Consider the following 288358-nt stretch of genomic DNA (forward strand, 5'->3'; position numbering starts at 1 on the left):
GTGCCCTGAGAAATTCCTTCAGTGAAGTCATGGATTAACCTTCAACAAACTTCTGCCTTTGTGTGAGGTATGAATCTAGACAAGGGAATGTTTCATTTTGATGCCTATTGACTTCAGTTTTTCTAAGATGTCTTTTTGCTGTACTCAGTCGCATACTGCTTTGATCAAAGGTAGTCACTCATGTCACCTCCAATTTCTGCTCCTTGATCTGTGTTTGGCTGTGATGAGACCTGGAGCTGAGTGGTCTTGGCAAAACCCAAGATGTTCATCAGTGAGTAAATGCTACTTCATAGCATTGCCAATGTCAACTTTCTATTGAACTTAAACAGCAATCCCTCCAACCATTAAACAATGGTTGCACCTAACAGCCAATATACACAAGTCACAATTTCTGTCATTCTACTGTAAGAAACTAAGGTTAATTTTATATAGGCAATTCACATGTAACTATTTTGCATTTTTTTGGAATAATTGGCCTGCATTTTTTGTGAGAAACTACAGTAGCTTTTGCTTAAGCACTGAGTAAATTATAATTGCTGTGCAGTAATTTATTTGCCATAAGTTAAATGTGAATTCCACATGATAAACAAATGACTTGGATATTTCCAGTTAAATTCCATTGCCTACATTTCAGTTGGAAATGGCCTTTTTGACTAGTAAAAGCACATTAGAGCTCAGTTACAGGCAGTAACTCTGCCAATAAGAACAGGCACCTGCTATATTAACAGTTAATTGTTAACCACATTGGAATGGGTTGAATGTCATGTCGTTTCAGTCAGGTCCAAAAGTTTCTGTCCCTGTAGGGCACTGGTAAGTCATCAAGTTTAATGGCACTCTGACAAGTTCATTGCCACTTTTCCTGATACCATTCAATAAATGGCAGAGATATGCAGATTATTCTAACAAATCACAGTATAATTCCAGTAATATGCTTTCCAATTACAGTATTCTGAATCCTAATGCTTCGGCATCTGAGTCACCTTGAAACTCACTAGCACCTGATTTCCACGCTCTCTTGAAACTCACCAGAGCCCTTTTCTTGAATTTCCTTGAAACTTATTGGAACTCTGTTACTGTTGCACACTTAAAACTCACTGAGGCCCTTGTTCCCGCACACCCTTGAAACTTATCAGGTTCACTGGGACATTTATGGCAGTACTGTATAACACAGAAAATAAGGGTATTAATTGCCATTACACCCAGAGGTCTGGAAAATTCGCCAGTCCGTCTTCACCAAAATCATGAACTTGCTGAATTTTTGGAGTTTTCCTATCAAATTAGCATCATAGTAAGACCAACCCTAATATTTTATTATTCTAGTGTCTGGATTGCTAATCCAGTAACTGCATTATTAAGGGAAAATGTTCAATGGATTTCTACAAAGGTCTGCACTAACATGTATTATGTTATTTCTTGTGGAATTGTTTAAGAGCCCAAAATAGTTCCACATTTCAGTTCATATGCTCAACAAATATCAAAGTTCAAAGAACATTAACATAAGTTCAATGTACACAGAATGTGTATTCAGAATCAGGTTTAATATCATGGCTTATGTCCTGAAACATGCTCTGCTGCAAGTATTTTTAGTTTCTGGGACAAAAATCCATGTTACCAAGCAATGCTTTAACCTCTCAGTTGCTTTTGAAACAATTGTCCAAGGCCCTTTTATTTTCCTTATGGTATTTGGTGATATAGTCACTTTAATTACATTCAGTACAAACCTTAATGTGTCATTAAGATGTTTTGGGGCTCTGGTAGAAAGAAACCAACAATCCATCTTTTTAACAGAAAACTCGTTATCATTAGTTGCAATTCCTACTCTTCCATAGCTCAATCAAACTGTGCTGTGAAACAGAGACAACTCTTTCTCCCTTTTTAGGGAGAGAGAACCTGTGGTATGTCAAATACCAGGTGAATGAGTAGTCTTTGGAATACTGCAAGTCTGTGTCTTTGCTGTAGCTTTTACTGCATGCTTGAGTACTTGGTGGCGGGTGCCGATGCTATTTTTTGCTGGTGGGGGAAGGGGTGATTGTTGCTTGCTGCCACTTATCGTGGGGAGGGAGGGGAGCGTGGGGGGACTTAGGGGTTCTAACATTTAACTGTCATTCATTCTTTGGGGCACTGTTTTTGTAGATGGTTGTGAAGAAGAAGCATTTCAGGATATATATTGTATACATTTCTCTGACATTAAATGTACCTTTGAAACTAAATGTTAAATGCAGGCTTGGTGCACATTTGATATTCAGCTAAATAGTAAACCTCACTTGTTAATCATTAAAACTAGGCATTTTGGCCTGGAGTTGTTGATTTTTTTACCCAAAGGGTGAAAATGGGCTAAATGGGTAGAATTCAAATTAGACAACCCTTCCCCATATTGAATTGACTTTATTCAGATTCAGATTCAGATTCAGTTTATTGTCCTTTAGAAACCACAAATGCAATGCAGTTAAAAAATGTGACAACGTTCCCCCAGAATGATATCACACAAGCATATGACAAAACAGACTACACCAGAAAATCCACGTAATGTTTGACAATCCCCAATCCAGAGTCTGGAGAGGCTGCTGTGTATTAATATTGCGCTACCGTCTAGTGCATTCCCCGGAAAGGAGCTCAAAATCCACCAGACGAAAACAAGACCAAAAACTAAAGCTACAAGAACTGCACAAAACCACATAATTACAACATATAGTTACAACAGTGCAAACAATAGCATAATTAATAAAAATGATGTTAAAGATGTTAAAGGACTGTAAGTTCAAAAGAAATCTCCACAGTTTCCACAAGTCCCCAGGGTCTCGACAGACTCGTCATCCCATGCTGGCAGCAGAAGGAAATACCCCCGCTATGGACTTCCAAGATGCCACCCGACTCAGCCTCGCAGATGCAGCACACAATGAAAGCTCCGTCGAACCCAGCCTCGCAGACGTAGCACACACCGAAAGTGACCTGAGTCCATCGAAAGGACTTCGAGTCTGTCGAACCTCCGAGCCGACGACCATCCCCTCTGGCACAGCTTCTCCGCGCACCATCCTCTGCCGAGCGTATTAAGATGGCCCCACCAATGGCTGTTGGCAACGTGACCCCGAGGACTGGGGGCCTGTTCTTCCCAGCAGAGTCCCGGACCTTACAGCAGCAGCAACGAAGAAGGTCTTCCTGGAATTTCCCAATGTTTCTCCGTGCTTCCATGTCCGTTTTCAATCAATTATGATTGCGCATGGCAACCCACTTCACAAATAACAGATAATCAGTTCTGGAGTGGCCACTGCAAGCTGCGTCGCGCCACCATCTTGGAGTTCTTCCAACAGTTATTTGTTACATCCTTCACATACATGAGGAGTAAAAATCTTTTCATTACATCTCCGACTAGATGTGCAATGTGCAATCATAGTAACTTGTAATAAAAAGAACAGTCAATGTAACAGAAATACACTCAAATCAGCATGAGTTCATCAGTCTGATGGCCTAGTGGAAGAAGCTGTCCTGGAGCCTATTGGTGTTGGCTTTTATGCTGCGGTACCATTTCCTGGATTCCAGCAGCTAGAATAGATTGTGGTTGGGGGGACTCAGGGCCCCCAGTGATCCCATGGACCCTTTTTACACACCTGTCTTCGTAAATGTCCTGAATCATGAAAGTTCACAAGTACAGGTCTGCAACACTCTCTGCAGAATCGTGCAGTTAAGGCAGGTACAGTTCCCATACCAGTCAGGATGCTTTCAACTGTACCCCTGTGGAAAGTTCTTAGGATTTGGGGGCCCATATTAAACTTCCTCAACCATCTGAGCTTAAAGAGGTGCTGTTGTGTCTTTTTCACCACACAGCTGGTGTGTACAGACCACATCAGGTCCTCAGTGATGTGGATGCCGAGGAATTTAAACACGTACAAACAAGCTGGATGAACTCAACTGGTTGGGCAGCATCCATTGAAATGAGCAGTCAACGTTTCGGGCCAAGACCCTTCGTCAGGTCTTTAAAGGAATTTAAAGCTGTTTACCTTCTCAACCTCAGATCCATTGATGTCAATAGGGGTTAGCCCATCTCCGTTCTTCCTGAAATCCATAACCAGCTCTTTTGTTTTTGCGACAGGGAGAGATTGTTTACTTGACTTTTACTTCTTTGTTTACTTGACTTTTACAGGGAAGAAATTTCCCTGTAGGCCACTTCATTGGTGTTCGAGATTAGGCCAAACAATGTAGTGTCATCCGTAAATTTAATTAGCAGATTAGAGCTGTGGGTGGTGACACAGTCATAGGTATACAGAGAGTAAAGGAGGGGGCTTAGTACACAGGCCTGAGGGGCTCCTGTGTTGAGGGTTAGAGGGGTGAAGGTGAGGGAGCCCATTCTTACCACCTTCTGGCGATCTGACAGGAAGTCCAGGATCCAGCTGCACAAGGCAGGGTCAAGGCCAAGGTCCCTGAGCTTCTTGTCGAGCCTGGATTAGCCATATGGGGACATCATTCAATCAAAAAACTGTAGTCATTTTACTTAAATACTGAAAAGATGAGATATTTGTGGAGTATTCTGTATAGGCTCCTTGCACTGATGTTTGTAACATGCTGCCTGTCTTACATCAGCACCGTACTGCTCAGATCATGGCCTAAGGATGAGGATATAGATATCACACTGGAGGGCCAGAGGAGAATCAATGCCTGGAACTACTATGCAGAAGAAAACACCTTCATCCTCCTTGCTTTCCAAATATGATCATCTGAAGCAGCTGGTACAACTTTGTCTCGGCTCGAACTCTTTTCTCCTTTTGTCTTCCTGACAGGGGTGAACCCCCTAAAAGATATCCATGATCAAGTTCTCCCTTTCTTCTGTGACACCTATAAAGTTTACATTAAGATAGCATAACACATTGTTTTTTATGCAAAGAGCACAGAGAATTTCCAAAATAAATCTTATTCAAAGAGTTAATGGTCTAGATATAATATTCTGGTAATTCTATTAACATGTTTTTAAGTACATTTCTGAACTCCAGCAACAGTGGACTTAAGATGCTAAGTAGACTCCAAGTCAACATTAGTATGACATTTATTCCCAAACAACTGGTGAAAGTGTCCATTGAAGTAATGCAGCTCTTCAACACTGCCAGCAACTCTCTCCTTAAATTTCACAGTTTGTTTTATATAATAGGAAGGTTGTGAGGGCTTTAGAGAGGGTACAGAAGAGGTTTATCAGATGTTTAAATTGGACTCCACTAGCTATAAGAAAAATCTGGATAAACTTGGATTTTTTACTCTTCAGTGTCAGATCAGATAGAAGTTTATAAAGTTATGTGAGATATAAATAGAATAGATGGTCAGAGTCTTTTCCCCAGGATGGAAATGTTAAATACTACAGGATGCCTATATAAAATAGGAGAGGGGGAAGTTTAAAGGAGCAAGTAATTTTGTCTGGAATGCGCTGCCATGGGAGGTAATGTCCACGCTGGCCCCACTTGCCTGCATTTGGTCCATAGCTTTATATAGCTTAGTAATTCAAGTGCACAGCACTGTATTTCTTAATTCTTATGAGAATCTCTGCCTGCACCATCTTCTCAGACAATGCATTCTACATTGGAACCACCAGCCAGGTGAAAAAATTGTTTCTTATATCTACGCTAAATCTCTTACTTTGGTTTTAGACCCCCAGCACTGTGGAGGAAAAATTACCACCTATGCCCCTTATAATTTTATACATATTCCTCAGCCTCTGCTCCAAAGAATGTAAATCCAGTCTATCCAGTCTCTCTTTATAACTACAATGCTCCACCCAGGCAGCATCCTTGGCCTGACGCATCTCTTCTGCATCCTCTTAAGAGAATCATGCCCTTTCTCTACTGTGGCAAACAAAATTACACAGTTTTTGTGGTGTGGCCTTGTCAATGTTCAATAAAGGTGTACCATAGTTGCACTGCTCTTATATTTTCTGCTCCAGCTAATGAAGACTATTATCCTGTATCCTACCCAGTTTGCCTATGCTACCACTGTAAGGGATGTTTGGACATGTATAACAAAGTCTCTTTGTTTCTCAATACCCTTGTGTCCCTACCAGTCATGGTCTATGACCTATCTTTATTTGACCTCTCAAAATGCATCACTTTGCATTTATCAGGATTAAATTCCATCCGCCAGTGTCCAATTCACCAGCTGATCAGCAAACCTTAGTAATTATCCTCCTAATTATCCATGATACCAATATTTGTGTCATATTCAGACTTACTAATTATACCTCCTACATAAACATTTAAGTTATTAATTTATATTAAAATCTGTTAATGTCCCAATACTGATCTCTATGGTATACCGCTCATCACAGGCATCCACTCACTAAAGCAACCCAAACCTCTTTTGGATCCATTTTGTGATTTTCCATTCAGTCCTTTGGGTTCTAACCTTTTGGAAAAGTCCTTCAAGACTGTTTCACCATTCGGTTAGATTACAACTATATCCTACTCCATTTCATTTCCTTGGTTCCCTAATCTTTAATATTTTTATCTAATAAAATTGATCAATTTCAGTTTCCCCACTATTCCCCTCTCTGGCTCTTATCTCTTCTCAGCTGTGTATCACCTCCCCCGGCTCCCCTCCTACTTTTTCTGCTATGGTTCACTCTTCTCTTCTATCAGATTCCTTCCTACACACCTAGCTTCACCTATCACCTAATAGCTAACCTTGTTACCCTTCCCCTACCATTTTATTCTGGCGTCTTCCCCCTTCCTTTCCAGCCCTGAAGAAGGGTCTGGCCCAAAATGTTGACTGTTCATTCATTTCCATTGATGCTGCCTGACCTGCTGAGTTCCTCCAGCACTTTGTATGTATGCTTTGGATATCCAGCATCTGCAGAGTTTCTCGACTTTCAATTTCTAACTGATCTTTTTTAAGCTACCTTTGATAAAAGACTTTTCTACTTTATGTATCCTAAATCTGATCTCCTCCCAAAAGAACAATCATAGAGCAGTACAGCAAAGTGTACCACTTACCACTCTCTGCGTAAAGAAACCTAAGGTCTCCCCCAATCATCATAAAATTATGCCCTCTTGTTTTAGCCATTTCTGCTCTGGGAAAACGCTCTATTGGATGCCTATTTTCATCTTATACACTGCTAATAAGTCACCACTCATCCTCCTTCACTTGCTCAACATTTCCTCATAAAATATGTTCTCTAACCTAGTAAATCCTCTCTGCATTTTCTCTAAAGCTTTCACATCCTTCCTAAAATAAGGCAACCAGTACTGAACATAATACTCTAAACATGGTCTAACCAAAGTTTTATTGAGCTGCAATGCCACCTTGCAGCTCCAGAACTCAATTCCAGTGCACCTCCCGACTAATGAAGGCTAGCAAACCATACGCCCTCTTAATCACCCTATCAAATTGCAGAGCATCTATGTGGGATTGATAGACATGGACCCCAAGATCCCTCTGTTTCTCCATTGCTAAGAAGCTGCCATTAGCATTGCTTTGAAGTGTACCACTTCACACTTTTCCAAATTGAACTCCATCTGCCATTTAATAACTCAGCTCTGAATCATATCAATGTCCTAATGTAACCTACGACAACCCTCTACACAGTCCACCACATCGCCAAACTTCAAGTCACCTGCAAATTTACTAACCCACCCTTCCACTTCCTCATCCAAGTCATTTATAAAAACCACAAAGTAAAGAGAAAATGTTTTTCTATAATTTCCTTTAATTAATTATTGAGTTATGTGCAGTGAGTTTTCAGTTGTTGATTAATGTACAAGTTATCACAGCACACCCTGAAGTGTATATTAAGTACTGAAATTCTCAGTTGTTGAATTCTCTGTGCTGCTTGATGTGTAATGTTCCCTGGTGTTGAGTATATTCCCAGTGTATTGTAAATCTACATTAGCATACATTGTTGTTCAATGACATTTGCTGACCATTTTCTTACTCCATGGTGACTACTCTGTCATACGGATGGAAGTTTAAAAGTTTGCATAGCTCTGCCAAGTAAATCATTTGAAATTCACAGCTTTCCTAAGTTTATTTTTAACACATATCATATTTACTGTGGACTGTAAAGAAATATCCCACATTAATCTTAAATTATATCCGCTGGTAAAAGAATAGTTATTGAAACTGCAGAGATGAGGTTTCAAAACATTTATACAAAATAAGGAGTTGCTTTCATCTTTGGATCCTTGAGGTGCTGTTAATGTTAGCTTTATTTCATATGAGCTCAATCTCTAAGTGCAAATATTAGACACCGCTCCATGGCTGATCCCTTCCTGCCCTTTAATTTCACAACTGTCGGAAAACCAACTCCCCACGTTCTTAATTTCCTCTCCATAATATGCCAAAATTTTCACTCGATACAGATTTACATCTGTTGCCACCCTTTTTACCCCGGCTAACTAGCAATGCTAAATTTGTGAATGTATTAGTTAACCAATTTTTCTCAGCTAATCCCTGTCATAACTTAACCTAACATGAAGTTGTTGTCATGGGTCACAGGAGTCACACCACAGGGTTTTCACTAATGTGAATGTAACAGATTATCACAACACACAGTAGGATGTGAATCTAAATCCTGAAATTCTTCTTACTTTGGTGACACAGATTTCATGTTTAAAATTTTTTAATGGTATAAATATGATTATCTTCCTGCTGGCTCCATTGTTTCTATTTATCTATCTATCTAGCTATCCATTTATTTATTTACTTATTTATTTAGAGATGCAACATGCTAACAGGCCCTTCCAGGCCATGAGCCCATGCTGCGCCAATTACACCCATGTAACCAATTATCCTACGAATCCATACGTGGGAGAAGACCAGACCACCTGGAGAAAACAAAAACACAGTCAGTGGGAGAACATACAAACTCCTCACAGACAGAGGCAGGAATTGAACCCAAGTAACTGGGGCTGTAATAGAATTTCGCTGACTGCTACGCTACCGTGCCTTTCCCCCTGATTCTATAGATCATAAGAATTCACAGCAGAGACGGGAGCTATTTATCTGTATTCAATCTGAGCCAAAATGGAATAGCTTTGCTAGTGATTTTTGTTCCCTCAGCTTTTTAATCTAACCACTAATTAACATAAATCTAGCTATTATTAAGCTTGGTTTATTATTATGCACCAAGGTGCAGTGAAAATCTTAGATTGCATGTCACACAGACAGATCATTCCATACACATTAACTTGAGCTAGTGAAAACATGCAAAATATAGTATTAAAGTTACAGAGAAAGTGTAGTGCATGTAGACAAATAAAATGCAAGGGCCATGACAAGGTAGATCAGGAGACAAATTCCTCTTTAAGTGTATGAGAGGTTTGTTGTGTATTTTAACAGTGGGATAGAGCTGTCCTTCAGTCTGCTCGTTCATGTCTCAGTTTGTATCTTCTGCCTGATAGAGTGGAGAGAAGAGAGAATGATTGGGGTGGGAGAGATCTTTGATTATGTTAGCTACTTTCCCAATTCAGTGGGAGATCTAGGCAGTCGATGGAGGGGAAGTTAGTTTGTAAGATGGACTGGGTTGTGTTCAGAAATCTACATTTTTTGTGGTCTTAAACAAAGAAATAGGATGCTTTCTACAGTGTATCTATAAAAATTAGAAACATCAGGGACGTGTTAAATATTCTTAGCCTTCTGAGAAGCTAGAGGCATTGGTGGGGTTTTTTGTCCATAGCATCCACATTGGCTGGACCAGGACAAGTTGCTGGTGATATTTACACCTTGGAAATGGAAGCTCTCACCCACCTCCTTCTCAGCACCTTTGATACAGACTGGGCATGTGTTCCACCCCACTTCCTGGTCAGTAACTAATTCCTTTGTTTTGCTGACAATTTTGTTGAAGGTTTGTCTTGACTCCATGCCACTAGACTCTCTACCTCCTTCCTGTGTTTTGGCTCATTGTTTGAGATCAGTGCACTAGGGTGGTGTCATCTGCAAACTTATAAATAGAATTAGAGTGGAATTCGGCCACATAGCCATGAATGCATAAGGAGTATGTTAAGGCCAGAGGATGCAGCCTTGTGAGACACCAATATTAACAGTAATTGTGAAGGAATTGTTCCCTGTCTTTGCTAATTGTAGCCTGTTGGTCAGGAATTCATAAGGTTGGTGCAGAGTCCTCAGAATTTGTTTATTAGGAGTAATGTTGAAGCAGAGCTGTAGTCAAACAAACGTGAGTCTAACATAGGTGTCTCTGTTATCCAGATGTTCCAGACACGAGTGTAGGGCCAAGGAGATGGTGTCAGTCTTGGAAGGGGGCAAATTGCAGTGGGTCAAAGTTGTTTGGGAAGCTGGATTTGATATGTGCTATGATCAGATTCTTAAAGCACTTTGTGATGGTGGATGTCAGAGCCACTGAGTGGTAATCATAAAGGCATGTTCCCTAGTTTAATTACTGATCTGTCTAACAAGGGAAATATGTCCTTGTTTTTCACCGTTACTCAGCCTGCCTTCATGTTATATATTCCACAGTCTTTGTTATAAAGAAAATTCTGCAGCTTAATTAGTCTCTCAAAAATATAATTCTTCAGCCACCTCCTTTATAAATCTCCCTACACTCCCTCTAGCATGATCATATGCAGTGGGGAGGTATTTATTTATTTAGCAATACAACACAGTATAGGCCCTTCAAGCCACAAGGCTCAGCAACCTCTGACAATCCCAATTAACCCTAACCTAGTGTTCCCCACCCTTTTTTAGCCCAGTGTCCCCCGAAAGCACGTTTATATTTGCCAACGCCCCTCTCGGGCACAATATACTTTCCAGCGCCCCCAGTGTAAAAATATGTCCAACTTAGGCTAACATACGGTGTCTCAACCAGGGTTCTGCGAGAGACCGTGATTAAAGCAGTATCGCTTTCTGAACTTCGCGCAATGTGTGATGTTAGCACTCGCAGTGCTGGGCAGTGACCAAGTGGCTCCGTTAACAACCTTGTTGGAGGTGTCTTACACCAGTATGGCCGTACACAGTAGAACCGTATTTATTTGGTTAAGTCCATTCTCAGTTTTTGATGCCGGGGAGGCCGTTGATAATTGGGGAACCCTGTATTGTATGATAGGCTGATGAGGAGCATGAAGTGTGTTTTCTGAGCATTGGATGAACTTGCCCAACTTGGGCTGTGATGTTAGCCTCTCCCTCCCGAATTACTTCCTCCAAGTTCCCCTTAACACGCCACCAACTGACTTATGAGAGTGAACAAACTCTACCAGTGTAGTAGAAAATTGAAAGGAAATTTTCATTCTAAAGAAGGAATTTTTACATCCCGCGACTCAGCTGCTGGCCAGCCGCTTTGCTGTTGTTGCAAACATTGCTAAAGGTGCATTGTGTAGGTTAGAAGTGAATTGTATTGTGAAGTTTCCGTATATTTTGCGGTTTTCTCGTTGTTATTTATTGTGCCGTTCTTTATATTTTAGCAATTTGTGTTTTGCAGACATGTCTGATGGTGCAATACGGCGATATTCGAAGAGGTGTGAGAAGGAAGAGGATTCTAGGCCCAGGCCTATGGACAATTCTGATAAGGTTAATGATGAAGAATTACAATCTTCTGAGTCATTTCACTGCACTAGTGCAACAATGGACTCAAAAAAACCCATCTCTACAATGAAAGTTTCTTATCAATGAGTTTTACTTGGACTGATGATCGAAGTTGTCGTATTCCTTTGTGCCTAGTCTAGCAAACAACATAGTGATGCAGCAATGGCTCCAGCTAAATTGAAAAGGCACTTAACTACAAATCACAGCCATATGACATGTAAAAGTGACGATTATTTTAAACGGCCATTGGATTCGCAAAACAGAGTAAAGCTTTTGTTTATAAAGTCAGTCATTAAAACGATCCAGGAAGCAAGTTATTTAGTAGCAGAACTTGTCCCCCATAAAAGGAAAAGTCACACAGTTGGTGAGAACCTAATAATGTCAGTATGTAAATTTATAGTGGGCAAAATGCTAGGACAAGGTGCAGTAAGAGAGATTGAAAAGGTTTCACTCTCAAAACAGTATGATATTGATGACATGTCATATGATACAGAAGATGTTTTGTGTGATAAACTGATAAACATCAGCTTCTCCAGCCAAGTTGATGAGTCAACAAATCTCACCAATAAATGTCATTTGTAAGTGTTGTAAGTGATGGTAAAATTCAAGAAAACATTTTCTGTTGCAAACAGCTGCCTAAAACAAGCAAGAGCTAAGAGATATGTCTGACAAAGGGTCTCGGCCCGAAACATTGACTGTTCGTTTCCACGGATGCTGCCTGACCTGCTGAGTTCCTCCAGCGTGTCGTGCGTGTTGCTAAGGTAGACTTAATGTTTTGTCTTCATATTTGGAAACAAAAGGTTTGTCTTGGAGGAACTGTGTTGGCATCTGTACTGATGGTGCCCCATCAATGGTTGGCTTCATGAACAGTTTCATTTCTCTGTGAAAAGAGAAAATCCTGATGTCGTCACAACACAGAGAGGAGCTGATGTAAAAAACTTGGATATGAAATGAAAAACGTTCTGGATGATGCTACAAAAATGGTTAACTTTATTAAACAAAGACCAGTTTACTCTAGGATATTTAAAAAAGCTATGAAAGCCTGGACATGGGCACACCAATCTACTGCATACAGAAATCTGGTAGCTTAGCAAAGGAAGAGTTCTCAACAGGGTGTTTTGAGCTGAAAAGTGAATTGCAGGAGAACTTTCAAGAAAATTGTAGGCCAGATTTTGCTGAGTGACTTGAAAGTGAAGAACGTCTGCGGAAACTGGCCTACTTAGCAGACATTTTTCATCATATAAACAAGTGACAAGATTCTTGGATTTAAAAGGAAATTGAATCTTTGGAAAAATCATGTTGCAAAAGGAAATTTTTGGAATGTTTCCACTGCTGCTTGAGAGTGAGGAAAGATATCAGAAAGTCTTGAGTCTTATTGAAAATCACCCGGAAGAACTACAGAACAAAATTGACAGTATTTTTCCTTCCATTCAACACAAGTGTATGACTAGCAGAGGGATCCTTCCTCTGAATCACCTGCTCAGCCTGAGGACTTAACTTTGATAGAAGAGAAAGAACTTTGTGAGTTGCACACTAATCATGCACTCAAGATTTACTGATCAAGTTATGGATTTCTGTGAAAGAAGAGTATCCTGCTGTTCATAGGAAAGTAACCAACATTTTGCTTCAGTGCTAAACCTATATTTGAGCCTGATCATGTCACCTAGTAAGAAAATATTTTTTTGAAGTCACATATAAAATTGTGCCTTAAGCTATATTTTTATTCATATTGCCTTGGCTTATGGTTTATAGTAACTTTACTATTCAACATTATCAATAAATTTTCATGTTGTAAATAGCATTAATTAAAATCAATTTACAACATTTATTTAAATTACATCTTCTGAGCCTACCTTTAGAAAAATTAAATCCCATTTTGGCTTAAGCCAGTTACTTAACAGAATTTTTTTTTATTTTTGCCTTATGAGTTTTAAAAAATTATGAAAGGGAAAGAAAAAGATTAATTTCAAGAAAGCTTAACTACCTGTGTTTTTTTTTTCCAAAGAAAGATTGGCTAAAAATTCATTCTCTACTCAAAAGAGCATTGACAATTACTTTTGGATGATTATATCTATAACTTACTGATCATGCTAACATACTGTGAGCTGTAGATATAATTTTTATGCAGGGATTCCTTGAGACCTGAAAATTATTTCAAGGGTTTCTCCAGGGCAAAACAGTTGAGAAAGGCTGTGCTAATATGAGAAAAATTATTCTGCTTTTAATTTTTATTTGTCTTTAAACCTAGCTTACACTGTACAGCAGCTTCAATATCAATGTGGCTTTTAGCAAGAGTTGAAATATGTGATTCAAGTTGTGACAGCAAAAGCCTTGAGTCCCTGCGTGTAACAATGCCCAAGCGGTTTCTGTTTTTTGTGAGTATGGAGTTCACTGCACTGAAGCCTCTTTCAGCCAGGAAGAAGGATGGAAAGGCCACATACCACAAAACCAACTTTTTTGAAAAGTATTTTTGCTTCTTCATCAATCTGAATTTCGTTAATTACTTCTTGCAAGCTGTATTCCTGTTCTTCCACCTTGCAAAGAAATGTGTTAATTCCCCAGTTCAGAATTTCCACATCATTCAAATCCTTGAATCAATTCTGAAAATCCTCTTCAGTGACTGCAGGTGTAAACAGTACTCTTGCAAGTCACCCTCTGTGAAAGAGAGTGTCATTCTTTCTATCCAGGGAAACTCTGAGAACATTCTTCTCCCAGTGTTTTGCTTATATATTTCTAATTTTCTGATAAAAGTTGATACTGGACTTTTTGCCTGGATTAAGTTGAAATTCTCCCCCTACAGTTTCAAATTTAGAATGTTCGTTTTGTCATACAGGTTGGCTAGGTATGCCACATCTCTACGTAGACGTTCAGTCTTGTTTCCTAAATTCTAGTTGACTTTGAGCAAAAATTCAACCACAGTGTCAAAAAGTTCAAAGAAACATTTCAAGCAGCAGCCTTTTGACAGCCAACACACTTCAATGTGAAGAAGCAAGCGTTCAAAATCTTCATCATTATCATGCATAACTGGAGAAATATTCTGCTATTTAATGGAAGAGCTTTAATTTTGTTGATAGATAGTACTAGAGTCATGCTTGAAAAATGTTGCTGGCTGAGATTTTGTGGCTGCAAGATGTTGACAATAAATTGCAACCAGACTTGGAATTTCTTTTTTCATAAATGCCACTAAACCAGCATGTTACACGAGGCGGTGAACGAACTCAAGTGCAGAACACAGGTTCAGAGGCAGATTCAGGAGGTGTTCTTGAGATAGCGAGCGTGGAATCAGTATCCAGGAGCGATGCTAGACTTAGAACTGGCAGTCCTAAGAACCATGAAACGAGATTACTCACACTGGAATCAACCATTGAACTGGCAGCTCCTTGTTGTGATCACAGGGTCTTTATCCTGCATTTTCTGATGGAAAGCAGGTGTGTGTAGTTAGTGGAACCTGGGAATGATTGGAAACTAAACAAGGGGATTGAGGCCCAATTCCTGAGGTAAATAGCAAGGTGGAGGATTGCCAGAAGGGACCATGACAGTACCTCTCCCTCAACGGGAGCTTCTTGGTGATCCTCCAGGACTGTCTGGATGGTCCCAATGAAAATCCTGGATGAGGGAAGGGTCTAGGATGAAGGAGCGGGAGACCCAGGAGCGCTCTACTGGACCGTACCCTTCCCAGTCTACCAGGTATTGGAAACCTCTGCCCCTACGGCACACATCCAGTAGTCTTCGGACGGTGTATGCCGGATGGTAGTCGATGATATGAGTAGGTGGGGGAGTCTCAGCTGGAAGACACGAGGTGCTGATGGAAACTGGGTTTAACTGAGAAACATGAAAAGCTGGGTGGATGCGCATAGATCTTGGCAGTTTAGGTGGACCACTGCGGGATTGATAACACTTTCGACATTGAATGGTCCCAGGAAGCGAGGGGCGAGTTTCCTATGCTCGTCCTTGAGCGGGATGTCCTTGGATGCAAGCCACACCATCTGCCCCGGTTGCTACTCAGGCACCAGAGTCCGGTGTCGGTCAGCCGCCTTCTTACTGTGTTTTGCTGATCTGAGTAGGGCTGTATGTGTCTTCTCCCAAACCTTAAGGCACCGATCAATATGGTCCTGAACCGATGGTACCACAATCGCCTCTTCTTGCGTGGGGAACAGTGGGGGTTGGTACCTCAGGGAACACTCGAATGGAGACCTTCCAATGGCAGAGCTCACCGGAGAGTTGTGGGCATACTCAGCCCACGGGAGGTGGTCGCTCCAGGTAGATGGGTTGTTTGCCGTTACACAACTTAGCATCGCCTCCAGGTCTTGGTTGACCCGTTCCACCTGCCTGTTTGTCTGGGGGTGGAAGCCGGATGACAGATTGACGGATGCACCTAAGGCTTGACAGAAGGCCTTCCATACCTGTGAGACGAACTGGGGACCTCAACTGGAGATGATGTCTGTGGGATTCTGTGGAGTTGGAAGACATGGCGGATGAGCAGATCTGCAGATTCTTGAGAGGAAGGGAGTTTAGGGAGGGCTACGAAGTGCAGTGCCTTGGAGAACCGGTCTACCATGTTGAGTACGGTGGTGTTCCCATGTGAAGGGGGCAGACCAGTGACAAAGTCTACGGCGATGTGTGAGCAGGGGTGACCAGGGACAACCAGGGACAGGTAGAGGACGAAGTAAACCCGCAGGTGGCCGATGAGAGACTTTTCCCCGAGCACAGATGGAACATGCCAAGACATAGGAATGGGTATCCGCCTCCATCGACGGCCACCAAAAGTGTCTTTTCAGGAGACCTAGTGTCCAATCACTCCCAGGGTGGCAGGCGAACCGAGACGTGTGCCCCCATTGGAGAATCTGAGGCCTGACGGAAACGGGCACATATCGGCGATCGCCGGGTCCATTGCCGGGGTCGGGGTCATCCTGTTGGGCTTCTTTTACTTCGGACTTGATCTCCCAAGTGGGGGTGGCAACCACACAGGATGGTGGGAGGATAGTCCCTGGATTGGAAGTGTCCTCCTTGGAGTTGTATTGGCAGGAGACCGCGTCCAGCTTCCCGTTCTTGGACCCTGGACTGTATGTGAGGGAAAACTTGAACCGTCCAAAAAATAACACCCAACAGGCCTGGCAGTAGTTCAAACATTTGGCGGTCTGAAATATATCCCAGGTTTTTATGATCAGTCTGTACCACAAACAGTTGTTCTGCCCCCTCCAGCCAGTGCCTCCATTCTTCCAATGCTAGTTTGACTGTTGGGAGTTCCTGATTCCCCACGTCGTAATTCGGCTCAGCGGGAGACAATCGGTGAGAGTAGAAGACGCAGGGGTGAAGCTTTTCATCCAAACTTAATCATTGGGACAGGACTGCTCCTATCCCGGAGTCAGAGGCAACCACCTCGACAATGAATTGATGGGCTGGGTCCGGATGGACCAGGATGGGAGCGGTGGTGAAACGCCTCTTCAGGTCGGTGAACACTGAGTCAGCTTCTGAGTCCCAACAGAAGGGGGTAGTAAGTGAGGTAAGCCAGGTAAGGGGGGCCACCACTTGACTGTAGTCTCTTATAAATCGACGGTAGAAGTTTGCAAACCCCAGGAATCGTTGAAGTTGTTTGCGGGTCGTGGGCCTAGGCCATTCTTCCACTGCCCAGATCTTCTTGGGGTCTGCTGTCACCTGCCCGCTCTCAATGATATAACCCAGGAAGCTGACAGAAGAAACGTGGAACTCACATTTCTCCGCCTTCACAAATAATTGGTTTTCCCACAGTCTCTGGAGGACATGACGAAGATGGTGAACATGTTCTTGGGGGGTGCTAGAAAATAACAGAATATCATCGAGGTAAACAAATACAAACCAATTAATAAGCTCCCTCAGTACTTCATTCATGAGGGTTTGAAAAACAGCGGGAGCATTGGTGAGGCGAAACTGCATGACCAAATATTTGAAGTGACCCAGAGGTGTATTAAAGGCCAACTTCCACTCGTCCCCCTCCCTCACCCTGATTAGACGGTAGGCATTATGAAGGTCCAGCTTTGAGAAAATGGTGGCTCCATGCAGTGGTTCAAAAGCCGAACTAATGAGGGGTAAAGGGTACTTATTCTCAACTATTATACTGTTTAAGCCTCTGTAGTCAATACAAGGATGGAGTGACCCATCCTTCTTTCCTACAAAGAAGAAACCGGCGCCGACCGGGGAAGATGAAGGTCTGATAATGCTTGCTGCGAGTGACTCGCTGATGTACTTCTCCATGGCCTCTCTCTCTAGTCAGGAAAGGTTAAAAAGACGACTGGTGGGTAGTGAGGCCCCAGGGAGAAGGTCGATGGCACAATCATATGGGTGGTGTGGAGGCAGGGAAAGGGTTCGTTGTTTACTGAATACCAGTCCCAGGTCATGGTATTCGGTGGGGACTTGGGACAAATCGAGGGGTTCCGGGACAGGTGGAGTCACAGTAGCTTCCCTGGGAGATGGGGCTGACTGCAGACAGTTGGCATGGCAAGACTGGCTCCATTTGGCTATCCTCCCCGAAGACCAGTCAATGTGGGGATTGTGTTCGGTCAGCCATGGATACCCTAGAACTACTGGGGCTTGAGGTGAATGAATGAGACTGAATCGTATCTCCTCCCGATAGTTGCCGGATAGAATCAAAGTCAGGGCTGGTGTACAGTGGGTCACCTGAGCCAGCAGTTTTCTGTCCAGGGCCCGGGCCTCCAGGGGGGTAGTTAGCGGCTTGCGAGGTAGTGCAGCCTAGGAGGCAATGTCTTCGTTCAGCATGTTGCCCTCGGCATCAGAATCCACCAAAGCGGATAAGGACAGAGACTGTTGTTGGTAATTCGCCTTAGCCGCGATCTGCATCTGAGTCTGGGGTGCTGAAGGCAGTATTGACCAGCTCACCAGGACCCCCTTTTTCACTGGTGAGCCCTCCCTTTTGGCGGGTGAGGGCAGATATCCCGGAAATGTCCTGGCTGGCCACAAGAGAAACAATCCCCAGGTCTCCAACTCCCAAGTCGTTCGGCCGGGGAGAGCCGGTTCCATCTCAGCTGCATCGGTTCCTCTCCAAGGGTGGTGGGGACGGTTGGAGCAGGAGCTACACTTTGAGAGGCTGAGGAAAGGAGGCTGGCCGGGACATAAGGTGGACCGTGGACTTCCCCGAGGAGCAGGGCTACTAGTTCTTTCTCTCAGCCACTGTTAAAGTCGTTTATCTAATCTAGTGGCTAGTGAGATCAGAGAGTCCAGAAAGCCCAGGCCATCCCTCGCTGCCAGTTCATCCTTTATCTTGTCTGACAGGCCCTGTCGAAGCACCTCCCGTAGTGCCTCATCATTCCACCCTGAGTCTGTGGCTAAGGTTCGGAACTTGATGGAATACCTTGCTACTCTTCATGAACCCTGACAAAGAGTCAGCAAGTGTTTGGTGGCGTCCTTACTGCGAATGGGTTGTTCAAAGACCTTCCACATTTCAGCAAGAAAGGAGGGGAAAGAGGAAAAAACTTCTGGATCCCCTCCTAACAGCCCCATGATGTACGCCATCTTGGATTTATCTGAAGTGTAGATACGTGGCTGTAGCTCAAATACCAGAGAGCATTGTAACAGGAAGGCCCCAGGTCCCCAGCATAGGGTTCGGGCTCGGGCTCGGGCTCGGGTATGTATGGCTCTTGAGGGGGCTGTGTTGCTGATCCCAGAGGAGACGCCATCCCAAATGGTGTGGTTTGGGTATTCAGGATTCTTGGAGGGGACGGAGAAAGGGAAGTGGAAACTCAATCCACCTGCTAACTGACCTTCCGTCCATTCATGGACAATGTCCAAAGATTTTCCATGACCTCCCTAAGTAGTTGGTTGTGGGTGCCCAGTAGGCAGCCCTGACTGGCAAGGGCCTGTTGTATGGGATCTGTGTCCACTGGGTTCAATATGGCCAGTTTGTTCTGTTACACGAGCGAGGCGGAGGACGAATCCAAGTGCAGAACATGGGCGCAGAGGCAGAGTTGGAAGGCATTCTTGATGTAGTGAACGTGGAATCGGATGAATTCAATGTGCAGATAGTTATTAATGAATACTATATAGTTGGGATCACAGAGACTTGGCTCCAGGTAACCAAGGATGGGAGCTCAACATCCAGGGATATTCAATGTACAGGAGGAATAGACAGGAAAGAAAAGGGGGTGGGGTAGCATTGCTGGTTAGAGAGGAGATTAACGCAATAGAAAGGAAATACATTAGCCTGGAGGATCTGGAATCGATATGGGTAGAACTGCATAACACTAAGGGGCAGAAAATGCTGGTGGGAGTTGTGTACAGGCCACCTAACAGTAGTAGTGAGGTTGGGGATGGCATTAAACAGGAAGTTAAAAATGCGTGCAAAAAAGAAACAGTAGTTATAATGGGTGACTTCAATCTATATATAGATTGGGTAAACCAAATTGGTAAGGGTGCTGAGGAAGAGGATTTCTTGGAATGTATGCAGGATGGTTTTCTGACATGTCGAGGAACCAACTAGAGAGCAGGCCATTCTAAATTGGGTATTGAGCAATGAGGAAGGGTTAGTTAGCAATCTTGTCGTGCAAGGCCCCTTGGATAAGAGTGTCCATAATATGGTGGAATTCTTCATTAAGATGGAGAGTGACATAGTTAATTCAGAAACAAAGGTTCTGAACTTAAAGAAGGGTAACTTTGAAGGTATGAGATGTGAATTAGCTAAGATAGACTGGCAAATGATACTTAAAGAGTTGACGGTGGATATGCAATGGCAGGCATTTAACGATCACATGGATGAACTACAACAATTGTTCATCCCAGTTTGGCAAAAGACTAAACTAGGGAAGGTAGTGCACCTGTGGCTGACAAGGGAAATTAGGGATAGTATCAAGTCCAAAGAAGAAACATATAAATTAGCAAAAAAAAGCAGCACACCTGAGGACTGGGAGAAATTCAGAGACCAGCAGAGGAGGACAAAGGGCTTAATTAGGAAAGGGAAAAAAAGATTATGAGAAAAGCTGGCAGGGAACATAAAAACTGACTGTAAAAGCTTTTATAGATACGTGAAAAGAGAAAGATTGGTCAAGACAAATGCAGGTCCTTTAAAGTCAGAAACAGGTGAATTGATCATAGGGAACAAAGACATGGTAGACCAATTGAATAACTACTTTGGTTCTGTCTTCACTAAGGAGGACATAAATAATCTTCCGGAAATAGTAAGGGACCAAGGGTCTAGTAAGATGGAGGAACTGAGGGAAATGCATTTTAGTAGGGAAGTGGTGTTAGGTAAATTGAAGGGATTAAAGTTAGATAAATCCCCAGGGCCAGATGGTCTGCATCCCAGAGTGCTTCAGGAAGTAGCCCAAGAAATAGTGGATGTATTAGTGATAATTTTTCAAAACTCCTTAAATTCTGGATTAGTTCCTGAGGGTGGCTAATGTAACCCCACTTTTTAAAAAAGGAGGGAGAGAGAAATCGTGGAATTATAGACCGGTTAGTCTGACATTGGTGGTGGGGAAAATGCTAGAGATGGTTATCAAAGATGTGATAATAGCACATTTGGAAAGAGGTGAAATCATTGGACAAAGTCAGCATGGATTTGTGAAAGGAAAAATCATGTCTGACGAATCTTATAGAATTTTTTGAAGATGTTACTAGTAGAGTGGATGGGGAGAGCCAGTGGATGTGGTATACTTAGATTTTCAAAAGGCTTTTGACAAGGTCCCACACAGGAGATTAGTGTGCAAACTTAAAGCACACAGTATTGGGGGTATGGTATTGATGTGGATAGAGAATTGGTTGGCAGATAGGAACCAAAGAGTAGGAGTAAACGGGACCTTTTCAGGATGGCAGGCAGTGACAAGTGGGGTACAGCAATGCTCAGTGCTGGGACCCCAGTTGTTTACAATATATATTAATGATTTAGACGAGGGAATTAAATGCAGCATCTCCAAGTTTGTGGATGACACAAAGCTGGGCGGCGGTGTTAGCTGTGAGGAGAATGCTAAGAGGATGCCGGGTGACTTGGGTAGGTTAGGTGAGTGGGTAAATTCATGGCAGATGCAATTTAATGTGGATAAATGTGAGGTTATCCACTTTGGTTGCAAGAACAAGAAAACAGATCATTATCTGAACGGTGGCCGATTAGGAAAAGGGGAGGTGCAACGAGACCTGGGTGTCATTGTACACCAGTCATTGAAGGTGGGCATGCAGGTACAGCAGGCAGTGAAAAAGGCAAATGGTATGTTGGCATTCATAGCAAAAGGATTTGAGTACAGGAGTGGGAAGGTTCTACTGCAGTTGTACAAGGCCTTGGTGAGACCGCACCTAGAGTATTGTGTGCAGTTTTGGTCCCCTAATCTGAGGAAAGACATTCTTGCCATAGAGGGAGTACAAAGAAGGTTCACCAGATTGATTCCTGGGATGGCAGGACTTTCATATGAAGAAAGACTGGATCGACTAGGCTTATACTCACTGGAATTTAGAAGATTGAGGGGGGATCTTATTGAAACGTATAAAATTCTAAAGGGATTGGACAGGCTAGATGCAGGAAGATTGTTTCCGATGTTGGGGAAGTCCAGAATGAGGGGTCACAGTTTAAGGATAAAGGGGAAGCCTTTTAGGACCGAGATGAGGAAAAACTTCTTCACACGGAGAGTGGTGGATCTGTGGAATTCTCTACCACAGGAAACAGTTGAGGCCGGTTCATTGGCTATATTTAAGAGGAAGTTAGATATGGCCCTTCTGGCTAAAGGGATTGGGGGTATGGAGAGAAAGCAGGTACAGGGTTTTGAGTTGGATGATCAACCATGATCATACTGAATGGCGGTGCAGGCTCGAAGGGCCGAATGGCCTACTCCTGCACCTATTTTCTATGTTTCTATATCCAGGAGCAATGCTAGACTTAGCATTAGCAGTCCTAAGAACTATGAAACGAGGTTACTCACACTGGAATCAACCAATGAACTGGCAGTTTGTTATGTTCACAGGGTCTTTAGACAATAGACAATAGACAGTAGGTGCGGGAGTAGGCCATTCAGCACTTCTAGCCAGCAATGCCATTCACTGTGATCATGGCTGATCATACACAATCAGCACCCCGTTCCTGCCCTCTCTTCATATCCCTTGACCCCGCTATCTACAAGACCTCTATCTAACTCTCTTTTGAATGCATCCAGAGACTTGGCCTCCACTGCCTTCTGGGGCAGAGCATTCCACATATCCACCACTCTCTGGGTGACAAAAGTTTTTCCGCATCTCTGTTCTAAATGGCCTACCCCTTATTCTTAAACTGTGGCCTCTAGTTCTAGGCTCACCCATCAGTGGGAACATGCTTCCTGCCTCCAGTGTGTCCAATCCCTTAATAATCTTATATGTTTCAATCAGATCCCCTCTCATCCTTCTAAATTCCAGTGTATACAAGCCCAGTCACTCCAATCTTTCAACATATGACAGTCCCGCCATTCCAGGAATTAACCTTGTGAACCTACGCTGCACTCCCTCAACAGCAGAAATGTCCTTCCTCAAATTTGGAGACCAAACCTGCACACAATACTCCAGGTGGGGTCTCACCAGGGCCCTGTACAGCTGCAGAAGATACCTCTTTACTCAATTCCTCATGTTATAAAGAGGAATCCTGCATTTATCCTGCATTTTCTGATGGAAAGTAGGTGTGTGTAGTTAGTGGAACCTGGGAATGATTGGAAACTAAATGAGGGGATTGAGGCCCAATTCCTGACGTACATAGCAAGGTGGGGGATTGCCAGAAGGGACCATGACATAGCGTGGCGATTTGTCATATATGATCCACCTGCTACAAATGAAATCATGTTCCTAATCAGAATACTTTTATCCTCCATGTACATTTTTGTTGTAAATTGATTCACCATTGATTTTTGTTTTTAGCTTTGTAAATAGAGAATTTCTTCATAAACTTTTCCATTTTTGATAAACTTTGCATATGTCATTAGCAATGCCTCAGTGTCTTGCACAGTTGATTCAGTTGTATCCCAAATTTTGCTTTTTGTAGCTCTGTACATAATTGATACTCAATGTCTTCACTCATTTTGTCACTATGTCGAGCTACAGAGTTATTATTCAGTGGAATTGATCTTAAAATACTGGTATCCATTTTGAGCACAGTGGTGAGCACTTCTGATACAGCAGACATTATTAAACTTTCATGAATAGTATGAGATTTCCACACTTTGCTATCACTTTGGAAATGTTATAAGAAGCAATGAGATCTGACAGGAATGGAATAAAACTGTAGTCCAGGTATGTAACATTGCATTGATGCATTTTCTGTAGTTCCTCTTCCTTAGCAGGATTAGAATTCAAGACTTCACCTTCAAACTCAGAGATTGTGCCGTACGTATTTATCCATCATTAACGGAGCTAAATTAAAATAAAAAGTTACCACAAACTGGGAATGTCTATTGGATGTTGACGACAGCAGCAAGTTGACATGGATGAAACGATGATAATGGCACACAAAGGAAAGGCGGGTGATGATGAAGATGATTACACAGTGAGAATTATGTTGACAAGAAATCTGAATGTCAGGATAGAGCTGGTGTTTGGCAAGGTACATTTATACTATTCCAATTAGTGCAATAGACCAATCATGTAATGTCTCATAGAAACATAAAAACATAGAAAATAGGTGCAGGAGTAGGCCATTCGGCCCTTTGAGCCTGCACCACCATTTGGTATGATCATGGCTGATCATCCAACTCAGAACCCTGTACCTGCTTTCTCTCCATATCCCCTGATCCCTTTAGCCACAAGGGCCATATCTAACTTCCTCTTAACTATATCCAATGAACTGGCCTCAACTGTTTCCTGTGGCAGAGAATTCCACAGATTCACCACTGTCTGTGTGAAGAAGTTTTTCCTCATCTCGGTCCTAAAAGGCTTCCCCATTATCCTTAAACTGTGACGCCTCATTCTGGACTTCCCCAACATCGGAAGCAATCTTCCTGCATCTAGCCTGTTCAATCCCTTTTATACGTTTATACGAATTGTATACGTTTCAATAAGATCCCCCCTCAATCTTCTAAGTTCCAGTGAGTATAAGCCTAGTTGATCCAGTCTTTCTTCATATGAAAGTCCTGCCATCCCAATCAATCTGGTGAACCTTCTTTGTACTCCCTCTATGGCAAGAATGTCTTTCCTCAGATTAGGGGACCAAAACTGCAAACAATATTCTAGGTGCGGTCTCACCAAGGCCATGTACAACTGCAGTGGAACCTCCCTGTTCCTGTACTCAAATCCTTTTGCTGTGAATGCCAACATACCATTAATCATAATCCCCAAAGATCGTTTGTGACAGCATGTATGGAGCTGAGGTTGCTTTGAACACCTCAAGAGGAATCCTTGGGGTCGGCAGGTTCACTGATTGGCTCTATTTCATCATTTGGTTGTGGCCAGCTTTGTATCATTGCACAACCTCTTTTCCATAGATTTGCAGAAAAAGTTGAGAAGGAGTACTTGACATACCAGCTGTTAAATTGCATGAACTCGTTCCATACCGCAAGTCGAGAAAAACCGTTGAGCACCCTGGTTGTTAATTTATGCATCCCCAGTAATGTCTGTTTGGTTGGAAAGGTCAACAACCACTCCACTATTTGCTCTATCGCTCTGATTCCCATTCCCTTGCAACTGTAGTTCAACCCACCTCACGCCCCCCATGCATAACTAACAAATCTTCCTGCACCAATATTAGACCCCTTCCAGTTCAGGAGCAAATTATCCCTTCAGTACAGATCCCACCTTCCCTGGAAGAGAGTCCAATGATGAAAAACTCTGAAACCCTCCCACTTGCATCATCATTGAATCCATTGAATCCCCTATACTATAGTTCAGCTCTTCTCCCCCACCGCCATCTTCCCTTCTGAGCCACATGTTTTTCCCAGTACCCCAAAACCTTATCCTTAATAATGGACTCCACAACATCTTCCAAACCACTGAAGTCAGGCTAACTGGCCAATACCTCCCCGTCCTTTGCCTCCCTCACTTCTTAAAAAGCAGATGACATTTGCAATTTCCTAGTCCTCTGGAACTATTCTAGAATCTCGTGATTCTTGAAAGATCACTACTAGTGCCTCAGAGATACCTCTTTCAGAACCATGAGAATTATGAAGGGTATAGATAGGGTGAATGCAAGCAGGCTTTTTCCACTGAGGTTGGGTCAGACTAGAACGAGAAGTCATAGGCAAAGGGTGAGAGGTTATATATTTAAGGGGTACCTGAGGGGGAATTTCTTCACTCAGAAGGTGATGCAAAAGTGGAGTGAGCTGCCAGCGGAAGTGGTGAATGCTGAATTGACTGTAAAGGTTAAGAGAAATTTGGATGAGAGTGGCATAGAGGACTATGTTCCAGGTGCAGGCCAATGAACTAGGCAGAATAGTAGTTCAGCATGGAGTAGATGGGCTGAACGGCCTTTTCTGGGCTTTAGTGCTCTTTAATCTCCTTGGATTCATGATAATTTACTATAAGATGTTTATAACTATGAATGGTTTAGTTTCTGCTGGAAAAACTGATCTTTTAGTGTTGATAAACAGAAGGTGTTAATGTGAGTTAACACCAAAGACAGTGAGTTAATGTGAGTTAGAATGCAATGTCTGAAATCTCAGAAACTTTTCCTGTGCATTGTGCTGCACCCTCTCCCCACCCACCATAACGTCTGTTAAAGAATCAGAGATGAGTAGCTATTGACCAACCTTGACCATAAAATTGTAGTTGATTTTAGACAACAGCCAGCGAATTCCAAAGTTGTAAGGTAGTTACATTCTTAACCTTATAGTCAGGAGCATTCCAGGCTAGCTGTGATAAGATATGACGGCTCCGAGTGGAGTGGCGTGGCATGGAATCGAATGGTGGAATACAGGTTCATCGCCCTAGAACACAGAATTCCTAATCTCAGTTGTGCTGTTTTAGCTTCGATGCCAGAAAATATGTAAATCTAATTGTGTAAGGGGAGTCTGGAGGGAGGAGAATTTTCACAGACTTTCATATGATTTTAAATGTATGATTATCACTCCACTCTCCCAGCTGCATACTGCATAGTTGAGGAAGTGAAGGGAGACAAACAATAAAAATAGCATGAAACCAAAATGCAAAGAAATTATGTCATCTATTAGGTAGAGAAACATTTATACTTTCAGTGTCCAAATACAGGCACTAAAATACTAAAAGTAGGCCTAATAGATTTCATAAAGGTTTGGACATATCCAGGAGTGAGGCACACAACATTAGCAGATTTAGACACATTTGAAAGTAGAGGAATCAGTTAAAGAGAAGAAGCTTTAATTCACAAAAGACAAAAATTATAGCAAGATTCCTTAAGGAAAGAAATCTAGCCAAGAAAAACTGTAGGAGAAATGATCAGATAAGACAATGAGAAACAATGGGAAACATTCAAACAGGATATAGACTTGAAGGATTAAGGGGGCGTGTTACAAAAGCTAGAGCCGTTGGGATGTATAAAATATGTGAAATTATAATCAGACTTAAAATTAAGGCCAATTATACAAAGAAAACCTCTAAAAGAGGTTTCTAAACATAAATAGCAGTAAGATTCTTATAGAAGAGATCAAGGAAAATTTAAAGAGAAGAAAAGATCACCCATGTTGGTCAAAAAAGAGTACCTCAGCTTTCCAGTGCTAGGTTCATACCCATGCTGGTCAGATCTCTTGCACATTCAAGTAATTTGTATCCCAAATGAGCACTTCTGTCTCCCCCACCTTTCAATTGTATTCTTTTCCATGGATGCTGCCTGGCCTGCTGAGTTCCTCCAGCATTTTGTGTGTGTTGCTTGGATTTCCAGCATCAGCAGACTTTCTCGTGTTTGTGATTGGACTTTTATCTCTCCCACCATTTCACGCAAAGAGCTCCAGACTGTGACCTGGTGAAATTTGTTCCTCACTTCCATCTTACTGCTTTAACAATTTATCTTAAGTATATCCCTCATATCCTCACTGATCTTTGAACATTCTTCGAAGAGATGGAGATGCTTCATACTGCAGGTTTCTCATAAAACCAATCAGCCTCCTCTGTCCAATCTTCAAAGCTTAGATCTTCCACATCTAGAACCATTTTACAGCACACTTTGACCCCCATCACTAGCCACATTTTCTCTTCCCAGTCTTTACTATTTTCCTTAGAGACTGCACCCCCCCCCCCCCCCCACCGACCCTCTCCTCACACAACACTCCTTGACCTTCGGCAATTTCTCCTACAACCACAGGAGGTGCAACACTTATCCCCAAACCTCCTTTCTCACCACCATCCAGGGGCTTAAACAATTCTAGGTGAAGCAAAGATTCACATGCACTTCCTCCAGATTGGTTTGCCTTCAAGTTGCGCCCATTTCTGATTTGGAATTATACTGTACGGTCATTGATTCTAAATCCTGGAATTCCATTCCCAACAAAACTGGGAGTACTTTCACCAGAAGGACTGCAGGAGTTGTAGAAGGTCACTTACTATTGCTTTCTCAATTAGAATTAGAGATGGATAATAAATGAGGACCTTGACAATGTAGAATCAGGTTTAATATCACCGTTATACGTTGTGGGATTTGTTAACCTTGCGGCAGCATGAGATATATAGAAAAGAAACTGAATTACTGTAAGTTTATATATGTATATTAAATAGTTAAATTAAGATTAGTGTTAAAACAGAAATTTAAAAATGCAGCTCTGATCCTGGAAAGTGATTTAATAAAATAATAGTCATAGCACAGTGATTGCCCCTTGTTTTTCTCACAGCTGCAATAGTTGGTCAATTATTTATCCCCCACTCCTTCATCTCATCTGTAGATTCTGCTGCCAGATACCTAGTTGCATTTCCTGCCATGGTTTTATAAAAAAATTAGCTTTATTTGTCTCATGCTCATCCAAGTCACCTTTTTGTGGAGGATTGTGCTGGCCAGCCTCAAAGGGTTGCCATGCTTCCAGCATCAACATGGCACGCTCTCAACTTACTAACACTAAACAGTATGTCTTTGGACTGTGGGAGGAAATCGGAGCACCTGGAGGAAACACACATCCTCATGGGAGAATTACAAAGTTACACGGTCGGTGATGGCAGGCACCAGTTGGTGCATCACTACAGTGTCATCCTCTGTTTTAGTGACAGCAGTGCCCTCAGCTCATCTGCCTTATTCACTATACTTCATGCAATGAGCAATATACGTAACATCAAGCACCTCCAGCCTCTTTCTCGGTCTATTTTCCACTATTTGTTTGCTTGTGCGAACTTTAGCCAAGGTTTTAATTTGGAATAAGCAGGAAGTATTGGTGGAGAGTTTAGTATGAGATTAGAATCACTTGAATTGTATCATATTGGCTTTTGCCCAAAGCCAGCAGTAATGCATTCAAAGCCTGAAGATGGATTTTGGTAATTACACAAGGACTGGGAAGCACAGGAAGATCCCCAATAGACAAACTTAGGCTACAGAGTCTCAAAAGTACCTTGCAAAGCCCAGAGAATCCTGAAAACAATAACAAAAAATTACTCTAGCTCTTATAATCAATTAATCAGCCATAATCTCACCTGATCTGTTACTCCATGATGCTGAAGGCATTAATTGTCTGTGACTTTAAAAAGTTATGTAGATTCTCAGTTGCTTGATAAACAATTATTTTGAACTAAAAGGGTATTGTGTTGGAATGCATTAGGAACAGGCCATAAAACCCATGATTCTAATGTTTAAATGATCAGAATATGCGAGTTATGTCAAAACAGACATACAAATCTGAAATGAAGTAGAAATGGCTTATAATTCTACATCGTTTTTATGTGCACTAACCATCCACAAAGGAAATAAAACTCAGGAACCAAAAGGAAAAAAAATTATGCTCCACAAGCCCACTCCAATTCCCTTTCCTTTCTTGAGGGATATTCATGGAGATGAAATTTATCTTACTCGGTGATGCAAAAGGGAGTGATTTTTGCACTGGCTGCATCCCCTCAAGTCAAATTTGACCACAATGTCTATAAGGAAAATGCTGCAATGCATTCCATTGCGTGGATAAGCTGGGCAACTAACTGCCTTTATCGCTATAAGCAACATGCAAAGCAGCTTTGTTAGTGTGTGCCAGAGGGTCTATAATGCAGTTACTGTTTAATATATCTATGCTTTGATTTACATTGTGTCTGTGTACATAATCTGTACCTTATAAACTACTTCAAAAACGGCATAAAATGGTGTCAGGATACATTTGAAACATGGAAGTTCATGTAATAAATATTTTTACTGCTTCAAAAGCCATTGGAATGACTTTATGGAGGTCATTTGAACCTTTCTCAGCAGTTACAAGCATTAAGCAATGCAATAGAGCTAAGCAGACAAATGCAAGGACAAAACATTGGTAACAATGTTGATCAGCTTGGCTCCTGAGATAGCTGATTAGAAACGTTTGTTGGACCATCTTCATTCAGTCTGTGGGCTGCACGGTAGCATTGCGCTCAACACAATCAGCTGTAAGATCAGAGTTCTGTTTCTGACTCTACCTATAAGGAATGTGTACATTCTTGCCATGGCCACATGGTTTCCACCGAGTGCTCCAGTTTCCTCCCACATTTCAAAGATGTGCAATTTAGGGTTTATGAGTCGTGGGCTTGCTGTGTTGGTGCTAGAAGTGTGTCATCATTTGCAGGCTGCCCAGCACAATCTTTGCTGCTTTGATTTGATGCAAAATGACACATTTCACCGTATGTTTTGATATACATGTGAAAAATAAAGCTAATCTTTACCTTTCTCTTTTATCAAGAAATAGCTAGGTGCACAGTATACAGGGGTTGCAACACTGGTATGCACTTAACAATCTGGAAAATGGCCTAGTGTTGTCTTGTGTGTAAAAATATAGGAGAAATCCAATTAGTCTGATGTCAATCATCGACAAAGTGATGGAAGTTGTTGTCTACATCACTATCAAGTGGTAAATACAGAGCAATAGCTGAGTCACCGATGCTTAGTCTGCATTTTGCCAGACAGAAGAGATTGCAAATGCTGAATTCCTGTAGGGATTCAAAACAAAATTCCTATGGGGTTTCAATTTCAACAATTCTTTTGCTTCCACAGATGCTACTCGGTACACTGAGTTCCTCCAGCAGATTGTTGCCTGGGTTTTGCCGGAACCATTCAGCTCCAGCTGTCATCATTAAATTTGGATCAAAGAGCTTAATTCTAGTGATAAAATGGGAGTGACTTCTTTTGTTGACATCAAGGCAGCATTTGACTATTGATAGCATCAGGGCATCCTAATAAAACTGAAGATGATGGCCAGCGAGAGGAAAATACACCAGTGTTTGAAGTTATGCGTTACTTGTTGGAGGTCAATTACCTCAGTCTCAGGATTCTACCTCAGGAATTCCCTAGCCTAGGGATTCCTAACCTGGGGTGCATGAGCCCCCTGCTCAATGGTATTGCACCATGTTGTAAAAAAGGTTGGGAACCCCTGCTGTAGCCCAACCACCCTCAGCCACTTCATACTTTCATCCCTGAGGTCAGAAGTGGGGATTTTTAGTGATGTTTGCGCAATGTTCATTTCTATTTGCATCTCCTCAGATAACCTGAATGTTATCTAAATTTTGCCTTATGGAAATATGAAATAAGTCCATATTTCCATAAGGCAAAATTTAGATAACATTCAGGCTATGCTAGTAAGTGACACTGGATCATAAAAATGCCGGCCAGTAACCATTTACCATTTTCAACGTTATCAAATCTAACCACTTAACCTTGAATTCAAGTGCATTAACATTCTTAAATCTCTCATTATTAATGCCCTGCAGTCACCACTGACCAGCAAACAAATTATATCTGCCATAAAGATAGTAGCCACCAATGCAGGTGTGTTTCCTGCTGCAAAGGACTCACCTCCTGACACTTTGCAGCAAAGTAGGATCATGATGGAATACTGTGCACATAACCACATCAATGCAGCTGCAATAACTGTAATAGGTCTGATAGCTCCTCATCACATAGGCAGAGTAAACCTACCTGAATGATGCCCCATCCACCAACCTGAATATCATTCCCCACACTTTTTAAACATACTCCATTTTGCTTTTGCCCACCGTCATCCTATTTACTTACCTTTAACCTTCAAAACAGAGTTGAGCCCTCCAGCTAACATTCCATCCAAATACTGGCACCTTCCACAATGCAACATCACCTTTATTACTTTGTGTCATCTTGAGTTCTTAACATAAAAAATCTTCTAACTCCCAAGGGTCCTATGAATTCAAATGAAGACACAGAACAGAAAAGTTTCTTCATCAGCTTAGATGGTAGAATGCAGCATTAATATAAACAGAAAAGCATGTCCATTAATGTGTTGACCTAAAAAATCTTTTAGCTGTGCTGCAACTTCTAATCTGGGACAAACCATGACTGTATTTATGTAAACACGAGGAAATCTGCAGATATCTGGGGTTAGGCCTGACAAAGGATCTTGGCCCGAAACATCGACAGTGCTTCTTCCTGTAGATGCTGCCTGGTCTACTGCGTTCCACTAGCATTTTGTGTGTGTTGCCTGTATTTATGTAATTCTGTCCTTACTTTCTTCAGCTGAAAGCTCAAGTTGAAATTCTGTACCAGGAAACCATGTCTAATGCAATGGATGGGGATGTTCATTAAATTTTAATAAATAGCTTTTGATTATTTTTATAAAAGCAACTTCAAATCAGTTAATTATCATTTCACCACCTTTTAACCTAGCGTAAGTATATTAAAAAGCTCAGTTCTTCTCCTTTCAGTGAAAACATGGTTAGATGAAGACCACCCACAGCAATTCACAGGTAGTATTTCTGAAGTATAGCTACATAATACTGGTCTTCAGTTTCATCCAGCAAAGTCTCACTAATAAAATTGATATAGTTGGAATGCTGCGAGTTATAATCCATAAAGCATTATAGTCAAGTACAAGAAATTCTGTGCTCCAACTATCTGATTCTGAATACAATACATACACAGCATGTTAATCAGCAAAGCTGTCAAAATGGCTGTTGTCACATGTTTAGTTGCTCGTTGCTCTCACTTCCAGCTCCCACCACTGGCTAGCAATCTTGCAAAAAGGAGAGCTGAATGTGTAAGTCTATCTCTGCCCAGTATATAGCCTCTCCAAAGGCAAGCCTCATGTAGTGCCTCCTTGTGGGTGACACATGGAAACTTTTGGACTTATGGACTCAGGCTAAACTACAAAGGACAGGGAGGAGGTATCGTCCCTGCACATGAAGTACAGGAGCCCACCAATATGGACACACTCTGGTGCTCGTGAACCAGATCCCCAGCTATGGTTAAATAACCCCACTTCCTTGTGGGCAGCCTCAGAAGAGACAAAGACTATGGGAGTAAACCCAGACAAATCCAGAGCGGAGCCACTAAGGCAGCTGGATATCATTGAACATCCTTCTGGCAGCTCCTGCAGCCAAGCTGGTGACAAATGTATTGTTTCATAAGCTTTCCTTTTTGGACTACTCCGGTGAGACCAAGAGAGTGATCTTGACGATTGGGCAATTCAGGATCTCCATACTTCCCGCCCAGGCTTGTGATGATGATCTTCATCATCACCCATTGTCCTTTGAGACAGATGGATGCCAATCATTCGACCAATCAGCAAAGAAGCAAAAAAAGGTTAATTATAGAATCATTCAGCAAAGAGGCCACTGAGTGCATCATCATTGGTGTCTCATCCCATTCTTTTGGTTTTACTCAACGCTCTGCAAATCTTCTAGTTTTATGTACAAATTTTGCTTCCCTCTAAGTTAATATTGAACATGTATCTACACCCTTTCAGGCAGTACATTCCGAATAATAACAATTTGCTAGCATTATATTCTCTCAATATCTCCAACGCTTTAAATAAATTGATTTGTTGAGTTTCTTCAGGACTTCCTCCTTTACAAGTTGCCACAGGGATCAGAAATACTTATGTTCCCCACCCTAATGAATATGGAAAGGTCTGGCATGTAGGTGTAGGCTGGCATTATATTTATTTATTTTTAGGACGTATGCATTATCAGAAATGTCATCTCTGGAAGGTGGTGAATGGCAAATTTCTTCAAACTGCATCTCTTCTGGTGAAGGTGTTCCTGCTGTTGAGTATGGAGTTGCAGGATTGTGACCTAACTACAACTAAGGTACAGCAACATGGTTCTAGAAATGTGGCAACTTGGTGGGGATGCTCCAGCCCTTGGAGACAGGCATGACATTGGCAAAGTGCTCACACGATGTGGAGAATAAGAAACCCTTTGATTATTTCCTGAGAAGGTTACATACAACTACTTCGCAAATAAAATTTTTAGATTGGAACATGGCATTGAGATTACACAACAAAAAGATTTTAAAAAGATCAAGTCAGCTATCAGTAATCAGCAGCTTGCTTTAGAAGAACTTGTATGTTAATAGAACAGAGTCATAGATTTAATTTATGAAATAATTAGTGAGAAGCTGAGGAAAAAAGTCATTGTAAGATTGAAAACTAGGAAGTGGGTGTAACCAAGATAACTCAACCGTTGGCTGATGTGGACACAATGCGATTGAATGGCTTCCTGCCATGCATTAATTTCTGTGTTCCAATAATTCCTTGAAAATTAGTACATGTTTATTGATGAAATTTTGATCAATATCTTTAAACAAAAAAACTTCAATTGTCTATAAATGTGGTGGGTTGGATGAATGTTCTTAACTGAATTTATAGATTATAGATCTGTGGATATTAAACATCTGAAATGAAAACAGAGAGGACTTGTGGTGAACTACATATACCTGTCTGGACACGCCCCCTGCTGACTGCTCCTGTGGCTCCTCCCACAGACCCCTGTATAAAGGCGATCAAGGCCTGAGCCCGGCCTCTCAGTCTCCAGGATGTAGTATGGTGGTCACTCACTGCTTGTTCCTTCTTCCAGTTAATAAAAGCTGATATCTCGCCTTTACCTCTCAGAGTGAATTATTGATGGTGCATCAGGACTGAAAAAACTATTTTGTGGTGTCCTAATAATAATGGGGGCAGGGTGGTGGAAGGGGAGAGAGAGGAGGAGATAAAGTGAATAGAGTAAGAACCAAGTCAGTGACAGCAGCTTATAGTAGCTTTAAGACAAATCAGCTATTGTTTCATTGAAAAGGAATATATTTTGCTTTTTAAAAAAATTATATTTAGGTTTTTAAGGGGACACTGATGGCCACAATAGTCTATTAATGAGTTTATTTCCTGTTAAAAAATTTTGATGCATTTCCTTTAAAAGTCCTAAGAGAATAAGATTTGGGCAGAAATTGAGGTGGACAGAGGCTTATCTTTCTACTATTACTTATAAGACCTATGAGTGGGTTTTAAACAATATGCATAGTTACTAGTATAAAATTGTAGATCTGTCAGTATAGAAATGGCATCCATTATGAAAATAAAGTATTATGTCAGAACATAGAGTATAGAAAAGTACATCACAGAACAGACCCTTTAGTCCTTGATGTTGTGCCAACCTTGTAACCTACTCCAAGATCAACCTAACCCTAGTAGATGATAGTAGTAGTTGATAGTAGATGATCAGCCATGATCTCAGAATGGCAGTGCAGGCTTGAAGGGCCGAATGGTCTACTTCTGCACCTATTGTCTATTGTCTATAACCCTTCCCTCCTACAAAATCCTCCATTTATCTATCACCTGCAAGACTATCTAACAGTCTTTTAAATGTTTTTAATATATCTGTCTCTACCACCATTCTTGGCAGCACAATCAACACAACTACCACTCTCTGAGTAAAACAAAACCTACCTCTGACATCTTCCCTATACTTTCCTCCCAATCACCTTAAAATTATGCCCCCTTGTATTAGACATTTCAGGTAAAAAAAAGTCTCTGGCTGTCCACTCAATATATGCCTCTTATCTTGTACACCTCTATCCCTCCTCTTTTGCTCCAAAGAGAATAGCTCTAGCTCATTCAAGCTATCCTCATAAGATATGCTCTCTAATCCAGACAGCATCTTGGTAAATCACTTCTGTGTTCTCTCCAAAGTTTCCACATCCTTCCTATAATGAGGTGACCAGATCAGAACACAATATACCAAGATGTAGTCTAACCAGAGTTTGATAGAACTGTAACAATTACCTCATGGCTCTTGGACTCAGTCTCTCAACTAGTGAAGGCTAACACTCCATAAGTATTCTTAACCATCCTATCAACTTGCACGGCAACTTTGAGGGATCTACAGGCCTGAACTCCAAACTCCTCCTGTTCCTTCACACTGCGGAGATTCCTACCATTAACTTTGTAGTCAAGCCTTCAAGTTCAATCTTCCAAAGTGTAACACTTCACACTTTACTGGATTGAGTTCCACCTGCTGCTGCTCAGCCCAGCTGTACATCCTGTCAATGTCCCAATATAACCTACAGAGTGTTGTGTAAAAGAATGTTATGCACGTTTGCAATCAAGACATGGTATCAGTACCTTACATTATTTTATTTGTTTAGTTTGTTTCTTTGTGTAACACCGGCTCTAACATAATAAACCAAGATGACTCTGGTGATATATACGGCATTTTGTGGGCAGCTCACAGAACTAATATTCTATTAGATTGCCTACAACCCATAACCTTTAATTTCCCTTTAAGAAATTCACTTTTGAACTGTCTGCACAAACCATCAATTCTACGTCTCCTGAAAGATTGGGCAAAGTTGACTTTCAGGAATGCACACAAACTTGACTTTCTTGAAGCTATGAAGGTTATCCATTGCTGGGGTGGACTTCAAGCCAGATTAAAGCATCAAATTTAAGAGCAGAAGATGAACCATCTGCCTGCATTTGATCAGTTTCCCTCTCTTCTCACTACTACCATCTATCGGAAGGTGCAGGAGTCTTGGACCAATGGCATCAGGTTCATTACCCTACAAACTTTGGGCTCTTGGACCCCCATGGATGGCTTCCCTCACCTCTACACTGAATTGTCTACACAGCCCATAGAATCAATTTCAGGGACTCCTACTTTGTTATGTATAGTTTTTCATGGATTCTAATAGTTTTAATTTTCCTGTGGCTGCCTGCAAGAAAATAAATCTCAAGGTTGTATTTGGTATGCATACTATGATATTAAATTTACTTTGAACTTTGATAAATGTTAAGCATCTTACACCACTGATGGTATATAAAACATGAGTAGAAATCATGATAGGTATCTAAAGGAATCACAATTAAAGATATTTGCTACCAATTTTCCAAAACACTTGGTTCATGTTTCGAGTTCCAACCACGGAGCCACAGTATTTTGAAATAACCACTCTATGTAAAGCTTTGTGTCATTTTGAGGAGTGTGATAAAATATTGACAGAACAAGCGTTATTTGAGCGGTGCTGTATTGCAGAAAGTTCAAACATAATGCTGCAGAATTTGATCTACTTAACATAATAGGCTTTAACCATTATGTTTAATGTCCATGTTGTCTACATTTGGGAATGGTTGAACTATGGGCTTATTATAGCTTTGAGCTTTTAAGTGACAATTAAGGTCAAGGTATTCTGACCCAGAGATAAAACAAAATACAAATGTTGGGGAGGGGATACATTCCAGCCATTGTTTTCAGGACTGCTTGGTAGAAGGATCATTTATAAGGCATTCTGACATTCAAAGTAAATTTATTATCAAAGTGTATATATGTTACCATATACATCCTGAGATTCATTTTCTTGTGGGCATACTCAGCACACCCAAGAACCATAATAGAATCAAAGCAAGACTGCACCCGACAGGGCAGACAAACAATCAATGTGCAGAAAATGACAAACTGTGCAAATACAAAAAAAACAATAAAAATTGAGAATATGAGATGAATCCTTGAAAGTGAGTCCATAGATTGTGAGAACAGTTCAGTGATGGGGCGAATGAAGTTGAGTGAAGTGAACCTGGTGCTGAGTGTGCTGTGGCTCCTGTACCTTCTTCCTGATGGTAGCAGTGAGAAGAGAGCCTGACTTGGGTGGCGGGGGTTATTGATGAAGCCTGTTACATTCCTACGACAGTGCCTTGTTTAGAGATGCTCAATTAAGGGGAGGGCTTCACCTGTGATGAACCACGACTTTTTATAGAATTTTCCATTCAAGGGCATTGGTGCTTCCAGTATCAGGCTGTGATGCAACCAATCAATATACTCTATACTGTTATGAATGTACCACAGCTCTGAGGGGCCGAAGGGTGCAGGGTAGTCCCCTCCTTTGTGAGAGTCACAAGAGCATTATTGGGTTGGGTCAGAGGACCCAGGAAATGAGAGAGAGAGAGAGAGAGAGAGAGAGAGAGAGAGAGAGAGAGACATGGCCATTGTCTCCTGGAGACAACGTTTGTGGATTGGGGACTATGCTACGTGCAAGCCCTCGGGCAAAGTGAGCTGGTTGAGTGATTGCATCACCCCAACCTGATTGACATCGGAGACCCCGTGAGGAAGTATAAAAGAGGGTCTGGGGGAACAACCCCTTCAGACGCACCAGAAGAAACGATAGCGATCCCTTAATAGCGGGAAGCCATTTAAAGGAAGCCACATGCATTCGGTTCCCTTGCTTGGGGGCTGGTGGCTGGTACCACTGAAAATGACTTGGAACTAACAACGGGGAACCAACTCCCCCCAACTCAACTGGTTGGCCTCATAAAAGACCCGGGCAAGTTTCAAACCGTCTCTCTCTTAAACCCAAAGTGCTGCAGCTTGAAAGGACAGTGACTTTTATCTTTCCATCAGACAATATAATATCCCCTAGACGAACGATAGAGCTATTGCTTAATTGATGATTATTATTATGCCCACATTTTTAGATTGAGTATTGACGACGTATATTATCTGAATGTCTGTATTAATCTTATTTTGTGCCCCTTTATAAATAAAGACTTTTAAAAATAGTACCATCAGACTTCAACGGACCTCGCTATCTTTGCTGGTAAGTGATCCAGTTAAGGGAATTTCATAACAAAATTGGGGGCTCGTCCAGGATTTGAAACCAAATTGGGGAGCCAGTGAATCGGGCTTGTAAGTCCAAACTTGGATCTGGTACGTGGGTAGCCAGACGGGAAACCAGAAAAGATGGATGTGGATGAATTTATATAAAACCCGACTCTGGAGGCGCTAGAGGCGGCCACCAAATCAGACTTGGCAAATTTGGCGAAGGGGTTAAACCTCCCAGAGGTGAGGTCGTCAATGAAAAAGCGGGAGGTGTGAAGGACCATAACTCAGTATTACATCGAGAAGAATGTGTTTGTAGTTGAGGTATTGGAAAATATCCCTGAAGAGGTACCAGCTAGTGGGACGGCTCAGTTAGAGTTGGAGAAATTAAGGTTGGAACATGAAATTAAGTTAAAGCAGCTGGAAGCAGCCAAGAAAGAGAGAGAGAGCAAAAGCGCTGAGAAAGAGAGAGAGAGAGAGAGAAAGGTCCGACAAACAAAGGGAGCATGCGCTCCAGCTAAAGAAGTTAGAGGTGAAGCAGGATCAGGAGCTCCAGCTAAGGGCTTTAGAGGTGAAAAGGGAGCAGGATAGAGCTGAGAAGCAAAGAGAGCATGAACTTCAGTTAAAAAAGCTGGAAGCAGCTGAGAAGGAGAGGGAAGCAGAGAGACAGAGGAAACATGACTTGGAGATGGAGAAGTTAAAGCAAGAGCAACACGGTCAGGGGTCAGACTGAGAGGAGCGTCTCAATGTTAGTCGAGAATTGAGGCTAGTACCTCCGTTTGAGGAAACAGACGTCGATAGTTACTTCTTGCTTTTTGAAAAGGTGGCAGTGAATCAGAAGTGGCCCAAAGGTCAGTGGGTGGCGCCAGAGATTTCTGGGCTTGACCTGTTTTAATTGTGGAAAAGTGGAACATATTGCATCACGGTGCTTTGCTCCGAGGAAAGAAACAGGAAAGGGGAAAGCAGCAGTCCCTATCGGATGTGCCATGGTAATCAGTAGATTGACAAGAGAGCCCCAGGTAGACAGAGTACGAGAAGGGTTGGAGACTTGTCTGTCACACGGAACCGTGTCTGTGAGGGAGGGAGACACATCAGTTCCCGTACGGATCTGGAGAGACACGGGGGCTGAACTGTCGTTGATCAGCAGCAAGGTAATAGAGTTTGGTCAAAAGACGAGAATGGTAGCTGCAAAGGGAATAAGTAAAAAGATAGAAATGGTGCCCTTACATGAGGTCATTATGGATTGTGAGCTGGTGTCTGGACCCGTTGAAATAGGGGTGCCATCAGAATTCCCGAGAACTGACCGTTCATTCGACACTTTCATATGAATTAATTTGGCCTTTTCCAGACCTTCTTTCTGCTTATTCTTGTTCAGGTATGGAGTTCCGGAGTTTTTTGATGCTATCATATACTTGTAAACTATTATTATTGCCCATGTTAGTTTAGTTTAGTGTTTTTTTTTCTTAATATATATTTTTCACATATTTTCAAATTTTTTCTTCTTTTGACGATTATTTTTTTCATATATAATCATATGGACTTGATTGATTAAGGTATTTTCTTTTGTCGATGTTTAATAGGATATTGTTATCTTATTATTAATGCGACTTCAAGTCTATTGTATTCATAATTTATTCATTATTATGTTATGTTTTTTTATATGCATATATGAAACTCAATAAAAAGATTGAAAAAAAAAGAATTCCCGAGAACTGACGCGGACGTCCTTCTTGGTAACGATTTAGCAGGTGGTAAGGTTTGGGCAGCCATGACGAGGACCGGCCGGCCGGTGAGTGTTGAAGCTCCGCCCTTAGAGTCCCAGATCTATCTCGAATGCGTGGTCACTCGCAACATGTCGAGAAAGGCAGCTGAGAACAAGAGCAGTTTAAATCTGGCCAGTTTTGATTTGGCCGAGATGTTTCTACCGACCCTGTACCACAAGGGTTTAGAGGGTGGTATAACGAAGAGTACTGAAGTAAAAGAGGGTATGGGACCGGAGGTAAATCTGCCCTTAGTGAGGAGAAAGGTCCTAGAGGTAGGAAATAAAGATGAGGAACCGATAGAGTGGTTAAGATGTCCAGAGTTAGACAAGGAAGATCTGTCTGGTTTGGCAGAACTGTTTGAAGAAGTTGAAAATTCTAAAAGTGTTCTCAATAATGAAATGAGGGCAGTTCTAAAGGAAAAGGATGCCATTACCTTGAAGAAGTCTGCTGGGTTGGCAGATGAGGTTGTTTCAGCCCGCGGGGTTGAGGTTACTCCAGAAGGGAGTTGCCCAGAGAATACCTGGGAGAAACGGGGGAACTTAGAATTTGAAAAGGGTACGGGTATTGAAAGCCTGGAAGAGGCCAATGTCCTGTTTGAGTGTGTCCAAGATGGGGATGCACATAGTACTGAACCTAGTAACGGAGCTCAGAAAAAGTCAGAGGTATTTGATTCAGTGGAACGGGGCGGCCGTCCTTGTGGGTCAGATAGACTTGGTTCAGTGAAAAAAGGGTTAACCTTGGTAACAGTGGGAAGTGAGAGTTCCCAGGTGTTTGTGCTTGAAGGTGTGTTCAAAGTTGATGCAGAATTTAAGAATGGGGAGATAAAAATTATCATTGAAGGAAACGGGAAATCTGCAGTTCCCAAATCGAATGAAGAAATTTTAAACCCGGCAGATCGCTTACAGAGTAAGCCGGGAGATAGCGGGGCCCCCCACGCTATTGTTATGCCAGGATGTGGTGTGAAGAGGCCGAATTCGAAATGCTGCTTGAACAAAGAGTTCGAATTAAAAACCAATAGTCTGAAGGGGCCTGACGAGAGGGTTAGCCACCTGTGTAAAATTACAGAGGTGGGTGGAAATTCAGAAGATGGGCTAAGTTTGGGACACGGTGTTGATAAAATAATTCCTATGGAACAGGCGGGTGAGGGTTTATCTCGCCCCCTTACTCAAATTCCCCGGAACAGAGGTGACGGTTAAGGGGGATGCCATTTTTAAATAGCAAAGCCGGTTGTACGGGATTTCGACAAAGCCTGTGAATAATAAAGACAACCCTCTTGGAAGCCTGCTTGTTAAGTTGAAAACGACTGAAAAGATTAGTTTTCACATAAACTTTTGTGGATGCATGTAAGCTAAGATCACAACTCCTTAGTTTTTGTTGCTGAAGAAAAAAAATAGGTGGTTATTAAACTGAAGCCTGATGCTACAGGACTTTAGTAAGGTACAAGATATTAAGATATTAAAGGAAGTGATGCTGTAATCGTTAACTGTTTAGATGCTGAATTGAATGTATCACTTTATTACTCTGTAGAAAAAAAAACTTTTGTATTGTGTTAGATTCTAAAACCCTGTAAGACTTCGTACTACTTCGTTTCACCGCTGGTGAAAAAGCTTTGAAGAAAGGGGGTGTTATGAAAGTACCATAGCTCTGAGGGGCCGAAGGGTGCAGGGTAGTCCCCTCCTTTGTGAGAGTCACAAGAGCATTATTGGGTTGGGTCAGAGGACCCAGGAAATGAGAGAGAGAGAGACATGGCCATTGTCTCCTGGAGACAACATTTGTGGATTGGGGACTATGCTACATGCAAGCCCTTGGGCAAAGTGGGCTGGTTGAGAGAGAGATTGCATCACCTCAACCTGATTGACATCTGAGACCCCGTGAGGAAGTATAAAAGAGGGTCTGGGGGAACAACCCCTTCAGACGCACCAGAAGAAACGATAGCGATCCCGTAATAGCGGGAAGCCATTTGAAGGAAGCCACATGCATTCGGTTCCCTTGCTTGGGGGCTGGTGGCTGGTACCATGGAAAACGACTTGGAACTAACAACGGGGAGCCAACTCCCCCCAACTCAACGGATTGGCCTCATAAAAGACCCGGGCAAGTTTCAAACCGTCTCTCTCTTAAACCCAAAGTGCTGCAGCTTGAAAGGACAGTGACTTTTATCTTTCCATCGGACGATACAATATCCCCTAGACAAACGATAGAGCTATTGCTTAATTGATGATTATTATTATACCCGCGTTTTTAGATTGAGTATTGATGACGTATATTATCTGAATGTCTGTATTAATCTTATTTTGTGCCCCTTTATAAATAAAGACTTTAAAAAATAGTACCATGAGACTTCAACGGACCTCTCTATCTTTGCTGGTAAGTGATCCAGTTACGGGAATTTCGTAACAATACGTTGTGTCCGTACAACTACATATCAAATAAATAAAAGCATGCATGTGGGAGGTGAAGTTAACTGGTGTTTTCACATTGCAGCAAGCAAGAGAGAGAAAAGCACATAGGTAAGTTATCAGTCCATATGTAGTGCCAAGGGGAGTCATTGCTTTAAAAGAAATAGAGCCATACATTACAATTCCTCCCCCTTTAGATTAATGTACTGTAACATAGAACTGTATTTGTAACAAAACATTGAAAGTCCCTTCAACAAATAAACATACTTTTACAATTAACACTATACTAAAGATTCAGTCTTTTGGGTGGCACTCTGTTTCTTTCAGGATAGCATCTCTGGACATGTGGAGTGGCATCAGGTTTGGCAGGTGTCTTGTCTAAGACAACTTCCTCAGTTTCCCATGTCACGTTGCTGTTGATGACATGAACATCACTGAGAGGTAAGTCTTGTGACTGTAATATATCCGTCTTGTTGGATGCAGTCAACTGGGGTGTGTTCTTCAGCTGAGCATGACGTCTCCGTGTATGATCTCCAACATACACTGGGCACGTCATGGTCCTGTTCTTGTAGCTATCCTAGTGAGTGTCCACTTGTCTTCTCGGTAACCACGCACTAGGATTTGCTGTCCTCCTCGCTCCTTGCTGATCCACTTGGCCACTGACTAAAATATTGATTCTGCACTTCCCTCTGTTATTCTGGTTTCAGGAAGTCTATACACGATCTAAAATTCCTGCTTATGAACAGCATTGCTGGTGTTTGATTTGTCATCATATGAACAGAGTTCTGATACACAAAAAGGAAATTGTCCATCTTGTGCTGTTGACAAATTTCCTCCTTACCCATTGTTTTAATGGACTTCTTGGATAAACCTTTCAGCTAATCCATATGTTGCTGGGTGATGAGGAGCTGATTTGAAATATTTGATGCTATTTTTCTTCATGAATAGTCTGAACTCTTCTGTCATGTATTGTGGTCCATTGTCACTCACAATTTAGTCAGGTAAGCAGTTTCTGCTGAAGATAGTCCTCAGAGCAGAGATAGTCTATGCTGAGGTGGTTGACTTCATTGGTATGATCTCAGGCCACTTCAGATGAGCATCCACTGCAATCAGAAGCATGGAGTCCATGAATAGCCCAGTGAAGTCAATATTCACTCTTTGCTATGGTGAAAATGGCCTCTCCACAGGTGTAATGGTGCTTGAACAGTTTTAGGTCAAATCTTCAATCTGTTTATCTATTCCCAGCCACTACACATAGCTCTGGGCAAGATTCTTCATTTTGACTGTACCCAAATGTCCTTCATGCAGATTCTCTAACACTCTGGTGTGCAGTTTAAAGGGAACCACAACATGAGATCCACACATAAGCAATCTTTGACGTACAGACAGTTGGCCCCATCTCACAGAGAACGCTGAAAACATAGGATTACCCTGAGCTGGCCATGTTGTATGGTGATGTCATAGACTTCAGACAATGTCAGGTCATTCCTTGTTTTTTCTTTGCATTTCAGAATTTGTTACTGGCAATTAGTCCACCGATGCAGTGCGAAACACTACTGCTGGGTCAGAATATGAAGATTTTTCTTCTTCAGTTGCCAATAGTGGAAGACATGGCAATCCACCAGTGTTGCTGTGTTGTTTGGTACCCTTGAACTCTCTGTCATAAGACTGGGCTCCTAGGAAAAGTGCCGGATCGCAGTCATCACTCGGATTCCCTTCCTGGGATTGAAAATGGACACAAGGGGCTGGTGGTCTGTCACTAGGTAAACTTTTGCCTGTAAAGGGAATAGTGGAACTTCTTTATTCCCCGTACTAGACTGAAGGCCTCTTGGTCAACCTGTGCATATTTGCGTACAGTGCTCATCAGTGATCTTGAAGCAAATGCTGTCAGATGTTTCATAGTGTGTGATAAAACAGCTCCAAAACCATAAGGGGATGCACTGCATGCCAACCTGATAGGCAGTGATGGATCATAATGCTGAGCAGTTCACCTGATCTTATTAGTCACTTCATTTCCTTGAATGATCTTTTGCATCTTCCTGACCATTCCCACTTTGCTCCTGTCTGTAATAGTGCGTTCAGTGGATGAGCACTGTAGCAATGTTTGGGAGAAACCAGTGGTAGCAGTTTACAAGGCCCAGGTATGACCTGAGTTGTGACACATTTTCCGGTTTGGGTGCCTGTAGCACTGCTTCAGTATTCCCTTGTGACTTATCTAAACCATACTTGTCAATGACATGTCCACAGTATGAGATCTCATTCTTGAAAAACTCACTTTTCTCTCACTTTGCGCACAGCCCATACTCAGCCTGGTAAGCACTTTACCAAGGTTCTGGAGCTGCTCTTTATCATTCTTGCCATTGATGATGAAGTCATCAAGGTAACATTTTGTTCCTGAGATATCTTGGAACATTTGGTCCATTGCTCTTTGCCAAATTGCTGGAGCTGACGCAACGATTAAACTGGAACAGTCCCTTGTGAGTGTTGTTTGTGAGGAACTTCCTGTTGGACTGCTCAATCTCCATTTGCAGATAGGCTTGTGACAAGTCAATCTTTGAAAACCTCTATCTGCCTGTCTCCCAAAGATGCAAAAGTGTCTTCTATTCATGGCAGGGGATACTGCACAGTACACAGCACCGGGTTGATGCTCAACTTGAAATCCCCACATATGCAAACAATTCTGGCATTCCCTTTCTTCATCACTGGGACGACGAACATAGTCCAATCACTCCACTCAACCTTGGAGAGAATTCCAGATGTCCCCAATATCTGCAGTTCGGCATCCACTTTAGGACATAGTGTGTTGGCGTGTGGCCTAGTAGATAAGGTATTGGTCTAGTGATCTGAAGGTCACTGGTTCAAGCCTCAGCTGAGGCAACGTGTTGTGTCCTTGAGCAAGGCACTTAACAACACATTGCTCTGTGACAACACTGGTGCCAAGCTGCATGGGTCCTAGTGCCCTTCCCTTGGACAACATTGGTGGCGTGAAGAGGGGAAGGCTGACAGCTTGAGCAACTGCCAGTCTCCCATACAACCCTGCCCAGGCCTGCACTCTGGAAACCTTCCAAGGCGCAAATCCATGGTCTCACGAGACTAATGGATGCCTATCTATATATTAGGATGTAATGCATAAGGCACTGGATGCACTTTATGGAATCTCGGTGTTGCTGCATCATTCGGTTCAATTCTGACCTTCATGCCTTTGAGTTTACCAATGCCGTTCTCAAACACTTTCTCATTAGCATTAAGCAGCTGTGCCAGTCTCTGGTTAGTGCTACCAATTGGGTTGCAGTTGCCTGTTGATGCCACATTGACAGCTTTGATTGTGGGCCAGTTTAGTTGTTTGTTTTTCTCAACCATTCACATCCAATAAGTGTTGGCTCTCCACTTTTTAGTACATTAAGCTCTAACTCTGTGTTTTGCCTTTGCACATCACATTTACTTCCAGTTTGACTTTGGGTGACATTTTTTTGCCTGTGTAGGTCTTTAGCATTGCTGAGGTCTTTTCTAATGGTAGCTTAGAAAACAGCCTATTGTAGTCAGCCTCTGAAACTATAGACACAGCTGACAATATACCCAGCTCCATTTTCAGTTTTACATCAGACACATCTATTGTGATCCACATGAATTTGTGATCTGCTTCATAATGCTATGCAGTTCCAGGCATGACAGCTCTCTTTTGTCAGACTCTGTGTTGTCTGACTTTGTTTTGCATTTAGTCACTTCATGCATTTCTTTAGTTTTGTATTTGAAACTTCCATTCTGTGTGCTTTTTCTCTTTGGTTGTGCTTTTTGTCTGATCAGCACACTCTATGTGACCTTGTCTGTGACATTTTCTGTATACTTTTCCTTTGAACCAATAGTCATTTGCATCTTGGGAGGACTTGCAACATCAGTAACATTTTTGTTTTTTTGCACTATTCAGAGACATCTTGTGCTAAATTATTTTTCTGTAGTTCTGCTGCATCCTTTTCTGCAGTCTCTAATGACATTGCAATGGCTAATGCCTATTTTAAGGTTAGGTCTCTTCCTGCCAGTAGCCTCTTTTGACTGTTTTGAGTGCATGCCTCATATAAGCCCGTCCCTTAATGTTTCAGAAAGTCCATCTCTAAAGTAACAGTATTGGGGATGTTTGCACAGTTCTGCAATGCATTCAGAAATACTTTCATCCTTTGACTGGTTCCTTTTGTTAAGACTAAATCTCAGCTATTACCTGCGCTTTAGGGTTCAAGTGATTTTGTAAAATTGTAACAATTTCAATGAATATCTTGCTTGCAGGATTTACTAATTTGCGTAAAAGCTTGTATGTTTTAGCACCCGTTAAGCAAAGGATTATAGGGGCTTTCTTTTCTTCATCCACCTTGTTTGCCTTACAATGCAGTTCAACCCTTTGAAATACGATTCCCAGTCCCAATTAGCACCAGCAAATTTGTTAACTTTCCTGACTAAGACTATCATCACGTTATTTTCACTTTAATGTTGCTAGTTGCGCAACCTTTACTGTGTACTGTGCACAGTTACTCACGTGATGCTTTATTCATGTCCGTGGCGTCTTTTCTGTACTGTCTAATTCTTTCCTCTCACTGTTTTTCTCCCTTCTGAAGTCTGTCATCCCGTAACTGTTGGTGATATTTGCTGCCATTGAGGTTTGTACTCATCACTAATTTGTTGTGTCTGTGCAATTACATATCAAATAAATAAAAGCACACACACAGGAGGTAAATTTACAGTGACTGGTGTATTAACATTGCAGGGAGAGAGGGTCTCGGCCTGAAACGTCGACAGCGCTTCTCCCTATAGCTGCTGCCTGGCTTGTTGTATTCCAACAGCATTTTGTGTGTGTTGTTGAGCAGATCAATGTGTTTGCTTAGACAACAGATCAATGCGGATAGCTAAGGTATCAGTCCATATGGGGAGTCATTGCTCTAAAAGAAATAGATCCATACATTACACTCTCCACCACACATCTAGAGAAGTTTATCAACCTATGAACATTTAGTATCTAATGAGAAAAACAAAGCCATTCTCCAAGGATTATAGCCAAACGATATTTAATATTTATTAGCATAAGAACTTAAATTTTACAGTTAAGGTGATTCACTGTTGGACAAAAAAATTTACCAAACCAGCTTAGGAGATATTATGGTGGAGATTAAAAAAGCTTGATCAAGGAGCTTTCTAACTGAGCATTTTAAAGGAAGAAAGATAGGTAAAGAGGCCAAGGAAGAGTGTTCTACAGCTTAGTATCTAGTTGGCAAACCTTCTTTAACAGATCAAGCTTTTAGCATATGGAAAAGGAAAGGTATAATATGTTTTCGTGATCTCTTTTTTGAAGGTAGTTTGATATCTTTTGACCAACTTGCCAACAAATTTAATTTACCTAAATCTAATTTTTTTAGATATTTACAAATTAGAAATTTTTTATATAAAGTTTTACCATCCTTTCCCAATTCAACTTTGATAGATTTTTCAGACATGATTTTTACCCTGAATCCTTGTCAGAAAGGATTAGTGGCTTTTATTTATAATAGGATTATGAAGATACAACCAGAAATATCAGGTAGAATTAAACAAGAGTGGGAAAAAGAACTTCAATATAATATATCAACAGAAAAATGGGAAAAAATTTACAAATGGTTAATTCTTCTTCTATATGTGCTAAACATGCTTTAATACAATTTAAAATTGTACATAGAGCTCATATGTCTAAAGATAAGCTTGCTCGATTCTATTCTCATATTAACCCTCAATGTGACAGATGTCATTCAGAAGTGGCTTCATTGACCCACATGTTTTGGTCATGTCCCACTTTACATAACTATTGGAAGGACATATTTGCTACCATTTCCTCAATTTGGAATATTGATTTACAACCTCATTTTATTACTGCAATTTTTGGTATACCAAATGAGGATGGTAGTCGACTTTCCCCTTCAATTAGACAAATGATCGCCTTTGTAACATTAATGGCCAGAAGGTCTATATTACAAAAATGGAAAGAAGTAAACCCTCCTACCACATTTCAGTGGTTTTCTCAAACTATCTCTTGTCTGAGTTTAGAAAAAATTAGAAGTACTATTTTCGATTCATCAATTAAACTTGAAGAAACTTGGGGACCGTTCATTCGACACTTTCATATGAATTAATTTGGCCTCTTCCAGACCTTTTCTCTTTTTATTCTTGTTCTGGTATGGAGTTCTGGAGTTTTTGACACTATCATACTCATATAAACTGGTATTATTGCCCATGTTAGTTTAGGGTTTTTTTTAATATACATTTCTTCGTGCATTTTTACTTTTTTTTTCTTTTGATGACTATTTTTATTCTTTTTCATGTTCAATCAAAATAAGTTTGATTGTTTATTATAAGTTTTTTCTTTGATTGATATTTAATAAGATATTGTTATCCTATTATAAATTTAACTTTAAATCTAATGCATTTATAACCTATTTATATTATGTTATGTTTCTCTTCATATATATGAAATTCAATAAAAAGATTGAAAAAGAAAAGAAAGTATCTAGTTGGCTACCCTTTTAATAATGGATAGATTATACTTTCACTTTACCATCCTGTCTGAATTTGAGAAATCAAGTGGCTCTGAGTGTTGTTGAGTTGGATAAGATTATGAAACAGGAGCAAAGATTTTGTAAAGAAGGACGAGAAAAGCTAAGTGGGACCCAATGTGACCAGGACTTTGTGTGGGCTTGGGCAATAGAAGTTTAGTTGATCCAAAGTTTACAGAGAGTAGAAGAAGGGAGGCTGTCTATGTCAGGAGATAATAATTGCAAGGATGAGGGTTTCAGTAATAGATAAGCTGAAAATGTTTTGAATTCAAGTGATAGATATGTGGTCTAAGTGGTTCATGGATACGTAGTTTGATAAAATTGCAGACCGCCTGGTTCAGTCTCAGGCAGTTCTCAAGAAGAGGAATAGAGATGGTGTCTAGGGAATGAAATCACTGGTGAGGAATAAACATAATCAATCTCCTCCACCCCCTCCTGTTTACTTGGAGGTAATTTCTGCCAGTTGTTAGATGGTTGGTGAACAGTGTGGGAGCTCAGAGAGAAGTAGTGCTAAAATAGAGCTGTGAAACACAGACATCAGTTTTGAGTGTTTGGATACCATTGCGCAGGAAGCAACTTAAAGATGTGAAGGAAGAGGTGATGTGGAATTGATAGGATGGAAGTGTTAAGGGTTGCCATCACAGATATTCTCTGGCTGCAAATGAATGCATGGAGCCAGATGAATGTAGTTCTCCTCAATCAGTGAAGAGGCATTGATGGGGGACCTTGAGCTCAACCCCATAAAGCTGTGTAGATAGATCAGAAATGAGAGCAAGAACAATCTTCCTTTACCACAGCGAATGTTGGATGTCACTTCTCAGCTTACAACTGGCTCATTAAAGTTAATCGCTGTCAGTTGGGGACCGAATGCCATAGTCAGCAATGTTTTGTTCCAGCCACATGTCCCTTTTCAGGTTTTTCTTAATCTGTCTACTTTCTTTCAGTATTTTTGGATTAATGTTTTGTGGGGAAAAAGATATTGGCATTTTTTCCACAGTCGCAGAAGAGCATCTGACAGAGTCCAATTCAGCCATCTGGTCAATGCAGTGAAATGTAAATTTTTTTATACCCATTCTTAGGTAGGTGCATGGAGCTTAGAAAAATAGAGAGCTATGTGGTAGGGAAATACTAGGCAGTTTCTAGAGTAGGTTACATGGTCGGCACAACATTGTGGGTTGAAGGACCTGCAATGTGCTATGTTCACTCATTGGAAAAACACAAGGTACAATTATCAGTCAAAACAGTGTAAGTATTCTCTCAAGTGAATACTTAATCACATTAGATCTATTAACATTCTTTATATGAGCAAAGTGGAATCTGATGATTGTTAATGTTTTATTTAAACATTTTTTTTCTTTTAAAGTGGTTGAGTCATTACTGACACAGGGTGCCATATTTCTCTGTTGGACTTGTGCAACAATTTATTCAATTAAAAAGGTGCTTGTAGGGTGTTTGATCATCCAACAAAGTCGCAAAGAAAATTTATCCAGTACTAAACAGCCTTCATGTGATCAGCCATGGCCTTTAGGCAAATCAGGGGTTATGAGGAATGGGCAGGAAGGAGGAGTTGAGGTCAAGAACACACCATGAATTTTTGAATATCAAGCCAGACACAAGAGACCATTGCAGCTGCTGCTGCTCCTATATTTTGTTTTCGTGATAACAGACAGACAGACAGACGAACTTTATTGATCCCGAGGGGAATTGGGTGTCATTACAGCCACACCAAGAATAGTGAAAAAATATAGCAATATCAAACCATAAATAATTAAATAATAATAAGTTAATCATGCCAAGTGGAAATAAGTCCAGGACCAGCCTATTGGCTTAGGGTGTCTGACACTCCAAGGGAGGAGTTGTAAAGTTTGATGGCCACAGGCAGGAATGACTTCCTATGACGCTTAGTGTTACATCTCGGTGGAATGAGTCTCTGGTTGAATGTACTCCTGTGCCTAACCAGTACATTATGGAGTGGATGGGAGTCATTGCTGCTCTGCTCTGCATAACAGCTCTGTGTCCAATAGTAAATGCATATACTGCAAAATCCTTTTCGAAAACTGGTGATGCCCAGGTGATTATCGAACTAACGTACACATCAGAGTTCATATAACTCAGTACAGGTAAAGAATCAAACAAACGAGTCATTTTTGAAATAAAAGAGAATGCTGGAGGTACTCAGAAGGTCAACCAGCATCTGTGATGCAGAATTAACATGTTAGGTTGATGATATTTCATCAAGACTCTCAGAGTGGTAATGAGTTTCCATCTAATCAACATGTAATTGAATGGTGATGCATTTTTCAAGTCAGAGTCATATACGAACTACAGGTGATAAGAATTCCCATCCTCCTGCTGCCTTCATCAACCCAGGTACTGAGGTTGCAGATTTGAGAGGTGCTTTTGAGGAAGCTCTGTTTGTCCAGGTGTTAGATTGTACACTTTGTGGGCAGTGTGCCCTAGAGGTGAAGAAAGTAAAGTTTAGGTTGGTGCATAGGGTGCAAATCAAATAGCCTCTTGGTTTCAAGCCTCTTGAGTGTTGTGGTATTTTAAATATGTAGGCAGGTGAATAGTCCTCTATCACACATCTGAACTGTGCCCTGTAAACCTGAGACTAAGAGAGTCAGGGGACATCACTCACCATAGAAACCTTGAGTTTGTGCAGTATATCTTGGCATTTAGCAGGGCTCCAGCAACTCATCAATAGTTACCCTTTAAATAAGTCTATCCCCCTTTGATCTAATCCCTGAGGTGCATTTACCATTCCCTCTACCTTCCTCTCTCTGACGCAGGATGTTCCGTCCTCAGCAATAGCCTTATTTTTAGCCTCCTTTGCCAAGCTCTACTTCCAGCTTCTCCATCCTTTGGCAAGAATTCCCCACTCTGCACTGATGGTTCCTCTCCCATCTCCAATCCTTCTTTTCCTGGACTCCCTGCCCTGCTTCTCTGCATGGTCCTGATCTTTTCATCTCCAATTGCTGATGAGACACCAACCGGCTCGACTTCAGCACTCCTCTCTATCGCAAGCAAGAGAATTCCTACAAGCATGGTTTTCTGCGAACAATTCTGTAAACAGACATACAGACCTCAATCTGATTTATAAGCCAATACAGGCTAAATTCCAGACCACAATACAGAGTTTGCCTCCTCCCGACATCACAACTGAGTTTCTATAATGACACCAAGAAGCTGATTGAGAAGTATATTAAGGCCAAACATTCACAGTTCCCTTACTGCTCATATCTACCTCCTATCCAAGATCCACAAATATTAATAACTGGGTAAGCCCATTGTCTCTTCCTGCTCCTGTCCACATACATTTGACTCCATTCTATCCCCCTTGGTTCAATCCCTTCCCACCTACATCCATGACACTTCACATGCACTTCAATCTCCTAAGCAAATTTTAACTCCCTGGTCCTGACTGCCTCACTTCCACCATGGATGTACAGTCACTACACACTTCTATCCCCCATCAATGTCTTAAATCTCTCCACTTCTTTCTCAACAAAAGACCCAACCAGTTCCCCTCCACCACCACTGTCCTCCATCTGACAGAACTGGTTCTCACCCTCAACAATGTCTCTTTTGGCTCCTCCCAAAACTCAAGAGTTAGCCAGAGGCACCTACTTGGGCCCCAACTATGTCTGCCCTTTTGTTGGCTATGTGGAATAGTCCATGTTCCAAGCCTTCCCTGGTAATTCTCCCTAATTCTTTTAGTGCTACATTGACAACTGCATTGGTGTTGCTTCATGCACGCATGCTGAGTTCGTCAATTTCATCAATTTTGCCTCCAACTTCCACACTGCTCTAAAATTCACTTTGTCCACTTCTGACACCTCTTTCCCCTTTCTTGATCTCTCTGTCTCCATCTATGGAGCCAAACCATCTGCTAACATCTTTTATAAGCCTACCGATTCCCATGACTATACCTCTTCCTACCCTGCCTCGTGTAAAAATGCTGCTTGTTTTTCTCATTTCCTTTAACTCCGCTGCATCCATTCCCAAGATAAGGTTTCCCTTTCCAATTCCAGGACATCTGAGATGTCCTCCTTCTTCAGAGAACAGAATTTCCATTCCTCCACCTTTGGTACTGCCCTCAACTGCATCTCCTCCATTTCCCAGACATCCACATTCACCCCATCTTTCCACCATCTTAACAAGGATAAAGTTCCTCTTGTGCTCACCTACCACTCCATGGGTCTCCACATCCAGCAGAACATTCTCCACAACTTCCACCATCTTCAACAGGATCCTACAACCAAACACATCTTTACTTCCCCTCCCCCACTCTCCACTTTCCGTGGGGATTGCTCCCTCCGTGATTCCCTTCTCCATTCATCTCTCCCCATTAATCTCCCTCCAGGCACGTATACCTGCAAGTGAGAGAAATGCTACACCTGCCCATTCATCTCCTCCCTCACCTCCATTCAGGGCTCCAAACAGTCCTTCCAGGTGAATCTGCTGGGAGTCATCTGTTGTATCCAGTGCTCCCAATGTGGCCCCCTCTACTTTGGAAAGACCCAACACAAATTGGCTGACCGCTTTGTTAAACACCTCCACTCCATCCGTCAAATGCAGAAATTCCTGGGGTGACCATTTTAATTCTAATCCCCATTTCAGTTCCCGTTCTGATATGCCGGTCCACGGTGTCCTCTTCTGCCACAAGGCTACTCTCAGGGTAAAGGAACACCACCTCATATTCTGTGTTGGTAGCCTCCAACCTGATGGTATGAACATCAATTTCTCCTTCTGGTAATTTTTTCTCTTTTATTTTCCATTCCTCTCCCCCATCCTCCTCCTATTCCCCATTCTGGCCTCTTACTACTTCTCCTCACCTACCTGTCACCTCTCCTGGTGCCCCTTCTTCTTCTTTCTTTTCTCCCACGGTCCACTCTCCTCTTCTATCAGACTCCTTCTCCAGTCCTTAATCTTTCCCACCCACTTAGCTTGACTTATCACCTTCTAACTTGTCCTTCTCCTCCATCTTTTTTTATTCTGGTGTTTCCATCCTTCCTTTCCAGTTCCGATGAAAGATCTTGTCCTGAAACGTCAACTTTTTATTCACTTCCATAGCTGCTGCTTGACCTGCTGAGTTCCTCCAGCATTTTGTGTGTGTTGCTCTGGATTTTGAGCATCTGTAGAATCTTGTGTCTAGCTTTTCCTTTGTTGATATTATTTGTGTCCAGTATCATGCTTCAGTTCTATTCTATTAAATAAATTATGCAATCGGAGGTTGTTGATGTATGTGCAATCACATCTTGTAGATACTTTGATTTTGCACAAATTTCTCCATTGGATGGTGATGGATTCACTGTAATAACATTGCACAAGTGCTGACAGAAGAGACCGGAGATCGACAAGTCCAATTTTCTGGACCGGAAGGCAACCAGCTGATTTCCACAAGCCAACAATGACCTCTTATCAAATCTGACAAAGAGCCAGATTCAAACATTCCTGTTCTCCACAGATAATTTTTTTTCAATAAACACCTCTAAGCAAAACATTTATTTATATGTAATTGATGAGCCTGGATTTGAAATTTTGGCTAGACTTTTGATTATGAAAGCTCCAAAGTCCTGCCCTCACTACTGCAATGCCTCAGAACTGTAAGGATTACCAATCCTGATGAATTTCTTTTTAGTTGTTCAAGAAACCAGAAACCACCATCTCACCTGAGATAGTCTGTGTATACCAAGCTTTGGGGGGCGGGGGGGGAATGCGGGAATTAAAACCATAATGTGAATAAGTAACCAATGAATAAAAGAAAGCATTGCCTAGATGTTCTGCTCTAAACTAGTTGTAAGAATAGGGCAAAGAGAACAGCTAGAAGTAACAGGCAACTATAAGTCATGCCATGGAACCTTCCTCACTATGTCCGGTCCAGTTTCTAGTACCTAGGTCAACAGCAAGGCACATGCCTTAATGGATGACTGCTTCACTTGTTACACATTAATTTAGGTGAATGAAGGACTTCAGACTTTAATCACATGCAGAAGAAATGGATTTGGATTTGCTAAGCAGTGTTAAGTATATGAAGGTCATGAAAAGGACAAAATAATATTAAAACTAGTGCACTTTAGCCATTTTCATTACAGCTGAGAAAGCTAGATAGTTCAATGCTGAGATTTTTAAGACTCTTAAGGGTTTTGAAAAAGAGAAATCCTGCAACAAGAGGTCAACAATTTAGGAATAACGTTAAGAGATTAAGTTTCATGGGTGACTTGGAGCAATCAAATTGGAAATATTATGACAAGTGAATTTACAGTGTACCTCCAGGATAATTTCCTAAAACAATATGTTATGGAACAAACCAGGTTATGGGCTATTGTATCTGGTAATGTGTAACAAGACAGGCTTAATAAATTATTTCAGAGTAAAAGGTTGCCTTGGAAGTACCTTTACAAATATGACAGAATTTAGTACTTAAACTGAGTAAAAAGATTGGGTTTGAACAACTGCAGGAAATTTAACTGGAAGAATTGGAAAAGAGTGAGAAAATAGTTGGCTAAATTGAACTGGGCAAATACATTGGTAAGTCAATAAATAATCAGTGGTAAATGGTCCATGACTCAAATCAAAAATACATCTTAGAACCAGAGTCATGAAAAGTAGGGTACAAAACAGACACTTTGGCCCATCAAGTCCACATTGACCCATTTAAACTGCCAAGTCCCATTGATCTGCATGCTGACAATGACCCTCCATACCCCTGCCATTCATATACCTATCCATTTACGCTGGCAGCTTATCCACACTGTCACAACCCCCTGAGTGAAAATTCCCTTTGTGTTCCTTTTAAACATTTCACCTTTCACCCTTAACGCATGATCTCTACATGTACATCCTCAGTGGAAAAAGCCTGCTTGCATTTACCTTATCTATATCCCCCCCCCCCCACCCAACATTTGTATACCTCTATCAAATCTGCCCTCACTCATCCACATTCCAAGGAATAAAACCTTAATCTAGTCAATCTTTCCTTATAACTCAGGTCCTCCAGTCCCAACAAGGTCCTTGTAAAAAAAGGTTGAAGGAGTACATAGAAATCTTTCCTCTAGGTACATGAACAATAGCACACACAATACTCCAAATTAGACCTCACCAGTGTCTTATACAACTTCAACATAACACCTCATCTCCTGTATTCAATACTTATGAAGGTCAATGTGTCAAAAACTTTCTTAAAAGCCCTACCTGTTTTCAATTAATTATGGACCTATTTTCCCAGATCCTTTTAGTTTTTAGACACTCCTCAGTGCCCTACCATTCACTGTACAAGACCTACCCTGATTGATCCTACCAATGTGCAAAACCTCGCACTTGTCTGTAGTACATTCCACTTGCCTTTTTACTAACTGGTCCTGATCTGCTACAACCTTTAACAGTCTTCCTAGCTGTCTACTACACCCCCAATCTGATGTCATTTGCAAATTTGCTGATCCAGTTACCCACATCATCATCCATATCATTGATATAGATAATAAACAGCAATGGACCCAGCACCAATTTCTGTGGCACTCCACTAGTCACAGGCCTCCAAAGAGGCAAGCATCTACTACTTATTTTCTGGCTTCTCCCACAATGTCAATGCTTAATCCAATTTACTACCTCATCTTGAATACCAAGCAACTGAACCTTCTTGACCAACTACCATGTCCGTGTAGACAACATCCACTGCCTTGCATTTATCAACTTTTCTGGTAAATTCCTCAAAAAACTTGTTCAGTTGGACAACCTACCATATAAAAGCAATACCAACTCTCCCTAATCAGTCCCTATCAATCCAAATGCTCATATATCCAATCACTTAGAATATCTTCCAATCATTTTCCCACTGCTGTTGTCAGGCCCTGGGGTTTTTTCCACCCTAATTTGCCTCAAGACAGCAAACACCTCCATGCCCTGAACTCATCTGCCTTCCCTACTTGCATTGAAATACATGCAGTTCAGAACATAAGTTGCACTATGCTCAAACTTTTCTTATGTGCAGTTCCCAGCACATGACATAACAATGCCTCTACTGTCTTAGAAATTTGTGCATATTCCGGATGTTACCTCCCACATCACTAGGTTCAGGAACAGTTGTTACCCTTCAACCATTCGGCTCCTGAACGAGCATGGATAATTTCCTTCACCTCAACAATGAATGGATTCCACAAGCAATGGTCTCACTTTCAATGAATCTACAATTCATGGTTTCAGTATTATGTATTTACTTTTGCTCAATTTGTCTCCTTTTGCACATTACTTTCAATCTATGTACAACTTTTTGTAAATGCTATTGTATTTTTGTTGAAAATGCTTACAAGAAAATGAGTCTCAAGATAGTATGTGGTGACGTATACATACAATTATAATAAGTTTGCTTTGAACTTCAAATTCAGCAATTGTAATGTTCCGTAACTACTTAGAATCTACATAAGTGACTGGAAAACTTGACATTTATTAAAAAGTGTGTGTGTGGGGGGTGGCAAAATCTGTTAACTTCGGAGTGGTTAGTTTAACATGTAAAATTGGAAAAATGACACATGGTTTCATGAAGAAAAAATGTCTCACAAATTGATTAGAATTCTTTGAGGAAGTATCAGCCAGAATGGATGGAGTGTCCAATATCTCAGCCGTCCAATATCTCAGCCTTTCAATATCCAGTAGGTTTCAATGAGTTTTTCTCTTCATCCTGCCAAACTCTAACAAGTTCAGAGACAAATGCTCCATGTAGGTTAAGCCTTCATTCCAGTGAAGCACCTCTGGACCCTCTCCAGCACATCTTTCCATGGTTAAAAATTGCTCACAATATTCTTAATGCAGTCTAACCGACCTCTCAGCAGTACATCCTTACTTTTACATTTTAGTCTTGATTAAATGAACACTAACATTGAACATAGAACATCCATTTCAATGGCCACTATTAGGTACACCTGCTTGTTAATGCAAATATCTAATCAGCCAATCATGTAGTAGCAAATTAATGAATAAAACACACAACAGGCATGGTCAACAGGTTTAGTTGTTGTTCAGACCAAACATCAGAATGGGGAAGAAAACTGACTTTGATTGTAGAACGATTATTGGTCCCAGACAGGGTGGTTTGAGCACCTCAGAAACTGCTGCTCTCCTGGGATTTCCACACACAACAGATCACTGGAGAATGGCCACAGTAACTAAAATAACCATATGTTTCAATAGAGGTATGTAGAAAAGCATTCTTGAGTGCACAATATATCAAACCTTGTTGTGGAACGGCTACAGCAGCAGCAGACCACACCAGGTTCCACTCCAGTACCTAATAAAGTTCCCACTAAGTGTACATACAATTACAGACCCTCTGGCCCAGAATGTTGTACTAATCTTTTAAACTACTCCAAGATCAATCTAACACTTCTTTCCCACATGGCCCTCCACTTTTCTTTCATTCATGTGCCCATCTGTGAGAGTATCTACCTTTACCACCACTCTAGGCAGTGCACTCTACATGCCAACCACTCTGTATATTTTAAAAAAATCCCCCTATATTTTACTCCAATCACCTAAAAATTATGCTACCTCATTTCCACTCTAGGAAAACGTCCCTGGCTATCCACTCATCTATGCCTTTTTTTCATCTTGTACATCTCTGATCAAGTTGCCCTTCATGGTCCTTCACTCCAAAGAAAAAATCCGTAGCTCACTCAGCATATTCTTACAAGCCATGCTCTCCAATTCAGGTAAATCTCCTCTGTGCCATTTCTAAAGTTGCCATATCATTATTATAATGAGGCAACCAGAGCTAAAGACGATACTCCAAGTGGGATCTATAGAGCTGTAACGTTACCTCATGGCTCTTGAACTCAATCTTCCAACTAATGAAAACCAACATCAATGAAAAACAACACAAGTGCCTTTTCAACCACTATCAACTTGCATGACAACTTTGAGGAATCTATTGACATAACTCAAGATTAACTTGGAAGGGAATCCTGAATTATGACTTAAGACAATATGCATGTCCGAATTCCAAATTCCATCCCTATTTAGAATATAGTCTACACCTTTATTCTTCCTACCACTGTGCGTAACTTCACACTTCCCTACTCTGTATTCCATTTGTCACTTATTTACCTATCCAAGTCCTTCACAATATTACCTGTCCCTCTATCTTGATATCATCTGTACACGTGGCCACAATGCCATCAGTTCCTTCATCCAGATCATTAATTATAAAGGGGAAAGTTGTCCTGAGATTGACCCATGCAGACTTCCAGTAGTTACCAGCAACCATCCTTAAAAAGGCACCTTTATACTCCACTCTGATTCTACCAGTCAGCCAAAGTTCTATCAGTGCTAGTATCTTGTCTCCAATAATACGGGTTCTTACTTAGTTTAGCAATCTTGCATATGAAAGTCCTAGTAAACAACATCCACTGACTCCCTGTTATCTGTTTATTACCTCTGAAATATAAGAGATTTGTAAGGGAAGATCTCCCCCTCAAGAACTGTGCTGCCTTTGCCCTCTTTTATCATGTATTTCCAAGTACTTTGAAGCTTCATAATGGACTTTACAATCTTATAGACCATTGACATCAGGCTAACTAGCCTATAATCATCTTTCTTTTGCCTCCTTCACTAAAGCAGGTAACAAGAGAAAGCAAAACTCTTCATATTCTTGAACATGAAGTCTCAACTTACTCTTTCGAAAGATGCTGATTTTTGACCATATGGGTAGCTTGCATCACTAAACATTGAGTATTTTCTCTATTGCCATCAAAAGTTCAGTGGTGGAAAAGGGCAGCAGTTAAATATCAACACAGAATTCTCCTATTTGTGTTCATTACTCTTAAGGGGGTGCTGAAAACAAAAACAGCATATATCACGTTTTCCCTTTGTCCTTCATAGCCCTTTCAAAAAAATAAATCAGGAGAAATGAGCAAAAGAACTACCAGAAATTAAAAAAAAACTGTTGCCCATTCCTAAAGCACTATGGAAACAAATACCAGCAGATTGAATTCTATTATACCGTATTAAGTGTGTGTCTGTTTCTTATACAGTTATTCTGAAGAAATCTGAAATATTTACAGGGGAGTGGATAAATGTGCTCTGAAGTGGCAAATAGCATTTAATCTTTTACCTTTCTTTTAAAACAAAACAACTGCAATTTTCCAATCCTCTGGCACCATCCAGAAATCTATACAAATTTGGAAGAACCAGTTAGTTATCCTAGTTTACATAAAAGGCTTCCCTCTTCTGTGGCATCTGCAAGTTTAACAATGGCATAATTTATTGACTTCAAAGTGTTTTCCTTTTCATATAGAATGGTGATTACTGTAACAGCCGGGGCGTGCCCATAGAGTTAGGAATGTTATCATTCACTTTAAAGTTCTGAATGTTTCTCATGTCTGGCCTCCCACTGCACATGCTGACATGCACCAGGATAACTCTTATCCTAAATCTTGAAGACAATGTCAACAACCAAAAGAAAAACAGTGTAATCATACATGTTTATTTGTGCAATGCAACTGAATACAGGAAAAAAAGACATTCAAGCTACTGCTTGCAACATACAGTACACAGCTTCATGTGCTAGTCTGAAAGTTTACAGCACAACATGGATTAAATAATCAATGGGTCATGCAGTAATAGAAAAAAGGTCCTATAGGAAATCTTCCAAATTTGTTATTTTTTTTTAAAAAAACAGTGAAATCACAACAAATCATTGAAAATATTCACGTGTTAAAATGTTTGTGGATAAAACTAACAGGTTAATATTTCAGGCATTGAACTTCTCTAAATATTTAATTCATTAACACCACCAGCGCTGCTCAACCTTTTGTGGCAAGGACCAAGTGAAACTCCAAAAAAAAATCACAGGGGCTAAACACAAGTTTTATTTAATCACACATAACAGAACAGACATTTTTAGTCATAAATATGAAAACAAATGATAGTTGGATAGCATATTTTCTGTTCAAAACAGTAATAGTCTCGAAGTGCAGGAAACTACGACTGGTGTTTATGTATTTAGCCAATTTACTTGAAATTATTTTAATACTTGCATCAGACATGTTGACTTAATACAAGCCTGTACTGCAGCTAAACCAACAATTAAGTATTTAATAACTTTACAAATTAAAACATTTTAATAGGTTGGTGCTTTAATACAAATTGTTATTTATTGCAGCATCTAACACTCTTTTCCAGGATTAGAATACAAATCTATACATTCTTCTACACCTCTTCTGGAAGCCCGAGGGTCATTTCATCACCTGACCGGACCGAAGAAAATATTCAGAACACAATGCCAGAGGACTTCTAGCCTGACCACTAATAGTAGTTCATTTACAGCCTCTGGAATTGATAGGGCAATTGTGTGAATAGCAGTACTTTAATCCAACACTGGAACGAATCCTCTTGCTCCAGCCTGATGCATGTATCAAATAATCACTGTGTTGTACAAGGCCCTTGTATGCCAACTGAGTAACTTATGAGTGGATAGATGTTGATTTGCTGCTTTTTTTTTGACAAACAATGCTTTTTAACATTAAATAGGATGTAGTCAGCAGCTCTGTAAACAGAAAAATTGACTGGCTGAGGAGACTGCTTGATAGAAACTCCAAAGGAAAAGAACTCAGGCTTGTCTGGACATAATGCATAAAAAAACCCACTACTTCTACATGTGGCAACCACTCAGCATAGACAAGAGTAATGGAGAAATGCATTTGTTATGATCATTCAGATGATAACCTCATGCAATTTCAGATTAACAGGACAATTAATATTTGTTTGGGTTAAAAACATCACAAGTTAAAATTGAAATTGCTAAGTACTATTTAACTTTTTAAAAAAAATAAATAATCCCACATTAATCAGGTTTCCATAGCAAATAAAAAAGCATGCTGGCACCATTCCAGGTGTTTAGCTCAAACTAGCTGGATTTTAAAAATTGCTGTTAATCCACAATCCTGTGGTTAAGAACAATTTCAATAATACAATGAAACTTTCCATAAGATAGCAAACATGATAAGGATGAATCTTACAGCTTTTATGTTAATCTTATATCTTAAAATAATCAGCTGAACAGCATGCTACTAGCTTCATCTGGTTAAGTGAAATCTTAGATGTGTTTGTGAATGTACACATTATGATTTATTTGGAATCCCATATCAAAAGAATTGTGTTTCAAAGTGAAAATATACCACATTTCACTGCAGCAAACACAAAATGCTGGAGTAACTCAAAAAGCCAGGCAGCATCTATAGAAGAATGTAAACAGTTGATGTTTCAGGCCGAGACACTTAATCAGAACAGTCATTAATCCTGATGAAGGTTCTCACCCTGAAATGTCAACTATTTACTCTTTTCCATAGATGCTGCCTGAGCTGCTGTCCCTCCAGCATCATGTGTGTTGATTTGAGTTTCCAGTATCTGCAGGCTTTCTCAGGTTTGAAAAACTGTATTTCACTACTTCCCTACTACACAGGAGACCATTCTGGCTCTGAGAGCAATCCCATTCTAATATATTTTTTCCCTGTAATCTAATCTCCCCATATTCCCATTAAATCTCCCAGATTCTATGTCTCATCTACACAGAGAGGGCAATTTATAGTAACCAATTAACTAATATCTCACAGATCTTTCGGATAGGGAGGGGAACTGGAACAATCCCACCCAATCTCAGAAGGTGCAAACTACAGAAAGGTCAAGAATGGACCTGGATCACTCAAGTTGTGAGACAGCATCTAATTGGAACATCTTGAAAAACCTGAACTCACCTGATGGCATATACTGCATAACAACAAGCTGCATTACGCTGCACCCTTAATGAAGTGAAACGTTCAAGCTTTCATTTCAGAAAAGCTGGGATGTTAACAAAAATTTTGACTCTTCCCTTTGTATTTATTAAATAACCAATAGCAACATAATTTGCTCCATAACTAGGAATTAACAATGAGATAAAAAGTTATAAGTACAAATTTTGCACAAAACAAAATTCAAACTAAGATTTTGAGAGAGGAAGGAAAACATACCTGTAGATCTATTCAGACCAAAGTACAATTATGTAGAAGAGTTCCACATCCAAACTCAAATGTAACAGTAAAATTGTGGAATTTGAACCCTGACAGTTGTACCCAGTTGAACCCTGATTGTTGTTTCCATCTCCTGACCTACACTGTTTTACCTCATGATGGCAAATGAGGAGCAGAAACATTGGGTAGGGTAGAGGCCCTTCTTGAATGCCAGGCATAAAATGCCCACTGAATAATTAACTGCAGAAGGATATTCTCTTCCACATGACAAGACCTAACTAAAAGAAATTCAACTCTTCAGTGGCAATCAGTTATATTAACATACACCAATTTTAAACCAGGGACCAATAAAAAGAGTAAAACTCTGCAGTCAGCAAGGTGATATAAATTGCAATCAGACAGTGATAAGTGACTGCCGCTCATTAGAAATATTAACCAACAACCAAATCTCAGGAAATCCAATACTTACTGCCGAGTCTATCAAGCAAACTATATTGCTTGATTGATTTTCCTATTCCACAAGAAGCCCAAGTTATGTCAGTCATGTACATAGGAATGCCTGCTCAGGGCACATTCTAGACATCTCCAGAGCAATTAATTTATTTAATACCACTATAAGTTTAATCCATGTTAACTGATCAGTGCCATTAGAAATCAAGTTCTAAGAATGTTGAATTTTTTCGTGAATTTTCAGAAACCATAAATGCTGCAGTCAAGTTCAAGGCCCAATACAGAAATCCAAGTCAAAAATTCTGAGGGTCATGATATATCATTTATTCCTGTTATTTCCAGGAACTTCCAACTCCCTATCCAGAACGCAAGTGGGAATACGTGCATGAAGATTTCTGTTAACTCAATGATATTGAATAAGTTCTATTTTTGTTTTAAAAAAACATTGTATTACTACATACAATACAAGCTCAAAATAATTGAACAGCCAATGTTAATTCTTGTTTGAATAGAAAGGTGAAAGAATGGAAAAGTGTTGTACAAGATCTTCTCAGTGGCAACACACTGCATTATTGCTCTTAATTCTGTTAAAAAAAAGTTTGATTTAGCAATGCGATGTTTTCCAAATACAATACCCAGTGCTGCGAATAAAAATGTCAAGCAGAATCTAATGAGGCAAAGGTATGATTGATGTTTCGGGTCAAGGCACTGCATCCAGACAGAGCATAGTAGGAAGGCCGCCTGAATATAGAGGTACCAGTAAGGGATGTTTAGGCTGTTAGGCGATGGGTGGACCCAGATGAGGTAGGGGATAATGAGACAGGAGGGTGATTGGTGGAAATAGATACTGAAATAAACTGGGCAAATAGAGCCAGATAGAAGGGGAAGGTAACAAATCTTTCAAACATGAGGGAGGGGAATGGAAAAGGTGGAGGAAAAGAGGACATAGGCAACCAATGAAAGTGGGAAAGAAACAGAGATTGTGAACCACATTGGAAGATTCAATATTAACGTCCCTTGGTTGCTGGCTATCCAAGTGGAATACCAGGTGTTGTTCTTTTAGCTTGTATTTGGTCACACTGTGGCAATGGAGATTGAGGGCAGACAGTTTGGTGTAGGTGGGGGTAATTGGGGGTTGAAATGACATGCAACCAGAAGCTCAAGATACTCATTACAGACAGGGCAGATGATCCACAAACTGATCACCTACTAAAAGCTTAGTCACATTGATGAAAAAGATACAAGTGCAATAAACAAGATCAGAGGAGATGTACTGAATCTCTGGCTTATTTGGAAGGAATGTTCAAGTCCATGGCTGGAAGTAAGAGAGGTGTATAGGAACAATTGTTGCACCTTTATGGCTACAGGAAAAAATGCCAGAGAAGGAGGGATGACAAGAGAGTGGTCCCTGCAGAGCAGAAATTTTGGTGGCATAAGGGAAAATGGGACAGGTGATGGGATCCTCTTACAGCTGGCAGAAATGCTGGATATAGTGCTTAGTGGGGTCAGCAGTTTGTTTTTGCTCAATATTCCAACAGCTGCAATCTCTCGTGTCTTCATATTTGTTGCAGACTAGGAAATTATAAAGATGTGACAACCTTTACAAACCTCCTCCAGATATTTTCTCTTCAGACATTCTTCATTTAAAATGTTGCTGTTCCAAGCCAGTCAAGGTAAACAACCTTCCCTCAGCCCCTTTTCCTCGTTACAGCTGAGTGTAGGATGTTTACAACGGCTGTAGCTCAGTTGTACACTGTCTAGGTCTCATTATTACTGAAATGATAAGAACATAACTTAAAAAAAGATTGGAACTAAATTGTTGTAATAAAAGACTTACTCGAGCCATATAAATAAAGAGAAAATGTTGGAAATGAAAATAATATGTGACCACAAGATGTTGATGTTTTAGGTAGATGACCGTTCTTCAGAAATAGGAAAATGCTCTTTAAAAAAAACCTCAGAGTCTTAAGAGAGATACAGTGCACAAACGGGCCTTTGGCTACTGAATCCACACCAACCACTCACTTTAATTCTACTCCATCCTGTTTTATCCTTCCCACAGTTCCAACTCCTTAGATTCCACAACACATATGTAATAGAAGTAATTTACAGTGGCCAATTAAGCTAGTAATTCACACATTTTAGATGAAATTAGAGCATCTGGTCAAAGAGAAAATGAAGTTTTCACACTGACAGCACCAGAGGCCAGGATTGTACAATATTCTGCCAATCTGTAGAAAGAAACCAATTGGAAAATAATGAATCCCTCATAATCAAGCTCACTTTCCTCTACATTGGCTCTATAGGTTCAGAGGTGATATTGATGAGGCCAATATAGGATCTGCAGAATCTGCCAAATGAAAGGAAGTTTTTACTTAATGGAGCAGGGAATTGGCCAGCTTGCAAGATGTTGTGCTCCTTGTTTTGCTAACTTTAACATTCTCTTGCATGATACAATGAATGAGTCAATGATAATGTGGAAATCAGTTTCTGCCTATGCTCAGATGCAAGTATTATCTGTGTAATGCAGCTTGATAAATGAAATCCACAACTGCAGAGGCATCACACAAACCAAACTTCTTTCCATGGACTCTGCCTACACTTCATGCTCCCTCAGTAAAGTAGCCAACATAATCAAATACACCACTCACCCTAGACATTCTCTTTTCTCCCTTCTCTCATCAGGCAGAAGATTTAAAAGCCCAAAAGCACTTACCACCAGGCTCAAGGAAGGCTACTATGCCACTGTTATAAAACTACTGAATAGTTCCCTAGTATGCCAAGACAGATTCTTGACCTCAATCTACCTCATTGTGATCCTGCACCTTGTTTACCTGAACTTTCTCTGTATTGTTTTACCTTGATTGTGTAATGATTTGATGTGCATGAACAGTATGCAAAACAAACTTACCACTGCATTTCAGTATAGGCGACAATAATAAATCAATTCCAGTTCCATGTTGGGGTAACATTGGCTCTGGAGTGTAGGTTGAACAATTTCATATGGTCCAGCGGGGAACTTATGGGAAATGAGGGGCAGCATTGTTGTGGGAAAAAAGTTCCTAGATACCAGTCTGTAAAGGACCCACAGCTTAAGCTGATAGCTTGTATCTCATCATATATGCAGATGTTTAGTTGTGACAAATTTCTGCAAACAGCTAAATTTGAATGAAGCTCCATAATTCTTCTTTATTTCTGGATTCAGTCTTTTGTATAATCAAAACCGATAGAGCAGCTTTATTTCTATTGGAGTTGGCACTCAGCAAAGCTCACATCCATCATGTAATTCAGAAAGCAGCGGTTTGATTACTTTGAGGAGATCCCCTATTAACATCACAGAAATATTCATATGTCAAGATTACCAACAAGTTTCTACAGCTCTTGCAGTCTTTTCACACACCATCTGTTCTTTAAGTCCCAGGTTTTCTGTTGGACTTCAGTCTTGAGGTCACACACTCAACAACATAATCTAAAAGGTGACTAGATACAAGTGTCGAAGACTTGTGTTCATCCTTTTGGCAAAATAGGTGTTGCTTATGACAAAACCATACTCTCAAGTGCTTTGTCAGGAGGACTCTATTCGAATTAGGTTCCTCTCTCTACTATACTTTTCAGAGGATTCCACTGCTTCCAACCCTAGCTGTAAAGTTTCACAAGAGGATAAACTTGTCTTCAATGATGTCAACCAACTTTCCTCCCAAGTCAGAGTATTATCTTCCGTGGCCATATCCATACCATCTTGATTTGCAGAGCTTGATGTATGACTGCAGCATGCTAGGAGTGTGAACAGAAGTTAAGATGTTTGCCATTAAGATGGCGTGGTGTCTCAATAACTCCTCTTCTGTGGGGTAAACAAAGTTCACACCAAGCAGACTGCACTTCTAATCGTTTTCTCTTCCAGAAGACAAGGTATTCAGCACCTTGTTCTTTCAGTTTATTGTCCTATTGTGCTAAAGGCAATACCAATATCAGAATGTCCATGTTGCTGAGCTATAGCAGTGCGCTGTGCAGATCAACGATTCAGGAACAGCTTCTTCCCCTCTGTCATCCGATTCCTAAATGGACATTGAACCCGTGAACATTGCCTCACTTTTTCAAATATGTATTTCTTTTTTTTGCATGATTTTTAATCTATTCAATATACATATACTGTAATTTACTGTTATTTCATTTTTTTCCTTTTCTTGTATATTATGTATTGCATTGAACTGCTGCTGCCAAGTTAACAAATTTCATGACACCTGCCAGCGACAATAAACCTGATTCTGAGACTCTACTGTGGCTGTCCCTGTGGTTCTTTTACTAGGTTCCAAACATCTAGTGAGGAGTCCAAAAATGCTTGAAAATGACTTTTTTTGATAACTAGCTACCCCACAGATTTGGCAAAATTAGGTCATGATTCAAGGGCAACAAGATCCATGATAAGAGGAGACCAAATTTTTCTGTATGAATAAAACTATATAAAAATGGATACATATCCCAGTGCCCATTTACACACATTAGCAAACACTAAACAGGTGGCCTTGACACAATGTCCTGTACTCCCCTTACCTGCATTCAATCTTCCCATGGATTTCCCACACCTTACATCTCTCCTATTCCCACACCTCTTCTTCAGTACTCCACACCATCCCTAAAACACTTCCTAACACCTTCTACATTTCATCAGAACCTCTATCTGGCCATGTTTCTCCTTCACCCAACTGCTTGGTCATTTCCTTTCTTCTCTGGATAAATTACTCAGCTCTCTCTTCTTTTCACTTTTTTTAAAGCGCGTCGGACTAGACAATCTTGACTGGCGCATGGTATCAGGATTGATCTCCTTTCGGATTAACTGGATCACGATATGAACTTTCCTGACTTGACCCTTGTTTTTTTTTTGAGGCCGAGTGGCTAGCTCTACGCTCAACCAGGTACGGATGGAAAGTGTGCTCAAGGGTGGCCTGATTTGGATTCGAACTTGGGAGCCTTCGCTCCGGAGTCCGGCGCTGATGCCATTGCGCCACCAGCCGGCATTTTCGCTTCACTCTGATATATAGTTTTCTCCACTATCACTAACTTTCCTTACTTTCCAGCTGCCAAACCCTCAGCCGAGCCCAGCACAGGCTTCCTGAATTCTTCCACCCTGAAAATTTGAGTGGAAAAGTATCTTGTTTTAACGGTGGTCTCCCAAGTGTTCTACAGACCCTGACTAACAGGGTCATTCTATGACAATATCTCTTTCTGCTCCATTGAAAGACATTACTGAAGTTAAACATATTGAAGGTACAAATGACATGGATCAGTTGAACCAGATCTGTTTGTTAGTGGATTTGGAACTTCTAGAGCTTAGATGAATAAGAATCTCATTTATACAATTGCTCATTTCAATTTATTTATTTTATTTAGAGATACAGTGTGAATCAGGTTCCTCTGGCCCAACAAGCCACACCAAAAGCAACCTATCTATTTTATGCTAGCCTAATCACAAGACAATTTATAGTGACCAATTAACCTACTAACTAGTGCATCCTTGAATTGTGAGAGGAAAACAGAACACCTGGAAGAAACCCACACAGTCACAAAAAGTACGTACTGAGTCCTATATTTGCTTACAGGATATGGCTGTTGCCAGCAGCCAATATGAATGTGGGAACACAAAGGACTGGAGCAGAGTTCAAGTTTGTCATTCCGCCATACATGAATACCTAAGCATACAGCTAAACTCAACAGCGTTATTCTGGGGCCAAGGTGCAAAACACAGTACCAACAGTCATGCACAGCACAAGGCACATCTATGATAGCAAGTACTAGGGCCAGCTCCTTCAGTTTCTCCACCAACAAGTAGCTTGCTAATAGGTATTGAGGAATCAGGATTGAGGTGGCAAGGAGAAAAATCCAGGCGCATCAAGAGTTTCCAGGAGACTTAACACCACAGGGTGGGATACTGCACCACACTCAGAACACTCTATGGATGTATAGACTGAGACAAGAAACAAACAACTTACCCTCCTCAGTTCTTTCTGTAATTCAATTTAAAATGAAGACTGATCTGATCATAATCTCAACACATTCCCAGCTTCCTCCATAACTTTTCACCTGCTTGCTGATGGAAGAATATATCCACTGGATAGTCAATGTATAAACTGAGAAAAGAAACTGGCAACTTACCCACTTTAATTCACTCTGCTATTCAATTAAGATAAAGAGTGATCTGATTGTAACCTTGACTCCACATTCCCACCATTCCCCAAAATACATTATACAGATACATATATACACACACTACATATATCGATCAAATAATCCAGAACAAACACACTGAATTACATTTATCTTTGCACCAAGCACCTCCTCAAATTTAGTGATTTTGTTTTTAAAACAGCATTTATTTTCTAAAATTACTATAAACCTTATGACATAAAGGAACATCTTACAATGTTCCAGGTATTTCTAGAGTAACTGTTTTCTGTTAAAGTTGCTGAACATCTCCAATTTAATACTGCAGCTGCAAAATCAGTCAAAATACTTTCAGAAACTGCGAAGGAAGTTTGATTTTACAGGCTTCCACGAAAAAGAAATTCAAGTACATTCAAATTAAACAATTATTCACATGCAATTTGCATCCACTATTAAATAAAATTACAATATTATAACCTTGAGAGAAAGTGAACAATGTTTTGATGCTTAAAACTGGCTGCACTTGGAATAACATGAGCATTTCCGGTCACCACACTAAAGAAAGGATACCATTCAGATGTTAAGTAGAGTTTGGATAGGCCAGGACCTTTTTCTCCCCAATCCTGGTGCAAAGCTAGTTGAGAGGTGACGAGATAGAGGTATATAAAACTATGAAAGATAGAGATAGGGTATATAGCCAGTTTATTTCCCATTGTAGGGATGTCTAAAAAAAACCTCAGGTTTAAGGCGAGAGCAAAGATGTTTAAAGGGGACCTGAGTAGTAAGTTTCTCCACACAATGTAGTTAGTATCTGGAATGAGCTGTTGGAGGTGATGAAATAAACAATACCAACATTTAAAGTACTTGAATAAGCAGGACACAGAAGGAACTAATGCAAGCGAGATTAGTATAGATAGGCATGATGGTGAACATACATGTGGAGTGACGAGTGGCCTGTTTCTATGCTGTACAGCTCTATGACTCTGTTCTAAATCTTTAGCCCAGCGTTAAATGCTTTTAAATTGCTGACCAAAAAGGAAAAGATGACATTCATGTACCAAAGCACTGCAAATGCATAATATTATCAAATCACAACAGTATGGATGCTTGTTCTCATAACTCCTGATTTTTGGTGTAATATCACATCAAATAAATCAGAGGTAGAAACTGCAACAGTTGGGAGCAATTGCAGTGATCAATACTCAAAATCCCACTGTCTGAATTTGAAATAATGCATCTTACACACCTTGAGTGCCATCATAGCAGTTGATCCCTTGCAGTAAGAAGGTTGTCCATTTTATCCCTTCATAATGATGGCAAATTGCAACATCTAGTGGAGTTCACCTACTGGCCCACAATGCTTCCATAAATCAGAATTTTATTTTTAAAACTTGTACAGAGAATACATCTTCTAAGTAATTCCAAGAAAGTTATCACAGAGAGAATCAAACCAATTAAGTTTCCAAAAGAAATCATTCCACTTGAAGGTCAATTGAGAATGCCGAGCAACTCTTGTCACTTAAAGAATCTGCAGCCGGTGGTCGTAAACATCTGACTGAAAGCTAGAGAAATCTTTTACAGCTTCCAGTCGGGGATGTTTACAGCAACAGACCACAACTGTATTACAGAAGACCCAAGAACATTACAATTATGTAAAGCAGAACAATATAAGAATACCTTGTTAAACTGGAAATATTCAGCAATTAATTTTGCTTCCTTGGTTCAACATTTGGTCAGATGCTACCTTGACATCAAGGTTAGCAAATCCTACCAGTATTCTTCCATTCAGATTGTATTCAATTTTGTTTCAAGTTTGTATTTAAAGCTCAAAAGCAAATATTGGTGATTTGCCATTTTTCATGAAATAATTGATAACCTTTTATTTGAAGATTGAGAATAGCTGGGTCAAGTGTGTCTGTTTTATGCATAAGACTAAATAAGAACATATTTCCCCCTCATTGTCGAGTAACATCAGCACCAAGGCACCAAAGCACAAAGATCTGGAATGGGCAGCAGAAAAAAAATTTGTTACCAATTTGAGAAAAATACATGTAACCCATTTCTTTAAATGAAGTTTCAGTCTTCATTTTCTACCTTCTTAGAAAAATATAAATATCTAGTAATTCCTAAATTTATAAGCAATACAGGTAAACATCCCAGTCTTAAAACACAGAAATAAGGAAAGGCTATAAGGTATGATCTCTATTCATTCAAACAGCATAGCTGATCCGGTTTCTCAAGCTCATTTTTCTGGCTGATTCGCATCTACTAAATTTGTTAATGTCTAAAATTGAATTAGTCTCAACCATACTCAATGACTTAGAATCTGCAGCCATGTAAGGAAAAAAAATTCTTAAGGTTTACAACCCTCTGTGCAAAGATTTTTCTCATCTCAGTCCTGAACAATTTATCACTCATCCTGAAACTATGACTTTCAGTTCTATATTCCCAAATTGGTGGAAGCAATTGAAACAGACTTTTGTCATCTATCAAGTCACTTGAAAAACTCCTGTGTACTCCCAATGAGATCACCTCCCATTCTTCTAACTTCCAGTGAGTATAAAGAATAAAAACAGGAAAAATACAGCATGTCAGACAGCATCTGTGGAGAAAGAGATACATTGAACATTCAGTAAATGATTCTTCATTATATAGGCCAACCTTACTCTCACCTTTCTCAGAATTCCCCTCATCTTAATAGTCAGTCAGTCTTGGGACTTAGTCAAAGTGTACAACTCTTCAAGAATAAAGATCAAAATTGCACAATACTTTAAAGTCTCAACAAAGGTTGGTACAACTTTAAAAACACTTCCTAACTTTTGTTCTCAATATATACATACCTTTCCAATTGCTTGCTGTAGCTGCAGCTGCACATTTGCTCTCAGAACTAACTCCCCAAACACCAAGTAATCTCTTAACATTTGGAAAGCATTTTGTTTTCTATCCTTCATACCAATTGAACACCCTGAGTTTCCCAGATTATGCTCAATTCCAACAACCTTATAGCCAATTATTCTATCTTTGATATCTTTTTTTCTCCTTTTCAACGTTCTTTTGATGACCCTGACCTGGAGTTACACTCTGACTTTGGTTCTTTGTGGGAACGTGACCTGCTCTCAAGGCCTCACGACTGGCCGATTTTCAATATCCCAAGGACGCAGACTGGAAGACTATTATGCCTTCTGGGTGCCAGATTTTCGTGGCTCTGGAGACAGGCCGATTGTAGGTCAGTGCTCCAGACTGAAGCGTCATGGGAGAACATGGAACACCAGGAGTAGCGGCTTAGCTGCTGTTGACTGTGCATCCAGAGAGCTGCACATTTCTGGGGCAACTTTCCGGGCACAGATGGGAAAAAGCGACACAACAGACTTTTAACATCGTAAATCAGTGAGTTGTTTGTTATGTCTCCCTTCTCGCTGTGAAATGGGGACACCTCTTTTTCCCTTATTAGGGAGAGAGGGCACCTACCTGTAGCATATCAAATTACTAGGTGAACAAATAGTGTTTTAGGTACTGCAAGTCTGTGTCTTTAATTATATTTGCTGCATCCTTGAGTGCTCGGTGGAGGGTGCTGATGCTTTTTTGCTGGTGGGGTAGTGGGGGGGGGGGGAGATTGTTGCCTTGCTGCTGCTTATGTGTGGGAGAAGGGAGCGGGAGGGGGCTTGGGGTTCTAGTGTTTAACTGCCATTCATTCTTTGGGGTACTCCTCGGTTTTTGTGGATGTTTATGGAAAAAAAAAGATTTTCAGGATATATATTGTATACATTTCTCTGACATTAAATGTACCTATTGAAAGTATTCTGTCTATATTCTCAAGTTCTCCCCACAGTGCTCTTTCCTAACAGATTTTATATAATCAACTTTTTAATCAGATCATAATTACAGAAAATACTAAATGAATCTGACAAAATGCACAGAAATAATTTGGTTTAAACTCAATTCTCCCTCTAATTCTCATTTGGAATAATGGGACACAAAACCAAAGATAACATAAGATAACCAAAGTTTCTCGGAAGTCAAATGAACATTCAAAATTTATTTAACATCACATTATTAGTTCATTCTTAACTGTCTGCAATTGAGAGATACTTTTATCCTCCCACCAACAGTGGCAGTACATTACTTGGCAATACATCTAGATACAGTGGATTCTGATTAATCAGACAACTGGTTAATTGGGGCAGCCACTTACTTGGGACAATTCTTAAAGAATAAAAACTAAATCGAGAGAATAGCTGGGATTCAGTTTGTTTATTTGGGACAGTATGCTGCTTAATTTGGACAAAGATTTGCCAGTTTCTAACTAGCATCTGTCATGTGAACTTGTGAGGCCATTAAACACTACACCATGCTTAGAGTGAACATTTAAATAAAATCAGTTTGTGTTCAATAGCATGTGCTTGTGTTCAAAAAGCAGTGATATTTTTGTCACTGGTTGTTGACACCAAAAAAGCTGAAGGATAATTTAGAATTGTTTTGCTCACTGTCGTTTTAAGCACTCAGGCTTGTAAATGCTCAAAACAACTGGGTGAGAAAATGAAACCATTTCATTATTTCAACAGGTTAGGCACGACAAAGAATTTGAAGTTACTGACAATCATCTTAAATGTTAAAATGAAAAAGATTTGGAAGATGCAATCTTGAAAGCACTGCATGGAAAAATTGGCACCAGTGAACAATGTGACCATGGGCGGTATCCTCCAAACGGTTCACGATACTACTTCTTTCACATCTTTTTCTTCCAAATGTGGATCTGCTACTGTTGGAGCCTGTGGTCATGCTGCTGTGTTTTCAGGTCGATTGAGCAACCTGGCACTTGGCTGTCTCCGAGAGGATTCCACGAGGCTTCGAGCGAAGTGTGCAGCCTGCAGGCCAAGAAGCCTGAAGACGGGACATGAGCCCATGATGAACTTCATTTCTCACCGATCTTGCCAACTAAAGCTCTGAAGATTGAAACCATTAAGGACAAGAGTGGAAGGCAGGCATTCAACACCATCTACCAGCCTCTACTTGCTGCTGCCACAGGAAGGTGTCTGCATGTGATGGTCTCTCTCTTTCTCGCTGCTCCCAATGGAAGGTCCCTGCATTCAAATAGTCTCTCTCTCCTCCTTGATGCTGTCAGAGGATGATGCTAAAGTTCTGGGTCTGTTGTTTGTGGATTGGACATTGTAGTTCATGTTATGATGTGTTTCTGATCACTTCATTTATATGATGCTATTTTGGGTGACTTTGAATTGGGCTGGCCTGCAGAAATTGAACACTGAGCTGAACTGAATATGCCTGGAATCTTTCGATTTTCTGGGGTTTTTTTGCTCATTTTTTTTGTTGCCACACGCGCGTGAGTGTAGTGGGGAGTCGTTTTTCTTCAAATGGATTCCATGGTTTTCTTCGTTTTGTGGGCATCTAAGGGGAAAACAAATCTCAGGGTTGAACACCACATACCTACTTTGATAATACTGTAAATGTATCCTGAATCCTTGAATGAAGGCAGTCCATTATCTGCATTAGAAGTCTGTGTTAATTTTGTTCATTTATAGTTAATCAAAAGAACACAATAGTGTGTTGTCAATTGTATAAATTGTCCATTGTATCTGACGATGACAGTGAAATCTGTGCACAAGAGTTTTTAAAAAGGTCAAAATAGGGTGCCAGGGTGAAGCTGCTGTTGCTATTTGGAAACACAGGTGAGATCTGAGTGACCAGTGAGGACCATAGGTGAATGAGCTACTCCACAGGTGCAACCCATCCTAGACACCCTGTATACAGCAGCATACATTGGATGAATTACTCTGTTGATAACTATTAGGAACTAACAATACAGTTTTACAGCACTTTATTAGCATTGACAGTGCTCTAATTTGTTCTGTATTTCATTTAAATACACGATTGTTACTCAGTTAAATATGCCTCCAAGTGCCCCGAGATCTCATCCTTAATAATCAACCAACCTCTTCCTAACCACTGAGGTCAGACTAATTAGCCTATAATTTTCTTTCTTTGGCCTTCCAATTTAATAGACTTCATTGTACTTGTTTTTTCTTTAAAAGGAATGTTCAAGTATGTCCTTTATCAAATTTCTACTAAGTTCTTTCTTCTTTCTGTATTTTTATTCTACTGCTTAACTTCTATATTTTATTAGTTACCCAGCAAAAGACAAAGGTGAAGACTAAAAAACTTCATTGCTGATATTGGGCATTTCATCCGTTCAATTACTTTAGGTCATTCTATTGAGTTCCCTTTAATACTTCTTTTTTAAAAAAAAGTCTATGCCCAGTAACAATGAATCTTGTGCTTTAAACATTGATTTCTAGCAAGCTTTGCATAAAATTTTTTCTTAAATCATTCACAAGACACAGGGGATTTCTGGTAAGGTCAACGTTTATTGTCCAATTTCTGAAGTGGTGCCATTTGCTGTGGAGCCAAACTAGCCTGCACTATTACATGCAAAGTTCCTGAATTTTCTTCTAACAATGATATAAGAACAGTGACACATTTCCAAATCAAAACAGAAATGTGTCTTGGAAGATGTGATGTTTGCCCCTAAGCTTGCTATCCTTATCTTTTTAGGTGTGAGAGATTACTGACTTGCTAGATATTGTCAAGGAATCCTTGGCAATTTGCTGCAATGCATCTTGCAGAATTGAAGGATTTTAAATCTATGCCAAACATCCATAAATAGTCAACTTAATGATGTCACCTAGACAATTTTAACTTCAAAGATCTGCAAAGCACAAGTGACAGGGTTAAGTACATGACGGGTGCTGTAATCTTTTAAACAAAAATATACGTAACTGTTATTAGATAGGTATTATCAATTGCAGTAAAAAAATCTAAAACTTACTGTAAAAGCACCACTATTAAGGCTTTACTATGTTGTTTGGCTGTCATACTCTGATTTTCTGGACCTCAACCATGACTCCTGCCACATAACTAGACCACAGCCTTGAAATCTCAGCTTACATTCTGGACTAATGAATGAGCCAGATGGCAAACCAACAGCATTTCTAAAAACTGAATGATGGATAATTGGAGTATTGCAGTTATGTTATGATTGTTGGACTGGTTCAATTAATTTTATGCTATTTATATAAACATATTATGTTAAGGTATTGGATTTTGTATTTTTTCCAATATGATAAGATCCTAAACAAATGGGTAAATAACAAAATGACAATGCAATGTTTTTGTACATTTAATGCTGTGGCAGAATTTCAAACAAATTTCTAAAAGTGTTTCACTCTTGCACCATCACATGACTGATATTTTAGTGACATCATTGCAAGCTCTAATTGATTTAATCAGCAGTTGTAATCACTCCTACAAGAATCTTCATTAACATTTTTGGAAGAAATTCCAATATAAAGTAAGTCCATCAATTTATCTTTGTACCCAAGCATGGCCACACTTTAACCAATCACCATTAACACTAGACATCCAGTATACCCTGTCCCAAACATAGATGGTACTCCAGATTATACACCCACAACAGGTCCATATTCAAATCGTGACACCCCAATCATCAACTGATTATCCCCTCCATCTCACTACCTCAAGATGCCCACCCAACTAGTGTTTAACTCCCACCTAAGCTTCTGATCAGCAGTTGACACATTACCTCTAATTGCCATTACCATTTTCACTACAGGCAGTCCCCAGGTTACAAACAAGTTCCGTTCCTGAGTCCGCCTTTAAGTCAGACTCGTATGTAATTCGGAATAGGTACATCCATATATTTAGCGTCAGTTAGTCAAACATTTGTCTTGGTATATAGTATATATTTTATCTTTCTATGCAAAAAACATTTAAGAAATGTACAGTATGTATTTCAATAATTAAACCACTGTGTTGCTTACTAATAATTGTAGCTATCATCGGGACAGGGCCTTCACATCCTCCATTATTCTCATTTTATCCTTTAAAATTGTTCTGATCGGTGACCAACTGTAGCCTAACGCTTTTCCAATGACCGAATGTGTCTCATCTCTTTCTGATCACTTTATTATTTCCACCTTACAGTATTGTTAACCGTGATCGTTTTCCATCAACGGAACAGATACAGTACGTACTGTACACTGCGGGCAACGTGACCTGAGCTGCCCCGGGTCCTAAAATCCACCACACTGCGACAGGTTAAATGGGATAAGTGGAAGTGGTGTTGACCCAAATACGTACACCAAAACATCTTAAAAATGATAATACAGTACTGTACATAAAAATACCGTAATAATAAAAGTAACTACATACTGTTGCATCGACGTCTTGCATACCAGAAGGGGCATTCGTGAGGTAACATTATGATGGACCTGGTGCTGGAGAGTCAGGTTTTGATTCTGCTGCTGGAGAGGGCAGGTTTACCACAGGAGTCAATTTCTTGAAGTCGGCATCAAGGGAGGCTTGTACAGAGCTTTTCTTTTTTCCGTCATAAATGGCACTGTAGCAGCGGAGGTTCTCAGTAACTGCACGGTAAACTTTGGTGAACCTCTCTTTATTAGGACCTTACTCCTCTAACTTTGCCATCCCTGCTTCAATGAGACAAAAGGCTTCAGCTAATTTTGGTTCCGAAGTTCCTAGGTCAGTCTTCTTTTTCCTCAGATGCTATCATCTGCTGCTCTAAATCCATAAGGTCTTCATTGGTCAGTTCTTTGGCACGGGAGTTGAGCAACTCTGCAACATCATTTTCACTGATGTCTAATTGCAGTTCATTAGCAGTATCAATCATAGCTTGCCTGGTTTCGGCGATGTCATCAGCTGTAAATCCCTGAGAAGCATGCGCAAACTGCTGGCACAATTTAAACCACACTCCTTTCATATATGACTGCTTCACTTCATTCCAAGAATCAGCAATATTTTTGATGGCAACATAGATGTTATAATCCCTCCAGAACACCCTTAAGCTCATCACATCATCTTGGGTAGCCCTGACTGCTTGTGAGAAGGTCCACCATAAATAATAGGCCTTAAAAGGAGGCTATGACACCCTGATCCATTGGCTGAAGTAGTGATGTGGGGTTGGGGAGTAAAAATATGACTTTTACATTGGGGTGAAAGTCATCTAAAGTGCTTGGATGTCCAGGTGCATTGTCAAGCACAAGGAGAATCTTGAAAGGAATTTTCTTGGCCAAGCAATAACGTTCAACAGCAGGAACAAAATGGTTCAAGAACCAATCTTCAAAACAGCAATTGTAACCCAAGCCTTTGAATTTGCCTTCCAAATAACAGGAACAGATGCCTTAATGATACAGTGAAGTGCCCTCGGATTTAGGGAGCGATACACAAGCAAAGGCTTGAGCTTGAAATGCCCGGATGCGTTACCTCCAAGCAACAACATTAGCCTATACTTGGTTGCCTTATGCCCTGATCCACTTTTTCCCTTTTTCAAAATGTAGGTCCTTTCAGGCATTTTCCCCCCCAAAATAAGCCAGTCTCGTCTACATGAAATATTGGGTCTGGCAAACAACCTCCCTCCTCAATAATTTTTTTAAACATTTCAGAAAAATCACTTGCAGCACTTAAATCGGCACTCGCTGCTTCACTTTGCACTTCAATATTATGTAAATTTGCCCTCACTTTGAAATGATTGAACCAACCCATATTTGCAACAAATTCTTCATCACAAGCACCTTCACTTAGCTTTTAAATCATTGAAAAGGCTTCGAGCCTTGTCTTGCAGTAAAGTAAGGCTAATAGGAATATTACGCAGACTTCAATCGTCTAACCAAGTTATTAATAGCCTTTCCATTTCAATAATCAAACCACTGCGTTGCGTAATAATAATTGTAGCTTTCATTGGGGTAGGGCCTTTCACATACTCCAGTATTCTCACCTTCCCTTTAAAATTGTTCCGATCGTTGACCGACTGTAACCTAATGCTTTTCCAATGACCGATGGTGTCTCACCTCTTTCCGATCGCTTTATTATTTCCACTTTATTTTCAATCGTGATCGTTTTCCTTTTCTTTGATGCGTCACCAGCACTTGCATCGGATTTACGCTTTGAAGACATGGCTACAAGGGTAATTAAGAGAAAAATTTAAGCCAAATACAAAGTCACACACTCAGCACAGTATTAATGGCATCGTAATCCAACTTAAAATGGCGGGACAGCTTTCCACGAGGTGACGAACCGCTGAAGCTGTGCAATGTTTTCATGAGCGTCACAAGGTAGTGTGTGCGTTTGTTACTATGAATCATTGTATTTAACTCGGATTTTCAAAACAGTAGGCTTTATGGCAGGCCGTTTCTAAGTACAAGATGTCCGAAAGTCGGACGTTCGTAACTCAGGGACTGCCTGCAGTTATGTTGATTCTGGAGGTCAAAGTGCACCAGTATTCCAACCAGTGGTGGCAACAGATTTTCTATTTTGAAAGTGTCATCTTAAAGAAAATGCAAGTCCAGTCCCAAGGCCTTAACATTACCTAATATTACAACAATTGGTTTATAAGATTACATATAATTTCCTAGGAAACCATTCTTAACTTGTTCATAATGGTGCAAAAACATTTAAAGCACTTTAAAGTCAATATAAAAACTAAATCCAAGCCCAATGGAAACTATACTATAATTAGCTATTTTATGCAATCCATACTAGCACAAATGCCGTGACCATTCAAGTGCTGATAATTCCAAGAGCTAATCTGTTAAAACTCCCATTAGTTTACATTCTCCTTTCCTGTTTCCATTACAGCAATGCTAAATTTTATTTCCTTAAAAACACTGTGGCACCTTTCACTGTGATAATGGCAGGCAGAGCTTGCTTGCACACATTAAGGTCTTAGTTACTCTCAGTTGCTACATTTAGCAAGCGGTGCCACTCCTGAAACAAATACTATTTGAATTTTCAAAATCTTTATTTGATTATAAATTCAAATAAAGGTTTCCCACAAGCAGCGAATTCCTAATGTTCCATTTCTTCAAAATATTACAAATAACCATCAAACACAAGGAAATCTGCAGATGCTGGAAATTCAAACAACAACACACACAAAATGCTGGTGGAACACAGCAGGCCAGGCAGCATCATTAGGAAGAAGCGCAGTCGATGTTTCGGGCTGAGACCCTTCGTCAGGACAAATAATCATGACTGTTTGAAAGCTAGGCGTGTAACTGTTTCTGAGCCATATCTGTCTTTCCAAGAGAGTATTTAGGGCAGTCAGTTTATCTACTTAATGAAAATGTACATTTGCTGAATTTCAATTAGACTAATCTCAAAACACACAGTAGAAATCCCCAGAGAGGATTTCTTGGGACTTCATTAGAACTTCAGTAAGTCTTTAACACTAACTGAACAGTCATTACAATGTGTAGCAATAGTCTACAACATGATTATTCCAACAAAGTAGTAATGGCCTTTTTTTGTTGCTCACACAAAGAAACAATACTATAGCAGAATCTGGACACAGCCTATGAAGTTTTTACTAGTCATTATTCCATGAGCCACAATTTTATCATCTCAGTGGCCCAACTATTTCATACACTTCCCTTTTCAAGCAACAACTTCACTAACCTTTCAACTAAGGTATAGAAGACTTGGAACAACGACAGAGCAAACAGAAAATATTTTCGAGTAATGTGTATTTTGTATTTATCATGAAATCAAATATGATTAAACTGTACTGACTCCATTATCATCATAGTTTACACCATTCTACTAGCATACAAGCTGCAATCATCCTCACAGATTTAATCAACTTCAGAATTTCACTGTCCAAGCTTTAACAAATAACTCAACAAACAGGGACAAATATACTCATTGAAGCACAAACAACAAATAGAGCATTATAGCTGTAACAAGTCTTTTTTCTACAGCAGGTTTTCTCAAACAGCACAATGGTCTTTAAAAACAACACAAATAGTACGATACATTTAAATTCAAGTTTTCTAATGATGCAAATCCAAATGAGTAACACACCCATTTTGTGAACCTGCTTGCGAAAACTTAAGTACAGATACAGGAAACAAAGACCCTAGTTAGTTTTCCAACACTGGAGGGGAGATGTCATATCTTCATTTAATTGGTATGCTGCAAAAAAAAAGTATACTTGACAGGCATTTCCTTCTGACCCCGCCCTACACCAAACTGGAAGTTGAATTTGCAGTGAACAAAACACAATCAAAAGAAACATAATATGGAAGAGTCATGCAGCCAGGCACATCACTCTACTTGGACGATTTCATCAGTCCCATTTCCCGAATTGCTTCCTGCAGCCCTGGAATTTGTTCTAAAGTTCTATTCAATCTCTTTAATTTGTTGACTCCATTTCCACTGGTCTAACAAATAGCAGATACCACATCATCATGCTCGCATTCTCTTTGCAGCTTTTAACTTGTTTCCCTGATCCTTGAACCATCAACCAGCAGAACAGCTTCTCTCTTCCCTCTGTTGGCTAAATTTGTAGTCACTATCTTTTATATCCACATCCAATCAAATATTTGATTCTACTTCATTTTAGCTGTCCCACTTCATCCCATTCAATTTGTCCCCCTCCAATTTCCACTTTAGAGTTCCCACTTACTTCCCTTTTTCCCCCTTAAAGCTTATCAACTGATGAGCAGTAGTCAAGTGCATTTTCCACCTCCACATACACGGGGTTAATTTAACCCACCACAGGCCTGAAAACAAGATCCAACAAAGCCTCCATTTTCATACAGATCAAGAAAGTCTGCTTGAAGTTATTTTCCTCTAAAATTATTCCAATTAACATAGGGTAACTGAAATTACCCAATATCACTACTCCTTAGCTCTTGCATTTTCAATAGGTTCCCTGTAGATTTACTCATCTTTAATTTCCTCATTATTTGATGCCTTATAGATATACATAGCTTGATAGCTTCATTCTACCATTCCAAGAATATACCACGTTCAGCAGTACAACATCCTCCTTGATTAGTATCACTCCTTCCTTACCTTCTGCAAAAACCTTGTGACACTAATTAAATGCTTAGTTATGTGTTTTGACTTAATTCCACTAAGCCTATGCATTTGTAACTCAAATCTTATTCACTATACTGCACATATAAAGCACCATTTTCACAGTCAGTGTAATCTGTTCCTAATACTTCCCCATTATCAAGTAACAGACCCATTCTTTTGTGCACCTTGTTCCTTTTCATCCTGCAGAATGTTGGTATCTACAGTTTAACTTAGACACTCTGAAATCAGAGAACTTTACTTTTAAAATGCAGCTCATCCATCTGGACAACTACCTACAATGTTAAAGTGTGCCAGGGCACTATAAAAAATAAAAGCTCTCCCTCCTGCGCCAGGTCTTTATCTAAACATTCATCTGACAAACCTATTTCCATTCTCACTAGTACATAATACCAGGATAAATACAGTGATTACCTTCGCCCACTTCATAATCTCTTCCTGTCCAACGTATCCAATGGTTAATGTTGCAATTTGCATGCTACTGTGCAGCAAGCATAATGTTCCAAAGTTCTTTCCAGTTGACGCATAGTGTCAAAGAAGTAATTAATGCTTGCCATAAGGAAAGCTTCAAAGACTTCCTTAATCTCATGAGAAATCATGAACTCTATCCCACAACAGCTTATTCAGATGACTCTTGCTACCACTCTAGACCAACAAGTCAAGGAGATATTGTATTTCGAACAAAATATTACAAAGATTTCAGGAAATTATATTCCTGCTGAAATGCTTAAAACTCAGCAGGGAAGATCATTAGTCACAAAGCCACTGCCTCTTTGTCAACATGTGGTGTGGGAAGAAAATTATTTTTCCAAGGGACCCTCTGAAATGCTATAACCATGACCAAGTAGATATCAGGCTCCCTGCTATTTCCACAGAGAAAATCATTAACAGCATCTTCCTCAACATCTACTACCTGTAGCTGAAGAGCTCCTCTTCAAACAAAGATTCCATCCCTCCAAAAATGCAGTAGGCATGATCTTCACCCAGCAACAACTGCAATAAAAATGCAGAGTGCAGCAGCCATTATCAGCCTGATATTTACTGATTGATCTATAACAGGACAATTCCTAATGTACAATGTGCCAAGCAAAACTACATAATTGCCCCATCACATTGCTCAATCTTTCTTAACAAAACTGTTTCTCACCTCGAACACATTTCCTGTGCAAATGAAGCTAATCTTCAGAACTGATGGGAAACTGTTCAACATAGAGCCTCAATTCCAGAACCAAGACTACTCAAGCCTCAGTAGAGATGCAAAAGTCAAAAAATAAACATTTTATAAATCAATAAATCTTACTCTAAGGGGTTTGAATAATGTTTGAGGGGAAAGAACAAATGAAACACTAGGTAAGAGTGTTAAGGTATTCTTACTAAGAATCAGTTGAAGCCTATACCTAATGGCATTGATAGGGAAGCACATAAATTAGTTTATTAAAAAAAAAGACACATCGATGGGAATGAAAGGCACAACTCCAAAAAATGTTAGAGAAAATGAACCAAATGGCCCAATTTAGTAAAATATTCAGTCTTTGTGATCTCCTTTATTAGAAGATAGATATAGATAAAGATAGGAACCTAACCTTAGGAAGAGAAAAACAAGTAACAGGGATTTTATCTATTAGAAGATGCAAGGCTAAAGAGGTTTCAATTGAAGCCATCAAGAGAAAATAATTCAAGCTAAAGGATGAGACAGGTCAAGTTCCCTTATCCAAAATTACAAAATCTGAAATCCAGATTAATTCTTTTTTAGTCACAAATGGAAATTTCTAGCAGGTGCAGGGAAGGTCCCCAGCTGATGCAGATGTCTCTGTACACCACAGACAGGTGAAAATTGATCTTACATATGTAATGAACAAAAGTTAATGAAAAGTAGAATACACTGCATGAAGCAAAAAATAAAGATCCCGATCGCGTACTTGTCAGCGTCACAGTGAACATATGCCGCTTAACGGACTGCTGATCATGAAGCAAGCAAAGTTCTATCACCACAAACAGAAAACTGAAGGCAAGTGTGAATATTCAGAAGCATGGTTGCAGAAACTTAAGTAAAGGCATGGCATTGAAGTTTCAAACATCTGGGGCAATAAAGTGCAGATCGCAAAGCAGCAGAGAAACTCATTGATGAGTTAGCCAAGATCATTGTTGATTAAAATCTAACACACTAAATGATTGCATCAGTAAGTGTGATGAATGAGATAAAGACAGAGAGTGTTTCCCGGTAGCATATGAATTCAGTCAGAAATGATGGCAATTCCAAACTATTTCATTATATATTCCAAAGTCCAAAAAAATCTGAAGCTTCTGGCCCTGTGCATTTCGGTAAGGGGTCTTCAATCTCCAAATTAAAGATAGCTTTAATGCATGTCCTTTAGCAACTCTGTTAAAGCTGCAATCAAAAGTCCAAAGGTAGCAAAATTCAAAGAATTGAAAAGCTCTCATCTAAAATTTATTGGAATTATATTTAAAGATAGCATACTTTTAAACACATGGCACACTTGAGTTGATGGTATTTGAATGAGAAATCAAATGGTCGTTTTAAACTACATTTGAACATGCGGGGACATTATAATCAAACTCAGTCCAGTTTGTACTAGATGACTATACTCTGCATCTGATAAAAGAAATTGAATAATTAGAATTGTTTTATTGTTAATTTTTCCCTCCGCTGCCTTGAAAGATACAGAAGTCAACGTAATATTTCTCAATTTAACAGCAACCTTGACATGATTTACTGCTGATGGCACTCTTGAATTCCCTGGACTTCTTGAGGCAATCATATTCTATAATGAGTTCGGCAAGAATTTGCCTGAAATAAAGATACAGCACTGTGTTCAAATCAAGATGGTATGCTGATATGGGAGAGACTCTGGCAGCAACTCCAATCAATCAACTGCTCTATTCTTACTATAATTGAGCTTTTAACCCAGCTCAGTTGTTAGTTTTCCATTACAGCTCTCATAAGCCATAAGATACATTGCCTAAGAGGCAAGTCACATAGTGGACTGAATCCATCTTTTCCATAATCTCTGCACTGGTACGGTGTAATGGAAATCATGCCACGAAGAAGTCTCTTGTATCCAAAATCCTGGCTTTCATGCAGACGGGGATGAATAGGCCATGAGAGATCAGCTAATGCAGCTGATGAAGATTGTATGGTTAGGTGCAATAATGTAGGTAACAAGCCAGTGGAAGTTCAATTAAAATGAAATACTTGGCGATCAATTGGTCTAATGATTATTAGTTTTTATTTATTTTTGAATCTTACATTTTCTTCAATGTTTACTTCTTTGGGAATAAATCCTGTTCCCTAGTTAGCTTTGGAATTTCTGGAGAAGTGTTAATTGAACTGCTCTTCAGATTTCAAGGCTAGTTTTCCACATATCAAAAAAAAAGCATGCAGGCTACATAGTCAAAACAGCAACAGTGGTTTAAAAACAAAAAAAGATTTTACAACATTAGTATGTAAAGTGCATAGAAAAGACAAAAAAGTTTGCACACATAATCACAGGCATTAAATTTCAAGAACATTTCCAAGTACTGATAATTATGCAATATAATCAGCAATAGAAATACACAAATAGCTCATTCTTGACCAGAAACAAGTCAAGCATAACAGACTAGAACAAGGGTTCGCAACCTTTTTATGCCACAGAGCCTTACCAGTAACCGAGGGGTCCGTGGACCCCAGGACGGGAACCACTGCAAGAAAAGAAGCATAAAACAAACTGCAGATACTTTTAACTATTGAATGAAAAGTACTCAATTAAGTCAAGGCAAGAAATCTGGATCATCATACAAGTGGATTTTTTTAAAAACTGGAATGATGACCCAAGATTTAGTTGACAGCAAAATAGAGAAAGCAAATTTCAAAAACAATAGTTAGGTAAGGAACACAGTGGCATATTGCCCTTCATTTTATCATTATATTTGAAGATAAATAATTGATTGCTAGATTGCAACAGCCAATTTGAGAAGCATAACAAATAAATCATCTGTAAACTTATCTTAATTGATGTAGACTGGAGAAAAAATTAGCAAGGACACCACAGAAACTTCAAGATCTTCTTCAGAAATGGCTCAAGATCTTTTGCAATACCTGAAGAGGCAAATGGGGCTCAGATTAAAATTAAATAAAAAGAGACACCATCTATGAAACATTCTCGAATAAAGCACTGAACTTCAGGTGTCATGGACTTTGAAACCGTAACTTCTACTTGGGTGTGAATATACTACCAGAGACAAGTAATGCTAGATCTTAAGTGCCACTGGTACTTAAAGGTTAGGGGTAACAACTGTTATCCAACACCGGCAACTACTCAACAAAATAGAAAACAAACCTTTCTTTTTTTAAAATATGAAAGGCAGAACAAGTCTAACAGATTATCTTTCCCCAAATGATGGAAGTTTTCATTAACAGCTAGTTGTTCACCATCACTTATGTTTATGTCCTACCTTGACACCTTGATTGCAGGTTTCAAATATAAACAACCAGAATCAGGTTTAATATCACTGGCATATGTCGTGAAATTTGTTGCTTTGCAGCAGCAGTACATTACTATACAAAACTATAAATTACTATAATTAAAAAGAGAAAAGAAAATATTAAGGAAGTGTTCATGGGTTCACTGTCCATTCAGCAGTCTGATGATGCAAGGGAAGAAGCTGTCCTAAAATGTTTAGTATGTGTATTCAAGCTCCTGTACCTTCTCCTTGATGGTAGCAAAGAGGACATGTCCTGGGTGATGACATCCTTATGATGGATGTCATCTTTTGAAGGTACCCTGAACGCTGGCAAGGCAAATGTCCATTGTGAAGCTGGCTGAGTTTTTGCCTTTCTGCAGCTTTTTCCAACTCTGTGCAGTAGCCCCTCCATACCAGACGGTGATGCGATCAGTTAGAATGCTCTCCACAGTACATCTGTAGAAATTTGAGAGTGTCATTGGTGACAAATCAAGTCTCTTCAGGACTAACGAAATATAGCCTGTCATGCCTTCTCTGTAATTGCAAAGACATGCTTTTGCAATTTATCTGATATTAGTGTCAGCCATCTCCCTTATACTATCTGAAACAAAGTACAAAATTCTTAAAAATACCTGTTGATAAACAGCACCAGCAGGAAACCTCATAACACTACTCAAAGAAACAGCAGGCAAATTTCCATCATATGTTGTACTGTTCCTCACAATTCTGATCTTAGGAATTGCTTCTTGAAGGATCCAATCAAAATTTAATCTGTACTTTTTCAGCAAGTGAGTGTGCACACAAGAAATGCATCAATAATAGGGAGGGGAATGACAGAAACCTACATGGGCTTTTGATAAAAGAGTACAGGAGCATCCATGATACAAAGTTTGGAACTATCTACCCAAGAGGGCTGTGGAAGAAGAGTTAGAGTGTATTTCAGATACAGACATTTGGATATTGAAAGGAATTAAGGGATAAATTAAGAGATTAAATCATATTAAAGGATATATCTAGGGTGCCCAGGACTTTTGCTCAATACTACAGAAATTTTATATATTGCACCTTACTGCTGCTGTAAAAAAAATTTCATGACATATGCAAGTGATGATAAACCCGACTCTGATATGGGTCTCTGTTATGGACTGAGTGTGGGAAGGGAGCAGGGAGAGAGGAATCATGGCTGGCAAAAGCAGAAGGGAGAGGGAAGTGGAAGCACCAGAGAGACATTTTGTAATGATTAATAAACCAGTTGTTTGGAATTAAATGACCTTGCCTTGCGTCTCAGGGCTGGGTGTGTCTGCACCCATGCAACACCCTACTCCGGAACTCCTCCTCTCTATCACCTGTCCCTCACCCCTCCCACAGTGCTCCACCCTCACCACTCTCAACATCCTTTGCCCCGCCAGATTTACAAACTTGCTTTCCACTCCACGTTGAAAAATATAGTACTGTGTAAAAGTGTTTGGCACTCTAGCTATATATATGTGCCCGAGACTTCTGCACAGTACTGTACGTGATAGGTCTCCGAAAAGACAGATTGCAGCAGTCCTGAGAAAATAATCTGTTTGGATCACATTCTTTGCGATTTGTTACACAGGATTCAATCTATAAATGAAAGTTGCAGGTATCCAACTCCTGAAATGAAATTCAGCTTGCATCTTCAATGCTATCAAAAGCTGGGTAGTTCTACTATAAGTAAACAGCAAACTAATGAGGCTAAAGATTTTGCCAGAAACTAATTGAGCCCTGTATCATTGTCAATGTCATTTGAATATTCAAATCTGATTGTCAGTAAAACAGCATCTGTTGCAAAAATTCTTGGAAGTCTATTTCTTATTAACAAATGGCATTTAGTAACTCAGATGTGCAAAAAAATGACTTAACACTACCTTAATAACACTTCATCCGCATAACTTTTTTTGGGTTATTGTGTAGATGAGTCATTAGCCCTATCATTTTGCAACCTTGTTTTACACAAATTAGTTGGTATATTTACCAACAATAATCAGCTGGGAAACAATCAAGAGATCAGACAAGGTTCTATAAAATGCAAGCTTTTCCAGCCTCCATTCTACAGTGCTACAAGCTTTGGGTTATATACTTGATCTTTTCTGTTCTGTTATTGTTTAACCCGGGCTCACCTACAAATTTAGGTGTTCCTTATGATGCCAAGAAAGATACTAAACACTATCTGGGTCACTGAAGCAAACAGCTCCAGATTCCATGTACTCCAGAATTGACTGCAATTTTGCAAATAATTCTACAGAAATACAAAATAAATATAATTTCTGCATGTGTTGGCATTGTATATTTTTTCTCCCCAAGAATAGTGAGTTAATGCTATTGTAAGGTTATATCCGAGTTATGAAATTTGGAATCCAAGAGCACCCTCAAACTACTTGTCTATCTCTTACATCCTCCTCTTCCTCTGATATTACCTACACATTTTATGTTATTGATCTGCACGCAAAGAGCATCTGATTCCATTATAAAACAGCAAACAAGGGAGAAATAGCTCTTGTTGTAGTTCACATGCCAAAAGTGAAAGGCTAAGGAATAGAACCACTGTACTCAATTCCTTCCCATTTCTTCAGAAGACCAACATTACTAAAGGACCTCCACCAAGGATAAATTACAAACCCCACCAAATAGGCTTACAGCATAATGGTTTATTTTGTTCCTGTAAAACTAAATTAGATGGCATACCTTTCACCTTTAGAAGCTTCTAACTAAATAGAACAGAAATCATTTACGAATTGTTTTAAAGTCATCTATAGCAATGGCTTTGACTGTGTTTCCCAAAATAAGCAAAAAATGCTACTTGCATGGGAATTTATGAGGATGGACATTCATGAACTCAGTCAAAATCTTATAGTGAGGATGAAAATTAGAATGTTTGCCATGACAATAAAAAGGGTTCTTATCATGTGTGCTATTATTTATTTGTCAGTATGGAAAAACAACCAGGGGTTTCAAAGAGTGGGAAAACAATTTTGGAGTATGGAGCTGATACATAGAAGAAGTTGTATTTTAACTTCATCAGTCCACAGGATTTGTTTCCAAAATGCATCAGGCTTGTTTAGATGTTCCTCTGCAGACTTCTGTTGCTGAATTTTGTGCTGAGGACACAGGAAAGGTTTTCTCCTGATGACTGTTCCTTGAAGGTCATATTTGTGCAGGTGTTGCTGCACAGTGGAACAGTGCACCACCACGCCAGAGTCTGCTAAATCTTCCTGAAGGTCTTTTGCAGTCAAACAGGGGATTTGATTTGCCTTTCTAGCAATCCTATGAGCAGTTCTCTTGGAAAATTTACTTGGCCTTCCAGGCCTCAACTTGACCAGCACCGTTCCTGTTAACTGCCATTTCTTAATTACATTACAAACTGAGGAAACAGCTACCTGAAAACGCTTTGATATCTTCTTATAGCCTTCTCCTGTTTTGTGGGCATCATTTATTTTAATTTTCAGAGTGTTAGGCAACTGCTTAGAGGAGTCCATGGCTGCTCATTGTTGGGACAAGGTTTGAGGAGTCAGGGTATTTTTAAAGCTTTGAAATTTGCATAATCTGGCTTTTCCTAACAATGACTGTGAACAAGCCATAGCCCTAACAAGCTAATTAAGGTCTTAGACCTTGGTAAAAGTTATCTGACACCTCAAATCTCTTGGTGTGCCCAAACTTTAGCATGGTGCTCCTTTCCTTTTTTTTCCCCACTCTAAAATTGTACAAAACAAAAATAATATGCTAATCTTGCTTAAAATGTTGAAAAGAATGTTTCATCTTTAACTTTATGACTTTTGGAGATCAGTTCATCTTCTACTCACTTAACTATTCTTAGAAACAGAAATTTTGACCAGGAGTGCCCAAACTTTTGTGTGCCACTGTAGATGACCAATGGAAAAGGACAAATTATTTATTCCATAACAATTTTTTAAGATATTAATTTCTTCTTCATCACAGATGAAAACTTCTGTGGAAACCTCAATTCACCTGCTCTAATACATCCTCACCAGCAGATATCCATCACTAACAGAGCCATATTAAAATGGGATAATATTTGCAAATTTTCACTGGTGTCAGAAAAAATACCACCTCATTCTGTTAACAATATACAATTTAACTATACTATGAGAACTTTAGAATTATTAAATATCCTTTTTCAAATAAAAAAAAAACGGGGATTCCTTTTCCACCAGCTATTTGGATAATTCTCATGAACTGTCTTGTACTTCTACTGAAATGACAGAAGTTTTAAGCCCACCACAATTGCCACTGAATAAACTATTTTAAGAAAGTAATTCTGTAATGGTTGAACACTTGACTCCATATTTCCTTAATGGTCTTCTCTGTGCTCACCGCTTACTCCCTCATAACTACATGGCATTTTCTTGACATTTGCCATGTTTCTTCCAACCTGTTCAAATGAGGATTCTTTTGGTTAAAAAATACTTCCTTGCATAAACTTTTCAGGGTTTTATTTTAACTGAACTACCTATGAGTAACTAACTTTTGAGGGAAATACATTAACCAAGAAAGGTAAATAGAATAAACTGGGAAAATTTTTACAATCACTTTATTCCTTATAGAACCTCTAGATACTGCAATTAGAAAAAAAAATCAGAGTTGTATTTGAACTCAATCACTGTTACACCTCAAGGTGGTTTAAGGTAAACTTTGTTGTCCCAAGATTTCCCTAAACTCTCTGCCACAAATTTAAAAACATAACATTTTTAATTGGCGGGGAAGAATAGTTCTGAAAAGTGCTGCATCATCATGATCGGAAGTCACACCAAAGGATCTCACAATTGATACATTACATCTGAAATATATTAATTGTGGGCAGACAATTTCCACAAAGTAAAATTCCATATACAAAGTGGTGTATATGGCCAACTGAACTGTTCCTTTGCAATGCTGACTGGAGTAATAAATATTCACTAGGACATCATCAGGAAAACTTTCTTAACCTTTAATGAGCAGTAGGGTTTTTATTGCCTACACCCAAAGCCTTGGTTTAATAACGGTCTGAAAAATAAGACCTCAATCAATTTAACCCAGAGTACATACTTAAATCAATGGAGTGTAGATTGAACCAACAGGCTTCTAGGTCAGATGATCATTACACCATGGATTCAAGTCAGGACAAACAGGATGCCAAGAATTAAGGTACTTTCTGAAAGGTAGAAAAAAATGTCTCTGAAGTGTGAAAAATTCAACACTGTTACCTTTCTCCCCTCTACTGAAGAGTTCTATGCTTATTCAAATTGCCTGCATACACAACAAAATAACTCTAGGTTGTCCCAAGATTTTGAAAATCACCCTATTAGTTTCCACAGTTTAAAAACCATAAATAAATCTCAAATGTATTACCCATTGCAATTGTAAAGATAATTGTGCAAATATATTCAATAATCAACAGACATGCAGTGACACTGTTCTCTTCTGTAGTTTTAAAAGCTACTGACTAACAGCCTAAACGTTAAAGTAATTTCCAGTCTCCAAAGTTTTCAGACAAGATAATTAACCAATTGATCCGATGTTGTTTACTCAACAATTAGACAGTTTGGCCTCAAAGCAACCACTCCTTTCATTCGAATTGCGCCAGTAATGTAGCCAAACACAAGCTTGTTTAAAACACTATTAAACATTTAAATCAGAAGTGAAATATAACTGAACAGCTCAAATCTAAATGGCAAAAGGGAACATAATTATTAAATCATTTCTTGTTTTTTTTTCCCCCTCTCTGGCAGGTAACCTGCCTTCCTGGGTAAAGGAAAGGAAATTCCTACCCTATCAAATTGATCTTAGGATGCAACTATTAGGAATTCCCCCATCGGCAACTGCTAAATAACATTTTAAAGGAATAGAACCCAAGCTGTCATACTCTGAAATCAAGAAATACCAAATGTTACTAGTATTAAATCCAAGTGCTAGAAAGTGAAGAACCAGCCGCCAGTCAAAAATCAAAATGCATCCTGATATGCTTCAACGGCAGCACGGGGGGGAACAGGAGGCAAAACTGTGTTAAAAATATGGACGAAGGGCAGACTTAGAAAATCTCTGCTAATGACAACCAGTTGACATTTCACAACAAAAAAAATGGAAATTCCAGAAAAGACCTCACCCTTTGATCAGTGAAACATAAAATAACTTTTGGACAGCCGAGAAAGTAAATATTTAGACAAAACTTTAACAAACTAATATATTCATCTAACATAAATAGAAGCGCACCGAAATCTACTTTATAGTCACATAGTTCAATTATTTGCTTTAAAACAAATTTGCACTAAAATATTTGTGAATTACCGTGATTACCGTTGTTTATTCAAGCAAAAGAAAAAGATGGAATTAAACACAAATTCGGGATGAACCTCAGCGGATACTAGACAGAAATTTAGCAGTTCTTTCTCCCCAACAGACAGGGGTTTAGCTACAGCGAACTCCGCCACCGCGGAGGTCACTGAAACATTGACTCGGTCTCTAGCGAAGGCCCCTGCTGAAGTGGCGGCCTGTCGTACAACTGCCGCCGGGGTCGGCATTCGTCAGCCGCTCGCTCCCTTCCTTCCACCAGTTTCACCAGCGAGCACTGACAACTTAAATAAATTCTAAATGCTGTAACTTTATTTTACGCTGCCAGTTGTCTGATCCTGTCCATCTGTTCCGCGATCCGCCTCCGTCTTTCGTTTGACCTTTTTTTCCTCCAGTATTTTTTTCTCTCTCCAAACTACCGTTTCCCCTCACAACAAAAATATCACCTAGGCCCCAACCGTCACTCCCACTGCACCCATCCCTCCCCTCGATTGACAAACTAACCAGCCAATCAACTGTAGGACTTCCTTTCTTCCCCGCCCAGCCTCTCTATCTCTTTTCGAATTGACAGACCTCGAACCCAATCACAATGCCAACATCTCTCACTCTCTGCCAATCGGCATTGGATGAGGCGGGGCTGACTTCTGATTGACAGAAGAGGTTGAGTTACATTCCATTGACGTAAGCACTCCTTTCCCAGATTCTTTTATGATCGACCGCTATGTTACCCAATTAGCGCTCAGACCGAACAAACAGACTAGGGGTGGTGAGTTTTTTTTAGTGAATTCCAATAATTCGGGCATGCGTTCCCTGGATAGTGAGGTTGGACACTACCAGTTTAGCAAATTATTGTGTTCATTTCTGGTCACCTCATTATAGGAAGAATGTGGAAGCTATGGAGAGGCTGCAGAGGAGATTTACCAGGATGTTGCCTGGATTGGAAAACAAGTCTTATGAAGCAAGGTTAGCAGAGCTGGGACTTTTCTCTTTGGAGTGTAGAAGGATGAGAGGGGACTTGATAGAGGTCTACAAGATTATGAGAGGCATAGACAGGGTGGATAGCTAGTAGCTGTTTCCCAGGGCACGAATAACAAACACCAGAGGGCATATGTACAAAGTTAAGGGAGGGAAGTTTAGGGGAGACATTGGGGTAAGTTTTTTTACACAGAGGATTGAGGGTGTCTGGAATGACTTGCCAGGGATGGTGGTGGAGGCTAAGAGCCTCTTAGTATTTAAGAGCCTTTTGGACAGGCACATGGATGAAACAAAAATACAGATTTATGGGGTAGTGTGGAATTATTACTTATTTTAAGGAATATATGGGTTGGCACAACATCGAGGATTGAAGGGCCTGTACTGTGCTGTAGTATTCTAGTGTCTAGTGCAGACAACCACAATAGGCAGACCACGGGCCAGGTCCGGACCACGAGAACCAAGTGTCTGGGCTGCGCTGACCCATTGGCACTTACGTGAATGCACCTGTCATAACATGTAAATAAAGCGCGCGATGCTCTAATTTATTTTAACCTCATCCCACACCGTACACTTGACCTAAGCCCCGTAGAGTGTGCGACCATCGCTGGCTGAGCAAAGGCCGTGTGTTTGAGAGGGTGTGTGACCTGCATGATGAGCTTGTGTCATTTTTATCCAGCCTGTAGAGCCAAAAAGCCCAAGGATTTAAGAGGTTTTTAAGTGACAACAAGGTGATGGCACATGTTCTTTTTTTGTGTGACATCATGTCTCATCTAAATCAACTTAATCTGCGATTGCAAGGCAGCAACCACACTGTTGCAGACATGTACGAGGTGATTGAAGCTTTCTGGTCAGAGCGGAACCTTTTGGAGAGAGACATTCATGGGAGGAAGCTGCACTTTCCACGTCTGCGGGAGCATTGCGAGAAGAACGAAATGCGGGAGAATCCAGTGATGAAGGATATCGTGACAAGCCTGGCAGAAAACTGCAGGGAATGATTTGAAAGCTCCCCTAAAGTCTCAGATGACATCCTCCTCTTCCTGAGACAGCCGTTCTCTGTTTCGGCTGACAGCCAGTGGACTGCAGAGGCCAAAAGGTTGGTGCCTTCCATAGATGAGGCAATTCTTCAGATGGAGGTCTTGGAAATGGGAACATCTGATTTGTTCAAAGTACAACACAAGGATGTTGGGGTGAGTGACTTTTGGATCAACGTGGTTCCCCCCAAGCTCAATTCAAAAACATGACAGCTATTGCAATGCTCCTACTCACACTGTTCCCCTCCACGTACATATGTGAATCATTGTTTTCTTCAATGAACTCTATCAAGAACCAGGACAGAAATAGACTCTCCAATGCACATCTCGGCCAGTGCCTCAGGATTGCCACAACAGAAAACGGAAGGATTGCCTCATCCCGTCACTGTCACTTCTCTCACTGATTGGTGAGTGAATCAATTAATTTTTGTCCATTTGTCGATCTTATTGTGATATAATAATACTACAACAGTAATAATACTGATAATTTCACTTATAGCTACATTTCATACTTAAAATGCTACATAGCCTAATTAAAAAGAACAAATAGATTAAATGAGAGAACAGAAACAGTGGAAAAGGCAGTACTACTAAAACTGTGTGGAAGAGAAGTGGTAATAGACTACCATGTTTTGTGTGTGTGTGTGTGTGTGTGTGTCTGTGTCTCTCTCTCTCTCGCTCTCTCTCAGAGGTGTTCTCATGGTAACCTGAGTCTGAGCTTCTTTGCTACCAATTTTTTTTTATTTCAAGAATTAAATTTAATATACAGAAATACAATAGAAATAGCATGGTTTTACAATTATAAAACTCACGCATTCTATTGAGAGGATGTTGCATGGTGCCCAGTCCCTTGGTGGCTACTGACTGCAAGCATTCCCCACAAAGCCTTTATACTGGTCACACCAAACTTCACAGTGTCCCTCAGCACGTACATCTGCAGCCTGGAATGTGTCAAATGATAAAGAAAGTGTGCATGCTTGCCTTTATTAGCCAAGGCACTGAGTTCAAAAACCAGGAATTTATTTTACAGCCTTATAAAATGCTGCTTAGGTCACATCTGGAGTGTTACATTCAATGTTGGCTGTTACATTACAGGAAGGATGTGAAGATTTCAGCTAAGGTGCACATGAGCTTTACCAGGATGTTGCCTGGATTAGAGGGCATGGGTATGGGCAGGATTGGTTGCAGCTGAACTTATTGATCAGAATAACCAGCTGGTCTATCACCAACACTGGTGAGAGCTGCTGGAAGACAGCAGGTCACTCGCTGTACAGGAGAGAGGCATAACCAAAGCTGAGTGTTCACAGATGTTATGTCTGCCTTGAAGAGATGTCAGAGTTAGAATCAGAATCAGGTTTAATATCACTGGCATAGTTCACTGTCCAGTCAGAAATCTGATAGTGGAAGGGAAGAAGCTGTTACTAAAACATTGAGTGTGTCTCTTCACGTTCCTGTTCACGTTCCAGATGTGACAGCTGGGACTTAAAGTGCATTTTTTTTTCTTGTGTGATCCACACAGGTTTTGAGAATCCCAAGCCTAAATTATTACTACTACTACTACTACTAATAATAATAGTAATAGCAGCAACAACATCTGCCCATAAAACAACTTACTGGTGCAATGAAAAAAAAACCTGGACATTTTGGCCCTTGGCTTGGCATGCTTGACATAATTTGGCACTTGTGGAAAACTAATTGGGGAACCCTGGACTAATGTCTAGGGTCAAATCCAAATCATTGAAACCTATCAAATCTACCAAGAGTGGAAGTGGAGAGGATGTTTCCTATAGTCAGAGTTGAATAGCAATTCATTAGTAAGGGCAAATTAAAAAATAAGGTAGAGAGAAACGGAGTGGTCATTGTATGAGTGGACCAGTGTCAGAGTGGGGAGGCTTTGGCTCAATAGGCTTGGGCAAGGTATGTATGTGGTAGCTTTCTTCCATTCTTCGTCTGTTATTACATAGCTAGAGCAATGAGAATGGTTCTGGGGCAGTATTGTGTTCTTTATATGAGATGTGGGAATTCGGGGAAACCTCTCATCATCTTATACACCTCTATCAGGTCACTTGTCATCCTCCGTCACTCCAAGGAGAAAAGGCCAAGTTCACTCAACTTGTTTTCATAAGGCATGCTCCCCAATCCAGGCAGCATTCTTGTAAATCTCCCCTGCACCCTTTCTATGTTTTTCACATCCTTCCTGTAGTGAGGCGACCAGAACTGAGCACAGTACTCCAAGTGGGGTCTGACCAGGATCCTATATAGCTGCAACATTACCTCTCGGCTCCTAAGTTCAATTCTACGATTGATGAAGGCCAATACACTTTACACCTTATTAACCCCAGAGGTCCTCAGATGTCTGGATTTTCTCTGCATTTAGAAAATAGTCCACTGCATCCCCTTTATCTATCCTACTTGTAATCTCCTCAAAAAATTCCAACAGGTTCATCAGGCAGGATTTTACCTTAAAGAAACCACGCTGACTTGTCCTATCTTGTCCTGCGCAACCAAGTTCCCTCACCCTTAACAACTGACTCTAACATCTTTGCAACCACTGAGTTCAGGCTAACTGGTCTACAATTTCCTTTCTGCTGTCTTCCTCCATTCTTAAAGAGTGGAGGGATATTTGCAATCTTCCAGCCTCCTGGCACCATGGCAGAGTCCAATGATTTTTGAAAGATCATTTCTAATGCCACCACAATCTCTAACACTATCTCTTTGTGGAATCGATGTGGAATCGATATGGGTAGAACTGAATAACACTAAAGGGCAGAAAATGCTGGTGGGAGTTGTGTACAGGCCACCTAACAGTAGTAGTGAGGTTGGGGATGGCATTAAACAGGAAATTAGAAATGCATGCAAAAAAGGAACAACAGTTATAATGGGTGACTTCAGTCTACATATAGATTGGGGGAACCAAATTGGTAAGGGTGCTGAGGAAGAGTTTTTCTTGGAATGTATGCTGGATGGTTTTCTGAACCAACATGTCGAGGAACCAACTAGAGAGCAGGCCATTCTCGATTGGGTATCGAGCAATGAGGAAGGGTTAGTTAGCAATCTTGTCGTGCGAGGCCCCTTGGGTAAGAGTGACCATAATATGGTGGAATTCTTCATTAAGATGGAGAGTGACATAGTTAATTCAGAAACAAAGGTTCTGAACTTAAAGAAAGGTAACTATGAAGGTATGAGACATGAATTAGCTAAGATAGACTGGCAAATGATACTTAAAGGGTTGACGGTGGATATGCAATGGCAGGCATTTAAAGATCGCATGGATGAACTACAACAGTTGTTCATCCCAGTTTGGCAAAAGAATAAACCAGGGAAGGTAGTGCACCCGTGGCTGATAAGGGAAATTAGGGGTAGTATCAAGTCCAAAGAAGAAACATATAAATTAGCAAAAAAAAGCGGCACACCTGAGGACTGGGAGAAATTCAGAGACCAGCAGGGGAAGACAAAGGGCTTAATTAGGAAAGGGAAAAAAGATTATGAGAGAAAGCTGGCAGGAAACATAAAACCTGAGTGTAAAAGCTTTTATAGATACGTGAAAAGAAAAAGATTGGTCAAGACAAATGGAGGTCCTTTACAGTCAGAAACAGGTGAATTAATCATAGGGAAAAAAGACATGGCAGACCAATTGAGTAACTACTTTGGTTCTGTCTTCACTAAGGAGGACATAAATAATCTTCCGGAAATAGTAAGGGACCGAGGGTCTAGTGAGATGGAGGAACTGAGGGAAATACATGTTAGTAGGGAAGTGGTGTTAGGTAAATTGAAGGGATTAAAGGCAGATAAATCCCCAAGGCCAGATGGTCTGCATCCCAGAGTGCTTAAGGAAGTAGCCCAAGAAATAGTGGATGCATTAGTGATAATTTTTCAAAACTCCTTAGATTCTGGATTAGTTCCTGAGGATTGGAGGGTGGCTAATGTAACCCCACTTTTAAAAAAGGAGGGAGAGAGAAACCAGGGAATTATAGACTGGTGAGTCTGACATCAGTGTTGGGGAAAATGCTAGAGTTGGTTATCAAAGATGTGATAACAGCACATTTGGAAAGAGGTGAAATCATCGGACAAAGTCAGTATGGATTTGTGAAAGGAAAATCATGTCTGACGAATCTTATAGAATTTTTTGAAAATGTAACTAGTAGAGTAGATAGGGGAGAGCCAGTGGATGTGGTATATTTAGATTTTCAAAAGGCTTTTGACAAGGTCCCACACAGGAGATTAGTGTGCAAACTTAAAGCACATGGTATTGGGTATGGTATTGATGTGGATAGAGAATTGGTTGACAGACAGGAAGCAAAGAGTGGGAGTAAACGGGACCTTTTCAGAATGGCAGGCAGTGACTAGTGGGGTACCACAAGGCTCAGTGCTGGGATCACAGTTGTTTACAATATATATTAATGATTTAGATGAGGGAATTAAATGCAGCATCTCCAAGTTTGCGGATGACACGAAGCTGGGCGGCGGTGTTAGCTGTGAGGAGGATACTAAGAGGATGCAGGGTGACTTGGATAGGTTAGGTGAGTGGGCAAATTCATGGCAGATGCAATTTAATGTGGATAAATGTGAGGTTATCCACTTTGGTTGCAAGAACTGGAAAACAGATTATTATCTGAATGGTGGGCAATTAGGAAAAGGGGAGATGCAATGAGACCTGGGTGTCATTCTACACCAGTCATTGGAGGTGGGCATGCAGGTACAGCAGGCGGTGAAAAAGGCAAATTGTATGTTGGCATGCATAACAAAAGGACTTGAGTAAAGGAGCAGGGAGGTTCTACTGCAGTTGTACAAGGCCTTGGTGAGACCGCACCTAGAGTATTGTGTGCAGTTTTGGTCCCCTAATCTGAGGAAAGACATTCTTGCCATAGAGGGAGTACAAAGAAGGTTCACCAGATTGATTCCTGGGATGGCAGGACTTTCATATGAAGAAAGACTGGATCGACTAGGCTTATACTCACTGGAATTTAGAAGATTGAGGGGGGATCTTATTGAAACGTATAAAATTCTAAAGGGATTGTACAGGCTAGATGCAAGAAGATTGTTTCCAATGTTGGGGAAGTCCAGAATGAGGGGTCATAGTTTAAGGATAAAGGGAAAGCCTTTTAGGACTGAGATGAGGAAAAGCTTCTTCACACAGAGAGTGGTGAATCTGTGGAATTCTCTGCCACAGGAAATGGTTGAGGCCGGATCATGGCTATATTTAAGAGGAAGTTAGATATGGCCCTTGTGGCTAAAGGGATCAGGGGGTATGGAGAGAAAGCAGGTACAGGGTTCTGAGTTGGATGATCAGCCATGATCATACTGTATGGTGGTGCAGGCTTGAAGGGCTGAATAGATACATCTCAAACTATCAGTCTGAGCAAGTCCCTTCTCTATCACCTGCCTAACCTCCCTTTCGCACTGTTGAGGCCTGCACCTGCACCTATTTTCTATGTTTCTATGTTTCTCTTTCAGAACCTTAGGGTGCTGTTCATCTGGTCTGGGTCTGCTCTGGGTATAAGTCCCGCTGTAATCACATTGCTTCCTCAGCACTACGTCCCCCTCCACCTATCTTCGTATCATCCGCAAACTTTGCCACAAAACCATCGAGTCCATTATCTAAGTCTTTGCCAAACAATGTGAAAAGCAGCGGTCCCAATACTGACCCCTGAGGAACACCATTAGTCACAGGCAGCCAAGCAGAAAAGGCTCCTCTTATTCCCACTTACTCCTCCTGCCTGTCAGCCATTTCTCTATCCATGCCAGTATCTTTCCTGTAACACCATAGGATTTGATTTTATTAAGCAGCCTCATGTGTGGCACCTTAACAAGTACCTTCTGAAAATCGAAGTAAATGACATCCACTGCCTCTCCTTTGTCCACCCTGTTTGTTACTTCCTCAAAGGCACTTTAGTTAGGCAAGATTTCCCTTTACAGAAACCATGCTGACTTTGTCTTACTTTGTCATTTGTCTCCAAGTACCTCAAAACTTCATAGTTAATATTGGACTCCAGCTTTTTCCCAACCACTGAGATTATGCTAACTGGCCTATAGTTTCCTTTCTTTTGCTTTCCTCCCTTGTTAAGTGATATTTGTAATCTTCCAGTCCTCCAGGACTGTGCCAGAATCAAGTGATTCTTGAAAGATCATGAATACTCTTTCATATCTTTCTGACCATTCCCACTTTGCTCCTGTCTGTAACAGTACACTCAATGGGTGCAGCACTCTAGCAATGTTTGGGTGAAACCGATGGTCGTAGTTTACAAGGCCCAGGTATGACCTGAGTTGTGACACATTTTCCGATTTGTGTGCCTGTAGCACTGCTTCAGTATTCCCTTGTGACTTATCTAAACCAGACTTGTCAATGACATGTCCACAGTATGAGATCTCATACTTGAAGAACTCACATTTCTCTCTCTTTGCACACAGACTGTACTCAGCCTGGTGAGCACTTTACCAGGTTCTGGAGGTGCTGTTTCTTGCCAGTGACGATGATGTCATCAAGGTGACACTATGTTCCTGGGATATCTTGGATCACTTGCTGTTTACCAAATTGCTCAAGCTGATTCAATGCCAAAGACGAGAGATATATACTAGATCAGTCCCTTGTGAGTGTTGCTTGTGATGAACTTCCTGCTTGACTCCTCAATCTCCATTTGCAGATAGGCTTGTGATAAGTCAACCTTTGAAAACCTCTCCCTGCCTGCCAAAGATGCAAAAACGTCTTCTATTTGTGGCAGGGGATACTGCACAGTATGCAGCACCAAGTTTGTGCTCACTTTGAAATCCCCACATATGTGAACGGCTCTGGCCTTCCCTTTCTGGATCATCAGACAATAAGCATGACCCAATTGCTCCAGTCCACCTTAGAGAGAATTCCAGAACCCTTCAGTCTCTGCAGTTCAGCATCTACTTTAGGTCATAGTACATAAGGCACTGGACACGCTTTCTGTAATCTTGGTGTTGCTGCTTCATCCAGTTCAATTCTGGCCTTCACGCCTTTGAGTTTACCAATCCCTTTCTCAAGCACCTTCTCATTAGCATTAAGCAGCTGTGACAGTCTCTGGTTAGTGCTACCATTTGGGCTGCCATTGCATGTTGATGTCACACCAAGAACTTTGATTGATAGCCAGTCCAGTTAGATTTTTCTTAACCATTTATATCCAAAAGGTGCTGGTCCTCCACTTTTCAACACATAAAGCTCTAACTGCTGTGTTTGGCCTCTATACATCACACTCACTTTCAGTTTACCCGTGAGAGTCACTTTTTCACCTGCGTAGCATCACTGAGGTTTTCTCTAGTGGTAGCTTAGAAAACAGTCTGTTGTAGTCAGCCTCTGAAATTATAGACAAAGTTGACCCTGTATCCAGCTCCATTTTCAGTTCACATCAGACACATCTATTGTAATGCACATGATTTTGTGATCTGCTTCAAAAATGCTATGGAGTTCTAGGCATGGCCTTTGTCAGACTCTTTGTTGTATGATTTTTTTTTGCAGTCACTTTATGCATTGACTTAGTTTTGTGGTTGAAAATTTCATTCTGTGTGGTTTTGCTCTTTGGTTGTGTTTTTTGTACGACTTGCAGACTCTCTATGCGGTGTTCTGTGTCACCCGTTCTGCAAACTTTTTCTTTGAACCAACAGTGATTTACATCACGGTAGGATTTGCCATATCAATACCATTTTTGGCTTTTTGCACCATTTTCTGCACTTCTCATTCTAAATTTTGCTGTAGTTCTGCTGCATCCTTTGCTGCAGTCTCTAATGATATTGCAATAGTCAATGTCAGTCCTGAGGTTAGGTCTCTTTCTGACAGTAGCCTCTTTTGAGTGCTTTGACAGAGCATGCTACATGCAAGCCTGTTCCTGAATACATCAAGAAGTCCATCACTGAGGTCACAGTACTGGGAAAGTTTGTGCAGTTCTGCAAGGCATTGAGAAAAGCTTTCATCCTTTGACTTGTTTCTTTTGTAAAATCTGAATTTTTCAGCTATTACCAACATTTTAGGGTTCACATGATTTTGTAAAATTGTAACAAATTTCACTGAACATCTTTCTTGCTGACTTTTGAGGAGTTACTAAGTTGTATAACAGACTGTACGTCCTAGCACCCATTAAGCTAAGAAGCGTGGGGGCTTTCTTTTCCTTAACCCCATCGTTCGCCTTACAATGCAGTTCAATCCTCTCAATATATGACTCTCAGCGTTCATTAGCACTATCAAATTCATCAAGTTTCCCAAATGAAGCCAACTCTATGTTATTTCACTTTATCTTGACTTGTTGCTGCATATTTCACTGTGTCCTATGCAGTATGCATCCCTTTGTTGGTGTCCGTGGCGGCCTTCTGTACTGTTTAACTTTTTCCTTTCATTGTTTCATCTCAGAATTGTTGGTGCAGTTCATAATGTTTTCTGACAGTCAGGTTTGTACTTGTTGCCGATTTGTTGTGCCTGTACATATAAATTAAAATAAAAGCATACATGCTTTAACTGATGTTGCAGTGAGAAAGGAAGAGAAATCAATATGCACATGCATAGACAACAGATGATTTGCACATGCATAGACAACATGCACATGCATAGACAACAGATGATTTGTAGTGCTAAGGGGAGTCATTGCTCTAAAAAAAAAGATCCATACATTACAGTTTTGGGACACATAGACCAAGGTCACCCTGGTTTCCTTGTCTGACAAATCAGTTGGCATTCTTTGAGGAAATAACAAGCACTTTGAGAAAATACCAAGCAGAATAGACAAAGGAGAATCGGTGGACATTGTGTACTTGGATTTTCAGAAGGTCTTTGTCAAGGTGATGCACATGAAACTGCTCAGCAGGATAAGAAGCCATGGAGTGATACTAGCATGGCTAGAGCATTGACTGATTGGCAGGAGGTCAAAGGTAGCAACAAAGGGATACTTTTCTGATTGGCTGCCAGTGACAAGTGATGTTTCCACAGGAGCCGGTGTTGGAACTGCATCTTTTTGCATTGTTTGTAAATGATTTGGATGACGGAATTGATGGCTTTAAGGATGATAAGATGGGCAGGTAGGGTTGAGGAACCTGGGAGGCTGCAGAAGGATTTAGATTGATTAGCAGAATGGGCAAAGAAGTGGCGGATAGAGTACAGTGTTGGGAAATATATGGTCATGCCCTTTGGTAGAAGGAATAAAAGTGGAGACTATTTTCTAAATGTGCAGAAAACTCAAAAATCCAAGGTGCAAAGGGTCCCCGGAGTCTCTGTGCGGGATTTCCTAAATGTTAACTAGTAGGTTGAGTCAGTGGTGAGGAAGGCAAATGCAAAGTAAGCATTCATTTTAAGAGTACAACAATAGAAAAACAAGGGTGTAATGTTAAGGCTTTATAAGGCACTGGTGAGTCCTCACTTGGAGTATTGTGAACAGGTTTGGACCCCTAATCTATGAAAGAATGTGCTGATATTGGAGAGAGGTCAAACTTTGAGAGAGGAAAGTTTGGAGAGAGGAACATTTGATGGCTCTGGCCCTGTACTTGCTGGAATTAGAAGAATGATGTGGGATCTGCTCGAAACCTATCGAAAATTAAAAAGTGTAGATAGAGTGGATATGGAGAGGATGTTTCCTAAAGTGGGGAGAGGGGTTCGAAGACCAGAGATCACTATCTCAGAATAGGGGGACATACATTTAGAATGTATGATGATGAGGAATTTCTTCAGCCAGAGGGTGGAATTCATCGCCACATGCTGCTGTGGAGGCCAGGTCATTGGGTGTATTTAAGCTGGAGGTTGATAGATGCTTGGTAAGTCAGGGTGTGAAAGGTTACAGGGAGTAAGCTGGAGAATGGGGTTGAGAGGAAAATGGATCAAGCAAGATCAAATAACAGAGCAGATGCGATGGGCTGCATGTCCTATTTCCAGTCCTATGTTTTATGGTCTAAAACAATAACAGAGTACACAATAAAGTGTTGCAATTGCAGAGAAAGTACAGTGAAATTAGCCGCAAGGTTTTATCAAGGTAGAATGTGAGGTCAAGTCTTTACATCAGAGACATATGAAAAGGTGTATACACAGTTGCACTGAAGGAGGCATATGGCAGTGGAATAAATACAGTTCTGAGAAAATAGAGGAGATGGAAGAAATGCCAAATAGACCATTGATGGTTTAGGAACAAAATAGGAGCAGAAGTGGACCACATTGACTCAGGCCTAATTTGTCATATAGGGAGTTCGGGTGATTTAATTCTGTTTCAACTTCACTTACCTGCCTAATCTTCATTACAGCTGATTCCACAAAATCCAAATATCAGTTAAATATTTTTAATAAAGCAGCTTGTTCAGCAGTCTGCAAGAGAATTTATGCAAGAGAATTCCAAAAATTCATAATCCTCAGAGATGATACTCATATCCACTTTCAGGAAGTGACTACTTATTTTGAAACAATATCTGCTTGTTCTAGATCTCCCCACAAAACAAAATATTCTCCCAGCTTCTCATGCCCCATCAGAAGGCTGTTTTGATAAGGTAATCTCTCAGGATTCTGGAAAAAAATGAACATTACCCAATCTGTTTAATTGTTCCTTTTAAGTCAACCTCTTCACTCAGGTACCTGTCAGTCAGCTTCTCCGAGCTGTTTCCACACCATGATAACCTTCTTTGAAAAAATATATGCACAGCAACTGTTGGTGTTGATAAATGAAGCTGGTGAGCGGTATACACAAATAATCACGTGGGATTGTAATAGAACGGCAGGAGCTGGATTTGGAAATGAAAGAGTGGCAATTGAATTAGCTGTGCACAACTCCTGAACTTCATGACTGATCCATGAGCCTGCCTCCAACTCAAAGCCATTAGGCAGATGTCAAAATAAAGAGTTCTACCAGCTCTACTTGAGCCCTTGGGACAGCAAAGTTATAGTTTGGGTGAATCAAGACTGTAATGGGATGTGGGAAACAGGAGAATCAAAACTAAGTTGCCACCCTTGGTCAACGATTTCTGCTGTCATCTTTAAGACTATGCAGATCTTACTGTAGGTTTATGTGTCATGAAGATGTGTAAATTTGGATTCAGTTCTTATCACACATGAAAGTTTCCTTGGCCTGAATTCAGCTGGATATAAACATTGTGAATGGGGCAGAGTCGCTAGCCTATCTCGTCACAGTAATGGTGGATGCTTAGAATCAGTCCTCACATGGATAAATAGAAAATACTGTAAATGTAGGGGAAAAGAAGCTGTGTTAGTGGAAACTATACTTAAGTGATTTGCATGGAAGCCAAATGACTACTGTAGCAGGTTATTTAGAAGAGCAGTTATGTATTTTATGAGGAGAATCTGTTGTAGTTTCTACAACATACTTTGTTTTGAATAATTTGATGATTCAAAAAAAAACCAAAACATTTCACTGTCACACTCATAAACTTGCTGAAAAGATAAGATATATGGGCCTTATTTGATTTCATCGAAATTGTCCTTCCCTGCGTGATTACATTTACAGTTTTTCATCTGTATTTCATCATTAATACTGGATCTATCGCAACTTGATATGACAGTTGCTCTGTCCAAGACTGCAAGAGGTTTCATGGAGACACAAATGCAACCCAGGAGAACTAGTTTCCCATCTATTGACTCTGTTACACTTTCTACTGCCTCAGGAAAGCAGTCAATATAATCACCCCAGTTATTCTTGTTTCCACCCCTCCCATCAGGCAGAAGATAGAAAAGCTTGAGAATATGTGTGAGCAGGATCAAGGACAGCTTCTATCCCACTGTTGCAAGACTCTTGAATAGGCCTCATATACAATAACTCTAGATCTCTCAATCTACTTGACATGGCCTGTGCACTGCATTGTCTACCTGCACTGTACTTACTCCATAACTGTGACACTTTATCGTGCATTCTGGTTTTTTTTTGCCTCTTGTACTGCCTCACTGTATTTATGTTTGGAATGATCTGTCTCTAGCATTAAGCAAAAGCTTTTCACTGTCCTTCGGTATATATAACACTAACAAGATCAATTATCGAATTGACAATCTTACTCAGTCTGCCTTACAAAATGCCTTCTTGCATACATTCCATAAAACATTGTGTTCTGATGCATTGCAAAGTCTCTTACTGTAAATCATAGAGTCAACACAGAAACAGGCTTTTTGACCCATCCAGTCCATGCTGAAACCATTTAAACTGCCTACTCCCTGGACCATAGCCTTCCATATCCCTACTAACCGTGTAATTATACAAACTTCTCTTAAACATTGAAATTGAGCTTGCATGGACCACTTGTGCTGGCAGCTCATTCCACACTCTCACAACCCTCTGAGTGAAGAAGTTTTCTCTCAAGTTGCCCTTAAACTTTTCACTTTTCATTGTTAAGCCATGACCTCCAGTTGTAGTCCCACCCAGCCTCAATGGAAAAAGTCTACATGCATTTACCCTGTCAATACCCTTCATAAATTAGTAAACGTTTATCAAGTCTCGCCTCAATCTTATACATTCATAGGAATAAATTCCTAATCTAGTCAGTCTTTCCTTATCACTCAGGTCCTCCAGACCTGGCAAAATCCTTGTAAATTTTCTCTGCACTCCTTCAACTTTGTTTACAAATTTCCTGTAGGTAGGTAACTAAATCTGCACAGAATACTCTAAATTAGGCCTCACCAACATCAACATAACATCCCATCTCCTGTACTCAATATATTGATTTATGAAGGCCAATATCCCAAAAGCTTTCTTTACGACCCTACCTACCTGTGATGCCTCTTTCAATGAATTATGGACCTGTATTCCCAGATCCCTTTATTTCACCACACTACTCAGTGTCCTACTGTGTAAGTCCTACCCTGGTTGGTGCTACCGATGTGCAAAACCTTGCACTTGTCTGCATTAAATTCCATCTGCCATTTTAAAGCCCATTTTTCCAGCTGACGCAGATCTCTCTGCAAGCTATCTTCACTGTCACTGTCACTGTCCACTACACCCACAATTTTGGTGTCATCCACCAATTTGCTGATCCAGTTAACCACATTATCATCCAGATCATTGATATAGATGACATACAACGAAGGGCCCAGCACCAATCCCTGCGGCACACCACTAGTCACAGGCCTCCAGTCAGAGAGGCAACCACCTACTACTACTCTCTGGCTTCTCCCACAAGGCCAATGTCTAATCCAATTTATTACCTCATCTTGAATGCCAAGCAACTAAATCTTCTTGACCAGTCGCCCATGTGGGAACTTGTCAAATGCATGATTAAAGTCATGTAGGCAACACCGTCTGCCTTGCTTTTATCCACTTCTCAGGTATCTTCCTTGAAAATACTCTAAGATTGGTTAGACGTGATCTACCATACACAAAGCCATGCTGAAGATCCTTAATCAGTCCCTGTCTATCCAAATACATAAATATCCGGTCCCTCAGAACACCTTCCAATAACTTTCCCACAACTGATGTTAGACTCACCGTCCTGTAATTTCCTGGTTTCTGTTTGCAGTCTTTTTTAAAATTTTTATTATTATTTATTCTTATTTTACAAAGCAGCACAGCATATCATAGAGCAGATACAGTACAGCATATTTACACAGCCATCCCATGACAGGAAGACATATAAAATCAAGAAACAGAAAAAAAACTTCTAATTCAAGTTTAAATTAACATACAACCAAAATTGACCCCACGCATCTTGCACTTTTCCCTCACTGTTAATTCTTCCCAACATGTGTTCATATGATAAAATCTTAACCATTTCCTCAGTCCATTCCCTCACAGTGTGACATCTGGGTTTTTTCAGTTTTGCAATATAATTCTGCAGCTGTGATGAGACCCGCCTTAAAAATAGTACATTTGTCATTGTTTACATTAGGTATCATTGTCCTATCATCCAGGAGACAAAGCCGTGGGCACAAGGGCAGTGTAGGACCCAACCAATTCCCCAACAAACCAGGAACTTTACACCAAATTGGATGAACCATGGAAATATGAATCATGTGAAAATATGTGCCCGCCTCATTTTTACATTTCCAGCATAAATGATCATCAACAATCCCCATTTTGTAGAGTCTAGTTGGTGTCCAATAATATCTGTGTACTATCTTATTCTGAATAAATTTCCCTCTTGCTTCCCTAATATGTCTACCCATAATTGATAAAATATTTGACCTGTTTGCAGCCTTTTTAAACAGCAACAACATTGTCTATCGTCCAATCCTCTTCTCTGGACGTATAGGGTGTTTTAAATATCTCTGTTAGGGCCCTAGCAATTTCTGCACTAGCCTCCTGTATAGTCTGAGGGAACACCTTGTAGGCCCTGGGTATTTATCCACCCTGATATGACTCAGGGTAGCAAACACCTCCTCCTCTGGAATCTGCACAATGTCCATGAAATTCATGCCACTTTGCCTCACTTCTATAGACTCAGTATTTGTTTACCAAGAAAATGCAGATGCAAAGAATGCATTAAAGGTCTCCCCTATCTGTTTTGTCTCCACACATGGAATACTAATCTGGTCTCTAGAGGACCAATTTTGTCCCTAGCATTCCTTTGGTTCTTAACATATCTGTAGAATCTCTTAGGATTCCCCTTCACCTTGTCTACTAGTGCAACTTCATGCTGTCTTTTAGCCCTCCTGATTTCGTTCCCAAGTGCTCTCTGGCATTTTTTATACTCCATGAGTACCTGATTTGTTCCTACTTGCCTATACCTGCTATGCACCTCCTTTTATTCTCTTAACCAGGGCTTCAAAAACTCTTGAAAACCAACGTTCCCTACACTTGTTATCTTTATATTTTATTCTGACAGGCACATACGAGCTTTGTACTCTCAAAATTTTGATTTTGAAGGCCTCCCACTTTCGAAGTGCACATTTTCCAGAGAATAGCCTGTCCTAATTCACACTTGCCTGATCATTTCTGATACCATCAAAATTGGCCTTTCTCCAATTTAGGATCTCAACCTACAGACCAGACCTATCACTATGCACATTTACTTTGAAGCAAATGATATTGTGGTCAATGGTAGCAAAGTATTCCTCTACACAAACTTCTTTCACCTGTCCTATCTCATTTCCTAATAGCAAACCTGGTATTTCATGCTTCTACATATTGATGCAGAAAACTTTCCTGTACACGTTTGAAAAGCTCCATCCTATTTAGATCTTTTACAGTATGGGATTCCCAGTCAATATGTGGAAAATTAAAATCACCTACTATAACAACCTTAGGTTTCTTGCAACAGTCTGCGATCTCTTTACAAATGTTCTCCTTGAAATCCCGTGGATTGTTGGGTGATCTATTATATAGCTCCATTAACATGGTCATACTTTTCTTATTTCTCAGTTCTACCCTTAACACCTCACCTGATAAGTTGTCTGGTCTGTCCTGACAGAGTACTGCCATGACATTTTCCCTGACTAGTAACACCACCCCTCCTCATTTTAATCCACCCTGCTCTGTCACTTCTAAAACAACAGAGTCCTGAAATACTGAGCTGCCAGTCCTGCCCCCCTCCCCGAAACCAAATCTCACTAATAGCTAAAACGTCATAATTCCAGGTGTTGATCAATGCCTTGAGTTCATCCACCTTTCTTACGATACTTCTTGTATTGAAATAGGTGCAGCTCAGATAACTAGATGCACCATCAACCTTTTGATTCCAGACTTTGTCTGAGGTCTTACCAACATCTGCCTCCACAACCTCTCCACTAACTGTTCTGGCACTCCAGTTCACATCCCCTTGCAACTCCCTTTTAAACCCCACCGTGCAACATTAACCAACCTTCCCACTAGGATATTAGTCCCCCTCCAGTTCAGCTACAAATCGTCCCTTCTATACATGTCCCACCTTCCCTGGAAGAGAGAACAATGATCCAAAAATCTCATGCCCTTCCTTCTACACCAACTCCTTAGCCAGATGTTAAACTGTATAGTCTTTCTAGTTCTGTCCTCATTAACATGTGCCAGGAGTAGCAATCCTGAGATCACAGCCCTGGAGATCCTGCCCTTTAATTTAGCACCTAACTCCCTATGCAGAACCTCATCACTTGTCCATGTCATTGGTAGCTACATGGACCCTCCCATTTAGGAATGCTGAGAACGATACAGGATGTCCCAGGCCCTGGCACCCGGAGGCAACTTACCATCCGGGAATTTCATACTCACCCACAGAATCTCCTACACATTCCCGTAACTAACAAATCTCCTATCACCACAGTGTGCCTCTTCTTCCCCCTTTCTTTCTGAGTCACAGAGGCAGACTTAGTGCCAGAGACCTGACCACTGTGAAGTCAACACCCCCAGCAGTATCGAAAATGGTATACCTGTTGTTCAGGGAGATGCCGCAGAGGTACTCTGCACTAGCTCCTTAACCCCTTTCCCTTTCCGGACTGTCACCCAGTTTCCTTGGGTGTAACTATCACCCCTTCAGCCTCCCAAATGATCCAGAGTTCATCCAGTTCCAGCTCCAACTCCTGAACGTGGTTTGTTAGAAGCTGCAGATCGATGGACTTCTTGCAGTTGTGGTCATCAGAGACACTGGAGGTCTCCCTGCCTTCCCACATCCTGCAAGAGGACCACTCAACTATTCTACTTGGCATCTAGCTGAGCGGATATAAAGAAGGGAAGGAAAAAAACTTAACCTAGAACTTTGCTTTCTCTAATTGAAGCCTCTCTTCATTGAAGCCTCGAAGAACTAAAGCCTCAAGCTCACCATTCCCTGTCCACTCAGAAGATGAGCGCTGTGCTTACCCCATCTGCCTTTAATTTGCTCTTGCTAATCCATTTCAAACGTGGATTGGTCGCTGGTCAATGCTCTATTATGCTGCCGTGACTGCTGCTCCCTTTTCCTACTCGGGCAGTGGACCTGAACGAAATTCCCTTCTCTCAAACTTCCGATGTCTGAACTGGTTGCTGGTCTAAGCTCAATAAGCTCATAACTTTCTTAGATCTTCAATTTTCTTTAAATGAAGAAGTAATAAAATCATGGCACAAGAGGAAGACACTTGGCCCGTTGGCACACAATGGCCAATATTTTGAGTTATCCCACTTCCTAGCTCTTGATTGTCACTTTGTAGTTAATGCATTTCAGGTCTGTGCCCTGTTTTTAAATGCAGTGAGTGGGCTTGTGTCTACCACCTCAGCAAATGAATTCCTGACCCCAAATCTTGTTGAGTGAAAAAAACCTCTCCTTTTTTGTAAACATTTCACCAATTTAAATCCAGGCTCCCTAGATCTCGCCATTGCTAAGGAGCATACATCCATAGTTTGCCATCTTTCTAAGTGAATTATAATTCAATACAAAGCAACACACACAAGATGCTGGAGGAACACAGCAGGCCAGGCAGCATCTACGGAAAAGAGTAAGTAGGGCAGATTGTGTTTGGGAACCACCTCCCCCCCCCCCCAATCCCACATACGCAAGCACACATGGATACACTAATGTATGCAGAGTCATACAGTTATAGTACACTACAGCACAGAAACAGGCTCCATGGTGAGGAGCAGGGTGCAGGAGCAACACTGTCTATTCAGTCTGTGCATCCTCCAGTCTGAAGGTATGAATATCAATTTCTCCCAGTAAAAATAGTTCCCTCTATCACCCTTCTTCTATTCCTCATTCTGGCCTCTTACCTGCCTATCATCTCCCCCTAAAGTCCCTTCTTTTTCCCTTTCTTCTATGATCCACCCTCCTCTCCTATCTTTTTTTTTACCTGGTCTTCTTCCTTTTATGTGCAAGGCCTTAGAGATTGTGGAGCCATGAACTTCATCTCCAGTTGCAGCCACTGAATTCTGCAGCTCACTGAGAGTGACTGTTGGGATCACAGTAGCCTCTCTTACAAGTGTCATTCTTCTTTGGTGACTAAGTTTAGAGGGGCAGACTGATCTGGGCAGTGTAGCTGTGGTTTCAGATGTTTTGCCTCTTTTTCATAGTGGATTACACTGAGCATGTTGGGTGCCTTTGCAATGGTCTTGTACCCTTCCCCAGATTTGTGCTTTTCTTTTGTCATTTCCCTGACTTGCCTTGAATGCTCTTTTGTCTTCACTTTGGTTTGGTCCATTGAAAATCTACCATAGTGTTGAACTTTACAGAGGAGAAGGAGGTATTTGTTCTTAAGAATTCATTCAAAACAAGTCATCAAGTCAAATCAAGTCAAGTCGCTTTTTATTGTCATTTCAACCATAACTGCTGGTTCAGTACACAGTAAAAACGAGACAACATTTTTCAGGACCATGGTGCTACATGAAACAGTACAAAAACTAGACTGAACTACGTGAAAACAGCACAGAAAAAAAACTACACTAGACTACAGACCTACCCAGGACTGCATAAAGTGCACAAAATAGTGCAGGCATTACAATAAATAATAAACATGACAATAGGCACAGTAGAAGGCAATAAGTTGGTGTCAGTCCAGGCTCTGGGTATTGAGGAGTCTGATAGTTTGGGGTAAGAAGCTGTTACATAGTCTGGTCATGAGAGCTCGAATGCTTCGGTGCCTTTTCCCAGATGGCAGGAGGGAGAAGAGTTTGTAAGAGGGGTGCGTGGGGCCTTTCATAATGCTGTTTGCTTTGTGGATGCAGCATATGGTGTAAATGTCCGTGATGGTGGGAAAAGTGGCCCCGATGATCTTCTCAGCTGATCTCACTATCTGCTGCAGGGTCTCGCGATCCGAGATGGTGCAATTTCCGAACCAGGCAGTGATGCAGCTGCTCAGGATGCTCTCAATACAACCCCTATAGAATGTGATGAGGGTGGGGGGTGGGAGATGGAGTTTCCTCAGCCTTCGCCGAAAGTAGAGACGCTGCTGGGCTTTCTTTGCTATGGAGCTGGTGTTGAGGGACCAGGTGAGATTCTCTGGCAGGTGAACACCAAGAAATTTGGTGCTCTTTACGATCTCTACCGAGGAGCCATCGATTTTCAGCAGGGGGGTTTGTTCACATTCAGAGACAGGTTGTTGGCTCTGCACCAGTCCGTTAGCCACTGCACCTCCTCTCTGTAAGCTGACTCGTCGTTCTTGCTGTTGAGACCCACCACAGTCATGTCATCGGCGAACTTGATAATGTGGTTCGAGCTGTGTGTTGCAGCACAGTCGTGGGTCAGCAGAGTGAACAGTGGACTGAGCACGCAACCCTCGGGAGCCCCCGTGCTCAGTGTGATGGTGTTGGAGATGCTGCTCCCGATCCGGACTGACTGAGGTCTCCCGGTCAGGAAGTCTAGGATCCAGTGGCAGAGGGAGGTGTTCAGGCCCAGTAGGCTCAGCTTTCCAATCAGTTTCTGAGGGATGATTGTGTTGAATGCTGAACTGAAGTCTGTGAACGGCATTTGAACGTACGTGTCTTTTTTGTCCAGATGGTTAGGGCCAGGTGGAAGGTGATGGCAATGGCATCAAATGTTGAGCGCTTGGGACGTTACGCAAACTGCAGGGGTCCAAACAAATGATCATCCAATTTTCTACATCAACAAATTGGGTGAGTTGGTAAGGTAATACCATGTAATACACTTGAGGAAAGTTAATTACAAAGAGGATGAATACTTTTCCAACCTCACAATTGTTGACAATTCTTGGAATTTTTTTTTTGATTTAACATGATGCACAATGTTTTGTAAATTAGCTTAAAAATCCTACTTTAATATATTTTAAATTTAGATTTAGGAAATGAGACAGTAAAATTTGCAGCTGTAGGGGCTGAATACTTTTTCAAGGCACTGCATTCACCCTAACCTCTGTAATCTGCTTTGGGTCCACGGCCTTGCTGATGCTTTCTCACTTCTCTAGACACTATCTCTGCCCCCCCCCCCCAAGTAAATATAAATGCAATAAATCTTTTTAAGATCTCCCCATCATAGTTTAGCACTCTGATCTTCCAAAGGAACAATTTTGTGTGTTATCCTTTTGCTCTTTACGCATGCAGAAGCCCTTAGGATTCTCCTTCACCTTGTCTGCTAGAGCAACATCTTGCCTTCTTTTAGCCCTCCTGATTTCTTTGAGTATTCTCTTGCATTTCTCTACTCTTCAAGTACCTTATGTGTTCCTACCTGCCTAAATCTGCTATGTACCTCCGTCTTCTTCATAACCATGGTCTCAATATTTATTGAAAACCAAAGTTTCATAAAGACTCTTTGCCTTTTATTCTGATAGAAATATACAAATTCTGTCTCTCAAAATCTCACTTTTAAAGGTCTTCCACTTACCAAGTACACATTTGCCTGAAACCTACCTGTCCCAATCCACACCTATCTTCACCATCAGGAACACTCACGTCATGCTCTTTTCTCTCTGCTGCCATCAGAAAGAAGGTACAGGAGCCTTCGGACTCACACCACCAAGTTCAGGAATAATTACTACCTCTCAGCTATCACCCTCTTGAATCAAAGTGATAACTTCACTCATCTTAACTTGCCCCATCATTGAAATGATCCCACAACCTATGGACTCACTTTCAATGAGTCTTCATCTCATGTTCTCAATATTTATTGCTTATTTATTCATTATTATTATTTTGTTCTTTTTATATTTGCACAGTTTGTGTCTTTTGCATACTGGTTGAATGTTCAAGTTGCTGCGGACTTTCATTGATTCTATTGTGGTTTTTATCCTATTGTGGATTTATTGAGTATGCCCACAAGAAAATGAATCTCAGGGTTGTATGTGGTAACTTATATGTACTTTGATAATTAATTTAGTTAAAATTTTCAACTTGAAATATCCTTTCTGATACCATTAAAACTGGCCTTTATCCAATTCCAAATCTCAACCTGAGGACCCGACCTATCCTTTTCCAAAATTACCTTGAAACTAATGGCATTTTGATCACTGGAATCCCACTCTCTCCCATTGGGACTTCTATATACTGATTATGGAAACTTCCCTGACCATATTTGACAATCCTTTCCCATTCAGCCCTCATGCAGTATGGGGATACCAATCAATATGTGGAAAGTTAAAATCAACTACTATCACAACCTTATCTTTTTTGTAATTGTCTGAGATCTTTCTACAAATGTGTTCCTCTAAATCCTGCAAGTTGTTGGGTGGTCCATAACATGGTCATACCTTTCTTATTTCTCAGTTCTTCCCGTAATGCTTTTCTGGACAAGTGGTCAATGAGAGCCTGATTTCAACCTTTCGTTTCCAGCCGCCTGCTACTCTCGTTTAAACATTCCCCCCCGCCCCCATACATCACTAGCAAACCTTCCCACTAGAATATTAGTCCCTCCTGTTCAGGTGCAAACTCTCCCTTCTTTACAGGTCCCATCTTGCCTGGAAGACAGTCCATTGATCCAAAAATCTTATGTCTTTTCTTCTGCACCCCCTCCTTAGCCTGTGTAAAACTGTACGATATTCCTATTTCTGACCTCACCAGCACGCGGCATAGGTAGCAATCCCGAGGTCACAACTCTGGAAGTTCTGTCTTTCAATTTAGCATCTAACTTCCTTCACACACTTTGCATAACCTCATCACCCATCTCACCCATGGCTTTGGTATCAAAGTGGACCACAGCCTCTGGCTATTCACCCTCCCATTTAAGAATACTGTGACCCTGGCACCTGGGACGTAAAATACCATCCGGGTTCTCGTTCTCGTTCTCATCTGTTCCCCTAAACAATGAATACCCTGCCACTACTGCTCACCTCTTGTCCCACTTTCCTTCTGAACCACAGTGCCAAATTCAGTACCAGAGATCTGCCTGGTGTGGTTTTCCTCTGCTAGATCTTCCCATCTGCCCTAACAATATCCAAAGCGGTATACCTGTTGTTGAGGGGAGCAGGCACGGGAGTACTCTGCACTGGCTGTCAGTCTTTTGAGTTCATTCAGTTCCAGCTTCAACTCCTCAACACCATCTGTTAGAAGATCTTCTTGCAGATGATGTCACCATGAACACTGGAGTTGTCCCTGCCTTCCCACCTCCCACAAGAGGAACATTATACTATACTGCCTGGCATACCCACAGCTCTAAATGTGGAATAAGAAAGAAAGAATAAATAATTTTTAAAATGCTGTCTATCTTGCAATGAAAAGGAGGTTGCCAATCATTATCAATGCAACACGAGTGAATCTGCAGATGCTGGAAATAAATAAAAAAATGTGAAATGCTGGCAGAACTCAGCAGGCCAGACAGCAACTATGGGAGGAAGTAATAATGTCGTTTCGACCCGAAACGTTCTGCCAGCATTTCGTGTTTATTTTTTTTGCCAATCATTATCTAGACCTACACATGAGAAACAGCAGTCAACCATGAAACTGGACTTAATTGAATACTAATAGAAATATAGAAAACCTACAGCTCAATACAGACCCTTCTGCCCACAAAGCTGTGCTGAACATGTCCTTACCTTAGAAATGATCAGATCTACTTTATCAGATCATTTGTTAACGAAAAGTAAATTTAAACTGGATTCTCATTATATATTTTTACTAAAGCATAATTCACCAATCTCATTGATATGATAGAAATTTGCAGAACTAGATGCTGAATTTGTAAATGAGCATATCTTAATTCACAAACAGTAATTGATAGTTTATCTTCTATTTGGCAAACAGCTAATTAGTGTAGTTCTGCTTAAGAGCTCAGCTACAAAACATACCTCTGACAAATCAGTGCACCAAGGGTAATATTAAATTTCCTTGGAATTTATAACTGGGAAATTCATTTTCATCTCATTTTGCAACCAACCCTGTTTTATGGTGTTTGAGTTTGAATCTTACAGGTGTCTTGTTAAACGTTGTAAGACTTCAGTAAGCTAATTAAATCAGCTTCCTGCAGTGCACATTGCTCATGAAACTTGACATAAAAGCAGGGTGAAAACCTCTACCTCTAGAAGGTGTGTGGTCATGGTCCTTTGAAGTAAGATAACCTTCAGCCTACCTATACTGATCCCTTCCATTCATTTGCCTACTCTGATTGTTAACCTTTCCCTATCCTATTTTGAAGATCAGAAAATCCGGAAGTTCTGCAATAAAAACAGAAAATACTGGAGGCACCCGTCACCCTTTGGAAAGAATCAGAGTTGAATGTTCTCCTTGTGACCCCATGCGTTTCCTCTGGTTTTCTCCCACATTCCAAAGGCTTATGGGTTACTAGGTTAATGGGTGTGATTGGGTGGCATGGGCTCGTTGGGCCAGAAGAGGATCTTACTGAGCTGTAAATCTAAACAAAAATAAAATAAATAAAAATAATATTTTCAGTTGAAGACTCTGAATCAGACAGGAGGAAGAGAGGGAGGATCTGATTAAAGGGTTTCAACCTGGCCTTCATCAGCCTGTGTTTTGAGGACTGTGTACCAAACAGGACAAACAAAGTGTTTGCAAGCCAGAAACCGTGACTGAACCAGATTTACTACCTGCTGAAGTTCAATGCAGCATTCAAATCAAGTGACACTGACCTATAGAAATAATTGAGATATAATCTCTATCAGGCTATCGGGGATGACCAGACCAGCTATCAGTTGTGACAGGGCTTACGTTGCTATAATGGGCCACAAGACAATGTCAGGCAGTGCAGCACTGCCGGCCACAACGCATCACTTCCTGATGAGCTTAGTGCATTCTATGCACACTTTGGACGGAAGAGGATTGTACTGTCACCACCCACTCTGACAATTTCCAGTACAAAACCCTCAGCCATCACTGCAGACACAAGATCACTCTTCCAGAGCATGAACCTGTCCAAAGGACCTGGCCCGGATGGTGTCCATGATTGTGTTCTTAGATCAAATGCAGCTCAGCTATCAGGGGTATTTGCAGATATTTTTACCCCCTCCCTGCTTCAGGCTGTAGTTCACATCTGATTTAAGATTGGAACTTTCATCCTGGTACCTAAGAATAACAAAGAAGCATGCTTTAATGATTAAAGCCTGGTGATCCAACATCCTCCATCGTGAAGTGTTTTGAGAGACTTATCATGGTACGCATTAACTTCAGCTTCCCAGGCAACCAGACTGATTGTAATTCGCCTACTGCTGAAATAGATTTACAGTGGACACCATCTCCCTCGCCCTATACTCACCTCTGGAACATTTTGGCAGTTAAATCCCTATGTTAGACTTATGTTTAATAACTACACCTCCTTCGGTACTATAATTCCAAGCAAGCTGCTCTCCAAACTCTAAGATCTGGGATTCAATACATCCTTTTGAAACTGTATCCTTGGCACTCTGACCAACAGGCTGCAGTCAGGATACACAACAACACCTCTGCCATAATTATTCTCAAAGGGGGTGCCCCACAAGGCTGAATCCTCAGCCCCTCCTCTACTCCCTATACGGTCATGACTGTGTACCCGATTCTGCGCTAAATCCATCAGCAAATTTGCAGAGGATTCTACCATAGTGCTTTGCATCTCAAATAATGATGAGTAATGTGTACAGAAATGAGATAGGGACATGTTGTCATGATGACAGCCTGTACCAGATTGGCTTTAGTAAGGGGGTGGTTCACATGCTCCTATTTACATTAGTGGTACTGAGGTTGAGAGGGCTGAGAGCTTCCTAGGGCTGTTGAGTGTTCCTAAGAGTAAACATCATCATAGCCTGTTGCAGTCCAACCACGTAAATGCCCTGACCAAGAAAACTTAGCAGTGCCTTTCTCAGGAGGCTAATGAAATGTTGGCATGTCCTCTTTGACTCACCAAATTTCATCGATGCAACGGAGAAAGCATCCTTTCAGAATGCATCATGGTAACCGCTGTGCCCACGGTTTTCAATAAATTGCACAGTTGTGGGCAAAGCTCAGCACATCATGGAAGCAAGCCTCCCCTGGCTTCTGCCCTCTTCCTTTCTGATCCTGATGAAGGGTCTCAGACTGAAACATCAACTATTTATTCCCTTCCATAGATCTAGCCTGATGCAGAGTTCCTCCAGCATTTTGTGTCTGTACCCTTCCGTGGACTCTGTCTACACTTTTCGCTGTCCCGGTAAAGCAGCCAACATAATGAAAAATCACACCCACCTTGGACATTCTGTCTTCTCTTCCCCCCCATTGGGCAGTGAGAAAAAAGGCTGAAAGCATGTACCACCCTCTGTCTCACTGCTATAACATTTTTGAACAGTACCCTAGTATGATAAGGTGGAATCTTGACCTCACAGTCTACCTCATTTTGACCTTATTATCTGCCTGCCCTTTACTTCCTCTGTAACACTTCCCTTATTGCTTAGCCTAGTTCTATTTGAATGCACTGTAGTAATAAAATAATCTGGAATAATCTCTGTGCTGGTTAGGTGTTACATTGCACCTCAGTACATGTGACAATCATAAACCTGGTTACCAATTTATCAATTGTTGTTATTTTGCTGCTCTAAGCAGTTTAAACCTGACCATTCAAATGAAATCAATAACACTGTTTAAGAGACTACATGCAGGTACGTGGTTCACTTTTGTAATCATAACTTTATCTTAATAGTTTTAATTCGTTTCTAATGTTATGCTTTAAATTGAACAGCATTTTACTTCTCTATATTTTAAACTATTTAAAATTAAGTTGAATTATCTCATTTGAAAGTCTTTGTTAAAAGACCATTAGGGCTTTTCTTCAGGGCAGCGTGGTAGCTTAGCGATTAGCATAATGCTTTACAGCGCCTGTGACTGGGGTTCATTTCCTGCTGCTTCTGTAAAAGGAGTTTGTGTGTTCTCCCCATGACTATGTGGGTTTCCGCCAGGTGCTCCAGTTTCCTCCCATATTCCAAAGACTTACGGGTTAGTGTTAGTAAGTGGTGCTGGCAGCATAGTGATGCTTGTGGGCTGCCCCCCAGCACATTCTCAGACTGCGTTGGCACAGATGGTGCATTTCACTAAAAGTTTCAATGTTTTCGATGTACTAATTTTCATATCTTTGCTAGGCTATTATGAGGATGGGCAGAGCCATGTCCTCAGGACACCCTCCTGCTCATTCACTCTCAGTTACAGTGAGTTGGTTCAGCAGACACTCCAATACCAGAACAAGCTCTTGTGGGTAGACTCCACAAGCATATTAAAAGAAAATGCTGCAACTAGGGGAAAATAATGAAAAGGAAAAGTTAATTGATTCTCCCCTCCATTAAGGCTTTTCAATCTGCTTATACTTAAAAGCATTTTGAGATTTGGTATGTCACAAATGACCCTTGAATTTGTATGGATGCACGGTGAGTGTGTTCTGACTGGTTTCTGTACAGCCTGGTATGTAGTTTCTGAAGCAGAGCATCGCAAGGGTTGTAGACTCAGCCAGGTCCACTACGGGCGCAACCCTCCCTGCTGTCAAGGACATCTTTAAGAAGCAGGGCCTCAGGAAGGGGGCATCCATCATTAAAGACCCTCAGCATCTGAGGCATGCACTCTATTCATTACAACCATCATGGAGAAGGTACAGGAGCCTGAAGAACCACACTCAAAGATCCTGAAGCAGCTTCATCCCCTCCAACATCAATTTCTGAATGTTCCACGAGCCCATGAACCCCATCTTGTTATTCCCTTTTCTCCATTATTTATTTATTTTCATAATTTATTGTAATGTTATGCTTCTATACTGTACTGCTGCCACAAAACAGCAAATTTTATATTGCATAAATTATTGATAATAAATCTTATTCTGTTACTTTTTATTTCATATCTCCAGCATTCACATTATCCTGATTTTGCAATATACTACATATTTGTTGTTTCATTTAACCTTCATTCTTCTAATTCTTAACAATTATAAAAATAACTTATTTAAAAAGCTGGCATGTTTTTGTACTGAATTAGTTGATATCAATCAATTGACATAACAAGAAATCTACGACCGACATGAAGTTGAGAAGGGTAGTCAACTCAAACTCAACACCTATTAATAAGCTTAGTGCAGTGACGTCTGGGAGTAAATATCAATGCCCAAGCGAGGACATTGATCCCAGTGGGAGGGTCAAGGTGATTTGTTGAACAATTTCATTGGGTCTAAAAGCAAACAGTTGGAAAAATCTAACATGTTAACATGTCAGGCAGTATCTGTGCAGGCAAAGGGATGGACTACACAGATCTTTCCTGACTTGTTGTGTTCCTCCAGAAGTTTGCTTTTTCCTGCAAAGTCCAGAGTCTCTTCTGTCTCTATTGTGAATGGGTGCCCTTCGGCTTCTGAATGAGCTACATAGATGCTGATGTAATGGGTCCTTATTTGACACATGCAGACACATAGGAAGAATCTCTAGGTACTAATACCTAACTTTAAAGCACACTTAGATTTTATATTCTTTAAGCACTGGGGTAACAGCAGGGGATTAAAAACTATGGTTCTATAGAATTACATACTTACATTAGGAGCACACCATATCTGACAAAAACATCTTTTGTTCAGGAATAAAAATAATTCATGTGGATAGTCTAAAAGCTTCTGGGATCAGCAGCCCAGAGCACATCTGACTGTCTATATTTGACTTGCTAAAGGCAAAGCAGCCAATCTGCAACCTTCCTTAATCTCATCCTGGGGATTTCAGTGACGGCTAATTAACATAGTTCCATGGTCTGTATTCCTGGCCAATGTAAACAAGCATGTCTCATAGTCAAGTTAGTTTCATGTCAGTTTCCAAAGCAAACCCTTTAAGTGGCTTCCTGCTGTGAGACAGCAGTTAGCTCTCTTCAGAGAACAGCCCTTTTATTTTCAAAACTAATTAATATGTACATTATATTTGAAATAGAAGACTAGTTCTCATTTGGCTAGATGCAATTGCTCGTCTAAATCTGGGACTTCTGTAATTTCTCCATCTAACATCTCTTCAGTAGGCCTGTGATTTTCTGCCGGTCCTTCTGAAGAAAGGTGCAGCATCTGTGCAGGCAAAGGTATGGACTACACAGATCTTTCCTGAACTGTTGAGTTCCAGGAGTGTGCTACGTTTACAGCTAATTAGATCCTCATTCCCTGAGTCACTCTTACCAAAGTAATCCTGATGAAAGGGCTTGGCCCAAAATATCTGGCCCCATAGATGCTGCCTGAGCTGCTGAGTTCCACCAGCATTTTGTGTGAGTTGCTCCTTGAGGAGTCAGGAGTCTCTTTATAGATGCAATTGTGTAGGGCCTCAAAGGAGCCTGTAAGATGAGGTTGCTTTGAGGTTTCTGTAGTTTGGAAATTCACATCTTGGCTGTGAGGCATTGTCTGAAAAATTTGCCTTGGCCTGGTCTGGAGATCTTTGACATTGGTTTTCCTCTGGCAACACACAGATGTTTTGTGACCATTATGATCAAGACATTAGAGCAGATTAATAAGGCCTGGTGGTCAGTCCAGCAGTAGTTGTTACCTGCCATGGCGTGGAGGATATGGATATCCTTACAGTACCTCACTGTAAAGACAGTGTCATCTAAATGGTGACTGCCATGGTTAACACCACGACATATTGCACTTGTCCCTCACCTGAAACAGGATGCTTGTTGTGATATGGCAACATCACCTAGCATTTTGTGATGAGGAAGATGCCAGTGCAGTTAACCTCCTCTACTCTATTCTGGCTGATTGTTGTGACTGTGATCGATTTCACTGGAGAACACTGAAGCTGCTGATGTAGTAATCTTCATTCATCACTATAAGCAGGCATTATTCTGGAGACACTCTCAGTAGAGGCTCACAAATCGAAAAGTACACCACATTTTTATACCCTTGAGATCAATGGTAACAGTAGCTGACACAATACAATATCAATAGTTACAATACTTAAATATTTTGGGTTGACAATGCTTCCTTTGAATTACATATCTATAATGACAGATACCTCTGAATGTTCAAACACCTTCATGAACTTAGTTGCAATGTTGCAAATTACTGTTGATTACTGTTACTGTTGGTGCAGGGCAGTTAACACAACCCCATTGTCTTAATAACACACAAAATGCTGGAGGAACTCAGCAGGAACAGGCAGCATCTATGAAAAAAATTATAGTCGATGTTTCTGGCCGAAACCCTTCATCGGTACTAGAGAAAAAAAGATGAGGAGTAACATTTAAGAGGTGGAGGGAAGGGAGGGAGAAACACAAGGTGTTAGGTGAAACTGGGAAAGGGGATGGGTGAAGGAAAATGGTGGGAAATTGGTGAAAGAGATCCAGGGCTGGAGAAGGGGGAATTTGACAGGAGAGGACCGAATAGCATGGAAGAAAGAAAAAGGGGGAGGAGCACCAGAGGGTAAGGAGAGGGAAATGGGAATGGGGAATGGTGAAGGGGGGTGGATTACTGGATGTTCATGAAATCGATGTTCATGCCATCAGGTTGGAGGCTACCCAAACAGAATATAAGGTGCTGCTCCTCCAACCTGAGCGTGGCCTCATCACGGCTGTAGAGGAGGCCAGGGAGTGACATGTCGGAATGGGAATGGGAAGTGGAATTAAAACGGGTGGCCACTGGGAGATCCCAATTTTACTGCTGGGCAGAGCGTAGTTGCTCAGTGAAGTGGTCTCCCGATCTACGTCAGGCCTCAGTGATATACAGAAGGAAGCAGCGGACACAGTAGATGACCCCAACAGACTCACAGGTGAAGAGTCGCCTCACCTGGAAGGACTGTCTGGGGCCCTGAATGGTAGTGAGGGAGGAGGTGTAGGGGCAGGTGTAGCACTTGTTCTGCTTGCAAAGATAAGTGGCAGGAGGGAGATCAGTGGGAAAGGATGGATGAACCAGGGAGCAATCCCTGTGGAAAGCAGAAAAGAAGTGGGGGTGGGGGAGGAAAGATGTGCTTGGTGGTGGGATCCCATTGGAGATTGTGGAAGTTACGGAGAATTATGTGCTGGATACGGACGCAGAAGCTGGTAGAATGGTAAGTGAAGAGAAGAATAACCCGATAGCTGGTCGGGTGGTGGGAGGATGGAGCGAGGGCAGCCAGTGGCCACCCATTTAAATTACACTTCCCATTCCCAATCTGACATGAAAATCCACGTCATCCTCTTCTGTCGCGATGGGGCCACGCTCAGGTTGGAGGATCAGCACTTTATATTCCTTTTGGGTAGCCTCCAACTGGATGGCATGAATGCCCATTTCTCAAACTTCCGGTGATCTCCTCCGCCCACTCCATTCTCACTCCCCATCCCCATTCCCCTCTCTCATCTGATCTCCTTACCTGGCCATCGCCTACTTCCGGTGCTCCTCCCCCTTTCCTTTCTTCCATGGCCTTCTATCCCCTCCTATCAGATTACCCCTTCTCCTACCCTGTGTCGCTTTCACCAATCAACTTCCCAGCTCTTTATCTCTTCCCTTCCCCCCCCCACCGGTTTCACCTATCATCCTATGTTTCTTCCTTCCCCCCCGCCCCCACCTTCTTACTCTGACTCCTCTTATTTTTCTCCATTCCTGATGAAGGGTCTCGGCCCAAAACATCGACTGTATTCTTTTCCACAGATGCTGCCTGGCCTGCTGAGTTCCTCCAGCATTTCGTGTGTGTTGCTCAGATTTCCAGCATCGGCAGATTTCCCATTGTCTTAATGTTTGCCTGATGCATATGCAATCTCTTAGCCTGTGGCCCAGTTTACCTTCATTTTACTGCTTGCAATTTACAGTTAGGAATGAAGACTGGTTCTTGAATCAATATCTGCCTGGGGCAGCACACTAGTACAGTGGTCAGCACATTGCTTTACAGTACCAATGAACCAGGTTCAATTCCCGCTGCTGCCTATAAGGAGTTTGTACGTTCTCCTGTGACTGCGAGGGTTTCCTCTGAGTGCTCCAGTTTCCTCCCACAGTCCAAAAGCGTACCAGTTGGTAGGTTAATTGGTCATTGTAAATTTTCTGGTGGTTAGACTAGGATTAAATTGAAGGATTGTTGGATGTTGTGGCTCAAAGAGCTGCAAGGGCCTATTCCATGCTCTATGTCAATAAGTAAGTAAACAAACAAACAAACAAATAAATATTCTCAGACAGTAAGTTCAGAATACTTCCTAACACTGATTAATCCTTGTTGGGAGATTGCTTCCCTTTCCACCATGGCAGTGAAGCACCCAAGGCAAACAATTTTTCTCCCTTTGGATTTTTCTCTTTTAAATTATTCATTTATGGGATATGGGTGCCACCAGCTAAACCTGCATTTATTGCCCATCCCTAGTTGCCCTTGAGAAGGTGATGATGAGCTGCCTTCTTGAACTGCTGCAGTCCCTGAGGTGTCGGTACACCCACAGTGCTGATAGGGAGGGAATTCCATGACTTTGACCCAGCGACAATGAAGGAATGGTGATATGTTTCTAAGTCAGGATGATCAGTGACTTGGAGGGGGATTTCCAAGTGGAGGTATCCCGGATATCTGCTGTTCTCATCCTTCTAGATGGTAGTGGTCAAGGGTTTTGAAGGTGCTGTCTTAGGAACTTAGCTGTGTTGATGTAGTGCATCTTTTCGACAGTACACACTGCTGCAACTGTTCGTTGATGGTGGAGGGATTGGATGCTTGTGAAAAGGGTACCAATCAAGTGGTCTGCCTTGCACTGGATGATGTTAAGCTTCTTGAGTGTTGGTGGAGCTGCACTCATCCAGGTGAGCAGCAAGTATTCCATTACACTCCTGACCTGAGCCTTGTAGACGGTGGACAGGCTTTGGGGAGTCATGAGGTGATTACACACCTTAGGATTCCTAGCCTTCGACCTGCTGGTAGGCATGGTGTTTATATGGCTAGACCAGTTCAATTTCCTGTCAATGGTAACCCTCAGGATGTTGATAGTTGGGGATTCTGTCACTGAGTTTGGATATGGCCCAAGTGCAGAGTTAGAGATACTGAAGCAAGTCAAAAGTTCACAGACTTTAATGCGAACAATGTTAAAGGGAAAAGAAAACAATAAATGCTAGGCCAAACAGCCGTTGACTAAAACTCTCAAATGGACAATGAAGCCTACACTGCAGCTGAAAAGAATAACTAAGAATAAAACAAATACCTCTAGTCTTCAGTTGACTCGACAGTCTAATTTCTCAGGCAAGGCAGAATGCAAGCAGGCAGCGAAGCATTGCTGACACATGCATATTCAAGAGTGCAATTGCCGTATCTGCTGCGCAGCTGCATCCGTGTTTGTGACAGGGACCCCCTCTCCAGGCACAGCCCCTGAAGCACTGGAAGTCCGGAATGAGGGACTTGTCCAAGATGTCCTTCAGTGATGCTAGTAGATAAGTGCCACGGTGTACACTGCCAAAATTGGAGCCAAAGACAGAAACAAAAGCTTAGACAGAGGTAGCTCAACCAAGTGACACCGTGAGACGAATCACTCTCAAAATGAGGACACTCTGACTGGAGCTAATTGGACATCTGCTTCAAGAATAAAACTAACAGAATCTCTGAGCCTATTAAAATAAACTTAACAAACTTAAACAGAAAGCACCAGGAAACCACATTACAAAGAGTGAGTCTCTTGAGAAAAAACACAAGGAACTCTTAAATTATTAATAACTGTTGCAAAGTAACAATTAACCATTCAGGTGCTCTAAAAACCTCAGAGCTCAATGCTCTGATGCCCTGCACAGGCCTGAAGAAGCCACCACTGCAGGACCCCCCCCCCCCCCCCCCACTATAGCTGGCACTTGATGGTCCAGCTATAGGGAGACCTGGGTAACTTGAGAGGGAGGGAGACTCGGGGATCGAGAGAGACTGAGAGACTTGGGAGCCCCAACAGACTGGGGAATCCTGGGAGACCTGGGAACCCCAACAGACTGAGATCGAGAAACCTTGGGCAGGCCCGAGAGAGAGACTTGGGAGTCCTCGAGATGTGGAGGACATTGAAAATCCCTAAACACATTGAATAAACTTTGGAAACAATCGGAAAAAGAAAAACCTTGAGAACAGAGAAGAGTCCTTGGGAAACCTTAAAAGCATCAAACTTGAGACCTAGAGAAGGAACCTTAGTCTTATCTTTCACAAATTTTTTCCAGAGGCATTTAGGATATACTTTCAATTTTACAGATCAAGACATCATAGACAGGTTTCTTTCATCGCTAAGCTAGCTGGTTGTCTGTAGATCTGTTTAATTTGCTCCATGAAAGTTCAATTTTACAGTCTGTACCATGACTTTCACCAAGAGCTTAAAAATACTCTTGATAGGGTTAATTGTGTATTTGCACACTCCAGCCAGGGATCAGCTTTTGGAATAGGGCTCATTCAGAATTTACACTATTGACTTGAATGATGATTTGTTGAATCAATTGATAAACTTGCTTGAAGCATTCATTTGTTATGCAGATCTGAGTCACAGGACCACAAAGCTGGGAACCTGGGTACTTGTGACTTGAAAAGCTTGGAATGGATACCGGAGAAACTTGATGTCATCTGGAGAAGCTCAGTATGTAGACTCGGGACTCTACATTCCGAGAGTCAGGACATGCACTGAGAATAAAGGCACTCTCTCCTCAAGCCATCAATGTCAAAACGTCACTGTTCAAATTTTGCTGCGTCCATTACTTGGCAAGGTCCTTCTGTCACGATGGAGGCAGAAACAGTTTATAGATAAGAATTCCAATGGAACATTGTTGCCCTAACGAATCACTCTGACCAATGAATCTCATAGCCAAAGTCAGCTGCCCTCTCTCTGCCTGGTCCATCTTCGTGTGGCCGAGACTTGCTGTCACCGAGGTTAGATATGGCCCAAGTGCGGAGTGAGAGACATTGAAGCAGGTCGGTAGTTCAGACTTTAATGGGAACAGTGTTAAAGGGAAAAGAAACAATAAGCTCCAGGCCAAACAGGGCCGTTAACTAAAACTCTCAAATGGAAAACGAAGCCTACACCGTGGCTGAAAAGAACAACTATGAATAAAACGAATACCACTAGTCCTCAGCGTCATTTGACTCGACAGTCCAATTTCTCAGGCAAGGTGGAATGTAGGCAGACAGTGAAGCATTGCTGCGTCCAAGTCTCGACAAATACTACGACGGAATGAATGGAGTTAAAATCTATCAGAATGAAATAATAATTAGCTGACACACACATATTCACGAGCGCAATTGCCATACCTGCTGTGCTGCCGAATCCATGGTTGTGACAGATTCAGCGATAGTGATGCCAATGCATGTCAAGGGACAATGGTTAGAGCTTCTCTGGTTGGAGCTGGTCATTGCCTGGCACTTGCATGGCTCGAATGTTATTTGCCATTTGTCAGCCCAAGCCTGGATTTTTGTCCAGATTCTGCTGCATTTGGGTATGAACTGCTTCACTGTCTGAGGAGTCACAGATGGAGCAGAGCATCAGGCAGTCATCTGCAAACATCCCCACTTCTGACATTATGATGGAAGGAATGTCATTGATGAAGCAGCTGAAGATGGTTGGTGCTAGGCCACTTCCCTGAGGGATTCCCACAGTGATGTCCTGAGGATGAGATGATTGACCTCCAACCACCACAACCATCTTCCTTTGTGTTGTTATGTCCGCAGCCCCCTCCTTTGTGAGAATCGCAAGAGCACTAGTTGAGGGGGGGTCAGTAGACCTAGGAAGTGGGAGAGAGAGAAATGTGCCGAATACCGTGTTCCACCGCGATGCAGAATAAGGCGACATTGACTATTGTCTCATGGAGACCACGTGTAAAGCCCTCAGGCAAAGTGGGCTGGTTGAGAGAGGGATTGCATCATCCCAACCTGATTGACACCTGCGACCCTGTGAGGAAGTATAAAGGAGGGTCTGGGGGGGGGGGACAACCCCTTCAGACGCACCAAGAAGACACGAGAGAGTGATCCCGTAGTAGCGGGAAGCCATTTTGAAGGAAGCCACGTGCGTTAGTTTCTGGGCCTGGAATAATCTGTGGCTGGAATCACGGAAAACCGCTTTTAGCAAACAACGGGGAAGCCCGCTCCCCTGATTCAACGGATTTGCTTCATAAAGACCCGGGCAAGTTTTTCTTCTCTCACCAATCTCTCTCTCTCTCCAACAAGTGAAAACCCAGCGCCCACCCCCCCCCCCCCCCCCCCCGAAAGCCAGAAGCCTGCAGGAATTTGAGTGACTTTTATATTCCCTCGGACACTAATTTATCTCCTAGACAAACAATCGAGCTGTTTTCTTATTGATGGTTATTATTAGACCCGTGCTTTTAGATTAAGTAGTGACTATGTATATTTGAGTGTTTGTATTAATCTTACATTTGTGCCCTTTTCATAAATAAAGACTTTTAAAAATAGTACCATCAGACTTCAACGGACCTCTCTATCTTTGCTGGTAAGTGATCCTGTTATGGGATTTCATAACAGTGTCAGGTATGATTCCAACTAGCAGAGGGTTTCCCCCCTAATTCCCATTGACTCAGTTTTAGCTAGGGCACCTTGATGCCATACTCGGTCAAATGATGCCTTGATGTCGAGGGCCATCACTCTAACCACACCTCTGCTATTTAGTGTTTTGGTCCATGTTTGGACTAAGGAGGTGATGAGGTCAGGAGCTGAGTGGTCTTGATGGAACCCAAACTGGGCATCCGTAAGCAGGTTATTGCCAAGTAGGTGCTGCATGGTAGCACTGTTGATGACCTCTTCCATTAGTTTGCTGATGATTGAGAGTAGGCTGACAGGGCAGTAATTGGCTGGGTTGGACGTCCTGTTTCTTGTGTACAGTATATACCTGGGCAATTTTCCACATTGCTAGGTAGAGGCTCGTGTTGTAGGTGTACTGGAAGAGCTTGGCTTGTTCTGGAGCACAAGTCTTCAGGACTATTGCCATGATTTTGTCTGGGCCCATAGCCTTCACAGTATCCAGATCTTTCAGCCATTTCTTGATATCAGGTGGAGTGATGCACACTAGGATCTTTTCAAGATTGGAATTGAAGTCCTTCCTGGTTTCATTTAAATATTCAGGACTGGTAAATAAACAAGTGAGCATCTTACCAATTTCCACACAATTTCAATCAAATTTTACCAGAACAGAAAGCTGGTGTAGCAAGAGAGAAACTGGACATAGAAAGGAGAAAGGCAATTGAGGAGAAGAGAAGAAATGAGAATGGGTAGATCATATGGGCCTTCTCTGTTATTCATTAAGATGATAGATGAAGTTCTATCACACTTTCCAGCACTAGGTACATATGTCTTGATTCTCTTAGTGTCTAGTAATCCATTGATCTCTGTCTTGAATGAATATAATAATTGAGACTCCACTACTCTTATGGGTAGAGGATCTCTAAGGTTCTTCATCCTCTGAGTAAATCAGTTTCTCTTTATTTCAGCCTTCAACAGCTTATGCCTTTCTCTAAAATTGCAACACTTGGTTCATGGAACCAAGAATTCTGTATATTTTGGTGAGATTTTTCAGTATTCTTCTAACTCCAGAAAATATAAAGAAGGTCCTCAAATGGCAGACCTACCATCCCTGAATCCATCTACTGAATCTTCACTGGATTCTTTCTATGATAAATATATCCTTTCTTAAGAAAAGACATTAATGCTGCATATAATACTCCAGTTACAGAGTCTCCAAGGTGTTATACAATCACAATAAGATTTCCTCACTTAAGTACTCCTCTCACAATGAAGTCCAACATACTCGATGTGTGTTGGCCTTCAAGCTCTCAGCACTTTAAAGAGAAAATACTGTATATCTGCATTGTATTTTGTCTGCCATGTTCTGAATTTGCTGCATGCTTTGCAAACGCTGGAGAACATCAGAAATTGGGAATGCTCGGGAAACAACAGCTCTCTGTTTGTAGCTGAAAAGCCACAAGTATTCCTGCTGCCACTCAACAGAGATGATGCATATTGATGTTGCATAGGAGGGAGTACCAAAACATTTCTCCACATTTTCTCAAAGTTCTGACCGCAGAAAGCAATCGTAAAAAGTTGGCATACCCATCCCAACACACCTCCATTTGTCAAGGAATGGATTTCTATTACAGCACTGGGCAGGAATGGCAAAGTCCTCTTTTGCAATGAAGGCGTTGGAGGGAAAGCATTCAGAGGAATCTACACAGGCTTTCAGAAGAACAGTATTACACAGAAGGTGGTTAACAGTACTTGTACAAAGGGCATTTTTGGGCAGAATGTTGCAAGGGAGCATGATATTACAATGCTTGAACTTTTAAGGATCTTTCAAGGTGGCCAAACTTTTCTTCCAGGTGTGAGTCTAGGTGTCGCATTTATCAGAAGAGAAAGGTTCCTCACTTTGTCACGTGAAATCTTGGACTTCTGCAATGCAGCTAAAATCAATGAACAGTCCCTTACGTAGCTTTTTTTTCCAAAAGAGGCAACATACACAAGTACTGAGGAAAGGTATCTCAGGGTGAAGCTGGCCTAGAGAAACATGTATGTCCTTGTACAGAGATATCACCAGCCCACCAGGCTCTATAGCAAACTCAGCAACACAGCAAGATGTCAGGAAACAGATTGATGTGTGTCAGGACATTGGCTAATAACTGCAGGCAGGACTCTGTGCTTGGTTTCAATAATTGCTGATGATAAAATAGTGTCAGTACTGGATGTTATAGCTGTAATTACAGGAAGGGCATAGGAATAGCAATGGTCCTGAGGAATGTTTGCTAACCCAACACATTGACTATTCTCCTTTCCACAGACGTTGCCTGAGTTCTCTGTTTTTGTTTCTGATTCCAGCATTTGTAATTTACCTAGACCATTTATGGTTTTCAGCATCAGACAAGATGGAGAGAGAAATGCTTTAAGCATTGGAGAGCAATTGTCATTGAGACCAAAGAGTCAGATACAAAGAAATGAAGGGAGATATATGGAGAAAGGAAAATAGAATTGTTGATAACATAATTATGACATGACATTCCTACAGCTGAACAAGTTAAGGACATGGAGCCATACAACATGGAAGCAGACCCTCTAACCCAACTTGTCCAGGCTGACTAAGGCTCCCATCTAACCTACTTCCATTTGCCTGCGTTTGGCCCATATCCCACTAAACTTCTCATATGCATGTGTCTGTCAAAGTTCCTTTTTAAATATTGTAAGTGCACCAGCCTCAACCATATCATCTAGCAGGTAATCCATATACTGTCTACTCCCTGGGTGTAAAAAAACTGCCCTTCGTTTTCCTATGAACTATCTCCCCTTTCTCATTAGATGTATTCCTTATGGTTTTTGATTCCTCAACCCTGGTTAAAAAAAAAATCACTGCATGCATGCACTCTATATGTGCTCCTCATAGTCCTATATACTGTACTTGCCCAAGCAGAGGAATTAGGCTGTGTACTCAGAATTTAACGTACCGTGGAGACAGATCCGGAACCAAGTAGTTACAATTTTTTTTTTAAATGTGGTATGACTCTCAGTCTTTGGATGCTTTCAAGATCAAATATTAAAGGTCAAATAATATGGTTTTAAATTATTTATTGCAATTTGTTCAATCGGTGTCTGGGGAGAATTTTTTTGAATTAATATTGGAACATGTTTATAATGATATGCCTTCTGCAATTCTCAGTTGACAAAAGGTGCTCATATTTCTGGAAGGGAAATTCCAACTTGTAACCAGACTTCACCCAAAAATTCAATAATTCCTGCCCCATACTCTGAGTGCAGGATGTAGTTTTATTAATTGTGAACAATATTTGGAGGCTAAGAATGGAAACAGGAACAAGCTGACTAGTTCATGCAGTTCAGCATGTTCTTCCACTTTTCTATCATGGCTCCCACTTCAACATAACTTGTAGCATGTAACCTCCATCTGTACACAGTTCTATTCAAAATGGCCAATCAGATGGGGAAGTATTTGTTAAAGGGTGTGTTGTTCCTTTTTGTTTTGAGATCTTTCCAGACAACCTTGGTGATTTCTGCAATCATTAGTGCACATCAACTAGGACAGAGGCATTGCAATCAGTGTCTATATTTGTCAGCAATGTTTGCTATTGCAATACGCCTTTCTTCATCTTCATTGACTTTATATAATCTAATTAATATTGACTGGAAAATCAGATGATTGTGCTTTCTGCTACTCGTGCATTTCTTGTTTACAAATTTAGTAAAGTTATGTGTTAGAAGGCACATGACCTCTTGTACATTAAAAAGCTGAAGGGATATTGCAAGCTTCCCAAGTTTGAATGTCTTTGCAATTCAGGTGACCTCATCTACCCAATAATTTGTTGTCATCATTTGAGAAGATCTTCAGTTAGAAGTAAATCCTGGCATAAAGAGAATCTCAGAACATGAGCACTGCTCTTCATTTCCTGACATAAGCAAAGGAGGTGTGTGTATATTGGAGTGTAGCAATCAGACAACAACCTTTCAATTAAAACAAAGAGCATGTAGGAGGGTAATTCTATTTACAGCTTCAGCCTTGTTCTGCATAATTAATTAGAATGCTTATGCACTGTAGTGAATTTGGATTGTGTCCTCTCATCATTTGACTGATGAGAAAACACAAATAAGGAAAGATTAAAGGTAGAGCAGAGAGACAAGGGTGAACTTATTACTGAGGATTTCAGTGTGTCTGATCAGAGTATCGTCACAGTACAACAAAATTGAGTGTTTTGGGGTGTCAGATCCTGTTGGAGCTTTCCATTTTCAATCAGAGTATGTCGATTGTGGATTTCAGGAAGGAGAGTCTGAGGGAACACACACCAGTCCTCTTTGAGGGGTCAGCTGTGGAAAGGGCATCCGCTTCTCAGAGGATCTAACCTGGGCCCATCATGAAGAAGGCATGCCAGCAGCTTTATTTCATTAAGAGTTTGAGGAGACTTGGTGTGTCACCAAAGACTCTCGCAAACTTCTGCAGATGTACCAGGAAGAAAATTCAGACATTCACCGCCTGGATTGGAAGCTGCAATGCACAATAGCAAAGGAGATTTCGCGGTCACAAACCTCCCCACCCTCAAAGACTTCTTCAACAGGCAGCACATCAAGAAGGCAGGATCTGTCGTTAAGGTCCCTCACCATCTGGGCTGTGTCCTCCTCTCATTACTACCATTAGGGACGAGTTACAGCAGCCTGAAGATCCACACTCAATATTTTAGGAAGTGCTTCTTCCCTTTTGCCATCAGATTTCTGAACTATCCATGAATACTACCTCAGTATTCCTCTTTTGCAATATTTATTTATTTATTATAACTTATAGTAATTGTATATGTCTTGCATTGCATTTCTGCTACAAAACAAACATTTTCAGTGATAATAAACCAAATTCTGAAATCATTCTCTCAGGTAACATACCAAATGCTGAAGGAGTGAAATGTGCAGTCGATGTTTCAGGCCAAGACCCGACATCATGTCTGGAAAAAGAGGGCAGCAGCCATAATAAAAAGGTAGGGAGAGGGGGAGGACAACAAGCTGGCAGGTGATAGGTCAGTCCAGCTGAGCAGGAGAAGCTAGGTAGGTGGGAAAGGGGCAATGAAAGAGAATGGTGTGAGAAGTTAGCAGGTGATGGGTGGAAGAGGCAAAGGGCAGAAAAAGGAACTTGGTAAGAGAAGAGTGGAGCATGGGATAAAGAGATGGAGGTGGGAAATTTTGGCAGCTCATGAGGGCAGAAAAGAAGGCTGAGTGGGCCACAGGAATGAGGGAAAACAAAGTGGCGATGAAGGGAAAACAGAGGGACTAGAAGTTCGTGAAATCGATATAGGTTGATTTGCTTATTAACATCTTCAGATTGGACAATTGAAATGACAAACACGAGAGAATCTGCAGATGCTGGAAATCCAAGCAATGTACACAAAATGCTGGAGGAACTCAGCTGGCCAGGCAGCATCTATGGAAAAAAGTACAGTCAACATTTTAGGCCAAAACCCTTCGGCAGGACTGGAGAAAAAAAAGCTGAGAGTAGATTTAAAAGGTGGAGGAAGTGAGAGGGAAACACAAGGTGATAGGTGAAAGTGGGAGGGCGAGGGATGAAGTAAAAAGATGGAAAGTTGATTGGTGTAAGAGATACAGGACTGGAGAAGGAGGAATCGGACAGGGGAGGATTGAAGACCATGAAAGAAAGAAAAGGGGGGAGGAGCCATGGGAGATCCCATTTTATTGGTCTCACTGATATACAGGAGGCCTACGCTCTTTCCGCCAGAAAAGGTGGGATCTCCCAGTGGCCACCCATTTTAATTCCACTTCACATTCCCATTCTGATATGCCAATCCATGGCCTCCTCTACTGTTGCGATGAGGCCGCACTCAGGTTGGGAGGAGCAGCACCTTGCATTCCGTCTGGGTAGCCTCCAACCTGATGACGTGAGCATCGATTTCTTGAAATTCTGGTAATGCCCCCCACCCTCTCCTTCGCCATTCCCCATCCCCTTTTCCTTCTCTCACCTTATCTCCTTACCCCTCTGATGCTCCTCCCCCCTTTTCTTTCTTCCATGGCTTTCTATCCCCACCTATCAGACTCCCCTTCTCCGACCCTGTATCTCTTTCACCGAACAACTTCCCAGCTACTTACTTCATTTCTCCCCCTCCCGGCTTCACCTATCACCCTCGTGTTTCTCTCTCCTCTCCTCTCACCTTTCAAATCTACTCCTCATCTTGTTTTCTTCAGTCCCGCCAAAGGGTTTTGGCCTGAAACTTTCACTGTACTTTTTTTCCATGGATGCTGCCTGGCCTGCTGAGTTCCTCCAGCATTTTGTGTGTGTTGCTTGGACAATTGAAGTGCTGTTTTAATACACTGTAAATTTGACATTAGGTTCACAACTTTCCTTTGCTACTTGAAATTTGACTGTTATGATAACACAGAAAGACAGCCCCAACTTAGGAGGATAATTAAAGCTCATAGAAATGCTGCAATAAATATTCAGTTTCTTTATTATCTACTGGAGGGAAAAAGTTAGAAAGCAGCATGTTTGATTTACGTACAAGCTTGTTATGGAGGAAAGCCTGCAGAGGAAACATGCAGTAGTGGAAATTACAGAACAAGACATGGGAAGAAGAGAGATTCTGGGGAGTGAGACTGTTTGGAGGTAAGATGATGAGAGCTGAGAAAAGAGTTGCAGAGGGGTTGTGGGGTTTAAGGGGTATTAATGGTTGTGGGGAACCATGTGAAGATAAGGGGGCATCTTAAAGGTCAAGGCAGCTAGACCAGTCATGAAATGGGCTAAAGGGAATCTTACTAGGCCAGAGGACCATGTATTCTAGCCTACACGATCAATAAGAATATAAGACCCAAAGATATAGGAGCAGTATTGGACAATTCAACCCATCAAGTCTGTTCTGCCATTCAATTATGATTGAATTTTTTAACCCATTCTCCCGCTTTCTCCTTACCAATCAAAATTCTATAAATCTCCTCCTTGGAAATGATAGTCCTCTGTGACAATTAATTTCACAGATTCGCCACCACTCTCTGGCAGAAGAACTTCCTCTTCATCTCACAAGAACATAAGAACATAAGAAATAGGAGCAGGAGTAGGCCATCCGGCCCATTGAGCCTGCCCCACCATTCAGTAAGATCATGACTGATCTGTCTGTAAACTCAGCTCCATCTATATGCCTTTTTCCCATAACCCTTAATTCCCCTACTATGTAAAAATCTATCTAACTGTATCTTAAATATATTTAGTGAAGAAGCCTCAACTGCTTCCCTGGGCAGAGAATTCCACAGATACATCACTCTCTGGGAAAAGCAGTTTCTCCTCATCTCTGTCATAAGTCTTCTCCCCTGAATCTTGAGGCAATGTCCTCCAGTTCTAGTCTCTCCTACCAATGGAAACAACTTTCTTACTTCTATCTTATCTATCCCTTTCAAAATTTTGTATGTTTCTGTAAGATCCCCTCTCATTCTTCTGAACTCCAGAGAGTATAGTCCCAGGCAACTCAATCTGTCCTCATAGGTTAACCCCTTCATCCTCAGAATCAACCTGGTGAACCTCCTCCATACTACCTCCAAAGCCAGTATATCCTTCTTTAATTACAGAGACCAGAACTGCACACAGTACTCCAGGTGCAGCCTCACCGGTACCCTGTATGGTTGCAGCATGACCTCCCTGCTCTTGAATTCAATCCCTCTAGCAATGAAGGCCAACATTCCACTTGCCTTCTTAAAAACCTGTTGTACCTGCAAGCCAACGTTTTGCGATTCATGCACAAGCACTCCCAAGTCCCTCTGCACAACAGCATGCTGCAATCTTTCACCATTTAAACAATAATCTGCTCTTCTATTATTCCTTCCAAAGTGGATGATCTCGCATTTACCAACATTATATTCCATTTGTATCTATATCCCTCTGCAGACTCTCCACATCCTCTGTGCAATTTGCTTTTCCTCTCAGTTTAGTGTCATCAGCAAATTTTGCTACGCTACGCTCTTACGTTTAGATCACTTGGATTCTGAATTACAATTACATACTTCCGGTCAAAATGGTATCAAACTATGTTCTTTGTTGGGATTGTGGCTCAGATCTAGCTTATTTTTAAATTCATAGGATGGCTTAAGGGACAGAGAGGAAAATTAGGAGTCAAGTTAGGGTTTAGGGACAGGGATGTGCGGGAGTCAGAGGTCACATTAGGGTTCAGGGACAGGGATGTGCAGGAGTCAGAGGTCACATTAGGGTTCAGGGACAGGGATGTGCAGGAGTCAGAGGTCACATTACAGTTCAGGGACAGGGATGTGCAGGAGTCAGAGGTCACATTAGGGTTCAGGGACAGGGATGAGCAGGAGTCAGAGGTCACATTAGGGTTCAGGGAAAGGGATGTGCAGGAGTCAGAGGTCACATTACAGTTCAGGGACAGGGATGAGCAGGAGTCAGAGGTCACATTAGGGTTCAGGGACAGGGATGAGCAGGAGTCAGAGGTCACATTAGGGTTTAGGGACAGGGATGTGCGGGAGTCAGAGGTCACATTACAGTTCAGGGACAGGGATGTGCAGGAGTCAGAGGTCACATTAGCGTTCAGGGACGGATATGCGGGAGTCAGAGGTCACATTAGCGTTTAGGGACAGGGATGTGTGGGAGTCAGAGGTCACATTAGGGTCTGAGGTCAGGGATGTGGAGGAATTAGAAGTCAGGCCTCCATGCTCGAAGGCCAGCGACATGTATGTTTGATGAAGAGCATCTGTGGATGTTGGATTGGCAAGCACTGTAGATGATGACAAGAAAGATGTAGATTGGTGGGTTTGGGTTTGGAAGCCCAAGAGATCAGGGTGCACAGGAGTCCGGAGTTCAGGGTCCTGGGGTCACCACTGAAGACCAAGGGTCAATTGGAAGACTGAAAGTCCAGGACCAATGGCTGAAGCCTTGGGTCTATGAGTCTGAAGTCTATTGGGAAAGTCAAAGGTCCATTATCCGTGAGCCTACTGGATACTGGAGCCAAAGGTCTGTCCTGGTTGTGGAGGACTGTTTGTGTAGGTGGATAGATGTGTGGGAAGGAGGAAAGGGGCTTGAGTTCCTGCCCAAATCCCTTAGCCTTGCTTTTATTCTTATAGGAACATACAGATTCTGTATTCTCAATAGTTCACTTTTGAAAACCTCCTACCTATTATGCACACCTTTGCTGGAAAACAGCCTATCCTAATTCACACATGCTAGATCCCCATCTCTGCCTTAAATGCACCCAATGTCTTGGCCTCCACAGATTTACCACCCTTTGACTAAAGTAATTTCTCCACATCACTGTTTTAAATAGATGTCCTTCAATCCTGAAGTTGTGCCCTCTTGTCCTAGATTCCCCTAGCATGGCTCTAATCTGTTCAGGCCTTTTAACATTTGGAATGATTCTATGAGATGTTCCCTCATTCTCCTGAACTGCAGGGAATACAGCCCAAGAGCTGCCAGATGTTCCTCATATGGTAATCCTTTCATTCCTGGAATCATTCTCATGAATCTTCTCTGAACCCTCTCCAATGTCAAGTAAGGAGCCCAAAACTGCACAGAATACTCCAAGTGTGGTCTCAGGAGTGCCTTATAGAGCCTCAACATCACATCCCTCCCCTTATATTCTATACCTTTAGAAATGAATGCCAACATTGCATTCACCTTCTTCACCACCAACTCAACCTGGAGGTTAATCTTTACGGTATCCTGCACAAAGAATCCCAAGTCCCTTTGCATCTCTGCATTTTGAATTCTCTCCCCATCTAAATAATAGTCTGCCCATTTATTTCTTCTGCCAAAGTGCATGATCATACACTTTCCAACATTATATTTCATTTGCCACTTCTTTGCCTATTTCCCTACACTATCAAAGTCTCTTTGCAGGCTGTCTGTTTCCTCGACACTACCCGCTCCTCCACCTATCTTTGTATCATCAGCAAATTTAGCCACGAATCCATTAATCCCATTGACATACATAGTAAAAACAGTGGTCCCAACACCAACCCCTGTGGAACTCCACTGGTAACTGACAGGCAGCCTTTATTCCCACTCTCTCTTTTCTGCTGATCAGCCAATGCTCCACTGATTTTAGTAACTCCCCTGTCATTCCATGCTCTCTTACTTCGCCAAGCAGCGTCATGTGCGACACCATGTCAAAGGCCATCTGAAAATCCAAGTACACCACATCTACTGCATCTCCTTTGTCACCCTGCTTGTAATTTCCTCAAAAAATTGCAGTGGTCAGGCAGGATTTTCCTTTCAGGAAATCATGTTGGCTTTGGCTGATCTTGTCATGTGCCTCCAGGTATTCCATAATCTCATCCCTAACAATTGATTCCAACAACTTCCCAACCACTGATGTCAGGCTAACAGATCTATGGTTTCCTTTCTGCTGCCTCCCACCCTACTTAAATAGCAGAGTAACATTTGCAATTTTCCACTTGCTCCCCTACCACTCTGACTCCCACCATCTGCAACCCTGATCTCCCACTGGTAAATCCTACCACAAGAATATCAATTCCCCTTCAGTTTAGGTGCAAACGGTCCTGTTTGTGTAGGTCCCACCCACCCTGGAAGAGAGCCCAATGATCCAAGAATCAGAAGCTTTCCTTCCTGCATCATCTCCTTAGCTACATGTCAAGCTGCACCAGCTTTCTATTTCTTGCCGCACTAGCATGTGGCATGGGTATCAATCCTGAGATCACCACCTTGGGGTCCTGCTTTTCAGCTTAACTCCTAAATCCTTGAACTCACTTTACAGGACCTCAGCACCCTTCCATGCTACTTATGTGGACAATGACTTCTGACTGCTCAGCTCCTCTTAAGTGTGGACTAAACCTGAGAGTTCTCTGACTCTAGCACTTGGGAGGCAAATGTACCATCCAGAAGCCTCATTATCATTAGTGGAATCTCTGGTCTGTTTCCCAAACCAGTGAATCCTCTATTACTAACACACTCCTCTTGTCCCCCCCTTCTGAGTCACAAAGCCAGACTCAGTGCCAGTGACCTGGCCACTGTGACTTTCCCCTGGTAGGTCATTTCACAATCCGCCACAACAGTATCCGAAACAGTATACTTGCTATTGTCATTGGCAAACTTCCTTCGCTAATCAGTAGTGATACTGACTCCCACCCCACTGCAAGGCTGTCAAAATCACTCCCATGGAGACTACCAAAAGAAGGTCCGGGTCCAGGTTAAGTAAGTCCATAAGACCAAAAAACCATAAAACATAGGAGTGGAATTAGGCCATCTGGCCCATTGAGTCTGCTCTACCTTTCAATCATGGCTGGACTGTTATTTTTCTCCTTCTCAACCCCAGTTCCCGGAAATCTCCCAGTAAATAAGACCATGACAGGTTTGATTTTGCCGTTTCTTTCTGTTATGTTGCTAGATTCAAGATCCTGGAATACCATTTTAAATATCATTTAAAACTGCTCACCTGGAATATCATTTTAAATATTGGAGGTTAAACCGATGAAACATGGAGATGTGGGGTGTAATTCAATAAAAGGAGGACCTCTTGCTTGCAGTGTTCATGCTGGCAGATAGAGACCAAACCATCCTTTTCCCGTTTCTGAGGCCTCAGTTAATAAAGTACAGTATAGGATTCAGTCAAGAAATTGGTAATTGGTTTACAATTGTTACCTGTACCTAGATACAATAAAAATCTTTTATTTGCACGCCATCAGAAAAATTATTCTATACAAAAGTACACCGTGATAAAATACAATGAAAAGAAAGAATGTAGAATATAGAGCCCCAGTTACAGTGAAAGTGCAGTGCAGGTAGAGTGTGGAATGGTTTTGGGCTTGCTGACCGTGAAGGTTCTAAACTCAAAGAAAGATTTTAAACCCCATCAGATGTAAGTAGTCATGGGTATTCTTAGTAAAGGGGGTTAATACTGTAACTACTCAATCTTCAAAACTTAGTTAATTCCCTGCTTATTCTCCATGGCCAGTTTTAGCTGCCAATACCCACTATTTTAGCAGGAGAAGATACTTCTCACAAACCGTTCATTTATTTACAGTGATAAACTTTTGAAACCACACATTCTCTAAACACATTTAAAACTCACTGAATTTTGAACATCTGTTTTAAATGTCTATTTATAAATGGCACATCATCAGAAAGCTTGGCAAACCTCTACAGATGTGTGGTGGAAAGTGTGCTTACTAGCTGCATTATTGCCTGGAATGCACACACCAATCACTCTGAGTGGAAAATCCTACAAAAAGTAGTGGATTCGGCCTAGTAAATCATGGATAAACCCCTCCCAACCATTAAGCACATGAAACTATCAAAGATCCTCACCACCAGGGCATGGTCTATACCTGCTATTGCCATCAGGCAGACGGAACAGGAACCTCAGGGCTCGTAGCAGCAGGTTCAAGAACAGCTACTGCTCCTCAACCATCAGGCTCTTGAACAAAAGGCGATAACTACACTCATTTAAGGACTCATTTACCTTGTTTTTTCATGCTTGTTATTTAATGCTATTTATTCATTATCTGCATTTGCACAGTTTGTTTACACTTCATAGTTCCTGATGTTTACAGCTTATAGATCCTATTTACAGTTACTGTTCTATAGATTTGCTAAGTATGCCCTCAAAAAAAGAACTTCAGGTTTGTATATGGTGTCATGTCTGTACACTGATGATAACTTTTACTTTGAACTTTGAACAAACCGCTTCTAAAATGCAAAGCATTTCTTAAACTCAAAGAATTTCCAAAACAGGAGTACAGTTTCTATAAACTAAAAAGACATACCATATCACAGAGACTCTAGACAGAGGAATGGTTCCTATTCTCCTCCATCTTTCTATCACTCTTCTTGACATTCTTCAACCATTCCTAATAAGTCTGAACTGCTCTCTACATTTATACCCCCTTTCTACCACTCAGGTGACTTCACATGCATATGTTATTTCCTCAGATTACACCAATGGTCTAAAAGCATTTTGGAGACATAATTCTTCAGCTATCTACCATCAATACTGTAAATCTGTGAAACTAACTTCCTTGAGCATGTAAAACCTTTCTACTGGAAACACATCATAGTTATTGATATGCTAAATAATATTATCCATCTGTTCTGGAAGCTTCATTGAACCAAACAACTTAAGAGTCAGCTTGTCTGATTGAAACAACCTGAATTAAACAACCCATTGTCTCATACTCCATGGTGAGCAGTAATAAAGCAGGTGTAGCGGACTTAATCTTACTTCTTCCAGACAGAATGCCTACTATCCACAAATCTTGTTTGCAAAGCAGGACTTTATAGATAATACTTGCTGTTCTACCTTTAGAGGTGCTGTTTGCTTTGTATGCAGTTTGTTTTCTGTTTTCTACAGTCATCACTTCCTATTCCTGTTTGTAGGCTGTTCTTTTACATCATTTCCTGTGCAGGTTAATTTGAATTTCAACTTGGAGCAAACACAGTTGAAAGAAAAAGAATCTAGTGCTTTTCTGGTATATATGATGAATAAACTCTTTTTGGGCTTCCGGCCAGGTACAGGTATCAATTAAAACTGACATTTCAATGACAAGCTCTGGCATCTTCTTCATGGATGATGCCTGGCTATGTCTAGTCCAGTGGTATTTATACCCCCATAGTCCGACCCTCCTGATTGGCTAGTCCTTAGTCAATCAGATTTCTGCACTCCCAGCTTGTTTACAATTAAATTCCATTTCTAACTGAGAGTGAAACGTCCACCTTTGTTAAAATCCTTTTCCTCTGATTTTATTTCAATTACTTCCTTTACCAGGCAGTCCCAAAAGCCATTGGCACAGCACAATAGTTTTGTGCCATCAAAGTCAATTCTAAATACCATTGCAAATGCAATGTTCTGTTACCACTGAGTTCCCCAGATACCCCAACTGAATACACCTCCTGTGCTCCTTGATGCAGGTTTCCACTGTGCATCCTATCTGGCCAATACACAGAGAATCCTGTAAATGCCAGCTGCTAAGTCCCATGTCATCTTTGACTCACAGCTTATGCATGGTGGAACCCTGTGCCTTCCAAATTGCTTCCAGAAATTGCCGCTCTGCTGTCATCCCTGCCGGTATTCTTTTCCAATCAATTCTGGCCAACTCCTCTCTCAGGCTTCTATAATTCTCTTTACTCCACTGTAATACGGATACATATCACTATTGCTTCTGCTTCCCAAATTTCAGGGTGAATTTGAAAATGATTACTGCCCCTCAGGGTTCTTTTACCTTAAGCTTTCTAATCAATTCTGGTTCATTGCACCACACCCAATCCAAGATTCAATATTCAAAAACTTTATTGTCATTCCAACCATACATCAGCTCTGCAGGGCAGAATGAGACAGCGTTTCCCAGGGGCAAGCGCAAACATAACATAACAAACGCAACAAATAGGAAACACAACAATAAATAGTAAAACACAACAGCCACATGTCGGTTAAAATCAAGTTATAAGTGTCCAGTGCAAGTTAAAAGTGTCCAAAGCAGAGTCAGGTAGAGCAGCTATTTAGCAGTCTGACTGCCTGTGGGAGGAAGCTGTTTAGTAGCCTTGTGGTTTTTGTTTTTATGCTCCTGTAACAATTTGCCTGATTGCAGAAGAACATACAGTTCATGGAGAGGGTGTGAGGGGTCTTTAATGATGTACCGTGTCTTCTGGAGGCATCGACTCTGAAAGAGGTCTTGGACAGAAGGTAGGGAGACCCCAATAACCTTCTCTGCTCCCCTAACCACCCTCTGCAAGGCTTTTTTGTCGGCAGCACTGCAGCTGGTGTACCAGGCTGTGATGCAAAAGGTCAGCACACTCTTAACCACAGCTCTGTAGAATGTAGTTAAGATGTTAGTGAGGAGTGATGCTTGTTTAAGTTTCTTCAGAAAGTGCAATCTCTGCTGGGCCAGTTTCACAATCCCAGTGGTGTTCCTGGACCTGGTGAGATTGTCTGAGATCTGCACCCCAAGGAACTTGATGTTTTCCACTCTCTCCACTGTGGAGCCGCTGATGCTGAGGGGTGTGTGCTCAGGCTGAGACTGTCTGAAATCGACGATCATCTCCTTGGTTTTGGTGACATTAAGCATCAAGTTGTTGTCACTGCACCAGCTCTCTAGTTGTTTGACCTCCTCCCTGTACATTGTTTCATCATTTTTGCTGATGAGCCCCACCTCTGTGATATCATCAGCAAATTTAATGATCAGGTTCCCCTTGAATCTGGCTGCACAGTCATGTGTTAGCTGTGTAAACAGCAGTGGGCTGAGCACACAGCCTTTTTTTTTAAAGATTAAAGATGAGCTTTATTTGTCACATGTACATTGAAACACAGTAAAATGCATCATTTGTGTCAAAGACCAGCGCAGTCTGAGCATGTGCTGGGGGAAGCCCACAAGTGTCACCACACTTCCAGCACCAACACAGCATGTCCACAGTTTACTAACCCTAAGCCTGTATGTCTTTTGAATGTGGAAGGAAACCAGAGCACCTGGAGGAAACCCACACGGTCGCAGGACAAACCCGCAAACTCCTTACAGACAGAGGCAGAATCAAACACAGGACGGCAACGCTGGAATGGTTTTGTGTTAACCGCTACGCTGCCACACTGCCCACATAATTACACAATGGTGCTGCCAAGACACGGTGACATTTGTGGGCATCAGGGAAAACTACCATGAAATATACTTTCTCAGGACTCCGATCACTGTAATCCACAACTGTAGTTCCCTTTTGGAGCAGTGCTTTTAAACCAGCTGGACAACCTAACGTTTTTTGTAGTATCCTTTTTTTTTTGAAAACTTTTTTTATTACGTTTTTAAATGATTACAGAGTAAAGTATGGAAAAAAAATGTTTATAACCCTTCCCCCTCCCCTTAACCTCTCCCCCCTAACTTCCCTATAAAAAAACAAAATACCCCCCTACTAATTTTTGATTTTGATCATCTTCAGATCTTGGCCTTAAGGCTCTGTGCACCCTTTCAATCTCAATTGAAGTTTCTTCTCCCATTTCCAATTTTTTAGGGATCCATTTTTGAAAAAAGTTTATTGGGTATCTTCGGTATCTTCTTTAAGTCCAACAATTTTAATATTATTGTGTCTACTAAAATTTTCAAGCTTATCAATTTTTTCCACAAGTTGTTTTCTTTCTGATGTCCAGGCATTATTATCATCTTCCATTTCCTTCATTCTTCCACCCATATCTTCCATTTTAATTTCCAAATCTGTAATTTTCTTTTCCATTTTTTCCTGTTTCTTTGTCATTTTATCAAACATACTATTTTTTCTTAATTATTTTTGGTTACTTTTAATGCTTTTAATTTTTCTAATTTATGCATTATTTGCCTCAAAGTCTGTTTTGTATCTTCAGAGGAACTTTCATCTCCATCTTCGTCTGATTTTTCCAGAGAATCTGACTCTCTCTCAGATTCACTTTCACTTTCGGTTTCAGTCGCAGCTGAGATTTGTAGTTCTGGTTGCTCTCATTTGCGCATGCTCGTTCCTTTACGCTTGCGCAATTCTCGTTGATCTTGTCCTTTAGAAATGGCCGATGCTGCCGCAGTTTCCTGTTCTGTTTCGCCGGTGATGTATTGTACCTGAGTCCGCGGTTCTTCGGTAGAAGTAGGCCTTGATTCTGTTCCAACTTGAACTGTCTTCACGGTAGTACTTTTCTTCGTCCTCTGTTTATGAAGCATAGCTTAAAACAATCGGAGTAGTTTATAAGTAACCTTAAGAAAGTATTGACTAACTTTTCTTCACTTAAACATTAATTTATTGATTTTTTACGGGAGAGCTGGGTTCCAGCGTCTCGATCCTACGTCATCATGTGACGTCCCCCGAGCACACAGCCTTGTGGGGATCCAGTGCTCAGTGTGATGGAGTCCGAGATGTTCCTGCCAACACGGACTGACTGTGGTCTCTCTGTCAAGAAATCCAGAATCCAGCGACACATGGCAGTGTTAAGGCCAAGCAACGACAGTTTCTCCACTAGTCTCTGCGGGATGATGGTATTGAATGATGAACTGAAATCAATGTACAGGATTCTGACATAAGTGCCTTTATTATCCAAGTGACAGAGAACTGTGTGCAGTGTGGTGGATATTGCGTCCTCTATAGAGCGGTTGGGACGATAAGCAATCTGTAGAGGATCCAGCGATGAGGGGAGGCTGGCTGTGTGATGCACCATCAATAACTCTCTCTGAGACGTAAAGGCCAGATATCGGCTTTTATTGACGGGAAGAAGGAACAAGCAGTGAGTGACCATCATACTACATCCTGGAGACTGAGCGGCCGGGGTCAGGCCTCAATCGCCTTTATACCGGGGTCTGTGGGAGGAGCCACAGGAGCAGTCAGCAGGGGGCGTGTCCAGGCAGGTATATGTAGTTCACCACATTCACCCCCCCTTTGTTTTAAAAAGAGAGTCCCCAAGTGGCGAAGTTTCTTACAAGTATATTTACAGGTTAAGTCTATCAGGTGGTCGAATCTGTCGCTGCGATCTACGTAGCACCGGCTGTGATTGCACAGGAGCCGGTGGTGATTGCACCAGAGACGGAGATTGTGCTGGTTCCGGCCTAACTGGAGGTGTCAGCCCACTAGGCGTCAGTGATCCCTCACGCGTGTGTGAGGTGCCTGGTATATACGCGTACGAGATGCCTGGTATAGGAGTGTTGTGAGGGGTCTGTGTAGGGCTTGGTGTGCGTGGTGTCACCTCGGGTACAGGGTTCATAGTTACCGTGGAGTGTTCGGGGTAGTGTTCTGCTGCTCCTGCAGGCACCAGGTCACGGACGGAGACCATATCCTCCCGCCCATCAGGTAAGACCACGTAGGCATACTGGGGGTTCGCATGTAGAAGGTGAACCCTCTCGACCAGCGGGGAGTATTTATTGCTCCTCACATGTTTCTGGAGCAGCACTGGCCCTGGGGACATCAGCCAAGCTGGTAGGGTGGTCCCAGTGGCAGACTTCCTGGGAAAAGAGAATAGGCGCTTGTGAGGGGTGGCATTGGTGGACGTACATAGCAGGGAGCGGAGAGAGTGGAGTGCCTCGGGGAGGACCTCCTGCCATCAAGAGACTGGCAACCCTTTTGACTTAAGGGCTAAAAGTGTGGTCTTCCACACTGTGGCATTCTCCCTCTCCACCTGTCCATTTTCCCGGGGATTATAACTCGTGGTCTGACTAGTAGCAATGCCCCTAGCCAGCAGGTACTGGCGCAGCTCGTCACTCATAAAGGATGACTCTCTACCACTGTGGATATAGCAGGGATATCCGAACAGAGTGAAGAGCTGGCGCAGGGCTTTTATGACGAACGTGGTAGTGGTGTCGGGGCAGGGGATGGCAAAGGGGAACCGCGAGTACTCGTTGATAATATTGAGAAAATAGACATTGCGGTCGGTGGAGGGAAGGGGGCCCTTAAAGTCAACACTCAGTCGCTCAAAGGGGCGGGTGGCCTTGACAAGTTGCACCTTTTCAGGATGGTAGAAGTGCGGTTTGCACTCAGCGCAGTCTTGGCAGTCCCTGGTCATCGTCCTGATGTCCTCCAGGGAGTACGGCAGGTTCCGGGTTTTCACGAAATGGTAAAATCGCGTGACCCCCGGGTGGCAAAGATGTGCATGGAGGGCGTATAGCTGGTCAAGCTGTGCGCTAGCACATGTTCCCCGGGATAGGGCATCAGGGGGCTCATTGAGCCTTCCAGGCCGGTACAGGATATCATAGTTGTAGGTGGAGAGTTCTATTCTCCACCGCAGAATTTTATCATTTTTGATTTTGCCCCGCTGTTGGTTGCTGAACATGAACGCAACTGAGCACTGGTCGGTCAACAAGGTGAACCTTTTGCCGGCGAGATAGTGCCTCCTGTGCCTAATAGCCTCCACTATGGCCTGGGCTTCTTTCTCCACCGCGGAGTGCCGAATTTCAGAGCCTTGAAGGGTACGAGAAAAGAATGCTACTGGCCTGCCTGCCTGATTAAGGGTAGCAGCCAGCGCGAAATCGGAGGCGTCACTCTCTACTTGGAAGGGAATGGTCTCGTCCACCGCATGCATCGTTGCTTTGGCAATGTCCCCTTTAATGCAGCTGAAGGCCACGCAGGCCTCAGCAGAGAGGGGAAAAGTGGTAGACTTGACCGGGGGCGTGCCTTGTCTGCGTAATGGGGGACCCATTGGGCGTAATAGGAAAAGAAGCCCAGGCACCGTCTGAGGGCTTTGAGGGTGGTGGGAAGAGAGAGTTCTAACAGGGGGCGCATCCAGTCGGGATCAGGGCCAATGACCCCGTTTTCCACGACATACCCAAGGATAGCGAGTCGGGTGGTTCCGAACACACACTTGTCCCTGTTATAAGTAAGGTTCAGGGCTTCGGCCACTTGGAAAAATCGTTGGAGGTTGGTGTTGTGATCCGACCAGTCGTGACCACAGATGGTGATGTTATCCAGATAGGGAAATGTGGCCTTCAGTTGGCACTGGTCCACCATCCGGTCCATTTCCCTCTGGAAGACCGAGACACCATTTGTGACACCAAATGGGATGCGCAAGAAGTGATAGAGCCTGCTGCCCGCCTCGAAGGCGGTGTAGGGGCGGTCCTCTGGGTGGATGGGGAGCTGGTGATAAGCGGATTTCAGATCTATTGTCGAGTACACCTTGTACTGAGCTATCTGGTTGACCATATCTGCGATGCGGGGTAGGGGGTACGCGTCAAGCTGCGTGAACCTATTGATGGTTTGACTATAGTCCACAACCATCCTATTTTTCTGCCCGGTCCAAACAACAACCACCTGGGACCGCCAAGGGCTTGTGCTTGGCTCAATGATCCCCTCCCTGAGCAGCCGCTGCACCTCTGACTGAATGAAGGCCCTGTCCCCCGTGCTGTACCTTCTGCTTTTAGTTGCCACAGGTTTACAGTCGGGGGTCAGGTTGGCAAACAGCGGTGGGGGAGGGATCTTGAGGGTGGAGAGGCTGCAAGTGGTGTCAGTAGCGCAGCTGTCGGCATGGTGTTGGGTGGGATGTGTGGTTCGGTGTGTGTGTGTGTGTGGTCAGTAGCTGGGTATATGACGAAGTCCCACAGAACTGAGGATTCCTGACAGTGAGTGGTGGGAGGGGCCCGTCAAATGCCATAGTCACACTTTCGAGGTGGCTCTGGAAGTCCAGCCCCAATAGCACAGGTGCGCACAGTTGAGGCATGATCAGTAGCGCAAAGTTCTGATATTCTGTGCCCTGCACCACCAATGTTGCTACACAACCCACCCGGATGTCTGTGGAATGCGACCCAGAAGCCATGGTGACCCTCTGGCATACCGGCTGTGTCACGAGTCCGCAGCGTTGCACTGTGTCCGGGTCAATAAAACTCTCAGTGCTGCCCGTGTCAAACAGGCAGCTAGTCCTGTGCCCCTCCACCAGGATGTCCATCATTGACCTTGCAAGCTGGTGTGGGGCGCTTTGGTCAAGGGTTATGGAAGCCAGAGTTGAACTGCCATCTTGGTGCCCAGTAAGCACCGGTGGGTAGGGGGCGGGGCACGTTGGCGCTGACAAAGATGGCCGCCCCCATGCCTCGCACAAGGTGGGCAGGCAAGATGGCGGCCCCCATGCCTCACACGCAGCGCTACCCGACGCCGCTTGTGGTTTAGACTTACAGACCTTGGCAAAATGGCCCTTCTTCCTGTAGCTGGAGCAGGTCGCTTCTTGGGCAGGGCAGCGTTTTCAGGGGTGCTTTTCGAGTCCGCAGAAGTAACACTGCGCGGGCTTCCGACTGGCCGCAGCTGTGGTCGGGTTCGGGGAGTTTGTGGAATCGCGACTGGCAGCAGCGTTGGTGAATTCGCTTGCGGGAACCAGTGGGGGAATCGTGCGGCTGGACAGCGTCAGCGTTGTGCAGAGCAGCCTCCAGCGTGTCAGCCATCTCGATCGCCGAGCGTAAGGTAAGATCGCCATTTTCCAGCAGCCGCTGACACACATACACTGACCTGATTCCTGTGACAAAGGCATCTCGTACCAAGAGTTCCGCATGCTGTTCCGCCGTGAGAGTTTTGCCGTCACAAGTCCTGACGAGTGTCTGTCGGGCTCGGAGAAACTGGGCGCTCGACTCTGCAGGCCGCTGTCGTCGGGTAGCTAAGCGATGTCTTGTGTAGACGGTGTTCACCGGCCACAGGTACTGTCTTTTGAGGGCATCCAGTGCCCCTTCGTAGGTCGACAGGCCCCTGATAAGTGAGTAAACTTTTGGGGTGACCCTCGAGAGGAGAATTGGTGCATAACAGCGGGGTCAGTTGCATGAACCTCCTCCAAGTATGATTGGAAGCATGCAAGCCAGAGTTCAAAGGCAAGAGCTGCTTCAGGGTCTTGAGGGTCCAAATCCAATCTTTCCAGACGTAAAACGCTTTCCATGTTTTAAAACTTCCAGTCAATAAAATTGATGCACCAGCAATAACTCTCTCTGAGATGTAAAGGCGAGATATCGGCTTTTATTGACTGGAAGAAGGAACAAGCAGTGAGTGACCACCATACTACATCCTGGAGACTGAGAGCCCGGGCTCAGGCCTCAATCGCCTTTATACCGGGGTCTGTGGGAGGAGCCCCAGGAGCAGTCAGCAGAGGGGCGTGTCCCGACAGGTATATGTAGTTCACCACACTGTGATAATGAGGCTTGACCAACCGATCAAAACATTTCATCACTATGGGGGTCAGGCTGACGGGACGGTAATCATTCAGACAGGCTACAACTGATTTCTTTGCTACAGGGATGATTGTGGAGGTTTTGAAGCATCTGGGGACAATGGGGTGACTAAGGGAGATGTTGAAAATGTCTGTCAGGACATCTGCTAATACATCAGCACATTCCTTGAGCACACGTCCAGGGATGTTGTCGGGACCTCCCGCTTTTCGTGGGTTGACCCTGGCGAGGATCCTCCGTGTGTGCTCTGAATCAATGATTGGAGCCGGCTGGTCAGATGGTAAGAAGGGACTGGCTCTCCCCCTTGCTTTGATGCTTCGAAGTGTGCAAAGAAATTGTTGAGCCTGTCTGGAAGGGAGGCGTCGCTCAGTCCAGAAGCACTGATTCTCGAGTGGGCTCAACCATGAGCTGCTATAAAAAAAACATCTTGTAGGTACTCTAGAAATTCCCCCACCCCTGTAATCCAGCACCAACCTGATGTTCCCAATATACCTGCCTATGGAAGTCCCCCATGACTACTGTAACATTGCTCTTTTGGCATGAGTTTTCTATTTCCCACTGTAATTTGTAGACTTACTACTGTTCTGTGATCTGTATGCAACTCCCAACAGGGTCTTTTAACCCTTGCAGTTCCTTAGCTCTATCCACAATGATTCAACACCTTTACAATGATTTGATTTCATTTTCTACCAACAGAGCAATGGCGCCACCTCTGCTTTCTTGCTTATCCTTTCAATTCAAAGTGTATTTAATCTAATACATGTTTTACTTAACTTTCTTCAGTTTCAAAAAGTTTTCTCATTAAAAACCTTGAAGAAAGCTTCCCTCTCGGATACTTTTTTCAGAAGGTATTTAACTCCCTGTCTAGCTTTGTACGCAACACACTGAGTGCAATTGATTTGTTTTGACTTCAAGGTGTTTAGTGTTTGTCATTTACATTTCATGAACTGAAGACTGACTTCACTTTACAACCTGAAGTCAAACAACTGTTAGTTGAAAGTTTACTTGCTATCTGTTTGTGATCTTACATGTAGCAGATGTTGTGTTTAGAAAGCAAGCTTTTAGCACCAGCTAGGAAGTGAATATCCATTACAAGTGCATGGGCCACAGTGAGTTAGAATGGGACATTAAGAGTTCATCTTTAAACGGTACATTCAGGAGTCTATAACAGTACAATGGAAGCTCTCTTAGCACCTAGTGGTATGTATTTCCCAGCTTCTGCACTGTTTCATCTCCAGTGAATTTAAAATGCACTCTTCTCTTTATGAGAAGAATTTTCTTCAATGCTCTTCTGTAGGTTCATGGATGACTCAGAAACCTGAATGCAGAAGGGAAGAGGCTCGCCTTAAAATTCTGCATGTGGGTCATTAGGCTCTTGCACCTCCTCGCTGATGGTAGTAATGGATTGTCCCGGACAGTGAAGTTCCTTCATAATGGATGCTGCCTTCTTGAGCCACCACCTTTTGGAGATGTCCTTGACGGTGGGGAGTCTTGTAGGGTTGATAGAGCTAGCTGCTGTACAACCCTCTGCAGCCTGTGCATTGGAGCCTCCATGCCAAACGACAATGGAACCAGTCAAAAAGCTCTCCATGGTACGCCTCTAGAAATTTGATGACATACAACTCTCCTCAAACTCCCAATAAAGTAAAGTAAGTAAATGGTGTACATTCTTCGTATTTGCATCAATATGTTGGGCCCAGGATAGATCCTCTGAGATACTGATGTACAGGAACTTGAAGCTGTTCACTCTTTCCACCACTGGCCCCTCAATGAGGAATTGTGCGTATTCTCCTGACTTCCCTTTACTGAAGTGACTTTACACAGAAGCATATTCCCAGGTTCGGTAAGTGAGACAGAAAACACTGATTACAAGTAAGTACATTAACCGCTTATTGACTGACAAGCAGTAAACCACTCAATCAAGTCAAACAAGTACTCATCTATGCCACCCTAACAAAACCAATGACACTAAACATTCAGTAACACTTCAAACTCAACAGGCACTTTGTAAGTGTCTCCAAGTTACACAACTACAAAACGAAACTTTCAAAAAGCAGGTACTTAACTAAGTGAGTGTGTGTGTGTGTGTGTGTGTGTGTGTGTGTGTGTCTGTGTGTGTGTGTGTGTGTGTGTGTGTGTATGTGTGTGTGTGTGTGTGTGTCTGTGTGTGTGTGTGTGTGTGTGTCTGTGTGTGTCTGTGTGTGTGTGTGTGTCTGTGTGTGTGTGTGTGTGTGTGTGTGTGTGTCTGTGTGTGTGTGTCTGTGTGTGTGTGTGTGTGTGTGTGTGTGTGTGTGTGTGTCTGTGTGTGTCTGTGTGTGTGTGTGTCTGTGTGTGTGTGTGTGTGTGTGTGTGTGTCTGTGTGTGTCTGTGTGTGTGTGTGTGTGTGTCTGTGTGTGTGTGTGTGTGTGTCTGTGTGTGTGTGTGTGTCTGTGTGTGTGTCTGTGTGTGTGTGTGTGTGTGTGTGTCTGTGTGTGTGTGTGTCTGTGTGTGTGTGTGTGTGTGTGTGTGTGTGTGTGTGTGTCTGTGTGTGTGTGTGTGTGTGTGTGTGTGTGTCTGTGTGTGTGTGTGTGTGTGTGTGTGTGTGTGTGGACCCTCCTATACCTGCAGCAGACTTTCCCAATGGTTCTTCAGCATTGGTTACAGCCTCAATGTGAAGATGAGCCCCTTCTTTCATTCTTTCGCATGTACCCCTGATGTCCCCAGAACCGGAAGCCTACCAATGGAGAAGAACTGCTACATCCTTCAAACAGCTGGCACGATGGAAGCAGCTTTTGATGAGCAAGTAAGCCAACCTTTCACATTACTAGTCCATAATCAATTCCCTACTTTTGCTGATGTTGAGTTGTTGCAGCAACTCCACTCAACCAACCAACTTAGCTCATCCCTGTACACCTTCTCTTTGCATTTGAGATTTTGCCAACAACTGCGGTGTTTTCTGCAAGTTTATAGACTACTTTTGATTTGTGTCTAGCCAGTGTCATGTGTGTAGAGAGAGTAGAGCAGTGGGTTAAGCATGCATCCTTGAAGTGCACCTGGAAATATCTTCTTAAATCTTTTCTTTACCACTTGTGTGATCACTTTCTTCTGAGAATATTTTAAGAGCACAACAACAATGTTTAACTTGTGCACATCTATTCAATTCTTAAGGCAAGGAAGGAATGTATACCAAATGCCATCTTACTTTCTTTTCTATCTATCCTATTATGCTCATAGATATATAGACAAGCAGGATTCTTCCATTCTACTTTTCCAAGTATCCTACCAATTATTGTATTGTTTACCATTCATCAAGTTTATCACCTAATGCTTACTTATAATAAGGTTTTAGGTAATGCACTTGAAGGAAGAAATAATCAATTTTCCCGCTATCACAGCCAGACCATTAATAAATTCCTAGTCTACAACCTTCTTCCTCCAACCCTGCAAGAATTTCTGTTTCAATTTCTTCATCCAGAAGTGGATATCACAAAACTGAAGTGTAAATGAAAATAATCCATTTCAAGTAATCACAGGAACAGCCATTGATCATTATCCTTTGTGCCTGGGTCCAGTTTGGATTGTTTGCGTCATTTTAGCTTTACTGTTCAATCCACTGTGACACACAGTTAGCCTCAGCTGGCCTCCTTATTATGGACACAGAAAGCTCGAGCAAATTGGCTGAAATTTGAGTTAGTAACTCCATGTTGACTGCCCTTGATTATCAGAAGCTGTCCAACATCCTACATCTTGACAGATGAAAGAACATGCTGTAGTCACCTCATGAATAGCGTGAGACATGTTGCCAACATGTGAGAGGCTGACACATCAGAGTTAATCATTCAGGTTCATGTCATTTTTATCACCTTTCCAAAGATGTCACTCCAAAGGAGAGCAACCTTTTCCTCAGATATTACCTGACTTGCAGAAATATTATCCATTCTGTTAAAAATTGAGGTTTTTACAACCTACTGTATTTGGTTTGGATTTAAAAAAAAAATTCCCTTGCTATTTTTTGCTTGTGCTTTACCTTATCCATCTATATTTCTTTTGTAATTTTACCCTTGCACTCTTTATGCTCCAGAGCTTCTATAGGCTGAGGTCTCGGTAACCAACCTAGACTTCCCTTTATAACCTATTCCTCCCCGACACCATGTGTGTCATCACAATTCCAGCTTAACTTGAAACTGAAATGATTTAGTATTAGCGAGTGTGAGCTAAAGGAGACCGGCAGACACGTGGGGCTCATTGGCGACATTCCTGCATTTTGCTGGAGCCCTACTCCCAGTTCATGCACATCAGGAAATTGTATTCACCCAATGCAAAGGACAGGGAGGAGGAGGAGGGGCTGGGGTAGGGAGGGAGGGGATGAGGGAGAGTAAGGGGGAGGGGGAGAGGGAGGGAGGGAGATAGAGAGAGAGTGTGTGTGTGTGTGTGTGGGTATGTGTTTGAGACAGAGAGAGAGCGAGAGAGAGATTTTTATGAAATTGGGGCCAAAGGCCAAAACGACAAAGAAGACATTCTGGCTAAATCAGAGCAAAAGATGAAAAGACTGACAATCACAAGGAGAACATTGAAGTAAAAAAAATCCATTCAAATTAAAAGAAGCAAAAGATTGGCCTATGAGTTGTTGATAGAAGGCCAATTATTATTGTTCTTTGTAAGGTGAATTCCCAGTCCTGTCAGCACTACCAGTGGAGGCCTGGTCATAGCCACAGCATTCGAGTGCGCATTTAAGAAAGTCACCTTGAAGATGCAATGAACGACTTTTAGCAGCTGGTTACAACACAGCATAAGCAAAGCACAACACAAGATAAATAAGCTCTGTCAAACTTAAATACAAGACAATTCATAACTCTGTGGGTAGGCTAAGAGTGCGAGAGGAATGCTCCAAAGCAGGATCTCTTGTCTTTAAAATCTTATGTGACACAAATTTGTCAATGACTTGTTTTAAAAAATGTCACACCAAATACCAGCTGGTTTAAATTTGAAACTTTTACTTAACAAGGTGTCCCTGCATGAAACAGACTGACAATGACATGTTAACCAGAAAATATGGTGCAGAGACTGACAGCAATAACTGAAGGTAACAGAATATGCTCTTCTTGAAATAGTTGGTGGGGAAAAAAACTCAAAACCTCAGTAAATATTCTGGTTGCAAGATATCTTGAAAGTTTTGTTTTGGTGATGCAGTAAACAGAATACATCAAATTCATGAAAAGATATTCCATTTGCAAGCAATCCTATTTTAGAACATAGAATAACAGGCACTGTACAGGCTCTTCAGCCCACCATGTTGTGCTGACCATTTAGCCTACTGAAAGATTAACCTAACAAGAAGAAGCAGATTTCATCAATTGAAAGATAAAGGATTGCAGTATTCGATGCAAGACATTAACCAAGTAAGAACAATTAAGTGATGTTTTGCCTGTTTTGTGAAAAAAATGTGTTTTGAAATCAGGGACACCACTGGAATAATAAGGCCACTGCCCTGCCCAGGACCAGGTAGAACTGCAGAGAGACGTGGAACTGAACAGAGACGTGGAACTGAACAGAGACGTGGAACTGCAGAGAGACGTGGAACTGCAGAGAGACGTGGAACTGCAGAGAGACGTGGAACTGCAGAGAGACGTGGAACTGCAGAGAGATGTGGAACTGCAGAGAGATGTGAAACTGCAGGGAGACATGGAACTGCAGAGAGACCTGGAACTGCAGAGAGACGTGGAACTGCGGAGAGACGTGGAACTGCAGAGAGATGTGGAACTGCAGGGAGACGTGGAACTGCAGAGAGATGTGGAACTGCAGAGAGACATGGAACTGCAGGGAGACGTGGAACTGCAGAGAGATGTGGAACTGCAGAGAGACATGGAACTGCAGGGAGACGTGGAACTGAACAGAGACGTGGAACTGCAGGGAGACGTGGAACTGCAGAGAGACATGGAACTGCAGGGAGACGTGGAACTGCAGGGAGACGTGGAACTGCAGGGAGACGTGGAACTGAACAGAGACGTGGAACTGCAGAGAGACGTGGAACTGAACAGAGACGTGGAACTGCAGAGAGACATGGAACTGCAGGGAGACGTGGAACTGCAGGGAGACGTGGAACTGAACAGAGACGTGGAACTGCAGAGAGACGTGGAACTGAACAGAGACGTGGAACTGCAGGGAGACGTGGAACTGCAGAGAGACATGGAACTGCAGGGAGACGTGGAACTGCAGGGAGACGTGGAACTGCAGGGAGACGTGGAACTGAACAGAGATGTGGAACTGCAGGGAGACGTGGAACTGCAGGGTGACGTGGAACTGCAGAGAGATGTGGAACTGCAGAGAGACGTGGAACTGAACAGAGACGTGGAACTGCAGGGAGACGTGGAACTGAACAGAGACGTGGAATTGCAGGGAGACGTGGAACTGCAGGGTGACGTGGAACTGCAGAGAGACGTGGAACTGAACAGAGATGTGGAACTGCAGGGAGACGTGGAACTGCAGGGAGACATGGAACTGAACAGAGATGTGGAACTGCAGGGAGACGTGGAACTGCAGGGTGACGTGGAACTGCAGAGAGACGTGGAACTGAACAGAGATGTGGAACTGCAGGGAGACGTGGAACTGCAGGGTGACGTGGAACTGCAGAGAGACATGGAACTGTAGGGAGACGTGGAACTGCAGGGTGACGTGGAACTGCAGAGAGACGTGGAACTGAACAGAGATGTGGAACTGCAGGGAGACGTGGAACTGCAGGGTGACGTGGAACTGCAGAGAGACATGGAACTGTAGGGAGACGTGGAACTGCAGAGAGATGTGGAACTGCAGAGACATGGAACTGCAGGGAGACGTGGAACTGCAGGGAGACGTGGAACTGAACAGAGACGTGGAACTGCAGGGAGACGTGGAACTGCAGAGAGACGTGGAACTGAACAGAGACGTGGAATTGCAGGGAGACGTGGAACTGCAGGGTGACGTGGAACTGCAGAGAGACGTGGAACTGAACAGAGACGTGGAATTGCAGGGAGACGTGGAACTGCAGGGTGACGTGGAACTGCAGAGAGATGTGGAACTGCAGAGACATGGAACTGCAGGGAGACGTGGAACTGCAGGGAGACGTGGAACTGAACAGAGACGTGGAACTGCAGGGAGACGTGGAACTGCAGAGAGACGTGGAACTGAACAGAGACGTGGAATTGCAGGGAGACGTGGAACTGCAGGGAGACGTGGAACTGCAGAGAGACGTGGAACTGAACAGAGACGTGGAATTGCAGGGAGACGTGGAACTGCAGGGTGACGTGGAACTGCAGAGAGATGGAACTGCAGGGAGACGTGGAACTGAACAGCGACGTGGAACTGCAGGGAGACGTGGAACTGCAGAGAGATGTGGAACTGCAGAGAGACATGGAACTGAACAGAGATGTGGAACTGCAGGGAGACGTGGAACTGCAGAGAGACGTGGAACTGCAGGGAGACGTGGAACTGCAGGGTGACGTGGAACTGCAGAGAGACGTGGAACTGCAGGGAGACGTGGAACTGCAGGGTGACGTGGAACTGCAGAGAGACGTGGAACTGAACAGAGACGTGGAACTGCAGGGAGACATGGAACTGAACAGAGACGTGGAACTGCACAGAGACGTGGGTACAGCTCAGCACTTCACAAAGTACAGCCTCCCCTCCGCAGACTCTGTCTACACTTCTAGGTGTCTCAGTAAAGCAGCCAAAATAATGAAAGCTAATCATAGGCAGCTTCAGTGATCTCTGGCAAACTTTGTTCACCCTTGGGATTTGTGTAAACAGTCCTCAGGACAGGTGCCAAGAAACATCAAAGCTAGCAAGTTGGCAGGGAATTAGTGTTGAAGAGGATAATCTGGGTGTTCCCAAATCAGAAAGCATGGATACATGAGAAGGAAGGTCTCTCCTTATTGAAGTGGTGTTCAAATGAGGTGACTCTGACCTGTACAAAAACAAATCAAGATATGACTTCCATAAAACCATCAGAGATGTCCAGAGAGAATGCAAGTTCAAAATCGAGACCCTGACCAGACAACAGTTGTGGCAGGGCTTACAGACTACAGAACAAAACTTGGGTAGCATCGCCAACAACAGCTCAACCCTTTCCACAGGTTTTAACATATTCTATACATGTTTTGAACAGAAGGAGATTGGAATTTCACCATGCACCCCAACAGCCCCCATTGCACCTTTGCAGATGTAAGATTATTTTTCTGGAGAGTGAAGCAGTTGAAAGTATCTGGCCCAGGTAGTGTCGCAGGTCATGCTCTTAGATCCTGTGCAGGTCAACTGGCGGGGATATTTGCAGATATTTTTAATTTCTCTCTACTTCAATTGAAGGTCCCATCGAAGACCACTATCACTCCAGTATCTAAGAAAACAAGGTAAGGTGCCAATAACTGCTGCCTGGTAGCTCTGAAATCCACCACCATGAAGTGCTTCAAGAAGCTGATCAAAGCATGCATTAACTCCATTCTCCCAGACAATCTCGACCTTCTGCCATTCTGAAACAGCTCTATGCTGGACACCATCTCCCTAGCCCTATGACTCTCACTGGAGTATCTGGACTATAAAGACACCTATTTCAGGCTATTGTTTATTGATGACTTCTCTGCCTTCAGTACTATAATTCTAAGCAAACTGTTCTCCAAACTCCTGGGCCTGAGCTCAACACGTCACTTCGTAACCGATCTGACTAACAGATCGCAATCAGTAAGGGCAGGCAGCAATACCTCTGCCGTTATTCTCGATACTGGTGTCCCCCAGCCCCGACTTCACTCCTTGTACACTCATAACAATGTGGCCAGATTCTGCACTGATTCCATCTACAAGTTTGCCCTCGTGGCCTGAATCTCAAGTAGCAATGAGCCAGAGCAACATGCTGTCATAAAAACAACCTTTCCCTCAATGTCAGCAAAATAAAAGAGTTGCTTGTTGAAATCGGGTTGCCATGGTAGAGTGGTTGTTAGCATGACACTATTACAGCATGGGACGTCCCAGAATTCAGAGTTCAGTTCCAGTGTTGTCTGTAATGGAGTTAGTACTTTCTCTCCGTGACAGTGTGGCTTTCCTCTGGGTGCTCCAGTTTCCTCCCACAGTCCAAAGACATACCAGTTAGTAAATTCACTGGTCATTATAAATTGTCCCGTGATTCGGCTACTGTTCAATAGGTGGGTTGCTAGGCGTGTGCTTGTTAGGCTGGATGGGCCTGTTACTGGCCATACCTCTAAGTAAAATAAAATAAACAAACAAATAAATAAGGAAATGGGGGAGGGGCGCATTCACATGCTCCTATTTACAGCAATGGTGCTGAGGTCGAAAGGACTGATAAGAGATTGCACTACCTAGATAGGAACATCAGCAAGAGCCTGTCCTGGTCCAAACAAGTAGACACCACAGCATCCCTGCATCCTCAGTAGGCTAAAGAAATATGGCACATCCCTGTGGACCCTTATCAATTTTTATTGATGCATCCGGATTCATCACAGTTTGTTATGGTAACCACTCTGCCCATGATTGCAGGAAACTGCAGAGAGTTGTGGACACAGCTCAGCACATCACATCACATCATGCAGTCTCATCTCTAGGTCTACGCTTCTTGCTGCCTCAGTAAAGCATCAACGTCACCAAAGTGTAAGGACAATTGACCTACTGTGCCAGCAAGCATCGCTGCTGATGTTGCAGGAGTGACCTCTCTCTCCCATGCTGGAGACAGAGAGAGAGAGAGCCTCTCTGAGACACCAAAGTACTGGGTTATGGACTGTGGATCAAGGTTTCTTTGGGGGCTTTTGCTGTGCTTGTGTAACACGCTGTAAGGCTTCACTGCTAATGTAGTGGCCTTTTTGTAATGTTTCACTGCTAAGGCAATGGTTTCTCTGTGGCAGCAATGCTTGGGTTATGACTAGAGATAATGAGGCTTTGGAATGTGTACTATCCAAAGAGAAGCATATTGTTCTTTCTTGTGGGTCTGGGAGCAGGAGTTTTGTGGTCTTTTGTCAGTGAGAGATGAAGAGAGGAGACACATATGGAAAGAGTTGGTAGACCGCCAGATGGAGTGGACTTGGAGCGAGGGTCCGGCGGTCAGCAATGCTCGGATGATGTGGATGGGGAACGAATGGGTGAATCCATGAGCTCCAATGTACACACTAGACTGTTTCATTAAAATGGGTCCTTTGTTTACTAACCCTATAGTCAGATTAAGATTTATAAATTTCAGTAATTAAATTGCACATGGTGTACTGTCTGATATTTTGCTGTTTGGATTTGTAACTGGGCAACACATCTTGCAGCATCCACACAAACGAGATTTCTCAGTTTGGCTGGACCAGAAGCTGTCTTCCCCTAGATACACGCATGCTGGCCGAACCTGAGGGTTAGTGTGTGTGTGTGTGTGTGCGCGCGCTGGGGGAAGGGAGAGGAAGGGGGTTCGGTGCTTCTGCGGAGGGTGGGGGGAGGGAAATTCGGGGCTTTAATACTCTATCATTCATTCTATGGGGTCTCTTGTTTTGTGGATGTCTGTGAGGAGTATGAATTTCAGGTTATATACTGTATATATTCTCTGATATTAAATGAACCGAAATGAGGCGATGAGCACATGGGCACTAATTGTGAGGAAATGCTTCAGTGTTTTATGTCAATGTCATGTTGTCAGAATAAAACCTAATGAAGGTTAGTGACTTGTTTTCTTTACACGGATCCTGCCTGACCTGTTGCTTTTTTGTTTTCATTTACAATTTCCCACGTCGGCAGTATTTTGATTCCTGGACACAGGTGACTAGACCAGGAAAGTGGGTGGCTCACTTGTGATGGATTGGCACCATGGAGTTGGTGAGTAGTGGAGGTGGTTGGAGGGAGTGGGTTGATATGTTTGCATGGAAAGGACATCAGTGAGATCTAGAAGATGGATTCAACATCAGGATTGCAGAACAGTGGGAGAGGAGGACAGGACATTGTGGAAGTGGCAAAAAATGTCAGTGAAGTAGAAGATTGCATGGAGGGTGGGGGTATAACAGAATGTTCAAAAGGCATCAAATTGCAGAGCTTTGAAGTTCTGATCACTAAGTAGGTTAACAACTTTGCTATCTTTAACCCAACTGTCCCACAAGTAGCACTGGAAAAATTCACTACAGCCACTCCAATTCTTCAGCTACCTATTCCCTGAAAATCAAAGGTAGAATAGGGACAAAATTTGAGGGACACAACTTTACTGAAATATTTGAATTGGTGACTAGCCCCTTGCCATCAGTTAGTTTGCCTATTTCTCATTCCATCTTGTTTTAAAACGGGTTTTACTTCCTACTGAGCAAAATATTGCTCATATTTGGGAATTTAAGTGCCCCATTGCCTCAAGGTGAGAGCACTTCAGCTGAATACCCACTAGAGGGAGGCCACGCACCATAAGGTACTCAAAGTAAAATCAGCAGAAGATGAAAGTCGTGGCAAGACAGGCACCATCTGTGAGAGGAAATGTTACGGTGAGTGTTTCACTTTGAGACCTTTCATCAGAATAAGAAACGTGTATGTCTGTGACATAATATGCTTATGTAACAACAATGACATTTAAAAATAAAGTTTAAGGATTTTCCACTTAATCCCCAAAGAAACATTCTGAAAAGATTACCTGTACTCTGATGATCAAATCACCATTTATTAGGAAACTGTGGTCTGATCCTTATTGCATGCCTGTGGTCCCTTGTTAGCAGCAGAGTGTAAGCATTAATGTGTCAATATAAACCTGCTCTGATTTTAACATTTCTGGAAAGTAACTTATCATTTTATCAAACAATGTTAAATGGTATTTTCCCCTCATGTATGTGATGCTGCTGTTAAGTTCAGCTGGTCTGGGGGTGGGGGTGTGTTTACAGGTGGAAGCTGATTATCTCCTCTTTCCTTTGCTCATGATGGTTACTAGCTGCTTTCGGGCAGTTGGCTGAGATACCAGGAGGAGGTTCTGTGTTCTCTAAGGCAGTGACATCTCAGTTTATCTGATAGTTCATTGTTCTGGGCCAGAATATTGAGAACAATAGCATCTAAGCTCTAACATCTAGTGTCTTTGATGAAGAGAAATACCAGAGGGATCAAATTCCTGAAGGAATACTGACACAAACAAAAATTGTAGTTGATTCGCATAAGGAGATTTAAAGTGAAACAACCAAAAGCCTGGTTAGGCTTTAAAGAAAACTCACAAAATGCTGGTGGAACACAACAGGCCAGGCAGCATTTATAAGGAGAAGCACTGTCGACGTTTCGGGCCGAGACCCTTCGTCAGGACTAACTGAAAAGTTACTATCTTCGGCAAAGCAACTGAGACTCCACTCTATTCTTGCGCCAAGCCAGGTCTTTGCAGCATCTCCCTTCCCTTTACATGTCCTTCAGTCTTTCTTCCCAACTCTCTCTCACCCACTTCCTTTTTATCTCTCCATCCTCCCCTTTCTTATCCTTTCTCCCTCCTCACTTCCCCTTCCCATTCTCTTTCAGGGGTGTGTGTGTAGAATTCCATCTAAAACAGGTTGCTGAGTTCCCTTTGAGTTCCTGTTACCGTCGCACACTGATCACAATCAATAAATGTTAGTCACATTAACCTTTACCTGAAATGCCTCTCACGGGTGTTGCCTGACTTGCTGGGTACATTGGATCTTTTCTGTTAATAAAGCAAACCTCGAGTATCTGCATAAATTCATCTTTAAAAAATAAATGAAGTGTATTTCTGCAGACCATCTTTCAAGAGTGTTTCAGAATCAGTGAAGTACTTTAAAGTGTAAGCATGCTTTTTTCATACAACAATTTCCTAAGGACCATTAATCTAATAGAATCAGAGTTATACAATGTGGAATCAGGGTATTCCGGATTATCTACGTGAGCTGATCTCATTTCCCCATGTCTGACTGATATCTCTTCAAACCGTTCCCATCCATGTCCTCATCTAAATGTCTTTTAACTGTTAATTGTACTTGTCTCTACCACTTCTTCTGCAGTTTGTTCCATATTCCCAACACACTCAGCATGAAAATGTTGCCTCTCAGATGCCTTTTAAATTTTTCTTAGCTCACCTTAAATTTATGTCCTCTAATTTTAGACTCCTCTATCCAGGGAAAAAAACGTGACCATTTATTTATGCTCTTCATGATTTTATGAAACTTAATAAAGCCAGTAAAATGAAGCCCCAGCCTGTCCCATATCTCCATACTGTTCAAGCCCGCCAGTCTCTGCAAAATGCTTGTGAATCTTCTTTGCGCGCTTCCGCTCCCCCCTGTCAAAGCAGCCACCTGTTTTTATTTTGCTTCCTCTTGAGTGACTGAGTTGACAATGTAAGACACAACTTCACAAACTTTGATTAAATAACTTTATTAACTCCTAACTAAAAGAACAAATAAATTAGTAGCTCAGGTAATTTTGTTTAACTTCTACTTACCTTCTAACTACAGCTACAAATCTAGTCTATTTGAACTGAAAGAACAAATCTCAGACTTCTTTCTTTGATCCATCACTAATAAATCATGCTCAAATTTGTATGCAATTAACAGTAATACTTCTCAGCAATAAATAATTAGCACTGTTGTTTGTATATCCTTAACCACTCAGTGGTTAGCTGCTGGGGCATCCCAGCACTTCAACGAGACATGAAGAGGCATTAAGGTCACCAGGGACTGGTCACAATCCAGCTCATGGAGAAGATTCCAAAATCCCTTGAAATAAACTTATTATTATAGTGTTCAGGTCCCTTTTATCCCACCTACAAATAAATAATAATTCTCTATAACGCAAGGTCCCTGATAAACAATTTACTGAAAATCACCTCAGACAGATCTACCTGCATAACCCAAACCTAACACTAAACTTAGGTCAGCCATTTTGTCAGCATATTCAACCATTTTACCGCTTTGCAACTGGGAAATCGTTAATTCTGGCCAGGCAGCATCTATAGGAGAAGTACTGTCGACGTTTCGGGCCGAAACCCTTCGTCAGCACTCGGTAAAGACAAACATGAACAGAAAACTTCTTGCTCATAAAGTTCATTGAGAGTTAATGAATTGAGAGGTAAATATTAGTTAGTACACTGAAGTCAACCTCCCTACTCTTCAGGAGGTACCAAAAGATATTTTACATGAAGAAGGGCAGAAAGATCTCTGGTTTAATATTTGATGTGAAATCTGGAACCTCTGGTAGAGATGTATAGGACCAGGCCTTTCAGCCTGTGATGCTGTGTCAAACCACTTAAACTAAAATGATGCTTAAGTACGTTACTCTCTTCGGTCTGTACATGGACCATATCCCTCCATTCTCTTCATGTGTCTATGTAACAGCCTCTTAAACCCCTAAATCTCCTTCCACCACCAACCCTGGCAGGACATTTCAGGCTCAGTGTAAAAAACTTTCCCTTCACATCGGCTCTAAACTTTTCCCCACAACTTAAAATTGCATGCCCTCTAGTATGCGACATTACGATTCTGGGAAAATTATACTGGCTGTACACTCCATCCATACAGTATGTAACAATTGTTTACTGTTTATAGAATAAATATAGAGCAGTTTTATGTTTAACAAAAAGCCAATTTTCAGGTACCTGTCGGGTGGCTGGTATATTAATTATGCAGCAGCTCCCTTTCTTGTCAATCTACACCATAAATCCTCCAGGGTTTTTTGAAAGAGATGAGGTATGTTATGTCTAAGAGATTTCTTTCTTAAGAAGAAATTGGAAAACAATAAGAGCTTCCTCTTTCTGAAAAACGAGAAAATAAAGCCAGAGAGACCTCTGCCTTTTACTGACAGAACACACTGCAGATTTTAGCTTTTTCTCTGATGGGACCCAGTGAAATCTGAGAGGAACGGCATCTCACTGAAAATGATCCAGGTTCCGAGGCTCGGCTTCCTGATGAAGTATGGGTTCACAGCTGGTGGCATTTTATACTGGATGAGATGTTAAACCAAGGTCTATTCGCTCTCTCAGGTGGGCGTGCAAGTTCTCATTAGGAAGCACAGCAGGGATCTTATCTCCAGTGCCTTCAAAATTATTTTCCACGTCAAAGCCAGCATTTATTTTCCTTGAACCAAATGTTATTCTAAGCCATACAGGACAGTGCTTGAGCGTCAGCCACTACATCCCCCGATGGGCTTGACTGAGTCAGAACAGCTGATGTTCTGCTGGGAGTGGATCAGATGGGTTTTACAGCACTCTACTGGTTTTATATTCACTGGGGTGGCACTCTACAACACACACAAAATGCTGGTGGAACACAGCAGGCCAGGCAGCATCTATAGGGAGAAGTTCCCCCCTTATCAGCAGGATTTATAGTGAGGTTGGGATTGTTACAGCACTCTGCTGGTTTTATATTCACTGGGGTGGCACTCTACAACACACACAAAATGCTGGTGGAACACAGCAGGCCAGGCAGCATCTATAGGGAGAAGCTCCCCCCTTATCAGCAGGATTTATAGTGAGGTTGGGATTGTTACAGCACTCTGCTGGTTTTATATTCACTGGGGTGGCACTCTACAACACACACAAAATGCTGGTGGAACACAGCAGGCCAGGCAGCATCTATAGGGAGAAGCTCCCCCCTTATCAGCAGGATTTATAGTGAGGTTGGGATTGTTACAGCACTCTGCTGGTTTTATATTCACTGGGGTGGCACTCTACAACACACACAAAATGCTGGTGGAACACAGCAGGCCAGGCAGCATCTATAGGGAGAAGCTCCCCCCTTATCAGCAGGATTTATAGTGAGGTTGGGATTGTTACAGCACTCTGCTGGTTTTATATTCACTGGGGTGGCACTCTACAACACACACAAAATGCTGGTGGAACACAGCAGGCCAGGCAGCATCTATAGGGAGAAGCTCCCCCCTTATCAGCAGGATTTATAGTGAGGTTGGGATTGTTACAGCACTCTGCTGGTTTTATATTCACTGGGGTGGCACTCTACAACACACACAAAATGCTGGTGGAACACAGCAGGCCAGGCAGCATCTATAGGGAGAAGTTCCCCCCTTATCAGCAGGATTTATAGTGAGGTTGGGATTGTTACAGCACTCTGCTGGTTTTATATTCACTGGGGTGGCACAGTGATGCAGATTGTAGAGCATTCTACTACACACACAAAATGCTGGTGGAACACAGCAGGCCAGGCAGCATCTATAGGGAGAAGCGCTGTCGACGTTTCGGGCCGAGACCCTTCATCAGGTCAGTACGCCAGACAACAACAGCTCCCTCCTTACCAGCAGGTTTTATAGTGAGGTTGGGATTGTAACAACACTCTGCTGGTTTTATATTCACTGGGGTGGCACAGTGATGCAGATTGTAGAGCTGTTGCCTCATTCTCCAGTGAGCCAGTTCACCCTGACCTCCAAGAACAGTCTGACAGATCAGACTCAATGGGGCAAATGGCCTCTTTCTGCCCTTACGTCTTATTGTTTTCAGCTGCCAAAGTGTGCTTCGAAATCAAGTCTCTGGGTTAATAGTCTGAGCCTCAAGGTATTAGTCCAGTAAGCTAACTATTACACTAACTTGGTTCAAACAAATCAACCGACAGTTTATATGGTGCCTTTGCTGTGCGCCGATTTGCAGCTACATTGCCTGCATTGCAGCAGCCACCCTACTTCAACTAAGCTACTTACAGATAGTCTACAGGTTCTCCCCTGCAGGGTGGCAGGTTAATTGCACACTGCCAACTGCCCCTAGGTGAGCGATGGAATCTGAGAATGTTTAATATCAGGATTATACCTGAAGTTTACGAAGGTTAAAGGTTAAGCATGTTGCTTCCTCTGTTCAGGTATCTCACTTAAGTCGGATCTTCATTTGTCCACTTCACAAGAAACAACGGAAACCTTTCAGTTCCGGTGGCAGCTACCTACTGCTGTCTACCACTGAAACCTATTTCCACACTGTTTCCTTTAACTTAGTACAAACTTCTTCTGTAAATACTTGTTCTATTCCACTGCTGAGATTCATCTAATCCCTGCTTACATCTAATTCCCACTGAAGAAATCCTCAGTTTGTTTCCAGCTTACATCATTATCCACTCAGGCATGGGAGCATTACCACATTTTTGTTTCAGAGACCTTGTTGCATTTAGTTTACAGCACTGACTAAACTTTAAAAAACTTAATTGGCTATAAAGTAATTTGGAAAATCTTAAGGACATGAAAACTGATGTTTATCTTCTTTCTCTCCATAGGGGAACATACCTGGTTAATGACCCATTTAAATTTTTTAACTATTATTGTTATTCACCTATTCGAGCATTCATCTGGACCTGTCAATGATCTCTTTAAAATGTTAATTGTACCTGCTAATACACTACAGATATAGCAACTTTAAATTGTAAATAACCTATTTATGTGTGCCTACCTATGTTGTAATTCACTGCACACGTTGATGTTCTGTGCGCCTGTGCTCTTCCTGCTCTAAATTACTGGGCCTGTCAATGGGCCATTCAACTGCCAGTGGTCCATTTAACTGTGGCTGCCAATGATTTACTTAACTGCTCTTCCTCACGATCTATTTATTGAGGCCATCGGTGGGCCATATCAATGGTACTTGTCAGAGTTTATTTAACTGTGCCTGTCAGTGATCCACTTAACTCTGCTTGTTAATGTTGTATGCACTCTTGTATGTGCGTCATTTAATCATGTTTGTTCATAATCTATTTAATCGTGCATGTTTATGATCTATTCTACTGTATTTGTCAATAATCTTATTTGCTTCTCCAGAAGTCCTCGAGATGTACTGTCCACAACTTAGTGATGCCTGAGATGCAGGCTGCAGTTAAATCTGAGCCACAAGCATCTTTGATCCATGCTGTGCTGAGCTACTGTTCAAGCACTCTTTCTTCCTGCCTGAGCCAGCTATCTGAAGTTCCCCTGCGGCTCTGGAAGATGCTGCCCCGATCACTCGACTTGATCAGTCAGGGAGAAGCTTTTCTGGATAATGATCTCAGGAGGAAGACTACACCATCATACTCTCTTGTTTTTCATTACTTTCATCTACACTATCAATCAATGTTCTACGCTGACATCCCATAAGAAACAAAGACCATATTCTTAAAGGTATTATGAAAGTTAACGAGAAGTACCAGAACAGAGGAATGAGGCAGAAGAGAGCTAAAAAAATAAATGGGGAGCACGAGAAAGAGGTAGTAAGAGAGAGAGGTAGAGATGGACAGCAAGTGAAAGGGGTACTGAAAAGAAGAACGTGTGAAAAAGAGAGAGAATTGTAGTGAAAGAGAGGGGAATGAAACTGAAGAAGACAATAAGGGAGGTTTAGTGGAGAAGACAGTGATGAAGAGGCTTAGAGGAGAATAATGAGTGGGCAATGGAAAATAAAGTGGGGAGAGTAGGGGAAAAGCTATGAGATGATATCGCCGGATATGAATTAAAGTGTGATTTGATGTACAGCAGGGAGGGACTTTTGTATACTGTGGAGATAAAAGGAGCATTGTGGATGCAACAGTGGAGGTGAATGAGGAGGGGACAAGGGGTGAGAAAATGAAAGGGAAATAAAGGACAATGTTGAGTGGACTAAGAGAGAATTGAGAGGATATCGAGCAAAAATGTTGAAGAGACCAGTGGGGGGAGGGGTCACCAATGAGTGTCTGCAGAGGATACAGTAGAGGAAAATTAGGAGGGACAAAGTGGGAATGTGGAGGACACATTGCTGAGGAGGAAGAACAAGAGAAAATGAAGAAAGACTTGGAAAGAATAAGGAGTTAATTAGAGGAGAAAGGGTCAAATAATGTACATTCAAATCTTTTTGTTTATTCTGAATGGGTCTCAGCTTCAGAGTACTGGCCTTTACGATTTCAGGAAGACGAGAAAATCTGCAGATGCTGGAAGTCCAAAGTAACACACAGAAAATGCTGGAAGAACTCGGCAGGCCAGGGAAAGAGTAAAAAAGGACCTAATGAAGGGTCTTGGCTCAAAACTTCGACAGTTTACTCTTCTATAGATGCTGCCTGGCCTGCTGAGCTCCTCCAGCATTTTGTGTGCACTGCTTTACAATTTCAGGTTGGGGTTTAAATGCTTGGATTATTACAGCAACTGGCCACCAGCTTCTCTGTTTTCAATGAATGACTTATGTAAACATTCTGGCCCTGCTCCCATGACGAGTTCTAGACTCTCCTCCCCTTGTAGCCACTTGGTAAGTACTCATTTACCTTTGTCAGTGATATACTCAAACACCTCAGTACTGCTGACAATGATCTAAATATAACCTGTATCTGTTAAATATCTGTCAATGACTCACTTCAGCATTCACCACACCACTCGATAGTGAATACATGCTCTCCACTGTACATGTTAATAATCTATTTAGATATTCATTTCCACCTGCCTTGCACTATTTGGATGCTCACTTGCACTTGACATGATTCATTTCACCATGGACTTGAATTCATCAAAGCTTCAGTTGAACACACACCTGTAGGGGCATATACATAGGGAAAATATTCTGTATATTGGATATATGAAATTTTAAAAGAAACATTAAATGTTAATTTTCCAGCACCCTGGACAATAGTTGTGATGAAAAATGCAGAGTTAATATTTCATATTGAATAGCAGTGGCTCAACCAAACCGATCCTCATTTGCGTCATTGTCAACAAATTAAAAGAGTTTGTTATTGATTTCAGGAAGGAGGAGGGTGTAAGTGCCCATATTCCTGTCCTCATCTGAGAGCTTCACATTCCTAGGAGTCAATGTCACCAATAGCTTGTCAAGCATGCTTAACAATGCTTCTGAAGAAATATGGCATGTCTCTGTCAACCCTTACCAATTTTTATCAATGCACTAGAGAAAACATTCTGGAATAGCAACAGCTCAGCTGTGGCCACAAGAAACTGTAGAGATTTGTGAGCATAGTTCATCACATCACAGAAACCAGAAATCTTGATACTTCTCAAAGCCTCAGTAAAGCAGCCAGCATAGTAAAACCCCCCCACCCACCCTAGACACTCTCTGTTCTCCTCACTTCAACTGGGAAGAAGACAAGGCCTGAAAACACTGCCATCAGGCTTTTGGGCAGTCACTGTGATGGATATACACTTTCCAGGGCACAAGATGCTTATTGCTGACCTCAGCTTTCTAGCATAGCATCCTGACATTTCCGAAGGGTCAGTGTTGTGTGTGATGAAGCCAAACTTCCAGCCAATATTCCTTGCTCAGCATCTTGTTGTAAACAAGGAAACAATTAAGTCTTGTTGGTCCATGTTCAATCATTGCGAGCTCTCACTTAAGAGAGAAGTGGCGTGAAATTTAAGAAGAGCTCGGGGTCTTTCAGGACTCTTCAGTGGGTTTCGTCATAGTGGTCTATTTGGTACTTGACAAAGGCCAATTAAAAAGAATTTAGATGTAAGCAGAGTGGTCAATGGGGCAGTGGCCATTGTATGAATGGATTACTGTTAGAGTTGTTAAGATTTGGCTCAAGAGGCTTAGGCTGTAATGGATATTCAATTCTTGGCCAGTAGGCATCTTTCACATTCTTGGTTATTTGCTAAGCTTTCTTCCTAAACACTGCATTTGCTGTTTGTAAGAACACAAACAAATAAACTTCCAACTAACAGTTTGACTTTTGGCTGAAAAGGGAAGTCAGTCTTCAGTTTTTGAAATGTAAACGGCAAGCACTAATCACTTTGAAGTTAAAGCAAGTATTGTCTAAAGACCAGCTTTGCAAACAAGTCCTGTGGATAGTAGATGTTCAGCCTGGAAGAAGTAAGGTTTAGAATTATTATACCTGCTTTATTACTGCTGAACTTGTCCATGATGATTGGGTAGTTACAGTATTATCCCCCTTTACTGAAAGTATTCATGACTATTTATATCAGATAGGGCTTAAAATATTTTAGAGCTTTCATGCTCAGCAAACTCAATACAGCCAAAAGGTGAGAAGGGGCAAAGGCTGTAGTAAATTATTAGGAAGTTTTCTTCTTTCTTTGTCTATCAGTACACAGCTAATCTGGTGAGAATGGTCCAGAGTTAGTGGTACGTTTTTTGTGTGAGTTGTAGGAACTCCGAGAGACCAACAGTCTACTAACAACTACGTTTGCATGAAGTGCATTCAGCTGCAGCTCCTTAAAGACCATGTTATGGAGCTGGAGCTACAGCTCGATGGTAGAATGCGGAGCTGGTAAGTAGTGCTATAGGAAGTTAGTCACCCCTACGTTGCAGGAGGCAGGTAGTTGGGTGACTGTCAGGAGAGGAAAAGGGAATAGGCAGCCAGTGCAGAGTACCCCTGTGGCCATTCCCCTCAACAATAAGTTTACCACTTTGGATACGGTTGAGAGGGAGAGCCTGGCAGGGGAAAACCTCAGTGACTAGGTCTCTGGCTCTGTCGCTCAGAAGGTAGTTCAAAAGATTGTGCAGCCATTAGTAGTGATCATTTAAGAATCACTAGGTTCTGAAATGGTTCAGGAGGACAGGAAATTTGCAAATGTCATTCCACTCTTTAAGAAGGGAGGGAGGCAAAAGAAAGGAAATTGCAGGAGTTTTAGCCAGAGGATGGAGAAGTTCTTTGCCACAGGCAGCTGTGGAGGCCGGGTCAGTGGGTGTATTTAAGGCAGAGATTGATAAGTTCTTAATTATTTAGGGCGTAGAAGGTTACAGGGAGAAGCAGGAGAATGGAGTTGAGAGGATCAGCCAAGATGAAATGGCAAAGCAGGCTCACTGGGTCACATGGCCTAATTCTGTTCCTATGCATTATGGTCTTGTGGTATAATTCATTCCTTAATCTTTGGTTTCTGCAATAGGCAAGTCACTCATCTGCAGCTCATTGGTATGATAATTTTGTTCATAAGAATTGTAACTATGGAAATCCTTTGTAGTTTATAAATCTTTTGTAATTTGGAACTCTTTTATAAATCAGAAAATCCTCCGTCAGTGTTAAATGTGTATTGAAAACTATTTGCCTAAATTGAAACTCACCAATTCGCAGCTCTTTACTTCAGTCCCACCCTCTCTCCCGGTTTCACCTATCACCTACCACCTTGTTCTTCTTCATCCCCTCCACCAACCTTCTTACTCTGACTTCCCCCTTCCTTTCCAGTCCCGATGGAGGGTCTCGGCTCAAGACCTCGACTGTTCACCCTTCTTCATAGATGCTACCTGACCCGCTGAGTTCCTCCAGCATTTTGCATTTGTTGCTCTGGATCTCCAGCATTTGTTGGTTTTCTCGTGTTTGTGTATCATTAACACTAAACTAAGCTGTGCTTAAGATGTTGACAGCTAGATCTCACTGCAGAGAATAGACAGGGAAGTAAGATAGTCTTTGACGAGTAGATTATAACAGTTTAACCTGCCTATAGTGAGGTTTCCCATAGATCCCTGTATTGGATTGATATTTGGTAAATGTGTTTTTAAACATAGTAAGATTATTCCTGACTCCAATAACTACATGTACAGCAAGTCCACCAAATGAGTGAGCTGTTCATTTTTCAGAGTAGCTAGCCGGGATGTCGCAAGAGCTGGCCAGTGGTTCAGTGAAGGTGAGTTGGGCCATCTAGCTGGGATTGTCAAGAAGGGCCACTGGGCAGAGATTTTGAGTCATGCTGTCCGACAGAACAATTCGAGTTGGGCCGTCAGGCAGAGGGATTCGAGTCAGGCTGTCGGGCCTGGAGATTTGTGTTGGGGTGTCGGGCCTGGAGATTCATGTTGGGGTGTCGGGCCTGGAGATTCACGTTGGGCTGTCGGGTCTGGGAATTGGAGTCAGGCTGTCAGGCCTGGAGATTCATGTCGGGGTGTCAGGCACAGCGATTTGAGTTGGGCTTTTGGACAGAGGGATTTGTGTCAGGCTGTCAGGCCGCAGATTGGGTTCGGAAGAGCTGACCTGGGTGCAGACCGTGCTGCTGTGTGCTACTGGGAGGCACTGGAGTTGGTGCGAAGGTGATGTGTAGTGGAACCATGAGTGACTGTCCTGGGCGTTTCTTTTATGATCACATGACCCTGTTGGGCATTGATTTTTGCAGGCCTGCTTCCCTTGTTTGGTGGTGCGACATGTGGTGAGGCAGCAGTGTCGCCTCAGTTGTGGCGAAGACTAAGCCTCAATCCTCGGGCTTGCTTTGAAGCATGGCATCTGGGTTCGGTTGGCAGTGGCCTCTCCTGTTGGTGCTGCTCTCTAGTGTTGGATTGGTGGAATTACAGGCTGGACTGCCAAGACCCATTGATTTGCAGGACTTGAAATAAAAATGTGTTTGCTTACGTGACTATATTCTATTTTTCTTCGTTTCTCATTATTTTGAATGTGTGTGTATATCTTGGCACTGGAGGAATGATATCTTATTCATTTGTATCGATGTATGGTTTGAATGACAATTAAACTCGATTTGATTTGATTTGAGTTTTGGGCTTTGTGGACTGTGAACCCAATACCTTCACTCTTCTACCCCTCTGTTATAAGAGTACTGACTGTTTCTCTAGCTAAAATGGACTCTTAACTTCACAATCATTAGAAGTTCTGTGCGGAATCTGTAAATAAATAATAAATCATGAGCCTGAACCTTACTGTTTACCTGCTCTGCATTGTCTCTGTAGCTGTTACAGTTTATTCTACACCGTTATTTTGTTTTACCTTGTGTCAAGCTCAATCTGACTGTGCGCACAGTATACAAAACAAGCCTTTCACTGTATCTTGGTATAAGTGAAATTAATAAACCAGTTCCAATTTACTTACTGAACACAAGTTCAAGATCAAATTTATTGTTATCTGATTGTACATATTTACAACCAAACGAAACAATGTTCCTCCAGACCAAGGTGCACCCAAAAGACATATATCACACACAGCCTTGCAGCTTCCATACTACACAATGATGCAACCAGACAGGGCACTCTTGGTGGTGCTCCAGTAGAAAGTTGTTAGAACAGGGTAAATTCTATGAAAAGCTGACGTTTGTAGTTCCCTATAGTCCCTGGCAAACACACTTATGATCCTTCATTTTCAACAAATCTCTCAGGAATAATGATTTGTATTGCAAATGAGACATTTTGCATTATTCCTCCCAAAATATTTTAAGAAGGAAACTTCATCTTGTATCATTGTTGCTGCTTTCTCAGAAGTGCCTTTATAAGACCCAACAAAGTATTCTAGTGGAGGTTACCTCTTGATCTGTTGCGAGGAAAAGTACAGGTAATACAGTCTCCAAAGAATTCAGAAGTTCATTTGGTGAGAAATGAAAAAAGGTGATATTATTTTGTATCTGCTTGTTTCTGTTCTTGTATGATTTGTCTCAGAATGTTTTGCTCATTCATTACATTTATTCAAATTTGAGATTAGTAGACTTTAGGACAGGAAGGGAATCAGGTGATGGGGGGTTGTTCATCAGAACAAAACCCAGTTGGAAGGTCAGCCATGAGTTAAATAATTTCAAAGAGACAGGAAAGACCAGACCCTGCTCCTAATCCTTATGTTATATTATAATGTTCTGCTGCTTCTCTTCTTTCTTTCTCTTTCAGGGACCTCATTTAGTTTTAATCATTGTGACCTTTTGTGCTCTGGAATGGCCTATCCTTGTGTGCCAGCTTTGAGTGAGATGTCGGGATTGCAGAATCCCTCTCTTAATGTTACACAGGAACGTTTCTTTCTATGTCTATTAGAATTTTTTTGTGTCTTTTTTTCCCCAATCTCACGAAGTTCCAACATGCAATTTGCAATTTACCAAGTTGTTCTAATTTTACTTTAAAGAATGGGAGCTGCTGCTGTTGTCAATAGCATAGATTCTTTGGCACCAATTTAAATTGCACTGGTGAAGCCTAGCAACTACTTACAGGTGCCAAACAAAACAAAGAATAGAATTAATTACTTTGTTAACACTTTTTCTTGTAAAATTTATGGTAAATGATGCCCACAAACATGAAGAGGAGAGCAAATGTAAGACTGAGTTGAGGGTCAAAGCGTGTGGGTGCACGGTCGAGTTAATAGAGGCAAGGTCGAGGTGAGGTCGAAGCATGTTCAAGGCAAAGTTGGACACGTGGAGCGGAGCAAAGTTGGGGTGGAGTAGAGGCAGTTTTGAGGCCTGTCCACCTAAATCGAGAATGAGGTTTGATTAATCCAAGTGCCGGGCCGATTTGGAAAGGTTGGCTGAAACGTGCTGGTGGGGTCTGGGCCCTGAGGGTATTGACGTGACAGGGCCCAGATCCTAGTCCTAGTGCAAGGAATGACCAGATGTTGGCTGGTTTAAAAGCCAGGCCAGATGGATTGAAAAGGCCGGGTGTTGTGATGAGAGACAAGCATCAGGCTAGTTCTGCTCACAGATCCGCATTGTTTTTGTCAGCTCTGAGCTGAACTAAGGAAGAGTCTGTGGCCCACTCTGGCTGCTCCAGGCTTCATATCTATTGACTCACTTTTGTTCTGAATGCTATTTGGTTACTTTTATTGTTTGTATAATTTGTTTATTTTTTTCTCTCTTCACATTGTGTCTTTATTGGTCTTTTTTTTAATGGGCTCTTTTGGGTTTCTTTGTTTTGTGGCTACCCGCAAGGAGACAAATCTCAAGGTTGTATAATGTATACATACAGTACCTGGAACTTCAAGCTTTGAAACTTGCTGTGTGCAATTTTATTAAGACCAGGAATAGTGTTACATACTCACAGTTTGAAAACGGGACAGTGGGATGATGTAATAGTTTTGTGAGTGGGATGATGTAATGGTCTTGTGAGTGGGATGATGTAATAGTTTTGTGAGTGGGATGATGTAATGGTCTTGTGAGTGGGATGATGTAATAGTTTTGTGAGTGGGATGATGTAATGGTCTTGTGAGTGGGATGATGTAATAGTTTTGTGAGTGGGATGATGTAATGGTCTTGTGAGTGGGATGATGTAATAGTTTTGTGAGTGGGATGATGTAATGGTCTTGTGAGTGGGATGATGTAATAGTTTTGTGAGTGGGATGATGTAATAGTTTTGTGAGCGGGATGATGTAATGGTCTTGTGAGTGGGATGATGTAATAGTTTTGTGAGTGGGATGATGTAATGGTCTTGTGAGTGGGATGATGTAATAGTTTTGTGAGTGGGATGATGTAATAGTCTCATGACCGTGGGGTGATGCTGTGCCACGTGATGGCATGTTCCAAACGGTATTTAAACCAAAGCCCGCGACTGTGACGCAGTTCTCATTTTTTAATTTTTGATGCAATGTAGTTGTTGCTGGTCAGAGGTGTGGAGGCACCATCGGTTTTGTTTGTTACACGGTTATTTTTTCCCCCTTACAGTCCAATATCAGAGAGGCATTACTGGTGTTATCTGAGTTCAAAGGATTGGATAAAGTTAATGTTGTTCAGCGATTTGGGGAATGATAGACATTTGTGACTTCATTCAGGAATTATGGCAAGCACATTTGAGTTAAACCCCTGCAAGGGGGGGAAGTGACCACCCTCCAGTCAAAAGTTCAGTTCCTTTTATTTCCTCGTGATTTCTTCGGACAAGGAATCTCTTGGCTGTGGGATCAACAGACACGTCGTTACTTCGAAGGAATCATTGTTTCGGGGAAGTCTCTCCTTAATGACCATAAATCACATGGACTTCTGAATTTATCACTTTAAGTCTGTGCTTGGATGAGAACTTGTTAAGAACAGATTCTACGTTTGACTGTTTGTTAGAGATTACTGCCTAACTGTTAACTTCCGGTTAAGTTAAGTCATTTGTTTACTTTTCTAAGTTTTGAGCAGAGGTTGATAAATCTCGGGATTTGTTTATAAACCCTGTCTCAGTTTCATATTGATTGCTGCTGCATTCGTAACAATAGGATTGTACAATTGTTAAAATAACAAGAAGAGTATTGTGCAAAGTCTTAGCTTGGAGTGATTACAATGGTGATACTAATTCTTAACTTTTGGTGGATTTTTATGTAGTGGTTTGTTTGGCCAATATTGAGCTGATAAATTTAAGTGCTTAATTATGCTATGTTGTTCACACAATCCTTTTACATTTTAATCAAAATAAATTGAAATTTCAATGTAAATTTATTATCAAAGTACATATATATCACCATATACAACCCAGAGATTCACCTTCTTGCACAGTAAATCCAAAAAACACAATCGACTCAATGGAAGAGTCCACCAAAAGGACAAACAGCCAACGTGCAAAAGACAACAAACTGTGCAAGTACAAATAAAATAAATAATAATAAATAAATAAGCCATAAATATTGAGAACATGAGATGAAAAGTCTTTGAAAGTGAATCCACAGGTTGTTGGAACAGTTCAGTGAAGGGGTGAGTGAGGATGAGTGAAGTTAACGCCTCTGGTCCAAGAGCCTGATGGTTGAGGAGAAACAGCTGCTCCCGAACCTGGCAGTGTGGGTCCTGAGGCTCCTGTACCTCCTTCCTGATGGTGGCAGTTAGGAGAAAGCATGGCCTGGTGGTGGGGGTCCCTGATGACAGATGCTGCTCGGTGTAGATATGCTCAATGGCGGGGAGGGCCCTTCCCATGATGGACTGGGGTATATCCGCTATTTTTTTAGGATTTTCCATTTAAGGGCATTGGTGTTTCCATACCAGGCTGCCAGTTTTTACAGTTGATTAACACTGGGCTATCAATGATGACCTTATATCAAATCTTGACTAGACCAGCCTGCACCGCATGCTATTATGAAAAGGATATTGAGGCAACAGAGAGAGGACAAGGATGATCTACACTGATGGTGTCACTTTGCTTTCGGGAAGAGACGGTTGAGGGTAGCCTCTCAGTCAGAGCTTTCCTCTACAGACAACATATCGTTTGCAGTTGCAATGGTTAAGGAAAAGGTCACCTACATATTTGTAGATTTGCTAAGAGAATGTGGGACAGATGCAAGGGCCCGTGACCCTCTTTGTCTACAACTGCTGTTTAACAGGAATCTGATCTATGAGTTGTTTCTATGGACAGAAACTGAGACAGACATTGCTATGCTGGAAGGTGATCAACTTGATGATCACTTGGGCTTCACAAAGCCTGTGGCCTCCAAGCAGAGTGAGATGTCCACAAGGGAATGCTGCAGACTGGCACCATCTAGGCTGCAGGACTACGTGTTGAGAGATGCACTAAAACTTGGTGCCAACAACACTCATGGTGTGCGAGAAAGGAGCACAGTCCAGGTTTCTTCTGCCAGTAAACATGAAGGAGCAGGGAAACAATGAAAGCTCTTTTCGTTATCACCTCAGGGGACCAAGTGAAGGGTAACGGTGCTACGTTTGCTTGCAATTTTCTTTCATGTTTGCACTACTGAATACATCAACCGGAAAGTAAAGGATTTTTTTTTGCATTTTTTTTCTTCCTTTGAATATACTTTAAAATGAATGATGGTCTATTTTTGAAATAAAAATATCTTGAAAATTATGAGAAGTTTGGAAACAGAGAGGATGTTACCATTTGTGGAAAATTCATAACCAGAAGCCATCAATATAGATGGTCATGAATAAATCAAACTAGGGGAATTCTGTGCAAGCTTCTGAACTCAGAGCTTGAAGTGAATGTGGAATTTGCTGCAACAGGGAGTGGCTGAGGAAAATAATCTAAACACATTTAACAGAAGGCTGGACAAGTTAATGAGGATGAAGGCGATAGCAAATTACTCTTTTATATTGACCCGAGAACAAATGGAAAGTGGAGCAGAAACACTGGGATGAACAAGTTGGGGGAAATATGACATTCAGTCCTAGATAAAGCATACAGGTGATTTTCGGGACTGTACCTCTGCATGACTTCTTGATTTCAAGGTACAGTCGGCCCTCCTTATCCGCGGGTTCCGCATGCGCGGATTCAACCAACTGCGGATCGGGAAAACCCGGAAATTCTCTCTCCAGCACTTGTTATTTGAGCATGTACAGACTATTTTTTCTTGTTGTCAGGAGCGGGGGCCAGATGGACCCAAACGCAGGACGCAGACACTGAAGTACTAGGGGGAGGACAGGATGGGGATGCGATGGCATGTAAGGGTTAATGCAGGCAGAGCTGGATCCAAGAGTTCAGACGGGGCAGGCAGGCGGGAGGATCCCAGAGTTCAGAGCAGGCAGATTCCTCATGGCGGGCCACAGGGATCCCGGGCAGGGCTGCCTCCCAGGTGGGTACACGGAAGCCTGGGTCAGTCACGAACACCTGGGCAGGTGCAGGGCACAACCCTTAGGGAGCAATAGGTGGAAGGGGCAGAACCCCCGCCAGGCAGCAGCAGTCCGGCCAGATCCGCCCGACTGAGGCAATGGGTAGGAAGCTCGGAATGGAACTGAACAACCACCCAGTCACCGTCCTACGGCCCCTTATAAACACCTGCAGCCAAATTGGCCACAGGTGTGCCTCCTTGATCCAGCATGATCTTAACAGGCTCAAAGGGGCCGGGAGGGACAGCTACAAGACCTGGAGTCCAGAGCACTCCGACTGGATCGAGACCCGGAACACAGATTCCGGACCGGACCAGACCCTGACACTTGTCGTTATTTCCTAAATAATACAATATAACAACTATTTACATACATTGTATTAGGTATTACAAGTAATCTAGAGATGATTTAAAAGCACAGGCAGTCCCCGGGCTTTGAACAAGTTCCGTACCTGAGTCCATCTTTAAGTCGGATTTGAAGTCACAACAGGTACATCCAGTATTATTTAGCATCAATTAGTCAAACATTTGTTTCAGTATATAGTATACATTTTACCTTTCTATGCATATAAAACACTGAAGAAACGTATGCATTTCAATAATGAAACCACTGCGTTGCTTAGTAATAATTGTAGCTTTCATCGGGGAGTGCCTTTCACATTCTCCATTAAAATTGTTCTGATCGTTGACCGACTGTAGCCTGACTCTTTTCCAATAACCAATGGTGCTTCACCTCTTTCCGATTGCTTTATTACTTCCACTTTATTTTCAATCGTGATCGTGATTATTTTCATGAACAGGAACACTGCGGATTCAGAGCTGTGCCAGGTCCTAAAGTCCTCTGCACTGGTAAGGCTAAATAAGGGACTTGAGCATCCGTGTTTTTTGGTATCCATGGGGGACCCGGAACCAATCCCCCATGGATAAGGAGGGCCGACTGTAATAGCTCCCTGAGCTGGGACCTACAGAAGGGACATTGTATTGCATTGGTTGTCATATTTATCATGGGTATGCTGGAATTTTAGGTGTCGGGCATGTCTGCACACCAGTATTCGCTACCAGTGACTAATGCTTTTCTACTTCTGTGAAGGTCAACAATTGTTTCTCGCACTAAAATAAAATATTTATGTATTCTGTTCGTTTAATAGAAAAACATACAGATGAATTAGCAAGACTCCCTAACTAGCCTCTATCTGAAAAAAAAATGGATGAACAGACCTCTATAATACACTATTTCTTAAGGTCCAAAACACTTTTGATCTGACCTTTAAATAGTTATGTTCAGAGATAAGATCTTCTGCGAATCAGTGCTGTACTCAATACCTAATCTGTCAGAAACTTAGATGAAGAAAATTTTACTCGACAGAGGAGTAAAATAAATTTTCACCAAATATTTTTATTTAATAAACATTGAACATTACCTTGAAAAGGCAAAGTCACCTCACAGAATCATGAGCTCTCGATTTTCTGTAAATCTATCATGGATTCTTAAACTCAGATATTCTGGAAATGTTGTGACACTAATAGCTGACAATTGAATCTTCTTGGCCCCTTTTGATCCAATTTTGAAAGGACTACCTTCTGGAAGATAGAAGCAGCTTAAACTGGGGTAGCTGATGGCCAATATCAGTCTTTCTATGTAGTTCTTTTTTATCAATTTATACCAATAGTTATTAGTCTTACATTCTGAGGCAACTCACCACATATTTTTTACTTTAAGAATCGAGTAGCACCATGTATCAGTGCATTGTACTGTATTTACATCTATTCAGCTTTTGGGCTTAAACCCAATTAAAATTGAGAGAAGTCTGCTAATTAATTATACAGTATCAGATGAATTGGGATAAATGCAGCATTAAGTCAAGAAATGAACATCTACATTATTTCAACATACTTTGCTTGTTTAAAAACAAAAAAAAACACAAAGGGGTAAGGAAGGAAATAATCCGAAGTGATAACTGAATAAAAATGTATGTTTGGATGGAAGCTTTGACATGATAAAGCATCCCATGACCTGCACAGGAATAGTTTCAAATAAGGTCTGTGACTGAGCCAGACAAAGAAACATTGGCTTGGAAATTTGTTTGCTTAAATCCCTAAAATCTAGTGCTAAGTAAACAAACTGCGTTTAAAGCAAATTAAATTCTGTACATAACTAATCAGAAGTTAACACTGGTAACATTTTTCCCCACGGCATCTAGAACACCTAATAGTAGTACAATATATAAGAGATCACTTTAATTAGGTGCTTGGTTAGTAAAGACATCAAATGTTATGGGGAGAGGCAGGAAAATTGGGTTGGCTGGAAGGTAACTCAGCTAAGATCAAATGGCAAAACAGACTTGGGGGTGCTGAACAGTCTAATTTTGCTCCTATGTCTTATGGTCCTATAAGACTGGCATTGTTCACTCACATTAACGATAATGCCAGGGTGAAAATGAACATTTTCATAGGGCTAAACACATTCCATTTATGTTCATACACTGAAAGTGCCTCAGTTCTTTGCAAAACAGTCTTTAAGTTAACTGATCCCTGTCAAAACCCTCAAAAGATGTGGCCAGAAATGCCAAGAGGAATCTCTTTTCACAGATGCACTAATGAATTTTAATAATGATTTAAGAACTTTACAATATCATCACAGGGAGATCATTAACACTATTATCTTGTCAAAATATTGGTGCAAACATATTGCTATGCCATTATGACTAAATGCTGCTCGGAGAATATTGCTTTAAGAAGTGCCTTCAAAGAAAAGAGGGATGAAGGGAAAACATTTAGGAAGATAAGACTAGGATTGCCAACAATCTAAATGTAAGGAACTTTTTGTTCCTTATTTTAGAGGACTGCAATGTGCCAAAGCAGAAGATCAGGTATGTTTCTTTCAGGTTGTGTTAGGCTTCGTTAAGTGGGTCAGAGGCTAGGGGTCATGTTTGCAGACTGGACAGAAGTATTTGGTTTCTTCAATAACTTTGTGAGGAGTAATTATATTACATTGAAAGGAGGAGGTAAGATATAGATAGGGAGCCTCCTGTGTTGCCAAGGTAGGGAAATAGATAACCGTAAGAAAATAGATTTTGGTAAGGAGCAGTGCCTTCAGAATGCTGAATGGGATAGGGAAGGGAATAATATGTTTGGCAGAGGCTCATGCCAGAATTTTCAGAAACTGTGGATCTATTAAATATGGAGAGAGGCTGCAAGATGAGGGGCAGGTGAATTAGGCAAAGTCTAGAAATCTGAAACAAAAACAGAAAATGCTGGAAAACCTCAAAGGTCAAAGGTTACCGACGGCATAGGTAGGAAAAGGGAGGAGGTCCTGAAAACAGACTACAGGGAGTTAGGAAAGAAGTTGAGAAACAGGACCTCAAAGGTAGTAATCTTGGGATTAATGTGATTGTGAGTACTGTATAGGAATAGAATCAGGCTGAGGGATTGGAGCAGGGGACAAGGATTCAGATTTCTGGACCATTGAGACCTCTTCTAGGGCAGGTGTGACTTGTACAAAAAGGACAGGTTGCACTTGAATCCGAGGGGAACCAATATTCTGGTGGGGAGGTTTGCTAAGGCTATTGGGGAGAGTTTAAACTAGAATTGCTGGGGGGTGGGAACCGAACTGAAGTGACGGAGGAAAGGGAGTTTGGAGACAATGCAAAAGGAAGGATAGGCAGGTGATAGAGAAGGGACATGATCAGTCCAATGGTTTGAGATGTGTCTATTTTAATGGGAGGAGTATCATGAATAAAGCGGATGAGTTTGGAGCGTGGATCAGCACTTAGAACTATGATGTTGTGGCCATTACAGAGACAGGGATGGTGCAGGGGCAGTAATGGCTACTTCAAGTGCTAGGCTTTAGATATTTCAGAAATAATAGGGAGGAAGGCAAAAGAGGTGGGGGCGTGGCACTGCTGATCAGAGATAGTGTTGGGGCTGCAGAAAAGGAGGAAGTCATGGAGGGGTTGTCTACGGAGTTCCTGTGGGTGGAATTTAGGAATAGGAAGGGGTCAATAACTCTACTGGGTGTTTTTTTATAGACCACCCAATAGTAACAGGGACATTGAGGAGCAAATAGGGAGACAGATTCTGGAAAGGAGTAATAATAACAGGGTTGTTGTGGTGGGAGATGTTAATTTCCCAAATATTGATTGGCATCTCCCTAGAGTGAGGGGTTTAGATGAGGTGGAGTTTGTTAGGTGTATTCAGGAAGGTTTCTTGACATGTTATGCAGATAAGCCTACAAGAGGAGAGGCTGTACTTGATCTGGTATTGGGAAATGAACCTGGTCAGGTGTTAGGTCACTCAGTGGGAGAGCATTTTGGAGATAGTGATCACAATTCTACCTCCATTATCATAGCATTGAAGAGGGATAGGAACAAACAAGTTAGGGAAACATTTAATTGGAGTAAGGGGAAATATGAGGCTATCAGGCAGGAACTTGGAAGCATAAATTGGAAACAGATGTTCTCAGGGAAATGCACCGAAGAAATGCAGCAAATGTTCAGGGGATATTTGCGTGGGTTTCTGAGTAGGTATGTTCCAATGAGACATGGAAAGGATGATAGGGTACAAGATCCATGATGTACAAAGGCTGTTGTAAATCTAGTCAAGAAGAAAAGCTTACAATACATTCAAAAAACTAGGTAATGATAGGAATCTAGAAGATTATAAGGCTAGCAGGAAGGAGCTTAAGTATGAAATTAGGAGAGCCAGAAGGGGCCATGAGAAGACATTGATGGACAGGAGTAAGGAAAACCCCAAGGTATTCTATAAGTATGTGAAGAGCAAGTGTATAAGATGTGAGAGAATAGGACCAATCAAGTGTGACAGTGGGAAAGTGAGTATGGAACCAGAGGTACTTAATGAATACTTTGCTTCGGTATTCACTATGGGAAAGGATCTTGGTGATTGTAGGATGACTTGCAGTGGATTGAAAATCTTGGGCATGTAGATATTAAGGAAGAGGACGTGCTGGAGCTTTCGGAAAGCATCAAGTTGGATAAGTCATCGTGACCAGATGAGATGTACTCCAGGCTGCTGTGGGAAGTGAGGGAGGAGATTGCTGAGCCAATGGCAATGATCTTTGCATCATCAATGAGGATGGGAGAATTGGAGGGTTGTGGATGTTGTTCCTTTATTCAAAAAAGAGTAGAGATAGCCCAGGAACTTATAGGCTAGTGAGTCTCACTTCAATGGTTGGTAAGTTGATGGAGAAGATCCTGAGAGGCAGGATTTATGAACATTTGGAGAGGCATAATTTGATTAGGAATAGTCAGCATGTTTTGTCAAAGGCAGATTGTGCCTTATGAGCCAGATTGAATTTTTTGAGGATATGACTAAACACATTGATGAAGGTAGAGCTGTAGATGTAGTGTATATGGATTTCAGCAAGACATTTGATAACATACCCTATGTAAGGCTTATTGAGAAAGTAAGGAGGCATGGGATCCAAGGGAACATTGCTTTGTGGATCCAGAACTGGCTTGCCCACAGAAGGCAAAGAGTGGTTGTAAACAGGTCATATTCTGTATGGAGGGTAGTGACCAGTGGTGTGCCTCAGGGATCTGTTCTGGGACCCTTACTCTTCGTGATTTTTATAAATGACCTGGAGTGGAGGGATGGGTTAGTAAACTTGCTGATGACACAAAGGTTAGGGGTGTTGTGGATAGCGTAGAGGGCTGTCAGAGGATACAACGGGACATTGATAGGATGCAAAATTGTGCTGAGAAGTGGCAGATGGAGTTCAACCCAGATAAGTGTGAAGTGGTTCATTTTGGTAGGTCAAATATGATGGCAGAATATAGCATTAATGGTAAGACTCTTGGCAGTGTGGAGGATCAGACGGAGCTTGGGGTCTGAGTCCACAGGACTATGCAGGTTAACTCTGTGGTTATGAAAGCATACGGTGCATTGGCCTTCATCAATCGTGGGATTGAGTTTAAGAGCCGAAAGTTAATGTTGCAGCTATATAGGACCCCTGTCAGACCCCACTTGGGGTACTGTGCTCAGTTCTTGTTGCCTCACTGCAGGAAGGACGGGGAAACCATAGGAAGGGTGCAGAGGAGATTTACAAGGATGCTGCCTGGATTGGGGAGAATGCCTTATGAGAATAGGTTGAGTGAACTTGGCCTTTTCTCCTTGGAGCGACGGAGGATGAGAGGTGATCTGATAGAGGTGTATAAGATAATGAGAGGCATTGATCATGTGGATAGTCAGAGGCTTTTTCCCAGGGCTGAAACGGCTATCACGAGAGGGCATAGCTTTAAGGTGCTTGGATGTAGGTACAGAGGAGATGTTGGGTAAGTTTTTTAACACAGGGAGTGCTGGATGTGTGGAATTGGCTGCCAGCAGCGGCAATGGAGGCAGAAAGAATAGGATCTTTTAAGAATCCCCTGGATGGCTACATGAAGCTTAAAAAAATAGAGGGCTATGGGTAAAGTCTAGGTAGTTCAAAGGTAGGGACATGTTCGGCACAGCTTTGTGGGTTGAAGGGCCTGTATTGTGCTGTAGGTTTTCTATGTTTAAAGGTTCCTTCTTTAGCAAAGCCTGTATCCATATACAACTCTGAAATTTGTCTTCTCTTGACCGGGCATGAAGCAAAGAAAGAACATAAGAGTCATTCAAAGAGAAACATAAACCCTCCCACACAAAAATGAAAGGCAATATGATCATCAGCTCCCCCCCACCCCCAAAACTTCTCCGTTCACACGAAACGGAACAGGGACATCGACCTTCAAAAACTCCCTTCAAGGAGGACAGACAGCATCCGTAGAATGAAAAACAAGGGTTAATCTTTCAGGCCAAGCATCCTTTATTAGAGTCAACACTTCAGAAACAGAACCAGGTTTAATATCACTGGCAAATGTGGTGAAATCAATGACGTATTTATTTGGCCAATGGTCCCTTGCCCATTGGCCAGGTAGCAGGAAAAACTGTGAGACAACTGATTAGCTATTTAGTCAAATCTCACGGTTCATTACTCTCTCAGTGGGAAATGCAAAGTAAAGGGAACCATTTATTCAATTAGATAGAGTGTCAACATTCCTACAAGGGTCAAGGAGCGATTGATGTGTAACATGTGACATTGAAAACCCAAAAGACAACCCTTATATCAGAAATAGCTAAGGCTTTTGTTCAATGAACATGTGGTTAGTCCGAGATGCCTAATTAGTGTGATCGCCTTATTACTCATGTTAATACTTTCAAGCCAAGAAGCTTTCACTATGTGTCTACTCACCATGCTTGCCACATCGACTCAGAGCCAAGTATCAGGATGGAGGGTTGGCAGTCAGAGATATCCCCTGCAGTCATAGCTTATGACTCTAGTAATCCATCCGCAGACATGAGAGGAAAACAAATATAATGAGGCCCATGGGAAAAGGAAATCTTAGTAGAGCAGGCCATCGGCATTTTAAAGTGACAGTTTGATAAATGAAGGAAACTTAGAGCAAAGATCCCAATAATTGTTGTAGCTTATCGCACCTGCATAAAGATGTCATATAGTATCTTTTGATGCTGAATTGAATGGCAATGATGAAAGGGGAGTGGATCCTCCATGCCACATTTTGTGGAAGTTGCACAGGAGAAAGAGGAAATTCTTCAGCCTGGTGGAAACAACAACTTGTGGCTGGGTGTCTTCACTAAATTAGATTTGAAAATTCAAACAAAATTCAATTGCCAACTTGACATACGTTGTTGGCTGATTCAGAAAGACTTCCATTTTGAGAAGTTCCTTGCACTGGTTAGTTATAATGCATAACATTTGATACCTTTAGAGGTGTTTGCAAATTTGCAATGCAACACATAACCTAATTCAGAGGCCTAAAATTGGAGTTTCTGTAGTTCTTGCTTGGATCTATTGTAAACTAGCTATATGCCATATTTCTTCAAAATCATCTGACACTGATCGGTTTTGTTCAAGTTAATAGGAGATTAACCACGACATGTGCAACTCCAGTTGTTGCGCCTATTTCTTATCACAACCTCTGCATCTCACACCATGTGCCTTTGTTGGTCATATTGCTAACCTACAAGAGGTTCCTTGGCTGATAAGATGTCGAGGATTAGGTGGTTAAAACATTTTAAAAGTATGTATAATTGAGAGGAACTCTAATTACAATTAGTCAGCAAGGAGTCTGCAAGTGTAAGGATGGAATTTTTGTTCAGTAGACCTCCAGTGACACTATTTGTGGCACTAGAAGATTCAGTGATTGATTATAAGCTGCACAAAGTGACCACGTCAACACACCTACTGTGACTTGTCCAATTATTTTGTTACTAAGGTAGGATGTAGAGTATGACGTGCTATGATTATTCCTAAAATAGTCACAGCTGAATATTTACTTCAATTTACAAACCTGTTGTGCCTCACAATCACTATATGATCTTTTTGATTGCAAGTGGATATTTAAAAGTATCTTAATATCCTTATTTTTTAATACTGTACTGTATATACTGATATTATGAAGTTTGTCTATTGTTTATTTAAATCTCTCACTTTCAAAGGAAAACTCAATGATTTAAGATCAGTGAGCTACCCATGTTGTGCAACCCCCAGCCTGCTGAGCCCAAATTTACCTGGTGCACGTCCTTCAGCTGTGATTTCCTCAAGGACATTGGCTCTGACTTTGGCACAGGGATCAAGCAGAGGACAGAATTTTCTTATCGAAATATTGCTACAAGTGGATTAGTCTCCATGGTTGAATTGTTCTCAAAGTTGTCAATGAAAATTTGAATGTTGGTGGATGTGTAGCATTCATAAAGACCCAAATGACATTAGACCATCAGACCATAAGATATTAGAGCAGAATTTGGCCATCCGGCCCATTGAGTCTGTTCTGCCCATCATTCATGGCTGATCTATTATCCCTCTCAACCCAATTCTCCTGTCTTCCTATACCCTTTAACACCCTTACTAATCAAGAACCTATCAACTTCCACTTTAAATATGCCCAGTGACTTGGCCTCCACAGCCATCTGTGGCAATGAATTCCTCTACATTTTAAAAATGCTATTCCTCCTCCTTAAAAATGTTACTGAAATTAAAATAAAGCACAAGGAAAGGAAAATACTATAGTAGTGAACTATTTTATATTGAATAACTTACGATGCGATTTATTTCTAAGTTACCTTTCCTCTTTACAGATTTTCCTCTTTGTTGTAATGAAGGGAGGTGGTGAACATTTACCAAATTAAAAATGATGTGGGTTCAGCTTGCAAATTTCCATTATAATTGCTGGGAAATAGCAAGCTGACGGCCGGCGGGAAATACAAAGTCTGATTCAGAGTACAGTTAGAATGACAATGGTACAACCAGCTCTCTGAAATTTAATGCATCCACTTTTGAAAATGATTATGCCAGCATTCCATATCTCTTGACAGTTACTGTACATCAGCAAATTTCAGCAACTGTACGAAGTTCTCTGGAAAATCTGGACCAAGAAGCTAACTTGTGTTAATGTTTTCAGTGGTTCAGGGACTATGTCAGATACTTTGCAATACTGGTGATGAGCCAAAGTGGAATTAGAAATGGATGAAGGTTACCAAAGCCAGCTACCAATGGAAGTTTCCCTACTTTTTGTGAACTAGTTGAATAACATTATTAACAAACAACCTTGTTAGAAAAGTTTCAAATTATTGTAGACAGAAGATGAAGTAGTTGTACCATAGCCTTTTCCCATTTACCATTTGTGTTCGTATGAGAGGTGAGGAGATGATCCTTATTCATCTCATACTTACAGGCCATACAAGGTGTAACTTTTAACCTCGTACAACTGTGTAAAACATTCCTACAGAATGTAATAGCCTTTGGGTTTTGATCATCACACTTCCTATCTTTGCCATCTTCCTGGGTGCAACTGAGCCACATTGCCACAGCTAACAGAGCAGTTGTCTCACAACACCAGCTGAACATTGACTTTCAATCCCATGAGCAAGAGTCTTGCCATTTTCTGTGGCTGAGTAGGCTTATATTTCCCCTATATCCCAGAGATATGTGGGCTGGTAGGTTAATCGGCTACTGTAATTACCCTAGATACAGTACAGTAACAGGCTGCTCAATTACTCTCATGTAACAATTAACCTACTAATCCATTAGTCCTTGGAATGTGGGAGGAAACGAGAGCACCCGGACAAAACCCAAGTGGTCACGGAGAGATTGTACAACCCCTTACACGTTGATAGGAATGTGGGATAGTGTAAGTGGATGCTTTTTTTCAGTGCTGTGTGTCTCTACAAAGTTTGGACCAGTTTCTTTTTTCTCTGTTCTGAGTCATCACAAGATCAAGCAGATCATGTCTTAGTTCAGACAGAAGGACATGCATTACAATATATTATAATTAATTCCAGAGCCCTTCCACCGCCCTGATCCACAATGGTTCAATATTTGGCTGCTACCAGCTAAAATATATTCATTTGAATAGTTTCAATGCATTAAGTAGTACAGCATCAGTGAATTTTGCTCTTCCAGAGGCAGGAGACCCATGGGAAACAGTTTTATTGCAGCCATCCTGCTCTACATAACTATTGAATCACACAGTGGAAAATGCAAATCCCAGTTAATCAAGCTAATATAAAATAATGGACAAATGTTCAAAGAATAAAAGTTACTCTTGACAATGTAGTAAAATATGTAATATACATTTAACATTTATTAAACTATTCTCATCTATTTCCACAGAAGCATTAACTATTTAGAAGCAATTTGAAATGGAGAATTTAAAATAAATTCACACTCCATTGTAAAAAGAGCAGAGGGGGAATTTGATACAAGGATAAATTGTTCTTAGATTTACATGCAGCTGTCTGCTCATGCCTTTATTAAATGTGCTTATTTTCAGTATTGTTGGAGAAAAGCTGTCATAGCTCAATTCTTTCATTCCAGTGAAAAGATTGTCAAAAATATCTCATCCAGCACATGATTTGAGATTTTATACCTTTCCCTGTTACTACTACATTCCTCCCATCAACAGTGGCAGAGGCCTAAAGATGTTCTCCACAGTGATTAATATTAATTCTAGGAGCAGGGGAAGCAGCATCACCAGGCAGAGAAACAATTGACATTTCACGTGAAGATCCTTCATTGGAATTGGAAAAGTGAGAGAAAAGGAGGGTAAAGTGAAGAGAACAGAGGTACATCTGTGATAGGGAGCAGGTCCAACATATTAATGCCTGAAAGGCAGCATTAGCAACAGAGGGAAACAATATAATTAAACAAATTAAAATCACACTACATTCCCTCTGTTGTCACCATGCCTACCGCTTTCTGCAACTTTAAACACTCCCCTCACTTTTCCAGTTCTGATTAAATGCCAAAGTCACAGCAATACAGCACAGGTACAGGCCCATCAGTGCAATGGGTCCATGCACATCCAGTTAGTTCCAGTTTCCATTATTTGACACTTATGTTCTTAGCATCCATCCAAGCACAGTGTTGTCTTTGCACACAGGTTGAATGCCCAAGATGGTCTGGTTTTTCATTGATTCTGTTGTGATTATTATTCTATTATGAACTTCCTGAGCAAGCCCACAAGAAAATTAATTTTGTAAGTACATATAAGTACATTGATAATAAATTTACTTTGAACTTTATCTACCTATTCAAGTCCTTCTTGAATGATACTATTGTACCTACCTCAGCCACTTCCTGTGGCATCTTGTTTCATTTCCTTACTACCTTCTATGTAAAAATGTTGCCCTCAAGTCCCTTTTGAATCTTTCCCTCACAACCTAAATTTATACTCCTTAGCCTTAGATTCCCATACCTTGGGGTATAGACTGTTACTTGTGCTTTGTAACTCCAAAAACATTAAACTAATTAAAAAGAAAAGACAGGAGTCTGAAATGTGAGTCTAACTTCGTCTATAAGTGAGAAAAGCACATGTCATGTGGCCCAATGTATGCAATTTGTATATTTTTACATAAATCCTATAATGAATTATTTAGACAAACAAGCATGCTTAATCAAAATATATTTACAATATTACTCTGATAATATTATGAGGAATAAAGATAAAGCCTGGCCAACTTCCCCACAGTTCAGGCCCTCTGGTCTTATCAACACCTTCAAATCTTTCCAGTTTAACCATGTCTTTCCAATAACAGTGATCAACACTGCACAATATCCCAATTGAAGCCTCACCACTGACATAGAACTGCAATCTAAGTCCAACCCCTATACTCAATGCCCTGGCTGAAGGCCAGCATGCCAAGTGCTTTTATCAACCCCCACCCCCCCCACCACCGTCTACTTGTGATGCTACTTTCAATGCACTAAGCACCTGCACTCCTTGGACTCATGTTCCTTTGCACTCTCTAGTGCACTATCACTCATAGTACAAGTCCTGGTTTGATTTACCAAAATGAATTCATACTGAAATACATATGCTACTTCTTGGCCATCTTCCCCAACTGATCAAGCTCTCTCCAATCAGGCCCTGTGCATTTGTATCCAAATCATTTAAGCAAATAATAAGGTCCACAGACTGACCCCTGCAGCACACACTAGTCACCATTCTCCATTCTGAGAAACCACCTTCAATCATCACCCTCTGCCTCCTACCTCTGAGCCAGTTTTGTCCCTGCGTTCCATGGGGTATAACTTTCCAGGCCAGCATATCACGCAGAACCTTGCGTTAGGGATCATTCAAGATTTGTGAAATCATGGATAGCATCATTATGGATGAATTAAATGAGAACCAGTCTTCAGGAAATAAAACCTGCACACGATTTATCTTCCAGCAGATACTTTGTGGCTAGTGAAACCAGTCATTTTTGTTGGAAATTCCCCATGCATTTTCAATGGGACAGTATCAGAAAGACAATGGATGAATATTCCTGCTATTGTTAAAACCCTATCCCTGACACTTAAGGCATAGTTGAAGACAGATCTGTTTTATCACTTAACCTTCTGGTTGGCTGTGTACTCGTCCTTCAACATGTAACAAAAGGTGTATATTACAGGTGTCTGGAGTTTGTACTGAGGGTTTTGGAAACAACGCCAATATTGAATATTCCAAGGTTCTGCTAGTTAGGACATGCTACCATTGTAAACAGATAAATTTGTAAATTTACATGACTATATTCCTAGTATTAAAGTTAAGTAGGTGATCATTGCTATGGAAACAGTAATTTATCATTTATTGTTATCTTTCTGTTGAAGAAGTATAAAATATTGAGTTGGGAGAGTCAGATTATTTTAGATTCTCCTGGACTTTCCCTTCTGAAGGTTTAGCATTAAGAATTTAATTAAGACTTTTATTTCTCCCTGTTACAGCTTCCATTTGGCCCAGTTTTACTAAGTCACAACACTTGAAGGCCTTATTAAAGTTCAATAGAAAATATTCCCTGCCCTACTCGTGTGTACTTTTTTGTTACCTTTAACATGCATATCTTTTGCACCTTCCCCCTCACCTGTATTGCTTATCACATGACAGCTTCTACTCCTTCCTCGTGCCTCCTCCCCTTGTTATTCAGGCTTCTGCTCCCTTCCCTTCCATTCTTAATGAAGGATCTTGGCCAGAAATGTCAACTCCACAATAACCTCTAACACAAGGCTCTGCATGGTAAGCTGGTCTGGAAAGTTGTTTCCCATGGAACGCAGGGAGAGTTACTTAGATGGATTCAAAACTGGCTCAGAGAGAGGTGGTTGAAGGTTGATTCTTTCTCGGAATGGAGAACAGTGATTAGTGTGTGTTATGGTGGTCACTTTTGGGGACCTCATTATTTGCCACTTGCATAACTGCTTTAGTTACAGACGTCAACTAAATGTCCCCAGCAGTACCTCTTCTGACTTCTCCCACTTTGCTGTCTGTCTTGACTCCTGCAAAGTTAAACTTCCATCCGAGCTGTTGACTCTTTCTGTTGCTGCTTAACCAGCTGAACATTTCCATCATTTTATGCCTTTGTTTGATAGTAATATTAATTTAATGTTATTTCTTTATTATTAATATTATCAGTGAGGATTGGTATTAAAATTTCCTCCACACTGGCAATCTGAACAGGCAGAGCTCAAGGAAGCATGCTTAGCCCACTGCTCTACTTACGCCATTTACACTCAGGACTGTGTGGCTATGCACATCTCAGACACGATTTATCAATTCACTGTCATTGGCAAAATCTCAGGAGTAAGATAGATCAGCTGGTTGAGTGGCGTCACAACAACAACTTTGCTCTCAACATCGGGAAGACAAAGGAATTGATTGTGAACTTTGGGAAAGGAAAGTCCGGAAAACACACACCAACCCTCCTTGAGGAGCCAGTGGTGGGAAAGCTGAGCAGTTGCAAGTTCCTGGCCCTCAGCGTGTCGGAGGATCTATCCTGAGCCCAGTCTGTTAGTGCAATCGTTAAGGCGGCACACTAGGAGCTATACAGGAGATGAGGAGATTTGATTTGTCACTAAAAAACTCTGGCACGTTTCTACAAATGTAAGGAGGAGAGGATTCTGTCTGGTTACATCTCCACCTGGAATGGAGGCTCCAATGAACTGGATCAAAAGGGTCGTAGACTCAGCAAGCTCCACCATGGGTACAACCTGCCTCATCATCAAGCTGGCATTGATCAATAGACAATAGACAGTAGGTGCAGGAGTAGGCCATTCAGCCCTTCTAGCCAGCAACACCATTCACTGTGATCATGGCTGATCATACACAATCAGTACCCCGTTCCTGCCCTCTCTCCATATCCCTTGACCCCACTATCTACAAGACCTCTATCTAACTCTTGAATGCATCCAGAGACTTGGCCTCCACTGTCTTCTGGGACAGAGCATTCCACATATCCACCACTCTCTGGGTGAAAAAGTTTTTCTGCATCTCTGTTCTAAATGGCCTACCCCTTATTCTTAAACTGTGGCCTCTAGTTCTTGACTCACTCATCTGCGGGAACATACTTCCTGCCTCCAGTGTGTCTAGTCCCTTAATAATCTTATATGTTTCAATCAGATCCCCTCTCATCCTTCTAAATTCCAGTGTATACAAGCCCAGTCGCTCCAATCTTTCAACATATGACAGTCCCACCATTCCGGGAATTAATCTTGTGAACCTATGCTGCACTCCCTCAATAGCAAGAATGTCCTTCCTCAAATTTGGAGACCAAAACTACACACAATACTCCAGGTGGGGTCTCACCAGGGCCCTGTACAGCTGCAGAAGGACCTCTTTACTCCTATACTCAATTCCTCTTGTTATAAAGGCCAGCATGCCATTAGCTTTCTTCACTGCCTGCTGTACCTGCATGCTTACTTTCATTGACTGATGTACAAGAACACCTAGATCTCATTGTACTTCCCCTTCTCCTAACTTGACTCCATTTAGATAGTAATCTGCCTTCCTGTTCTTGCCACCAAAGTGAATAACCTCACATTTATCCACATTAAACTGCATCTGCCATACATTTGTCCACTCACCCAACCTGTCCAAGTCACCCTGCATTCTCATAACATCTTCCTGACATTTCACACTGCCACCCAGCCTTGTGTCATCAGTAAATTTGCTAATGTTACTTTTAATCCCTTCATCTAAATCATTAATGTATATCGTAAACAGCTGCGGTCCCAGCACCGAACCTTGCGGTACCCCACTTACTGATACCTTGTGGTATCATTAAGGACAGGTGCTATCCCAGACATGCCCTCTCTTCATTTCTACCATTGCTGAGGAGGTACAGGAGCCTGAAGAGCCACAGTCAACAGTTCAGGAATAGCTTCTTCTCCACCATTAAGGTTTTAAATGGACCATGAACCCATGAATACTACCTTACTTTTTCTCTGCCTTATTTATTTACTTACCTGTCTATTGATCTATCTATTTATTTATTGTAACTTTTAGTAATTTTTATGTCTTTCACTGTACTGTTTCAACAAAAAAAATTTCATGACATACATCAGTGAAAACGAACCTGATTTTGATTCTGATTTTGCACTGTATGCCTCAAAGTTTCAAAGTAAATTTATTATACCAGACAACAAAGATTTTGCTTCCTGAATATTTCTGGGTGCATCATATGGATTTTGGGTTGCTGATCTAACACGGATTTTGAATCTTATATTGAGTGAGCATCATCTGATAACTGAATCTGAGTTAAATGACCTGGTCAGAGACTTGGGTTTGTCAGAGGCAAAAACAGAATTACTGAGTGTAAGGCCGCAAGGATGGAATTGGCTGTCACCAGGCACAAAAATTTCCAGGAAGTGTTTTGATACTTGAGACAGATGTTTCCCAGTATGCCAAGAGTAGGAAAGACTATTTTTGTTGGTCTACAAATCAAGCAGTTCATCAACAACAGGATATTCAAAGAACTTCTAGTGGGACCGGAGAAGATCACATGAATGTAGCTGAAAATTTTCTTGGCAATGACAGAGCAACAAACTACTTACACTGATTGACAACATGCTTCAAACATTCAAAGTCATCAAGTGCAACATGTGACTAATGATTCATTTTCTGTATTCACATTCAGATGTTTCCCTGCAAATCTCGGAACTGTTGGTGACAAGCATGGTGAAAAGTTTCACCAGGACATTGTAATCATAGAGAAATGGTATTAGGGCAACTGAAATCCATCAATGCTGGCTGATTATTGGTGGACACATAAGCGGGAAGCCTCAGACACTGAGTACAAATGAAAATCATCAACAAAATATTTTTATTTGAACTATTGCAAAGCATCAGCACCATTATGCAGTTAAATGCATTATTTTCAATAGAAATTAATGCTTTGCTTCTCCAAATTCCTACATGATACAAATAGTCTGAAATTATATTTCAAGCCTTCTGAGACAACTTCAAACCGTCTATCATAACCACAAAACATTTCTGAGGAAGCAACACTTTTGAAAAAAAACTTGCTGTTCAGTGCTATCAAAGTACATATATAACCCTGAGATTATTTTACTTGCAGACATGCACAGTAGATACAAAGAAACGGAATCGAATCAATGGAAGACCAAACACAAAAAGTAATGTTTATAAAAGTAGCACATTACCAATGAGGAAACATCAACAATCTGAGCAAATACAAAACAACACAATAAATATGGAGAACATGAGATGAAGAGTCCTTGAGAGTGAGTCCATAGGTTGTGGAAACAGGTCAGTGTTGGGTTGAGTGAAGTTGAGTGAAGGTATTCCCTCTGGTTCAAGACCCTGATGGCTGAGGGGTAATAACTGTTCCTGAACCTGGTGGTATGAGTCCTGAGGCTCCTGTACCTTCTTCCTGATGGCAGCAGCGCGAAGAGAGCATGGCCTGGGTGGTGGGGGGGTCTCTGATGATGGATGCTGCTTTCCTCCGACAGCGCTCTGTGTAGATGTGATCAGTGGTGGGGGATGCTTTACCCAGGATGGACTGGGCTGTATCCATTACTTTTTGTTAGCATTTTCATTCAAGGGCTTTAGTGTTTCCATACCAGTCTGTGATGCATCCAGTCAATATACTCTCCACAGCACATCTGTCAAAGTCTGTCAAAGTTTTAGATGGCATGCTGAATCTCTGCAAATTTCTAAGAAAGTAGAGACATTGCTGTGCTTTCTTTGTAATGGCATATATGTGCTGGACACAGGACAGATCCCCTGAAATGATAACACCGAGGAATTTAAAGTTGCTGACCTTCTCCACCTCGGATTTCCCGGTGGAGACACACTTGTGGTCCTCTTTGTTATTGATAATCAATTCCTTGGTCTTGCTGACATTGAGTAAGAGGTTGTTGTTGTGTCACCACTCCGCCAGATTTTCAATCTCCCTCCTATATGCTGATTGGTCACAACCTTTGATTCAGCCAATGATGTCATCAGCCAACTTAAATATGGCATTGGAGCTGTGCTTAGCCTCACAGTCATACTATTTATTTATTTAGCAATACAACACTGAGTCAGGCCTCTGGCACCTCGAACCACGCTGTTGCAGCAATCCCCAACAAACACTAAACTAATCACGTGTCAATTTACAATGACCAATTAACCTACCTGTATGTCTGTGGATTGTGGGAGGAAAGCAGAACACCTGGAGAAAACCCATGCACGCCACGGGAGGACACACAGATGGCAGTGGAGTTGAACTCTGACCTCTGACTGTAATAGCATCATGCTAACCACTATGCTACCGTGGAGCCCACATTGATTTGTAAGTGTAAAGCGAGTAGAGCAGGGCACTTATCACACAGCTTTGTGGGACACCTGCACTGAGTGAGATTGTGGAGGAGATGTTGTTGCCAAATCTGAACTGGCTGGGGTCTGTAAGTGAGGAAATCGAAGATCCAATTACACAAGGGGGTATTGAGGTCAAGGTCTTAGAGCTCATTGATGAGTTTTAAGGGAATGATAGTGTTGAATGCCGAGCTGTAGTCAATGAAGAGCATCCAGATGTATGCACCTTTGCTGTCCAGATGCTTCAGGATTAAGTGAAGAGCCAGTGAGATGGCATCGTCAATGGACCTTTTGTTGACAGCAGCCAAATTCAAGCGGATCCAAGTCACTTCTCAGGCAGGAGCTGGTGTGCTTCATCACCAGCCTCTCAAAGTACTTCATCACGGTGGATGCAAATGCCTTTGGATCATTGCATTGAGGCAGGTTTGCCACGCTCTTCTCAGACACCAGTATAACTGAAGCCTGCTTGAGCAGATAGGTGCATCAGACTGCTAAAGCAAGAAGATAAAGAATCGGTGAACACCCTGGCCTGTTGATCAGCACAGCTCTTTAATATTTGGCCAGATAGCTCATCTGGGTTGGATGGTTTCTGTAAGATCACCCTCCTGAAGGATGGGGTCACGCTGGCCTCAGGGACTGAAATCACAGGGTCATTGGGGGGGGGGGGGCTGTGAGAGCTTGTCAAGGCTCCTCTATGTGGAGCATCTTTCAGTCATTCAAGTTTGGTTTGGAATTGCCACTTCACATGTGAGATGGCTTTCTGAAGATCATACCTGGACCTCCAGACTTACAAGTACAGAGCATTCTAGTTAATTGGGGCACATTAGAACTAGTATATTTTTGGCACAATTAAGTGGCTACCCAATTAGCCAAAGTTTCATGGAAATAGTTAAAAAGGTATAAAACAGACAAACTACCATTTAACTGAGTAATAAGATATGTATTTAAATGAAATACAGAATAAATTAAAACACTACCAATGCTACTCCTGTAGTATGAAACTCTGTGTTAATTCCTAATAGTTGTCCATGAAGTTATTTCTCTATTGTATGCTTCTGTGTACAAGGTGTTCAGGGAGAGGTAGAACCTCTGGTGAAAGGGCTTGTCGTGTGTCTGGGGCCACTTGCTCACCATGGGTCCCCACTAGACACTCAGCTCCCACGTGTGGCTCCAAGTAGCTGTTTGCATTGGCTACACCGGTACATCGCTTCAACGGGCAAGCTTATTCAGTTGAGGGTAGCCGGCAGGCCTCAGACACTGGTGAAATAGTGATATGCCTGTCTTAGAATGTGAGCTCATCTCCAGCAGTCTGGGTGGGTGAGATCAACAGTGAGATCCAACAGCCAAGAAGGTGGTTCTGCAATGCTTGGTGGAGAGGAAAGTACATGATCAGGCACAGAACAAGTCATGGTTTTCTACTGCAACCAAGGAAGAAGGAAACTCATAACACAGGACCTGGACTTCTGAGGGCAAGAGAGCGGAACTGTCCTAGTTCTACTTTAAAAACTCTTCCGCACAGATTTCACTGTCACCATTGCAAATGACGTACAGTCAACGCGATGCAATGTTGTTTTGATTGATGGTATACTAACAAAATCAGTGCAGGCTAATTACCTAAATACGTCTAGTGCAGATAATGGACTGCCATCATACAATACTTTCAACGACTGCATCTTCTAACATGAACGAGTTAGGATATAAAATCCTACAATGGTAGTTACATAGGGTTATATATAATATTTTGGACCAGAAGTAATGGTTCAGAAGAGATACGTGGAAATTATTATTAATCCACTATTATTACTATTTTTCTTAACAATTATTGTCATTGCTTAGTCTAATAGGGTGGAATTACAACTGCACATAATTATCTATTTAAGTGCCTTATTACTTTTTATGTTATCTCAATATGTACTTATGAAAGTATAAAAAATTATAGATTAAAATTAAATTTTAAAAATTTTTAAAAATCAACGACTGCATCTTCTAAATCTTCATTTTCATTGTAGCATTCAAGATGATTGTCGATACCTTCAAAATTTTTTGTAATTCCTAACTTATTGAAGTAGTTCCTCCAGCATCTTGTGCGCGTTATTTGGATTTCCAGCATCTGCAGATACTCTCCTGTTTGTGATGTATTTATACACTTCGTTTACAAAACGAAATTGTTGGAAACCTAATCATGAAGTTACTAAACTTTCAAAATTAAACTTTAATTTGGATAAATTCATCAATAAATAACAGTGGGTTTTACTCACTGAGTTGTCTTCAGCCTCTGTTGCAGATATATTTGTTGCTGAGATGATATATAATCACCCTGCGCCCAAGCCTTGCCCAGGTAAGCAGGGTTGATGTTTCCCAAATATGGTGTTTTGAACCAGGGCCACAGTCTGAAAGTAAGGAATTGGCGATTTACGTCAGAGATGAGAAAAAAAATTACCAAAGGAAGTGAATCTTTCATGTTCATAACCTCCCGATGTGGAGCTTTAGTTGCTGAGTACGTTCAAGACAGTTGTTGATAGACTTTCAGATATTAAGGGTATCATGGCTTGTGGGTTTTGTGCAGGAAATTGGTGCTGAGGTAAAGCATACAGAGATGAATGAATTGTGAGCATCCCTGATGGCCGAATAGTCTATCCTAGATCTTATGTTCATTGTTCATTTTGTCCTTCTAGGTGATCACCAAGTTCTTAATGCAGAAGAGCATCAAGGTGAGATAGAAGTCAAGATAATGTATTGAAAACTAACTTTCACCAATCATTGATGTTAAAACCATTTTATAGGATGAGAAGCAGACAAAAGGAGGTAAAGGTCTTTGAGTGCAGAGAAAAAGTTCCATTTGGATATTTTGCAAAGAAGTGGTTTACTATTGTCATGTGTACACAAGCATGGAGAGATTAATTGATTTGCATGCCATCCATACAGATCACTTCATCACATCCATACATTGAGGTAGTACAAGGGAAAAGTAATAACAGATTGCAAAATAAAGTTTTGGAGTTACATAGAAAGTACAATGTAGGTAGACAATAAAGTGCAAGGCCATAACTGGTAGATTGTGAAGCCAAGAGTCAATCTTATCGTACGAGAGCCTTGTTCAATAGTCTTATGACAGTAAGTTAGAAGCAGTCCTTGAGCCTGGTGATATGTGCTTTCAGCCTTTTTCATCTTCTGGTTGATGGGATGGAGGAGAGGAGAGAAGTTCTAGGGTGAGTATTTATTGCAGGATAACCAACAAAAAGGACAATTTATATTGAACAGTCAACTTGCATTTTAAGTAAAATAATGAATTTCAGGCCAGGTTGGGAAACAATAAATCAAAAATCAGGATCAAACACAAAAAGCATTTTGGGTTTACTCTGCCATGAGTTCTGTTTCCACCGACACTGTCATCTGTCATTTCCATTTGGAACCCTGATCTCTTGTCAAATAATTCAAGAATGGCAGTCCAAATCTAGTCCCATTATGTCTTATTCATCAAACAGATATATCCCATCAAAAATCATCTCCTCAGCTTGGGCTTAGTCAGGGCCATGGAGCTGCATGCTTCATTACAGCTTGGGCCAAACACAGCAGAGGAGTTGAATCACAGAGATGGAAGTTATTAGGCTCCTCTTGATTCACATCAAAGTGATTGAAGATATCTTCATCAGTGCTGACAAGTGCTCATCAGCTGTGGATTTTTTTTTGTTTTTGTTTTCATCAACAACTTAACAGATCTCTTTGCTGCTTCACATGATCAAAGTGACCAAAATGCCAGAGACAGATACTTTTACTTTTGTCTGTGCAGTTCAGCGTTTATTTCACTATTTTCTGATGAAAGATGTTATGAAGCTTGGAAACATAGGGTCTACCTGACCCAAACCAAGTATTTGAGAGTAGGTCATTGTTGAATAAGTGCTTCTCGATTGCACTATTGAGAACTTGTATCATTTTGCTGAGGAATAAAAGTGGGATAATACAGTGGAAGTTAGGTTATTTGGATTTTTCCTGCCTTTTCAACCACATTACCATAAATATCTTGGGATTGCTAATGATTAGACAATTTTATTGATTTTCCAACGGAGATTTTGTCTGTTATAGAAAATAAGAAACTATAGTCAGTGGCCACTCTATTAGGTACCTCTGGTAGGTTCATGATCTTCTTCTGCTGTAGCTCATCCACTTCAAGGTTCAATGTGGTGTATGCTCAGAGATGCTCTTCTGCACACCACCATTGTAATGTGTGGTTATTTGAATTATTGTCGCCTTCCAGTCAGCTTGGACCAGTTTGGCCATTCTCCTCTGACCTCTGTCATTAAACAAGGCATTTTTGCATACAGAACTGTCACTGACCAGATTTTTTTTGTTTATCGCACCATTTCTGCAAAATGCTAGTGACTACTATGAGTGAAAATCCTAGGAGATCACTAGTTTCTGAGTAACTCTGCCCTCCTCATCTGGCACCAGCAGTCATTCCACTGTCAAAGTCACTAAGACCAGAAGAAGATGGTGCCAGTGAATAATGCTACCAAAGGCAACATCCTCAATATGGGTCACGAAGAAACTCCCTTCACTTCTCTTATGTCTCCTTTTTACTTCAGATGGGGTCCTCCTAATGTTGGAGCTTCGTGTCCACATTCTGGCAGTGGATTTTCTGGCTGCTCCTGTGATCTGCCACTTTCCTGTCTCTGAGAGGGTTCCATGAGTCTACAAGCAAAGCATGCGGCCTGGAGGCCAGGAAACCTGGAGCCTGGGCAGGAGCCCGCGATTGACTCCTTCCCTCGCTGATTAAAGCACTGAGAAAGTTTAAAATTGTTGAGCAAGTGTTCATTGTTGTCTACCTGCCTCTAGCCCTCTGCTGTGTCTACATGTGATTGTCTCTCTCTCTCTTCCTCGCACTCTCTGCTCCCAAAGAAAGGTCCTTGCATTCAAATGATCTCTCCCTCTCTCCCTTGGCACAGTCAGGGAATGGTGCCAGAGCCAGTTTTAATCAACACAGTTTGTGGATTATGGACTCTAATTCACATATGATGTGTTCCTAGTTTTTCTGGTTGTTCCTCTCTTTGTTGCTAGTTTTTGCGATTTTGAATTGGGGCAGCCTGCAGATAATGAACGCTGAGCTCAACTGAATATGCCTTTTGATTTTGTGTTTTATATTCTGTGGTTTTGCTTGTGTAACTCTCAGTTTGGCTAGCAGCTTAATCTAGGGGAAGACAGCCCTTGGACCAGCCAAACTTAAGAAATCTTGCCCCCTGATACAAATCAGTACCACAAAATACCAACCAGTACATGGTATGCGATTAAACAATTGAGCTTTATAATTCTTAATTTGTGTATATAGTCAGTAAAGAAATGAAAAAAGAAAAGGGCACATTCTCATGAAACGGTCAAAGGTGCAATGTTAGACCTCACAGCTCAGTCCACTGGTTTCCTGTCAACTTACTCTGAGCGTAGCCGACCCTCGAACCCTCGCTCCAAGTCCATTCCTTCCCGCAGTCTACCAATTCTCTCCATTCACATTTTCTCTCCTCATCTCTTCCCAGCAAAGGACCATGAAATCTCTCCTCTCAGACCCACAAGAAAGGACAGCATCCCTCTCATTGGATAGCCCCACATTTCAAAGCCCCATTATCTCTAGTCATAACCCAAACATTGCTGCTAGAGAGAAACCATTACATTAGCAGTGAAACCTTACAGCGCATTACACTTGCTTTTTTTGTTGTTGTTTGTGCAACTTGGTTTGTCTTGCTTGTGGGGAAAGGATTGATCCTTTTTCTTCGAACACTTTCCATGCTTTTTTGTTTCATGGCAGTCTGCAGGGACAATGAATCTCAGTTGTATTCTGCATACATGCTTTGTATCCTGCGTACATACTTCGATAATAGATGCACTTTGAACTTTGTTTACAATTCTTGCCCATTCTGATGTTTGCTCTCAACAACAACTGAACCTCTTGGCTGTGTCTGCATGCTTTGATGCATTGAGTTGCTGCCAAGTGATTGACAAATCAGATATTTGCATTAATAAGTAGGTGTACAGGTGTATCTAATAAAGTAGCCAGTGAGTACATAAATCCTGTGACAATTGATCAACTTCCTGACTTCATAATACCGGTGTCCCCCCCCCCTTACAAAGGTAGAGCATTCCTATGAAACCTTTCTTAAGCCGAAATGGCGTAAAACGAAGAACCGTTAATTTATATCGGAAAAATTTTCTTAAAAGCGAAAATCCTCTTTGCAATTCGAAAACAGGTTACTAATGTAGGTCTTTTGTAAAAGTGAAGTGGCATAAAGTGAACATTCATAAAGCGGGGGACACCTGTCCCTATCCACCAGCTCAAGGCAAGCTGAAGAATGATGGGATACTTTCAATTTCCTTGGCTGAGTGTGGCTTCACCAATACACAAGAAGCTCAATATCTTATGGGTCAAGGCAGTTGCCACCACTTTCACTAACCCTTTAACAACAGCATACTGTGTAAACCTATGAAATACACTACCGTTACTGTCCAAGGTTACTCTATCACTTTCTAGAGCAGAAACATTTACCTATCAATAAGAAGCACAGGAGAAACAGATACATTATAACACTACCTCCAGTAGGATCCCCTTTATATTATCCTGACTTGGAAATATATTCTTTTTCCGTTGTCACTGTGCTTTATCTTCAGAACTTCTTATCCAACAATTGGGTGAGTATTTTCATCGAAAGGGCTTCAGTGTTTCAAGGAGACCCTGTGCCACTAACTTCTCAAGAGCATTATGGTTGGGGACTAAATGCCAGCATGACAGTTGATGGCCCTCACTGCATAAATTAATGGGGGAAAAATGCTCCTTAGTTGTTGCAGTTTGGACTGAGAACTGCGCAGAGTGCAGATTGAGTTTAATCATCCGTAGGAGCAGAACAAAAACAACCATGGAGCTGCTAAGTAACTAAGCTGCCGTAAAGTTAATACTTTGCTGATGAAGGTCGACATCACAGACACTCTACACTGCTGATGAGAAGTACCGGCCAAAGTGAATGACTATTAAAGGTGACAAGTAATGCTTTGAGAGGCTGGCAATAATGAGGCCCCAGAGGACAACTAATGTACTGACAATGTAATTCAACCCAGTGTTGTAGTGCATCGCGTACTCAATGGAGTTTGTGCAGTGGCACCTTTTCCATTAATTCCTTTTGCGCTGTACAATTCAGGAAATACTGAAATAATGGCACATTGAAATCCATATATTTTACATATGTAAGCTTCTCAACTTCCACAAGCTGGGGAAAGAAGATCCAAATGGTGATCTTATTCTGATCAATATCTTGAAGATCATGAGGATTGTTTATCCTGAAAGAAGCAGGCAGTTTCTGTCAATCAAATCCTTGTTGTCCTCTCTTCCCCATTTACTTTTTAATTTTCCCCCTCAACCAAAGATAAGTTATTGGCCAGGAATCTGCTAAGTAAAAATTAAGACTGGCAGTTCTCACTGTGGCTATGAAGTAAATCGGGAATAGGGAAATCTACATGTGGCCATGACTTGCCTTGTTCTGTAGATAATGTTCAAGCGTTATGTTATGAATGGAGGCAGCTTTAAGCAGATGGAGTGAGAATTGCTACAAGGCTCATTATTTTATCTCACGGAACACTCAAAGGATTGCAGGTGGTAGGACAGACAATGATTTCTCATCATTGAAAATCCTGAAGCTGGTGGAGAGACTGTTGGTGAGTGGTGAATAGCTTAAAGGATTAATGAGCAAGAGTGCGTAGGGCTGTTGAAAAGAGAGATTTGGAGAAATTAGAAGGCTAATTTCAATCAAGCAAAGGGCATCTTTAGGCTGGGCTTAGGTTGGTGCAGGACGGTTGCAGTGAGATGACTGGAAGTGCAGCAAAGGTGAAGACTTTAAACACGGAGGAGATGATAGGAAATGATGGTTGGTGGAGGTCGCAAGAAATCTGTGGGACAGGAAGGTGAAGATTCTTGATGGAGTGAGCTGATAACTGTGGATGAGATGATAAAATATGTACTTCACCTTATGAAAGAATGACATCTTGAATTTCAGCAGCCCAGGCAGGGATCGGTAACTAATACCAGATCTATCTTCACTTTTTTGGTTATGGACTCCTCCTGTGCTTGAGGGGCCACACTGTCCATTTGGGACATTGAGTACAAGCTAAAGAGATCATGTTGCTGCCATATAAAACTTTGGTTCAGAGTATGGTTTGTCATTCTGGTTGCTTGATTGTAGGAGGGAGAGGGTGGAGAAGAGGTTTATGAGGATGCTGCCTGGATTAGAGAGCAGGAGCTATATGGAGAGTTGAACAAATTTGAGTTGATTTCTCTGAATTATTGGAAGTTGAGGGGGGACCTCATAGAAGTTTATAAAATTGTGATAACTGTGGATAGTGTTGACAATCAGAGTCTTTTTCCTTCAGCATAGAAGTGTTAAATACTAGAGGGCATGCACTTACAGTGAGAAAGGGAATACTGTTTCCACATACAAGTGCATGGATGGGTTATCAGGGGTACTGTTGGAAGCAGATATGATAATGATATTTAAGAGACAGACATATGAATCTGCAGGGAACAGAGGGATATGGATTACATCCAGACAGAAGAGATTTAGTTTAATTTGGTATTATGTGTAGCACAGTTTAGGTCTGACACTCTTCATCAGGAATGGAAAGGAAGGGGGAAGAAGCCAGAATAAGATTGGGGGAAAGGAAAGGAGTTCAAGCAGGAAGGTGAAGCCAGGTCGATGGGACGGGGGATGGGAGGATGAAGTGAGAAGCTGGAAGGTGATAGGTGTAAAAGGTAAAGGGCTGAAGAAGAAGCAGGAATTTGATAGGAGAAGAGAGAGGACCATAAAAGAAAATGGAGGGGCACCAGAGGGAGTCAAAAAGCAGGTGAGAAGAAGAGAAGAAATTAGAGAGGAGCCAGAATGGGAAATGGAAAAAGAGAGATTGTGGAGGGGTTAGAAGTGACTGGAAATTGAGAATAGAGAAATTGACATGCCATTAGGTTGGAGATTACCCAGACTGAATATGAAGTGTTGCTCCTCTAACCTGATGGTGGCCTCATTAAGGCAGTAGAGGAGACCATGGACTTACATGGTGGAATGAGAATGAGGAATGAAAATAAAATGATTGGCCACTGAGAAATCATTTGGTGATTTGTTTTGGATCAAGTGAAGGTGCCCGACAAACTAGTCCCCCAGTCTACGTTGGGTCTCACTGATGTAGAGGAGGCTGCCCTTGGAACTCCAGATTCCCAACAGATGACCCTGACAACCTTGCATGTAGCCTCACCTGAAGCCCTGAATGGAGCTGAGGAGAATGGAATGATGTTTCACTTCTTCCGCCTACATAGATAAGTGGTAGGAGGGAGATCAGTGGGGAAGGACGAATGGATAAGGGATTCACAGGGAGAGTGATCTCTGGAAAGTGGAGGTTGGGGAGGCATGATGTGTCTAGTGGTAGGATCCCATTGAAGAATGGTGTGTGGAATACTGAACTATGACATCGAACGTGACCAGTTGTCCCCATGAGAATGAGACTAAATTTTACAAATTGGCCCTTCTAGCCCTTTGAGCCATGATGCCTAGAAACCCTTGATAGCTCTGCTTTAACTCTAATCTAAACACAGGACAATTTACAATGACCAATTAATCTACCCATCTTTGGACTGTGGGAGTAAACCAGAGCACCCGATGAAAACCCATGTATTCCACAGTGAGAACATACAGAGACTCCTTAGAAAGCTGGCAAGGCTTGAACTCCAAACTCCAAAACCCCAAGCTGCAATAGTGTCATGGTAATCCAAATTTGTAGAAGTACATTATCTGTGCTCAAAATACCAATCATGTTCAATGATCAGGTTCTGATAAACTTTGCTTCACTAGGCAAGAACATCTCCAAGGTTGGATGTACATAGTGTTCCAGTGTTTACCTACCAGTTACCCACTAGAGCCAGCAAACATATAACCAGTGTATTCAGATGTTAGAGAATGTTTAATCCTGTAAATATCTTATCTGAACAACTATTTTGGCCCTCAAAATTACCTTCACAATTTTCTGCCTCAGTCATTCATAATTTAATCAATACGAACTATTTTTTTAAAAATTGAAATCGTCAGTTTTTACTTTGCTTTAATTTTTTTGTGCCTCTTTTCTCTCATTTTGGTGGTGGGGTAGAGATACGTCGCTATCAAAGGAGATGTAAGGGGCTCCTTTCCTCCGCTAGTCTGTAGGTCACCCTTGGGCAAGTGTACCACCTGTTTAGTTCCCTGGTCAGGGTCACATGAAGCCATGGGAGCAGGTGGTGGATCTTGTATGAGCAGCTGGTACACATCACAAGTCCTGGTTATGTCACCAGTGACGTCAGGCGGACAGTCTCTGAAGCGTAATGATAATGGCTGGGGTCACCTGCCTTGTAAAGACACTGCTCAGAAGAAGGCATTGGCAAACCACTCACGTTAAAAAATTTGCCAAGAACTATCATTGCCATGCGACCATGAGCGCCTATGTCATGCGACATAGCACATAAAGATGATGATGAATATTTTTCTCATAATTCAATTTTACATCGTTTTTTGCCCTCACTTTATAAAAGTGATTTTACATCCTGCTAACCATACCTCATGTTAGACTCTGAGTATCAATCTGATTCACCAAATAGCTGCATTGTTGCTATATTCAAACATGTCATCGATTGCCTATGCAGTGTATTGCACTGGAAGCAGTATCAGAAGATGTTGCTGAGAAGATTAATGGAGCCTTTTCTTAACCGAAGGCTGGCAAACAGGATTTGAACCTCTTCTTGTCAATTCAGCAGAGCCTCCTATTGAGTGACTGAGCTCCCTATAGAGGTAACGGGTACTTGTGCAAGGTCTTGCCCCGTTGTTACCAGACAGCTCCTGCTGCCAGCAGTCCTGGTGGTGCCAAAGAACGCTGGACCCTCAGGGCTGCTGAAACTATTCAGCAGCTTTTAATCCTTCCTTTAGATCAGTGGTTCCCAACGTGGGGCATACGCCCCACAGGAGGGTAATTTGATTTTTAAGGAGGGCAATTCAAGAATGAGTTATTAACAGTGAATTTTTTCTAGTAAGTCTGTGTGAGTAGGAGTGTGTGTGTGAGTTAATACATGTGTATATACAGTATGCATACATAAAAATACTTGTGTGTATGTACATGTGTAATTGCGTATGTACTGTATATATAGTGTATCATCATCATTACAACCATCAAATGGCTTTCATAATTAAATTAATGAATTGACTGATTAGGAAGGAACGAATGAACAAGTCCAAACTCATAAGAAACTCGTACGAGGTCGCGGCAATGCTGCTTTTTGCAGTAGCTTTCGGTTCTTGGTGGTGTGAAGGTGTGTACATTGCGTCATCTCGTTTAACCGGTGTATCTGTCTTTGTATGCTGTAGAAACGAATCGGCATTGTTTTATTTATTTATTATTATTATTTTAATATCACTTAATGTTCTTTTTTTTATAATTTCTTAGTAATTTCTTCCTCAGAACTTTAACAGTCCTTTGGTTCTTTTATTTTTCTCTTTCATGAATGCCATGTTCTTTGGAAGCTTGTTTAAACCAAGTTAATGGTCTTTTAGGCTTCCTCCAGGTGAATAGGAGTTCACTTTTTGAATAATCAGAATTATATATCACCACAGGGGGCATCAGGATTTTAGAGGTGATTAGGTGGGGCATGGCCAAAAAAAGGTTGGGAACCACTGCTTTAGATCCTTTGTGGTTTACATGGCTTCTGAAAACCTGCCTGAGACCGTGGTAAGGAACTTTCTGGTTTTCTGAAGTATTTATTTCGAGGTGCTTGGTTTTGTTCAGAACTTGTTTGTGCTCCATGTTGAGGGCAACCATGGCAAGGCCTGCTGCAGTCCTGCTGCCTGCTGCCACACACAAAGATACAGCTGACTGCAATGTCTTGTTCTTTATACTAGGCTGACCTTCCAAACACATATATGGGATGAGAAACAACACCCACAGAATGCTGGAGGAACTTAGCAGTGCAGGCAGCATCTATGGAAACAAGTACAGTTGACATTTCGGACTGAAACCCTTTGGCAGGACCTGCTGAGTTCTGCTGAAGGGTCTCAGCCTGAAACGTCTCCCTCCCTTCTTAAAGAGTAGAGTAACATTTGCAATTTTACAATCCTCTGGAACCATTCCAGATTTTAGTCATTTTTGAAAGATCATTAGTAATGTCTCCACTATCTAGGTCTGTTCCATCTGGCCCAGGTGACTTATCTATCTTCTGACCTTTCAGGTTCTCAAACACCTTCTCCTTAGTAATGGCACCTACATTCACTTCTGCCCCTGACACTCTCGAATTTCTGGCATACTGCTAATGTCTTCTACAGTGAAGACTGGTTGCCTGCCATTTCTTTGTCCCCATTACTACCTCTCCAGTCTCATTTTCCAGCAATCCAATATCTGCACTCACCTCTCTTTTACTCTTTATATATCAGAAAAATCTTATAGAAGAATGAATGGCAGGGAATTTCGTTGAAACCTACCAAACGTTGAAAGGACTAGATAGGGTGGACGTGAAGAGGATATTTCCTATGGTGGGGTTATCCATCCAAATCCCTCCAGATCTTTTATGGTAGAAATGGAGGCATCTGACATGTGTGCAGGGGCAATCCTCTCCCATTGAGGATCAGATGGGAAGCCACATCTTTGTGTCTTCTTCTCATGCAAGTTCAACTCTACACAGCACCGTGATGAATACAGGGAGATACTCATCATTAAATGGACCTTGGAGGAATTGGCTGATGGGAGTCACTGAGCCTTTTCTCAGCTGGGTTGAACACCAGATCCTCATATCGATAGAACCACCAACTCAACCCACGTAAGGCTCACTGGGCCCTCTTCTTCGAGCAATTCAACTTCACCATCTCCTGCCAATCCTTCTCCAACAACACTAAGGGAACGCCCCATAACGAGAGCTCAACTCAGCAGAGAGGGGCAGTGACCCTCTGTCAATTATTCCACCCTTGCAGATACTCTCTGTGATCATTTGGGATCTTGGGAAGCACATCCTCCAGGCCCTGTAGCATGAGTTGCTCCAGCTGACGCATCTGACAACCGCCCGTATTACTGGTGGCCATGCACCCTGAGGCACCCCAGCGGGTCCACTCCTCACCCCTCTCCAGCCATCCAGCGCATGATGGACTCTGGATTTTCTGTGACATTGGTTCTGTTGGCCAACCATAATCACAGATGTATGTCAGTTCATCATTGCCTGCCCTCAATGTTTCCAGTCAGATTCTTTGAACCAGCAGCCCTGACGCCTGTAGTCCCACATCATATTGGATTCTATCAAGTGTTTTCCATCTGCTGATGGGGCCATGACAGTGATGGACAGATTCTCCAAGGTGACCCACTTCTTTGCCCTCCCCAAACGTTTTCAGCCATTGAGTCAGCAGAGATGGTTTTCCAACATTTTGTTTGCTCCCACAGTTTCCCTCAGGACATTGTGTTAGACACATGCTCACAATTTGTCTCCCGTTTGCTCCATTCTCCACACCTCACTGAGTTCTTCCCTTGCCTATCACCCGCAGACCAACTGTCAGTCAGAAAGAGCCAATCAGAAGGCGGAGAAGTTTCTGTGATGTTTCACTGCCTCTTACCCTTCCACATGGAAGAAGTATTTACTTTGGGCTGAACTGTCCCACAATCTACACACCTCCTCTGCCACAGGGATATCACACTTTGAAGTGCTCCATGGCTACCAATCACCATTGTTCCCCATGGAGGAGCCAATGGTGGAAGTCCCATCTGCCAGTGCTCTGGTCTGCCATTGTTGGAATGCTTAGAAGAGGGCACAGAGAACCATTCTAGCTGCCAACAGCTCCTACTGCCACCAGGCTAACCACCGTCAGTGCCCAGCCAGACTACTCCAGCCGGGGAGCCTTTGGCTATCCACCTGTGCACTGACTCCCACAAGCTCTTGTCCAAGTTCATTGGTCCCTTTAAAATTACCTGTCACATCAACCCAGTCACTTACCATCTTCAGCTGGCACCATCCCTCAGGTTCACACCTACCTTCCATGTATCCTGCCACAAGCCCATCATAAATTGGACCATCAAGCACTTGAGCCTGCATCTCCAGAGCCAGGGATGGTGGAAGGTTGTCCTGAGTACACAGTTTGCCAGTTGATGGATTCATGTCATTGTACCTGGGTACGGACCGAGGAGAGGTCTTGGGAATTATCATGTTTCATCTTGGATCCATCACTCATTGAGGAGTTTCAGTAGACACATCCAGCTTGTCTTGGGCTGTCAGATGTCCACTGACGGGTGGCTGGGAAGGGTTCTTGTCAGCCCTGCACAGGCAGGCACCTCCCACTCTTCATCCAACTAACAGGAATCACCTGCCACTCATTTCCAACTCATCACCTGAAGCCTATTTAAACCCAGCTCGCATCCCCAATGTTTTATTCATCCATTGAACCAGCCAGCTTCAACCAATTGCTCCTAGCCCTCAGTTAATTTGTTGCTTTATTGTGTTAAGTATATTTTTTATGTTGTTTTGTAGCCCCTCGTGGCTTGTTATTTTGCAGTTTATTAGTAGAATATAATTTATCATGGAACTGTCTCTGCTGCTCTGCCTTTAAGTCGAGCCTCCCCTACATTTCCGAACAGAACATTAAAATTTAGTAGTTGCAGAGAAAATTCAAGATATCCCAATTTCAAATGGAAGTGTGAAAGCTGGCATGGTGCTTCAGCCACAGTGTTCTGACATAGCAGAGAAGTAAAAGGGCAGCACAAAATCAGAAAAAGGGAGAGAAAGCAAGTGATTACATTGTTAAGCTGTCGAAAGACCAGAAGACAATTAGATTTATCTCATATTAGATAAATTATTTACATTTATCAGGTCATTGGAACTTGAACTTTTTTTAATCATATAGTAAGAAGCAGGCTTGTGTGCATATTAGGTCTGAGCTGTTAGGCACAAATAGCTTGAAGGATTGTGATCTCCCTGGAAACAGCAGGCAAAAAGTTCAAGGGCATTCTTTAAGTCACAAGCGTGGTGGCAGCCTACAGTCAAAGGGTAAGCATTTGAGAAACAGGCATAACATTGTGTGACCATAAGTGGCACAAACTGGTGCTAATCCCCACAGAGATGTTCTTTTTAAGAGTGCAAACACTACACCTGAAAGGACTCCTTTCTTAATTTAACCACAGCTGAAGAGAGTGTTGTTTCTAATACAACATTGACAAAGCGAGCTGATTCTCTCTTTAGAAGTTGCAAAAGAATGAATCTGCAAAATTACAATGGCTATAGATTTCACTAAATTAATTTTTTGTATATCTATGCTTTAATTAACCATGGTGTGAGACAAAAAAGACTTTGAGGAGTGAATCATAATTCAACACAAGTCATCAGTGATGTAAACTGACATAGTTGTAAATTATTCCAATATACAGAAGGATTCAAATGATAAGCAGTTAAGTCAACAAACCTAAGTCAGAAGCTTTAGTTTCAGGAGCTATTCAGAAGCAATGAATAAAGCTGTTACAATGGCTAATGTCTGAAGTTACTCTCTGATGTAACAAACTGTATGAAGCATTTGGCACTGATAGGCAAAGATTGGCTTGTAAAATTAAACCTATTGTTTTGTCCTGTAAAAACATGTTTATCAGCACTCTTAGCATTGTGAAGTCCAAACCGAAAATACATTATATTCATGCTGTTACTGTAGTATGATGCAGAAAACTGCAAAAGCGTTGTAATTGGCTTAGAATTGCACTTTTATTAATTTATTAACATTTTGTGAAATGTGCAATTAACCAATTACCAGATCATTGGTTTCTAACAATGTTAATGTGTTTAAAAACTTAATTAAAGCTTATTTGTGATGATGATTTATTATGTGACAGGAAGTCATTTGATCATTTGTGCAAAAGATAGAGATTTTTCTATTGGTAAAGAGAATTTCACCCTTGGATTCGGATTGTGAGTGGTTCCAAGGGTCATAAGACTATGCTTACATTTGTTGTTGCCTAGAGTCCAAAAGAGAAGAAGGAATTTGAAAACATTGTTTTGCTTGAGGACTGTTTTTTGAATTGACTGAGCTGACTTCCCTTTTGAACTGTTGTCACAAGTGGCATAAGGAGCTATTTTTACATTTGGTATTGGCAGATTTTTCTGCCAGTAATTGGGCTAAGAGAGGTGTTTAATAGACAATTCTGTTTCTCCTTGTGACCAATTTTGCAATACGACTATTTATTTGAACATATTCATTGGATCAAGCCATTGTACTACACCAGAATTTTCCAGAAGTTATATAATTTTTAATGCCGTATTGGATCCTGTAGTATACCTGTAGATGCATAAATTACACCAAATAAAAAGCAAGAATTTCAAAAATACATTAGCATTGAGTGAAACAACTTTACACATCTTTTGGTCATCTTAGTGTCAGCTACTAAGATCATAAACTCACTTTGGGCAAGCTTTTTTCCAAGAGTGATAGAGTCATTCAGCACAAAAATTGTCCCTTCAGCTCATTGTGTCCATCTTGCCCATCAACACTAATCTGATTGCTGATATTAGGGCAATATCCTTTGGTATTTTGCCTAGTCAGTGTCTGTCCAAATGCCTCCTAGACATAGTAATGATATCTGATTCCACCACCTTCCATGCAACATATTCCAGATATAGAACTCAGCTTTAAAAAAAACCTTAACCCTCAGAATTGCTGTTTCTTGACATCAAACTGACTCAACTACCATCAATTGTCAGGCAATGATTGTCGGATTTTCAACAACATTACTCTGGAAATTGTCGTTACTCTTTACTTTGTGAAGAACTGGCTTTTACTGATGTTGATATGTTAGAAAGAACTCTTTTTGTGTAAAGCCTCTCACAAGCAAACGACATTCATTCCCAAACTACTGCCAGCTTGTAGCTTATATTACACACTGAACTGTGATCCTTCACTGCATTGTCAACCACTGCTGCAGGTAAATGAACAATTTGCAATGTGGTAGATAGCCCACCACAACCTTTGCGCATCATATAGACCAGCAACAATTGGCTTATATCCTCCCAAAAGGGGCACGTTGCAGGAGGCAAGACAGCCACTTTATTAAGGACCTCATCCACCAAATGCTTTCGAAGGTCATGCACTTCTCTTGACTTCGTAGAGAGTTTTCATGGAGACCTGTCATCTCAAAACTTAAAAACGTACCATGACTGCTCCCACTTTCAAAGTGGAGGTCACTGCTGCCTTCAGCCCCATGGCCTCAAGATCAGCTTGGTGGTGCATCTAGTAAAGTTGTTAGCTCACAGCTCCAGCAACACTGGTTCAATCCTGGCCTCTTGGCGCTGTTTGTGTGGTATTGATATGTGACAGTGTGTGCTTCCCCCAGGTGTGATTTCCTCCCAAGCTGTGCAGGTTATTGGGTTCAATGAATGCGATGAATTGCCATCACTGTGTAGATGACCAGTGAAATCTGCAATGAGTAGATGGGTACACGGGAACAATATAAAAGGATGAATGTGAATGGGTGGTTGGTGGCTGTACTTCCTTAGGAGGCGGAGGAAATTTGGCAAGAAATTATCACTTTATAATGGGCTCCAGAAAGCATCCTGTTGGACGTATCTTGGTGTGGTATGGCAACTGCTCTGCACATGACCACAAGAAACCACAGAGAGCTGTGGGCACAGCTCAGTACATCACAGAAACCAGCTTCCCACTCTGTCTATTTTTCTTGCTGCCTCGGTAAAACAGCCAGTATAATCAAAGACTTCACCCATTTTGGATATTCTCCCTTCTTCCCCCTCCCATCAGGCAGTAGATATAAAAGCCTGAAAGTACTTACCTCTAGGCTCAAGGACAGCTTCTATCCCACTGTTGTAAGAATATTGGGCAGTACCCCAGTATGTTACGATGGTCTCTTGACCTCACAGATTTGTTATGGCATTATACTTTATTGTCTTCCTGTGCTGCACCTTCTCTCTACTATAACACTTCGTCCTGCATCCTGTTATTGTTTTCCTTTTTGTATGTCAATGGACTGTTGTAATGAATTGATCTGTATCGATGGTATGCAAGTTAAGTTTTTCACAGTACTTCAATACATGCATCAATAATAAAGCAGCTTACCCATTTATCTGCTTCTCCAACCCATAGGAGCTGGCAGGTTCTATTACAACACATACAAAATGCTGGAAGAACTCAACTGGAGACCTTTGCTGCGTTCCTCCGGCATTTTGTGTGTGTTGCTCGGATTTCCAGCATCTGCAGATTTTCTCAAAGCAAGTGCATGCACTTAATAGTGCCATAAATTCAAACCCCAAAACATTTTAATTAACTGCAAGTGAATGCATTCTTTCAATGTCCAGTTGGTGGTAGACCGAGACAGGGCATTTGTATGGTCAGTTTCAGGTTGCAGCAAGTTGGATCAATCTGAGCCAGACACAGCTACCTCATAACATTCAACAAACACACTGCCCGAAAGGAAGGATTTGGGAGAACAAAGAGTACAGACCTTTCCTCTGATATAAATCAGGCTGCAGCTACTCCAGCTCTCAGTTTCAGACAGAAATTTCAAGAAGGTCTTTCTCAGAACTAAACAGTTAATTGGGGATGTCCATTTTCATTATCATCCAACACTGCAATAATAAGAATGTTTCCCCTCATTTTACACATTGCTTTCGCTCTCCAAGCATAACAGCTGCTGTATCTTGAATTAATTGATGACCTTCATGCTTATAAGCTCTTCCCATTTGCAAACATTGCAGGTTCTCATCATCAAATGGCCCACTTTAAAAAATAACTTGCAAACAAGTACACCTATGTTTAAGAACAGAACTCTAGAAAGTAACAGGGTGCGCAACAAGGTCATAGGGCCATTTAATAATCTGTTCTTGACTCAGTGGAATACTAAGGCAGCAACTGCAAGAGATTTTTATGTCATTTGATCAAGATTTACATTCTATAGCCTCATGGTCTCATCTAAAATTTGTAAAAATGCAGGCTAGTTGGCATATAAATCTTTTCAATTACATAAATAAATCTATAGTTTGATAGCTTTACTCAGGTTGTGGTGCTCTCATAAAGTCTCTGTGAGAGAAACATAATTTTGCGCTTTTTCTAATTTCAGTAATATTTAAGTAATACTGTAAATTATATTGTTTGATTAAGCATTCTTTGCTTAAATAATTCATTACAGGTTATATGTAAAAGTATGTAAATGTTATACATCATCATGCCACCATGTCATACATGTGTGTCTCACTAAAAATAAAACAAAGAAAATACATGAGTTTTCCCTGCTCCGTGTTTCCTTTCAATTTTTTTTAATGTTTTGAATGAGGAAATTTCAAAAGAACTCAAGACTACTACCTGCCTGTTGAATCACAGTGAGTTGTTTGAGTTTAAAAAAAAGCACATCTAGATGTTGGAGTTAAAAACAAAATCACAGTGTGTGTTAATTGGAAGAGAGGAGATGTTTGAGTTAAAACAGGCAGAAAATTGACACATTCATGGGTTCATAACAATGAGTGCTGGGTGATAAGCATTCTCTGTTTGTTTAAATGATTCATTACAGGTGGGATGTAAAAGTACGTGAATGACATATGTCACCACCACATCATATACACATATCTCGTTAAAAGTAAGGACAAAAATATACACAAGATATCCCGGTTTCGTTTCCCTTTGAATTAATTTTGATGTTTTTTGAGGTTACAAAACATAAACATGATACACGAAGAAGGATTCTAATGGGAGGATGAGGAAACCAAAGCAGGGACATTGTAACGCATTGGTCAGACAGCACTTGGAGTATTGTGAGCATTTTAAACCTATTATCTTAAAAAAAAGGTGTATTGGCATTGAAGAGGGTCCAAAGGAGGTTCAGCGGAATGATTCCAGGAATGAAAGAGTTCAAATAGGAATGGAGTGTTTGATGGTTCTGGGCCTGTACTCACTGGAGTTTAGCAGAATGAGGGGGGGATCTCCTTGAAACTGTCAAATATTGAAAGGCTTAGAGGTATTTCCTATTGTGGGGGAATCTAGAACTAGAGGACAGAGCCTTAGAATAGAGGGACATCCATTTAGAATAGAGATGAACAGGAATTTCTTTAGCCAAAGTGTGGTGTATCTGTCAATTTCATTGCCGCACACAGCTGTGGAGGCCGTCATTGAGTACATTTAAAGAGGAGGTTGATATGATATGTTTCAAAGGTTTCAGGGGTTTCAAAGGCACATTTACTGTCAGAGAAATGTATACAATATACATCATGGAATTCTTTTTCTTCGTAACCATCCATGAAGACAGAGGATTGCCCCAAAGAATGAATGACAGTTAAATGTTAGAATCCCAAAGCCCCCCCAGCTCCCCCCTCCTGTGCATAAGCAGCAGCAAAGCAACGATCCCCCCTCATCCACCAGCAAAAAAAGCATTGATGCACCCACCATCATCACACCAGCATGTCATATGCACATGTCTCTTGTATCATGTTTATGTTTTGTAACCTCAAAAAACATCAAAATTAATTCAAAGGAAAACAGAACCAAGATATCCTATGTATATTTTTGTCCTTTTAACGAGATATGTGCATATGACGTGGTGGTGTGATGACATATGTCATTCACGTACTTTTATATCCCACCTGTAATGAATCATTTAAACAAACAGAGAATGCTTATCACCCAGTACTCACTGTTATGAACCCATGAATGTGTCAATTTTCTGTCACATGGACCGTGGTGTAACTTGTGGCTTGGTATGAGATGTGCGAGTGTGGTATGTAGGGAATATGACTGAGCTTTGACTGAGTGGATGGGAGTGAGACATGGAGAGGGGGAGAGGGTGGGGAGAAGTCAGGGAAAGAAAGGCACAGAGCAACAGGGAAAGGGAGGAAAGCAGTGAGAGAGTCAGACATATTAGAGAAGGGAAAAAGAGGGGTCAGAGCAAGGACCATATGTCAAAGAAATGGTTGGGAAAAAGATGTGGAGAAAATAGGCAATAAGAGCTTATGCATATGAATGAAAGAGTGAGTATGTTGTAAGGAAAGGTGTTAGAGATGTGAATGGATTGTACAGCAGTGAGAGGAATGTTATTCCTAGCAGAAACCGCCCCTCCCTGAGATGTCCAGGTGGGGGGGCATCTTCATTGCTTCCTGTTGTTCAATACAACTCACCTGTTGATAAATTGATCCACCAGCTTCTCACGTTCCTTCCACTGAACATGAGAAGAAGGGTCTCAGCCCTTCAACTGTTTTTTCCTTTCCATGGACCCCGCCTGACCTGCTGAGTTCCTCACTTGTGTTGCTTTGGCTGCAGAATTTCTTGTGCTTTTGAGATGGCTGGCCTCTGGAATCACTAGTACAACCATAGTGAAGATGGCAGTAACTTCCAGTCATTGAAAGAGTGTTGATGGAGTGCATGTGTGTGCACGAGGACTGGCAGTTAAAGTCACTGTTCATGCCAAAATGTTGGCAACTAAAATAAAAAGTCAATTTCTATTTTTCAGCAATGCCTTTTGCCTCTGATACTGCCAGGCATTACACATGGGACCATGATAACAAACCTTAAGTGAAGCTGTCATTTTCAAACTTCTTAAAACAGCATTAGCTAGACAACAATGCAACAATGCTTTGTTGCCAAAATGTAGTGCTTAGAGATTTAGGCTGATGAGTCTTACAGCAGTTATTGAACATACTGTACCTTAAATTTTATAGGACTCAATGGAGTCATTTTCAAATCTGTAGCAGCACTCTTGTTAACATCGGAATTAAAAAGGCAATATTGTAGATTGCACATATAGTAAATAAGATTTAAGCCAATTAATGCTAGAAATAGCAAGGATCTTTACCCATCCTCCTCCCCTAACACAGGCATTATTCTGCATTACGAAACAGACTGCATTAAGCATTCATATTTACAATGGTAGAATGATGAATTACAGGAATCAATGTGTCTAGGGAGGCGTGTGTTGTTGAAGAGGCAAGTGTGTAGGCGGTTCTGTGGGCACACCTGGGAGAAGGTAGTAAATTAGGATGGTTCAAATTAATCTGCAGCAGCCGAGAAAGTAGAACAGTGCCCTGGATACTTTGAGAACAGAAGGGAGTGAGGGACGTCTCATGTCTGTGCTATATTTGTGAGCAGCGTCAAGTAATTTATTCTTCATGGACTGAAAGGAAGGCTTATTTTGTGAAAGCAAAACTTTAGCTAATTAAAATAAAGACGTAGTTGTAGAAACAACAAAAAAGGGATGTTCCGCAGAAAGAACTGCAGTTACCAATATGTCATCCTGTCTAACGAGCAGAGCTGCAATTTTTAGTCCCCTGTAGCTCAAGGAGTAGCATTCTGTCTGCTTACATTGAACATTATCTTCAACTTTTACCAGTATTTTTCTTCTTGTGAGTACTTTCTCCACGTCACTTTTTGTGTTTTATTCTATTGCACTTTACTTAATTTGCATTGCTGTCAAAATATTTTTTGTTTGTTTACTTCATCAAGTTCAAGTTAGCTTCCAGTTTTGCTTTAGTTCCGCTCTTGTATTCAACACTTCACATTGATTCAATAGTTGACAACTTAAAGCTCAGTTGCTTTAATTTGGGTTTTCAAAAGGATTTTAAATCTGTTGAAGGTATTTTTATTATACCCTTTGTTTTCCTGAACTTCATTCAAAAATAAACTATATTTCAAGAAATGATCCATCTCTTAGGAGTTCAGATTCCAATGTCACATTGGAAGATAAAATTTTTCACTTTCATGAGAAAAGCAGTTCACTGGATCTGGTTTTGATTATAGTCCTGCAAGTGTGGACAACAGATTGGGTTTATTTCGCATACACATGACAACTGGTCCCACTGGGGACTTTTCCTAGGCCCATTGCTGTCTGTTGGCTAATTGTAATTTATCACCTATACTGAGAAACAGTGAAAAACTTCTGAAAAGCATGCCATGCAAAAAGATCCGTCCATACACAAGTACATTGAGGTAATGCACAAGGGAAAATAAATGTTACTGTTTTGGTCTCCTTAGGAATGAATGCTATACTTATCTTAGTGTGGTGCGGTTAGTTTTGCTGGATTAGGTCCAGGATAAGGGAGCTGTCCAGTGAGTTAAAATTAAATAGAATTGGCACAGTCAGCAACTCCTTTACCCATCCATGTACCTTGCCTCTAACACCAAGGTTCCTTAGTGTGAAAATGCTCAGATTGTAATACTGTGTGACTTCAATTAGTCCTAATATTAAGGATGCAAATTACATAAAAGATGCAGAGGGCTAAATTGTGTGATTAATTGAATTTTTTGGGCAGGTTACAAGAAAGGCTGAAGAGTACCATGAAGTTTGCATGGATTTCATCAAAGCTTTTCAAAAGGAAAAATGAGATAATGTAGTGAAAATATTGCAAATTTTATCTAAAACTGGCTTAGTGTCAAGAAGCAAAGGGTATTGGTTGAATATGATAGGGAAGCTGTTATTATAAAGTTCAAACCTATACGTGACGAATAATTGAGAATTTAGTGTGGAGGATGATAGAGAGGATTACGGACAGTACAGCAATAACAGGGGTATGGGGAAACTTTTAGCTATTAGGAAGATACAGATGAACCAAATGCTGTAAGAAGTCAACTGGTCAGCATCTATTGATAGAGAAACCAATCAACGTTCTTGGCCAGGGACTCTTCATAGATGGCCAAGTAGCTGCACAAACAGCAACTGGAATTTAACCCAGAGAAGCATGAGGTTTTTTTTAACCTGGAGTTGCAGAGGCGTCTCTACCTCTATTTAACACAGAGAAGTAGGAGCTTTTTCCACCTAGAATGGTAGAGGATTTGTGCTCATTAGGTCTAATTAGACACTGGGCATGGTTAACAGCATAGAAGATAGAATCAGCACAGCATAGTAAAACAACATATCTGCACCGACCATGATGCCAGTCTAAACTAAATACATCTGCCTGCACATGGTCCATATCCTTCTGTTCTCTGCCTTTTATGTTCAAAGTTCAAAGCAAATTTATTATCAAAGTACATATATGCTACTACATACCACCTAGAGATCCATTTTCTTCCAGGCATTTACAGGGGAAAAATACACAAATGAAGAACTATACATAAACAAAGACTGACCAACAGCAATGTGCAAAAGAAGACAAACTGCAAATAAAAAATACTGAAAACATGAATTGTAAAGAGTCCTTGAAAGTGACATAGAATAAGCTCAGAGTTGTGATGAATAAAATTATCCATGCTGGTTCAGGAGCATGATTGGTGTAGGATATTAACTACTCCTAAATCTATTTCTTTATTTATTTTAGAGATACACCATGGTAACAGGCCCTTGCGGCCCAACAAGTCTGCACTGGCCTATTACATCCATTTGACCAATTAATCTAACTATTCAAGGTAGTAATCTCTGGCTTATTCCCAGCACCACGTGCCAGTCAGGGCACGAATAGGATGCTAGTACAGATGAATGAGAGGCTGAGGGACAAGTGCATGGGGCAGGGTTTCAGATTTCTGGATCATTGGGAACTCTTCTGGGAAAGGTATGACCGCTACAAAAAGGATGGGTTGCACCTGAAATAGAAAGGGCATGTCAAAAAAGCAACGTTCCAATAATCATGGGGGATTTACAATATGCAGTAGATTGGGAAAATTAGGTTGGTGCTAGATCCCAAGAGAGGGAATTTGTAGAATGCGTACGAGGGAATTTTGTCGATAAACTTGTGGCTGAGGCCATGAGGGGAAAGGAAGTTCTCGAAGGGCATTGTGTAATGAACCAGATCTGGTTAGGGGGGCTTAAGGTAAAGGAACCCTTATGAGACAGTGATCATAATTTGATAGAATTCTCCCTGCAGTGTTAGAAGCAGAAGATAAAGTCAGATGTATCAGCAGAATAGAGTAAAGGGAATTATAGAGGTATGAGAGAGGACCCGCCCAACATTGATTGGAGGGCAACACTATCAGGGATGATGGTAGTACAGTAATGATTAGAATTTCTGGGAGAAATTTGGAAGGCACAGGATAGATGCATCCTAAAGATGAAGAAGTATTCTAATGGGAGGATGAGGAAACCAAAGCAGAAACATTATAAAGCATTGGTCAGACAGCACTTGGAGTATTGTGAGCATTTTAAACCCATTATCTTAAAAAAAGGTGTATTGGCATTGAAGAGGGTCCAGAGGAGGTTCAGCGGAATAATTCCAGGAATGAAAGAGTTCAAATAGGAATGGAGTGTTTGATGGTTCTGGGCCTGTACTCACTGGAGTTTAGCAGAATGAGGGGGGATCTCCTTGAAACTGTCAAATATTGAAAGGCTTAGAGATATTTCCTGTTGTGGGGAATCTAGAACTAGAGGACAGAGCCTTAGAATAGAGGGACTTCCATTTAGAACAAAGATGAACAGGAATTTCTTTAGCCAAAGTGTGGTGTATCTGTCAATTTCATTGCCGCACACAGCTGTGGAGGCCAAGTCATTGAGTATATTTAAAGAGGAGGTTGATGTGATATGTTTGAAAGGCTTCAAAGATTTCAAAGGTACATTTACTGTCAGAGAAATGTATACAATATACATTGTGAAATTATTTGTCTTCGTAACCATCCATGAAGACAGAGGATTGCCCCAAAGAATGAATGACAGTTAAATGTTAGAACCCCAAAGCCCCCCCCCCCGCTCCCTCCTCCTGTGTGTAAGCAGCAGCAAAGCAACAATCCCCCTCCCCCACCTGCAAAAAAATCATTGACGCACCCTTCGAGCACTCAAGCGTGCAGCAAAGCGTCAATAAAACACAGACTTGCAGTACCCCAAAGACTACTCGTTCACCTGGTAATTCAACATACCACTGGCTTGGGCTCTCCCTAGTAAGGAGAAAAGACGTATCTCCGTTTCACAGTGAGAGAGGAGATGTAATAAAGAACTCGCTGATTTACGATGTTAAAAAGTTTGTTGTGTCACTTTTTCCAAGCTCTGTGCCCAAAGAATTTGGGTCTCTGCGCACACAGCCAGACATCTTCTATCTCCCACAACACAGCGATTTCCTGCATTGGCACCGACCTCGAGTCCACCTGCCTCCAGAGCCAAGAAATCCCGGAACTCCGAAGGTGAGCTAATCTTCTAGGCTGCATCCTTGGTATCTCAAATAACGGCCAGTAGTGAGACCCTTGGAAACAGGTCCCATTCCTGCAAAGAACCAAAGTCAGCGTGTAACTCCAGGTCAGGGTCTTCAAAAGAACCCTGAAAGGGAAAAGTAGAGATATTAAATATAGAAACAGAGCTGATTCTGAAGTTGCAAGCAAAGGAGTCGCCATCAGGTGCCATTGTCTCCTTAGCGCCACCCCTTGTTTACTAAAGGTGTCAGAGGTTATAGGGAGAAGGCAGGAGAATTGGGTTGAGAGGGATAATAAATTAGCCATGACAGAATGGTGGACCAGACTTGATGGGTTGAATGGCCTAATTCTTCTTGCATGTATTATGGTCTTATGGTGTTAAGCCATACATCTTTGGAATGTGGGAGGAAACTGGAGCACCCAGAGGAAACCCACATAGTCGCAGGGAGAATGTGCAATCCCCTTATAGACAGTGATGGGAATTGAACCCGGTCATTATCACAAAATGATGAGCTATTTGCTATGCTATCGTGCCAGCCCAGTGTGGTGGCGTGGGACCTAAGGTGTCTGTATCTTCTACCCAACAGTAGTAGTGAGAAAACAGCATGGGCTGGATGATGGACGCTGTTTGTTTGTGGCAGCACTCATAATTATACTCAATGGTAGGGAGGACTTCATTATTGGGCTCTATCCACCAGTCAATGTCTCTTAACCGTTTTTATCATATCTGCTTTCACCACTCTCCTTGTCAACACATTCCAGGTGCCTACTTGCCTTAAAACAACTTGCCTTTAAATCTTCTTTAAATTTTCCCTGCATTATCTTAAACCTATGATCTATGGTATTTGATATTTCCATCTCAGGATAAAAAATACTTACTATGTCTTTTTAGCCTCCTACGCCCCACAAAAAACAGGCTAGGTGGATCCAAATTCTCTTTATAGCTAATACAATGTATTTGGAGAGTTTTGATTTGTATGGCTATGGATGAAATGTCAGGTGGGGGATTATTCCAATGAACTCCATCACTTGGTGTGATTTGCTTCATGCGTGTTTAACCTTTCACATTATTTCCTAATATTTGCTGGATGTTATTGGGTGATAACAGCAATATTAGCAAAAATAGACTGGCGAATGGTGTACTTTCATAAACAATAAGATTTAAATGCTGAGAAGTAAACAAAATGAGCACTGAGAAGGAGTATAAGTTAGACTGGGTAAGTACAATATTAAATCAGTTACAGAAAGAAAAATAAACAGAAACAAATTTGATTAAAAGAGAGAGGACGGAAAATTAATTCTAATTGGCTGCATCACCATCTGGTGTAAGAAGGACTACTGCAGAGGATCAAAGTGAGCTGCAGAGACTTGTAAAATTAGTAAGCTCCATCATAGGCACTGGCCTCTACAGTATCCAGGACATCTTCAAGGAGTGGTGTCTCAAAAAGGTGGTGTCCATCTTTAGGGACCCCCATCACCCAGAACATACCCCCTTCTCATTGCTTCCATCAGGACGGAGGTACAGGAGCCTAAAGGCACACACTCAATGATTCAGGAGCAGCTTCTTCCCCTCTGAACGAACATTGAACCCATGATTCCCTGAACACTATCTCACTCCATTTTTATTTCTTATTTGTTTTGCACTAATTTAATTTTACCTACTTAATATGTATATAACACAGTGTTTTGCATTATTATTATTATTATTATCTATTTCATTGCTGCTATAAAGTTAACAAATTTCACGACATATGCTGGTGATATTAAACTTGATTTTGATTTTGATTCTGATTCTGATTAAATGGAAAAATAATTTTTTAGTATGCAATATTACTAAATAACTAAAATAATTAGCAATCTGAAGGAATGAGATCCCACATTTAGAATTATTAACTTCCCAGGAAGAAGAGGCAACTTAACAACCATTGACATACTGTGCAGTGTATCACATAGTTGAAGGGATAATTTAGTTGTTAATTATTTGTGTTCACTTACTCCAGTATGTTTAATAGACAATTAATACATAAAAGTAGGGAACTGTTGAAAATTACAAGCAGATGCCAGCTGCTCTTTCCACACTACCATTGACAGAGCAGCTCAGGTTATTTTAACCATATAATCATATAACAATTACAGCACGGAAACAGGCCATCTCAGCCCTTCTAGTCTGTGCCGAACACTTACTCTCACCTAGTCCCACCGACCTGCACTCAGCCCATAACCCTCCATTCCTTTCCTGTCCATATACCTATTCATTCCTATGATAGAGATGCTGAGTCTACAAACATCTGCAGCCTCTTATGGGGTCCATACCAGGCAGTGATGTGACCTGGTCAGAATGCATTCAATTGTACATCTGTCAAAATTTGCCTCAAAAAGAACTACCTTTCCAGGAACATGTTGGTAGCATATTTTCACCAGCCTTACTATTCTACTTAGAATACTTGATCTGCAGAAATTCGTTGGCAGGTACAGGGAAGAGTGAATTAGAACATTTTGGGAATTAGGTGTAATAAGAGACGAACACCACATTGTCATATTTTTCATCAGTTTTAATATTGTTTCTACAGTTCCCATTAGTTCATAGCATTCATAGCAAAAGGATTTGAGTACAGGAGCAGGGAGGTTCTACTGCAGTTGTACAAGGCCTTGGTGGGACTGCACCTGGAATATTGTGTGCAGTTTTGGTCCCCTAATCTGAGGAAAGACATTCTTGCCATAGAGGGAGTACAGAGAAGGTTCACCAGATTGATTCCTGGGATGGTAGGAGTTTCATATGAAAAAGGACTGGATCGACTAGGCTTATACTCACTGGAATTTAGAAGATTGTGGGGGGATCTTATTGAAACATATAAAATTCTAAAGGGATTGGACAGGCTAGATGCAGGAAGATTGTTTCCGATGTTGGGGAAGTCCAGAACGAGGGGTCACAGTTTAAAGATAAAGGGGAAGCCTTTTAGGACTGAGATGAGGAAAAACTTCTTCACACAGAGAGTGCTGAATCTGTGGAATTCTCTGCCACAGGAAACAGTTGAGGCCGGTTCATTGGCTATATTCAAGAGGAAGTTAGATATGGCCCTTGTGGCTAAAGGGATCAGGGGGTATGGAGAGAAAGCAGGTACAGGGTTCTGAGTTGGATGATCAGCCATGATCATACTGAATGGTGGTGCAGGCTTGAGGGGCCGAATGGCCTACTCCTGCACCTATTTTCTATGTTTCTATGTTTCTCTCTTAGCATTTTTAACTTCAGTGGTTACTATGGGTTGAATCCTCTCAATTTCATTTTCATTAATTGCAGCTTTGACAATGTTAAGTGATTTGAAGCAATAATACTATTTTGTACAATAGTACCCAAAGAGGTGCTTCATACTGAAAATTTTAGATTCTTAACTGTCATTATGAGTAACATTATTAGAAGAGCAGGAAGTTTGGCATCAGTGGGTAATGAGAGGCCCAGAACAGTGAATAGATGGGAAGTAGTTACTCTTTGCCTTTTGCTGATTTACGCATTGTACTTTCCCCAACCACTGAGAAGCTAAAGAATAACAAATTGTGAAGTACATTTAAGTAAACTTTCTTCATTTAACAAAAAACATACCTGGTGAGATTGTGACAAAGGCCATTGCTGTGGTGTGATAATAAATGATTGTATTTGAGTACTTTTTTACCTGCAGTGATACATACATTGGTCCACAGGGTGAATCTGAGAACTGGTGGTTGAAGTTTCTGTGCTTAAATAAAAGGATTCTCAATCTTCTGGATACCTAATGTCTGTGAAACAAATGCAATGCCTTTTGCATACAGCTCGTTGTCTCAAGCTGTACGGAGGGACTCTGTTCCTATAACCAAGTCTGTGCCAAACTTGCCCTGAAAGTAGATTAAGTGTACTCTCTCTTGCTGTAATCAGCTTAGCACATAAAATACAGAGAGGAGAGGATTTCTTCTGACTGCTGGAATACTTGTTAATGTATATTGAACATATTCTTCTTCAGAGCCATACATTAATATTTAATGCATTGGCTCTCTCGATATATTCGAACATGTAAACTTTCATTTCCATAAGCTGCATTCAAACAAAACTCTGAAAGAAAACAGGATGGAAGACTAACTCTTGTTTGTTTGAGGTTCAGACTCAAATTGTCGCAAGTTTTCTCTGTCTAATTCTAATGACAATTGACACAAAGCTGCTTTTAAACAGTATGATAAATTCACTTAAGAAATCTATAATTATACATTTGCACAATGTATCTCATTTAGTGACCTTATTTTGCTGATGTATAATTTTTTAGGACAATGGTGCTCATAGTTTTTCCAATACTTGATTTGTGAAGCAAATGCTGTCATTTTCACAACTGATGTATATTCATTTTCTATATCCTGGGGACAAACGACGACTCCATTTATCTTTGCTATTCTAGACATTGATGACCAAATCACACATCCAGTTAAAGCACCTTTATTGTCCTTTATTTTAAAAAAATCTTGTAAAATGTGCTGTTACCTAAAAGTCAACAGGGAATAGTTGTTCCTGAAACCAAAATCCAACAATTAAATCTTTCTCCTGAAGTTATCACTGACTGCTGACTTTTCTTTGCAAAAACTTCACCAGACACTAGTTAATATAGTCTGGGTTTCGGAGGTCACATATCTCAAGGAGAAATTCCAATAATGTGATTAACTCCAGGCAGAACGGAATGGCAAGCTGAATATAGCTGCTCATGCCCCGAAGTAAACTAGCAAAGCACATGCTGTCTACTGGGACTGTTGCACACTGGACTGCTCGCTGCCTTGAAGATCGCGTAGCTAAGTCTGTATGGTGCTCCACAGGGGAAATATCTTAGATAATGAGAACTGGCTCAGAGTGTTGAAAAATGAGCAGTACTACCCAAATGAAATTTGTAAAAATAAATGCTTTCATAAATCAGGAATGCTCTTTTAAATACACTCAAGCTGTTGGAAACAAATTTAATGGCAGCTTCTTACTGAAAGAGGAATATAGCACTGTGGAATTATAGAACGATACACCCAGAAGGATGCCTTTCACCCCTTTGCAGTTGATGGTGGAGATACTCAATTAATCCTTCTTTCATTCTTGTCCCACAACTCTAAAATGTTTCCCTTCAAGGGTTCTTTAAATTTCATCATTGAATGCGCTTTTCAGGGAATGTAATACAGTAAAATAATACAATGGGTAAAAAATGATTCCCCACTTTCTGCTTATTTTGTCAGTCACCTTAATTGTGTTCTTTGGTTAATGATTCTTCTATGCTTCCCCTTATTTAATCTACCGAAACAGTTCTAAATGTTTATATTGTGTATTTAGTAGATTTTAGAACCTTTGAATGATTATTTCATTGCGAATGTTACCTGCCAGTTAGGAAAGATGGAAAGGAATAAACTCAGCACCTATATGCCAGATAGTCAGCTCCCCTCAGGTGACATTCTACCTTGTGCAAAGCACACTCCCCCTTCCTAATGTGTGCCCAGAATTGTGCAGTTTGCTCATTCTCCCAGTGAGCACATGAGCTTTCAGAGTCCTCTCGCTTCCCAAATACATTCAGGTTGGTTGGCCAAATTTCCCCTTGTGTATAGTTAGAATCTGAGGGAACTGATGGGAGTATGAGGAGAATAAAAATGGATCAACGTAGGATGAGTCTAAGTGGGTGGTTGATGGTTGATACAACTTGCTTGGCCAAAGGGCTTGTTTCCATGCTTATGACCTGATGGCCCCCTGTGGTTCTAAAACTCCAGCAAATTCTTAACACCTGCTTTATAAAGATGTTGTACTTGTTTTTGTACATTAAACTTTAATTGACAAGATTGAAATCTCATATGCTGCTGTCTTCTCAAATTTATTTTGCAACTTTAAAATATCATGTACCTCAGTTCCTGGATGCGATGCGTAATTGTAAACTGTACATTATACTGTCTCTCCAAAATGTAAAGCAACTGTTTGTCACTAATTTCTGTTTGCAACACTTAGCTAGATTTATCCCTATTTGTCTGTTGACTTTCCTTGCTAATGATGGAAGCTAGGTATCTGAACCTGTCTCATTTTGAGAGTCCACGTACACTTCAACTGCAACCCTTTCAATTATACCCTACATTAACTCTACAAATAATCCTATCAACTTGGTGAAATAAAGTTTTACATCTAATAAATAAAAATTCATGTATCCCAATGTCTCTCAACCATATAAGGGAAGATATATTGAACTAAATTCAAATATTTAGGTATCAAATTCACTCAGAATATTGGATTACATGTACCTGTAAGTATACTAGCATTACCTTTCTTATCTCAAAACATTTTAATTCATTTATATATGTGGTTGCCCCTGCAAAGACAATATTATTTGCCTATTCCCAATTGCTCTTAAACAGGTGGTGTTGACTATTTGTTTGCCATGGACTATCCAGTGAACTTGCCACTAAATGGGGAAACTAATCCAGTGATGATGAACACAATCAATTTTTGAATCAAAATGATGCATTTGTGCATAATATTATAAATGATGCTATTTGCATTCACCTGCTGTCTTTGACCTTCCAGCTTGTGTACTGGGAGATGTATAAAGTGTAATCCATCATAGGGATGGTCGGCGCGATAGCTGGGGTGCATCGGCAGTAGAAAGAATGCTTCAAGTGATGGATGAGATAATCAAAAGAGCTATTTTTTCCCCCAGAATGGTGTAGGATTTCTTTATTACCAGAGTTGTAGTCATTCAGACAAATGGAATTTTTTAGAAAATCTTATTTCTGGCAATGATGGTGGGAAAGATTTGGAGAGTCACTGCAGAATATCCAAACACGAATTAGTCTTGATGCAATTTGTCAGGGTAAGTTTCTGCTCAGTGGACATTTCTGAGGAATCTGAGCAATAAAAGTAATTAGAGTATGTTTGGTGTTCTTTACCTGATAAGTGTGTGGTGTAAATACTGCTTGCCAGTAAGCATTGTCCAGGTTTATTGGCAGGTATGAATTCCTTTAAGATCTGAGGACTTTTAAATACAAGACAACCACAAATTCTGGTCTAGCTTGAAGTACAACTGCAGTGATATCCTAAGTTGATTGGTTCCCCAAAAATCTGAAATATCCTCTGGCCCACTACAATTCCAGATGATTGAGAGTTTTCTGTTGAATCACATTTTTGTAAGGCATTTTGATGTTCTTTGACACCACACTTTGACACATATTGCTTTGAGGTCGAGGGCAGACACTCGCACCTTACTTTTTCTAAGAAACGAGCAACTTCTCAAAAGGTTTCACTTACAAAAGTCCAACCTAAACATTCAAACTGGTGGGGTGATGTTGCCGAACCGTTGGGTGGTGCCATAGCATAGCGGCTAGTGCAAAACTTTACAGCACAAGCTGTAAGACTTGGGTTTGATTCCTGCTGCTGATATAAGAAGTATGTGCATTCTCCCTGTGACCACAGGAGTTTCCTCAAAGTGCTTCTGTAGTGTTCTCGCACAGGTGTAAAAGAACTCTGAACTAAACACCAAGCATAAACCAGTCTATGAGGCTGTCCCAGTAAGATTAACCGTTTACTGTTCACTCTTCCACATTAACGTTTGGTGAAAAATGTTGATAAAATACAAAATACATACAGTATTCGTTTCCTTCTTGACATCGCATTTACATCATAAATACTTGCAAAAGTAAAACTACAACAACTATATTACATTAAAGTGCAACATACAGTCAGAATCTACCTACACCATCGACTGGCTTCAAATACACTTCAACACAAACTATCCGCAACTCTTTAAATAACAAAAAATATAAACTTTATCAACCGTCATTACTTTTAACAGAATCAGCGTTAACATTTTTAATTCAACATATCGATTATCTCATGAACTTCAGGCGTTGCTTCACTGATGTTTCTAGTGCGTAACTTTTCTTGCGCTGATCCTGCACATATGAGCCCCCTCCTTCCCGTTTCTCCAAACCGGTATTTTCCCACAAGACGTGGCGAAACCGGGTGTGATGTCATCACATGCCGCGATATATCACAGACAATGAATTTACTTTAAACAACCTTAACTTTAACTAGAAAATGATAACAAATGAATTATTAAAGCGAAAATATTATAAACTAAACAAATGCCATAAAGGCAACACACTCCCCGCCTGACCTTCGTAGGGTCACAATGAACATGATACAAAACTTCAGTCTCTAAATCAGTCCTTAGGTAGAAGTAGAATGACTTCTGTAACTGGCCTTTGGTAAATTTTCACATCTCCTTGGTCGGTAGTTTTCAACTCAACCTTCCTGACATGTCCATCCCTACTAGGGAATGTGGCAGTGATTCTGGCCATTGGCCAGCTGTTGCGGGCGATTTGCTTGTCCCTGAGCAGGACTAAATCTCCTACTGGAAGATTCCTGCGGGGTTCTGTCCACTTTTGTCTCTGTTGCAACAAAGGTAGATATTTTTGTCTCCAACGAGACCAGAACCGATTTGCCAGAGCCTGGACCTGTCTCCGTTGCTTTGTGTACAAATCTTTATCAGAGAAGTCCCCAGGTGGAGGGGGAGCTCCTGCCTTCTGCGTAAGGAACATTGATGGCGAGAGTATGAAGGGGTTTTCTGGGTCAGAAGACACAGGTAGGAGTGGTCATGCATTTATAATGGCTGTGACCTCTGCCATTAGTGTGCACAGTACCTCGTGGGTCAGTCAGGTGGGTTGCTGCAGAAACATTGAATCAAGAATTCTTCTGTCGGTACCAATCATCCACACCCATGTGAGAGGCGTGTGGTGTGTTAAACTTCCAGTTGCATCCCTGCTGACTGAGGTACTTTTGCACCGTTTTGTCCATCCCCAGCTCCTTTGATGCTCCAACAAAGTTCGTGTCGCAATCAGACCTTAACTGTTTTGCAGGGCCTCTTAGCGCAAAGAAATGCCTGAGAGCGTTAATGCAGCTGGATGTATCCAAAGATTCGATGACCTCAATGTGTACCGCTCTTGAACTCATGCAGCTAAACATGATGGCCCACTGCTTGCTCTCTGCTTGTCCTCCTCTGGTGCGTCTCGTAGTGATAGACCAGGGGCCGAATACGTCGAGCCCCACAGCCCCACAAAGGAGGGCAGGCTTCGAGGTGTTCTGGTGGGAGGTCCACCATACGTTGAGCTTCCAACTTGCTTTGCAGTTTCCTGCAGGTTACACATTTATGAAGTACTGAATTGATCAGTGTGTTACCTCCCAAGATCCACAGTCCCACTGCCCTTATTGCTCCTTCCATCAGGTGTCGGCCCTGATGCTTTACCTGTTCATGGTGATGGTGAGTGAGCAGTAAGGACACATGGCTGTCTTTGGACAGGATTACTGGACTCTTTTCTGCAGCTGGAAGTTGGGAGTGTATTAACCAGTCTCCAATGCAGATGATATCGTTCTTCAGGATTGGGTTAAATTTCCTCAAAGGGCTGTCCTTTGGTATTGGTTTATTAGCTTGGAGAGCCGAAAACTCCCCTGCAAAAGCTGCTCTTTGAGTTGCTCTCAAGATGACGTCCTTTGCCTGGGCTAATTCATCCGCAGTGTGAGGTTACATTTGCACCATAAGAAATGGAGGAAATTGCGATGGTCCTCCTGTACTAAGAAGCAATGGGACATCTGCTGGATGTCCGCTAAGATTGCGACCTTCTCCGTCCGGAAGCGCAGCAGGACCCCGAGAAGGGTATTGTTAAGGTCGGGGCCTGTAAGGAGCACATTATTAAGGGAGATACCAGAGCATTGAGTACTGGAGTCAAAGACCACCCTGATCTGATTGGGCTTTTGTAGGTGGTAAACCCCAAACGTTGGGAGGTACCAGCACTCCTCGCCTTCCCTCAGTGGCGGTGCTACTTCAGCATGTCCATTAGCGAAGATCTTCTCCATAAATGCTACGTATTGTTGCTGCATCTCAGGTTTCCTTTTCAGGGTTTTTTGCAAGGATGTGAACTGCTTGACTGCTTGCTCTTTGTTGTTTGGCAAGCACTGGCGTGGTTCTCTGAAAGGTAGTGGGGCGACCTAATTATTTGCTTCATCTCTGAAGACCTTGGTGTCCATTATTTTCAAGAAAATGGCGTCTTGAGCTGATCGAGCAAGTTTATTATCATGCTCAGTTTGAGGGAAGACTGACTGACCCAGCATCTTGTCGGTTACTTTACATTTGTTAAAGCCTTGTCGTTCTTTCTTGATACACATGAAACTTGTGCCGGGTTGAAAAATTGAATGGCGGCCACACTCTAGCACATTGGTCTTGAGTGTGTTAACTGTTGGTTTGTGTACATTGCCAAGGCACACTTTTTCTATCACCACCCAGCCCAGATCCAGGCATTGGGCAAAGGGGGCGTCGTGTGGTCCATTGACCTGCTGCCTAACCTTGTGCACCTGGAGAATGTCTCTTCCTAATAGCAGGAGTATTTCTGCTTTTGGATCCAGTTCTGGCTCTGTGCTTGGCAATGTGGTGGATGTGGCTGGTGTAGCACTGCACTTGGTGTCGGTATCTCAGTGCGGTTATTCAAAATTTCATTGCTCTCTAAGAGTGGAGGGAAACAGGTAACAACTTTACCATCCAGGGACTTGAGCTGGAAGTTTTCTGCCTTCCTTCCGTAAGTTTCCACGCTGCCTGAGCAAGTTCTAAGGTAGTATTGGAACTGATTACTCTCAATGTTGAACAAGTCAAAGAACTCTGGTCTGACTAGTGAGCGATTGCTCTGATCATCCAGAATTACATAGGCTTTGATGGCCTTGTCTTTGGCTCCCTTAGGGTACACCTTAGTGAGGCCGATCTTTGAACAAGAACGGCTTGACTGAGCTTGACCGCAAGCTTCTGTGCAGCTCAAGCTGACAACAGTTGTCCTGGAGTGAGCCTCTCCCTCCCTGCCATCCTGTTGTGAGGGTGAAGGAGCTTTGTCAGTATGTGGTAACGGGCCGGGATGCATGGCCCCATCATGATTAGTGCTATTACATTTTGGGCACTTCACAGAGATCGTACACTCTCTAGTAAGGTGAGAGGTAGAGGAACAGCATTTAAAACATATTTTTTTCTCCTTGAGAAGGGCCATTCTCTCAAGGAGATTTTTCCTAAACGTTCTGCATTTTTTGAGGGGGTGGGGTTTGTTATGCAATGGACAATTCTTGCTAGGGTCATTGTTAGTTGTAAAGGCTTCAGTTTTACACACTGTGACAGGTTTACTAATGTTGAAATTATTCGAAGTGGACTTAACTGGCTTGGTGTAAATTGTACTGCTACCTGGACTCATGAAGCTAGGGTCATTTCGCATCTTTGCCTCCTTGCACACAAACCTAGTGAAATAATCAAAGGGAGGAAATCGACCATCGTTTTCTTCCTTGTACTCTGAGTCAACAGACACCCACCTTTCCTGCAGCCCAAATGGAAGTTTGTCCATGATTTGTCTAATCCCGTATGGAGTATCTAGGTATAATAGACCAGTTGAGTAGCCATCTTCTTTGGTGCCTTGAATCTCCATGAGTAAATCTCCAAGCTCTCTTAACTTAGTGTGGTCCTTGGCTGACACCTTAGGAAAATTTTCCAGGCGTCGGTATAGTGCCAATTCAATAATTTCAGGGGCCGCATAGCACTCCGGAAGTGTCTCCCATGCTTTGCGTAAGGCTAGCTTGGGGTTGTTGATGTACACTGAACGTATACGTCTCACCTGTTCACATGATTCTTTTCCCAGCCATTTCGTCATAAGATCCAACTCTTGGGTTGCTCGGAGCTGGACTCTGTGGATAGCGTTGGCAAATGAAGAGTACCATGCACGGTAATTTTCAGGTTTATCGTCAAACTGGTATAGTCCTGAAGTGACGAGATCTCGTTGTGCTGAATACTGTGCCATGGGTTCAACTGCAAGTGGCATGCTGGCTGGGAGAATATGTCGGCGGGTATATGACTGAGGGTCTACATTTGTTATGGAATTTGCTGTTCTGAATTCAGCCTTTGCCTCTCTTCTCACCACATCTGGTAAGTTTGGTGTCGAGAAGTATTTGTCATCAGCCCTTTCATTCTTGAATTCGTCGCGGAGTTGCAAGGGTAAATTGTCTTCCTCGGATGGATGCAATGCAATTGGGCCTCTCTGAGACTCCTCGAGAGGTGGGATGTTAGCATACAAGTATGGAGAGGAAGAACGAATCTTCAAGTCCATTTGAGATTGGACATTGTCGCTTGTGCGTTCCAATCTGATCTTTTCTGAAGTAGATTTTACGTCAACCAGAACATGCATTTCTTCAGCACTCTCTATTATCTCTGCTTCCACCCTGGCAGCTTCTGCTTCTCGGTGTAGCGTCAGCACTTCTAACTTTGAAGCTATCCTTACCCTTTCCAACTGGTTTTCGGCTTCTCTGGCAGCCGCTTCCTTTTTCAATTTTGTTTCTTGTTCGGCGTACAATGCTCACACCTTGGCGGCTTCTACCTTAGCTCTTGCATGGGCAGCCTTACTTATTGATGCCCTACTGCCCCTGTTGGTGGATGGCAACAACTTGATGCTGGATCGAGTTGTCTTTGCAGCACTTGAAACACCTGATAATGATGCCTTTTCACTGTAGTGTTCTCGCACAGGTGTAGAAGAACTCTGAACTAAGCACCAAGCATAAACCAGTCAATGAGGCGGTCCCAGTAAGATTAACCCTTTACTGTTCACTCTTCCACATTAACGTATGGTCAAAAATGTTGATAAAATACAAAATACATACAGTATTCGTTTCCTTCTTGACATCACATTTACATCATAAATACTTGCAAAAGTAAAACTACAACAACTATAACGTGCAACATACAGTCGGAATCTACCTACACCGTCGACTGGCTTTAAATATACTTCAACACAAACTATCCGCAACTCTTTAAATAACAAAAAAACATAAATTTTATTAACTGTCATTACTTTTAACAGAATCAGCGTTAACATTTTAAATTCAACATATCGATTATTTCATGAATTTACGGCGTTGCTTCACTGATGTTTCTAGTGCGTAGAAAGAAAACTTTTCTCACGCTGATCCTGCACATATGAGCCCCCTCCTTCCCATTTCTCCAAACCGGTATTTTCCCACAAGACGCGGCGAAACCGGGTGGGACGTCATCACATGCTGCGATATATCACAGACAACGAATTTACTTTAAACAACCTTAACTTTAAATAGAAAACGATAACAAACTAATTGCTAAAGCAAAAATATAATAAACTAAACAAATGCCATAAAGGCAACACAGCTTCTGTTTCTCTCACATTTCAAAGATGTATGGTTAGGGATAGTGAGTGAGTTATAATAGCTTGGGATACAGTTATTAGGAGATTTGCTAGGCTAATTCCTGGGATAAGAGGGAATCCCTTTCAAGAGAGGATAGGCAGTTTGTATTTGTGTTTCCATGTGCTGATCAACTGCCTGGTGAGTTCACCAATTACTTCAACCTCTTGCTTCAGCAGTCTGAGATACCCACCTACTACTTCAAGAGGGCTTCAATTATACTGGTGCTTAAGAAGAAAGTGATAATCTTCCTGAATGACTATCATCCAATAGCTCTTACATTGGCTGTGATGAAATGTTTTGTGATGAATTATATCAACTCCAACCTGAGAAGCAATTTGGATCCGCTCCAATTTGCCTACCAGAACAACAGGTCTACAGTAGATGCCATCTCATTGGCTCTTCACATAACCCTGGAGCATCTGGACATCAAAGATGCATACATCAAGAAAGTCTTTATCAATTACAACTCGGCTTTCAATACCATCATCCTCTCAAAACTAGTCAATAAGCTTTAAGACCTGGGCCTCAATACTTCCTTGTGCAATTGGATCCTCAATTTCCTCACCTGCAGTCTGCAGTCAGTTCAAATTGGCAACATTATCTCCTCCACAATCTCCATCAGCTCAGGTGCGCTACAAGGCTGTGTACTTGGCCCCCTGCTCTACTCACTTTACATTTATGACTGTGTGGCTAAGGACAGCTCCAATGCCAAATTTATGTTTGCTGACAACACCACTGTCCTTGGCCGAATTAAAAGAAGTAATGAATCAGCATATAGGAGGGAGATTGAAACTCTTGCTAAAAGGTGCCACAACAACAACCTCTCACTCAACGTCAGCAGGACAGAAGAGATGATTATTGACTTCAGGAAAAGGAAACCAAATGGCCATGAGCCAATTGTCATCAGAGGATCAGAGGTGGAGAGGATCAATAACATTAAATTCCTCATTGTTACCTTTTCAGAGGATTTATCCTAGGCTGTCATGTAAATGCAATTACAAAGAAAGTACAACAATGCCTCTACTTCTTTAGAAGTTTGCGAACATTCAGCATGACATCTAAATCTTTGACAAAGTTCAATAGATGAGTAGTGGAGAGTATATGGACTGATTGCATCACAGCCTGGTATGGAAACTCAAATGTCCTTGAATGGAAAATCCTACAAAAAATAGTGGATACAACCCACTCCGTCATGGGTAATGCCTTCCCCACCACTGGGCACATCTTCATGGACAGCTATCATAAAGGACTCCCACTACATGCTTTCTTCTCACTGTTGCAACAGGACTCACACTACCAGGTTCAGGAACAGTTGTTCTCCCTCACCTATCAGGCTCTAGAAGCAGTGGGGATAACTACTCAACGTCACTCACTCCATCACTGAACTGTTCCCATCATCTATGGACTCACTTTCAAGGGGGCTCTTCACCTCATGTTCTCAATATTTATTGCTTGCTTGCTTTATCTATCTATCTATCTATCTATCTATCTAATTTATTTATATTTCATTTTATTTTTATTTGCATGGTTTGTTGTCTTTTGCACATTGGTTGTTTGTTCATCCTGTTAGACACGCTATTTCATTGATTCTATTGTGTTTCTTGGATTTACTGAGTAAGCCCACAAGAAGATGAATCTCAGGGCAGTATATGGTGACATATATTAACTTTGATATTACAATTACTTTGAATTTTTGAACTTTGAGGGAGTTTAAAAGAATGGGGTGTGACCTTATTCTAACAGATAATCAGAGAGCTTGTCAGGATAGACGCTGAGATGTGTTCACAAGTCGTGGGGGAGGGAGTGGTGCATGAACAAAGGGATACAGCTACAAAACACGTGGCCAGTCATTAGAAACTGAAGTGCTTGGAATTTTCTTCCCTTAGTGAATCTCTGGAATTCTCTGCCCCAAGGTGGTGGTGTAGGCTGGATCTACAGCATTATTTTTTAGTGGAGATAGATAAATATTTGATAAATTGAGGAATTGATGGTTATGGGGAACTGGCACAGAAGAGGAGTTGAGGCCAGCAGAGATCAACCGTGATCATATTAAATAGCAAGCTCGAGGAGCCTAGTGGCTGATGTTCACATGAAGTTCAATATACTCACATTGTGGAAAATAGATCAAAATGTGAACATGATGTTCTAGTGGTATATGGAAATAAGTTTTTTTTCTGTACAACTTGTTCTTGCATACAAGGTTCGTCAGTTTCAGAGATTATTCCAGTGGGATGTCCTCTTTCCAATAACAGTCTGTCTTCTTTACAGTGTTCATTGACATTAACTAAAACTATTGCTTTTTCCTTATTTATTTTCACCAGAATTCTAGTTTTAACTTTAATTTTAATTTTATTTTTAACTCAAAGGGACGTACTTCACATGTGTTTTATGTGTTGTTTTGCTGGTGTGTATCAAGTTAGCTCAAGTGTTTCCTCACACAGTGCATCTTTCAGCCTTTGTCAAACATTTCAGCTTGTTAACTGTGGTGCTCTTATTCCATATTATCCAGCCGGTGGTGTAGTGGCATCTGCACCAGACTTCGAGGTAAGTAGTTCCAGGTTTCACTCCGGCTGGCTCTCCCATGTTTTCCGTCCGTGCTGGGTTGAATGTCGAGTTAGCAACTCGGCCTTGTAAAAAAACAGACAAATGCTAAAGAATTGGCAATTGCCACCGGACATGCCACAAAGGCACAGAGAGGGGCAATAGACAGTAGGTGCAAGAGTAGGCCATTCGGCCCTTCTAGCCAACACCGCCATTCACTGTGATCATGGCTGTTCATACACAATCAGTACCCTGTTCCTGCCCTCTCTCCATATCCCTTGACCCCGCTATCTATAAGAGCTCTATCTAACTCTCTCTTGAATGCATCCAGAGACTTGGCCTTCACTGCCTTCTGGGGCAGAGCATTCCACATATCCACCACTCTTTGGGCGAAAATGTTTTTCCGCATCTCTGTTCTAAATGGCCTACCCCTTATTCTTAAACTGTGGTCTCTAGTTCTGGACTCACCCATCAGCGGGAACATGCTTCCTGCCTCCAGTGTGTCCAATCCATTAATAATCTTATATGTTTCAATCAGATCCCCTCTCATCCTTCTAAACAACAACACAACATTATTCCATACTGAAGGAATATTTGAAAGGCCAGGCTTTTAGTTAAATTTTAAAGTGAGATTCTGTATAATCTTTCGGTTGATGTTAACAACCCCTGGGGATTCTTTAAGTGCTTTAAGAGTTCTCTTGTTATTCTTGCCAGTTTTCATATTTCAAACATGACTATAGAAAGCATAAATCTTTTCATCCCAAAGAAAATTCATAAAGCCTATAGGCACAGCTATGCTGCTGCATCTTTAGTGTAATGTGGTTTTAAAGATCTTGATGCAATAAGGCATTAATGTTAATGCAGACAATAAAGCTGGGCGACATTTCATGTCCACAATGTAAATTCAAATCCAATCTGATCAAATCAAATGGAAGCCTCTTCAGTTTGCTAGATCAAATGTGAAACTGACTTGTGTTAATGCTCAAACAATAAAGACAAGTTTTTCTTTCATTTAAACAACTTTACTTTCAACGTCTCCGTTCAATACATAAGGGCTGGCACCTTAATGCCCACAATCCTCCCGTTCTCCTCTGGCATGCACGCCCATGACACACACATGCCTACTAAATACTTACATAGTCCAAATGAATGGAACTCCCATCCTTTATTATGCATATATTAAAAAATAAATTGAAAGGAAAATTTAAAGACAATTCAAATGTCCATTAGAATACGAGAATTAGTTCTAACCCTTAATCTTAATACAATTCTTAAGGTACCAAATGCCTTTGCTAACAGCACCCCCTTCTTTGTGAGACAGTCAGCTAGATGTTCCTTTTTAGTTGACCATAGCACATGATGAATTTTCTGTGCTTGGACAAGTTCTTTGATGTTGCTTATCTCTAGACAAAACCTCTTCTCTGTAACTGACTTGGTGGATTTGATGTCATCAATCAAAGAGTAGTTGTTTGTGACACAAGTTATTGGCAGACTGTTCTTCTTTGGGTCACCATGGAAAAGCTCAGAATAGAGTGAGGCCAGATAAACAGCTTTGTCAACACCTTCAGACATTGCATGGGTTTCTCTTGCCAGTGTACTGCATACAATTCTTTGGATCCTTTTTGATTGCCAACAGTAATCCATCTGGAAGATTTCCGAGTGAGGCACCACTGCAGACAACAAGCTGTTGAAACATCAGGACTACTTTTTCAGATTGAATCTACTCACTATCTTGTTTGCCTCATGTAAAGATTTCACTGTATTTTTTTTTGTGCTGGATGCCAAGTTGCAGGCATCAAACATAATGTCAAGTCTGTTCTGCCCTACCACCCATAGAATTTGACCTAACTTTGACTTACATTGCCCCGCTTCAGCCTCACTGAGGGGTGCATCCTGTTGTGTGGCACGTGAGGATTCCATGCAAATTGTTTGATGGTTCCTGATGCAGTTGTACTGTTCGCTCATCAGCAAGGATGTCTATTCATACTTAGCAGAATCTGAAATGTTCCTCACATCCAACCTAACAGGCTGACTTTAACTGAGGGGTAACTGTTGTAGCAAAGTTTCGTGAGCCTGCCAATAAGAAGTCATCTATACGACAGGCAAGTGCTCCAATCATGTGACATCCTGAATCCTGCCAGTGAAAAACAGCTGGATCCACTTGTGACATCTTTACACCTGTTTTCAACATTACTTTCTTGACCTTCTTACTCCAGCAGACTGATGCACCTTCTGGACCATACACTTCTGGCTTCAGAGGCGGTTTAATATAAATGTCACGGGACAACTCCATTCCCTGTAAGATCACAAACTTCATGTCCATGCGATGCGGTTGCCAATGCCTTTGACATTTCACTAACAGAAGTACTCAGAGAGACTGTGATGCATGCGTTGGTGAGTCCTTTTGGAGTTCTTTATGTTCAATTCCCCAAAACCTCTAGCCACCAGGCATGCTTTTGCTATAATTCCTGTCGGGGTGCACACCTATCTTGTAGAAACTCTCTTTAGGCCAATGTTTCTGGCCTCCTCATACACTCCATTAATTCTCCAGTCACTGAGTTCATCCTGTTTTGTAGATTCAAATGACACCTCCTTAGTTACTAGGACATCTTCCTCGTGACATTTCTCGGTGGTCCAGCCTGATCATTGATTGGTTCAGTATGAACTCTGTCTACACGTGGGATGTTGAACGACCCTGCAGTGCAAGTGACTGTGGCTGGTTCTAGGTAATTCAAGTTGTACCGACTTTTGTTTCTCTCAGTGGCTTTGCCTGCTCACGTTAAGATTTCAGCTTTATATGAGATACCAGTGTCTTGGTCTACAAATTCCACAGTTTGTCCTGTTTTAAACCTGAAACCCATGTTGTCGTTGCTCTTGTGATGATTTCCGTTCAGCCAAGTCTTCTGAGTCCCCAACTGCACTCTCCTCAGCACTGTCTGTGCCACTGTCGATCAAAGCTGTTGGGTCCTCGGCTACACTCTCCTCAGCACTGTCTGTGCCACTGTCGATCAAAGCTGTTGGGTCCTCGGCTACACTCTCCTCAGCACTGTCTATGCCACTGTCGATCAAAGCTGTTGGGTCCTCGGCTACACTCTCCTCAGCACTGTCTGTGCTACTGTCGATAAAAGCTGTTGGGTCTTCAGCTACACTCTCCTCAGCACTGTCTGTGCTACTGTCGATCAAAGCTGTTGGGTCTTCAGCTACACTCTCCTCAGCACTGTCTGTGCGACTGTCGAACAAAGCTATTGGGTCCTCGGCTACACTCTCTTCAGCAATGTCTGTGCCACTGTCGAGCAAAGCTGTTGGGTCCTCGGCTACACTCTCTTCAGCACTGTCTGTGCTACTGTCGATCAAAGCTGTTGGGTCTTCAGCTACACTCTCCTCAGCACTGTCTGTGCTACTGTCGATCAAAGCTGTTGGGTCTTCAGCTACACTCTCCTCAGCACTGTCTGTGCTACTGTTGATCAAAGCTGTTGGGTCTTCAGCTACACTCTCCTCAGCACTGTCTGTGCTACTGTCGATCAAAGCTGTTGGGTCCTCGGCTACACTCTCCTCAGCACTGTCTGTGCGACTGTCGAGCAAAGCTATTGGGTCCTCGGCTACACTCTCTTCAGCACTGTCTGTGCCACTGTCGAGCAAAGCAGTTGGGTCCTCGGCTACAGCATTGTCTGTGCTCCTGTCGAGCAAAGCTGTTGGGTCCTCGGCTACACTCTCCTCAGCACTGTCTGTGCTTCTGTCGAGCAAAGCTGTTGGGTCCTCGGCTACACTCTCCTCAGCACTGTCTGTGCTACTGTCGAGCAAAGCAGTTGGGTCCTCGGCTACACTCTCCTCAGCACTGTCTGTGCCACTGTCGATCAAAGCTGTTGGGTCCTCGGCTACACTCTCTTCAGCACTGTCTGTGCCACTGTCGAGCAAAGCTGTTGGGTCCCCGGCTACACTCTCCTCAGCACTGTCTGTGCCACTGTCGAGCTAAGCTGTTGGGTCCTCGGCTACACTCTCCTCAGCACTGGCTGTGCCACTGTCGAGCTAAGCTGTTGGGTCCTCGGCTACACTCTCCTCAGCACTGTCTGTGCCACTGTCGAGCAAAGCTGTTGGGTCCTCGGCTACACTCTCTTCAGCAGTCTGTGCCACTGTCGAGCAAAGCTGTTGGGTCCTCGGCTACACTCTCCTCAGCACTGTCTGTGCCACTGTCGATCAAAGCTGTTGGGTCCTCGGCTACACTCTCCTCAGCACTGTCTGTGCTTCTGTCGATCAAAGCTGTTGGGTCCTCGGCTACACTCTCCTCAGCACTGTCTGTGCCACTGTCGATCAAAGCTCTTGGGACCTCGGCTACACTCTCCTCAGCACTGTCTGTGCTACTGGCGAGCAAAGCTGTTGGGTCCTCGGCTACACTCTCCTCAGCACTGTCTGTGCCACTGTCGATCAAAGCTGTTGGGTCCTCAGCTACACTCTCCTCAGCATTGTCTGTGCCACTGTCGAGCTAAGCTGTTGGGTCCTCGGCTACACTCTCCTCAGCACTGTCTGTGCTACTGTCGATCAAAGCTGTTGGGTCTTCGGCTACACTCTCCTCAGCACTGTCTGTGCTACTGTCGATCAAAGCTGTTGGGTCTTCAGCTACACTCTCCTCAGCACTGTCTGTGCTACTGTCGATCAAAGCTGTTGGGTCTTCAGCTACACTCTCCTCAGCACTGTCTGTGCGACTGTCGAGCAAAGCTATTGGGTCCTCGGCTACACTCTCTTCAGCAATGTCTGTGCCACTGTCGAGCAAAGCTGTTGGGTCCTCGGCTACACTCTCTTCAGCACTGTCTGTGCCACTGTCGAGCAAAGCTGTTGGGTCCTCGGCTACACTCTCCTCAGCACTGTCTGTGCTACTGTCGATCAAAGCTGTTGGGTCTTCAGCTACACTCTCCTCAGCACTGTCTGTGCTACTGTCGATCAAAGCTGTTGGGTCTTCAGCTACACTCTCCTCAGCACTGTCTGTGCTACTGTCGATCAAAGCTGTTGGGTCTTCAGCTACACTCTCCTCAGCACTGTCTGTGCTACTGTCGATCAAAGCTGTTGGGTCTTCAGCTACACTCTCCTCAGCACTGTCTGTGCCACTGTCGATCAAAGCTGTTGGGTCCTCGGCTACACTCTCCACAGCACTGTCTGTGCTACTGTCGATCAAAGCTGTTGGGTCTTCAGCTACACTCTCCTCAGCACTGTCTGTGCTACTGTCGATCAAAGCTGTTGGGTCTTCAGCTACACTCTCCTCAGCACTGTCTGTGCTACTGTCGATCAAAGCTGTTGGGTCTTCAGCTACACTCTCCTCAGCACTGTCTGTGCTACTGTCGATCAAAGCTGTTGGGTCCTCGGCTACACTCTCCTCAGCACTGTCTGTGCGACTGTCGAGCAAAGCTATTGGGTCCTCGGCTACACTCTCTTCAGCAATGTCTGTGCCACTGTCGAGCAAAGCTGTTGGGTCCTCGGCTACACTCTCTTCAGCACTGTCTGTGCCACTGTCGAGCAAAGCTGTTGGGTCCTCGGCTACACTCTATTCAGCACTGTCTGTGCCACTGTCGAGCAAAGCTGTTGGGTCCCCGGCTACACTCTCCTCAGCACTGTCTGTGCCACTGTCGAACTAAGCTGTTGGGTCCTCGGCTACACTCTCCTCAGCACTGGCTGTGCCACTGTCGAGCTAAGCTGTTGGGTCCTCGGCTACACTCTCCTCAGCACTGTCTGTGCCACTGTCGATCAAAGCTCTTGGGTCCTCGGCTACACTCTCCTCAGCACTGTCTGTGCTACTGTCGAGCAAAGCTGTTGGGTCCTCGGCTACACTCTCCTCAGCACTGTCTGTGCCACTGTCGATCAAAGCTGTTGGGTCCTCAGCTACACTCTCCTCAGCACTGTCTGTGCCACTGTCGAGCTAAGCTGTTGGGTCCTCGGCTACACTCTCCTCAGCACTGTCTGTGCCACTGTCGAGCTAAGCTGTTGGGTCCTCGGCTACACTCTCCTCAGCACTGTCTGTGCCACTGTCGAGCAAAGCTGTTGGGTCCTCGGCTACACTCTCCTCAGCACTGTCTGTGCCACTGTCGAGCTAAGCTGTTGGGTCCTCGGCTACACTCTCCTCAGCACTGTCTGTGCTACTGTCGAGCAAAGCTGTTGGGTCCTGGGCTACACTCTCTTCAGCACTGTCTGTGCTACTGTCGAGCAAAGCTGTTGGGTCCTCGGCTACACTCTCCTCAGCACTGTCTGTGCCACTGTCGATCAAAGCTGTTGGGTCCTCGGCTACACTCTCCTCAGCACTGTCTGTGCTACTGTCGATCAAAGCTGTTGGGTCCTCGGCTACACTCTCCTCAGCACTGTCTGTGCCACTGTCGATCAAAGCTGTTGGGTCCTCGGCTACACTCTCTTCAGCACAGTCTGTGCCACTGTCGAGCTAAACTGTTGGGTCCTCGGCTACACTCTCCTCAGCACTGTCTGTGCTACTGTCGAGCAAAGCTGTTGGGTCCTCGGCTACACTCTCTTCAGCACTGTCTGTGCTACTGTCGAGCAAAGCTGTTGGGTCATCGGCTACACTCTCCTCAGCACTGTCTGTGCCACTGTCGATCAAAGCTGTTGGGTCCTCGGCTACACTCTCCTCAGCACTGTCTGTGCCACTGTCGAATAAAGCTGTTGGGTGCTCAGCTACACTCTCCTCAGCACTGTCTGTGCCACTGTCGAGCAAAGCTGTTGGGTCCTCGGCTACACTCTCCACAGCACTGTCTTTGCCACTGTCGATCAAAGCTGTTGGGTCCTCGGCTACACTCTCCTCAGCACTGTCTGTGCCACTGTCGATCAAAGCTGTTGGGTCCTCGGCTACACTCTCCTCAGCACTGTCTGTGCTCCTGTCGATCAAAGCTGTTGGGTCCTCGGCTACACTCTCCTCAGCACTGTCTGTGCTCCTGTCGATCAAAGCTGTTGGGTCCTCGGCTACACTCTCCTCAGCACTGTCTGTGCTACTGTCGAGCAAAGCTGTTGGGTCCTCGGCTACACTCTCTTCAGCACTGTCTGTGCTACTGTCGAGCAAAGCTGTTGGGTCTTCAGCTACACTCTCCTCAGCACTGTGTGTGCTACTGTCGATCAAAGCTGTTGGGTCTTCAGCTACACTCTCCTCAGCACTGTCTGTGCCACTGTCGATCAAAGCTGTTGGGTCCTCGGCTACACTCTCTTCAGCACTGTCTGTGCCACTGTCGAGCAAAGATGTTGGGTCCTCGGCTACACTCTCCTCAGCACTGTCTGTGCTCCTGTCGAGCAAAGATGTTGGGTCCTCGGCTACACTCTCTTCAGCATTGTCTGTGCTCCTGTCGAGCAAAGCTGTTGGGTCCTCGGCTACAGCACTGTCTGTGCTCCTGTCGAGCAAAGCTGTTGGGTCCTCGGCTACAGCACTGTCTGTGCTCCTGTCGAGCAAAGCTGTTGGGTCCTCGGCTACACTCTCCTCAGCACTGTCTGTGCCACTGTCGAGCAAAGCTGTTGGGTCCTCGGCTACACTCTCTTCAGCACTGTCTGTGCTTCTGTCAATCAAAGCTGTTGGGTCCTCGGCTACACTCTCCTCAGGACTGTCTGTGCCACTGTCGATCAAAGCTGTTGGGTCCTCGGCTACACTCTCCTCAGCACTGTCTGTGCTACTGGCGAGCAAAGCTGTTGGGTCCTCGGCTACACTCTCCTCAGCACTGTCTGTTCCACTGTCGATCAAAGCTGTTGGGTCCTCAGCTACACTCTCCTCAGCACTGTCTGTGCCACTGTCGAGCTAAGCTGTTGGGTCCTCGGCTACACTCTCCTCAGCACTGTCTGTGCCACTGTCGATCAAAGCTGTTGGGTCCTCGGCTACACTCTCCTCAGCACTGTCTGTGCTACTGTCGATCAAAGCTGTTGGGTCTTCAGCTACACTCTCCTCAGCACTGTCTGTGCTACTGTCGATCAAAGCTGTTGGGTCTTCAGCTACACTCTCCTCAGCACTGTCTGTGCGACTGTCGATCAAAGCTGTTGGGTCTCCAGCTACACTCTCCTCAGCACTGTCTGTGCTACTGTCGATCAAAGCTGTTGGGTCTTCAGCTACACTCTCCTCAGCACTGTCTGTGCTACTGTCGATCAATGCTGTTGGGTCCTCGGCTACACTCTCCTCAGCACAGTCTGTGCGACTGTCGAGCAAAGCTATTGGGTCCTCGGCTACACTCTCTTCAGCAATGTCTGTGCCACTGTCGAGCAAAGCTGTTGGGTCCTCGGCTACACTCTCCTCAGCAATGTCTGTGCCACTGTCGAGCAAAGCTGTTGGGTCCTCGGCTACACTCTCTTCAGCACTGTCTGTGCCACTGTCGAGCAAAGCTGTTGGGTCCTCGGCTACACTCTCTTCAGCACTGTCTGTGCTACTGTCGAGCAAAGCTGTTGGGTCCTCGGCTACACTCTCCTCAGCACTGTCTGTGCCACTGTCGATCAAAGCTGTTGGGTCCTCGGCTACACTCTCCTCAGCACTGTCTGTGCTACTGTCGATCAAAGCTGTTGGGTCCTCGGCTACACTCTCCTCAGCACTGTCTGTGCCACTGTCGATCAAAGCTGTTGGGTCCTCGGCTACACTCTTTTCAGCACAGTCTGTGCCACTGTCGAGCTAAACTGTTGGGTCCTCGGCTACACTCTCCTCAGCACTGTCTGTGCCACTGTCGAGCAAAGCTGTTGGGTCCTCGGCTACACTCTCCTCAGCACTGTCTGTGCCACTGTCGAGCTAAGCTGTTGGGTCCTCGGCTACACTCTCCTCAGCACTGTCTGTGCCACTGTCGATCAAAGCTGTTGGGTCCTCGGCTACACTCTCCTCAGCACTGTCTGTGCCACTGTCGATCAAAGCTGTTGGGTCCTCGGCTACACTCTCCTCAGCACTGTCTGTGCCACTGTCGATCAGAGCTGTTGGGTCCTCGGCTACACTCTCCTCAGCACTGTCTGTGCTACTGTCGATCAAAGCTGTTGGGTCTTCAGCTACACTCTCCTCAGCACTGTCTGTGCTACTGTCGATCAAAGCTGTTGGGTCTTCAGCTACACTCTCCTCAGCACTGTCTGTGCTACTGTCGATCAAAGCTGTTGGGTCTTCAGCTACACTCTCCTCAGCACTGTCTGTGCTACTGTCGATCAAAGCTGTTGGGTCTTCAGCTACACTCTCCTCAGCACTGTCTGTGCCACTGTCGAGCAAAGCAGTTGGGTCCTCGGCTGCAGCACTGTCTGTGCTCCTGTCGAGCAAAGCTGTTGGGTCCTCGGCTACACTCTCCTCAGCACTGTCTGTGCCACTGTCGATCAAAGCTGTTGGGTCCTCGGCTACACTCTCCTCAGCACTGTCTGTGCCACTGTCGATCAAAGCTGTTGTGTCCTCGGCTACACTCTCCTCAGCACTGTCTGTGCCACTGTCGATCAAAGCTGTTGGGTCCTCGGCTACACTCTCCTCAGCACTGTCTGTGCCACTGTCGATCAAAGCTGTTGGGTCCTCGGCTACACTCTCCTCAGCACTGTCTGTGCTACTGTCGATCAAAGCTGTTGGGTCTTCAGCTACACTCTCCTCAGCACTGTCTGTGCTACTGTCGATCAAAGCTGTTGGGTCTTCAGCTACACTCTCCTCAGCACTGTCTGTGCTACTGTCGATCAAAGCTGTTGGGTCCTCGGCTACACTCTCTTCAGCAATGTCTGTGCCACTGTCGAGCAAAGCTGTTCGGTCCTCGGCTACACTCTCTTCAGCACTGTCTGTGCCACTGTCGAGCAAAGCTGTTGGGTCCTCGGCTACACTCTCTTCAGCACTGTCTGTGCCACTGTCGAGCAAAGATGTTGGGTCCTCAGCTACACTCTCTTCAGCATTGTCTGTGCTCCTGTCGAGCAAAGATGTTGGGTCCTCGGCTACACTCTCTTCAGCACTGTCTGTGCTCCTGTCGAGCAAAGCTGTTGGGTCCTCGGCTACACTCTCTTCAGCACTGTCTGTGCCACTGTCGAGCAAAGCTGTTGGGTCCTCAGCTACACTCTCTTCAGCACTGTCTGTGCTCCTGTCGAGCAAAGCTGTTGGGTCCTCGGCTACACTCTCCTCAGCACTGTCTGTGCCACTGTCGAGCAAAGCTGTTGGGTCCTCGGCTACACTCTCTTCAGCAATGTCTGTGCCACTGTCGAGCAAAGCTGTTGGGTCCTCGGCTACACTCTCCTCAGCACTGTCTGTGCTACTGTCGAGCAAAGCTGTTGGGTCCTCGGCTACACTCTCCTCAGCACTGTCTGTGCTACTGTCGAGCAAAGCAGTTGGGTCCTCGGCAACACTCTCCTCAGCACTGTCTGTGCCACTGTTGATCAAAGCTGTTGGGTCCTCAGCTACACTCTCCTCAGCACTGTCTGTGCCACTGTCGAGCAAAGCTGTTGGGTCCTCGGCTACACTCTCTTCAGCACTGTCTGTGCCACTGTCGAGCAAAGCTGTTGGGTCCTCGGCTACACTCTCTTCAGCACTGTCTGTGCCACTGTCGAGCAAAGCTGTTGGGTCCTCGGCTACACTCTCTTTAGCACTGTCTGTGCTTCTGTCGATCAAAGCTGTTGGGTCCTCGGCTACACTCTCCTCAGCACTGTCTGTGCCACTGTCGATCAAAGCTGTTGGGTCTTCAGCTACACTCTCCTCAGCACTGTCTGTGCTACTGTCGATCAAAGCTGTTGGGTCTTCAGCTACACTCTCCTCAGCACTGTCTGTGCTACTGTCGATCAAAGCTGTTGGGTCTTCAGCTACACTCTCCTCAGCACTGTCTGTGCTACTGTCGATCAATGCTGTTGGGTCCTCGGCTACACTCTCCTCAGCACTGTCTGTGCGACTGTCGAGCAAAGCTATTGGGTCCTCGGCTACACTCTCTTCAGCAATGTCTGTGTCACTGTCGAGCAAAGCTGTTGGGTCCTCGGCTACACTCTCTTCAGCACTGTCTGTGCCACTGTCGAGCAAAGCTGTTGGGTCCTCGGCTACACTCTATTCAGCACTGTCTGTGCCACTGTCGAGCAAAGCTGTTGGGTCCTCGGCTACACTCTCCTCAGCACTGTCTGTGCCACTGTCGAGCTAAGCTGTTGGGTCCTCGGCTACACTCACCTCAGCACTTTCTGTGCCACTGTCGAGCTAAGCTGTTGGGTCCTCGGCTACACTCTCCTCAGCACTGTCTGTGCCACTGTCGAGCAAAGCTGTTGGGTCCTCGGCTACACTCTCTTCAGCAGTCTGTGCCACTGTCGAGCAAAGCTGTTGTGTCCTCGGCTACACTCTCCTCAGCACTGTCTGTGCCACTGTCGAGCAAAGCTGTTGGGTCCTCGGCTACACTCTCTTCAGCACTGTCTGTGCTACTGTCGATCAAAGCTGTTGGGTCCTCGGCTACACTCTCCTCAGCACTGTCTGTGCCACTGTCGATCAAAGATGTTGGGTCCTCGGCTACACTCTCCTCAGCACTGTCTGTGCTACTGTCGAGGAAAGCTGTTGGGTCCTCGGCTACACTCTCCTCAGCACTGTCTGTGCCACTGTCGATCAAAGCTGTTGGGTCCTCAGCTACACACTCCTCAGCACTGTCTGTGCCACTGTCGAGCTAAGCTGTTGGGTCCTCGGCTACACTCTCCTCAGCACTGTCTGTGCTACTGTCGAGCAAAGCTGTTGGGTCCTCGGCTACACTCTCTTCAGCACTGTCTGTGCTACTGTCGAGCAAAGCTGTTGGGTCCTCGGCTACACTCTCCTCAGCACTGTCTGTGCCACTGTCGATCAAAGCTGTTGGGTCCTCAGCTACACTCTCCTCAGCACTGTCTGTGCCACTGTCGAGCTAAGCTTTTGGGTCCTCGGCTACACTCTCCTCAGCACTGTCTGTGCTACTGTCGAGCAAAGCTGTTGGGTCCTCGGCTACACTCTCTTCAGCACTGTCTGTGCTACTGTCGAGCAAAGCTGTTGGGTCCTCGGCTACACTCTCCTCAGCACTGTCTGTGGCACTGTCGATCAAAGCTGTTGGGTCCTCGGCTACACTCTCCTCAGCACTGTCTGTGCTACTGTCGATCAAAGCTGTTGGGTCCTCGGCTACACTCTCCTCAGCACTGTCTGTGCCACTGTCGATCAAAGCTGTTGGGTCCTCGGCTACACTCTCCTCAGCACTGTCTGTGCTACTGTCGAGCAAAGCTGTTGGGTCCTCGGCTACACTCTCTTCAGCACTGTCTGTGCTACTGTCGAGCAAAGCTGTTGGGTCCTCGGCTACACTCTCCTCAGCACTGTCTGTGCCACTGTCGAGCAAAGCTGTTGGGTCCTCGGCTACACTCTCCTCAGCACTGTCTGTGCCACTGTCGATCAAAGATGTTGGGTCCTCGGCTACACTCTCCTCAGCACTGTCTGTGCCACTGTCGATCAAAGATGTTGGGTCGTCGGCTACACTCTCCTCAGCACTGTCTGTGCCACTGTCGATCAAAGCTGTTGGGTCCTCGGCTACACTCTCCTCAGCACTGTCTGTGCGACTGTCGTGCAAAGCTATTGGGTCCTCGGCTACACTCTCTTCAGCAATGTCTGTGCCACTGTCGAGCAAAGCTGTTGGGTCCTCGGCTACACTCTCTTCAGCAGTCTGTGCCACTGTTGAGCAAAGCTGTTGTGTCCTCGGCTACACTCTCCTCAGCACTGTCTGTGCTACTGTCGATCAAAGCTGTTGGGTCCTCGGCTACACTCTCCTCAGCACTGTCTGTGCCACTGTCGATCAAAGCTGTTGGGTCCTCGGCTACACTCTCCTCAGCACTGACTGTGCTACTGTCGAGGAAAGCTGTTGGGTCCTCGGCTACACTCTCCTCAGCACTGTCTGTGCCACTGTCGCTCAAAGCTGTTGGGTCCTCAGCTACACTCTCCTCAGCCCTGTCTGTGCCACTGTCGAGCTAAGCTGTTGGGTCCTCAGCTACACTCTCCTCAGCACTGTCTGTGCCACTGTCGAGCTAAGCTGTTGGGTCCTCGGGTACACTCTCCTCAGCACTGTCTGTGCCACTGTCGAGCAAAGCTGTTGGGTCCTCGGCTACACTCTCCTCAGCACTGTCTGTGCCACTGTCGAGCTAAGCTGTTGGGTCCTCGGCTACACTCTCCTCAGCACTGTCTGTGCCACTGTCGAGCTAAGCTGTTGGGTCCTCGGCTACACTCTCCTCAGCACTGTCTGTGCCACTGTCGAGCAAAGCTGTTGGGTCCTCGGCTACACTCTCCTCAGCACTGTCTGTGCCACTGTCGAGCTAAGCTGTTGGGTCCTCGGCTACACTCTCCTCAGCACTGTCTGTGCTACTGTCGAGCAAAGCTGTTGGGTCCTCGGCTACACTCTCTTCAGCACTGTCTGTGCTACTGTCGAGCAAAGCTGTTGGGTCCTCGGCTACACTCTCCTCAGCACTGTCTGTGGCACTGTCGATCAAAGCTGTTGGGTCCTCGGCTACACTCTCCTCAGCACTGTCTGTGCTACTGTCGATCAAAGCTGTTGGGTCCTCGGCTACACTCTCCTCAGCACTGTCTGTGCCACTGTCGATCAAAGCTGTTGGGTCCTCGGCTACACTCTCCTCAGCACTGTCTGTGCTACTGTCGAGCAAAGCTGTTGGGTCCTCGGCTACACTCTCCTCAGCACTGTCTGTGCCACTGTCGAGCAAAGCTGTTGGGTCCTCGGCTACACTCTATAAAGCTGTTGGGTCCTCGGCTACACTCTCCTCAGCACTGTCTGTGCCACTGTCGAGCAAAGCTGTTGGGTCCTCGGCTACACTCTCCTCAACACTGTCTGTGCCACTGTCGATCAAAGATGTTGGGTCCTCGGCTACACTCTCCTCAGCACTGTCTGTGCCACTGTCGATCAAAGCTGTTGGGTCCTCGGCTACACTCTCCTCAGCACTGTCTGTGCCACTGTCGATCAAAGCTGTTGGGTCCTCGGCTACACTCTCCTCAGCACTGTCTGTGCCACTGTCGAGCTAAGCTGTTGGGTACTCGGCTACACTCTCCTCAGCACTGTCTGTGCTACTGTCGAGCAAAGCTGTTGGGTCCTCGGCTACACTCTCTTCAGCACTGTCTGTGCTACTGTCGAGCAAAGCTGTTGGGTCCTCGGCTACACTCTCCTCAGCACTGTCTGTGCCACTGTCGATCAAAGCTGTTGGGTCCTCGGCTACACTCTCCTCAGCATTGTCTGTGCTACTGTCGATCAAAGCTGTTAGGTCCTCGGCTACACTCTCCTCAGCACTGTCTGTGCCACTGTCGATCAAAGCTGTTGGGTCCTCGGCTACACTCTCTTCAGCACTGTCTGTGCCACTGTCGAGCTAAACTGTTGGGTCCTCGGCTACACTCTCCTCAGCACTGTCTGTGCCACTGTCGAGCAAAGCTGTTGGGTCCTCAGCTACACTCTCCTCAGCACTGTCTGTGCCACTGTCGAGCTAAGCTGTTGGGTCCTCGGCTACACTCTCCTCAGCACTGTCTGTGCTACTGTCGATCAAAGCTGTTGGGTCCTCGGCTACACTCTCCTCAGCACTGTCTGTGCCACTGTCGAGCTAAGCTGTTGGGTCCTCGGCTACACTCTCCTCAGCACTGTCTGTGCTACTGTCGAGCAAAGCTGTTGGGTCCTCGGCTACACTCTCTTCAGCACTGTCTGTGCTACTGTCGAGCAAAGCTGTTGGGTCCTCGGCTACACTCTCCTCAGCACTGTCTGTGCCACTGTCGATCAAAGCTGTTGGGTCCTCGGCTACACTCTCCTCAGCACTGTCTGTGCCACTGTCGAGCAAAGCTGTTGGGTCCTCGGCTACACTCTCCTCAGCACTGTCTGTGCCACTGTCGAATAAAGCTGTTGGGTCCTCGGCTACACTCTCCTCAGCACTGTCTGTGCCACTGTCGAGCAAAGCTGTTGGGTCCTCGGCTACACTCTCCTCAGCACTGTCTGTGCCACTGTCGATCAAAGATGTTGGGTCCTCGGCTACACTCTCCTCAGCACTCTCTGTGCCACTGTCGATCAAAGCTGTTGGGTCCTCGGCTACACTCTCCTCAGCACTGTCTGTGCCACTGTCGATCAAAGCTGTTGGGTCCTCGGCTACACTCTCCTCAGCACTGTCTGTGCCACTGTCGATCAAAGCTGTTGGGTCCTCGGCTACACTCTCCTCAGCACTGTCTGTGCTACTGTCGATCAAAGCTGTTGGGTCTTCGGCTACACTCTCCTCAGCACTGTCTGTGCTACTGTCGATCAAAGCTGTTGGGTCTTCAGCTACACTCTCCTCAGCACTGTCTGTGCTACTGTCGATCAAAGCTGTTGGGTCCTCGGCTACACTCTCTTCAGCATTGTCTGTGCGACTGTCGAGCAAAGCTGTTGGGTCCTCGGCTACACTCTCCACAGCACTGTCTGTGCCACTGTCGATCAAAGCTGTTGGGTCCTCGGCTACACTCTCCTCAGCACTGTCTGTGCTACTGGCGAGCAAAGCTGTTGGGTCCTCGGCTACACTCTCCTCAGCACTGTCTGTGCTACTATCGATCAAAGCTGTTGGGTCCTCGGCTACACTCTCCTCAGCACTGTCTGTGCCACTGTCGAGCTAAGCTGTTGGGTCCTCGGCTACACTCTCCTCAGCACTGTCTGTGCTACTGTCGAGCAAAGCTGTTGGGTCCTCGGCTACACTCTCTTCAGCACTGTCTGTGCTACTGTCGAGCAAAGCTGTTGGGTCCTCGGCTACACTCTCCTCAGCACTGTCTGTGCCACTGTCGATCAAAGCTGTTGGGTCCTCGGCTACACTCTCCTCAGCATTGTCTGTGCTACTGTCGATCAAAGCTGTTAGGTCCTCGGCTACACTCTCCTCAGCACTGTCTGTGCCACTGTCGATCAAAGCTGTTGGGTCCTCGGCTACACTCTCTTCAGCACTGTCTGTGCCACTGTCGAGCTAAACTGTTGGGTCCTCGGCTACACTCTCCTCAGCACTGTCTGTGCCACTGTCGAGCAAAGCTGTTGGGTCCTCGGCTACACTCTCCTCAGCACTGTCTGTGCCACTGTCGAGCTAAGCTGTTGGGTCCTCGGCTACACTCTCCTCAGCACTGTCTGTGCTACTGTCGATCAAAGCTGTTGGGTCCTCGGCTACACTCTCCTCAGCACTGTCTGTGCCACTGTCGAGCTAAGCTGTTGGGTCCTCGGCTACACTCTCCTCAGCACTGTCTGTGCTACTGTCGAGCAAAGCTGTTGGGTCCTCGGCTACACTCTCTTCAGCACTGTCTGTGCTACTGTCGAGCAAAGCTGTTGGGTCCTCGGCTACACTCTCCTCAGCACTGTCTGTGCCACTGTCGATCAAAGCTGTTGGGTCCTCGGCTACACTCTCCTCAGCACTGTCTGTGCCACTGTCGAGCAAAGCTGTTGGGTCCTCGGCTACACTCTCCTCAGCACTGTCTGTGCCACTGTCGAATAAAGCTGTTGGGTCCTCGGCTACACTCTCCTCAGCACTGTCTGTGCCACTGTCGAGCAAAGCTGTTGGGTCCTCGGCTACACTCTCCTCAGCACTGTCTGTGCCACTGTCGATCAAAGATGTTGGGTCCTCGGCTACACTCTCCTCAGCACTCTCTGTGCCACTGTCGATCAAAGCTGTTGGGTCCTCGGCTACACTCTCCTCAGCACTGTCTGTGCCACTGTCGATCAAAGCTGTTGGGTCCTCGGCTACACTCTCCTCAGCACTGTCTGTGCCACTGTCGATCAAAGCTGTTGGGTCCTCGGCTACACTCTCCTCAGCACTGTCTGTGCTACTGTCGATCAAAGCTGTTGGGTCTTCGGCTACACTCTCCTCAGCACTGTCTGTGCTACTGTCGATCAAAGCTGTTGGGTCTTCAGCTACACTCTCCTCAGCACTGTCTGTGCTACTGTCGATCAAAGCTGTTGGGTCCTCGGCTACACTCTCTTCAGCATTGTCTGTGCGACTGTCGAGCAAAGCTGTTGGGTCCTCGGCTACACTCTCCACAGCACTGTCTGTGCCACTGTCGATCAAAGCTGTTGGGTCCTCGGCTACACTCTCCTCAGCACTGTCTGTGCTATTGGCGAGCAAAGCTGTTGGGTCCTCGGCTACACTCTCCTCAGTACTGTCTGTGCCACTGTCGATCAAAGCTGTTGGGTCCTCAGCTACACTCTCCTCAGCACTGTCTGTGCCACTGTCGAGCTAAGCTGTTGGGTCCTCGGCTACACTCTCCTCAGCACTGTCTGTGCCACTGTCGATCAAAGCTGTTGGGTCCTCGGCTACACTCTCCTCAGCACTGTCTGTGCTACTGTCGATCAAAGCTGTTGGGTCTTCCGCTACACTCTCCTCAGCACTGTCTGTGCTACTGTCGATCAAAGCTGTTGGGTCTTCAGCTACACTCTCCTGAGCACTGTCTGTGCTACTGTCGATCAAAGCTGTTGGGTCTTCAGCTACACTCTCCTCAGCACTGTCTGTGCTACTGTCGATCAAAGCTGTTGGGTCCTCGGCTACACTCTCCTCAGCACTGTCTGTGCCACTGTCGATCAAAGCTGTTGGGTCCTCGGCTACACTCTCCTCAGCACTGTCTGTGCCACGGTCGATCAAAGCTGTTGGGTCCTCGGCTACACTCTCCTCAGCACTGTCTGTGCCACTGTCGATCAAAGCTGTTGGGTCCTCGGCTACACTCTCCTCAGCACTGTCTTTGCTACTGTCGATCAAAGCTGTTGGGTCCTCGGCTACACTCTCCTCAGCACTGTCTGTGCCACTGTCGAGCTAAGCTGTTGGGTCCTCGGCTACACTCTCCTCAGCACTGTCTGTGCTACTGTCGAGCAAAGCTGTTGGGTCCTCGGCTACACTCTCTTCAGCACTGTCTGTGCTACTGTCGAGCAAAGCTGTTGTGTCCTCAGCTACACTCTCCTCAGCACTGTCTGTGCCACTGTCGATCAAAGCTGTTGGGTCCTCGGCTACACTCTCCTCAGCACTGTCTGTGCCACTGTCGATCAAAGCTGTTGGGTCCTCAGCTACACTCTCTTCAGCATTGTCTGTGCTCCTGTCGAGCAAAGCTGTTGGGTCCTCGGCTACACTCTCTTCAGCAATGTCTGTGCCACTGTCGAGCAAAGCTGTTGGGTCCTTGGCTACACTCTCTTCAGCACTGTCTGTTCCACTGTCGAGCAAAGCAGTTGGGTCCTCGGCTACAGCACCGTCTGTGCTCTTGTCGATCAAAGCTGTTGGGTCCTCGGCTACACTCTCCTCAGCACTGTCTGTGCTACTGTCGAGCAAAGCTGTTGGGTCCTCGGCTACTCTCTCTTCAGTACTGTCTGTGCCACTGTCGAGCAAAGCTGTTGGGTCCTCGGCTACACTCTCTTCAGCACTGTCTGTGCCACTGTCGAGCAAAGCTGTTGGGTCCTCGGCTACACTCTCCTCAGCACTGTCTGTGCTACTGTCGAGCAAAGCAGTTGGGTCCTCGGCTACACTCTCCTCAGCACTGTCTGTGCCACTGTCGATCAAAGCTGTTGGGTCCTCTGCTACACTCTCCTCAGCACTGTCTGTGCCACTGTCGATCAAAGGTTTTGGGTCCTCGGCTACACTGTCTTCAGCACTGTCTGTGCTACTGTCGAGCAAAGCTGTTGGGTCCTCGGCTACACTCTCTTCAGCACTGACTGTGCTACTGTCGAGCAAAGCTGTTGGGTCCTCGGCTACACTCTCTTCAGCACTGACTGTGCTACTGTCGAGCAAAGCTGTTGGGTCCTCGGCTACACTCTCTTCAGCACTGTCTGTGCCACTGTCGAGCAAAGCTGTTGGGTCCTCGGCTACACTCTATTCAGCACTGTCTGTGCCACTGTCGAGCAAAGCTGTTGGGTCCTCGGCTACACTCTCCTCAGCACTGTCTGTGCCACTGTCGAGCTAAGCTGTTGGGTCCTCGGCTACAATCTCCTCAGCACTGTCTGTGCCACTGTCGATCAAAGCTGTTGGGTACTCAGCTACACTCTCCTCAGCACTGTCTGTGCCACTGTCGATCAAAGCTTTTGGGTCCTCGGCTACACTCTCTTCAGCACTGTCTGTGCTACTGTCGAGCAAAGCTGTTGGGTCCTCGGCCACACTCTTTTCAGCACTGTCTGTGCTACTGTTGAGCAAAGCTGTTGGGTCCTCGGCTACACTCTCTTCAGCACTGTCTGTGCCACTGTCGAGCAAAGCTGTTGGGTCCTCGGCTACACTCTATTCAGCACTGTCTGTGCCACTGTCGAGCAAAGCTGTTGGGTCCTTGGCTACACTCTCCTCAGCACTGTCTGTGCCACTGTCGAGCTAAGCTGTTGGGTCCGCGGCTACACTCTCCTCAGCACTGGCTGTGCCACTGTCGAGCTAAGCTGTTGGGTCCTCGGCTACACTCTCCTCAGCACTGTCTGTGCCACTGTCGAGCAAAGCTGTTGGGTCCTCGGCTACACTCTCCTCAGCACTGTCTGTGCCACTGTCGAGCAAAGCTGTTGGGTCCTCGGCTACACTCTCTTCAGCACTGTCTGTGCCACTGTCGAGCAAAGCTGTTGGGTCCTCGGCTACACTCTCCTCAGCACTGTCTGTGCCACTGTCGAATAAAGCTGTTGGGTACTCGGCTACGCTCTCCTCAGCACTGTCTGTGCCACTGTCGAGCGAAGCTGTTGGGTACTCGGCTACACTCTCCTCAGCACTGTCTGTGCCACTGTCGAGCAAAGCTGTTGGGTCCACGGCTACACTCTCCTCAGCACTGTCTGTGCCACTGTCGATCAAAGATGTTGGGTCCTCGGCTACACTCTCCTCAGCACTGTCTGTGCCACTGTCGATCAAAGCTGTTGGGTCCTCGGCTACACTCTCCTCAGCACTGTCTGTGCCACTGTCGATCAAAGCTGTTGGGTCCTCGGCTACACTCTCCTCAGCACTGTCTGTGCCACTCTCGATCAAAGCTGTTGGGTACTCGGCTACACTCTCCTCAGCACTGTCTGTGTTACTGTCGATCAAAGCTGTTGGGTCTTCAGCTACACTCTCCTCAGTACTGTCTGTGCTACTGTCGATCAAAGCTGTTGGGTCTTCAGCTACACTCTCCTCAGCACTGTCTGTGCTACTGTCGATCAAAGCTGTTGGGTCTTCAGCTACACTCTCCTCAGCACTGTCTGTGCTACTGTTGATCAAAGCTGTTGGGTCTTCAGCTACACTCTCCTCAGCACTGTCTGTGCTACTGTCGATCAAAGCTGTTGGGTCTTCAGCTACACTCTCCTCAGCACTGTCTGTGCTACTGTCGATCAAAGCTGTTGGGTCTTCAGCTACACTCTCCTCAGCACTGTCTGTGCTACTGTCGATCAAAGCTGTTGGTTCTTCAGCTACACTCTCCTCAGCACTGTCTGTGCCACTGTCGAGCAAAGCAGTTGGGTCCTCGGCTACACTCTCCTCAGCACTGTCTGTGCCACTGTCGATCAAAGCTGTTGGGTCCTCGGCTACACTCTCCTCAGCACTGTCTGTGCTACTGTCGCTCAAAGGTGTTGGTTCCTCGGCTACACTCTCTTCAGCACTGTCTGTGCCACTGTCGATCAAAGCTGTTGGGTCCTCGGCTACACTCTCTTCAGCACTGTCTGTGCCACTGTCGAGCTAAGCTGTTGGGTCCTCGGCTACACTCTCCTCAGCACTGTCTGTGCCACTGTCGAGCAAAGCTGTTGGGTCCTCGGCTACACTCTCCTCAGCACTGTCTGTGCCACTGTCGATCAAAGCTGTTGGGTCCTCGGCTACACTCTCCTCAGCACTGTCTGTGCTACTGTCGAGCAAAGCTGTTGGGTCCTCGGCTACACTCTCTTCAGCACTGTCTGTGCTACTGTCGAGCAAAGCTGTTGGGTCCTCGGCTACACTCTCCTCAGCACTCTCTGTGCCACTGTCGATCAAAGCTGTTGGATCCTCGGCTACACTCTCCTCAGCACTGTCTGTGCTACTGTCGATCAAAGCTGTTGGGTCCTCGGCTACACTCTCTTCAGCACTGTCTGTGCCACTGTCGATCAAAGCTGTTGGGTCCTCGGCTACACTCTCTTCAGCACTATCTGTGCTACTGTCGAGCAAAGCTGTTGGGTCCTCGGCTACACTCTCCTCAGCACTGTCTGTGCTCCTGTCGAGCAAAGCTGTTGGGTCCTCGGCTACACTCTCCTCAGCACTGTCTGTGCTACTGTCGAGCAAAGCTGTTGGGTCCTCGGCGACACTCTCCTCAGCACTGTCTGTGCTACAGTCGAGCAAAGCTGTTGGGTCCTCGGCTACACTCTCTTCAGCACTGTCTATGCCACTGTCGAGCAAAGCTGTTGGGTCCTCGGCTACACTCTATTCAGCACTGTCTGTGCCACTGTCGAGCAAAGCTGTTGGGTCCTCGGCTACACTCTCCTCAGCACTGTCTGTGCCACTGTCGAGCTAAGCTGTTGGGTCCTCGGCTACAATCTCCTCAGCACTGTCTGTGCCACTGTCGATCAAAGCTGTTGGGTACTCAGCTACACTCTCCTCAGCACTGTCTGTGCCACTGTCGATCAAAGCTTTTGGGTCCTCGGCTACACTCTCTTCAGCACTGTCTGTGCTACTGTCGAGCAAAGCTGTTGGGTCCTCGGCCACACTCTCTTCAGCACTGTCTGTGCTACTGTCGAGCAAAGCTGTTGGGTCCTCGGCTACACTCTCTTCAGCACTGTCTGTGCCACTGTCGAGCAAAGCTGTTGGGTCCTCGGCTACACTCTATTCAGCACTGTCTGTGCCACTGTCGAGCAAAGCTGTTGGGTCCTTGGCTACACTCTCCTCAGCACTGTCTGTGCCACTGTCGAGCTAAGCTGTTGGGTCCGCGGCTACACTCTCCTCAGCACTGGCTGTGCCACTGTCGAGCTAAGCTGTTGGGTCCTCGGCTACACTCTCCTCAGCACTGTCTGTGCCACTGTCGAGCAAAGCTGTTGGGTCCTCGGCTACACTCTCCTCAGCACTGTCTGTGCCACTGTCGAGCAAAGCTGTTGGGTCCTCGGCTACACTCTCTTCAGCACTGTCTGTGCCACTGTCGAGCAAAGCTGTTGGGTCCTCGGCTACACTCTCCTCAGCACTGTCTGTGCCACTGTCGAATAAAGCTGTTGGGTACTCGGCTACGCTCTCCTCAGCACTGTCTGTGCCACTGTCGAGCGAAGCTGTTGGGTACTCGGCTACACTCTCCTCAGCACTGTCTGTGCCACTGTCGAGCAAAGCTGTTGGGTCCTCGGCTACACTCTCCTCAGCACTGTCTGTGCCACTGTCGATCAAAGATGTTGGGTCCTCGGCTACACTCTCCTCAGCACTGTCTGTGCCACTGTCGATCAAAGCTGTTGGGTCCTCGGCTACACTCTCCTCAGCACTGTCTGTGCCACTGTCGATCAAAGCTGTTGGGTCCTCGGCTACACTCTCCTCAGCACTGTCTGTGCCACTCTCGATCAAAGCTGTTGGGTACTCGGCTACACTCTCCTCAGCACTGTCTGTGTTACTGTCGATCAAAGCTGTTGGGTCTTCAGCTACACTCTCCTCAGTACTGTCTGTGCTACTGTCGATCAAAGCTGTTGGGTCTTCAGCTACACTCTCCTCAGCACTGTCTGTGCTACTGTCGATCAAAGCTGTTGGGTCTTCAGCTACACTCTCCTCAGCACTGTCTGTGCTACTGTCGATCAAAGCTGTTGGGTCTTCAGCTACACTCTCCTCAGCACTGTCTGTGCTACTGTCGATCAAAGCTGTTGGGTCTTCAGCTACACTCTCCTCAGCACTGTCTGTGCTACTGTCGATCAAAGCTGTTGGGTCTTCAGCTACACTCTCCTCAGCACTGTCTGTGCTACTGTCGATCAAAGCTGTTGGTTCTTCAGCTACACTCTCCTCAGCACTGTCTGTGCCACTGTCGAGCAAAGCAGTTGGGTCCTCGGCTACACTCTCCTCAGCACTGTCTGTGCCACTGTCGATCAAAGCTGTTGGGTCCTCGGCTACACTCTCCTCAGCACTGTCTGTGCTACTGTCGCTCAAAGGTGTTGGTTCCTCGGCTACACTCTCTTCAGCACTGTCTGTGCCACTGTCGATCAAAGCTGTTGGGTCCTCGGCTACACTCTCTTCAGCACTGTCTGTGCCACTGTCGAGCTAAGCTGTTGGGTCCTCGGCTACACTCTCCTCAGCACTGTCTGTGCCACTGTCGAGCAAAGCTGTTGGTTCCTCGGCTACACTCTCCTCAGCACTGTCTGTGCCACTGTCGATCAAAGCTGTTGGGTCCTCGGCTACACTCTCCTCAGCACTGTCTGTGCTACTGTCGAGCAAAGCTGTTGGGTCCTCGGCTACACTCTCTTCAGCACTGTCTGTGCTACTGTCGAGCAAAGCTGTTGGGTCCTCGGCTACACTCTCCTCAGCACTCTCTGTGCCACTGTCGATCAAAGCTGTTGGATCCTCGGCTACACTCTCCTCAGCACTGTCTGTGCTACTGTCGATCAAAGCTGTTGGGTCCTCGGCTACACTCTCTTCAGCACTGTCTGTGCCACTGTCGATCAAAGCTGTTGGGTCCTCGGCTACACTCTCTTCAGCACTATCTGTGCCACTGTCGAGCTAAGCCTTTGGGTCCTCGGCTACACTCTCCTCAGCACTGTCTGTGCCACTGTCGAGCAAAGCTGTTGGGTCCTCGGCTACACTCTCTTCAGCACTGTCTGTGCCACTGTCGATCAAAGCTGTTGGGTCCTCGGCTACACTCTCCTCAGCACTGTCTGTGCTACTGTCGAGCAAAGCTGTTGGGTCCTCGGCTACACTCTCTTCAGCACTGTCTGTGCCACTGTCGAGCAAAGCTGTTGGGTCCTCGGCTACACTCTCTTCAGCACTGTCTGTGCCACTGTCGATCAAAGCTGTTGGGTCCTCGGCTACACTCTCCTCAGCACTGTCTGTGCTGCTGTCGAGCAAAGCTGTTGGGTCCTCGGCTACACTCTATTCAGCACTGTCTGTGCCACTGTCGAGCTAAGCTGTTGGGTCCTCGGCTACACTCTCTTCAGCACTGTCTGTGCTACTGTCGATCAAAGCTGTTGGGTCCTCGGCTACACTCTCCTCAGCACTGTCTGTGCCACTGTCGAGCAAAGCTGTTGGGTCCTCGGCTACACTCTCCTCAGCACTGTCTGTGCCACTGTCGAGCAAAGCTGTTGGGTCCTCGGCTACACTCTCCTCAGCACTGTCTGAGCCACTGTCGATCAATGATGTTGGGTCCTCGGCTACACTCTGTTCAGCACTGTCTGTGCTACTGTCGATCAAAGCTGTTGGGTCTTCAGCTACACTCTCCTCAGCACTGTCTGTGCTACTGTCGATCAAAGCTGTTGGGTCTTCAGCTACACTCTCCTCAGCACTGTCTGTGCCACTGTCGATCAAAGCTTTTGGGTCCTCGGCTACACTCTCCTCAGCACTGTCTGTGCCACTGTCGATCAAAGCTGCTGGGTCCTCGGCTACACTCTCCTCAGCACTGTCTGTGCCACTGTCGATCAAAGCTGTTGGGTCCTCGGCTACACTCTATTCAGCAGTCTGTGCCACTGTCGAGCAAAGCTGTTGGGTCCTCAGCTACACTCTCCTCAGCACTGTCTGTGCTACAGACGAGCAAAGCTGTTGTGTCCTCAGCTACACTCTCCTCAGCACTGTCTGTGCCACTGTCGATCAAAGCTGTTGGGTCCTCGGCTTCACTCTCCTCAGCACTGTCTGTGCCACTGTCGATCAAAGCTGTTGGGTCCTCAGCTACACTCTCCTCAGCACTGTCTGTGCCACTGTCGATCAAAGCTTTTGGGTCCTCGGCTACACTCTCCTCAGCACTGTCTGTGCCACTGTCGATCAAAGCTGTTGGGTCCTCGGCTACACTCTCCTCAGCACTGTCTGTGCCACTGTCGATCAAAGCTGTTGGGTCCTCGGCTACACTCTCCTCAGTACTATCTGTGCTACTGTCGATCAAAGCTGTTGGGTCTTCAGCTACACTCTCCTCAGCACTGTCTGTGCTACTGTCGATCAAAGCTGTTGGGTCTTCAGCTACACTCTCCTCAGCACTGTCTGTGCTACTGTCGATCAAAGCTGTTGGGTCTTCAGCTACACTCTCCTCAGCACTGTCTGTGCCACTGTCGATCAAAGCTTTTGGGTCCTCGGCTACACTCTCCTCAGCACTGTCTGTGCCACTGTCGATCAAAGCTGCTGGGTCCTCGGCTACACTCTCCTCAGCACTGTCTGTGCCACTGTCGATCAAAGCTGTTGGGTCCTCGGCTACACTCTATTCAGCACTGTCTGTGCCACTGTCGATCAAAGCTGTTGGGTCCTCGGCTACACTCTATTCAGCAGTCTGTGCCACTGTCGAGCAAAGCTGTTGGGTCCTCAGCTACACTCTCCTCAGCACTGTCTGTGCTACAGACGAGCAAAGCTGTTGTGTCCTCAGCTACACTCTCCTCAGCACTGTCTGTGCCACTGTCGATCAAAGCTGTTGGGTCCTCGGCTTCACTCTCCTCAGCACTGTCTGTGCCACTGTCGATCAAAGCTGTTGGGTCCTCAGCTACACTCTCCTCAGCACTGTCTGTGCCACTGTCGATCAAAGCTTTTGGGTCCTCGGCTACACTCTCCTCAGCACTGTCTGTGCCACTGTCGATCAAAGCTGTTGGGTCCTCGGCTACACTCTCCTCAGCACTGTCTGTGCCACTGTCGATCAAAGCTGTTGGGTCCTCGGCTACACTCTCCTCAGTACTATCTGTGCTACTGTCGATCAAAGCTGTTGGGTCTTCAGCTACACTCTCCTCAGCACTGTCTGTGCTACTGTCGATCAAAGCTGTTGGGTCTTCAGCTACACTCTCCTCAGCACTGTCTGTGCTACTGTCGATCAAAGCTGTTGGGTCTTCAGCTACACTCTCCTCAGCACTGTCTGTGCTACTGTCGATCAAAGCTGTTGGGTCTTCAGCTACACTCTCCTCAGCACTGTCTGTGCTACTGTCGATCAAAGCTGTTGGGTCTTCAGCTACACTCTCCTCAGCACTGTCTGTGCTACTGTCGATCAAAGCTGTTGGGTCCTCGGCTACACTCTCTTCAGCACCGTCTGTGCCACTGTCGAGCAAAGCTGTTGGGTCCTCGGCTACACTCTCTTCAGCACTGTCTGTGCCACTGTCGAGCAAAGCAGTTGGGTCCTCGGCTACACTCTCCTCAGCACTGTCTGTGCCACTGTCGAGCAAAGCTGTTGGGTCCTCGGCTACACTTTCTTCAGCCCTGTCTGTGCCACTGTCGAGCAAAGATGTTGGGTCCTCAGCTACACTCTCTTCAGCATTGTCTGTGCTCCTGTCGAGCAAAGATGTTGGGTCCTCGGCTACACTCTCTTCAGCATTGTCTGTGCTCCTGTCGAGCAAAGCTGTTGGGTCCTCGGCTACACTCTCTTCAGCAATGTCTGTGCCACTGTCGAGCAAAGCAGTTGGGTCCTCGGCTACAGCACCGTCTGTGCTCTTGTCGAGCAAAGCTGTTGGGTCCTCGGCAACACTCTCCTCAGCACTGTCTGTGCTACTGTCGAGCAAAGCTGTTGGGTCCTCGGCTACACTCTCCTCAGCACTGTCTGTGCTACAGTCGAGCAAAGCTGTTGGGTCCTCGGCTACACTCTCTTCAGCACTGTCTGTGCCACTGTCGAGCAAAGCTGTTGGGTCCTCGGCTACACTCTCTTCAGCACTGTCTGTGCCACTGTCGATCAAAGTTGTTGGGTCCTCGGCTACACTCTCCTCAGCACTGTCTGTGCTACTGTCGAGCAAAGCAGTTGGGTCCTCGGCTACACTCTCTTCAGCACTGTCTGTGCCACTGTCGAGCAAAGCTGTTGGGTCCTCGGCTACACTCTCCTCAGCACTGTCTGTGCTACTGTCGAGCAAAGCAGTTGGGTCCTCGGCTACACTCTCCTCAGCACTGTCTGTGCCACTGTCGATCAAAGCTGTTGGGTCCTCTGCTACACTCTCCTCAGCACTGTCTGTGCCACTGTCGATCAAAGCTTTTGGGTTCTCGGCTACACTCTCTTCAGCACTGTCTGTGCCACTGTCGAGCAAAGCTGTTGGGTCCTCGGCTACACTCTATTCAGCACTGTCTGTGCCACTGTCGAGCAAAGCTGTTGGGTCCTCGGCTACACTCTCCTCAGCACTGTCTGTGCCACTGTCGAGCTAAGCTGTTGGGTCCTCGGCTACAATCTCCTCAGCACTGTCTGTGCCACTGTCGATCAAAGCTGTTGGGTCCTCGGCTACACTCTCTTCAGCACTGTCTGTGCTACTGTCGAGCAAAGCTGTTGGGTCCTCGGCCACACTCTCTTCAGCACTGTCTGTGCTACTGTCGAGCAAAGCTGTTGGGTCCTCGGCTACACTCTCTTCAGCACTGTCTGTGCCACTGTCGAGCAAAGCTGTTGGGTCCTCGGCTACACTCTATTCAGCACTGTCTGTGCCACTGTCGAGCAAAGCTGTTGGGTCCTCGGCTACACTCTCCTCAGCACTGTCTGTGCCACTGTAGAGCTAAGCTGTTGGGTCCTCGGCTACACTCTCCTCAGCACTGGCTGTGCCACTGTCGAGCTAAGCTGTTGGGTCCTCGGCTACACTCTCCTCAGCACTGTCTGTGCCACTGTCGAGCAAAGCTGTTGGGTCCTCGGCTACACTCTCTTCAGCAGTCTGTGCCACTGTCGAGCAAAGCTGTTGGGTCCTCGGCTACACTCTCTTCAGCACTGTCTGTGCCACTGTCGATCAAAGCTGTTGGGTCCTCGGCTACACTCTCCTCAGCACTGTCTGTGCCACTGTCGATCAAAGCTGTTGGGTCCTCGGCTACACTCTCCTCAGCACTGTCTGTGCCACTGTCGATCAAAGCTGTTGGGTCCTCGGCTACACTCTCCTCAGCACTGTCTGTGCCACTGTCGAGCTAAGCTGTTGGGTCCTCGGCTACACTCTCCTCAGCACTGTCTGCGCCACTGTCGAGCAAAGCTGTTGGGTCCTCGGCTACACTCTCTTCAGCACTGTCTGTGCCACTGTCGAGCTAAGCTGTTGGGTCCTCGGCTACACTCTCCTCAGCACTGTCTGTGCTACTGTCGAGCAAAGCTGTTGGGTCCTCGGCTACACTCTCTTCAGCACTGTCTGTGCTACTGTCGAGCAAAGCTGTTGGGTCCTCGGCTACACTCTCCTCAGCACTGTCTGTGCCACTGTCGATCAAAGCTGTTGGGTCCTCGCCTACACTCTCCTCAGTACTGTCTGTGCTACTGTCGATCAAAGCTGTTGGGTCCTCAGCTACACTCCCCTCAGCACTGTCTGTGCCACTGTCGATCAAAGCTGTTGGGTCCTCGGCTACACTCTCCTCAGCACTGTCTGTGCCACTGTCGAGCAAAGCTGTTGGGTCCTCGGCTACACTCTCCTCAGCACTGTCTGTGCCACTGTCGATCAAAGCTGTTGGGTCCTCGGCTACACTCTCCTCAGCACAGTCTGTGCCGCTGTCGATCAAAGCTGTTGGGTCCTCGGCTACACTCTCTTCAGCACTGTCTGTGCTACTGTCGAGCAAAGCTGTTGGGTCCTCGGCTACACTCTCTTCAGCAATGTCTGTGCCGCTGTCGAGCAAAGCTGTTGGGTCCTCGGCTACACTCTCTTCAGCACTGTCTGTGCCACTGTCGATCAAAGCTGTTGGGTCCTCGGCTACACTCTCCTCAGCAATGTCTGTGCCGCTGTCGAGCAAAGCTGTTGGGTCCTCGGCTACACTCTCTTCAACACTGTCTGTGCCACTGTCGAGCAAAGATGTTGGGTCCTCGGCTACACTCTCCTCAGCACTGTCTATGCCACTGTCGATCAAAGCTGTTGGGTCCTCGGCTACACTCTCCTCAGCACTGTCTGTGCTACTGTCGATCAAAGCTGTTGGATCCTCGGCTACACTCTCCTCAGCACTGTCTGTGCCACTGTCGATCAAAGCTGTTGGGTCCACGGCTACACTCTCTTCAGCACTGTCTGTGCCACTGTCGAGCTAAGCCTTTGGGTGCTCGGCTACACTCTCCTCAGCACTGTCTGTGTCACTGTCGAGCAAAGCTGTTGGGTCCTCGGCTACACTCTCCTCAGCACTGTCTGTGCCACTGTCGATCAAAGCTGTTGGGTCCTCGGCTACACTCTCCTCAGCACTGTCTGTGCTACTGTCGAGCAAAGCTGTTGGGTCCTCGGCTACACTCTCTTCAGCACTGTCTGTGCTACTGTCGAGCAAAGCTGTTGGGTCCTCGGCTACACTCTCTTCAGCACTGTCTGTGCCACTGTCGATCAAAGCTGTTGGGTCCTCGGCTACACTCTCCTCAGCACTGTCTGTGCTGCTGTCGAGCAAAGCTGTTGGGTCCTCGGCTACACTCTATTCAGCACTGTCTGTGCCACTGTCGAGCAAAGCTGTTGGGTCCTCAGCTACACTCTCTTCAGCACTGTCTGTGCTACTGTCGATCAAAGCTGTTGGGTCCTCGGCTACACTCTCCTCAGCACTGTCTGTGCCACTGTCGAGCAAAGCTGTTGGGTCCTCGGCTACACTCTCCTCAGCACTGTCTGTGCCACTGTCGAATAAAGCTGTTGGGTCCTCGGCTACACTCTCCTCAGCACTGTCTGTGCCGCTGTCGAGCAAAGCTGTTGGGTCCTCGGCTACACTCTCCTCAGCACTGTCTGTGCCACTGTCGAGCAAAGCTGTTGGGTCTTCAGCTACACTCTCCTCAGCACTGTCTGTGCTACTGTCGATCAAAGCTGTTGGGTCTTCAGCTACACTCTCCTCAGCACTCTCTGTGCTACTGTCGATCAAAGCTGTTGGGTCTTCAGCTACACTCTCCTCAGCACTGTCTGTGCTACTGTCGATCAAAGCTGTTGGGTCTTCAGCTACACTCTCCTCAGCACTGTCTGTGCCACTGTCGATCAAAGCTTTTGGGTCCTCGGCTACACTCTCTTCAGCACTGTCTGTGCCACTGTCGAGCAAAGCTGTTGGGTCCTCGGCTACACTCTCTTCAGCACTGTCTGTGCCACTGTCGAGCAAAGCTGTTGGGTCCTCGGCTACACTCTCTTCAGCACTGTCTGTGCCACTGTCGATCAAAGCTGCTGGGTCCTCGGCTACACTCTCCTCAGCACTGTCTGTGCCACTGTCGAGCAAAGCTGTTGGGTCCTCGGCTACCCTCTCTTCAGCACTGTCTGTGCCACTGTCGATCAAAGCTGTTGGGTCCTCGGCTACACTCTATTCAGCAGTCTGTGCCACTGTCGAGCAAAGCTGTTGGGTCCTCAGCTACACTCTCCTCAGCACTGTCTGTGCTACAGACGAGCAAAGCTGTTGTGTCCTCAGCTACACTCTCCTCAGCACTGTCTGTGCCACTGTCGATCAAAGCTGTTGGGTCCTCGGCTTCACTCTCCTCAGCACTGTCTGTGCCACTGTCGATCAAAGCTGTTGGGTCCTCAGCTACACTCTCCTCAGCACTGTCTGTGCCACTGTCGATCAAAGCTTTTGGGTCCTCGGCTACACTCTCCTCAGCACTGTCTCTGCCACTGTCGATCAAAGCTGTTGGGTCCTCGGCTACACTCTCCTCAGCACTGTCTGTGCCACTGTCGATCAAAGCTGTTGTGTCCTCGGCTACACTCTCCTCAGTACTATCTGTGCTACGGTCGATCAAAGCTGTTGGGTCTTCAGCTACACTCTCCTCAGCACTGTCTGTGCTACTGTCGATCAAAGCTGTTGGGTCTTCAGCTACACTCTCCTCAGCACTGTCTGTGCTACTGTCGATCAAAGCTGTTGGGTCTTCAGCTACACTCTCCTCAGCACTGTCTGTGCTACTGTCGATCAAAGCTGTTGGGTCTTCAGCTACACTCTCCTCAGCACTGTCTGTGCTACTGTCGATCAAAGCTGTTGGGTCTTCAGCTACACTCTCCTCAGCACTGTCTGTGCCACTGTCGATCAAAGCTGTTGGGTCCTCGGCTACACTCTCTTCAGCACCGTCTGTGCCACTGTCGAGCAAAGCTGTTGGGTCCTCGGCTACACTCTCTTCCGCACCGTCTGTGCCACTGTCGAGCAAAGCTGTTGGGTCCTCGGCTACACTCTCTTCAGCACTGTCTGTGCCACTGTCGAGCAAAGCAGTTGGGTCCTCGGCTACACTCTCCTCAGCACTGTCTGTGCCACTCTCGAGCAAAGCTGTTGGGTCCTCGGCTACACTTTCTTCAGCCCTGTCTGTGCCACTGTCGAGCAAAGCTGTTGGGTCCTCGGCTACACTCTCCTCAGCACTGTCTGTGCCACTGTCGATCAAAGCTGTTGGGTCCTCAGCTACACTCTCTTCAGCATTGTCTGTGCTCCTGTCGAGCAAAGATGTTGGGTCCTCGGCTACACTCTCTTCAGCATTGTCTGTGCTCCTGTCGAGCAAAGCTGTTGGGTCCTCGGCTACACTCTCTTCAGCAATGTCTGTGCCACTGTCGAGCAAAGCAGTTGGGTCCTCGGCTACAGCACCGTCTGTGCTCTTGTCGAGCAAAGCTGTTGGGTCCTCGGCTACACTCTCCTCAGCACTGTCTGTGCTACTGTCGAGCAAAGCTGTTGGGTCCTCGGCTACACTCTCCTCAGCACTGTCTGTGCTACAGTCGAGCAAAGCTGTTGGGTCCTCGGCTACACTCTCTTCAGCACTGTCTGTGCCACTGTCGAGCAAAGCTGTTGGGTCCTCGGCTACACTCTCCTCAGCACTGTCTGTGCTACTGTCGATCAAAGCTGTTGGGTCCTCTGCTACACTCTCCTCAGCACTGTCTGTGCCACTGTCGATCAAAGCTTTTGGGTCCTCGGCTACACTCTCTTCAGCACTGTCTGTGCTACTGTCGAGCAAAGCTGTTGGGTCCTCGGCTACACTCTCTTCAGAACTGTCTGTGCTACTGTCGAGCAAAGCTGTTGGGTCCTCGGCTACACTCTCTTCAGCACTGTCTGTGCCACTGTCGAGCAAAGCTGTTGGGTCCTCGGCTACACTCTATTCAGCACTGTCTGTGCCACAATCGAGCAAAGCTGTTGGGTCCTCGGCTACACTCTCCTCAGCACTGTCTGTGCCACTGTCGAGCTAAGCTGTTGGGTCCTCGGCTACAATCTCCTCAGCACTGTCTGTGCCACTGTCGATCAAAGCTGTTCGGTCCTCAGCTACACTCTCCTCAGCACTGTCTGTGCCACTGTCGATGAAAGCTTTTGGGTCCTCGGCTACACTCTCTTCAGCACTGTCTGTGCTACTGTCGAGCAAAGCTGTTGGGTCCTCGGCCACACTCTCTTCAGCAGTGTCTGTGCTACTGTCGAGCAAAGCTGTTGGGTCCTCGGCTACACTCTCTTCAGCACTGTCTGTGCCACTGTCGAGCAAAGCTGTTGGGTCCTCGGCTACACTCTGTTCAGCACTGTCTGTGCCACTGTCGAGCAAAGCTGTTGGGTCCTTGGCTACACTCTCCTCAGCACTGTCTGTGCCACTGTCGAGCTAAGCTGTTGGGTCCTCGGCTACACTCTCCTCAGCACTGGCTGTGCCACTGTCGAGCTAAGCTGTTGGGTCCTCGGCTACACTCTCCTCAGCACTGTCTGTGCCACTGTCGAGCAAAGCTGTTGGGTCCTCGGCTACACTCTCTTCAGCAGTCTGTGCCACTGTCGAGCAAAGCTGTTGGGTCCTCGGCTACACTCTCCTCAGCACTGTCTGTGCCACTGTCGATCAAAGCTGTTGGGTCCTCGGCTACACTCTCCTCAGCACTGTCTGTGCCACTGTCGAGCTAAGCTGTTGGGTCCTCGGCTACACTCTCCTCAGCACTGTCTGTGCCACTGTCGAGCAAAGCTGTTGGGTCCTCGGCTACACTCTCTTCAGCACTGTCTGTGCCACTGTCGAGCTAAGCTGTTGGGTCCTCGGCTACACTCTCTTCAGCACTGTCTGTGCCACTGTCGAGCAAAGCTGTTGGGTCCTCGGCTACACTCTCTTCAGCACTGTCTGTGCCACTGTCGATCAAAGCTGTTGGGTCCTCGGCTACACTCTCCTCAGCACTGTCTGTGCTACTGTCGAGCAAAGCTGTTGGGTCCTCGGCTACACTTTCTTCAGCAGTCTGTGCCACTGTCGAGCAAAGCTGTTGGGTCCTCGGCTACACTCTCTTCAGCACTGTCTGTGCTACTGTCGAGCAAAGCTGTTGGGTCCTCGGCTACACTCTCCTCAGCACTGTCTGTGCCACTGTCGATCAAAGCTGTTGGGTCCTCGGCTACACTCTCCTCAGCACTGTCTGTGCCACTGTCGAGCAAAGCTGTTGGGTCCTCGGCTACACTCTCTTCAGCACTGTCTGTGCCACTGTCGAGCTAAGCTGTTGGGTCCTAGGCTACACTCTCCTCAGCACTGTCTGTGCCACTGTCGAGCAAAGCTGTTGGGTCCTCGGCTACACTCTCCTCAGCACTGTCTGTGCCACTGTCGATCAAAGCTGTTGGGTCCTCGGCTACACTCTCCTCAGCACTGTCTGTGCTGCTGTCGAGCAAAGCTGTTGGGTCCTCGGCTACACTCTCTTCAGCACTGTCTGTGCTACTGTCGAGCAAAGCTGTTGGGTCCTCGGCTACACTCTCTTCAGCACTGTCTGTGCCACTGTCGATCAAAGCTGTTGGGTCCTCGGCTACACTCTCCTCAGCACTGTCTGTGCCACTGTCGAGCAAAGCTGTTGGGTCCTCGGCTACACTCTATTCAGCACTGTCTGTGCCACTGTCGAGCTAAGCTGTTGGGTCCTCGGCTACACTCTCTTCAGCACTGTCTGTGCTACTGTCGATCAAAGCTGTTGGGTCCTCGGCTACGCTCTCCTCAGCACTGTCTGTGCCACTGTCGAGCAAAGCTGTTGGGTCCTCGGCTACTCTCTCCTCAGCACTGTCTGTGCCACTGTCGAATAAAGCTGTTGGGTCCTCGGCTACACTCTCCTCAGCACTGTCTGTGCCACTGTCGAGCAAAGCTGTTGGGTCCTCGGCTACACTCTCCTCAGCACTGTCTGTGCCACTGTCGATCAAAGATGTTGGGTCCTCGGCTACACTCTGCTCAGCACTGTCTGTGCCACTGTCGATCAAAGCTGTTGGGTCCTCGGCTACACTCTCCTCAGCACTGTCTGTGCCACTGTCGATCAAAGCTGTTGGGTCCTCGGCTACACTCTCCTCAGCACTGTCTGTGCCACTCTCGATCAAAGCTGTTGGGTCCTCGGCTACACTCTCCTCAGCACTGTCTGTGCTACTGTCGATCAAAGCTGTTGGGTCTTCCGCTACACTCTCCTCAGCACTGTCTGTGCTACTGTCGATCAAAGCTGTTGGGTCTTCAGCTACACTCTCCTCAGCACTGTCTGTGCTACTGTCGATCAAAGCTGTTGGGTCTTCAGCTACACTCTCCTCAGCACTGTCTGTGCTACTGTCGATCAAAGCTGTTGGGTCTTCAGCTACACTCTCCTCAGCACTGTCTGTGCTACTGTCGATCAAAGCTGTTGGGTCTTCAGCTACACTCTCCTCAGCACTGTCTGTGCTACTGTCGATCAAAGCTGTTGGGTCTTCAGCTACACTCTCCTCAGCACTGTCTGTGCTACTGTCGATCAAAGCTGTTGGGTCTTCGGCTACACTCTCCTCAGCACTGTCTGTGCCACTGTCGAGCAAAGCAGTTGGGTCCTCGGCTACACTCTCCTCAGCACTGTCTGTGCCACTGTCGATCAAAGCTGTTGGGTCCTCGGCTACACTCTCCTCAGCACTGTCTGTGCTACTGTCGCTCAAAGCTGTTGGGTCCTCGGCTACACTCTCTTCAGCACTGTCTGTGCCACTGTCGATCAAAGCTGTTGGGTCCTCGGCTACACTCTCTTCAGCACTGTCTGTGCCACTGTCGATCAAAGCTGTTGGGTCCTCGGCTACACTCTCTTCAGCACTGTCTGTGCTACTGTCGAGCAAAGCTGTTGGGTCCTCGGCTACACTCTCTTCAGCACTGTCTGTGCTACTGTCGAGCAAAGCTGTTGGGTCCTCGGCTACACTCTCCTCAGCACTCTCTGTGCCACTGTCGATCAAAGCTGTTGGATCCTCGGCTACACTCTCCTCAGCACTGTCTGTGCCACTGTCGATCAAAGCTGTTGGGTCCTCGGCTACACTCTCTTCAGCACTGTCTGTGCCACTGTCGAGCTAAGCCTTTGGGTCCTCGGCTACACTCTCCTCAGCACTGTCTGTGCCACTGTCGAGCAAAGCTGTTGGGTCCTCGGCTACACTCTCCTCAGCACTGTCTGTGCCACTGTCGATCAAAGCTGTTGGGTCCTCGGCTACACTCTCCTCAGCACTGTCTGTGCTACTGTCGAGCAAAGCTGTTGGGTCGTCGGCTACACTCTCTTCAGCACTGTCTGTGCTACTGTCGAGCAAAGCTGTTGGGTCCTCGGCTACACTCTCTTCAGCACTGTCTGTGCCACTGTCGATCAAAGCTGTTGGGTCCTCGGCTACACTCTCCTCAGCACTGTCTGTGCTACTGTCGATCAAAGCTGTTGGGTCTTCAGCTACAATCTCCTCAGCACTGTCTGTGCCACTGTCGAGCAAAGCAGTTGGGTCCTCGGCTACACTCTCCTCAGCACTGTCTGTGCCACTGTCGATCAAAGCTGTTGGGTACTCGGCTACACTCTCCTCAGCACTGTCTGTGCTACTGTCGCTCAAAGCTGTTGGGTCCTCGGCTACACTCTCTTCAGCACTGTCTGTGCCACTGTCGATCAAAGCTGTTGGGTCCACGGCTACACTCTCTTCAGCACTGTCTGTGCCACTGTCGAGCTAAGCTGTTGGGTCCTCGGCTACACTCTCCTCAGCACTGTCTGTGCCACTGTCGAGCAAAGCTGTTGGGTCCTCGGCTACACTCTCCTCAGCACTGTCTGTGCCACTGTCGATCAAAGCTGTTGGGTCCTCGGCTACACTCTCCTCAGCACTGTCTGTGCTGCTGTCGAGCAAAGCTGTTGGGTCCTCGGCTACACTCTCCTCAGCACTGTCTGTGCTGCTGTCGAGCAAAGCTGTTGGGTCCTCGGCTACACTCTCTTCAGCACTGTCTGTGCTACTGTCGAGCAAAGCTGTTGGGTCCTCGGCTACACTCTCTTCAGCACTGTCTGTGCTACTGTCGAGCAAAGCTGTTGGGTCCTCGGCTACACTCTCCTCAGCACTCTCTGTGCCACTGTCGATCAAAGCTGTTGGATCCTCGGCTACACTCTCCTCAGCACTGTCTGTGCCACTGTCGATCAAAGCTGTTGGGTCCTCGGCTACACTCTCTTCAGCACTGTCTGTGCCACTGTCGAGCTAAGCCTTTGGGTCCTCGGCTACACTCTCCTCAGCACTGTCTGTGCCACTGTCGAGCAAAGCTGTTGGGTCCTCGGCTACACTCTCCTCAGCACTGTCTGTGCCACTGTCGATCAAAGCTGTTGGGTCCTCGGCTACACTCTCCTCAGCACTGTCTGTGCTACTGTCGATCAAAGCTGTTGGGTCTTCGGCTACACACTCCTCAGCACTGTCTGTGCCACTGTCGAGCAAAGCAGTTGGGTCCTCGGCTACACTCTCCTCAGCACTGTCTGTGCCACTGTCGATCAAAGCTGTTGGGTCCTCGGCTACACTCTCCTCAGCACTGTCTGTGGCACTGTCGATCAAAGCTGTTGGGTCCTCGGCTACACTCTCTTCAGCACTGTCTGTGCCACTGTCGATCAAAGCTGTTGGGTCCTCGGCTACACTCTCTTCAGCACTGTCTGTGCCACTGTCGATCAAAGCTGTTGGGTCCTCGGCTACACTCTCTTCAGCACTGTCTGTGCTACTGTCGAGCAAAGCTGTTGGGTCCTCGGCTACACTCTCTTCAGCACTGTCTGTGCTACTGTCGAGCAAAGCAGTTGGGTCCTCGGCTACACTCTCCTCAGCACTCTCTGTGCCACTGTCGATCAAAGCTGTTGGATCCTCGGCTACACTCTCCTCAGCACTGTCTGTGCCACTGTCGATCAAAGCTGTTGGGTCCTCGGCTACACTCTCTTCAGCACTGTCTGTGCCACTGTCGAGCTAAGCCTTTGGGTCCTCGGCTACACTCTCCTCAGCACTGTCTGTGCCACTGTCGAGCAAAGCTGTTGGGTCCTCGGCTACACTCTCCTCAGCACTGTCTGTGCCACTGTCGATCAAAGCTGTTGGGTCCTCGGCTACACTCTCCTCAGCACTGTCTGTGCTACTGTCGAGCAAAGCTGTTGGGTCGTCGGCTACACTCTCTTCAGCACTGTCTGTGCTACTGTCGAGCAAAGCTGTTGGGTCCTCGGCTACACTCTCTTCAGCACTGTCTGTGCCACTGTCGATCAAAGCTGTTGGGTCCTCGGCTACACTCTCCTCAGCACTGTCTGTGCTACTGTCGATCAAAGCTGTTGGGTCTTCAGCTACAATCTCCTCAGCACTGTCTGTGCCACTGTCGAGCAAAGCATTTGGGTCCTCGGCTACACTCTCCTCAGCACTGTCTGTGCCACTGTCGATCAAAGCTGTTGGGTACTCGGCTACACTCTCCTCAGCACTGTCTGTGCTACTGTCGCTCAAAGCTGTTGGGTCCTCGGCTACACTCTCTTCAGCACTGTCTGTGCCACTGTCGATCAAAGCTGTTGGGTCCTCGGCTACACTCTCTTCAGCACTGTCTGTGCCACTGTCGAGCTAAGCTGTTGGGTCCTCGGCTACACTCCCCTCAGCACTGTCTGTGCCACTGTCGAGCAAAGCAGTTGGGTCCTCGGCTACACTCTCCTCAGCACTGTCTGTGCCACTGTCGATCAAAGCTGTTGGGTCCTCGGCTACACTCTCCTCAGCACTGTCTGTGCTGCTGTCGAGCAAAGCTGTTGGGTCCTCGGCTACACTCTCCTCAGCACTGTCTGTGCTGCTGTCGAGCAAAGCTGTTGGGTCCTCGGCTACACTCTCTTCAGCACTGTCTGTGCTACTGTCGAGCAAAGCTGTTGGGTCCTCGGCTACACTCTCTTCAGCACTGTCTGTGCTACTGTCGAGCTAAGCCTTTGGGTCCTCGGCTACACTCTCCTCAGCACTGTCTGTGCCACTGTCGAGCAAAGCTGTTGGGTCCTCGGCTACACTCTCCTCAGCACTGTCTGTGCCACTGTCGAGCAAAGCTGTTGGGTCCTCGGCTACACTCTCTTCAGCACTGTCTGTGCCACTGTCGATCAAAGCTGTTGGGTCCTCGGCTACACTCTATTCAGCAGTCTGTGCCACTGTCGAGCAAAGCTGTTGGGTCCTCGGCTACACTCTCCTCAGCACTGTCTGTGCCACTGTCGAGCAAAGCTGTTGGGTCCTCGGCTACACTCTCTTCAGCACTGTCTGTGCCACTGTCGATCAAAGCTGTTGGGTCCTCGGCTACACTCTATTCAGCAGTCTGTGCCACTGTCGAGCAAAGATGTTGGGTCATCAGCTACACTCTCCTCAGCACTGTCTGTGCCACTGTCGAGCAAAGCTGTTGGGACCTCAGCTACACTCTCCTCAGCACTGTCTGTGCTACAGACGAGCAAAGCTGTTGGGTCCTCGGCTACACTCTCTTCAGCACTGTCTGTGCTACTGTCGAGCAAAGCTGTTGGGTCCTCGGCTACACTCTCTTCAGCACTGTCTGTGCCACTGTCGATCAAAGCTGTTGGGTCCTCGGCTACACTCTCCTCAGCACTGTCTGTGCTGCTGTCGAGCAAAGCTGTTGGGTCCTCGGCTACACTCTCTTCAGCACCGTCTGTGCTACTGTCGAGCAAAGCTGTTGGGTCCTCGGCTACACTCTCTTCAGCACTGTCTGTGCTACTGTCGAGCAAAGCTGTTGGGTCCTCGGCTACACTCTCCTCAGCACTGTCTGTGCTACTGTCGAGCAAAGCTGTTGGGTCCTCGGCTACACTCTCCTCAGCACTGTCTGTGCTACTGTCGAGCAAAGCTGTTGGGTCCTCGGCTACACTCTCTTCAGCACTGTCTGTGCTACTGTCGAGCAAAGCTGTTGGGTCCTCGGCTACACTCTATTCAGCACTGTCTGTGCCACTGTCGAGCTAAGCTGTTGGGTCCTCGGCTACACTCTCTTCAGCACTGTCTGTGCTACTGTCGATCAAAGCTGTTGGGTCCTCGGCTACACTCTCCTCAGCACTGTCTGTGCCACTGTCGAGCAAAGCTGTTGGGTCCTCGGCTACACTCTCCTCAGCACTGTCTGTGCCACTGTCGAGCTAAGCTGTTGGGTCCTCGGCTACACTCTCTTCAGCACTGTCTGTGCTACTGTCGATCAAAGCTGTTGGGTCCTCGGCTACACTCTCCTCAGCACTGTCTGTGCCACTGTCGAGCAAAGCTGTTGGGTCCTCGGCTACACTCTCCTCAGCACTGTCTGTGCCACTGTCGAATAAAGCTGTTGGGTCCTCGGCTACACTCTCCCTAGCACTGTCTGTGCCACTGTCAATCAATGATGTTGGGTCCTCGGCTACACTCTCTTCAGCACTGTCTGTGCTACTGTCGATCAAAGCTGTTGGGTCTTCAGCTACACTCTCCTCAGCACTGTCTGTGCTACTGTCGATCAAAGCTGTTGGGTCTTCAGCTACACTCTCCTCAGCACTGTCTGTGCTACTGTCGATCAAAGCTGTTGGGTCTTCAGCTACACTCTCCTCAGCACTGTCTGTGCTACTGTCGATCAAAGCTGTTGGGTCTTCAGCTACACTCTCCTCAGCACTGTCTGTGCCACTGTCGATCAAAGCTTTTGGGTCCTAGGCTACACTCTCTTCAGCACTGTCTGTGCCACTGTCGAGCAAAGCTGTTCGTCCTCGGCTACACTCTCTTCAGCTCTGTCTGTGCCACTGTCGAGCAAAGCTGTTGGGTCCTCGGCTACACTCTCTTCAGCACTGTCTGTGCCACTGTCGAGCAAAGCTGTTGGGTCCTCGGCTACACTCTCTTCAGCACTGTCTGTGCCACTGTCGATCAAAGCTGCTGGGTCCTCGGCTACACTATCCTCAGCACTGTCTGTGCCACTGTCGAGCAAAGCTGTTGGGTCCTCGGCTACACTCTCTTCAGCACTGTCTGTGCCACTGTCGATCAAAGCTGTTGGGTCCTCGGCTACACTCTATTCAGCAGTCTGTGCCACTGTCGAGCAAAGCTGTTGGGTCCTCAGCTACACTCTCCTCAGCACTGTCTGTGCCACTGTCGATCAAAGCTTTTGGGTCCTCGGCTACACTCTCCTCAGCACTGTCTGTGCCACTGTCGATCAAAGCTGTTGGGTCCTCGGCTACACTCTCCTCAGTACTATCTGTGCTACTGTCGATCAAAGCTGTTGGGTCTTCAGCTACACTCTCCTCAGCACTGTCTGTGCTACTGTCGATCAAAGCTGTTGGGTCTTCAGCTACACTCTCTTCAGCACTGTCTGTGCTACTGTCGATCAAAGCTGTTGGGTCTTCAGCTACACTCTCCTCAGCACTGTCTGTGCTACTGTCGATCAAAGCTGTTGGGTCTTCAGCTACACTCTCCTCAGCACTGTCTGTGCTACTGTCGATCAAAGCTGTTGGGTCTTCAGCTACACTCTCCTCAGCACTGTCTGTGCCACTGTCGAGCAAAGCAGTTGGGTCCTCGGCTACACTCTCCTCAGCACTGTCTGTGTCACTGTCGAGCAAAGCTGTTGGGTCCTCGGCTACACTCTCTTCAGCACTGTCTGTGCCACTGTCGAGCAAAGCAGTTGGGTCCTCGGCTACACTCTCCTCAGCACTGTCTGTGCCACTGTCGATCAAAGCTGTTGGGTCCTCGGCTACACTCTCTTCAGCACTGTCTGTGCTCCTGTCGAGCAAAGCTGTTGGGTCCTCGGCTACACTCTCCTCAGCACTGTCTGTGCTACTGTCGAGCAAAGCTGTTGGGTCCTCGGCTACACTCTCCTCAGCACTGTCTGTGCTCCTGTCGAGCAAAGCTGTTGGGTCCTCGGCTACACTCTCCTCAGCACTGTCTGTGCTACTGTCGAGCAAAGCTGTTGGGTCCTCGGCGACACTCTCCTCAGCACTGTCTGTGCTACAGTCGAGCAAAGCTGTTGGGTCCTCGGCTACACTCTCTTCAGCACTGTCTATGCCACTGTCGAGCAAAGCTGTTGGGTCCTCGGCTACACTCTACTCAGCACTGTCTGTGCTACTGTCGAGCAAAGCAGTTGGGTCCTCGGCTGCACTCTCCTCAGCACTGTCTGTGCCACTGTCGATGAAAGCTGTTGGGTCCTCAGCTACACTCTCCTCAGCACTGTCTGTGCCACTGTTGATCAAAGCTTTTGGGTCCTCGGCTACACTCTCTTCAGCACTGTCTGTGCCACTGTCGAGCAAAGCTGTTGGGTCCTCGGCTACACTCTCTTCAGCACTGTCTGTGCCACTGTCGAGCAAAGCTGTTGGGTCCTCGGCTACACTCTCTTCAGCACTGTCTGTGCCACTGTCGAGCAAAGCTGTTGGGTCCTCGGCTACACTCTCCTCAGCACTGTCTGTGCCACTGTCGATCAAAGCTGTTGGGTCCTCGGCTACACTCTCTTCAGCACTGTCTGTGCCACTGTCGATCAAAGCTGTTGGGTCCTCGGCTACACTCTCTTCAGCACTGTCTGTGCTACTGTCGAGCAAAGCTGTTGGGTCCTCGGCTACACTCTCCTCAGCACTGTCTGTGCTACTGTCGAGCAAAGCTGTTGGGTCCTCGGCTACACTCTCTTCAGCACTGTCTGTGCCACTGTCGATCAAAGCTGTTGGGTCCTCGGCTACACTCTCCTCAGCACTGTCTGTGCCACTGTCGAGCAAAGCTGTTGGGACCTCGGCTACACTCTCTTCAGCACTGTCTGTGCCACTGTTGATCAAAGCTGTTGGGTCCTCGGCTACACTCTATTCAGCAGTCTGTGCCACTGTCGAGCAAAGCTGTTGGGTCCTCAGCTACACTCTCCTCAGCACTGTCTGTGCTACAGACGAGCAAAGCTGTTGTGTCCTCAGCTACACTCTCCTCAGCAGTGTCTGTGCCACTGTCGATCAAAGCTGTTGGGTCCTCGGCTACACTCTCCTCAGCACTGTCTGTGCCACTGTCGATCAAAGCTGTTGGGTCCTCAGCTACACTCTCCTGAGCACTGTCTGTGCCACTGTCGATCAAAGCTTTTGGGTCCTCGGCTACACTCTCTTCAGCACTGTCTGTGCCACTGTCGAGCCAAGCTGTTGGGTCCTCGGCTACACTCTCTTCAGCACTGTCTGTGCCACTGTCGAGCAAAGCTGTTGGGTCCTCGGCTACACTCTCTTCAGCACTGTCTGTGCCACTGTCGAGCAAAGCTGTTGGGTCCTCGGCTACACTCTCTTCAGCACTGTCTGTGCCACTGTCGATCAAAGCTGTTGGGTCCTCGGCTACACTCTCCTCAGCACTGTCTGTGCCACTGTCGAGCAAAGCTGTTGGGTCCTCGGCTACACTCTCTTCAGCACTGTCTGTGCCACTGTCGATCAAAGCTGTTGGGTCCTCGGCTACACTCTATTCAGCAGTCTGTGCCACTGTCGAGCAAAGATGTTGGGTCATCAGCTACACTCTCCTCAGCACTGTCTGTGCCACTGTCGAGCAAAGCTGTTGGGACCTCAGCTACACTCTCCTCAGCACTGTCTGTGCTACAGACGAGCAAAGCTGTTGTGTCCTCAGCTACACTCTCCTCAGCACTGTCTGTGCCACTGTCGATCAAAGCTGTTGGGTCCTCGGCTACACTCTCCTCAGCACTGTCTGTGCCACTGTCGAGCAAAGCTGTTGGGTCCTCGGCTACACTCTATTCAGCACTGTCTGTGCCACTGTCGAGCAAAGCTGTTGGGTCCTCGGCTACACTCTCCTCAGCACTGTCTGTGCCACTGTCGAGCTAAGCTGTTGGGTCCTCGGATACACTCTCCTCAGCACTGGCTGTGCCACTGTCGAGCTAAGCTGTTGGGTCCTCGGCTACACTCTCCTCAGCACTGTCTGTGCCACTGTCGAGCAAAGCAGTTGGGTCCTCGGCTACAGCACTGTCTGTGCTCCTGTCGAGCAAAGCTGTTGGGTCCTCGGCTACACTCTCCTCAGCACTGTCTGTGCTACTGTCGAGCAAAGCTGTTGGGTCCTCGGCTACACTCTCCTCAGCACTGTCTGTGCTACAGTCGAGCAAAGCTGTTGGGTCCTCGGCTACACTCTCTTCAGCACTGTCTGTGCCACTGTCGAGCAAAGCTGTTGGGTCCTCGGCTACACTCTCTTCAGCACTGTCTGTGCCACTGTCGAGCAAAGCTGTTGGGACCTCGGCTACACTCTCTTCAGCACTGTCTGTGCCACTGTCGATCAAAGCTGTTGGGTCCTCGGCTACACTCTATTCAGCAGTCTGTGCCACTGTCGAGCAAAGCTGTTGGGTCCTCAGCTACACTCTCCTCAGCACTGTCTGTGCTACAGACGAGCAAAGCTGTTGTGTCCTCAGCTACACTCTCCTCAGCACTCTCTGTGCCACTGTCGATCAAAGCTGTTGGGTCCTCGGCTACACTCTCCTCAGCACTGTCTGTGCCACTGTCGAGCAAAGCTGTTGGGTCCTCGGCTACACTCTCTTCAGCACTGTCTGTGCCACTGTCGATCAAAGCTGTTGGGTCCTCGGCTACACTCTATTCAGCAGTCTGTGCCACTGTCGAGCAAAGCTGTTGGGTCCTCAGCTACACTCTCCTCAGCACTGTCTGTGCCACTGTCGAGCAAAGCTGTTGGGACCTCAGCTACACTCTCCTCAGTACTATCTGTGCTACTGTCGAGCAAAGCTGTTGTGTCCTCAGCTACACTCTCCTCAGCACTGTCTGTGCCACTGTCGATCAAAGCTGTTGGGTCCTCGGCTACACTCTCCTCAGCACTGTCTGTGCCACTGTCGAGCAAAGCTGTTGGGTCCTCGGCTACACTCTATTCAGCACTGTCTGTGCCACTGTCGAGCAAAGCTGTTGGGTCCTCGGCTACACTCTCCTCAGCACTGTCTGTGCCACTGTCGAGCTAAGCTGTTGGGTCCTCGGATACACTCTCCTCAGCACTGGCTGTGCCACTGTCGATCAAAGCTGTTGGGTCCTCGGCTACACTCTCTTCAGCAGTCTGTGCCACTGTCGAGCAAAGCTGTTGGGTCCTCGGCTACACTCTCCTCAGCACTGTCTGTGCTCCTGTCGAGCAAAGCTGTTGGGTCCTCGGCTACACTCTCTTCAGCAATGTCTGTGCCACTGTCGAGCAAAGCAGTTGGGTCCTCGGCTACAGCACCGTCTGTGCTCTTGTCGAGCAAAGCTGTTGGGTCCTCGGCTACACTCTCCTCAGCACTGTCTGTGCTTCTGTCGAGCAAAGCTGTTGGGTCCTCGGCTACACTCTCCTCAGCACTGTCTGTGCTACAGTCGAGCAAAGCTGTTGGGTCCTCTGCTACACTCTCTTCAGCACTGTCTGTGCCACTGTCGAGCAAAGCTGTTGGGTCCTCGGCTACACTCTCTTCAGCACTGTCTGTGCCACTGTCGATCAAAGCTGTTGGGTCCTCGGCTACACTCTCCTCAGCACTGTCTGTGCCACTGTCGAGCAAAGCTGTTGGGTCCTCGGCTACACTCTCCTCAGCACTGTCTGTGCCACTGTCGAATAAAGCTGTTGGGTCCTCGGCTACACTCTCCTCAGCACTGTCTGTGCCACTGTCGAGCAAAGCTGTTGGGTCCTCGGCTACACTCTCCTCAGCACTGTCTGTGCCACTGTCGATCAATGATGTTGGGTCCTCGGCTACACTCTCTTCAGCACTGTCTGTGCTACTGTCGATCAAAGCTGTTGGGTCTTCAGCTACACTCTCCTCAGCACTGTCTGTGCTACTGTCGATCAAAGCTGTTGGGTCTTCAGCTACACTCTCCGCAGCACTGTCTGTGCTACTGTCGATCAAAGCTGTTGGGTCTTCAGCTACACTCTCCTCAGCACTGTCTGTGCTACTGTCGATCAAAGCTTTTGGGTCCTCGGCTACACTCTCTTCAGCACTGTCTGTGCCACTGTCGAGCAAAGCTGTTGGGTCCTCGGCTACACTCTCTTCAGCACTGTCTGTGCCACTGTCGATCAAAGCTGCTGGGTCCTCGGCTACACTCTCCTCAGCACTGTCTGTGCCACTGTCGAGCAAAGCTGTTGGGTCCTCGGCTACACTCTCTTCAGCACTGTCTGTGCCACTGTCGATCAAAGCTGTTGGGTCCTCGGCTACACTCTATTCAGCAGTCTGTGCCACTGTCGAGCAAAGCTGTTGGGTCCTCAGCTACACTCTCCTCAGCACTGTCTGTGCTACAGACGAGCAAAGCTGTTGGGTCCTCGGCTACACTCTCCTCAGCACTGTCTGTGCCACTGTCGAGCAAAGCTGTTGGGTCCTCGGCTTCACTCTCCTCAGCACTGTCTGTGCCACTGTCGATCAAAGCTGTTGGGTCCTCAGCTACACTCTCCTCAGCACTGTCTGTGCCACTGTCGATCAAAGCTTTTGGGTCCTCGGCTACACTCTCCTCAGCACTGTCTGTGCCACTGTCGATCAAAGCTGTTGGGTCCTCGGCTACACTCTCCTCAGCACTGTCTGTGCCACTGTCGATCAAAGCTGTTGGGTCCTCGGCTACACTCTCCTCAGTACTATCTGTGCTACTGTCGATCAAAGCTGTTGGGTCTTCAGCTACACTCTCCTCAGCACTGTCTGTGCTACTGTCGATCAAAGCTGTTGGGTCTTCAGCTACACTGTCCTCAGCACTGTCTGTGCTACTGTCGATCAAAGCTGTTGGGTCTTCAGCTACACTCTCCTCAGCACTGTCTGTGCTACTGTCGATCAAAGCTGTTGGGTCTTCAGCTACACTCTCCTCAGCACTGTCTGTGCCACTGTCGATCAAAGCTGTTGGGTCCTCGGCTACACTCTCCTCAGCACTGTCTGTGCCACTGTCGATCAAAGCTGTTGGGTCCTCGGCTACACTCTCCTCAGTACTATCTGTGCTACTGTCGATCAAAGCTGTTGGGTCTTCAGCTACACTCTCCTCAGCACTGTCTGTGCTACTGTCGATCAAAGCTGTTGGGTCTTCAGCTACACTCTCCTCAGCACTGTCTGTGCTACTGTCGATCAAAGCTGTTGGGTCTTCAGCTACACTCTCCTCAGCACTGTCTGTGCTACTGTCGATCAAAGCTGTTGGGTCTTCAGCTACACTCTCCTCAGCACTGTCTGTGCTACTGTCGATCAAAGCTGTTGGGTCTTCAGCTACACTCTCCTCAGCACTGTCTGTGCTACTGTCGATCAAAGCTGTTGGGTCTTCAGCTACACTCTCCTCAGCACTGTCTGTGCCACTGTCGATCAAAGCTGTTGGGTCCTCGGCTACACTCTCCTCAGCACTGTCTGTGCCACTGTCGATCAAAGCTGTTGGGTCCTCGGCTACACTCTCCTCAGTACTATCTGTGCTACTGTCGATCAAAGCTGTTGGGTCTTCAGCTACACTCTCCTCAGCACTGTCTGTGCTACTGTCGATCAAAGCTGTTGGGTCTTCAGCTACACTCTCCTCAGCACTGTCTGTGCTACTGTCGATCAAAGCTGTTGGGTCTTCAGCTACACTCTCCTCAGCACTGTCTGTGCTACTGTCGATCAAAGCTGTTGGGTCTTCAGCTACACTCTCCTCAGCACTGTCTGTGCTACTGTCGATCAAAGCTGTTGGGTCTTCAGCTACACTCTCCTCAGCACTGTCTGTGCTACTGTCGATCAAAGCTGTTGGGTCTTCAGCTACACTCTCCTCAGCACTGTCTGTGCCACTGTCGAGCAAAGCAGTTGGGTCCTCGGCTACACTCTCCTCAGCACTGTCTGTGTCACTGTCGAGCAAAGCTGTTGGGTCCTCGGCTACACTCTCTTCAGCACTGTCTGTGCCACTGTCGAGCAAAGCAGTTGGGTCCTCGGCTACACTCTCCTCAGCACTGTCTGTGCCACTGTCGATCAAAGCTGTTGGGTCCTCGGCTACACTCTCTTAAGCACTGTCTGTGCTACTGACGAGCAAAGCTGTTGGGTCCTCGGCTACACTCTCTTCAGCACTGTCTGTGCCACTGTCGATCAAAGCTGTTGGGTCCTCGGCTACACTCTCCTCAGCACTGTCTGTGCTCCTGTCGAGCAAAGCTGTTGGGTCCTCGGCTACACTCTACTCAGCACTGTCTGTGCTACTGTCGAGCAAAGCAGTTGGGTCCTCGGCTGCACTCTCCTCAGCACTGTCTGTGCCACTGTCGATGAAAGCTGTTGGGTCTTCAGCTACACTCTCCGCAGCACTGTCTGTGCTACTGTCGATCAAAGCTGTTGGGTCTTCAGCTACACTCTCCTCAGCACTGTCTGTGCTACTGTCGATCAAAGCTTTTGGGTCCTCGGCTACACTCTCTTCAGCACTGTCTGTGC

General features: G+C 43.6%; 1 protein-coding gene and 3 long non-coding RNA genes across 27 annotated transcripts; 2 read left to right on the forward strand and 2 right to left on the reverse strand.

Moving 5' to 3' along the window:
- Positions 1-2267: 2267 nt before the first annotated feature.
- LOC132396958 (uncharacterized) lies at positions 2268-34429 on the reverse strand. The gene is made up of 4 exons (XR_009513198.1): positions 34235-34429; positions 31562-31701; positions 26178-26354; positions 2268-4827 (listed from the first exon to the last, which is right to left on the reverse strand). It is a non-coding gene; the product is annotated as an uncharacterized LOC132396958 (long non-coding RNA).
- A 4442-nt stretch (positions 34430-38871) lies between these two features.
- On the forward strand, positions 38872-62146 carry LOC132396984 (uncharacterized). Of its 6 annotated transcripts, none has more exons than XR_009513212.1 (4): positions 38872-39754; positions 40066-42649; positions 42866-42979; positions 44050-62146. XR_009513212.1 is itself a non-coding variant. In XM_059975160.1 (2 exons), the coding sequence occupies exon 2, from the start codon at positions 40148-40150 to the stop codon at positions 41336-41338; it is 1191 nt and encodes a 396-aa protein (XP_059831143.1). In that variant the 5' UTR covers positions 38872-39754; positions 40066-40147; the 3' UTR covers positions 41339-62146. The 6 variants fall into 6 exon arrangements, 2 of the variants coding, with proteins under 2 accessions (XP_059831143.1, XP_059831160.1); XR_009513214.1 differs by having other exon boundaries at positions 40066-42506; positions 42624-42649; positions 42866-62146; XR_009513208.1 differs by having other exon boundaries at positions 40066-42979.
- On the reverse strand, positions 60560-93882 carry LOC132397000 (uncharacterized). 16 transcript variants are annotated; one of them, XR_009513232.1, is made up of 8 exons: positions 93411-93868; positions 92172-92277; positions 87347-87560; positions 83554-86739; positions 79610-79717; positions 77958-78489; positions 72246-72315; positions 60560-71713 (listed from the first exon to the last, which is right to left on the reverse strand). It is a non-coding gene; the product is annotated as an uncharacterized LOC132397000 (long non-coding RNA). The 16 variants fall into 16 exon arrangements; XR_009513235.1 differs by lacking the exon at positions 72246-72315; XR_009513231.1 differs by lacking the exons at positions 60560-71713; positions 72246-72315 and adding an exon at positions 73730-75116.
- Positions 93883-94691: 809 nt separating this feature from the next.
- LOC132397027 (uncharacterized) lies at positions 94692-175678 on the forward strand. 4 transcript variants are annotated; one of them, XR_009513238.1, is made up of 6 exons: positions 94692-95826; positions 114710-114828; positions 154770-154848; positions 162332-162414; positions 162792-162869; positions 169752-175678. It is a non-coding gene; the product is annotated as an uncharacterized LOC132397027 (long non-coding RNA). The 4 variants fall into 4 exon arrangements; XR_009513239.1 differs by lacking the exon at positions 162332-162414; XR_009513236.1 differs by lacking the exons at positions 94692-95826; positions 114710-114828 and having other exon boundaries at positions 154501-154848.
- Positions 175679-288358: the final 112680 nt, after the last annotated feature.

Source organism: Hypanus sabinus, chromosome 1 (assembly GCF_030144855.1).
Source record: "Hypanus sabinus isolate sHypSab1 chromosome 1, sHypSab1.hap1, whole genome shotgun sequence".
Taxonomy (NCBI): domain Eukaryota; kingdom Metazoa; phylum Chordata; class Chondrichthyes; order Myliobatiformes; family Dasyatidae; genus Hypanus; species Hypanus sabinus.

Coding starts and splice junctions, on each gene's coding strand:
- LOC132396984 (XM_059975160.1), top strand. CDS start 40,148: ATGACGAGGACCGGCCGGCCGGTGAGTGTTGAAGCTCCGCCCTTAGAG.